At 44.4% G+C, this 240,904-nt stretch overlaps 2 protein-coding genes and 1 non-coding gene across 5 annotated transcripts; 2 read left to right on the plus strand and 1 right to left on the minus strand.

Annotated features, from left to right (window-relative positions):
* The first annotated feature begins 2,158 nt into the window (after nucleotides 1–2,158).
* On the plus strand, nucleotides 2,159–60,252 carry LAMC2 (laminin subunit gamma 2). 2 transcript variants are annotated; one of them, XM_040446548.1, is made up of 24 exons: nucleotides 2,159–2,430; nucleotides 2,554–2,807; nucleotides 23,586–23,774; nucleotides 31,805–31,940; nucleotides 34,906–35,004; nucleotides 37,142–37,278; nucleotides 38,013–38,135; nucleotides 39,555–39,744; nucleotides 40,729–40,841; nucleotides 41,899–42,117; nucleotides 42,747–42,929; nucleotides 43,653–43,898; nucleotides 45,800–45,945; nucleotides 46,876–47,032; nucleotides 47,294–47,499; nucleotides 48,443–48,522; nucleotides 49,873–50,022; nucleotides 50,502–50,646; nucleotides 51,290–51,439; nucleotides 51,946–52,060; nucleotides 53,608–53,807; nucleotides 55,751–55,909; nucleotides 56,003–56,102; nucleotides 58,504–60,252. In XM_040446548.1, the coding sequence occupies exons 2-24, from the start codon at nucleotides 2,729–2,731 to the stop codon at nucleotides 58,755–58,757; spliced, it is 3,576 nt and encodes a 1,191-aa protein (XP_040302482.1). In that variant the 5' UTR covers nucleotides 2,159–2,430; nucleotides 2,554–2,728; the 3' UTR covers nucleotides 58,758–60,252. The 2 variants fall into 2 exon arrangements, with proteins under 2 accessions (XP_040302482.1, XP_040302481.1); XM_040446547.1 differs by having other exon boundaries at nucleotides 2,593–2,807.
* Nucleotides 19,662–19,745, plus strand: TRNAQ-UUG (transfer RNA glutamine (anticodon UUG)). Its single transcript has one exon. It is a non-coding gene; the product is annotated as a tRNA-Gln (tRNA).
* Nucleotides 60,253–62,171: 1,919 nt separating the features above from the next.
* On the minus strand, nucleotides 62,172–211,486 carry NMNAT2 (nicotinamide nucleotide adenylyltransferase 2). 2 transcript variants are annotated; one of them, XM_040446549.1, is made up of 11 exons: nucleotides 211,263–211,486; nucleotides 98,006–98,094; nucleotides 97,125–97,192; nucleotides 94,992–95,070; nucleotides 91,823–91,949; nucleotides 90,097–90,177; nucleotides 88,867–88,911; nucleotides 84,636–84,712; nucleotides 69,702–69,803; nucleotides 69,497–69,564; nucleotides 62,172–67,557 (listed from the first exon to the last, which is right to left on the minus strand). In XM_040446549.1, the coding sequence occupies exons 1-11, from the start codon at nucleotides 211,345–211,347 to the stop codon at nucleotides 67,455–67,457; spliced, it is 924 nt and encodes a 307-aa protein (XP_040302483.1). In that variant the 5' UTR covers nucleotides 211,348–211,486; the 3' UTR covers nucleotides 62,172–67,454. The 2 variants fall into 2 exon arrangements, with proteins under 2 accessions (XP_040302483.1, XP_040302484.1); XM_040446550.1 differs by lacking the exon at nucleotides 211,263–211,486 and adding an exon at nucleotides 211,130–211,172.
* Nucleotides 211,487–240,904: the final 29,418 nt, after the last annotated feature.

The following is a 240,904-nucleotide window of genomic DNA, read 5'->3' on the forward strand; positions in this document are numbered from 1 at the left end:
CATTGTGCATATATGTCTGATACTTCTCTAAGCACTAGATAGGGATACTGGGAAAATTAAATGGCCTATCAGGTAACAGTTCTATTATTATCCCCATTTTACAGATGAGGAGACTGAAGCTTAGAGAAAACTAAATAAACTACCTTGATGGGACATGAAGCCAGGATTTGGCTCTGGGGATCTGCTGCAGAACCTCAACTTTTGACTAGTAGAGCACTACAGAAAAATCCTCAAATTGGCAAAGAGCAGTTGATATGGTCTCCGAGCATGGGAGGAGATTCGGCCAGAACAGAGGTCCCAAGCTTGAGCCAGGCAGGTTGTCGAGATGTGTGAAAAGATCCAGAATAAGGCAATGAAAAGAGGGTAGGAATGGAGAAACACCAAAGTGTACCGTTCACATAAAAGAGGCTGCTGTTTGGCCTGGTGCCCAGGGTTCTGCTGCCCGTTTTCTATTCCAGGTTCAGGTGGCCTCTGGGGGTCCTTTCAGAGCTAACACGTTAGGCAAAATCAGAAATACTTGTTCAGAGTCATTGGGACTTGATTATCGATGTGGGCCAATCTGGTTGGTTTGTAATGGATGTTGACGAATAACCATTGGCTGCATTTTTAATTCATACAGTATTGTGAATTTGTCTTTTTTATGGGGCTCTTTAATCTGACCCCTAAACTCTGGAACCAGTGTGACTTTGAGCATGCTACCTGACCTTTCTATGCCTGTTTTCCCATTTGTCAAATGGGAAGTCAATAGTACACCTGTCCCATGGCATTGTTTCCAAGATTAAAGTGTTGTTCTGCATAAAAGATTCACATCAGCAATTACAAATGGTAGGTACTGTATAGATGTTAGCTATTATTTCTATCACTATCCAGAAGTGATAGATGAAAATATCTGTTCCAACTTTTGAGACAGAATAAACTCTAATAATCTGTACTAAAATGAAATTTACCTTTAAGCCTTTATTTTGCAGGGCTCTGTTCCTGTTCTTGCAGGATTGTGGATTGCACAACACTGATGGGTAGAAGTGCATGGATCAGGGACTTGGGGGCATGATTTCAGCCTCTACAACATACTAGTTACTAGACAGGAAAAACTAGACAGTTACTGGTCTCCAGGGCCTGAAACTAGCAGTAACTGGAGACTGTGAACTTTGAGAGAGAAGAATCTTTATGCTATTTGCATGAATCCCGAACAGAGTGGAAGAGGAGAGTCGAAGCTTGGGATGAGAAAATTGGAGATTCCTTTCTATTCTTTTTGTTGTTGTCGTTGCTGGAGATTTTAGAATAGATGGTAGCCAGTGTTCCGTGAATGGTCTCCCTCTGTGGTTCTTTGGTGCTGTATTCAGATCCTGATTATTTCCCAACACCTACCTAGTTCATGGTTCAGGTTTTGTGCATAATCCTCCCAAGCTCTCCCAGCCCAACTGGTCTCACTTACATGCATAAACTGAAATTCTTACACCTTTTGACACACAGTAACCATGTTGTATTGTTTGTTGCCTTATGTTATCTATAGAACTATCTAGAGAACATGCATTCCTTTAGCCAGTGAACAATATTCACCAGGGGCCTTTGTAGGCCTGGATCATGAAAAGTAGGGGTGACTGTTTGGGACAGATTGTGCGTATATACTGAGCACCTACAAACCTCTGGTAATTTTTAATTTTCTAATTTTCTAGTAGGAACCAAAGCTTTCTCTTTGACAAAAGTCTCTCTGAATTATTGCCACCAGCCTCCTTAGGGATAGGGGCGATGTAGGATACACCAGGATTTGCAGTTTCCTGGACATCAGTCCCCTCACCTAACACAAGAGACTTGGATGCCTCTCACCGTGAGTCTCCGCAAACATTTCCTGTGCGCCCACGGAGAACGGTATGAGAAAAATGCTCTAAGAGGTAAAAGGAATATGAACTCCGGGTTCTCCGTTTTCTTCAGTTCCGCAGAACATTTACCGAGCTGACAGTGCGCCAGCAAATGCGCGAGCTGTTAGGGATCTCGAGCGATACCCCGCCTTCATAGGGAGGCCCACCGGTCAGGTCAGCAGCTGACTTGACAGTCGCCAGCCCAGGTGATCAGGAAGTTAGGGGGCCCAGGAGAGGAGCCCGGTGATGGGGAGGGAAGGAAAGAAGTGCTAGCAGAGTGGGTGGGCTGGGGGAGGCCTGCCGTACTTCAGAGCGGTTGAGGGGAGGCCAGAGGGTGGAGAGCACCCCCTCGTGATGCCTGTTCTCCTTGACGTCTTTTAGACGGGAGCCGATCGGGGTTGCCGGCTGGGAGTCTGCGCCTTGGAGAGGGGGCAGGCTGCTCGCCGTCCACCTGTGCGACTTCTGCGGCGGACCACCCCGGGAGAGAAGCAGGGCTGCGGGGCAGCGGGCGCATTCCTCCAGCGGGATCCCTGGGCCGCAGCCTCGGCACCACGCCCTCGGCCCGGGCCAGGTGTGCACCCCTCTCGCGGCGAGGGCGGGGGGAGCCCGGCGGCGGGGGTGAGCGCTCTCGCGGCGCGGTGTGCGCGGTGTGTGTTTGTCTGGCGGCTGAGGGTTGGGTCCTCCTTATTCACAGGTGAGTCACACCCTGAAGCACAGGCTCTCTTCCTGTCAGGACTGAGTCAGGTAGAGGAGTCGATAAAACCACCTGATCAAGGAAAAGGAAGGCAGAGCGGAGCGCGGAGCGCAAACCAGCAGCCGTGAGGCGCGGGCGGCGACCCCTGTGCGGTGGACGGACGCGCGGCCCGGCCATGCGCGCGCTCTGGCTGTGCGGCTGCCTCTGCGTCGCGCTGCTCCTGCCCAACGCCCGGGCCACCTCCAGGAGGGAAGGTGAGTCGGCCTCCCGGAGGAAACGTCGCTGCCCTGGCCCTGCACACGGCGACGGCCGAGCGCACCTCCGACGATTCCCGCTGAGTCGAGAACTTCTGTAAAGCTCCCCCCTCCTCCCGCGGCTGGGGCTTCTCCAGAGACGCGGTGTAACCAAAGTCTAATGTTCTATACGGCTGTCTGGTGTTAAAATGGGAGCCAGTAGGTTGTGCCAAATCAAGATTTTCCTTACTTTAAAAATGTGCCGCCTTGGTTGCTTTTTGGATCAGTGGGGCCCTGTTTGATCAGGAATATGCCGGCGTACGAATTCTTTTCCCATCACGTGTTTTCGTTGATGGAATTGTGGTGGGAATGTTTTCTGTGAGTGTGAACACCATAAAGATTGAAAAGGAGCCTCTCTAATAATCCTTCTGGAATCCTCATTTCATCTTCGGGATGGAAACAGAGCCCTAGGAGTCTTAGCAGCACTTTATTTTCGCACAATGTTACTTCTAATAGTATTCTCACATTAATTCAACAGGCATTTACTGGGTGCCTATGTCATAGATTGTTTGATTTTTTAAACATATTTTTTAATGTTTATTTCAGAGAAAGAGAGGCAGAGAGTGACAGAGCATGAGCAGGGGAGGGGCTGAGAGAGAGAGGGAGGGAGGGAGACGCAGAATCCGAAGCAGGCTCCAGGCTCTGAGCTGTCAGCACAGAGCCCGATGCGGGGCTTGAACCCACGAACTGTGAGATCATGACCTGAAGTTGGATGCTCAACCACCTGAGCCACCCAGGCACCCCATAGATCATTTAATCTTATCTAGGGTGTCCAAGGGCTGTCATATTGTGAGAAGTTCAAGTCGCTCACATAAACAAAACTTGCTGAGAACCTAGCAACTGTTTGCTATAGGCACAGGTCAGTTATGACAACACATAACAGGTGTTTTCCCTGTCACTTGGTTTGACCGATGATATTCACTTGTTTAATTACCCTGAATTTTCATGTTTAGATTACTCCCTGTACCTGATGGCATTTCAGTAATTATTTCACTAGGTCCAAGAGTCATTTTCACATATGTGAACGTGAGACAATGTTCACGCACGCACTGCATTATCTTATGCTTTCCATATATAGCTGGCTTGAATTCTATTTGAATGGCACAGATATTTTGGCATGTGTTTGAATGAATTGATACAGTGTTTTTTTTTTCCTAAAATAATCTTGGAATTAACTTCCAACCCATCATCCCTGATTACCATTTTAAAAGCCAGTTATGAAAATAATGATGTAGGTTAGGTTCCCTTATGGTTAACTTAGTGAGAAACATCCTAAAAGTAAGGAGAGTCTCCAAATATTAGAATTCAAAGGGACTACTTATGGATCAAGTACTATAGCCCTTGGCTTAAAATACGAAAACATGGAACTGGATTTGCACAAAGCTATACACCAGCTGTTGGCAGGGACACATCTGGCACTCAATCCAGGAGTTCTTAGGCTGGAGCTTTTGGGACCACATTGTAAAGTAATAAGGGAGCAAGTACATATGTTTTATATAATGGGTAATTTTTGAAGCAATTTCCCCATTGGCCACATCTAATGTGTTAGCATTAGATAACAGAAATAAATATGTAGGATTTTATCAGTTGTTAAATAAAACCAGACTCAAGAGGACAGACTCAAGGATAGACAAACTGAGTATTCTATTTAGACCAGTAAGTCAGAAGCTATGTTCAGTTTCATTTCTAGACTCTCCCCTTCCTTGGAGATAGGTTGCTCAAGATATTAGACTCCCTCCTCAAAAAGGGCTTCATTTTGGGGTTGAATGAGAGTGTGAAAAGTTTGGCATTAGGGTAGAGCACCCATGCTTTTCTATTCACGGGCTGCTGGGATGTGGTGTAAGTTGGACTAAAATATGGGACTGGCCACTTGCCAAAGTGACCTGCATCTGTGCACCCTGTGGGCTGCACCTATGGGAGCCTAAAGCCATGGCATTGCTTCCCGGCTGTTCCCTTGAAGGTGAAATTATGTGTTAGATGTCATCAGTGAGACTTTCACGGTTGGTCTCAGCTAAAGCACAGGTTTTAGGGTCAGCCTGATCTGGCTTCAAATTTTGGCTACTATTTTCTTATTAGTAACGATTCAGGCTCCTCAACTTCTTGGAATCTTCTCCTTTACCTGTTAAATGGGAACAGCAGTACTCTGCAACCTTGCAGAGCTGTTGGAAGGATGACAAATTATTGTAAAGTGCTTTAAAATGCTTAGAACCATGTTTCTTTAAAAACTCTGAAGCCAACAGTCGAGATAAAAATAGTGAACTTGGATGCACAGAGATTGCTAAGCAAGATAAGGACTTCCCTTCAGGAGCTCATAGTTGGTGTGTGAGAGAATGTGGCATATAGCTCCATTGGTCTGGATCACAGTTCACACAGATCATGACTGGAGAAGGGGCAAGAAGTAGAGAAGAGTGAGACTAGAAATGTAGCCAAGAACCTGGATGTGAAGAGCCTTATGTACCAGGCTGCACAGCTAGGATAGTGCCTCATAGGTAAAGAAAAGTTGCAGATGGTTTATATAGAAGCAGGGGTGGGCATGGCCAGATTCATGTTTTAGCAAGGTCGCTCACTGAACGCCTTAGACGGAGTTGAGCTAGGAGAGGGCAATAAATGGCCATTGCAAGAATCCAAATGAGAGATGATGAAGGCTTTCATTGTGGTGGCAGAAATAGCAAAGTGGAAACAGATTACAGAAACATTTAGAAGGTAAAGTTGAAAGAATTTGGTGATCCAATGAGTGCGTGTCAGGGATAGAAGGGGACGTCATGAGAAATAAGCAAGAGTCCAGGATGGGTCTGAGGCTTCAGGTGAGTGTGACTGGTTAGATAGTGATGCCATTAAAGGAAATGAGAACTCAAGGATCCAAATTGGGAGCAAGGTTGGATAGTGGATGAAGAGGAAGGAATGAGTTCCTATAGGGATATGTTAAATCAGGGATGCCAGTGGAGATGGCCAACAGTCCTGGTGAATGGCTGGAACTGTGATCTTGAAGTTTAGAAGAACAGTTTGAAATATAAAATGGTGAGCCCAAAGGGAGAAAGCAAAGCCCTGACAATAGATATTACCTGGGACACAGAGGTAAGAGAAACCTCAACGCTTACCAAGGAGATAGAAGAACAATGGAGAATAAGGAGGAATGGGCCTTGAGAATAGAGAACATTATCAAAGAGGAATGTTGTGCTAGCCAAAGGAAGATCTACAACAATGTAGGTATAATAAATGGTATTCAGACATAAAACTATAAATATACAAAGAATGAGGATCAACATGATACTGTTGGATTCAGCCATCAGTTATGTTTTGAAGCAATTATTCTAGAATGATGAGCTCAACATCCAAGATGATTATAGAACACTAATCTGGTTTCTCTCATGGTCGGATACTGGAAGAGAGATGCTGTGGATCGTGGAAGAGAGCCCTGGAAAGGTTTATACTCTCTCCTGGATTCTGTTACTTAAACTGTGGAAATGGTACAGCATCATGCATACAGGTGCAGGCCTGGGTTCAAATGGTAGCTCCACTTCCTATTTGTGGGGTTTAGGCAAGCTACTTCCCCTGGTACTCAGTTTCCTGGTCTCTAAGATGAGGAAAATAAGTTGTTGCAATCATTACATACTAAAGCACTTTGCACAGTGCCTAGTAAGCACTATGTGTTCAATATTATTGTCATAGAACTCTCCTGCCAATGCTGAATGTCAACATACTGTCTTCTGAGTTTTAAGCGGTGAACTTTTTTCAAAGTTTTTTATTTTATTTTATTTTTTTTTATTTTTGGGACAGAGAGAGACAGAGCATGAACGGGGGAGGGGCAGAGAGAGAGGGAGACACAGAATCGGAAACAGGCTCCAGGCTCTGAGCCATCAGCCCAGAGCCCGACGCGGGGCTCAAACTCACGGACCGCGAGATCGTGACCTGGCTGAAGTCGGACGCTTAACCGACTGCGCCACCCAGGCGCCCCATAAGTGGTGAACTTTTTTAAGAGGTTCCTTTCATTAGCTCAAGAAAGGTGATGAGGAGTCCTTCTGCTCAGGCTGAAATGAACCCCAAGTTTTACCCAATGAAATAAATGGGAATTCCTGACAAGGGACTCAGAGCAGATGGAATTTCAAGATCAGATGTTGTATCATTTCTTATTCTTGCTTTTTGGCAAACACCAGATCTTATCACATACAGATTCAGCAGGTCTATTGCTCTCTAGAACATGCTCAAATATATGATGAGCACTCCATAAGCTGCTCTCTCACTTCTTAATTGGAGACTTTCCCCATCCCCCACCAAAAAAAGGGTTTGGCCAACTTGATTATGAAACCATTTAGCAGTGTAAATGCAGTGGTCACATGGCTTTTTGTGTGTAATGTAGCACATTAATTCACAAACCTAAAGTCACATAATTTATAAAATAACTTACAAGTATTAGTTTGTAAATTTATATTTTATGAAGTAATTACATTCAAACTCCACCTTTAGCAGCTAACAGAACTTTAATACAGTTTCTTCTTTGCTTCGGTTTAGGTGGCTTGAGATATAGCTCCATTTGTGTCTGCTTTTCACACCGTCATTGGAAAGTACACCATTTTCAAAACGTCTAAAAGATTTAAAGATTATCCTTCAATGCACATTGTAATCTTCACAGCATAATCATCTTGAAAGGTTTATGATTTTCGACACTCAAAATTGTGAGATAATGAACAATTATGAGGGTTGGTTCAATAGCCTAGGCTTTTTCTTACTGATAAGTATCCAATGCATTGACTGACATCATTTCAAATTGACAGGTCTTCCCCAAATAATATTTTAAAATTAAAAGTAATTGAAAAAGATTTTGAAAAGACTTAAATGTGACCTTCCCCCCCCCCCCCCCCGGAAAAATAAAACCTCCCACCTTATTATATTCAAGTGTGTGCAATAAATAGGAGTGTGGATTTGAATTGGGGGCATAAGCTGGAAACACCTATGAAGACTTAAATTCTGGGGTCCTGAATTGGGGACAGCCATCGGTTTAGCTCCACTGGTCAAGGAGCTGAGGAAGAATGTTGGTTTGTGATCAATGTTTATGGGAAAGTCAGGAGCATGAAATTAAGTTGTTGAGGCAATCTTGGGAATACTTTTCCCATTTAAGCTCTTAGTGGGCTCAAGTATATTGACTTTTTTTTTTTTTTTTTTTTTAACACCCTAGAGAAATTTCCAAGGACAAGACTTGGATCATTACAGACCAGTGTAGAAATAGGAGTGCCATAGATTCTGGAACTCTAATTTAGTCACAAATTAGGCCTAGCAGATTACTGAATCATTACTGGGCTGTGCTCTAATATAACCCCCAGGCACATGATGTAATATTTGAATTATATTCAAAGCCAAAAGCTAAGTCTTTTCTGTGTCTGTGGGTGACTGTATGTCTGTATAGGTGCCTGCCCAACAGTCATGTGCTTCCTTATGTCACGATTAGGAAAGAAAAGAATGGTTCTTCTTCCATCACTGGTCAATGTAAGGGCTCTAGCCTTTCCCTTCTGCTGTATCAGAGGAGAGGTGGAGATCAGTTGGGTAAAGGTCTATGTATCCTAGACTTCTTCAGGCTTGGCGACCATTTACGGAATGCCAGCTGTCTCTTTTCCAGATTTTATTTTTATTCATTCATTTATTCATTTATTCAGTCTAGAAAAAATTAAATCGCAGCCAAATCATTTCCCACACTGATTTAAACATTGGAAAAGTTATTCACATCTTTAGCTGCACTCATTTGGGGCATTTCTTATAAAAAGTTCTGCATGTTTCCATACTTTTTTCTATTACAGCATCATGGTATTTACTTAATTTTTATTTTTTTAATGTTTATTTTTTGTGAGAAAGAGAATGAGCGGGGGAGAAGCAGAGACAGGGAAACACAGAATCCAAAGCAGTCTCCAGGCTCTGAGCTGTCAGCACAGACCCCAGTGAGGGGCTCGAATTCAAGAACCACAAGATCACAAACTGAGCCACCCAGGCACCCCAGCGTCATGGTATTTAAATGAGAATGGTCCTTAGAGATTCTCTACAAAAGCTTCTCCTTTTGTAGGTGAGAAAAATGATACCCAGCCGGCAAAGGAACTGTGTGAATTCTCAGTTACATCAGAGCTGGGTTACCACATATGTAATCCTCCTTCATAGATAGGAAAATTGAGGCACAGAAAAGTTATTTCCTTGACCAGAGCCATGCACTTAGTAAAAGGACCAGATTTCAGTTGCTAGTTTAATATTTCTAATTCTTATTAAAAATTTTCATTTAAATTAATTTTCACACTTGGTGGAATCTTGATTATAAGAATATCCCTATGTCTCTAGTAGGGGCATCTGTGTCCTGTCTATTTTATTTGTATATGTGACTCCCTATGGTGGCCTTTCTTTTAAAAATGTCAGGGAACCACAGGTTAAGACCAAGCACAAACTCTAGTTGGTGGGACATTGACAAAAGAACAGATTTTAAATGACTAAGTTTTCTCTTTCTCTTTTATTCTTTTTTTGTTCAACTCTGTTGTCAGATTGTCATGCAGGTTGGAATTGACTAGGTGGCTCAGTTAAAAAAAAAATAGGACAGTTGAGGGGTAGGGATAAGCCTTTTTTTTTTTTTTTTTTTTACCGCTGTTCAATGACTGTTGACATTATGATTCTATACATGAATATTTATGTCCCGAGGTTATTTTTCTCCCCCTGTTGGAGTCCGTTGGTATAAGTTTTAGAGTCTTTCAGGATCAGGACAGTTTCATGGCCAGAACATTGTAAGCTTTGCACATACTATTTCAAATCATCACCCATTTTGCTTTTGGTAAAAGGGGATTCTAAATGTTGAAAGGTCATTTCTCATAGCAGATACTCCGGTCTACTTTGCAATAGCACCAGGTCCAACAGTAACCCAAAGCTTCTGCTCTTGCCTCGAGCGGCCAGGGGTGGGGGGCTGTTGTACACGGTGGGAGGGGACATTCACATGCTGAAGCCACAGCTGACCTGCCATGGGAAGTGACATTGCAGTAGCAGCACATTTGTTCAGCTGAGATACAAGACACATTGCACCTGCTCCCTGGTGGAGGCTTCATGGTCCAGTCTGTGATCTTCGTTAACTTTTGATGGAGGTATAAAAAGTGGTTGGTCCCTGAAGAGACGTTAACTTAATTCATTCTTCTGACGTTAAGCAGTACAGTTTTAATTTACTGTTTTCAGATGGATTTTTTCAGAAAAGAATCTCTAAGGAAGCTTCTATAAATGCACTTCATACATATTTTCCCAACACTGTAAATGCACATGAATTACCATTTTGTTCTTTTGTCCAAACTGAGAACTGCTGTGGTGCACAGTAAGCATATGCATACCTAACCGGGTTCAGCGTTGTGAAGGGATGTAGAGACAGCAGAAGAATCTATGGCTAATTTCCTTGTACAGAAGTATATTGTTCACGAAAGCAATGCAAGGTTTAAAAAGGAATTATTTGGTAACTTTTTAAAGGAGCCAACAAAACAAACTGAAATGATTGAAAAACCATTTTTAATATGTATACTCTGAAAAGCATTTTCAGTACAAATCAGAATTTCCTTTTTAGCTTTTCTTTACCCAGACTCCTTATACACGTTTTTTTTTTTTTTTTCTTTTGGTCCTCATTGCTTCAGGTGTCACCTCTAGCTGTCCTGAGCACTCTACTGTTGTTTATTTCAGTTGATTCTTTAAAAAAAATTTTTTTTCAACGTTTATTTATTTTTGGGACAGAGAGAGACAGAGCATGAACGGGGGAGGGGCAGAGAGAGGGAGACACAGAATCGGAAACAGGCTCCAGGCTCTGAGCCATCAGCCCAGAGCCTGACGCGGGGCTCGAACTCACGGACCGCGAGATCGTGACCCGGCTGAAGTCAGACGCTTAACCGGCTGCGCCACCCAGGCGCCCCATATTTCAGTTGATTCTTAAGAGGGCAGAGGATACCTTTTGTTGAGTCATGTGGAAATGCTCAATGAATACTGTACTCTGAAGTTAGTCAAATATGCTTTCCATATTGATGTTTTTCTTTATAGATGATTTCTTAGAAATACAGAAAATTGCTATATATGGGGGCAGAAGAGTGTGGGTTTACATAGCAGTATTGGATATTTGCATATGGAATCCTTACCACGCACACTCACTGAGCCTCCATACTGAGGCTGACACTTGTGGTCTCGGAGTAGAGCCCTTGTAGGTGCCAGGTGCAAGGAAAGGGGAGACTCCTCTGTATCTCATGTCCTAATCTCCTCTTCTCTTTCACCTTTGAACTCAGACTGAGCCTCCTCCTGTACCCTGAACTCCTTTGCTAGTTAGATGAAAATTGGTGTCCCCAACCTCCCTGTTGGCTGGGATGTTCTTTCCCTCTCCCTGCCTGTCTGCCTGGACCCTAGTGGGGGATTAGGGGAAGACATCTCCAGGTGTGGTCTCCTGGTGTATGCCTTACCAGGTGGAGTATCTGCGGTCCATGTGTGCCGTTTCCACATCTATGTTGTAATAGAATATGCTATGAACTCAGTGAAACTAGGTGACTCCTTTTAAGTCATAATCATTCCAAAGGAAAATGTGGTGACCTGAGTTTGACTCTTGATGACTTTGGACTATTAAGAGTTCAAAAGATTGGTCCATAATTCTAACATCCCAAATTGCCCATGTGATTAGAACACCTCAAGTGTTCCTCTCCTTAGGGCACTTCTTGGTGCAGACTTACTCACACCTGCTTGGGCATTTACATACCCTGAGAAGCAAACAGGCAGGATACACATCAGTGGTTCTGGCTCTGTTGGCTTAAAAGGCAGCTGTGAAAAATATGAGAGGAAAAAACTGAGTTCAATTAAAAGACTCTTCGTGGGGCGCCTGGGTGGCTCAGTCGGTTAAGTGTCCGACTTCAGCTCAGGTCACGATCTCACGGTCCGTGAGTTCGAGCCCCGCGTCGGGCTCTGGGCTGATGATGGCCCAGAGCCTGGAGCCTGCTTCCGATTCTGTGTCTCCCTCTCTCTCTGACCCTCCCCCGTTCATGCTCTGCCTCTGTCTCAAAAATAAATAAACGTTAAAAAAAAAAAAATTAAAAAAAAAAAAAAGACTCTTCATGAGGGAAGTGCCATTTTGGTTTTTTATTTTAATTAGAAAACATATTGTGACATGCCTTAAAAAGATAAAACTGGAAGCAGACATTCACACATTAATCCACAACATTTCAAGATTAAACGAAGAAATGTTCAGACTTTGTTTTAAAGTATTCACCCAACCTGAGAAACATATTAAATCTTGGAAAGAAAAATTTCATGTAGGAGGCTTTAAAACTAGAAAATACTTAAGAGCATTTTCATCATCACATGTAAGTACAATATGGTAAAAATACCGTGTCATGTTGAGCATTTCAGGTTTGGAGACTTTGAGTTTTGCAAATAGGATGATAGCTACCAGTGCCTTTGGTATCTACCTCACTGATGGATGTCAGATTGATCTTGCTTTGGACTTCATATGTTCAATTTGAATATGTGTAAAAATAACAAAGAATACATTAGAATAGATTGCTATTTAAAGGACACTTTCAAAGTGCCTGGATGGCTCAGTTGGTCAGGTGTCCAACTCTTGATTTTGGCTCAGGTCTTGATCTCAGGGTGGTGGGATTGAGCCCCACGTTGGGCTCAACGCTGAACACAGAGGCTGCTTGAGATTCTCTCTCTCTCTCTCTCTCTCTCTCTCCCCCCCACCCCCTCTGTCCCTCTCCTTTGCTCACATATTCTCAAATAATTAATAAAGGACACTTTCAATAATTGCTTTTGTTCTGAAGATAAGCATTTGCTGGGTTTTTTTTAATCTGAGTATACTATTCTCAAGATTCATTTTGTTCACTGTTTTCAGTCTAGCTCTTTACATTTGGATTTCCTATTAAAGAGCCTCATTACAAGTGACTTCTCGGAGGTGATGGCAGCTATCTTTGAGCATAAAAGTGTCAGTTTACAGGAGGCCAGTTTTTTGACTCGGAGGAAGGAAATAATATTCAATTGGACAATGGAGGCTTAATTTTTTGCGTAACTGCTTTGGACAAACAAGAGAGAACATGGTGGTTGCCAATGTTAGCCCCAACTCATCTCTCCCCACCATGATGCTTTTCCTTCACAAAAGAACTTTAAAAAGCTGAGGAAGCAAAGACAAAGTGAGGTATAAATGAAATGAATGGGAGAGAGGTGAAGATGTCCCAGTGAGGAGTGTTATATGAAATTAGGCTGGAAAAGTAGGTAGGGTTAGACCACGGAAGTATTTGTAGCAATGTCAAGGAATTCTGTCTTTATCCTAAAAGTCAAGGAGAATTATCAGAGTTGTAAGCAGAGAGGTATTGGTAGAATATATTTTGGTAAGGTTTTCCGACTGCTGGGTGGAGGCAAGAGAAGTTTCTGGGAATTCATTCAGTCAAGAAGTATTGTAGGCAAGAGGTGATAGGGGTTTGGTCTAGAAGGGCTATTGTGGACATTGACTTGGGTGAACGAGCTATTTAGTGGGTTATGTCAATAAAATTTGGTGTTGAATAGAATACGGGCAAGGAAGAATGACGGAGAACCTATAAGAATAGCTTCCAGCCTTCTGACTCGAAGGGATGACAACCAGGAATTTGGTTTTAAACACATTTTGTGTGAAAAGCTTGTGAGGCAGCCAGCTGGACATGTAAAGCGGATGGCTGGTCTAGAGTTGACAATGAAGTTTGGGCCGGGAAGTACCTTGGCATACCGGTCAACAGCTATCATGGTTACCTAAGCCCTTGGCTTGGATGGTCAAGTCCCAGAGGGAGGCCTCGTGGAGGCTCAGGGCTGAGCCTGGAATAACCCCAACATTTAGTGTAAGGAGAGGAGCCACAAAGGCTTGGGTAGGGGTGGGGGGACAAGGTCAGAAGCCAAGAGGAAATCTGACAGTATGGTCTTCTAGTGTCCAAGGGAAGACCGTTTCAAAAGGGAAGGAGAGAAAAAGTATCTTGGAAAAGATACTTGGTGTCTTGGAAAAGGAATGAGGGGCACAAAATGCTGGGGAGACAGGGCTAAATAAGGAAGAGTACGGGTGCCATCTCTGTATGGACTCATCCACAGATCACGGGTAACACTTTCCAAACCTACTGCCCTGTAACTGAGTCAGCATTAGCGCCCGGAGCCCCTGAAGTGGAAGTGAGGGCGGCAGAGCTGTGGGTGAGGGTGGCCAGCACACGCTGCCAGGTTCAAACATGACGCTCAGATTCCTAGCCCCTGAGATCTTCCCTTGCGCCCGCCAAGTGCACCCTGCCTGTCAAGGCTGCCCCACCACTGCAAACTGATCTCCTGGTCTCAGGCAGGCCGTACCTCAGGCCCCTCCGCCCACCTGGCTCTGGCCTTGCTGCCCTTGGAGAGGGCAGGCTGGGTGTCACTGCAGCCCGGGGGTCTGGGACCACCAGTGTGGAGGTGGCCTGGAGGCAGTAATAGTTCCTCTGGTGTGAGAGCAACCAGAAAGTCTCAGCCACTCCTTCTAAGTGAACGGATCACCTTTCCTTTCTTTCTGTTCCCATCTCACCCTGCATTTTTTTGATTGAAACATTAGCTTTTTATACTTACACTGAATGCCACATGTAGACAACGCAAATCTGGTGTGTTGAGAAAATTTCATATCGGGTCTCTGGACTCCTGGGAGATTTCTGTATGTTCGGGTTTGGTTTTGTTTTGTTTTGTTTTTTTGACTTTTCTTAGAGTCAGACTGCCTCCCTCCCATCCATCCATCCACCCACCCATCCCAGTCCTGCGCCCTGTGTTAGGTCCCATGTGGATACAAACGTAGAAAACGTTATGGAGGAAGTAAGTCATACACAAATAGTGAAGACAGGACAGAAGGTGAGAAGTACCAGGATGGAGGCAAGGATGAAGTCCCGTGGGCATTCAGAGGAGGGAGAAGCTGTAGAAGGGCCATCGGGGGCCCTGCACGATATCATTTATGCTCTTTAAAAGATCAGCCTGTGGCTGTGTGGATTTAGGGAGGTGGAGGCAGGTAGCGCTCCTGGCAAAGGAAGTGGCAAGCCTGGAGGCCTGAGGTGGGAAGGAGGTGGTACTTCCTAGAGTTCATACAAAGGTCTGTGTGTTGGAGCCCAGTGAACAAGAGAGAGAAAGAGGAATGCGGTAAAGTTGGAGACGTCGGCGGGGCCAAATCTTTAGGGTTTGGAAAGGAGCTTGGATTTTTTAGTTTGTTGTTACTTGTGAGAGCACTAAAAAGCACGATGATCCCATATGCTGTACAGAGGATGGAAATTAGATCACCTCGGTGAAAAGCTGAGCATGTTTTTCAGCTTTGAACAATAGAAAAGACCTGCTTATACACAAATGATCAGATTGGCGCCAAGTTGTTAAACTTTCTTGTAATTGCTCGAAGTGTGTCCTACGGGGAACTTAAAATGAGGTCTTGATGAACAGCAGCCGCTGATGCTGATTATTCCAAGGCTTTGCCACAGTGCAAACCTAGGAAGTACCTGTATTTTCAGTTTCCTTTCATTCTCCTAAGGATGCAGCTTGGAAAGAGCCTTTGCCCCGTGCTTCCTGTCCGGACCTGTCGGAACTGTGTGTTTGAGCGAGGGTGGGAGCCTTGTGAAGTGAGCCTGAGGGGCTCTGCACACTTGCTCCATTGTTTGCAGAGTCTGGGGGAGTGTGGGTGGCTGTGGGCAGATCAGCCTGTGTCTGGCAGCCTGGAGGGCTCCTCTAAGAAGCACCTTGAGGGTCAGCAACCGTATGCTATTATAGTGATTATTATAATAAATACCTAAGTGCCAAAGAAGCAGCAACAGAGAGGCAGACACAAAAACCACCCACACTTTACTAGACTGAAAGAAATATGTGAAAATCTGAGTAAAATGACTTGGTTTCACGTGTGTTTACACAGGGCTTGAGGTCAACTTGACGAATTTTATTGCTGTAGCTGTGGAGAGATGCCTGGCTGACAGAGACCAGGATTTCCGGGAGCTGGAGTACAGGACAGAGAGCGAAAAGGACAGAACCTTGCAGAGATGTCTCTAGCTTGGAAAGAGTATGGGACAAATGAGGAGTTAAATAAGAATAACAATGGAACCTGGCACCTAGGATAAGGAGTTCAGTGAAAAAGGGAGAAAAAAAACCTGCCTGTCTTGATTCCTAGACCCTGTAAGGCTTTGGGTCTGTTAGGGTCTGAGAGGAACTGGTTTCTTTTTTCTGCTGCAGTGAGAAATTAGCACCAGGTCCCAGACCCATGCCTGTCCATAGTGAAATGAGAAAAACATGGATAATGTGAGAAGTATTTGACAAAGCCCAATATATATATTAAATATCTACATATATCATATCTTATGTGACAATAAAACCTTGGCAGCTCCCTTTTTTGAAATCATGCTGGCTTATGATGTCCCAGGATGCAGACATCCAGTGTGGCCTGTCAGGAATGATTTTTATTCATTTTTTAAAATGTTAGTTTATTTTTGAGAGAGCGCATGTGTGTGCAAGCAGGGAAGGTGCAGAGAGGGGGGAGGGACAGAGGATCCGAAGCCAGCTCCATGATGACAGAGAGCCCAATGTGGGTCTTGAACTCACGAAACACGAGATCACAACTTGAGCCATCCAGGCGCCCCATGAAGTGATCTTTGTTCAAGTGAAATGGATGTACATCTCAGTGACTAAGGACAGAAGGAGGAGGGGGGAAAAGGAGTAAGAACCAGTAAGACAAAAATCTACCAATGAGATACTTGGAAAAGAAAGATTTATCAGGAGAGGAAGAGAAAATACATAACAAAATGAGAGGTGAATAATTTGATACATTTGGTGGGTAATTCATAATTGGTAAGAAAAACACCATGCCTGGTAGATAAGCCGACAAAGCTCATGAACAGACCAGCCTCAAAATAGAGAAGTAGACCAGGGGCACCTGGCTGGCTCAGTTGGTGGAGCGTGCGACTCAACCTCAAGGTTGTGGGTTCAAGCCCCACATTGGGTGTAGAGATTAAAAAAAAATCTTAAAAAAAGTCAGCTTGGGGCGCCTGGGTGGCGCAGTCGGTTAAGCGTCCGACTTCAGCCAAGTCACGATCTCGCGGTCCATGAGTTCGAGCCCCGCATCAGGCTCTGAGCTGATGGCTCAGAGCCTGGAGCCTGTTTCCGATTCTGTGTCTCCCTCTCTCTGTGCCCCTCCCCCGTTCAGGCTCTGTCTCTCTGTCCCCAAAAAAATAAACGTTGAAAAAAAATTTTTAAAAAGTCAGCTTATGTCACTTTCTCACCTCCCCCCTCCCACCCCACAACTTCCTGTTTCCTTTCACTGCTTTATGTATTTCTCCTTGACAAATATCACTATCCAAATATTCTCTGTATTACTTATTTTTCCCCCCTCCTCACATGAGAACTTCATGAGGGCTGGGACATCTATTGGTTTTGTTTACCACTGTATCCATACTAGATACTCCATATGTATTTGTTGAGTGAATGGACCCTTGATAAATGCTTCCCAGGCAACTTAGGAAATGTCCAAAACCCCCATCTTTATACTTTCATTGCTTGTTTTTTTAACGATTATAATTTTTTGAGAGAGCACACACACATGCAGCACGTGCATGAGCAGGGGAGGGGCAGAGAGAGAGGGGGAGACACAGAATCTGAAGCAAGCTCCAGGCTCTGGGCTGTCAGCACAGAACCTGACATGGGGCTCGAACTCACACACTGTGAGATCATGACCTGAGCCAAAGTCAGATGCTTAACCGGCTGAGCCCCCAGGCACCCTTCATCACTTGCTTTTCTGTCAAGATGCCCTGATGGACCAGACTTTAGCCTCTACTACAAAGCTGTAATCATCAAGACAGCATGGTATTGACACAAAAGCAGACACATAGACCAATGGAATAGAATAGGAACCCCGGAACTAGACCCACAAAAGTATGGCCAACTGGTATCTTTGACAAAGCAGGAAAGAATATCCAATGGGAAAAAGACAGTCTCTTTAATGGTGCTGGGAGAACTGGACAGCAACATGCAGAAGATTGAAACTAGATCACTTTCTTACACCATTCACAAAAATAAACCCAAAATGGATAAAGGACCTGAATGTGAGACAGGAAACCATCAAAACCCTAGAGGAGAAAGCAGGAAAAGACCTCTCTGACCTCAGCCATAGCAATTTCTTACTTGACACAACCCCAAAGGCAAGGGAATTAAAAGCAAAAATGAACTACTGGGACCTTATGAAGATAAAAAGCTTCTGCACAGCAAAGGAAACAACCAACAAAACTAAAAGGCAACCAATGGAATGGGAAAAGATATTTGCAAATGACATATCGGACAAAGGGCTAGTATCCAAAGTCTATAAAGAGCTCACCAAACTCCACACCCAAAAAACAAATAACCCAGTGAAGAAATGGGCAGAAAACATGAATAGACACTTCTCTAAAGAAGACATCCGAATGGCCAACAGGCACATGAAAAGATGCTCAACGTCGCTTCTCATCAGGGAAACACAAATCAAAACCACACTCAGATATCACCTCACACCAGAGTGGCCAAAATGAACAAATCAGGAGCCTACAGATGCTGGAGAGGATGTGGAGAAACGGGAACCCTCTTGCACTGTTGGTGGGAATGCAAACTGGTACAGCCACTCTGGAAAACAGTGTGGAGGTTCCTCAAAAAATTAAAAATAGACCTACCCTATGACCCAGCAATAGCACTGCTAGGAATTTATCCAAGGGATACAGGAGTACTGATGCATAGGGGCACTTGGACCCCAATATTTATAGCAGCACTCTCAACAATAGCCAAATTGTGGAAAGAGCCTAAATGTCCATCAACTGATGAATGGATAAAGAAATTGTGGTTTATATACACAATGGAGTACTACGTGGCAATGAGAAAGAATGAAATATGGCCCTTTGTAGCAACATGGATGAAACTGGAGAGTGTGATGCTAAGTGAAATAAGCCATACAGAGAAAGACAGATACCATATGGTTTCACTCTTATGTGGATCCTGAGAAACTTAACAGAAACCCATAGGGGAGGGGTAGAAAAAAAAAAAAAAAAGAGGTTAGAGTGGGAGAGAGCCAAAGCATAAGAGACTCTTAAAAACTGAGAACAAACTGAGGGTTGATGGGGGGTGGGAGGGAGGGTAGGGTAGGTGATGGGTATTGAAGAGGGCATCTTTTGGGATGAGCACTGGGTGTTGTATGGAAACCAATTTGACAATAAATTTCATATATTAAAAAAAAAGATGCCCTGAAACTAAATAAACCTTTTATGAAATTCAGAAGCATAGCAAAATTACAAAATAAAAAAGAAATAAGAGCTCTAGACAAACTTGAACAAGGCCAAATATAAAAGAAGTATAATAAATTTTTAGAGTTTGTTTTAAAATGTAGCCAAGGCTTATATTTGGGTCTGTTAACCTAAATAAGTAATTGCAGTAGAAGTTACCAAGGAAGGCTGTTTTCTGGACTGGTCTTCTGTAGAGAAAAGCATCCTTTCATGGAACAGGGAAGAGAGTGACTGCTAAATATTAGTATTTATATTTTTAAGGCATGTTAAGACACATGGGACACATGGAGTCCTTTCAATTGAGGAACCCCTGAGCTGTGTTTCTACAAGTTCAAGAGAATTTTCATTCATTTGTTCTTCAAACACACATCAAACACCCACTACGACCAGGCCACTGTGCCATATACTAGGGCTTCATTTCTCCTTTTTCTAAAGCAGGACATATGTTTTCTGCCTGTTAGAAGAGCAGAGATTTGCCCTTGGACATAGATTTATTTCAAACAGAAATATAAAAAAAAAATATTTTTTGGCCAACATTTAAAAATCAGATTTTAGTGGTGCCTGGGTGGCTCAGTCGGTTAAGCATCTGACTTTGGCTCAGGTCATGATCTCGTGGTCGTGGGTTCAAGCCCCACATCGGGCTCTGTGCCGACAGCTCAGAGCCTGGAGCCTGCTTCGGATTCTGTGTCTCCCCCTGCCCCTCCCCCTACTCATATGGTCTCTCTCCATCTCTCAAAAATGAATAAACGTTAAAAAATTTTTTAAATAAAAAAGATCAGATCTCCTACAGGGCCAGATTTCTGTTTTCTTTAGAAACCTGAGTGGAAATGCTGACCACAGTAGGCAGGATCCCCATGTGGCTACACTTGGCTGCTTTTCCTCTTAGCCCTGTTGGCAGAGTCCCCACTGCTCCCAGTCACCTCATTCCTAGCCGGGCAGTGCCCTTCAGCAACCAGCATGCCCATGGTAGTGGTTAGGCAGAAATCGGTCACAGAATAAAAAGGACAAGCCTCAGGGTACCTGGATGGTTCAGGCAGTTAAGCGTTTGAGACTCTTTTTGGCTTAGGTCGTGATCTTACCTGTTTGGTTTGTGAGATGAAGCCCCACAGCATGAAGCCTGCTTGGATTCTCTCTCTCCCTCCCCTCACTCTCTTTGTGCCCCTTCCCTTCCCCCACTTGCATTCATGCTCACACACACAGTCTCAAAAAAAAAAAAAAAAAAAAAAAAGGACCAGGCTCAAGCTGTATGAGACCTATTTTATTAAGCTAATTGCAAGAATATTCTGGAATTTCAAAACATTTCTTTCCCCCCAGTAGCGAGAATGAGTAATAGTTTTAGGGAGGTTGGTCTAAATTTGGGAGATGATTTGAGACCATGTTTCAAAAGCATCAGCGACAAAAGGGGTCATCTCATGCAAGAGGAGCAAAGTCTCTACCCTCCTTCACTGGGGGTGAAGGTTCAGAAGACTCAATATTAAGCTAAAGTGCAGTGCAGCTAAGGGTTGAGCTCAGTGCAGCTTGGAAACCTCAAAGTCCTGCAGGCAGGGCTGGGGAACATCTTCATGAGGTTCTCACACGATGCAGACATAGGAGGCCTATACACTCCCCGACACAAGGCCTACTTGGCCCTACCCAGTCAGCACAACCTTGGGCTTTCATGGAAAGCCCATCGAGAGAGGAGGGGGATTTGGCAGTGAGCAAGTTCCAGAGCAGAGTTGCTGGCTGAAGATCCCCCTTGCTCAAACTGTAATGTATCTCTGCAGAAGGCTGGGGGATTTAAAGGGAGAACACAGTTTTTTCAGAGTAGAGCCTGAGAGGAGAGAGGACAGAAGGGGAGGGAGGCATTAAACACCAGATTATAACAAGGGTGTCTATTTTTGAAATAGTGTTCTAAATATATCATGAGCCATCCTTATAAAGTTAACGATTACCAGCAGAAAGTTTGTTCTGGGTCAGAAAGGCACAGTGAAAATTTTGTAATTGTCTTGAGACTGCCCTCAAAAGGCACCCAGGACAGAAAGGGCATTGGCACACTGCGTGATCCAGGCGACTGACCTCACACAAGGGTCGTTGGCTGAATTTAGCGCTTATACACGCCTAAGGATGTTCTCAGCAATTTCACAGCACATGACAGCTGTGTGGCACATCTGTTCGGGATCCAAAACATCAGTTACACAAGCATTCACTGGGGAAGATTGGAGTTGGCACCCGTTCTGCAAAGAGCTGGGAGTCTGAATTGAGTGCAAGCTTAACACACTAAGTTTAACGAAATGCAAAACTGCGTCCATAGAATTCTAACACCCAGTTGTGTTGCATGCTGAGATAGTCAAACCACACTTGGAGGACTGTGATAAATTCAGGCCCTTTTAAGAAAGACATTGGGAAATCAGTATGTTCCTTGGAGGACAGTCAAGAAGAATCTAGAAATCATCCCATGGGAAACGGTTGAAAGACATGGAGGTGACAGGCCTCCAGTTTAACCAGGAGAGAAGGCTAGAGAGGGAGATAGGATAGCTGTCTTCAGACAAAGCCCCGGCTGTCACAGTGCTTGTAAAGCCATGTTTGAAACAAAGCGATAAGTAAATGAAGACCACAGTAGGTGTGCGTGTGTTTTCCAAGGAAGAGCAAGGACACGTAGTAAAAATTACAGGGAGGGAGGCAGAGTTAAAACTCCCGAAAAAGTAATCTGGAACAACCAGTGCGGTCTGTGGCGGGACAGGATTTATGTAGGGGCTGAATGAGCCTTTGTGAGGGATTTCTAGGAGGAATGGCTACCTGCAGTGGTAACCAGGTTCTCAAGAAGCGGGGGTGGGGGTGGGGGTGGGGGGTGAAGGCTTTGTGGTTGGACACACTTAGGAGCAAATTGTATGGTTGCCATTTAGCTGTGTGACCTTAAGCAAGATATCCAGCATTAGGTTCTTCATCCGGTCAATGGGGACAAGACCACTCGTGCTGATGTGTTCTTGTGAGAAGTAACTGAGCTGATATGTGTGAGGTGCTAGAGACGGCATGGGCTCTGGAGAGATGTATGTGGTAAGAAGTCGCTTCAGAAGCTCATCACGTTTACTTAGTCCCCTTTGTGCCTTCAGAGCCCTGACATGGCCTGCACAGGGCAGCTGTTCAGCATGTGCGTTGGCATTTTTTTTTTTTTTTTTTTAAATCAGTGCTCTGGGTAAGTCGTGGCCCTAGGCAGTTCTAGAAGTGGACTCTTATTGAGGCCACGTGGCTAACGGACAATGTGCCTGGTGGAAAGAAAATGAGGTCTGGCATCAGACACAGGTTCCAACCTTAGCTCTCCACTGGGTCAAATTACTTAACCTTTCTGAAATGCATTTTACTCCTCTGAGGCGATGCCTGTCTTGTGTGAGTGAATTAGCAGGTGTGAAGGGCTTGGTATTCTTTTCTCATTGGGATCCTCTCAACAGTCCAGGGAGGCAGGTAATGCCTTTTACATTTATAAGAAATAAGGTTCAGAGAGTTGAAGAGATTTGCCTCCAAAAATAGAACTAGTACTGATTTGGTCCAATTCTTTTAACCTCAAGGCTTATCATCTTTGTCTTCTCAGTTGTGACAAACGTTTTTTAGAGTCTGCTGTGTGCCAGGAATTATGTGGAGTATTTCCACGTTTCCTCATTGACTTTTAGGTCCCCCATGGAGAGGTCGCTCAATGGGGTAAACTTTCCTAGACATTTGGGAAAGTGGATTCTTCATGGGACTCTGGTTCCCATTGGCACCTGGCTCTGGGAGGGACACTCAAGGCACAGTGAAGGGCAGAGGGAGATTCCTGTCCAGTCACATTAGCTCCTCAGCCTTGACCATCACAGGAGGGACAGCTATCGTGGATCTTGAACAGAGGACGCCGTCAGCTGTTGGACAGCTGTGCCAGAGCGCACCCGCTGGCAGTCCTCAGGTTTTCTCTAGCCGGTAGACTTGTTCTATGGGGTTGCGCAGGGCTGTAAAAATGAATTCTTTGCAAATTTAAATCAGGAATTTGTACATAAAAATACATAACGAAGGGTGCCTGGGTGGCTCAGTTAAGTGTGCAACTTCGCCTTGGGTCATGAGCTCACGGTTCAAGGGTTCGAGCCTCACATTGGGCTCTGCACGGACAGCTCGGAGCCTGCTTCAGATTCTGTGTCTCCCTCCCTCTCTGCCCCTCCCCTGCTCACGCTCTGGGTCTCTCTCAAAAATAAACATTAAAAAAAAATACATAACGTAAGATTTTTGGGGTCTCTTGAGGAATGGGACAGTCGGGCAACCCTGAACTCACGTTCTCCCTGACAGCAACCCCCCTGCCCCAGCATGCTGCTGCTCCCTTTGGGTGGGGCAGAGACTCTCCCAACCTTCCTTCGGCCCATGTCATCCTTACTTTACTCCAAGTAGCTGGCGTGAATATTTAGTACCCTGCGTGTAGTTTACATGAATGATAACATTGTCTCTGAGCTTTTTACTAGCGAGGTCTTTTTTTTTCCCCCATCCCTAGTCTGTGACTGCAGTGGGAAGTCCAGCCAATGCGTCTTTGATCAAGAGCTTCACAGACAGACAGGCAACGGGTTCCGCTGCCTCAACTGCATTGACAACACCGATGGCGTTCACTGCGAGAGGTGCAAGGAGGGGTTCTACCGACAGAGAGAGAGGGATCGCTGCTTACCCTGCAACTGTAACCCCAGAGGTAACGTGCGACAGCGAGAACAGACCTGGAGGGTAGTATGCTGAGTGAGAGGAGTCAGACTGAGAAAGACAAACACCATACGATTCCACTCCTAAGCGGAATTAAAGAAAACCCACAAATGGGTGAACAAAAAAGCAGAATCAGGGGAGCCTGGCTGGCTCAGTCAGAAGAGTGGGCGACTCTTGATCTTGGGGTGGCGAGTTTGAGCCTCATGTTGGGTGTAGACATGAAATAAGTTTAAAAAAAGGGGGGGCAGAATCAGACCTATACAGAGAACCAACCAATGGTTGCCAGAAGGGAGGGGAGGTGGGGGGGGGGATGGGCAAAATAGGTGCAGGGGAGAGGAAATACAGTGATATTGTGATAGCGTCCTATGGTGACAGGTGGTAGCTACACTTGTGGGGAACACAGCATGACCTACAGAGATGTTGAATCACTGTGTCGTACACCTGAAACTAACGTAACCTTGTGTGTTGACTATGCTAAAAAAAAAAAAAAAAAGTAGTTGGGGGAAAGGCAAATAGAGAGAGAGGGGGAGGGGGAAGGAAGAGAGAAGCCAGGAAGGCAAGAGCGTGGTGTTCAACATCTAGAACAATTGGGAATCTACTAGACACTGGTGGTGTAGGGTCTTAGCATTTCTATCTGAAAGGCAACACATTTTTCGGTCTTAAGTCTGGGTTGTAGGAATCAGCTGGAGTCTTTAGGACACAGTTGGCTTGAATTCTAGTAGCAAGAGGCCCATGATTACTTTCCCTGGCAGATGACAGTTTGGCCCAGGGACAAAGGAAGCTTTGTAGGCTTCCAGTGCATCCATAGCAATGCCTTTGACCAACCTCTCGAAAAATAAACGGATAGGAAAATCTGTTTCTGGTGCTATGGTAGGTGCTAGCAATATAAAGTTGTATTAGTCCAAGAGACACCCTGATTAATAGGCAGATTAGAGGGGTGCCTGGGTGGCTCAGTTGGTTAAGCATCCTCCTCTCGATTTCTGCTCAGGTCAGGATCTCAGGGTCATGACCTCAGGGTTGTGAGATCCCGCTGAGCACGGAGTCTGCTTAAGAGTCTCCCTCTCTGCCCCTCCCCCACTCTCTCTCTCTCTCTCTCTCTCTCTCTCTCAAAAAAAAAAGGCAGATTAGAGTCTTTGACGGGTTTGTTCACAAAAGAAAATACAATCAATAAATAGGAAATACCTACAAGATGGCTGGTTCATAGCAGGAATCCTTTGTTTTTTAAAACATGTCGCCCAGTGCTGTATTCGCACAGCTGTGGGTAGTTCTTGCCTACACAGACGTAGGTGTTGTGCTGTATTCATCATGGACAGTAAAGACAAGTTAGTACATAGAGAAGGAGAGACCAGTAGTTCTGTTAAAGAAGTTGAGGTTTTTTAGAATACCTGGTCTATTATCTTTTTTGGAAATATCGGTTTCTCCTCTTTGTTAGAAAGTGTTTAACAACATAATAGGGTAAGTGTTAGTGTGCTTAATGGGTATAAACAGCTTAATGAACGTAAAAATGGGCAGGTTTTGGTCTAGCCAGGAGATGCCGGTAGAGTGTGTTGGAGAGAATTACAGAACACTGGGGATGACCCCAGGCTGATGCAGACCCAAATTCCAGCAAACACTTCCCAGTTCACCAAACTTGCGGTTACGGTGTGTTTGAGTCCAATTTGCTCAGCTTTGTGGCATAGGGTCAGCATCCAGAATCTTTTGGATTTAGCAATTCTTGTGAATTAATTTTTTTTTATGAAGTTCTTTAAAAGTTATTCCATGTTAGTGGGCATTCAACCCTTCTGAAAAGCCCAGAACCCTTTAGGATATGCAGCTTCATTGTGAGTCACTGGAGTTGTGTCATCCCAGCAAGACGATCAGCGAGAATGTAATTAGAAACTTAATTAACTTAGCTGGAGAGCCTGGCCTGAAGTCAAGGTTATTAGTCCGTACAGTAGACAAGGAGGCTGCCGCGTGGCTGAGAGATGGTAATGAAGGATTTGCCGCACCATCTCTTTTTCACTCGAGTCCATTGCTCGCCCAGCATCCATGAGCCTGGCTTTTTCTTTGCTTTTGGGGAGTATACATCCCAGGCTCAGTGTGAACATCTTGGTAGACAGAGGAGGAGCCCAACAATGAGTTATAGCTTATATGATCGCTAACATGCATTACCCACTTTCTCTGTGCCAGGCACTTTGCTAGATGCTTTCATCCAGCAATTAATTTAATCTTCACAAATAACCATATGAAGAGGGTGCTATTATTATGTCCATTTTACGGATGAGGTGGCAGGGCCTTAGAGAGGGGGGTGAAGAAATTTGTTGAAGGTTGTGTAGCTAGGTGGCCAGCCCCAGGTGCACTGACATCAAAGATGGTAATGTAAAGACTAGTGGTGGGTTTTGGAGCCAGAGAGCCTGGGTTCAAATCTTGGTACTTCCGCTTCTGCTGTGTCATTCCGGGCATGTCCCTTCACCACTTGCTGCCCCTGTGTCCCCATCTGTAGAAGGGGGACATCATGCTCTTCCCACCACAGGATTGTGTGAGAATTGTGTTAAGCACGTGGTAGACAACTCAGTAAATTGTAGTTGATTTTTCTTTTTTTTAATTAGGACAGATCAGTGTGGCAGTTTCCTGGGACACTGGCTTTTTTAAGTTACATTCTACTTTAGAAGGAATGCTGTCAAGGCCATATATTTGGTCTGAAACTATTAGCATTTTATTTTCTTATTAATATCCTGAAATTGGCAGTGAACTTTTCAAATGTCTTTTAAAGAGTGGGGAAAGGGAGGCCTAGAGGAGCTGATGGCCTCCAGTCCTCTAACAAGCAATTGCAAAAGCTAAAGTTATAATCCAGAGTTCTGATGGAGAACTATTCTCTTATTCCTTCCATATGAACAAATAAAGCATCAGAATGCTGTTCTTTTATCCCCAACATCAGACAATTAGATGTCCAGGAAAAGCTTCATGGATCTTATTTCCTAAGATCTGGGTAGTGCTTTATATTTTTCCAGAATATTTTTATATGCTATATCTTCTTCAGTGTTCATAACAACTTGACAACCTGCAGGTGTTAGCACGCTCCACCCACCCACTGTTATGGACACGAAGAAGGTGACGTTCTAGAGACTGACCTGCGAGCCTGAGTGGCATCTCAGTGACAGAGACGGTTCCCACCCTGTGCCATCTCCCACGACACTGTGGCTGCCCAGATTCCTAGCCCAGTGGCACAAATTTAATTCCCTGTGGGATTTCTCAGTCTCCCAATCAGCCAGAAGATATACATCACCTAAAAGGGAATTTATCATATATTCAATCTCAAAATGAAGAACACACCTTACCAAAAAATGCAATCATTCCGTGTATGGTGAATGAAGCCAACAGCATCAGTAATCCCCAAAGTGGTCACAGATTTTGGATGTCACATCAGTTTCTCATAAATATAGCAGCCAGGCTTATTTTTAGGTGATGACTTTGTGGGTTCAGCAACAGGGCTGAGTTCTCCTCAACTCTTATAACCACGTGTGTAAAAGCCCTGAAAACCTTTTGCAAATATTTTGAAATTCACTGTACATACATGTGGTTTTTTCTTTCCATGACACCTAAGTTCTTGAGACCTGTATGGACATCAAGGATACTGGCCTTGTTCTCTTAATTATTATTTACATATTTATGATCCTGACAATGGATTACTCATAATACAACATTTTGGTTATTATTGAAAACATGCCTTAACTTTTCTTAATGTTTTATTTTTGAGAGAGAGAGAGAGAGAGAGGCAGGCAGACGCAGAATCCGAAGTGGGACTTGAACTCATGAACTGTGAGATCATGACCTAAGCCAAAGTCGGACGCTTAACTGAGCCACCCAGGTGTCCCAAAACAGGTCTTAACTTATAATTCTTAAATTCTTGTTACTTTAAAATACAAGTATGTGTGTGTGTGTGTGTATAAAGGGTTCTCAAACGGACATACCCTCTTGTTTACTATTTATCAAAAAAATTTAACATTTTTGAGACAAACAGCACAAGCAGGGGAGGGGCAGAGAGAGAGAGAGAGAGACAGACAGACAGACAGACACACAGAATCCAAAGCAGGCTCCAGGCTCCAAACTGTCAGCACAGAGCCTGATGCAGGGCTCAAACCCATGAACAGTGAGATCATGACCTGAGCTGAAGTCGAACGCTCAACTGACTGAGCCACCCAGGTGCCCCTTAATTTGCTATTTTTTAAGTAGTAATCATTTTAGAATAACTTCTTGAACCCTCAGATGCACAGAAACTATAGAAGCCCTAAAAGAGCTTATTGGGACACAAAACAGGAAGCTATTTTGTTCTTTCAACCCAGTTATTCACAATCCCTAAAAGCAACTCACAATGTAGGAATTGGGACAAGGGTTTTTATTTTAATGAGAAACTTTGAAAACCCAGTGCTATTACTTTGGCAGTTTTAGAATGTGAAATAAAGTAGTCACTTTCACAGTAAGGACCCGTGCACATGTCTGTGTCAAGGTTTGCGGGAGGCCTTGAGATAGCAGTGTAAACTACATTCTTCCAGGGCCCATTACGTGCGAGACACTAAATTAGGCCTTTATATATTTTAGTTCAAAGTCTTGTAACAGCTCCATGAGGCATAGGCTGTTACCCTCACTTAAAATAAGCGATGAGTAAGCAGTTTACCCAAGGACACAGAGCTAAGTGGCAGAGCTGGTTTTGAAGGGAGAGTTGTTGGATTTCAAAGTCTGGGCACTTTGACCCCCAGTTTCTAGAGCAGAATTCTCTAGATAATGTCCTGTAGAGCACAGTGTTCAAGATAATAGACGTGGCCTGTAAGAATGTCAAATAATGGTTGGAAACACTGGCCTTAAGAGTTAAACAAGCGTCATGCCTACTGAATGAAGTTATAAGTCTCTGAAAGGCCTAGAGTGTACCATTTCCCGAACTCTTTTGAACATATAATGCCTATTTTCATGACAGCATTAATTTCCCTCAGAACAGTGTTTTGTAGAATAACCATTTTGGTCTATGTAGGCCAGAGTCCAAAGCAAAGTACAGTCTTTTCCATTTTCTAAGAATAACTCATTTCTGAAAAATTACTGCAGGGAGAATTTAAAAAAATTTTTTCACATTTATTTTTGAGACACAAAGACAGCACAAGGCGGGGAGGGGCAGAGAGACACTGAGACACAGAACCTGAAGCAGGCTCCATGCTATGAGCGGTCAGCACAGAGCCTGACCCGGGGCTCGAACCCACAAACTGCGAGATCATGACCTGAGCCGAAATGGACGCCCAACCGATGGAGCCACCCAGGCACCCCTGCAGGGAGAATGGTCTTAAGTCAAAAGCGTGATTTCCATAAATTGGAATGGAGAAAAAAAAAATGTGTTTCTGAACCCATCAACACCCATTTGTGTTAAACAAAGAAAACAACTAATTGTATTAAAGAGATGTCTTGGGGCTCCTGAGTGGCTCAGGACTTCGGCTCAGGTCATGATCTCACCATTTGTGGGTTTGAGCCCTGCGTCAGGCTCTGTCCTGACAGTTTGGAGCCTGGAGCCTGCAGCCTGCTTTGGATTCCCTCTCTCCCTTTCTCTCCCTCTGCCCCTCCCCTTGCTCGCATTCTGTCTCTCAAAAATAAACATTTAGTGTTTTTTTTAAATAAAGAGGGATGTCTCCTGTTGAATGTTACTTATCAGAGCATAATTCAAAAAGCAGCTTTCCTTCTTAGCTGTGTTGGCTGACAGCTTGTAGAGTAGAAGGGCCCCTTCAAGCTTTACAGAGTTGACATGGGGTCTTCCACCAGCTCTGAGTGTGACTGATGTTGTTCATGTTCCACAGATGGCATGAAAACCTTTATGTAGGTGCAGAGCCAATACCTTTATCGATCTGAATCGTATCTACCAGTGAATTAAAAATTCAAATAACCGATTAGAAAGAAAGGAGCAACTGGTTAGTGTCCTGTCGGCTTGGTACCAGCTACTACGGTCCGCTGAGACAGGCGGATTATTTGATCATTCTGCCAGCACAGGGAAATCGTCAAGTAGAGGAGGTACACTTCTCACCACCTTCCTGCTCAGCTTTTGCTACCCTTGACCCTCTCCCAACAGCCCCGACCTCTTTCATGGCGTACATGGTTTCATCCGACAGATTTCTGGGCATCTCCTCTACGTCAGGCTCTGTCCTGGGCACTGGGGACAGCAGGGAACACAGACTGAGGGAATCCTGAGGAAGCAGGACTATGGTAGTGGTGGGATGGAGATTTTAGATTTGGGGATCCAAGAAGATTTCACTAGAGAAGTAGTAGTAACTCAGGACCGGAGAGCCAAGGATGGGCCAATCAGGGGACGCTCTGGGGAAGGAGGGTTCCAGGCCAGGGGAGCAGCAAGTGCAGGTGCCTGAGGAGAGAAGCAGTCTGGCACGTTCTACCAGCAAGGCTGGGGGGCTGGGAGTCAAGGGAAGGAAGGAGAGGTTGAGTCTTGTGGGCCATGATATAGTTTGCATTTTATGCTGCTTACAGTGGGGAGCCACCAGAGGACTAAACAGATGAGTAATGTGATCGGAATTCAATTTTTAAATGTTTAATGTTTATTTTGAGAGAGGAAGAACACGCAAGTAGAAGGGAAGGGCAGGGGATGAGGGGGATGACAGAATCCCAAGCAGGCTGTGTGCAGTCAGCCCAGAGCCGGACATGGGGCTCAAACCCATGAACTGTGAGATCATGACCTGAGCCAAAAATCAAGAGTTGGACACTTAACCAACTGAACCACCCATTTAAAAATAAATTCCATTTTTTTAAATGTTTTATTTTTGAGAGACAGAGCATGAGCCGGGGTGGGGGCATGTGCAGAGACAGAGGGAGAGACAGAATCCGAAGCAGGCTCCAGGCTCCGAGCTGTCAGCACAGAGCTTGATGCAAGGCTCGAGCCCATGGAACTGTGAGATCATGACCTGAGCCAAAGTTGGATGCTTAACTGACTGAGCCACCCAGGCACCCCAAGATGAATTCCATTTTTTTTTTAATTTTTTTTTCAACGTTTATTTATTTTTGCCACAGAGAGAGACAGAGCATGAACAGGGGAGGGGCAGAGAGACAGGGAGACACAGAATCGGAAACAGGCTCCAGGCTCCGAGCCATCAGCCCAGAGCCTGACGCGAGGCTCGAACTCACGGACCTCGAGATCGTGACCTGGCTGAAGTCGGACGCTTAACCGACTGCGCCACCCAGGCGCCCCGATGAATTCCATTTTTAAAGGAGGATGAGAGGAGAGAAAGGAGACAAGGATGGAGGCCGGGAAGAGAGAGTGGGAGGCCGGGTCCTGGGAGAAAAGACAGAGGCTCGAACTGTGGCGGGGGAAGGGAAGGCAGTGAGAATGGAGAAGAGTCCGGCTTCCATAGTGGCACAGTTGCTGTCCTCAGCACCGTTCTCTCAGCAACGCTCAGTCAGAGGGCCCGCTGACCAGTACGAGCACGTCTGTACAAAACTGATCACAGGGCAAATGCCGTATGTACTAAGCAGGTACGATGCACGGGGAAGGGGAGATAGCACCAAGGACGAGAATGTCTTCCGCTCTGGGTAGGTACAGATTTTAGATTAGGAAGCCTCTTCACACTCAAGAATCACACTGTTCAAGCATGGACACTTAAAATACAGCTTTTGCCTGCCAGGAATAAGGGAAGACGTTGCTCACTTTCTCCTACCGACTCTCTTTGAGGAGGCTGATGTGCTCAAATTTTTCCTCTTCTTGAGATCTCCAGGATTCAACTTACAAGGCAGTGGCCTACACACTAATGTTCAAATCAGAACAGATACTAAGTAAAAATGCCTGCCTTCAAGAGTAATTTCCGCTTCTTCGCCTGAAGAAGCCATCCTTGGCCGTGAAACCTTGCCCCGGTGGGTGGACATGTACTCAGACAACGTGGAATTATTAGCGGCAACAGGTGGTGGATATTCCTTGTGCTCCCACGGGGCCACACAGTTGTTTCCTAATGCCAAATAGATTATTTCCTTTTCTTCTTCCCTTTCCCCCCCGACCCCATCGGGTTACAGGTGCTCTCAGCGCTCGATGTGACAACTCTGGACGGTGCAGCTGTAAACCAGGTGTGACAGGAGACAGGTGTGACCGGTGTCTGCCAGGCTTCCACACACTCACCGATGCTGGGTGTACCCAGGACCAGAGGCCACTGTAAGCACCTGCACCCACTACTGCAGCTTCTGCCATGAGTGATGACAATGACCGTAACATCAGTGGCCACTTTACTGAGTACTAACTGTGTGCCAAACGCTGCTTGAGGACTTCATGTGGGTTATGGCACGTGATCCTCACAATAACCCTTGGAGGCTGGGATTAGCTCATGTTAAAGACAGAAATTTGCCCCCCAGGAGGTTAAGTTTGCCCAATATTACTGGTGAGGGTGGACTAATATTTAGGCCCAGAGTTTTGGCTCTGGCACCCACGTTCTCCACCCTGAGGATTGCCCACAGTTTAGATGAACCAGGATGGAGGTAAAGAGTCCTTCAGATTCTTACCTGGGACCCATTTCGACCCAACATGAACTGGGCTAGAGAAATTTTTCTGCACTATTTTATTCCTATAGTTTGAAGAGGGACGGAGGACGCTTCAGAGGCTTTTCTGGAAGAGGAGGGAGCACACATTATCAGTCACCTAAGCAGTCCACAGAGCTGCAGAGCCAGCAGACAGACACTAGGGGAAGGGGAGCTTGGCAGGGAAGCCATTAGCTAGGGGGTGCCCACAGAGGATCATTTCCCGTTTGCCCCCTTTTCCAGCACCTTGCCCGTGGGAGAACACCCTCCAGCCATGCTTGTACCGGCCTGGTGACCACTGTCCCAAGTCCTCTCACCCGTTGGGCCTCCACACAGACTGTTCTCTTCCGGCCTTCCCTGCCCCTTTTACATGGTCTTCAGAGACCCTTCCCTCAGTCCAGTGTCCCTTTGGAAATGCTTTATGAAATATGAAGTCGATCATATCATTTTGCTTGCAACCCTCCAGTAGCTCCCTTTCCCACTCCGAAGGAGACGAACTTCTTATGCAGGCCCAGCAGGGCCCTACAACATCCTCTGCCCTCTGTGCCGTCAGCAGTGAGCTCTCCCTGGCTTTCTCACCCCTCTCCCCCGGCCCCCTGCACTCCAGCCCTACCAGCCTGCCTTCCCTTCTTCAGAGGAGCTAAGCCAAGCGATCTTGGACCTGGCCTAGAGCACTCCCGCTTCCTGCAGGGCCACAGGGAGTTTCACAGGCTCCGTCCTCACCTCATCCACTCTCCACAGAAGCCTTTCCACCTTCTGTGTTCTGACTATTGTCACTTCACATCCCTCATTTTCTTTACGTATTTGTCTCTCCCACTAGACTGGAAGCTCCATGTCGGCTTTGTCTTGTTCACTACTGCGTTCCCAGTGCCCAGAGCGGGGGGGGGAGGCACACAGGCTGTGCTCCTGCTTGGCTCCAGCTGGCCTTATGCTCCACTGCCATCGTTGTTCAAGCTCTGCCCTGCCTTGAGACTCCTAGAGACCAGGACCCCATTTCTTAGTGTCTCTGGTGCTTAGCAACCACTAGATGTTGTATGTTTGTCAGAGGGTCCAGTTAGTCATGTGGTGGGGCTAAGGACAGGAGGGGACCCTTGCAAGTGAAAGATCCACTTTCCCACACTGGGGAAGGGACCTTCAGGGAGCCTGACAGGACCTGGAATCTGATTGGATGAGAAATGTGAGGGGGTGAGGGGAGTCCAATCCAGGCTTGGGTAGGATTTGGATGGGATCAAAGGGAAGTCAGAAGAGGAACAGAACAGTAGGGAAAAGGCAGCATATTTGGCTTTAGACCCACAATATAGGCACATATGACTACGTGCCCATCTGAGTGACACTAGTTACTAGCCAAAGCACTGGTCTGCACGAGACAGATTGCATCAAAATTAAATGGAAACATTGACTCCACTGAGAATGTCTTGCAAAAAAGGAAAAAAACCACCACCAAACTCGGCAATTCCACTCCTAGAAATACACTCAAGAAATATGAAAACATCCATCTCTGCATAGAAACTTGTACACAAATGTTTGTAGCATTATTCATGATAGCTAAACCCAAATGTCCATCACCTGTTGAATGGATGAACAAAATGTCTATCCATATGACAGAACTGTATTCAGCCATAAAAAATTGATACCTGGATGAACCTTGAAAACATACTAAGTGAAAGAAGCCAAACACAAAAAGGCCGAAGATTGTAGGATTCCATTTACAGATAATGTTTAGAGCAGGCAGATCTATAGAGACAGCAGGTGGATTTGTGGTTGCCTGGGCTGGGGGGGAAGGAAGTGGAGGGTGATTGCTAAGGGCACAGGTTTTTTTGTTTGGTTTTTTTTTTTTTTTTTTGGAGTGATGGGAATGTTCTAAAATGGAGATGGTTGTATAATTCTGAGAACCTACTAAAAGCCATTGAATTGTACATTAAAATTTTTTTAATGTTTTTGAGAGAGAGAGCACAAGGAAGGGGCAGAGAGAGAGAGAGAGACAGACAGAATCTAAAAGCAGGCTCCAGGCTCTGAGCGGTTAGCACAGAGCCCGGAGCGGGGCTCGAACCCACTAGCTGTGAGATCATGATCTGAGCCAAAGTTAGATGCTCAACCGACTGAGCTGCCCAGGCGCCCCTTCAGTTGTACATTTTAAATTGCATGGAATGAGAATTGTGTCTTGATAGGAGTATTAGCAAGAGAAAGAGCTATTAAATACAATACCAAGCAGATGGGATCAGTCCTGATGAAAGCAGTCATCACTGAATCAAGCAATAGAGAAGCAAAGGACGAGAAAGCGACTGAACCAGTCAACCAAACCAAGCCAAACTACCCAGCTTAGTGAGGAATTTGGTTCACATTCTGGCGCAATCCCCTTCTCTCCTTAGGGCTGGGTAGCAGACAGTTCACGGACTGGCTGTCGCCATCAGAGGAGCAGGAACACAGACAAATGAGCCCTTACGGGGTCTGCGAGAGATTAGCACCCATAAAGATGGCTGAGGGAGGCATCAGGGAAGATGAAAAACTTACGTTGCTGACATTTGCTTGTGAGCCCCTGATCTTTAGGTGTGTGGTTGAGAAGCCCTTGGAAACACACCCCTCATTTTCTTTTTCTTCTTTCCCAGAGACTCCAAGTGTGACTGCGAGCCAGCTGGCATCTCGGGGCCCTGTGACGAAGGCCGCTGCGTCTGCAAGCCAGCTGTCACCGGAGAGCGCTGTGATAGGTGTGTGTAGCCGTGGCCCTTCAGACACAGCAGGGAGGGAGAGTCTCCCGGCAACTAGCATGAGGCTTTATCCTCCGAGTGTGGTTGTGGAAAAGGGACACTTAAATGCTGAGGACCTCGGTCCTGCCCTCTGTCCTCAAAAACTTGCCTTTTAAAAAAATACCACGGAGCCCCCGAGTCTCACTGGACTCTATGCTCTTGCCATGGGCCCCTTCTGTTTACAAGGGCCGCAGAGGCACAGGGCCCCAGTGAGTCCCCTTGCCAGCTGACTCCGAATCCTAGGTGCTCCCATATAAGGTGGTATGCAGTGAGGTCACATGACTCAGCTGGGTCCCAGAAAAGACCTGGCCTAATCAAGCACGTTGGGAAAATGCTTGTAAGAGGAAAGATCTCCGTGTATGGCCATATAGAACCATCGTGTGCAGAAAAGGAGCCGCCCAGGGGCAGAACAGTGGTTACATGCACACACATGAGCCGGGAGACGTACGAGCCCGTTGGGCCCCAAGCCATGTTGGGGCAGGTGGCACAGTAAACAGTGATCCACCCTCAGTTGCTGCTTGCAAGATATTCCTTAAGGACAGACTGCCCAGACTTCTAAAACTCTTCTCTCCTTTAAGATTGTTGTGAGCTGAGTGCTGTGAGGCTGGCCCAAGAGGTAAAGGCGGTAAAGGCTTTCTTCTCATTTCCTTAAAGTAAAGAAAGCAGTTCTTTGCCATTCTGACAATCACTTATACCTGGGCAGAGAAAATTCCAGATACATTCCCAGCTTGTGTTTTCAGGGAGTTCCTTGGGGCTGAGGTGGGGGTATGGAAAAGAGGAGTCACTTGTTGAAAGGTTTTTAAGTTCGAAGTGTAGGACAGAAATAGAAAAGCACATACCATTCACCAATTGATTCTAAGAAACAGACCTTCACTAAAAATTTGCCATCTCAACTGACGACACCCTCCCTTTCTAGAAGTGACCACTATTCCGACCTGTGTAATTGCTTCCTTCCTCTTCTTCATAAGTTATTACCCAAGTACGTCCCTAAACACTGTTTAGTTTTGCCTGATTTCCCTCAGTTCCTTCCCCTCACTTTCTGTGCCCCTCCCTTCCTTCCAATCCCTTTTAACCTACAGGTTTCGTCCACAGAAACCATATTTTTTTTTAAGCCTTTGCTCTCTAGAGAAAAAAGAATGCTTATTTACAGCTATTCTCTGAAGCATTTACTGTTCACAGCCAACCTGCTCTTCTGTGATTTTGCACAACGAACAGACTCCCAACACAGGGTCCCATGGATTAGACCACATGACTTAGAGGCAGATGTACCTGGTTTGAATCTTGCCTCAGTCACCTACCAGCTGTAGGACCTCGAACAAGTTTCTTAACCTCCCTGACCTGGGTGTCTTCATCGAAGAACATTGGAAATAAGTGCTAAATAAATGATAGTTGAAACTATTATTTCATGTAGAAGGATGTAACTAACTCAAATGGAGAAACAAGTCCTCCCCAGTTTTTCCTTCTTCTCTGTGACCCCAACATCTGCAACTTGCCTGGTAGCTGTGGTCCTCAGAGAAGCTACTGGCAGGTGGGATGCCAGCCTACATCTTGCTTTTGTGGAGAGCCATCCTTCTTTGTCATACCTTCACCTGCCCCTTCCCCTGTGGGCCAGAGCCCAGGTTAAGGGGCAGGGATGGTGGGCAGCACCTGGTATTTCATGCGGGTCAGTACAGCTGAGGGGGTGCTGGGACCCGGGTGTTTGCCTTTCCTTGCCTGGCCTCCAACCTCCCACTCTTTTGCCTCCAAACACTTTCTCTAAGACAGGGCCAGCTCTATACTCTTGCCCTGACTCTTTTTGTCCCGCTCATGTGGCCTCCACTCAATTCCTCAGCACGAATGGAAAAATCACGAAGTTCCCAGACCACCAAGTCAAATGTGATTCTGCTCTACCAGAGGGAAAGTGAATGTTCATGCTGTCTCAGTGGGCGGCTGTGATTGTCCATCAGGTTTGGGAGTGAGGGTGGTACGTGTAACTTAGGATTTCCTAGCTCTGGGAATTAACAGGGCCAGGTGGGAGAGAAAGATCAGTCGTCATGTTCTCTATATGAACTAAGAAGTAACCCATAACATTGTCCCGATTTCTAAAATGCTGCTACAGGTGTCGACCAGGTTACTATCACCTGGATGGGGGAAACCCCGAGGGCTGCACCCAGTGTTTTTGCTATGGGCATTCAGCCAACTGCCACAGCTCTGGAGACTACAGTGTCCATAAAATCATCTCTACTTTCTATCAAGGTAAAGTGTCCTGTTTCTAGAATTCTGTTTTTAATATTGTATAGGGCTTTGTGTTTATACAGACAACCTCCCTCCTCATCATAGCACGGGACTCTTGACTGATCTTTAGCATTTCTTTTCTAGCTTTTAACATACATTATTTGGTCAGGGCAATAAGACAGATCCTAAGGACTTGAAAAAGTCCTACCTGAACAGTTTCCTTATATTAGCACATGAAAAATGTAAAATAACTAAAGAGACCAAATTTTCAGGTCCCTGGCATTTCCCATCTCCATGTATTTTAAAACCACAAAAGAGTCTTTCATTTGGATGGGGGCAGCGGCGGGGGGGGGGGGGCTATGTGATAACTAATACTAATAACACTAACACTGCTTTCACATACATTACATGCAATATATGTGAAATTAGTTACCAAGCTACAAGACACCATAAAAACATAGGGGATGGATAGGATTTCAGCTTAGTTAAGAGGGTCTAATATGTTCAAAGAGAAACTAAGGCCAGAACTTATGTAAATAAAAGTATGAATTACAAGAATCAAACTCAAGTCAAATCAGCTGCGGGGTGGGAGGTGAAGTTGAAGCCCAAGTAGAGAAGGGCACAGGGAAGTGTGGAACTATTAAGAAAACCCCACTAGTTATTCACCTCTAGGACTTTTTGGCAATCAAGTCTTGTCTTGTTCAACTCAATAGATGAAGAGGTTTGTCTGAATGCAGAGTGATTTTGTGTTTTAGATGTTGACGGCTGGAAGGCTGTCCAAAGATATGGGGCTCCTGCAAAGCTGCAGTGGTCACAACGCCATCGAGATGTGTTTAGCTCTGCACGACGATCAGACCCGGTCTACTTTGTAGCTCCTGGTACGTATGGTATTTTTCTTGTAGAATCCAACTTTTAAGACTCGAAGTCATGATAGAAAAATGGAGGTAGAGAATGTGAAAACCGGGTCACTCATTGCTGTTTTGAACACTGTCTCCAGACAATGGTTGGAGCTTCAGCCCTATTGACAAAGTCATGGCACAACAGAACAGGACTGTGTGGGAATGCAAACTAGTACAGCCACTCTGGAAAACAGTATGGGGGGGTTCCTCAAAAAGTTAAAAATAGAACTACCCTATGACCCGGCAATTGCACTAGGTATTCATCCAGCAGATACAGAAGTGATGTTTCAAAGGGGCACATGCACCCCAGTGTTTATAGCAGCACTATAATTATAGCCAATAGCACGACCAATAAGAGCCAAGATGTCCATTGACCAATGCATGAAGATGTGATATATATATTCAATGGAATATTAGTGATAAAAAATGAAATCTTGCCATTTGCAACAACATGGATGGAACTAGAATGTATTATGCTAAAGTCAGGAAGAAGTCAAGGGCAGTCACATGATTTCACTCATGTGAAACTTAAGATACAAAACAGGTGAACATAAGGGAAGGGAAGTAAAAATAATATAAAAACAGAGGGAGACAAACCATAAGGGACTCCTAAATACAGAAAAACTGAGGATTGCTGGTGGCGTGTTGGGTGGTGGGGGGGAAGGGCCAAAGTGGCGAGGGGAATTAAGGAGGACACTGGTTGGGATGAACACTGGCTGTTATACATAAGTGATGAATCACTAAATTCTATTCCTGAAAAAATGTATATGTTTTGATTAAAAAAAAACAGGACTGTATCAGGCAGCCAGAGTCTGGCTGCAGTTCCTACTTTAATCAAGTGGGAAGTTTCTAGGCTTCCCACCAAGACAAAACAGTGGTCAAATCTGTGGACCTACTGAGAAGCAGGTGGAAAAGTGAAAATAAGGCATTGCTCAAAGTTTTAACCCTTTATAAATTAAAATCGTTAACTCACATCAGTTAATATGCAGTATCTAGGCAAGTTGTCCTCTTAACGTTTCTAAATTTCAACTCTCTCAGCTGTCAAATGGGAATAATACCTCCAAGAATTAACACCAAATGTAACGATGTCTGAACTATGAAGTGTATGTAACAGAGGGTACTATTGCCAACATACCTCGGATCTTCATACATCATCTAATAAGTGGAATGGTCTTATAACGAGGCCCTTTTAGCATTTTAGTAACGAACCCTCCTTTGTAACCAATAGCAGTACAGCCATGTCTGTGAGCTGGCTCTTCTGGAAGGGTGGTCTGGGGCAGGGCGATACACTGGCAAACACAGGACTCCCACAGAAATCAACATTCATGCCAAACTTGCTTGCTCGTTTGCTTCTCCAGCTTCACACTGATCTCAATCTTTTCAAATTCTGTTTCATAGCCAAATTTCTTGGGAATCAACAGGTGAGCTATGGGCAAACCCTGTCCTTTGACTACCGTGTGGACAGGGGAGGCAGACACCCATCTGCTCACGATGTGATCCTGGAAGGTGCTGGTCTGCGGGTCACAGCTCCCTTGATGCCACGTGGCAAGACACTGCCATGTGGGATCACCAAGACTTACATGTTCAGGTAAGAGTGACTACACACAGGTCAAACACCAAAACTGATTGAAGTCCAGTTCCTTTGTTCATTTAACAAGCTTTTCTGAGCACCTTTCACGTACCAGACATGGTATTATATACAGAAACAGGATGTGCTTCCTGCCCTGAAGCCCCTGACAAGCTAACGGGAGAAAAAACAAACAGTATTACAGTGTGGCTTGAAAGTGACCAGATGGACAAGGTGGGCACAGATATTTTGAACAGAGGAGACACATATAACCCACACTGGAGTGGTCACGGACAGCTTCCCAAGAACATGACACATGAACAGTTTTCTAAGGAAAGAAGGAGGGGTTGGGGGAAGGTTAGCCAGGCAGAGGCAGTTAAGTCATGCTCGAGGAGGTTTTGTGCAGTAGGAAATTCTAAGCAGTGATGCATGAGTGAAGTGTGGAGTTGGGGACAGGAATACGGTGAGAAGTGAGGTCAGGGAATGAAACAGAAGGGGTAGGGTTGTTTCTGGAACACAAACCAAAATCTGAAAGATGAGCGCAGGGGCTGGTGATCTGATGCAGCCAGATACTGTAATGATCAATCAAGACGTGGGCAGTGGAGAACGTGAAAGCGGACTCTTGGAGAGAGTAAGTGAAATGTGCTAAGTCATTTAAAACCAAAAGCTAATGGCAGCTCCCTTGAGGGTCAGGGCTTCTTGAACTCGGAGATGTTCCTGATACTAAGTTTTGTGTGGCCAAGAATAGGAAGTGGGCTCTGAAGACTTGGACCCTCACCGGATGCCATGAGCCCTGGAGCTGGGCTTCCAACACTGAGGTGCCCTCCATCACTGCCTCCCCCCGCGGAGGGAGGAAACTCCCAAGTTCATGCCTATAAAGATGCAGCTACCCATCCTTCGTCCCCCTGGTTAGGCAGGACTGTGAAGGGGCTTAGCTGTTCCCACATTCTTGGGTGTATTTTGATAAGAGTTGGATTCTTAAGCTTTTGGCTTTAAATCCTGCAGGTTAAATGAACGCCCAAGCAGTAACTGGAGCCCCCAGCTGAGTTACTTTGAGTATCGGAGGTTACTGCGTAACCTCACGGCCCTGCGGATCCGAGCTACCTATGGAGAATACAGTAAGCGATGAAGGGAAATGAATTCTTTAGGTTTTGTTTCAGGATGGTTTATGATCAAGTCTCTGGGTCTAAATTTTCACATTCTAGAAGTTACAAGTAATGTTTGTCTAAAAGAAGGTTAACACTAATGAAGAATGAAATGATGCTACTACTTTGCTTAAAAGAGCCTCCAGATTTAGGTGAAAGCGGACTTGAAGAGGATCTGCAACAATTGGGCATGTTCCCTTAGGCTAGACAATGGCGTCCACAACGAGCCCTCTATTCCTGGAATTCCTTTGGGATTATACTCAGGGCTACCATGTTCAGACATCACGTTTATTCTGTTACTTTTATATTTAAGTTTGTTAATTTTTATTCTTGAGAGAGACAGCACTAGCAGAAGAGGGGCAGAGAGAGAGGGAGAGACAGAACCCGAGGCAGGCTCCGGGCTTTGAGCTGTCGGCACAGAGCCCGGCACGGGGCTCAAACCCAGGAAACGTGAAGTCATGACCTGAGCAGAAGTCGGATACCCAACCGACTGAGCCACCCAGGCACCCCTGTTAACTCCGTTTATTGACCTTCACATGTGGGGTATTCCTCATCCCAATTGGATTTATATGGGAGTTTGAGCTGTTTCCACACTTAAACAGGAAGCATAGCTGGCATGCATAATTTCTAGATCATCCCTGCTTTATTTGCATTAAGAGGAAACAGCGTTTATTAACAGTTTATTGAATCTTTACCTCGAACCAAGCACGTAACATATGCAGTTGTCCCATTTAATGTCACAACCAACATGGGAGGCAGAGACCATTCTTACTTCTACAGTTGAGGAAACAGTTGTAAAGTTATGCGACTTGCCCACCCACTTCACACAGTTGGTGAGGGTGGAACCAGAATTTAAACCCTGGCTTTTCTGATGTGCGTCAGTCATGACGGACTGCTGTACCTGTGGCATAGTGAGTGAACGCCACTCATCTTTGTTAGGGTGTTAAGTCTAAAATCTAGAGAGAGGCCGGACTTTAGATCTTCAGACCTCACCACCTGCTGGCTTCTAAACCTGTTCTCCGTATTGCAGGTACTGGGTACCTTGACAACGTGACCCTGATTTCAGCTCGCCCCGTCTCCGGAGCCCCGGCACCCTGGGTTGAACAGTGCGTATGTCCCGTTGGGTACAAAGGGCAGTTCTGTCAGGATTGTGCTTCTGGCTACAAAAGAGATTCTGCCAGACTGGGACCTTTTGGCACCTGTATTCCATGTAACTGCCAAGGGGGAGGAGCCTGCGATCCAGACACAGGTGAGTGAAAAGACACCTGTTCCAGGTGGCTGGGGTACTGCTAGGGGGCTGGGGACTCCTGAGGAAGAAACGGAGCTATGTGAGAAAGACCCTGCCTCAACTCATTTTGGAGATGGGAAAGGGTTAGGAAGGTAGGGGCTGGAGTCTGACAGGATGGACATGGAGCTTTATTACACTCAATCCTTTTCATTATGGAAATGCCACAAGGTTGTGGGAAAGGTACCAGGTTACAGGAAATGGCTGTCAGGGTTCAGTGGGGGGAGAGGGGGTTGGTGTAGTTGGTGTTGAGTTTCGAGAATTGTACGGAGACATCAAAGGCAAGGTCAGGGTCTGAATGAATGTGTGGACAAATGGCCTCAGGCTGTGGGGACTGGGGGAGCAGCACTGAGGTATGGATGGTAAAGGAAGCTAGGTCTCAGTGTAGGAGAGCCAAGGTGAGATTCAGGGTCGTGGCCAGGTCTGGAGTTGGTACTAAGGCAAAGGTGAATGCCAGTGCTCACTTTGGAGAAAGCTTCAAAAAGGAAGGTTTTGGTCACTCCGCTCTGCCTCCCACGCCTCCTCCATATTAAAGGAAGTGTATTGTTTTACCCTGCTCATTTCTCTGCCCCTCTTTTCTTGCTCCCTCCCAGGAGATTGTTATTCAGGGGATGAAAATCTTGACATCGAATGTGCCGACTGCCCTATTGGTTTCTACAACGATCCACACGACCCCCGCAGCTGCAAGCCGTGCCCCTGCCGCAACGGGTTCAGCTGCTCCGTGATGCCCGAGACAGAGGAGGTGGTGTGCAATAACTGCCCCCACGGGGTCACCGGTAAGGCCCATGGCCTGCTTCCCTGTCCTGATGCCACAAATCCACATCAACAGCTGCTCTTCCAAAAAAATTCTGGGGAATTATAATTCCTTAGCGTTCACGTAAACGGGCTCATTCTAAAGAGAAGAATATGCCCGAGAGGTGAGGAAGGGCAGCGCATGGTCTTGTATGGTATGTATGTGTGGCCAATGCTGTTTTAGGAGGTTTGTAATTAGGAGGCGAAGGCTGCAGAGGAAATATGTGGCTTCAGTTTTACAAGATGAACTGCAGTACAGAAGGGAAACTTAGTGGCATTTTAAATGCCACCTCTCTTGGGGCACCTGGCTGGCTCCGTCAGTAGAGCATGCAACTCTTGATCTTGGAGTTGTCGGTTTGAGCCCCATGTTGCGTGTAGAAGTTACTTTAAAAAAAAATGTCACATTTGTCTGCTGGGCAGTCTGAAAGTTCATTCTTCAGCAACAGCCTCAGTGATGGTACTATAAATCTGACTTCCTCAACCATCTAGTTAATCGGCAGGAAGCCTCCTAGTAGGGCTGCTGTGTTCTAACATCTGGGACCACCATTAATGGAAGAGCTGACCTCCTGCCCTGGGCACCTGCTCCTGCTATTGTTCTGGGGTCCAGGGTGGGAGACTCTTCCAGAGGGTGACTGGGACCCAGGCCCCTGTGCCTGTTCTTGCCATCGACAGATGACCACTCAGGCTCAGGCATTTGTTTCTTCCAGGTGCCCGCTGTGAGCTCTGTGCTGATGGCTACTTTGGGGACCCATTTGGGGAACATGGCCCAGTGAGGCCTTGTCAGCCCTGTCAGTGCAACAACAACGTGGATCCCAGTGCTTCCGGGAACTGCGACCGCCTGACAGGCAGGTGTCTGAAGTGCATCCACAACACAGCTGGTGTCCACTGTGACCGGTGCAAAGCAGGCTACTTTGGGGACCCTTTGGCTACCAACCCAGTGGACAAGTGTCGAGGTAAGACGGCATCCCTTGACAGATGGCGTGTGCATGTGCACACATGTAAGAACATACAAATCAGCTGGGCCAGCAGCAGGTAATAGGATGCTACTGTGGTTTCTCTGACCGACTGGCCCACGAACAGTTTGGACTTTTCACCGGTCAAAGGCCTTAAGACCCCTCAGCAGGGTTCTGGAAGACAGAGCTGGAGGGTGTCGAGTGGGTTAAAGCTGGGTGGGAGAAGTAGAGAAGGCCGGGCTTACATTCCTGAGTGGAAGAGGAGGTGCGAAGCAGCCAGGTTGTATGCCTGGTTCCAAGGCTGGCAGAGGAAGTGTTGGCAAAAGCCTCTCACAGGACAGCAAGAAAGGACCTGAGACTAAGCCTGAACACACGGAGGTGGCAAGGGGGGTGCTGTGAAGCAGTTTAAGAGACCCTCTCAGGAAGTCTGGGTAATTGATGTAGACAAAGGTAACAGTTTCAAGTTCTACTAAGGAGACCTGGCTTCAAAGCAGCAGCTATCTGGGAGCACTCCTTAGGGCTGCTTCAGATCAAAGCGCCAATGTGCACATGGGTCCTCTCGCTCGGCCCTTCTTTCCAGCCTCTGCACATGTCATATATTCAAGAAGTTCAGTTCTCGGGAGCTGGCCTGCCCCCACAGACCTACACTCAGTTGCAAAGGTCCCAGACCAGCCCTGATGCCCAGAATGCAGGGGCTTGTTTATCATAACAGAGCCACGAGGGCCTCTGGGGACCCAGATTGGAGGACTCCCAGTTCCTTGTAAGGTCTGCAGGGAGCCCAGCCCACAGAACCTCCACCCCTGAAAATGCCCAAGGATCTCTGTGCAACCTGAGGCTTCCACACAGGGGCAGAGATCCCACCTGCCCTAACCCCAACCCTGTGGGTTAGGAAGTACCCCATGATAGGAAGAGCCCACATGCCATTTTTGCAGTACTGAGTTCAAGTCTAGTTTTTTACCTATTGTATTACACTGGTTATGGCAGTTAATCTGAGCCTCAGCTTCTTCATATGGATGAATATTTAGCTCAAAGTGGTTGTAAATAGAAGAGCATATGAGAAAGTACACTGTAAACAGAGTAACTCTAGCGATAAGGAGTTAAGAGACTTTACTGGCTTTAAACTATACATTTCTTCACTCAACTATCTTTTGTCAAATCCCTGCCAAGTATCCATATATGGAACTAGATGCTAGGGCATAGCAATGAATAGGTCAGTTCCAGCCCGCGAAGAGATCATATGCTAATAAGACAAAAATATGGAAGTAACAAGACACTTACATAGGTGATATTATGTGCCAAGTATTTCACGAGCGTCATAGAGCAACCAAGAGAATCACTTTAACTCCCTTAGTGCACTAACTCACCCACTGTTCTATCCTCTGCTCCTAGAACAGTGTGGCACATAGGTGCTCAATCAGTATGAATGAATATACTTTTTTTTTTAACTGCATTTCCTACATCAAAGGCAGCAGAGCAAAAGGAAAAGAGCATTGCCTCTTTTCCAAGTTCTCATTCTGGCTTGCCATTTACTTGCCGTGTGACCTACAGATGACTCAACCTCTGAGCTCCTATTCTTCATCTATAAAATAAAGTGAGCTAGAGCACCTGCAGAATATCCAACAGCTTTACAACTTAACGGGAGGAAAAAAGCACCACCAGAAAGGATGCACTGTTGTAGTCCCTCTTTATCCACACGTTCACCAAACTTACTAGATGATTCCCAAGCTCTATCTATATTGGAAATGCAGTTGGAGTCCCAGGCAAGAGAGGAATCTAGCACAGTGTGAACTGACAAGGGCAAAGAAGGATTCTTTGCCATTGGTGACTTGATCCTTTTACCTTTGCTATAACTCCAGTTTCTAGAATTAGCTTGATATGAATGCTTTGTCTTTTCTCTCTAGCTTGCAACTGCAACCCAATGGGCTCAGAGCCTGGGGAGTGCCGAAGTGATGGCAGCTGTGTTTGCAAGCCAGGGTATGGTGGCCTCACCTGTGAGCATGCAGCATTAACCAGCTGCCCAGCTTGCTATAATCAAGTGAAGATTCAGGTGTGCATGTTACCCAACTCTCACCCCCATAAGGACAGTCTAAGTGTCTACTGGGTGGGTCTGTCACAAATCTAGGACCCTCCTAGCCTCCTGGGGATGAGGGTGGGGATTACTATTTGTTGCTTTAAGAATTGCTATGTTAAAATGTAGTAATAGGTTTCAGATGCTCTTAAATAGACTTTTCAAAAGTACCCTTTTGCAGATACTGTCTCATTTGGTACACTTGATAACTTTGTGAATTTGCAAGAGAACGTATTCTGACATCCGTTTTCACTGAGCAAGTCTCAGGACATCTGCGACTTTTCAGTCACATGGCCAAGTGGAGCCAAGAATCCCACCCTGAATTCCCTGTGAATTCAGTACTCTTTCCACTTATACCACTTTCTAGTTGGATTTGTAAGAGAGGTCCTTTGCAAAACAAAAATATATAGAAGATCCATGGAGTCTAGAAGGTGTCAAGACTGTTCAAAGAATGGCCTCCAGAAATTTCTTTCACATTCCAGAGAAGGACATGGATGTTAATTATTAGTTACTATTTCCTAGGGTGAAGGGCGGAGGCAGAGAAGGCCCAAACCCTGAAGATTAGAACAAATTCAACTTTTTTTTTAATTTATCAGTTTTACCTGCCCTCTATAGCACTTTTTTGTTCCAGACACTGTTCTAAGCCCTATACAGGTACTAACTTAGCCCAAATAACTAGGAGATATTTTATTATCCTCATTTAATGGATAAAAGTGACTTGCCTGAGGTCACATTCACAGCTAATAAATAGGGGGGCCAGGATTCAAACTTAGAGTCTAGGCTCTAGTCTAACTACTACCATGACCTGCCAAGCATTTCTGGGCTTTTAACTATTATCCCCCCCGAGTACCTGGTATTGGACTGTGATCTCCACCTTCTGTTCTGATCTTCTTTCCTATGTGGTTTCAGATGGACCAGTTTAGGCAGCAGCTCCAGAGCCTGGAGGCCCTGGTTTCAAGGGCTCAGAGTGGTGGTGGAGCAGTGCCCAGCACGGAGCTGGAAGGCAGGATGCGGCAAGCTGAGCAGACCCTTCAGGACATTCTGAGAGAAGCCCAGATTTCAGAAGGTGATGAAGGCCGATTTCCATAATCTCCTGTGGGTATCAGTTGAGCAGGTGTCTCTGCCCAGCACTTGCAGAGAGGAGGACTATCCTGGACTCTCCCGAGACCTGAATGATGGCAATGAAAGCAGTTCCGTGCATTCATTCATTTACTGGGTTTTTACCATTTTGCCCTAAGCTAGTCAAAGTAACTTTTTCAACCCTCCACGTTGGATTACCCTGTGCTGATTGTGAAAGTTCTCATCCTTCTTTTCCTTACTGTACCAGGTGCTATTAGATCTCTCAATCTCCAGCTGGCCAAGGCAAGGAGTGAAGAGAAAAGCTACCTGAGCCGCCTGGATGACCTCAAGAGGGCCGTGGAAAGAATTCGGGCCCTGGGCAGTCAGTATCAGAACCGAGTTCAAGATACTCACAGGCTGGTCACGCAGACGCGCCTGAGCCTGGAGGAAAGCGAGGCCTCCCTGAGAAACACTGTAGGTGTTGCTGGGATAGGGTACTGAAGATCCCCACTCTATCGGGAGACCCCCCTGCAGACTTTCCGTCTCTCCCATTTTTAGGTCCGCCTGGCAGGTAGCTGGACTTTTTCTGGAAACAGGCACAACTATTCGTGTTGTTTGGCTTCTTGGAATTCCCAGTTTTACTGCATTTGTGTTCTTCCTAGCTCGTTTCTCACTAACCGTACCCCTCTTGTTGGCTCTCTTCTCCCTTCTCACTGCACACCTAAGCTGCCAGCGGGCAGGATTTAGTTTTGTTCATATTTGCATTACCAGCCCACAGCATAGTGTGTGGCTGTGATAAATGTTTGCTGCATGAATGAATAAAGAGGAAAGGTGGGAAGGAAGGAAGGAATCTCTGAAGACAGGATTCTGAAAAGGGGGGGTGGGGGCGAGTGTTGCCAGTATGATTTTCTTAATGCTGTAGTTTTTAGGGTGGTAGGAGGGAGAGATTTGAATGAGCCCTCTCCTCTCCATGCAGAAGACAATGGTGACAATAAGTGGGTGAAAGATGAATAAAGGAGATTGCAAGACCATCATATGCTGAGGAAAGGATTTAGAAAATCCATATTGATTTTTTTCATTACAAAAATATTTTGTAGAAAATAGAAAATAATCCTCTGATGCCATTAATAACCACCACTGAAACTTGGTATATAGTCTATTGACCTTAAATACATATGAAAATACATATTAACATGAATATATTTTTACATGCATCAGTATCTGTATACAGGGTTTTTTGGTCTTGGATTTCTACTTTATTCTTATTTTTAGTGTAATAATTATGGTGACTAGGGACTCCTGACATCAGGGTGTAGAATGTTGTGTGGCTAATAACAAGTTCTAACAGGACAGATGCATAAACCCGCTTAGGTTTCAGGGCCGAGTGCAAAGTCTTAACCAAGTCTCCTTTTTTCAGAACATTCCTCCCTCAGAGCACTACGTGGGGCCAAATGGTTTTCAAAGCCTGGCTCAGGAGGCCACAAGATTGGCAGACAGGTGAGCAGACCCCCTGCTTCAGGCTGCCTCTGCAAGGCCAGACTCGAGCAAGACTGTAGAATCCTCAGGGGGCACCTGGTGGCTCAGTCGGTTAAGCATCTTCCACTCGGGTCACGATCTTGTGGTTTGGGAGTTTGAGCCCGTGTCGGGCTCTGTGCTGATTGCTCAAAGCCTAGACCCTGCTTTGGATTCTGTCTCCTCTCTCTGCTCCTCTATCACTCTCTCTCAAAAACAAACATTAATAAAAAGCCTTATAAAGACTGTAGAATCCTCAGGACCTAAGCGACATATTCGATGCCTCCAGCCTCCTGTGCAGCCATTTCCTTGCCTTGGGGCCATTTTTTTTTTAAACCTCTTGGCTTTTAGTGTATGTAGGTGGCCACTGGGCCACGGTCGTTTGGCAAGTGTTGCGGGTGGAGGTGTTTTTTACCACAGATTTTTCTGACTCACAGTATGGCTTTGGTGTGTGTGTCAGAGGGGATTTTTTTTTTGGTCCGTGAAATGAAATCAGCCTTTGGAAGAGAACGCTCTGCAGCTTTGAGGGACTCCCAGGCTCCCACCTCGAGCCTGGGAACAAGTAGCAACGAGTTGTTCACTAGCCTGTGGGGGCCAGGGCTGTAGACGGGGAGCCTCCTCCCAAAAACCGGCTCTGCAGGGCCCCAGTGGTACCGGGCGGCTCCCTAGTCCTAGCCCGACTAAATCCTACCACCCTGGTGAAGTGGTTTGCTCTTAGCAAGAGTGCTCAGCAGGGTGGCAAGGCTCAGTCAATCCAGATGGAATTTAGCCAGTGAAGGGGGCCGATTTGTGTTTCTGTAGCATGAGCTGCCTCGAGTTTGTTTCTCCTCTTTTAAAACCACTTTCTAAGCCTGTGGGGGACTTTTACGGACAGGCTCTGCCCCCTTCTGGAGGAGGGTCCAATGTCGAGTGGCAGCAAGAGTACGGGGGTGTGGGTTCTGGATGAAATCAGACCTAGGCGTTTCTTGCGGCACAGAACAGCTTATAAACGCAGGGTTTTATCCGCCCGTCCGGGCGCGCCCCCGTCTAACCCCGGGGTTTTTTTTACCCCCCCCCCCCCCCCCCCCCCCCCCGCCCCGGACTGCTCGCACCCGTCTCCACGCCCCGCTCCCCCTGGTTCCACCATGAACGGAAAAGATCAGCAGCCACGGTCTAAGATGTGGGCTCCATCTCCAGAACACCTTCAGATCCCCTCATTCCGACTAACCTGGATCGATGACGTCTGGCGTTTCTAGCCAAACTAGCTCCTTTACTCCTCTCCCTTCATTCAAGTAGAACACCTGAAGGAGGCCCTGTGCTATGAAAACTCAGATTCTTTGTTTTCAATCCTTTCAGCCATGCTGCGTCAGCCGGTAACATGGAGCGGCTGGTGAGGGAAACCGAGGACTACTCCAAACAAGCGCTGTCGCTGGCACGCAAGGCTCAGCGGGAAGGAGGTGGAAGGGGCAGCCTGGAGGGCTCTGCGGTGCAAGGCCTTATGGGAAAGTAGGTTTCAACGGGTCCTCACACGGGTCAAGATAATCTGCATCCTTCTGTGGTGTGGTGCAAACCACGTGTGAGGGGCACATCATGTTTCGTTAGCAAACAATGCTAAAGGACAAGGGGAGTGTGTTGATTTGGGGGAAAGGACATGCCTTTACGGCTGGAAGAAAAGGGTGATTAAGTAAAATTTGTGTTTTGAGAGACTGCAGTACTTGCGGGAAGTTGTGGTTGAAGGATGTGAGTAAACCCATCTGGTGGCATGGAATGTAGAAATGTTATCAACGAGTGGGAAACTCGGGTGAATTCTGATTTAATCTGTATAAACTTCAAGGTTTATGTTTAGATCATGGAGAGGGACACATCTGGCACATAACCTCATTTGGTTCTTCCGGTAACTCCAACGTCCATACTTTTTTACACGACAGGATGAATGTTTGCTTTTAATAAGGGATTCCTCAAAGTCCTTTCTCCCCACCCTGCAGGTTGGAGAAAACCAAGTCCCTGGCCCAGCAGCTGTCCGGGGAGGCCACTCAAGCTGACATTGAGGCAGACAGGTCTTATCAGCATAGCCTTCGCCTTCTCAATTCCGTGTCTCAGCTTCAGGGAGTCAGTGATCAGTCATTTCAGGTGAGGGCATGTACTGATGTGCTTGGTGGACAAGAGGGCCATAGTGCTTGCTTCTTTTGGGGTTCCATAATCTCAAATCATTCAGCTTTCCCTCCATATGGACCTTTCTTGCATTGTATTAGGGAGTGTATTTATTTTCTTAACTATTTCCTTGTTCTTAAACCCTAGTCTGCCTCTGAAAAAGCCTTAGCCCACATCCTGAAGCTGCTGGCTGATAAGAATTTTAGGTCTCTTCCTTTGTTTTGGGGACTACTGAAACCTGTGGGAAGTTACCATGGATAAAGCTTGGTCTTTACATTTGGGTCCAAACCATAGTACATCTCTATGTACTGCCATTCAGAAGCCTTTTGTTCTTCTCAGAAGTTTTACGTTGTTTCTGTCATCAATTCCTTTAACTGTCACATAAAGATTCAGCTTTCTACCTATGCAAAAAGCACTCACCATGATTCCTACAACATTTTCATGCATATGTAAACATGTAAATTTTAAGAGACAAAACTTGTCTGATGCTGCTATCATTAGATATATTGCTTCGTTTCTGTTAGATTTTGCAGTTATTCTCAAACAATGATGCCAGCTCCTAAGAAGGCTGGTGTGGTGACTGATAGGCCGAAAGTCAGACTCCATTTCTTTGGGCTTATAGGTAGAAGCAAAAAGGATCAGACAAAAAGCAGATTCTCTCTCAGGCCTGGTGACTAGACGTATGGAGGAGTTCAAGCACATGCAAAGCAATCTGGGAAACTGGGAAGAAGAAACCCAGCAGCTCTTACAGAACGGAAAGAATGGGAGACAGGTATCCTTTTAATTCATTCAACAACCAGGTAATGGATGCCTACTAAGAGAATAAGTATGGCAAGAGGAACCACAGAAAACTCTGAAGGTCATGGTATCTTATAGATGGAGTAACAGACAACTTGATAGAATTCATTTCCACCCACTGGATCAGCCCTCAAACCTAGGAATTGGACTCAGGCCGGAGTTCAATTTTGGTCCAGCTTGTTCTACTAGCTTGGCTTTAGGAAGTATCCAGAGTATAAGATTATGACTTGCAAAACTGTACTTGTCCTTGATGGTAGACTAGAGTTTGTGACTGTTCTCTATATGGGATCTGTCGTTAGGTTATAAAGCTCGCTCTGTCCCAGATTGTGGAGGGCTTTGCAACAACACCCCTAAGACTTCCTGGTGAATCGCAGCACTCTGTCGTCATGAAGTGTACCCGGGTGATTCTGCTGTTCTGCCAGGAATACTCTTCCTCAGTGTAGGTTATGTTTACTGTAATCTTATTCTGCCTCTTTACAGAAATCAGATCAGCTGCTTTCCCGTGCCAACCTCGCTAAAAGCAGAGCCCAAGAAGCACTAAGTATGGGCAATTCCACTTTTTATGAAGTTGAGAACATCTTGAAGAATCTCAGAGGTAAGTATCTCATGGGTCAGGTCACTTGACTAGATTAAAGGTAGAACCATGACTTTATCTTGAATCCATATGTGGCTCTCTAAATGATAGATACATTGAGATATTAACACATTTAATAAACATCTTTCTTAGAAAGTATTAATATTGGATGTAGCAGAAAGAATTTAGCTTGATGTCCGAAGGCTTGAGTTCTGAATTTTGCTGGGCTGACTGCTCGGTGCTGACTGTAGGCAAAGTCACAGCCTTTGCAGACCCTAAGGTCTTCTCTTTTAAAGATAAAAGGTTGAATTAAGTGATCTCTAAGGTCCTTTCACAGATCCAGCATCCTACTACCACAGAGATTTTTCCTTTTCTTTCGTAGCCTGGCTGGTTCCAATGTAGTATTAACGGCACCTGGATGGCTCAGCATTAGGGGCACCTGGGTGGCTTAAGGGTCCGACTTCAGCTAGGATCATGATCTCACTGTGGGTTTGAGACCCGCCTTGGGCTTTTGGTGACAGCTCAGAGCCTGGAGCCTGCTTTGGATTCTGTCTTCCTCCCACTCTGCCCCTCCCTAGCTGGTGCTTTCTCAAAAATAAACATTAAAGGTTTTTTTTTTTTTAAGTGTAGAATCAACGTGGTTGTTTTGTGGTGATAGAGCAAGCTTTGTCACAACATCTAGATCCCAGGAAATTTGTGTTTGTGCCTTGTAGAGGTTTTAGGATTTCAGGTTTCTTTACTAACTTACAAAAAGAGAAAACATTCCTAGAGTCTTGGGATTTTCCTCACAGAAAGAGCCTCTACTCCCTCTATCCAGCCTCCAACTATCCTCATTGGTAGCTTAGGTTTAAGGCTCTGGCTTGAAACTTTGGGCTTCAAAGATTCCACCTGCTTTCTAGGTGCCTGCATGGCTCAAACATCTGACTTGAGCCCAGGTCATGATCTCAGTTTGTGGGTTCGAGCCCCACGTCAGGCTCTCTGCTTGAGCTCAGAGCCCTCTTTGGATCCTTGTCTCCCTTTCTGCCCCTCCTCCACTCATGCTTGAGTGCTCGCTCTCAAAAATAAGTGTTAAAGATTCTGTTTTTTACCTACTTTAGGGTCTTAATACTCTTGCAGTGGTGGGGACCAAGTACAGGCTGATTGTCAGCTTTTCTAAGAACTTGATTATGGCTCTTTCAGTGGGTCCTTTAAGATACTTTCTGCTGGATAAGGAGCCACAACTTCCCCTGCTTTTGCCCCCAGGCAGTAATAACACTCTTCCTAGAATTTTTCATGAAAACTTTAGCCCCATTCACCTTCATTTGTAAGCTTTATGAGCCATTAAAAGCACTTTTTGAGGTTTTGAGTTCTTAGAGTGCAAGCAGGGGAGGGATAGAGAGAGAGGTAGACACAGAATCCGAAGCGGGCTCCAGGCTCTGAGCTGTCAGCCCAGAGCCTGCCTCGGGGCTAAAACTCACGAACTGTGAGACCATGACCTGAGCCGAGGTCGGACACTCAACCCACTGAGCCACCCAGGTGCCCCTAGAAGTCACTTTTTATCTTCACGGCAATATTTTCTTGCCTTTCAGAGTTTGACTTGCAGGTTGAAGACAGAAAAGCAGAAGCCGAAGAGGCCATGAAGAGACTCTCGTATATCAGCCAGAAGGTTGCAAGCGCTAGTGACAAGACTAAACAGGCAGAAGCAGCCCTGGGCGGTGCTGCTGCCGATGCCCAGAGGGCAAAGACCGCAGCCAGGGAGGCCCTGGAGATCACGGACAAGATAGAACAGGTAAACTGAAGTCGAAGCGTAGGCTGGCATTAGAAGTCCCAAACGCAAGAGCGGCGTAGGAAGCCAGAGAGATAGAGCGAGAGCGAGAGCGCGCAGCAGGCTCACTTTTGATCCCTACAACTTAAAGTCCCATTGGGGCCTATAGCAGCCCCAGATCCACACAGGTACCTATCACAGACTAAGAATCTGGAGTGCTCCCTAGCTGCAAGAGAACAAAGGCAGAATTGGACATGAGAGAAACTAACGCCTGGGAGGAGGCAAGAGACCCGCACAGGGCTTCTGTCTCCATATTTATGGAGCTCCCGAGATACTACCCACGTGGTGAACGTGAAGAAAACAACACCTGACACGTGTGAATGAGGAAAAACAATCAAACAGTAATCATTAACTTGTGGGTGTAGGAAGCAAAGGGTCGGCCGGGGGTGGGGGGGTAAGTGGTGTTTGTGATCGAGATACATCAGTATATTGGCATCAGTTGGAAGGTAATTTCCTGCAGGTGATATAACAAGTTACTTGTGATCCCATTACAATACCTCGCTGGCTAACCTCGGGCATTTTCGCCACGTGGCAGTGGCTTTCCGCCCTAAGCTTTCTTCTAACCCGTTTATGTAAGTAGAACCTGTCTCCCCACAGGTGCCCCTTTTTGTTGATTGATTCACAAGGCTGTCTCTGAAAGCTGCAGGCTTCATTTGCAGCTCCCATTTTGGAGAATACCATGAGCAGAGCCATCCAAGATATATGTATATATACTTTTATCAACTATTGTATTAGCTTCCTAGAGCTGCTATATGAAGTACCACAGACTAGGTGGCTTAAAATAACTGAAATTTATTCTCTCACCATTCTGGAGGCTAGAAGTCAGAAATCAATCTTAAGTCATTGAATCTGCAACAACCCTATTTCCAAATCAGGTCACATTCTGAGATACTGGGGGTCAGGACACCAACATATCTTTTTGGAGGACACAGTTCAACCCCACTGGATGACAGTTCAACAACTATCATCGATGTTTGATTCAAGATTATGAAATTCTGGAGTTCTGCATCCCTTATCTCTATTTTCTGTGTCTAAGCACCACATATCCTTTTTTTCCCCCCTCCCACAATGTACCAGCACTGTGCTTGGTGCTGGGGATATGGAGATGAGAAAGAGCCAGTCCTTCTCTTCAAGGAGCACTTGGTGCAATGGGGAGAGACAGACTAGTTACACCACAACCCACATGTTAAATGCTATCGTAGGAGCTTTGCTTTCTCGGCTGGAAGAGAGCTTCTTATGTCTCATTTAAGCATGACTTCTAAAAAGCTTCTGCAGCTCTAGAAAGCCCAAAGGGAACTTTTAGTATCTGGACTATTTGACCACTTGGTAATTTGCAAGAATAATTTCTAATTATAAGTCCCTTGAGGGGAGAGACCAGTTTCATGTGCCTCTCTTTATATAGCTTCTAGCACACAGATAACTGCAATTTGATGCTTAACAGCTTATTGATAAAGGTACTGATGAACTTTGTTCTAATAGAAACAAAAGCACAGCTGTAGCCCATTCATTCTCTGCACCTCAAACTCAACTGTCTCAGGGATCCTGGTAAAATCACTCAAAAGTCTGTGGCAGCAAAGAACTATGACAGGAAATGATGTGAATTTCTCACCCTCTGAGTTTTCCCAAATAGTTTTTTATTGCGTTCACTTTTTGGTGAACATTGACTTGACAGGGAACCAGTGTTTCACTTCTGACCCTCCTAGGACCTACAGCCAGACCCTCAAAGTAACTTGTTTCAAGCAGAGCTTGGGAAAGGGTGTGTCTGCAAGTCTGACTGTCCCCTTGTTCATCCAACTCACTCCATCAGGGCCTGGCTGCAGCTGTGTTTTTTCCGTATTTGTTTCTGGGATGTTTTTGTGCCTCACCCCTATATCTCCTCCCGTCCCTGGCTCCCTTTCTTCTCCCAGGAGATAGGGAGTCTGAACTTGGAAGCCAACGTGACAGCAGATGGAGCCTTGGCCATGGAGAAGGGACTAGCCATTCTGAAGAGCGAGATGAGGGAAGTGGAAGGAGAGCTGGCAAGGAAGGAGCAAGAATTTGACCTGGATATGGACACAGTACAGATGGTCAGTTTCCATCGTTTTCCATGGGAGATCCCTTTAAACTTGCTAATGTGAGAGACACCCTTTCAATACTGGTTTGTATTTCTTTTTCTCCAGGTAATTACAGAAGCCCAAAGAGTTGATAACAGAGCCAAGAATGCTGGAGCTACGATCCAAGACACCCTCAACACGTTGGACAGCATCTTAGATCTAATGGGTATGTGGAGTATCCACAATCTTCCAGTCCCATGCTTCAGGGCTTTGCCCAGAAAATTAGCTAGACCTAGCCCTGATGAATGGAAGTCTGATACCCTTAAAGGGTATTTGCTTTGTTTCCACACCCAGAGACTTTGGGCTTTACATGACTTTACATCTTCTGGACTCTATTTTAACGTCTATAAGATGGGTCATTGAGTACCTATTGCCCTTGGAGGTGAAAGTCTGTAGGTCAAAGATCTGGGTGTCTTTAGAGAAGGTGTATTGAGGCTCAGAGAGGTTAATCATGTCCCTCAGATCACATAGTAAATTGTGGAGGCAGTATATTCAACCTTCACAGCTAAAGAGAAGACTGGACAGTTTGACAGTCCTGCTAAGGGTTCTGGCCTTCATCCTGAGCAGCTAGTGGACACTTTAAAGCAGAGTAATAACATCATCACTGTATATTTCAGAAAGATCACTAAGTGGAGTGCAGGAGTGAGTGGAGGAGAGCTTGGAGGTGGGTTAGACAAAAGGCAGAGTGAGACCATTTTGGAAATGGTGGAAGGAGTTGAGGAGGGAGGTGGCCAAGCCTGAACTCTGATACAATAGTGGTAGTAGTAGTGAGTGGGGGAGATTCTCCCAGACTGTGAAGTCAAGAGTCACTTGCTGATTCTACTGTTTGTCCCTCCCAACCCACAGTTATACCTTGATATAAGCGGGAACTTGACCTGCCTGATTGATAGCCCGGAAGAAATGTAAAGATAGTAGGGACAAGAGATACTGCAAAATTTTCGGATAAAATAGATTTAATGGCACAGTTTGGCAACAATTCAGATTTGCCCACAGTATCCCTCCCCCTGATATCGAACCCTCATTTGGCCTGATTTGTCAGGGGCTGCAGCAGATAGGGGACGAGGGATTTGATCATGGATTCCAGCCACATTCAGGGAAAGGTTTGGTTTTACCTTTTCAATTCGGTAGGACAACTCTAAAATCTGATTTTTCTGTGGAGTACCATCCTCACCCTGGCAGATCAATGTTGCCTGTGTTGTTATACTAATGAGTCTGCTTTGTAGTCCCATTAGCTCCAAAGAGTAAATACCCTCTGAGGGTGAAAAAAACACAAAACCCAGTTCCCCAGTGGAGATACAAGCAGCTTTGTTTAGTGTCCTGAAAAAGGTAATGCAACAAACAGGGCCCTTCAAGAGAAAATGAGAGCGTTTTACCAGGTGCCAGGCACCATGCCAGGTGTTCTCTGGTCATTTAAGCCTTTTTGAGGTCCTGTGAGGCAGGTTTTATTATTTTTATTATTTTATTTCACAGAGGAATAAACTGAGGCTCAGAGAGGTTGATAAGTCTCACAGATCACATAGTAAACTGTGGAGGTGGGATCTGAACTGAGGACTCTTTGATTCCAAGGCTCCTGCCCTTTTTGAGCAGATCATCCTGCCTCTCCAAGGACATGGTTATTTTGTTCCCAAGCTTATTTAACTTTCCCAGCATGTCATAGAACCCAGAATTCTGGAATTCTCCCCTGCTCTGAGTTGAAGGTCTGATCTACCAGATATACATTTTTGTTAGGGTATTGTTTCTCCTGTTTACTCTCTGGAGTCCGGGAACAGTAACAGCTTAATCTCTAGGTGTAATAAACTCAGGCAGTCAAATGCTCACACCACGGCTCAGATATGTGAGGCAACCTGACCTTGAGTTTGAATTGACCAAAGGCCACTCAAACCCTTTCCACATTAAATAGGTTTGGCCAGGTGCCCTTCCTGCTGACATTAGTTTTAGATTATTTATGGGTGAAACATACCTCAACAAATATGACTACATTTAATATTGGAAATAAACGAATAACTAGCCAGATTCCCACTGTTTCAGGCTAGAATGATAGCTTACATCACCTCCTAACAGCTGGAATCTATCCCCGAAATGTCAAAGCATACCTTGGCCTCTTTAAACCCCAAACCCAGCCAGTTTCTAAAGGTCTTCTAATGGAAAACAGCAAGATATTTCCCAAGGATAGTTCAGTAAACATAATTTGGAGTTGATTCTGATCCTAGGGTGAGCCGTGTTGGGCAGACACCTTGGACAGTACTCAGTCTCCTATGGCCTTCAGCCTTCGTCTTTTCAGAGCGTGAACTTGGCCCTAAAGTGAAAGAAATCCAAGCTTCATATTGCTTAACTATAGAGTTCAGAGGCTTGAACTGGGCTGTTCATAACTAGTAACTAGGCTAGAGCTCTCAGAATATTTTCTATATTATTCCCAATGTGAAATAAGCCTTTTAAAGGCATGGCATACCATTTTCTCTGGGCAGGTGGAAACAGGTTTTAGTTAAGGGTGTAGAAGGCCCTTGTGTGTTCAAGGAGATCTAATCACAGCTCTTCTATATTAACTCCTTTCTCATTCCCTGAAATAGACCAGCCTGGCAGTGTGGATGAAGAGGGACTGATCTTACTGGAGCAGAAACTCTTCCGAGCCAAGACTCAGATCAACAGCCAGCTGCGGCCCTTGGTGTCAGAGCTGGAAGATCGAGCACGTCGGCAGCAGCGCCATCTTCGTTTGCTAGAGACGAGCATCGACGGGATTCTGGCTGATGTGAAGAACCTGGAGAACATCAGGGACAACCTGCCGCCAGGCTGCTATAATACACAGGCTCTTGAGCAACAGTGAATCTGCCATAGAGATTTCTCAGCTGAGGTTCTTGGGATACAGACCTCAGGAGCCATCTCGTGTGGTTGGGGTGGGATGGAGACACTTGAGCATGTTGAATGGGCATGCTCAGGTCAACTGAACCTGATCCCATCCCTGAGACCTTGGCCAGATAAATGTCTTATCGCACCAGTGTGACACTACTTGCTTCCTGATGCTGGGCAGTGAGGCAAATAGCACTGGGTGTGAGACTGGTCAAGGGCCTGGACCCCAAAGGGTAGACTGGATGGAAGGGCAAGCTGCATGGGCAGGTGTTTGCCTTGGGATAGTCACACACTGAGTCCTGGAGTATGGACAGTGTATGGAGTATGGAGTATGCTGCTGGGCTATAGTCAGCTTATTCTTTGAATAATATGACCAAAGGAGAAATATTTTTACTTTGCCCACCCATACAGTTCTTCCTAATGTCTGAACAGAGAGTGAAGTCCAGTCACACTGTGGCCAGTGAAATACTATTACCTTGTAGTGTCCAACTACAAGCTTCTCATTGACCAGAGTTCCTCCCACTTACCACCCAGTTTGTCAACGTGTCGTCCACTTTCAAGCTGGAAGAAATGAGCAGTGGTGGAGTGAGAGGCTGTAAGGCTGGTCCATTTGGAGCAATGGTGCCTGTTTGGGTCCTGCCACCTTCAGTTTCTTCTGGGGCCTAGAAGTGCCATCCTTTCTCCAGTGACGCCATGGCAACTTAGAGACTACTTTTTTATTAAAGCACTTCTGACCAGCAAAGCAAACACTGGGAAAGTATTTACTTTTGGGTTTCAAAGTGATAGAAAAATGTAGCTTGAGCATTGAAAGAACTACAATTATCTAGAAGATTTGTTAGTCCTAATTCAATCCCACTTTTCAAACACTAAAAATTATGTGTGTCTACGTGTTTTATTTTCTCATTCCCTCTCCCTGTAGCAGAGAATGTTTCTACTCACACTTGAGCTGGGTAGGCTCCATCCTTCATCCTTCCATCCATCCATCCCTCCATCCATCCATCCTTACAACATATATTTATTGAGTACCTACTGTGTGTCAGGGGCTGGGGTACAGTGGTGACGTAGTCTCTGCCCTCACAGAGTTGATTGTCTAGTAAGGAAGACAAACATTAAAAAAAATATATTTAAAATTACAACTCTTGTTCATCACAAGTAGTTTTTATTGCAATAACCCCTTGGTTGGCAACCTCCTTTCTCAACAGAACATGTTGCAAGACACTCCCATGGGGGCACTTGGGTTTGGCAAAGCTGGGATGGGTCTGGGTTGTGCACACTGCTTTGCATTCCAGCCATCACTCCTCCCCTTTCCACATCTGATTGCAACAGACTGTTGAGTCATTATGACACCCCTGGGAATTGCTGGACAATCCAGAGACACTTCCACCTCGGCTTGGAAGACATTGGTGCAGTCTTGCCTCTATAGCTCCTTGGCTTTTCATGGATGTGTTTTTAAATAAAGAACAATTCTTAGATGCCTGTAGTCAGTTTCTAATTTGTCAAACTCTAAGCCTAAGATGGAGGAACCAAAACAATAGAAACCAAAATGTCACAGAGCAGTGGGTCCTAGAGTTTGTATTTTTCTGAACATCTTGTTTTGCCATTTCCACCCATGAGAGCACTTTATGAGAGTTAATTGGTGCTGTCTCCTAAGCATAAAGAAGGACTTATTTCTGGAACAACCTGAGCAGAGTGGGGTTATAATTAATATTTTTGCCTTTCTTCCTTTGGCTATGAAATTAAGGTAAAATCAATAGTTTGTGGTATATTGTCATGCTTTTTAATAAATTAAAATCTAATAAATTAAGATCCTGAATTGGTCATCTACCCAAATGGCCAAGGAAAAAGATTCTGCTCCAGTCCACATTAATCCCTCAAATTCTGACAGGTCTAATCACTTAGCTTTACCTTCTATAGAAGTGAATTTATTATACTGTCTTGGCATAGTCAATCACATGTCTTATAAATCTCTCACTGTAACTAACAACTAGTACCCAGGAAATGTATATGTATTACTTAGATTAACTACTATATCACATCGACCTAAAAATGTATGTGGCTCAAACACAATAGACTTTTTTTCTTGCTCTAATAACGGATAGGGAGCAAGTGGGCAGGGTGACCCTCTACATAGTCATTCCAGGGACCCTGCCATTTGTAACATGTGACTTGCAAGGTCTCCTTGGGACTCATTTCCATTCCAGTGAGTAGAAAAGGAAAAAGACATGGAAGTGGGAGACACCTGAAATGTTTCTGTGTGTCAGGCCTGGAGGGGATGCAAGTCACTTTCTCTCACATTCCATGGTCCAGAACCCAGTTTTAGAACCATATCTGACTTGCAAGGGGTCTGAGAAATAGAGTCCCTTGGTAGGAGGCCATGTCTCAGTGACAATCCTACACTATGAGAGGGAAGAATGCTTTGCTAAGTGATTGGCATCTGTCTCTGCCAAGTATGAGATTTGGCAGTACATGTTCCAGGGAACTTGCTGCGGGATTCCATTAGTTAATACATGCAATTATAGGGGCACCGGGGTGGCTCAGTCAGTTAAGTGTCTGACTTCAGCTCAGGTCACGATCTCACGGTTTGTGGGTTTGAGCCCCACATCCGGCTTTTGTGCTGAGAGCTCAGAGCCTGGAGCCTGCTTCAGATTCTGTGTCTCCCCCCCCCCAACCTGCTCCCACTGTCTCTCTCTCTCAAGAATAAATAAACATCAAGAAAAATACACACAATTATAAAACTATTCCTCAATGGGATGAATCATTAAGAAGGTCATAGAATGGGAGAGGATTCCTGAGTAGAGATGGGAAGTGGAAAAGTGACTCATATGACTCCCTTGATGTAGACATGATCCCATCATTTCTGTGGACCTGACAAACTGTTTATAAGAAGAGAGAAGGGGTGTGTGGCTGAGAGATAGCCTACTCAGGACTTAGCCTCTGTTATGAGTCTTGTCCTGACTCTGCCAGATTAAGGGAGCTGTGATTCCTGGTTCTGATCAGTATTTCTAATTGGTACTGAAAACTCTCTTGTACTTCTCTCCTGAGAGTCTTCTGATTAACTGCGCTGCTGGTAGACTATTACACACATCATCATCTACTTTGACTCACAGGGATTTCTGTTTGGAGATGTGGGTAGGAATGGAGCTGCCCATAGACTATAGCTTCTTAGCAGATGTATTTCTGATCTTATCCCAGGATGTGGTTTCTTGTCAGTACTCTTGGGAGGCCAGAAAAAAGGGGTAAGAAGATACTCAGTAATGTCCATTGTTTGGAGTGAGGCTCAAGGACCAGGAATATGTTTATTAGGTCTTCTTTTAATGTTTTTACATGGTCATGGAAATGTTGTGGATTCTCACTATGGTCCAATTTTCCCACCTGGAAAGTAGACATTAAATTTTTTTTTTTTTTTGCTTGGACTACACTATGGACTACATGGAACTTCCTAAGAAATTCTAAGCTCTGAAGCTTACTTATGGGTCATAAGAGAAGAAATGTGTAGGTACATGTATGTTAGTTCATAGTGAGTGCATATTTTTTTTATAAGTTCATGTAAGTTAGCAAATTAAACCAATGTTTATGCCCAATTTTAAACCAAGCTTTCAACATTACATACTCTCAGGACACAGAAAAAAATGGTTTCGGTTTGTGGCCAAAATAACAAATGTAAACACAAGTAATCAATTTACAAGGCATATCAAGCATCATTATGATGTGCCACCAAACCCAGATGGATACACACAAAAGCTAACTATTCCCAATCGTAAACAGTAACAACAAAACACATAGTAAAAACCAAAATGATTTTTTAAAAAAATCACAACTAATCTGACAAACAAGTGGCTAAGCCCTAAATGAGGGTCCTAAAGGGGAATTGCTATCTTACCTTCTGAATCACGACTGATACTAGCTAATGACAATCACCATTTAGATCTATATCAACACACAATATGTGTTACAACTACACATGAAATAAGGACTAATAGAGCAGAACTGAACAATTAACAAATTATTCATTTTTTTGCTTATTTACATTGCCCAAATTGAGAGTTTAATGATTTGTCTTAAGATCTCTTATACCAAAAGTGAGTTATTTGAGCTGAGTTTTTACAAATACATTTTTGTTTTATAAAGAGCTAATTTCATTCGGGAGCCAAAGCTAACCAAGATGAGACAATGCAGATTAGGTAGGTTCTAAGATCTGATTTTTTTTTTTTAATTGAAAACTGTTAGGCATAATTCACAACTTTGCTAATTATCCTTCCCTGCTTATGACCCTTGGGTATGGCTGTATATTCTTTCATATTACACATGTGACATCAGCTAAACCGGGCAGAAAATCTCTGCTCTAAGAACATTTTTGCAACTGTTGGCTCCTGTCAAGTAAGACTATGACAAAAAAGTGATTAATTCTGCAGCTTACAGAGAAGATTCTGGACAAAGACACAATACGAATATCGTTGTCTTATTTATTAACGTAATTGAAACATTTCGCTGATAAAACTTTTGTCCGTGACTATTCTAGCAACAAAATTTTACTCAAAATATTTCACTGTGAAATGGTGTCGCAACTTTAATGTAGTTTTTATTAATGAATTGATTTTCATAAAGCAAATCTTACTCTCAAAACGGCAGACTCAGTGACCAAAAGTGATTCAGAAAAAAAGCTTCCCCCTCCCCGCGCCAATCCTTGAGACCGTTTGGATCAAACTGAGTTCTGGCCCTGGGCTAGACTGAAGGGAAAGAGTGTAACTCATTCCTAAGTAACTGGAACAAGCTAATAGGACACCCCAAACTTACACAACAAAGAAACCACGTGAAGAATTCAGTTCACTGGGCAGCTATAGGAAGGTGCAGACTGGATGAATCGGACCACAGTGCTATTCCTCGGGTATCCTAATTGGAAGAGCTACAAAATCAGTCCCTGTTTCCATCCTCCCCATCTCACCTGTCAGCCTTCCTGCAGTAGCCTTGGGAGAGATCCTGAGCTTTTCATAGTCTATGGATTTATTTTTGCATTACTCTTTTGATGAATGGAATATAATAACATGCTTCTCTCTCTTAGTCCCCTAAAGTGTGTGTTTCTATCAGTTGGGGAGAGTAGATTTGGGCTGTTAAAATACAAGTCATGTCTCCTCGTAATCCTCTGCCTTTTGCTGCAGTTTGATTATTGAGTCTCACTTTCTACTTAATTAGAACAGCAAGTTCTTCTTTCTGAGAAGCTGAAGCATGAGACCAGAGAACGCTGGGGAAAGTTGGCCAAGTGGAGGTGGAAGAATAGATAGCGTCTCTAGAAGCTCTAGCTCTGGGTTTCAGGCACTTCAGTAAGAGACTTTCCTCCCCTGTTCTTATGTACATTCAAGGAAAATGAAAGCAAGAAGGCCCCAGAGACTGCCTGGGGTTGGGGGTGGCGAATGAGGTACCAGGTAGCAGCACAGAACCCCCCAGAGGGCCACTCCTTGAGGTGAGAGTCACTGGCACAAAGGGTTTCCCTCCTGCCTGTTCAGCCACTTTCAGAAGAGCAAGAGGGATGTTTTTCATCGAGAGGCAGGAAATGAGGCTCCTGACCTCTCTGTTAACATGATCATTGTGCCCCACGTGTTTCTCAAAATCTCTGAGCCATGCCAGCCTTGAGTTGGCCTTTGTAGGAAGAAGTGGGACCCCAGAGGGGGAAGTCAGGGCCTAGAGGTCATCCTTGTGGCACCCGGGGCACTACTTCAAACTCTGAGTCATTCTAGTGCCAGCCTTTGCAGCATCACAGGCACAATGTCCTGCCCTGGACTGAGATAGGGGCCCTGACCTCCCCCTAGCAAATGAAGAATGGGGCAGGTTGGAGAATGGACAATTCTACCCAAAAGGAAATTCACATTTCCTTATATTAAAGAAAAGCTATTTTAATATAATCCCTGTGATCCACCAAGATAAGATCTGCCCCATTTCATTCCAGACATCTTTATTGCCCCTGTTGTTTCCCTGCCTATCCCCACACAGAGTATACACAGCCAGCCCAGTTCCCTATCATGGGCTGCGGGCCAAATGGGACTTGATCACAGAGCCCAGCAGAGTAACAGGGTGCACCAAAGAGACAAATGACGTCTGGGTTTTCTCAGATGTGCTTATGTAGATCCTCATAATAAACTCTAACCATAGAGAAACTCCACATCCTTAAAAATGCCATGTTGCCCTAGGGAATTCAGTTCCCTGTTTTCTTTTCCTGGATTAGGACCGTTTTGCCCAGAAAAAGCCTCTTCTGTGTCTCTCTGTCTGGTGTCATCTTGAACATTCCAGGTCTTTCTTAGCCTTCCATAAAGCAATCCTTTCTTGGATTCAGTGGGTCACTTTTTGGGATTTCCTCTAAGTTGTTGAGATCTCTTGATTTCTAAGGGAAACCTAGCTATGGCCTTCCTCCCTTCCCTCAGGACTGCCATATACAATGCCCTATATAGGAGCACCTGGGTGAGACATAATTTAAAAGAAAGATGCCAGACAAAGGCTGAAAAGTGTAGAAACCACATGCTACCTGGTCAATATCATGGGGGAACTAGAGGGACAGAGAGAACGGGGTGGGATGACCTAAGGGTCAGGGAAACAACATCCTTTTGCCAGGCTCTACACTTGCTGTGTAACCTTGGGCCAGCCATTTAATCCAGTGGATCTCTGCTCCCTCATCTTTTAAAGGAGAATGTTGAATTAACTAATCTCTGAAGTTGTGGGTTTTTTTTTTTCCATTTATGATTTCATGAGCCTTAACCAAACACCGAAACCCAGGATTAGAATCTTCATTCCCTCCTCTGGAGATTATTTTCATAATCCAAGAGGAATAACACCCTCCTAGATGATGCTGTAACATGCTCTTCTGTTGAATCCTGTTCCTTTTCCTGGAGGCCATTGAAGAATGTCACAGATGTGAAATGTGTGCTGAAGAATGGTGTCCCTGATGTCAGATCTCACCCCACCCCTCCCGGACCATAACTGTCACTAGATTTTGATAAAATTATCCAGCTCCTTGGAGACCCATTCCATGAAGACAACCAGAAACCCCAGAGCCAGAGACTAGATGAGAGACACAGAGCATAAGAGAATAATTTTCTTTTGGCTCTCGAAACAGGGCCTGAATGAGACCTGAACAACTAGAACAGTCTGTCAGAACCGTTTCCAGGAGCAGCAGACAAGGTAAGAAGTTAGAAAAAGAATGAAACAATTTAGTGGCTCTTGATGCCCTCCCCGCCATGACCTCTGTTCTGTGAACCCATTCCCCTGCCAGACACGTTTCCTCAGGCGATGAGTGTGGTTTCTGGGCTCTGCAGGAGATATGAGTAGCTCAAGAAACAAGGCCGAAGTAGTGTGTCTCCAGAAGAAACTGACCTCAGGCACCAGCTATGTCAGCACAGCGAGAGTAGGTGAGAGCCATCAATTCCATCAGGGCAACAAGTTGCTCTCTCCTTGGCCATCCTGGACTTCTAGCACGACAAAAACATCTCCCAGCCAAACAGGCAAAAAATAATTCCAATTAGCAAAGATCTCTAGGGTTGAGTGAATTCCTAGCATGTTTTATTTCAGAAATGACTGCATTGGTAGGATTTGGCTTTGAATATGTGATTCTTTTTGGAGGCAGGGATGTAGCTAGCTATGACCTCCAAGGGCTTAGGTGGTGACCTGAAGCTTCCTTGGAAATGCTGGGCTGGCAGGGAACCCACTGTGCCATCAGTCACAGTCCAAAGGAGAAACTGTACAAATGCCACCAGGATATGACGATAGACTGGCTCCGTGTGATCACAGGCCCAGAGCATCAGGAAAATGATCTTCTAAAACAAAGGAAACAGATTCAAACTCTTCTGAGAAACCCTACTATTCCCAGATATGCCTCCCAGGTTTCAGAACCTGGAAGCCTCAGTCCTGACCCTAGACTGTTGCTGTGTGTGGGTGTATGGGTGTGGAGGGTGTGAGTGGGTGAGTGGGGGAGGGAGTGTTGGGAAAGTGGAGGCAGCCTGACCTTCTTTACCGGGTGTGGCCCTCACCCACATACTGAGCGCTGAGGCTGGTTACAGTGTCCGATCAAAAGGGAGGTTAACCCCACAGGAATGCATTGAGACTACAAACATAAAGAACCACGCAAACGGATTTCATCCAAATTCTATGAGGAGTGAACAACAAAACAAAACCAAAAAAAACCCCCAAAAACCAAAAACCAAACCAAAACAAACAAACAAACAAACAAACAAACAAAAAACCACACCAAAAAACAAGAGCAGAAAGAAAAAAAGAAAAGAAAGAAAAATAGCCCTTCATGGTAAAGGGCATGCTGGGAAGGCGAGAGCCAGAGCCGCCTCCCCAGAGCATGCTGGGAGGACGGGCCCCGGAGCCGCTCTCTAGAGCATGCTGGGAGACAGATACCAGCACATCTCTAAGGACTGCACTCCCCCCAACTCCCACCCTATTCCCTCACCCACCCCCGACCCGGAGACTAGAGGAAAGTCTGTCCAAAGATGACTGCTGAATAGGGTGTGCCGTGGTTCTCTGCAGGCCCCCACACCGTGGAGGGTTGAGTCAGCAAGTGGGGAGAACAGTCAGGATGAGGAGACGGAGCAACAGAGAGGAAAATGAGGGGCTGACAGAGACTGGAGGGGCCAGTGTGTTGGTGGAGGACGAGGGGAGAGTGGAGCCCAGCGCCGTGTGGCTGCTAGCCCGAGGCATTGATGTACAGCTGGCTCTTGAGAATGTAGTCGATGACCGGCTGGGACAGGTAATCCACGACATGGCCGTCCCCGTGCTGCAGGGCCAGCCTGGATGAGAAGAGACGGTCGTCAGAGGACACCCTCCCTGCAAGGCAGGAGGACTGGCCTGCCCCTTCTCCATCAGAGGAAGGGTTTACCCCACATCCCGGTGTCTGCCTCTGCTGGGCTCCATAAATGGCTTCCCTATGGGGGGGAGAGCTTGCTTGTCCCAGGATCCCTCCCACACCCCGGTGACTCCATTTCACCCTGGCTCTGCCATTTCCTAACTGAGGGGCCTGAAGCAAGTTAATTAAGCCTGTCCTTCAGTTTTCTCCCCTGTAAAATGAGGGTAATGTTTGGGCCTATCTCCTTCAGTTATCAAAAGGTTTTGAAAAAAATAAAAGGATTGAATGCATCGTTATGCAAAGCCAAACACACAGTAGGTATTTCAGTGTGTTAGCTATTCTTATTTCACTCCTTTGTGTTTCTCTGCATTCATGAAAATGAATCTCCTGATTGACCACGCCTTTCCTTCCTACTGGAGCCCTGACAGAGAAGAAGAAGATGACCTCTTCTGAGCCCCTTCTCACAAGCCCTGGAGGCTGTGGAGGAAGGCAGTACCAGGTACGAAAGCGTTCTGGTGATACACTTTGGTTTCTTCACAGCTGTGCTCCAGACTTGGTCTGGCTGCTTCCATTCTCTACTCATATGATGGTCTTGGGAATGTCAGGCCCCAAGGAGCTATTTGTAAAAAATGCACATACTCCTCCAGATATTGAGATTCTAAAAGGCATCTGAGCCCTGCCCTGTGAGACCTCTTCAGAGGCTGGCTCGTTGCCTTTTCAATGCATATACTGTCCTGATCTTGCAAGCAAGCTAGGTCCCTAAGTGGCTCCCTGAACAGTTCACAGGGAACTTCTTGAAAAAGTGGTCTGTATCTGTGGTTTCCAAATGTTAACCCCAACTTGATCAGAATCACCCAGGAAGCAAATTCCTAGGCCCATCCACCACAAATTGCGATTCAGTGGGATTGAATGGGACACAGGAATTTGTGTGCTTGTGTAAGTGTGAGGGGTGATTTTATTGTGCAGCCATGTTTGGAGCCAAATCCTTCTCCTCTCCCCTCATTGGCCATTGCCATTGGGTTTCAGCTCTCACCTCTCAATTTGATGCTACTCTTTAACTATTTACACATGAGCACATACTGTCTCTTTCCCTGGTTCCCTTGAAGGGAGGAATAGCCGTGTGACTGAGGCTGAGCCAGTGGGATGCAGGGGAAAGTGATCTGCACAACTCTGAGTCACCTTTTTAAAGACCAAGTTCCTGCTCTTTCCAGCAGTCATGGCAGCAGCTGTGGACCCACAGATAGGGGCTTCACATCGAAGAGGTCAGAGGTCAGTTTCTTTTGACTTCAGTAAGAGGGAAATAGACATTTTCTTAAACTGTGACTATTTTGGCTCTTTTTGTTATAGCAGCTTAGCCTATACTCTTATTAATACAGTACTTCATAACTACCTCACACTAAAGAGTCTCAAATTAAAAACATCCCCTTCCCCCCACAAACCAGCTAAAACTAGTCAAGGACCTGCTCCCCTTTAAAAGTAAATGACTGGAGGGAGGGGCACCTGGGTGGCTCGGTCCGTTAAGCATCCGACTTCAGCTCAGGTCATGATCTCAAGGTTCATGAGTTTGAGCCCCGGTTCCCTCTCTTTGCTGACAGCTCAGAGCCTGGAGCCTGCTTCGGATTTTGTGTCTCCCTCTCTCTCTCTCTCTCTCTCTGTCTCTCTTGCACTCTGTCTCTCTCTCTGTGCCTCTCAAAAACGAATAAATGTTAAAAAAAATTTTTTTAAGTAAATGACTGGGGACAAATACATGAAGTCCCCAAAGAAGGCTGAATACCAGGCAGCAGGGTGTCAGCAAATGTAAGGGTCAGCTTGAACTGAGGAAAGTTGTATAAAACTTGTGAGCCCATTTGACCAAGTTCCCTCTGGCTGTTTGCCAAGCGTACCTGCTCTTGGTTGAGCTGACAACAGACATAGGATGGTTGATGTCATCCTTCACCACCATGATGTTGTTCTGGGGATAGAGCAGAGAAAGCGGGTTGCCAGTCCCTCACACTACACTCCGTGGGTGCCCTCATTCCTCCAGCCCCCAGGCCTCTCAGAGAAGGAACACGCCACAGAGCTATAGCAGCCAGGAGATGAAGGACTCACTTTGTATTTGCGGAGTATTGAGGAGTGATTCATGATCCGGTCTGTGTCAGCTGCGTCCCGGGGCACCACCACGATCCCAAAGTCCCCCACAATCACCTCCATCTGAAAAAACAGAGAAAGCATCCTTTGATGAGACCATGACTCCAGCGCCTACTAAGGAACTCCTTAGCAGGTGGAATGATCTTCCATGTGGAACCGCAAGCTTTAGTCTTCAGCTTGCCTTCTCAACTCTACGAGTCAGCTGCTTCAAGTAACAACCTGTAACAGTGTTCGTGGGACGAGTGGGAACTTCACCTGGCACACAGAAGATGCTAAATAAATACCTCCAGACTGAAAGAATAAATGCATTCCTGCATGTCTGGGCAAGACCTCTCCAATTCCTGAGGCTCCTGCTGAGTTCATTATACTGAAGAGTAATAGGAAGGACACATAGTCCGTACGTGGTAGACACCCTCACAGGCCACAGGTCCCGCTGCCCAGCAAGTGCACCCCAGCTCCCAGCCAGACTACTCAGAAGGATGGAATGCTCCCTCGCTCACCCATGTCAAAGCTGCTGGGGGCTTAAGGGTGGTGAAGAGCACAGAAGGGCTTGGAATGCCTGTGTGCCCACAGGCAGTGATAGGAAGATGATTATGGGGTCACTTCTGAGATCAGCCTCTGATAAATGCTTGCTGCCATAATGAGAAATGAAACCTTTTCATTAAAAAAAATGTTTTTTTCTGGTTACAGACACAGTATAAGCTTGGGAAATTCAGGGGGTAAAAATCAGCCACAATCACACAATCCGGATAACTACTCTTAACATAGTGTATTTCTGTCCAGTGTTTCCTTCTTTACAAAGAAGTGTATATATCTACAACTGGATTAAATTGAAAAAACTAATCATTTTCCTATACTTTTCATTTAGCATTATATTGTGAGCATTTTTCACATTGTTAAAAATTATTTGAAAACATTAAGTTTTAACAGTCTGTATACTTCATTATCTGTACTATGCTATACATGACATTAAACCAATCTGGTATTATAAAATGTGTACAGTTACTTCTGATTTTTTATAAGTATACATAACACTTTGTTGAAGATCTTTATATATAAATCTTTCTCCCCTTCTTAATTGTCTTAGGATAAGAAGTGAAATAATTAGATTAAAGCATAAAAACTGACATATATGAACATATTTATGATGCATGATATAGATGAACATATCTCACAAACATATTTCAAGCTCCTGAGACATATTACCAAGTTGCTATCTGGAAACTCATGCAAATTTTTTTTTTTTTATTTATATATGAAATTTATTGTCAAATTGGTTTCCATGCAAATTTTTATTTTCAAAAAGCCTGAAAGTTACGGCATTTAATAGACTTGGGTCTAGCCCAGGCATATTACTGTTTAGACCTTGCCAGCTAAGGATCCCAGACGGGGAAAGAAGGGAGGGGGAGACAGGTTGCTTTTAAGCAGTGCAGCTCATTGAGTAAGACCTGCTCTGGTGGCAAGGGACCCGGGACTTCCTCCTAATAAGTGCCACAAAAACAGACATAATGGAGCACTGTGGCCACTTCTCTATCAGACAATTTCTGTATAAGCAGAATTCCACTTCTAAGTCTAATTTATCGATTATGGTTGAGTATGCACGTGCACGCCCGTGCATGTGCACACGTGTCCTTGGGTATTTCCATCCACCTTTACCCTACTTCTCCATTGCTTACACCTGGAGCTATAGTCGCGGCTAGAACTCTGATGTTGCTGAGACAAAAAGCTGGTGGAAGGTACCCTGGGAGGGAGACTGTGGAGAGAACTTGGAAGCTACGTATACAGCATCAGAGCCCCCATTGGGTCGGGCCATTTGGAAGATAACACAGCCTTACACAGCATGCTGCATCTCCCGGTAGTGTTCAGATTGGGCAAACTGGCACCACACGTTTGTCCTATAAACCAGAATGTTAGGGAGAGGCCTGGCAAGGAGTTGGAGGTAGACCCAACTACTTGGTAGGTAACCCAAGGCACTGGCTCTCAAATGTGGCTGCAAATTTGAATCACCTGAAGAGCTTTTAACATTGTTGAAGCCCAGCTCACACCCAAGATCAGTTAAGTCAGGATCTCTGGGAATGGGACCCAGGCATCAACAGGTTTTTTTTTAACTTCTCAGGTGATTCCAATACGCAACCAGCTTGAGGACTGGTGGTCTAAGTTTTGCTTAAAACTCCAGGGAGGGGTGCCTGGGTGGCTCAGTCGGTTAAGCGTCCGACTTCGGCTCAGGTCACGATCTCTCGGTCCGTGGGTTCGAGCCCCGCATCGGGCTCTGGGCTGATGGCTCAGAACCTGGAGCCTGTTTCAGATTCTGTGTCTCCCTCTCTCTCTGCCCCTCCCCCGTTCATGCTCTGTCTCTCTCTGTCTCAAAAATAAATAAACGTTAAACAAAAAAAACAAAAAACTCCGGGGAAGTGGTAGTGTAGAGACAGAGAAGGGAGAAGAGGAGAGGGCAGGCAGGGAAAGAGAGAGGGGAAGGGAGGTGGGGGAGGGGAAGAGGGGAATCCATCCAAGTTGGTGTACATGGACCTTCCTCAACTGCCTGGCTATGTAGTTGCTTCAAGATACCTGGTGTACATGGTGTAATACCTTCAATTTGATTCTGAGAACCTGGTAGTGTTCCATATATGATGCATGAAATAATGGGGCTGTTTGAAGTGAGCATTCTCATTGGAAGCATGAAAACTTTCGTTCGGAGTGGTTCAGAGTGGAGTCGGGCCTCACGGGGGATCACCCTATGGGTGACATTAGTGCAGCTGCTGCTTCCCACTCAGGAACTAATGATCTGAGCACTCAATCAGTAACAGTGCCAGGTGGCTCAGTGGGTGGCAAGCAGATGGAGACCTTGCTGCTTGAGATATATTCTTTTTCCAGAAACAGGTGGCAGGCCTGCCCCCTGGGGATCCCAGACAGGGCAAGGGAGACAGGGTCTACAGGACAAGACACAGCTTAACCACATCCAAGCCTCATATCTGCAGAGGTTTGGGTCCGAGACTGCAGAGCTTTTCTGCAACTTTGGCCAGACCCTAGGGCACTGGGTCTAGAGAGTGTTTGTGTGGGTGTGCATTTGGGGGTGGGAGAGGTGTCACACACTAGAGTTGGTGAAGTGTACCCTCAGTCCCATAGGTATCCATCTTGTGCAGGGACTTGGCTGTCCTTCCCATGCCACTCCCAATCCCTGCCTCCTGTCTTCACCTGGCTTCTCTCTCCAGGAGACCAGGAGACAAGGAGACCACCCTCTGCCAGTTGCCTCCTACCTCAGCAGCTGCAATTTTGGGTCTCCCTGTGCTGGTTCTTTCTCATATCACGTACCTTGACCCATTGGAGTCCTTGGACCTTTCTCTCTCTCTTTTTTTCCTATCTATACTTACACTCTTAATGATTTCACTCAGTTTCACAGCTTTAAAGACTGAAGGCTCCCATATTAATACCTCCAGCACAGACTTCTCTCCTGACCTTCAAACTCATATATCCAGCAGCTCTTTCTTTTTTTTTTTTTTTAATTTTTTTTTCAACGTTCATTTATTTTTGGGACAGAGAGAGACAGAGCATGAACGGGGGAGGGGCAGAGAGAGAGGGAGACACAGAATCGGAAACAGGCTCCAGGCTCTGAGCCATCAGCCCAGAGCCTGACGCAGGGCTCGAACTCACGGACCCCGAGATCATGACCTGGCTGAAGTCGGACGCTTAACCGGCTGCGTCACCCAGGTGCCCCTCCAGCAGCTCTTTCAATATGGCTATTTAGATGGGGGCATCTCAAATCTAAAATGTCCACAGGCCCCTGAACCCTCTGACATCAATCAGTCAATCAATCTTCATACCCCCCAAAATGCATTTCCTATATTTTTTTCATTTCAGGAAATAGAAACTCTCTTCTCACAACTGCTCAAGCCAAAGCCTTGGCATTTTCCTTGATGGCTGTCTTTCTCTCACATCCCACATTCCATCTAAAAGGTAATAAAATCAGGGGCACCTGGGTGGCTCAGTCAGTTGAGCTTCCAACATTGGCTCAGGTCATGATCTCATGGTCCATGAGTTCAAGCCCTGCATCGGGCTCTGTGCTGACAGCTCAGAGCCTGGAGCCTCCTATTCTGTGTCTCCCTTTCTCTCTGCCCCCTCCTTGCTCATGCTCTGTCTCTCTCTGTCTCTCAAAAATAAATAAATGTTTAAAAACCTTTTTTTTTTTAAAGGTAACCAAATCAATTCCATCTTCAAAACAAATCCAAGAATCTGCTTATTTTTCACCATTTCCATCAAGTATATCCTGGTCCAAGCCTCCTTTGGTAGGTTAAATAATGGCCCCCAAAGATAACCAGGTCCTAATCTCTGGAAGCTGTGAATTTTATCTTATAAAGCAACATATATGCAAATGTGATTAAGCTAAGGATCTTGAAATTATCGTACATAACCTAGGTGAGCTGTCTAATGGCAATAACAAGTGTCCTTACAAGAGGGAGGCAGAGGGAAATTTAACACAGAAGAGAGATGATGCAAAGAGAGAGCAGAAGATTTGAAGATTTTCCACTGTTGGTCTTGAGGATGGAAAGAAGGGGTCATGAGCCAAGGAAGACAACCAATGCAGCTCAAGAAGCCGGAGAAGGCAAGGACAGATTCTCACCTGGAGCTTCTGGAGGGAATGTGACCTTACCAACAACTTGGGTTTGGCTCAGTGAAACCTCTTCGAACCTCTGGCTTCCAGAAGGGTAAGAACATCAACGTGTGTGGTTTTAAGCCACCAACTTGCAGCAACAGAAGACTAATTCATCCCTATAGCCTCTCACCTGGATTGCTCAGGTCTCCTTGTTTTTCTCTTGCCTTTTTCAGTCTATTCCCAACAGCCAGACTAAAAGTATTAAAATAGATCATGCTGCTCCTTTACTCAAAACTCTTCACTTAAATATCACCTTCTCAATGAGACCACACCATTTCAAGACCATGCTATGTACACAGACCCACATGCAACCCACACCTTCACAGTCCCTACACCTTCCTAGGTTTCACACCCCTCCTTAGCCTTTGTGTCCATCTAACATCACACACACACACACACACACACACACACACACAGTTGTTGTTGTTTAACCTTATTTTTGTCCCTTTCTCTCCTATAAAGGTAGCCTCCATGAGGGCAGGGAATCTTGTGTGTTTTAGTCATCACTGTCCCAAGGGAAAAGAACCTGGCACCTCAAACATGCTTAATAAATGCTGTTGAATAAGTAGATTCCTACAGAGTCTTGTCTGGCAGCCATCTCTGAGGCATTAACTGATAAGGTCTCCCTGTCTCGGGATCCGGCAAGGAGCCCATGCTACTTAATGGGAGTTCTGGAGCCCCAAAGAAGTTATGTGAAAGATAGACTCTCACATCCTATGATAAGTAAGGGTGAGCTTACTTTTGCAGACTCCTAGACTTGATCTGATTGGTCAGTAGAATCACCTGGGGGAGCTTTAAAACTCACAACAAAAGCAGATGCCCCAGCTCTTACCCCAGGGATTTTGATATAACATGTCTAGGATGGGCTGTAGCCCCTCTCTTCACAAAGCTCCCTAATCCTTCTGATGTGCACCAACCTTTGGGAAATTGTTGCTGTAAATCACATGAGCAGTTGCCTAAACTGCTAGTTCTCTGGCCTGGTTTGGGAGGAGGCCAAAATGAGATATTCGTGAGACAAGCACCTCTGAGGATTCCAGCAAAAATGAGGAGGTCACCCTGTGCCCTAGGGAGTGGGGGTGGTTGGGGCTGACATCTGACCCCAGGAAAGAGAAGTTTGCTCAGGTTCTCCCTGCCCAAGAAGCCTGCAGGAGTGTGCTCAGGCCCCTGGAATGGAGCTGTTATTCCAGAAGGATGTGGCCAATGTCTCCTGTATGTTCATGAAGAATTCTCTGCAGGTCTTGCCTTGGGGGTGGGGATGTGGGTGAGTAGCCAGGGTAGCAGAGCTGTCTTGGTTGGCAAGTCCCTTTCCCGATGGTAACCAATGTGATCCCATACTGCCACAGCACAGTTAGCAGGATCAGGGTACAATCTCCCCCTACCCCCGGCATAGAGTGGCCCTCTCAGTGTAGCTCTGGTCTGTCATGTCTGAGGTGGGGGTCTGTGACATTTATCCTGTTTCAACTTCCTGCTCTTGGGCACAGCTTTTTGATTATATCTTTTCATCCTCTGGTCAAAGGTTCCCCAGGAGAAGCAGGGGTGGGGATGGAGAGAGGAAGTGGGAGGAGGCAGACTCTGCTTCCCCAAATGTGGGGAATCTGAAGGAAGGATATGAGACATGTTGAGGCAGGAAGCAACTTGGCCTTGGGAAAGAGAACACTCATGAGGACCCAGGCGGCAGATCTCCTAGAAGGGATGTGAACTTCTCCAGGAGACTGAATTTCACAATCTGCATTGTTGAATTTGGGGAATGCTTCGAGTTGGGGGTGCCCTGTGTTCTTAGCCAAGTACTTTCCTGGGCACCAAGGACAGAATGTTGAATAAGACAGATATGGCTTCATCTCCTGGATCAATCACTATCTAGCAGGAGGCATTAAGCAAAGGATTAATTATTTCAACTGTATCCCTTGCTATGAAGGACAAGGGCAGGTTACTATTGAGTGGCTAATATCTTCTAGTGGTTAATGTCTAATGGGTAACTGGTAAAAGTTTGGGCCATATCTCATTGTGAACTTAACTATCTTATGGGCTAACCTCTTCCAATCAACCCGTACTCATGTGCCCTTTCATTCTTTCATTCAACAAAGTGTGTATATGGTGAACGGGGCACTATCCTGGTGTTGCCAAATAAGACAGGCACGTATAGTGTACTCACACACCTTACCTTCCAGTAGAGAGAGACCATAAACAAAAATGTAAATAAAAAAACATGAGGTGGAATTAAGTACAATATTGAATGTAAAACAAAAATGATCTTCAAGCTGAAACCAAAATGACAAGAATGGGCCAGACTTAGAGATACCTGGGGCAGGAGCACTCCCAGTTAGCACACAGCCTGCAGCCCTGAGCTGGGAAAAACTATTCAAAAATAAAACAAACAGGTACGACTGAGGCACAGAGAAGTAGGAAAAGCAGACAAGGACCAGAGATCAAAGATGGGATTTCATTCCAATTGCAAACAGAAGCCATTGGAGTGTTTTAAACAGAAGGTTTAACTTCCATTGACAATAGGATCCAATGTACATTGATTTACCCAGGCAAGCCTACCTGGTTAGATCCTCTATAGTATCATTCTGAAATCAGGGTTCAGAATCCTGACCATCTCCCCCAAACAGTGCTCTCTTCTGTAGGTACAGCACATAGGTGACTTGGGCCCACTTGTGTTTCTTCTTCAGATGAGGATGTTCAGGGATGAACATGGGACACTCATGGATTTGAACCCACTCTGGTCTGCTTTAAAGGCTCTTTCTGCCACATTAAACCTCTTCTAGATCCATTTTCTAAGACTTGCATTTTAGCAACTTGAAACTTTTTTGGTTTGAAAATATATTCTCTTATTTTTCCTCCAAGTTTATCATGGGCCATTCTCAATTCATTACTCTACAATGCCCTCTGGAGTATAGAATTTTGTATACTTCCAACTGGGTTGCAAAAGATGCAAGGAAAGATGTCCAGCAGAAGCCACATGGTGGGTTAGGAGCTTCTGAAATATGCCCCACCCATTTCAGTAAAGAATCCTCCACCCTTTGGGAATGCAAGCTGGTGCAGCCACTCTGGAAAACAGTATGGAGGTTCCTCAAAAATCTAAAAATAGAACTATCCTACAATCCAGCAATTGCACTACTAGGCATTTATCCAAGGAATACAGGTGTGCTGTTTCGAAAGGACACATGCACCCCCATGTTTATAGCAGCACTATCAACAATAGCCAAAGTATGGAAAGAGCCCAAATGTCCACTGATGGATGAATGGATAAAGAAGATGTGGTATATATATACAATGGAGTATTACTCGGGAATCAAAAAGAATGAAATCTTGCCATTTGAAACTACGTGGATGGAACTGGAAGGTATTACGCTAAGTGAAATTAGTCAGAGAAAGACAAAAATCATATGACTTCACTCAGATGAGGACTTTAAGAGACAAAACAGATGGACATAAGAGAAGAGAAACAAAAATAATATAAAAACAAGGAGAGGGACAAAACAGAAGAGACTCATAAATATGGAGAACAAACTGAGGGTTACTGGAGGGGTGGTGGGAGGGGCGATGGGCTAAATGGGTAAGGGACAGTAAGGAATCTACTCCTGAAATCATTGTTGCACTATATGCTAACTAATTTGTATGTAAATTAAAATAAATTAATTAATTAATTAATTAATTAATTAAACAAAAAAGAATCCTCCACCCTTGTTCTGGCCTCTCTTCCTCTCTGGAGGGAAATCAGGGCAGAGGTTAGTATGATCTGAGTTGAGAAAGTGGGAAGGCATTTCCACAATGGTTCTCTTAAGGGCAAATGAATGATCCTTCAGAGGGGTTTCCCAGAGGAAATTATCCCCATCCCCATTTCCAATTTGACTGGGGGTGTGGGAAGGCAAGAGATTCCAGACTCAAGTCAAAAGCTTGAACTCCAAACCAACATTATCTTTCACATGAGAACCAGAATCTCCCATGGTAGGAGCTAAGCCTCCTACCCCGAGCCTGTAAATTCGGCATTGGTTTTTATCAGTGTGGGGGCCTAATTCCCCGGGGTGGAAGTGTCCATCGGGCTTCCTGGCTGGAGCTGGACTGTCTGATAAAAACCATCTGAGCCTGAAAGACCAAATGTTTGTCTTTGCTCTATTAGTCCTGGAGCCCTGGGATTTCTTCTGGAGTGGCTAGTGCCCCAGGCTCTTCCTCTGTTTATTTTCCTTGGTTGTTTTCCCATAGCTGGTGGATGTAGGAAGCAGTTGGCCCATGACTCGTTGGCTGGAAAAATGTAGGGTATAGCCAATCAGAGGCTAGAATGCTGGGTTTCAAGAAGTACAAAAAGAAAGAAAAAGAAAAAACAATTTCCTCATCAACCTACTTCTGGTGCCTACTGTTCCACCTTTAGATTTTCATTCCTTCGGGTCAATTAGTAACCATTGCTCATTAAAAAAAATTTTTTTTAATGTTTTTATTTATTTTTGAGACAGAGAAAGAGCATGAGCAGGGGAGGGGCAGAGAGAGAGGGAGACACAGAATCTGAAGCAGGCACCAGGCTCTGAGCTGTCAGCACAGAGCCCGACACGGGGCTTGAACCACAAACTGTGAGATCATGACCTGAGCCGAAGTCGGACGCTTAACCGACTGAGCCACCCAGGCGCCCCAAATGTTGCTCATTTAAAATGCAAATAACATTCAAAAGCAGCTAATACATTTAGCCATTGAACTTAATGATTTTGTCTATTTGCTGAAAAGTCAAAAAGCTTTCTCAAATAAAGACCAAGATAAACCTTCTATTTCAACCAGCCAGAACCATCTCCCCAGAAGCTCTTGTTCCCACCATTAGATCTTTTACAGCCTACTCTCAAACCGAAAAGCCCTTTCTCTTTCCACCCACTTAACACAATCCTGCCCCTCATTCAAAGCCCAGCCCAGGTGCTCCCCTCTTACAGCCTGCCACGAATTATACACACACACACACACACACACACACACACACACACACACACATATGTATGTATATGTATATACACACACACACACACACACATATATATATATATATATATATATATATATAAAATTCTTCTCATTGTCTGTCTTTTATGGATTAGGGATCTGATGACTTGTGTGAAGTTGGGCTCTGCTGTTTAACAGCTATGTGGTCTTCGACAAGTCACAATCCATGTGAGCCCTGGCATTCACACCTGTACATGTGAATAGAGATTCCCCTTCACAGGAGTGTGTTAGGGGTTGATTGCACTAATCCATGAAAAACAGTCGAAGTGTTTATGTGTAGCTCCCTCACTAGAAAGTAAAGTGCACACAGTGGGGAACTTTGTCTATTTTGTTTTCTCTGCTCATTCGGCCCTAGAACAATGTCTGGCACTTGGTAGGTACCCAATGAATATTTTAAAATCAATAGATGAATAACAACCAACATTTATTGAGTGCTTACGAGGTTCAGGAACTCTTCTAAACTTTTTACAATTTTATTTTATGTAATACAAAAAACTGATATAATGAAAAAGATATTTTTAGACTGCAAGTGCCTTAAGGACAAATAGCATACTTATATTAGTACTGGGCACTCAGTAAGTATTCACTGCAAGATTGATTGAAGGAAAGAATGCTTAAATTGGAATTAATTTGCCAGACTGCCTTCCATCATAATATGATGGACAAAGAAGCTGACAGCATAAGAGCCCTAGACAATGGGTTTTATTTGGGGGAAGGGAGTGAGTATAATTTCCTGGTCACAAATTTCCTGGTCACCGTCTATCCTTTGGCCTTGACTTCCCACAGATCCTGGTCCATGCTTGGATACCTGCTTTGGTGCTGGTGCCTGGGTGTGGCACAGCAAAGATCAGGTCCCCTAAGGGTAGCCGAGCTCTGTAATAAAAACTCAGGGATGGGATGGGCTCAGGGGCTATGGGGCTATGGGGCTATGGAACATGAGTGCTGATCCCCAAGGCTGGCCCAGGAGCCTGGATCTTGAATTCTCTCAGGAACCAAGAATGAAAAAGCCAACTGCCAGGCTGCACAAGCAGTTCTTTCGTATTCCATGGAGAGAAACTTGATGAATATGTATGGAATCTTCTCCCCTGGAATGTAAGGGGAAGGGTGTGTCATTGGTCAGAGGTCAGAATTCACTGTGGGCTAATGGATCTTTGTGCCTAATAGGAAATGCCCAAGGGATGTGTTAGGAGGTGGGGTAGTTCCTTTAGCTGTGTGATTAGATTTCTGGGTGGAGAGCCCTGGTTCCGGAATCCCGATTGAAAGAACTAGATGGATTCAGCGGAGAAGAGAATAGAAATTGTGACCCGGCTGGAGGACACCTTGGTAGTCCTGCTGCAGGACAGATCAAATGAGCCTCTTCCCAGCCTGGATGGGGCAAAGCTGCTCCACAGACCCCTTTGAGCTTTGTTTACAGCAGGGTGGAGAGTCTCCTTTCTCCCCAGACCTGTCTGAACTAGTGGCTTCTCTCCTGCCTTCAGAATCCTGAGGCGTCTGAAGGATAGGGGAGGCTTGGGTGTGGAGCCAGGGCCTATAACCTTCCCAAGGAGCTTGGCTCTCCTCCCCACCTCCTGTTCCCAGTCACGGGCAGATTCAGGGGTTTGGGCTCATGATCACTAAACGGAGGTCTGTGGTCAACAAATATCACTTGGGATACCAGGCAATGAAGAACAATGTGTTCTGATAAGGCTTGAATGAATGAAGGAATGAATGAAGGAATGAAATCTGGGATAGAAGCAGGTCTCACAAACCTCATACCTGGTATTCTCATGGTTAGGAACTGAAAACCCTAAAATAGAGTCCTTCCAGGCAAACTCCAGATGACAGAACTTTCTAGTAGAGTAAGCGGGACTCACCCTGTACCCTGTCTTGAAAGTAAGACCTTCCTTTTCTAGACCCTGAGATCCAACCATCCTCAAACAAGGCCAGTGGAGTAATCCACTGAGCTATTAACTAGTTTTGTCCTCCCTACATCCCCCTCTGCCCAACCCAACCCCACTTCTAGCAGAGGACCAGACCCTTTACTGGACCTGGTTCTCTAATTTGCAGAGCAGAAAACAACGTTTTGCAGTCAGTGGCTTTAAACTCACTGAAGAGATTTTGCCAGGTATCCCGAGGAAGAGAGAAAATAGGAAAGATACCTGTAGAATAGAAAGAAGAGGTTCTGCTATTCCCTGCCCACCGTACCCCCCACTTCTAGAAAGAAGCTAGAGGTCTGTGGGAGCTACTCCCTCCTCCCTGCTCCCTCCTAGGAGCAAAACTTCAGAAGAAAATGGGGCCTGGTTATCATTGGCAGGTGAGCCCCAGCGCTGGACTTCCAGACTCAGCCATGAGCCCTGCAGAACGTTACCACCTTCAAGTGACCACAAAGGTCCAGACAGGGACGATGTCTGCGGGGAACCTGATGAACTAATGTTCATGTTCAGGGTCCACCAAAGCCTTTCAGGTTCTACTAATCATTAACATAATAACTGAGACTAACTTCCCATCAACGCTGTGGGATAGATTTGGACTTGAATTTTAATTTGATTTAAATAAATCAAAGGTGATATTTCTAGCACACCTCTTTTGTGGGTTGAGATTCACACTCGTTATGTAAGAAAACAGCTCCTTGAGGTTTTTGTTTTTTTGTTTTTTTTTTGTTTTTTTTTTTTGGCCTCTACCTCAGGTGCCATAATTCTAAGGACCCCACAGATTGGCTGTGGATTAAATTAGGGGACAGAGGACTTGGCTGAGTGGGGATGGGGAGGTAGAGCCCTAGGTTCGAGAAAGCCTTCTGGAGTGAGCTTTGAGCACCCAAACCCCTGCTTTCTGTGCTGTGGACTGGAATTCTTACCACCCGGCCAGTATAGATATGGGCTCCTGCTGGGCCCCTTGTTGTGCCCTCTGGGAGTAGCCAGGCTGGGGGCTCTGGGTCTTCAGAGTAACCAACCAAGGGGGAGCACAGCTGAATAATGAGGGTCTTGCTCCACCTTCCCTGTCACATTCCCAGTAAATCAACAACTGTTGGTTCCTCCAATTTTTTGTCTTAACCACCATGTCATTTCAGCACCAGGGCCCAGTGGGAAGAGGAGAGACCTGGGGCTCCTTCTCTCGGTCTTCAAACGTCGGATCTGACAACCGCAAGAGCAGCCATTTTGGAGAGAAGTCAGAGGACCAGAAATCAGCAATCTAACTGGGAGGAGCAGAGAGGGACCGGCTGTGCCTCCAGGGTCCCAAATGCTGTAAGTTTCAGGCTCCACAAAGCCTGGGTCTGCCCCTGAGAGGGGGCCCTAGAGATTCTCCGCTCATGTAAGCGGCCCTGCAGGCTGCCCCCAGTTACCGAGTGCACCCTCCAGGACTGCCCAGGCCTCCCCAAAGGATGCACTCCCCTGCAGCTGTCCGGATGTGCCTAGATTCTTCAAAGAGCTCTGCTGAGATCTTGTTCATAACTTGGGCCACATGACTGTCTACTTTCACAGCACCTTGTGAAGTAGAGAGGAAAGTAAAAGTTCATTAAGCCACTTAATCCAGAACTGAATGAAGGTTTAGAATTTCACCTCCGAGAAATGGTCCAGGGATGGAGATGAAAGGCCCACACAGTGTAATTCACCTCCGGGAAACTCTCCCTGCCCTCCCGTTCCTCCCACAGCACTTCACCTGGAATACCTATGTGTATGTCTATGAGGCTATTTAGGTGAATTCACTTATGAATGTTCGTTGCATGTAGCTGTGTTTCAGGCACTAGGCTAGGCACTTGAGGTACACACTGTCATTTAATTTTCCCTAAATCCTATGAGGTAGGCACTATTTATTTATTTATTTATTTATTTTATTTTTTTTTCAACGTTTTTTATTTATTTTTGGGACAGAGAGAGACAGAGCATGAACGGGGGAGGGGCAGAGAGAGAGGGAGACACAGAATCGGAAACAGGCTCCAGGCTCCGAGCCATCAGCCCAGAGCCTGACGCGGGGCTTGAACTCACGGACCGCGAGATCGTGACCTGGCTGAAGTCGGACGCTTAACCGACTGCGCCACCCAGGCGCCCCGAGGTAGGCACTATTATTACACCATTTTAGAGATGGGAAAAACTGGGGCTCAAAATGGATTTTGTCATGAGCTGTGTTGGAATAGAACTGGAATCTTGAGTCTGGTCTTGAATGTTCCCTCTCTCTTTCTCCAGAGATATATATATCTGTATATATATCCTGAAAAAAAAATTTCATAGGTATATGTCTTGCCACCTGACACTTGTGGGTAGGGACTGTACTGCATATTTTTTGAAATGTTAGAATGTGATAGATAGCATTCTATAGATTTACAGATTTAAAAAACACAACCGAGTTGTAACTAAACTTGCTGTGATAATATTTTGCAATATACACATATCTCAAATCATTGCATTGTACGTCTTCAACTAATACCATGTTACATATCAATTCTATCTCAATAAAACTGGAAAACACTGATGCCCAGAGAGTTGAGTGCTTGGCATGGGGTCATGCAACAAGTTAATAAAGAAAGCACTGGGTCTGGAATTACTGCCTTGAGAATCCAGCTTGCACAGGGCTCTGGAATTGAGAGGTAGCAATAGATCAGGTTATCCGATGAATGAATTAATGGAAGAGCAAGAATGAATGTATGTATGAAGGGTGAGTAACTTATGAATTAGCTGGTTTATGGCCATCACCATCAGATCTGGCAACAAAAGATGCTGATTCAGCTTTTAAGTGGTACAAATTTAACTTCCTGTTTCCCTCTACCCCCGGTCAATTTCCAGGAGGATCCTACTGACCTTTTGCCATTCACGCCTCCCCTTCTGCCCCCTTTTTTCTTGTTGAGGGAATGCTAGCGTGGTATTTACTACCCCTTCAAAAGGAATCAAAGGAAAACAAAACAGACGATAACCTCAAAGGGGTAAAGGCTTTTTTTAATCCCTTCCTCCCCTCCTCCACCTACCGCCTCTGCCACACACCTACGCTGCAAGTACTACTTGGAGAAGGTATTTGAAGATTGCTTTCTTCCCAGGGGCTTTACAGGAGCAAGCACCGGGAAGAGTGACTGTAAAAATACAGTCAGAGATAAAGCTTGGGGTAGGTGAGAATTTTCTCCCATAGTGATGTGAATGGATGGTCCTGCTGGGAGCTCAGAGGAGATAGGAGAGTCAGGTTTGGGGGTGGGGGAGAAGCGGTAGGGAGGAGGGGAGACCGGAGGCTGAAACCCAGTGCACCCTCCCCACCTTTCCCATGGCAGCTGTGTGTGGTGCTGCCGTAGCATTGCTACTCACATCTGCCTCATTCCAGAGCCCCGGGATGCAGAAGGACTCCAGCAGGTCACTGCCACACAGCAACAAGATCCTCAGCTCTGAGGAGGGGGAACAAAGTTTGCAAAGGGTAAGTGGAGACTCTCAGCCTTTCCCCTGAGAAATACAGAAGCCACCAATTCCTGGGGTTCCAACACCTGGCTCTTCCAGGCTCCCTGGTGCCATGGTGTGTGCAGTGCAGAAACCTTGGCCTGCCACTCCCCCGGGGCTCATTTACAGACCACTCTTGTCCCCTGTGGGAGGAACTACCCATTCAAGGAGGGTCTTGGTTTGCCTGGTACTGAAGGGTTTCTGGAGACACGGGTCTTTCTGTGCTAAACCAGGACGACTGGTCATCCTAACAGAGACAGAACCAGGTATGTGCCTTATCTAAGGTCGAAGGGCCCTTTGGACTCCATATCGAACTCAAGTGTCAACATTGAGTTTGGCTTCTCTGCTGCTGTGCATTATGCAGGGTTTGTCTTTCATCACAAATGCCGACATGATGGGGGGTCTGAGGGAACACTGAGTGTACCCATGCAGTGGCTGAATTACAGATGTCCTCTCTTTACAGGGCCACTGTCCTCAGCAAAGGGCTTGAGTGCCCTGCCCTGCCCTGGCCCAGGTGCACTTCCTGCTTCTCTGTTGTTCGCCTCCCCTCCTAAAGCCCACTCTGAATTATCCCAGCAAGGCTCATCCACACAGGCAGCAAACTGACTGACTTACTGACACTGAGCAATGGGGAGCAAAGAATCCTGAGATTCTCAGAACCACTGAGGGAGGGAGAGACCTCTGCCAGGGAGTGCCTCGGTGTGGAGTGTTTAGTTCCTAGGCATCCTGGGCCCTCCAACAAGAGGCCACGGCTGTGGGCACCTTGTCCGAAACAGTGAGACAGCCCTGCTCAGAGCCTTCCACAGACCACTGCCTCCCTGGACCTTGACGCTGAGAGATGGCTGGTAGGTCTGCCTGCCTTAGACCCCCCCCAGTCTGCTCGGGGACCTGACAAGGACTTTCAGAAGGTGAACTTTTCCCTACTGCAGGAGTCTCCAGATGGTACAAAAAAGGAAGGCTGCTGAGCTGATGACAGTGCCTGTATCTCATTGACCCACCATGCAGCTCGTCCTCAGGAAGCCCCTGGGAGCACTGGGGTCTTAACTCCTAAATATTCCTGCAGCCTCTCCTCTTCTCTTCTCCAAGTCAACCTGTAGCCCAATCATCTGCTTATGTGCAGGGACCTTAATTTATCTTATGTCCCCAGGGCCTGCCAGAATGACTTGCACACGATAGGTGCTCAGGATGTACCGAGTAAGTGAACAATAGACAGGCTGACCACAGAGGCCAAGCAGGCAAGCTGCTAAGAGCCTCTGGGCAGACTGATGGCTGTGCTGACAATTATGGCCTTTGTTTTGCAGCATGGGGGTCCTAGGCAAAGTGTTGTCCCAGCCGCCGGTGTCTCCTTCCTTCCATGTTATGCCATGGGATTTCTGACCCAACTCCCTATCTGTGGAGATGAACCAGCCTTCGTATGGCTGAGAGGAGCAAGACCGGGCTCATTCCTGGGATCCTATTGTTCCCCATCTCCCACCTGGAACCACCAAGTTCCAGGTCAGTCCTTTGTTGGAAGAGAAAGAAGCTGAGACTCTATAACTCTGATTGCCTAAAATTTCAGTTAGGTGGCATTATCTAGAGGAAGTGCTGGCCCTTGCCTTTCTTCATGTCTGTGGTTCTCAGTGGGGGGGCAGTTTTGTCTCCTGAACTTGGCAACACCTGGAGACATTTTTGGATGTCAAGACCGGGGAGAGGGGTGTGCTACTGGGATCTGGTGCTCAGAGGGCAGGAATGCCGTCAAACACCTACAATGCACATGGCAGCCCCCACCACACAGAATTGTTTGTTTCCAAATGTCAATGGTCCTCAGTTGAGAAGGCCTGCTCTACAGCCACGAAAATGAATCTCTTTTCTATTCCCAAGCCAGGAACTCACTTTTCCACTGGAGTATAATGTTTTTTTTTTTTTTTTTTTTTTTTTTAAGCCAATGTGCAGACAGTTAGAAAGTGGGGCCTCCACCTGTTCTCGCAGGGCCGGAACAGACGCATTTGTCACAGACCAGAGGCCTTAGCAGAGCTTGGGATCCCACGTATGGCCGCTGGGGGGCAGCAGCGATTTCTCCTGGTTTATTGCGTGAGATGAATGTAAGCGTTTCCAGCCCACAAAGCCTTTGGTCTGGGGCACCCCCAGGAGCAGGACATGGAAATGTAGCCCTACATGCTACCTGAGCTAAGAGAAAGTGGCTTTTTGTTTCTTGTGAGGTGCAAGGGGATTTCAAAAGGGGACTCGTGAGCCACAGGGCCTCCCGGTACAGCAGTCTGGAGGTAAGGCAGCCTCCTTCCCCTTCCACCTCCTCTCCTCTCCACCTTCCTTCCGCCCCCCAGCTCATCCTCATCCAGGGATCCAGAGCCAGGAGGCAGAATCAGCACTGTCCTGCCACCCTCCCTTCCCAGGAATCCTGGCTATGTGAAGCCCAGGCCCTGGGGCCCTTTCCAGCTCCCTGCAGGCTGAGGCAATGGCCGCCTGTATCACACCAGGCCGTGAATCTATCCTGACAGCTGTGGCCACCCAGCTTTTCTTTCTTGGAAAGAAGAGTAAGACGGGGTGAGGCTAGCCCTGCCCCCGACAAGGCTACAGTGAGGTAAGGAACTTGAGGGTGCTGGCCACACCAACACACTGTGCAAACACCCATCAGCATGGCCTCTGCCGCAGGGGGAGCTCCCAAGAGGTGTGGCCTAACACACTGGCCCTGGGTGCTGGGAAAGTGAACAAGGTCACGGCTGAAGCTTGCCACCATCAGTTCTTTCTGGAACAAGGAACTAGAGAAACATACATTGAACACAGTTGAAAGTCTAAAGACTGCTCTGAGCTTGGCCGCTCAGGAAGACTTCCCCGGGAAGGTAGTTCCCTGCCAGGTGTGGAAATGCAGGAAGTCGGAGTGCAAGACTTTGCTCTCATCCTTGCCGTCAGGGGTGTTTGGGATTTGTGTGACCTTAAGACAGTGAAGTGCCAGTAAATAAAGGACATTAAAATGCAGAAAATAATTCAGAAGTGAGGAGATTTGAGTAGCCACTATCTTTGTTGTTAATACAGTTTATTTAATCATTACCTAATATAATCTTTAGTATTGGCTGCATTTAACAACGAGTTGGCCAAAGTCCTGAAACTCTTAGAAATGGTTCTAACAAAACAGTAGGAGTTAACTCAGGTATGCCACTGCTCTGCAGATCAGAGGACGTGACCCCGAGGAGCCCCTGGAAATGATGTCACATCTGCTGGGCCTCCGCGAAGAGAACCTGATGCTCTAGGCACAGTCTTAGGCTCCCGGAGCCATGGCAGGAACACCTGACCTCCAGCCCTAGACACAGGAATACCAGGAAGGGATGGCCTGGAGTATCTTGGCAGCTGGAGTTTAAGATCGAGTGTGTCTGCTGGACACCAGGCTGCCCATCATGCTAGAGCCCCAAGCATTCCAGTTGTCACTGGCCCCTCCCTGTCACCTGGTACTGTGACAAAACCAGCTCCATCCTGGCATCTGTCTGTTCTTTCCTCAGCTTCACACACTTGGGTCTCTCACCCACTCTGGAACCTTGGAAAGAATTCAGTTTTCTGGTTCGCTCCCCAGGGTTACACAGGACTCGGCTCATTCCCACCGATGGGTCAGCTCCTTCCCATCCGACAGCTCAGTGGAGCCACCGTCCACCTGCTCTGGCCTTGGGCCCACACACGCCCTCACACAGACAGTGGGTGCCTTAGTGTCCACCCAAGACTGGGGGGAGGTTGTGGAGGTGGCTCTCCGCTCCTTCTCCTCCTTGTCCTCCAAGCTCACAAAATAAGGAAGAAGATAAGGAAGGGCAGGGGGGCTCTTCTGTCTCATGCAATGTCGTGGGCAAAAGAATGATCTCTTTGGCTGGCACTGAAGAGTAAGGTCTACATGTTTTGGATGAGGGAGAAGAGGCTCTGAAGGGAAAATTACCAGCCATTCAGTCCTCCCTCCTGGGAGCTGGCCAGATAGATAACGAAGAGAATGATCAAGCTTGGAACAATCATTCGGAGAGTAGACCCTATTGCAAACAGAACCCCAGGGATTCAAGCCTCTCTCCTCCCCACTCTGCCCCTAATTGAGGCAGGAAGCTCCAAGTGTTTCCGCTTTTCCAGCCACACTTACCAATCTCCTCGTACCTCATCACCGTGCCCAGATTGGCATTCTCGTCTAGGGAGGAAAGAGGGAACAGAGAAGCATTAGGGAACTGACTTAATGCTACCCAACACATGGTCCGCCCGGGGGCCTACTCAGGAGTATGTGGGATGGGATGGAGTAGGTGGGAGTAGGGGGTCATCGCCTCCCTGCATGGGGGTGGCAGGGGAGGGGGCATCTGTGAGTGGAGAGATGTCCAGCCTAATATGGAGAGGGAGCATCTCCTCACGGTCCAGGGTAGGAGTTCACGTCTCTGGGACTTTAAGAATTAGACAGCTTCTCTGGGAAGCCAATGACGAACACACACACACTCATGCTGAGAGCCTTCTGTTTCTTTCTGTATTTTAGGGAGGTAGTCCACAAAAGCAATGTCCTCTAAGCCTAGGGAGACCGCTTTTAGACTCACAAGGAGGTGACCCTCTCTCCTTGGTGGTTACCTGGTTCAAAGAACAAGCAAAACTGAGTATGTTGAGATTTGTCACGTGACAGATACAGCAAACACCCATGGAAGACGAGAAAGACAGAGACTTTGACCTGTGCTCTTAAGTGTGCAATGCCTGCATGGGGGTTCACTGGGTGTGCACTGAACAACAGAGGTGCCACCTTGGTCCCCTGTCTCCTTTCCTCCTCTTCCATCTCTCTTAGTTCCTTTTCAAGATGCCAGAAAATGGACATCTCAGAAATGGCAGAAATCAGCCCCAAAGAGTCAAAGGAATGAGGTCTGGACCTTCAGCTCTCTGCAGAGTTGAACTGGGGGACCCTGAAAGAGCCCCACAGACTTCAGATATTCTCATCCCTGCTGAGCCCTTGAGGGAACAGCCAGAAGCAGAAAATTAAGGAAAGAGCGTGTGTGTTCGTAGCCTATCAGCAGGAACACAGACACTGCCAGAGCTGGGAGGACCTGAGGGAGGACTCTGGGCCCCTGAAAACTCTTCGGCATGTGGCCTCATTCTGTGTGGGAGATGGGAAATGAACACATCACCGCTGAGGTCTCCCGGCAGCCCGAGGGCAGGTGGGTCACGCCCTTGGGGTTCCCCTAACTGCTTGGCACTGCAGGCCTGGGGACATTCCTGTTTACCACTGTTTTCTCTCCATCACTGCTTTATAAATGGTCACCCCAAGGCAGGGCGATGTTTGCTGAATGCATGAAGGGAGGGGACCAAGAAGAGACGGGACCGGGAAAGGTCTTTGCTCCCTTACCCACAAAGGTGAAGCGCTCCACTGGTGGGCGGACACAGCAGATCCGGCTTAGACTTTCTCCCACCTTCCCCAAGATCTTGGCTATAGGAGAGAGCAAGACAGACAGGGACAGAGGGAGAGAACCACTCACAACTTATGCCCAGCATTTGGGCCACTTAAACACCGGGGTTGCACTGGAGGGGGCAGGGGTTGAGCGGTGGGAGGCAGGAGGGTAGAGACAAAGAACAGAAATATGACAGCAAACATTCCTTCTCATTTGCAGTCCAAGGCACAGGCATTTTGAACCACAGACTGGAATCTCTTTTCTGCTCATGTTTATTATTTCATGTTGAAAGTTGGAAAATATAGAAGAGGAAAACATAAGAAGAGGAAGATAAAAAAAACCCATAACCCCACCCCTGGAAATAACACCACTGACATGTTGGTATAGTATTTCCTTTCCTCCATTAAAAATATTTATATATATATTCTGCAGCTATGTTTGCATAAACTGGATCGTAGTCTGCATTTAAAAGGCATAGAGGCTATTGGCTTTTTTCATTTTTTAATATGAGCCTTGGCCTTCATGCCTTCCCATGAAGATAGACTTTGTAATAATCAGACATCCCGCTTTGGCTGAGGGGGATCTGGCTTTGGATGATCTCTCTGGGCTGTAATCCAAAAAATTTTTCTGAGCCCCCACATGAGAGCTAAGTAATTCTGGCTCTTTGTGGACTACCCTGTTTATAACAGACTAATAACATAACAGCTTATGGCCTCTAGGCTTGAAAAGTAATACCAGGATCTGTCTCTTACAATTGGTCTGGTAAAATATATATATATTTGTGTATATTAGAAAAAACAGGGACCGGGGCGCCTGGGTGGCTCAGTCGGTTAAGCAACTGACTTCAGCTCAGGTCATGATCTCACAGTTCGTGAGTTCGAGCTCCGCGTCGGGCTCTGTGCTGACAGCTCAGAGCCTGGAGCCTGCTTCGGGTTCTGTGTCTCCCTCTCTCTCTCCTGCTCATGCTCTGTCTCTCTCTGTCTCAGAAATAAATAAAGACATGAAAAAGAAAAAACAGGGACCTTGGAATCAGATAGTCCTGAATATGAATTCTGGCTCTTTTACTTTTTGAGCTGTGTGATCTTCAGCGAACTCCTTACCCTCTCTGAATCTCAGTTTTCTCTTGATAAATGGGAACATAATATCTATATCGCAGAATTACTGCACTAAATGAGAATCTGTGGAAAGTACTGAACATCGTACAGGCCTACAGTAACAGGTGTTGAGTAAATGTTGAAGCCCTTTCTGTCACTGAAAAGGTGGCTAAGAGTGGGAGATGCTGAATGCAGATGCCTGGGTTTGACTCCTAGTCCCACCACCTCCTCACTGTGTGACCTTGGGCAAGATCCTCAACCCCCTTGGAAGAGGCAGAGAAAAATGCTGCCTTATTGTATCTTTAATTCCCAGTTAAAGGAATTCTATTTATATTTAAATGCAGGGGAAAAAATGCACACCACCAACCCTGTCTCTCTCAGTCTCTCTCTCATTGTGACTATTTCTCTCTGATGCTCTATTTTAAGGACCAGGGCATCCGTATCACCTTGTTAAAAATGCAGATTATCGTCTCCCTCCCAGACCTCCTAAATCAAATTCTGGGGAAGGGCCTAGCAACCTGGACTTCAACAAGCCCTCCAGGTGATTCTGAAGTTTGAGAACCATGGCCCCACATCCATGTTGCCCTACCTGCAGTGGGCTTGGTGGACACATTGCTGTTCTGGTAAATGGGCTGAGGGGTCTCATTCTGGGGCTGTCCGATCACAGGCGTCATGGAGGGTGTGTTGACATTGGAGAGGATGCAGCCAGTCACCCGCTGGGGAAAGGGAGAGGTGCAAGGTCAGTGTCATTAGCCAAGTTACTTATGAGAAGCATTTCCCAGTTATCTCCCAATGCTCATCTGCTCATCTATCATGGGGAGGCCACTCGGAGCTGAGGGAGAGCGCAGTGGTGGCAAGAGCGGGTTCTAGACACGGCCCCACTGCGTGGTTGCACTAGGCTGGCAGGAGGCCGGACAGTTCAGTGCTGCAAAAGCATGCGATGTACTGTTGCACGGACACTGGTTCAGGTTGGGCTCCCTCTGTCACTACGTGACCTTGGATAGTTAACTTCTCTTGAACCTCAGCTCAGGCGTTGAACATGGACAGGCCACATAGCTGCCTTTCTGGGTTGTGGGAGGATTAACACGTGAGCATTTGCAAAGCATTTGCCCGTAGAGGTAGAGTATTTGCCACATGACGGCCGATGTTGTAACCTTCTGTGTAACGTGCATACCTGCCCTCCCTGCCTGCTTCACGGGGCTCAAATGAGGTCATGTCTGCGAAAGGGCTGTGTGAGCTTGGGAAAGGTCATACAAACACCAGGCACTATCACCACCTGCCGCTTCTCCAGGCCAGAGATGCCAATGACGGGCAGAGCCAGAGAGTGGTGCCAGGCCGAGCAGGATGTGTTTGTGTTGCAGGAAGAGGGGGTGGGGTTCTGGGCACTCTCGCGCTTGCCTGCCAGTGTGAATACACATTCCAGAGCCAAACGGAAATTCTATGTGTATTATCCATTGTCCTGTGTTATCTGGCCCGCTGCTTCCCTCTGGTGCCGCAGAAAGCAGAGAGCTGATAAGGCAGCATTTTTCACAGCTGACCCAGAAGCAACCCCCCCTCCCCACGGTGGGTGGGAGGCCTGCCACTGGACAACTGAGAAACAAAGGATGGATTTTCAATCCGTTTAGCTTCACAAGGGCCATTGCTGATTCAAGGTCCCTTCCCTGAAAGCCAGCATCCCACCCCGCGGCCCATGATTCGTTCTGGATTATGGAGTCCTGAGGCCAGAGAGCCCCAAGCCCCAGCGTTGTGGCAACCCTCGGAAGGGACCCCTTCCACACAAGCAGGGCAGCACGGCATCCTTCCAAGCCCCAGAAGGGCTGACATTTGTTTTGAGGGGTGACCTGTCACTTCTGTCGTGTTTCGGACAGGAGGAGGTCACAGCAGCATCCAGTCACATCTGGGAGCCAGCTGAGGCCGGGACCGCACGGTCTTCTCAGCCTGTTTTGTGGGATTCTCTGCCCAGTGGTGGTTGCTGGAGTGGAAGGGGCAGCCTGCTTCCTTTTTAGTATTATTTCAGCTCCAGAAAAGAAAAGGCCACATTCTCATTTAATAACAGGTCTGGTAGCTGAAGAATTTCTTCCTCCCGCTGCACTGCACCATTAATCCCAATGGACTTGTTCTGGGTAGAGAAGAAAAGGACTAGCCACATGCCCTGTGCTGCCTTCATTGGCCCTCCGTGGGCTCTCAGATCCTCAGGGGCCTTTCCAAGCACGGCCTTGAGTCACCTGTGAGGTGTGCCCTGTGGTAGTCTCTCCAACAGGAGCATGGCCTGACGCCAGAACTGAAGAGACGGGGAGCTATCAGCTCCTGCTCCAAGACAGGGACTTACATTCTCTGCCAGCCTGTGCCCGTCCCTGCAACAGCTGGGACTCCTGGCTGAGCTCCTCTGGCCCAGACTCCTGCCTCTGGGCATGAGTAACAAAGGGAGGCTTTGGGAGGCCCAGGCATTTAGATAGCAAAATAGCAGCCAGGCTTCATGGCTGGTAGAGCCAGGTCTCAGACATGTCTGCAGGGTCCCTGATTCCTCCTTTCCATCATGGAGCCTGAGGCTCCTATGTGACTAGAAGGAGCCCAGGCCCCCAGCTGTCGCCCTCCCCCACTGCCATGTAGTGTGAGAAATAAACGTATGTGAAGTTGCTAAGTGTTTAAGAATGTTTGTTACTACAGCATATCTTAGCTGTATCCTGACTGATACACCCTTATGTAGTAAGACAGGATGTCTTTTCTTTCTGCCGTTGTTGAGACCAGCACAGAGGGTCAGGTCAGGGCCACCCTGTCTCAGAATCCTTTCAAGGGGACTGGAAAAGACTCAGGATGTGTGTGAAGGGTTCTGAAAACAGAAGGAAGGGAAAATGGGTTTTCTTCAATTCCAAGAGGGACAAACCTAATAGATGAAGCAACAGTCAGCTGGGCCCTTTCCCTCCTCCTCTTACTCCTGACTCCCTGGCTTGTTGGGAGCCCTAAACTCCAGCACTATTAACATGAAGCACAGCTGCATGGTTGGTGGAGTGTGAGGAGATGGGGGCTTGCTGATGGCTCCCCAAGGAGAAGGTTCTGGCCCCAATGACAGAAAACACAGGTGGGTAGAGGTGCTCCCTGAGTCAGAACAATGCTATCTGGACTGCCATTTCGGGCTGGGGAAGGCATGGTGGCCATGCCAGTGGAGGTGAGTAGGGTCCACTGCATCTTGTCTCGGTCGGTCGGGCCTCCTCCTATGGATGGCACAGCTCTACATCCGTTACTGTGGAAGTCAATGGGCTGGTATTGATCTGGGAAGGGTGCTTTCTACATATTCTGGCCAGTGCTGCTGACTGGTGTGGGACTCGTTCTAACCTGGCAAGCAGCTCTTCAGTCACTACAACCTGGGCACAAGCCACTGAGCAGTGGCTGTGTGTCCTCAGACAGGTTGGCTCACCTCTCTGTGCTTCCTTTTTTATCCACTAATATAACACGCATCAGGACATTGTCTGCCTTGAAATCCTCCCACGGGGGTCTCCTTAATCCCACCTTGGATTTGCTGTTGGAAGGTGAACATCGCCCCGAGTCATACTGAGCAGAGGAAGCAAGACAGGGGAACAGGCTCTGGAGCTGCTTGGGTTCGAGTTCACTGCCCTCCTTCCTGCTGCCCGGGGCTTGGTTTCCCACACAGCTGTCTGGGAAGCAGGAAACTGAACCAGGTCAGTAGGCCAGCAGCAGCACCCTTACCGGCCCGCCCGGCTTCTGGGGGCCACCCGCCCCTCAGCCGCAGCCCAGCTCACCTTCATGAGGTCCCGATGATGTTCCAGCACACTGCAGGTTGTCTGCCAGGTGTCCTGATAGCACTCCCACGGGTCCACCCTGACATGACCAGAAACAGGTTTCCCTGGGTTTCCATTCTCAACACTTTTTCTTTAGTAGTTCCTTCCAGAGACTGTATAGCTCAGGGCACTTAGCAAACCTGCTCACACCGTGTACTTAGATCCCAAATCAGAACAAACGTGGGCTTGAAATACCTTTCTACCCCCCAGCTTCCCCCTCTATAAAACCAGAGGAGTATGGGGCTTTGGGAAACTTACGTTGTCTTTGGGTTCTCACTTTCCCCACCTGTAAAATAACTACGGTAACTCTCTTGTGGGGTTATTGGAAGGGCCCAATGAGTTTCATATATAGAGTCTCTTGTGCTTGCCCACGAGATGGAAATTCTCCTCTGGGCCTTCTAGGATTGTGATCAGGATTAAAAGCCAGGCCCTTGTTGAGTGGTGGCTGCAGATATCTGACTTGGGGAATCGGCCCCTGTCTGCCTCCCTGTGCAGGTGGGGGGCCTTGTGGGCATGGGGGGGGGGCGGTATATCAGTCAGACTGAGAGGTGCAGACCCGCGTGCTGGTCCACCCCTCCTGTACACGCAGATGTGAAATGAGCAGGGATCCAGCCCCAGACTGATGCAGCACTCGGGCTTAATTGCCAACTTAATGAACTGGTAAATTGGGATATTTCTCAAACATTTCCTAAGCAGTTGAGCATTCCCTGCCCACCTCCCACCATGCACACGCACCTAAGCTTCCCAGGGGTAAGATCTCCCTAACCAAAAACCCCTGAGAGTCAGCCTGTGTGTCAGGCTCCCCATACCCCTAACCACCGCCTCCCCTGAGACAGGCAGACACCATACTGGCCAAGTCCTGGGGCTCAGCCCTTATCTCTAGAGCTACCTGAGCCTTGCTAGTGATCTCAGTTCTTAGAATTCTGCCTTCTCTCAATTGCCTAGAGCAGTGCAGGTGGGAAGTGCTGGGTGAACATTCGATGAATGAATGAAGCAATTATTTCAGGATCTTCTAATCACATCCAATCAGGATAGACCTCCTGCCCAGTATTTCCCCCCTGGACCCCGCTTTCCCCAGAAGATCGGGAGCCAGAATGTGTAAAGGCCTCGCTTCTATCCCTAACTTGACCACAGATGTGTTGTACATGCTCAAACCCCTCGACTTCTCCGGGCATGTCTCTCATCAGAGAGAAGGCAGCTGTCTCTCGACCCAACCTACATCTTCAGGGGATGAGATAGTCTGTAAAGGGCGAGGGTTTCTTACACAAATCACTGCACACAAATGGTGAGGATCACTATTTAATTTTCACTTCACTGCTCTCCTTCCCGCCCAGCCCGTCTCTTCCGTCTCATTCTGAGGTCAGCTTTTCTTCGTTTCCCTCCTTTCACGGAAACCTCTAGGTGCTGCTTATTTTTTTCCAGGGGGAGATATTACGGTACAAATGGTGCGCCATTATTTTTTTTAAACGCCATTTTCTCATGCAAATGATAACCGTAGGAACTTTGGGGAGCGTAATTAGCATAACTAGTGGAGGAGCCTCGCTTTAATTACAAGGCAAGCCGTGCAGATAATGGTGTCTGCCATCTCAGTGAGGACTGTGCCCAGAGTATGAGGGAAAGGCCTTGAGTGCTCGCTTGCAGTGCCTCTGTGCCACGGTCAGCCTGGAGCCCTAGGGAGCCAGAGTCCCGGAAGGGGAAATAGCCAGGGCCAGGGAATGTTCCCTTAAAAGGTAGAGTTCGCAGGAAGCAACTGGGGAAGAAAGTGGAGAGGCCTTTCGGATTTCCTGGCCAGGCCTCACCCTAAATCCAATGATGCTTCAGGAATACTGGATCCAAAAGTCCCGGGGCAGAATCAACACTGAAGCTTCCCTCTTCAGTTTGGTGGGCGTTATGGCTTGGTTAAAAGATAGAGCTCTCAGTTGGGCCACCTCTGAAGGTCAGTATAATTATTCCCTCCACAGTGGCTAACGTCTGGGCTGGCCTCCCCACACCTGTGGGATCCAAATGGCTGAGAGGACGCCTCCTCCTCCTGCACTCACCCCCAGTGAGGCCCAGGGCCACCCACCTGATCCACACACACCAGGCCAGCCCTACCTGATCCAGTCGGAATTCTGGACGGCCAGCTGACACATGATGAGACGGTGTCGGCTTGACACAAGGCCCTGGGGAGCAACAGAGCAATCACCAGGAGGCTGGCTCCACTCCCCACAGCCGCCCTTGAGACGCCATCCCTAGCCGCCCGGTTATTCAAGGGCAGCCATTTGTCAGTGGTGACAGGGAAGGAGGGTGTGGCCGCCCTGCAAGTCCATCTGCCACAGAGACACACAGGGAGGGGCGGAGGGAAAAGAAAAGGAATGGAGGGCGTGGGAGTACATCACTCCTGACAGGGTCAGTAGGTGGACCTCTCCGATGAAGTGGCCAACTTGTGTCCGGCACAGGGACGAGACTTAACCAGGCAAACGTTGCCTTGTCTCTGGGCTCAAGCTGGCTGGTTGGATGACCTCCCCAGAGGTGTGAGGTGTATCTGGGGAAGGAGGGGGATGGAAATGCCGGGAGGACCCCTAGATTTTCCCAGACATGAGGCAAGGAGGGAGCGACAAGGAAAGGAATTTTAAACCAGAGCGTAAGAGGCAGAGATAGGTCTTTTCCTCCTAAAATCTGGGAAAGACTTGCCCAGCCCATCACCAGCTGCCAGGGTGGCTTCCATGCCAAGTCACTCTTGGCCCCCAGCGGGTGTGCCCGCTCTGCTGCTAATGAGTGCCGATGGGGCCTGGAGCTGCGCGCAGCCGCGGTCACGGGCAGCTGTTCCTGCCAGCTGCCGCCCGGCCCCCACCCGCCCAGGTCTGACTGTGGTTCAGAGATGGGAGCAGGACGCCAGCTCTTGGGCATCTTGTGTTTCCAGGGAGTGAAGTGGAGATGGCAGCAGGGGCAGCCAGAGGAGCCATCAGGTTAGAGAGGGTGAAGGAGGAACCCACCTGTTTTCCATAGGAGTCGTGGACAGGAGAGACGATCCCACCAATCACAATAAACCTTCCAGTTTTGTGCAGATAATCCCTGGCTCTTTCTAATTAAGAGAAGAAAACCACACGTTATAAAGAGGAAAGGTGTGGATTAAAGGTGATCATTGAAATCAATACATTCCCTCTCTGTAGGGTTTATGTCCTGACAAGCTTTCTTGCCATTTAAATGGAAAGTGACAATTTTTGAAGTTATGTTGGTGATTCAAAAAGGTTATGGAGCGAGACTCTGGCCCCCAAAGCAAAAGGCTTTACAATAGGGGATTCGTCCAATTGTAAAGGTCCTCTGCTTGACGAGTGGGTAGCTTAGAGGGATTTAGAACAATCACCTCACTGAGAGCCACTCCAGGGACAAATGGGAATTTACACCTGTGATCACTCACAGAAATTCTAAAATGGACGAGTGGCTTAAAAGGAGGAAGGGGAAGCAGTAACTGCCACCACCTTCTTATAATATGAAAGGTGGGCTGATGGCCTTCTCTCAGAAGAGAAAAACCGCCAAAACAAACTTAAAAGGCCTCCTACATAATTAGGGAGAATTAACAGGAAAGCCATCATTATAGTTGATTGAGAAAACTTCGGACACAGAAAAGCTTTTTTTCCTTTGCAAGGAGTTCGTGATGCTGCTTTTTCAAATTTACCAGACAAGCCCAATCTCATTTCCATGAGAAAATCTAGAAGACGAGGAAGGGCATGAAAATTTTGGTTCTGACTTCCAAAGGGGTTCAGCGTGCAAACCCAACAGGGCCCGAGCTTATACTGCTGAGGAAATGTGGCCTGGACTTATTTGACAGGCGAGGGATTAAGGGGGTCTTGAGTGGCGAGGCTGGCTGTGTAGTTCACAAGCAAGTTTCCAGGATTTCCTTGTTGGCTCTCTTACAACTCAAAAATAATTCTCATCACATTTGCCTTTTTTTTCTTTCAATGTGAAATCTCTTAGTTTCGTAAAAAAAAAAATTAATGGACTTTATTCTTTAGCAAAGCTTTGAATTTAAAGAATAATTGAGCAGATAGTATGCAGAGTTCTATATACTCAGCCCGCACCTTCTTTCTTATCTTGCCCCGACACGGTTTTCCCCTATTATTAATATCTTGCATGAGTGTGGTACATTTGTTACTCTTGATGAGTCCATACTGATGCATTATGATTAATTAACTATAGGCCATAGTTCCCACGAAGAGACACTCTGTGTTGTAGAGTCTTTGGGTTTTGACAAATGCATAATGACATGTATTCACCATTGCAGTTGCATAAAGAATAGCTTCCCTACGCTCAAAGTCCACAGTGCTCCACACCTATTCATACCTCTCCCCCCCGCCCCCCCACAGCCACTGGTAACCACTGATCTTTTTATCACTTCTCTAGTTCTGCCTTTTCCAAAACACCAAGCAGATCATACAGAAGGTGGCCTCTTCAGACTGGTTTCTTTCACTTGACAGTATGCTTTTAAGTTTCCTCCATGTAGTTTTGTGGCTTGATATCTCATTTTTTCTTCATTGCTGAATGATATTCCATTGTCTGGATGTATTACAATTTGTTTATCCATTTGTACCATGTGTCGATCCATTCACCAAGTGAAGGACATCTTGGTTGTTTCCAGTTTTCACTGATTATGAAAAAAACAGATGTAACATTGATGTGCACGTTTTTGCATGGACATGGTTTTCAATTCGATTGGGTAAGTATCTAGGAGTGCAATGGCTGGATCTTATGGTAAGAGTATTTATTATTCTCCAAAGGTTCACAATAATGGAGAAACAGAAGGCTGTCCTGATGGATCCAATGAGAGGCAAAGTGGGTGAGTTCTGTAGCTATGGCTTTCAATGTTATTGCTGTAGTACTCCCACAGTAAGAAATACATTTCATATCCTGACATAGTACATACCCATGTATATGTATAATTAACTGAAACAAATATATTACAATACCCTTAACTACAGCAATGCACACTGACATTTTCCATGTATTCTATTCCAGAATAAGGGACAGGAGAGATTAAGTTTGCCTTTCCAAAGCACTCTAGCCAAATGGTTCAGTCTTACCCATTATTTTGGTCTATAGGAGGCCTGGTAGGGGTAAGGGTGAGGGTGAGGGAGGAGTACTATTGACCAAGCAAGTTGGAATCAAACTTCAGGGGGCCCCGAAAGCCAGGCCAAGTACTACAACTTTTATGCCAGTGATTGCTATCTGGTCAACAATATTCCTTGGACCACTTACACGGGAATCATTAGGAGGAGGTTATTAAAATATAGACTCCTGGGTCTTAGTCCAGAGTTACTGAATCAAAATCTCTGGGGTTAGGACTTAAGAGTCTACATTTTCCATTAGTGTCCCTGGGTGATTCTTCTGTTCTCTGAAATTTGAGAACCATAGGCATACATAGACAACAACCATAAAGTTGAGAAGTACAGACAACAGAGAATCGAGGAAGGCTATTAAACAAGGAAGTGACATGCTCTGAGTTGGAAGAAAATTCACTCGCAGAAGGGAGTGTGAAGGTGGTGAAAAATCCTATCTTAAACAAGATAGTCATTCCTAGTGGGAAATATGGGGTCAGGTCTTGAGGGATGGAGGAGGGAGATGACCCATCGAAACTTCCCAGGGAATGTCCAGGGACTGCGAAAGTAGGATTTCCTTCTCTCTTCAGACATTTTTGTTTGCTTTGCTTCTGAGACTTTGCAGAGGGATGTGTCAATGTATGTGTCATCAATCTCGTAGCCTGCACCTTTATGATTGTGCTAATAGTACTAGGTTTTATACCCAGCAATTCATTAGTTGCCTGATTATCCCCTAACTTGAATGTAATGTCAAGCAAGAAAGAGCTGGCACCCAGCTAAACACAAGTGGCCAGGAACAGATATGATTATTCTCTTTCCTTGTTTCTCAAAAAGATTCCAAATGCCTGAAGAGTCTGCCTAGTGACATCTAACTCAGGAAGTGTGGTTTTGTGGAAACAATACTGAACTTGGAATCAGAAGATGTCTAGATCTTGGGTAAGCCACTTCATTTCTCCGAGCCTTAAGCTTCCATATCTGTAAAATGCCTTTGCAAGGTTGCTACGAAAATCAAATCAAATTCTCAATATAAAGGTGCACAACCCCCACATAGTTTCACTGGAGAATTCTATTAAACATTTAAAGAAGAGTTTAAAACAAAGCTACAGATGGATCTAATATAAAACATGCTAACTGTAGTTGAAAACTAAAATGGTTTTAACTCCCAATTTTAACGTGTATGTGTTTGTGTGTTAGCCACACCACGAAGCAATTCTCAGACACTAGCAGGTATCCTACAGTCCAACTCAATTCTGACACTATCTACTTAGAGATAGTATCTGTCCCCATAGGTTAAGGGTTCAGCCCTACAAGACTGACTGCCTCCTCCCCTTCAGATACCAAATTGCAAGGCCAGATTGTCACCTATACTTCTGACCACCTGGCTATAAATCAGGGGTTCCCACCGTCACCACCTTGGGTTTGATTAATTTGCTACAGCAGCTCACAGAACTCAGGAAGCTCATTTACTCACTCAATTTATTACAAAGGATATTAAAGAATACAAATCAACAGCCAGATGAAGAGATACACCGGGCAGGGTCCCAAACAAAGGAGCCTCTGCCTTTGTGGAATTTGGGGTCTCATGGTGTTTAGGATCCAGCATAAAGGTAAATGGAAGCATTCTGGTTCCCCAAACTAGAAGTTCTCCTAATGCCCTCCTTTTGGGGATTTTATGGAGGCTTCATCATATGGGCATAATTGATTAACTCAGTAGCCATTGATGATTGAGTCAGCCTCAAGCCAAGTCACCTCCCCAGAAATCAGGGGGTGAGACTGAAAGTCCCAACCCTCTATTTATAGCTCATTTCCCTGGCCAGGAGCCTCCATCCTTAGGTGTTTCCAAAAGTCGCTTCATTAACATAAACCTAGTTGTGGCGGAGAGGGGTTTCCTATGAATAACAAGACACCCATTTCGCGTTTATGGTTCTGAAGCATTTTCAGGAACTGAGAAAAAAAGACCAAATATTATAACAAAATATGCTCTTCTTGCTCTCATTTCAAAGGCTTTGAGAGCTGTGGGCCAGGAACTGTGGATGACAACCAGATAGGTGCTTTTTATAATTCACAACACCACAATGACATTGTATTGTATAATTGAAATTTGCTAAGAGAGTAGAACCAAAATGTTCTCACACACAAAAAAAGTATGTGAAGTGATGGGTGTGTTAATAAACTAGATGTGTAGAGTCCTTTCACAATGTCTGTGTCTATCAAATCACCACAATGTATGCTTTAAGTATCTTAAATTTTATATGCCAATTATACCTCAGTAAAGCTGAAATTTTAAAAACGAAACAAGTCTAGAGTCCCTTGCAGAAAATAGACAAAAGAAGAACACTTTCCAATTTATTTCATGAAGCCAGGATTACCCTGATACCAATGCCAGGCAAAGAGAGTACAAAATATGCAAAAATCATTAGCAAAATATTAGCAAATAGAATCCAGCTATACATAGAATAATACACGATAGCCAATTGGCATGTATTTCAGGCATGATGTTTCAATATCTGAAAAATCATTTAATGTGATTCCCCAAATTAACAATATAAAGAAGAAAATTCACATGATTGTATCAATTGATGCAGAAAAAACAGCTGACAAAATTCAAAATTCATTCATGATAAAAACTCAGAATATGAGGAATAGAAAGGAACTTCCTCAACATAAGAAACATCCTTAAAAAACTACAGCAAATGTCATACTTAAAGGCAAAAGATAGAATGCTTTCTCCCTAAAATCAGGAACAAGGCAGGGATATCTGCTGTCACCACTGCTGTTCAATATAGTACTTGAAGGCAAGAAAAAGAAAAGTCATCAAGATCAAAAAGAAAAAAAAAAACACAACTATCTCTATTCACATATGGCATAAAAGTCTACTTAGAAATCCCAAGAAATCTACAAGGGAATTCTTAGAGTTAATAAATGAGTTCAGAAAGATCATAAGACACAAGATCAACAAAAGAAAGTTAATTGTATTTTTGTATGCTAGCAACAAACATGTGGAAACTGAAATTAAGAACACAAGACCACTTATAAAAGACCACAAAATAGACCACTAAAAAAAAAAAGAAATACTTAAATATAAATATAATAAAGCATATACAGAACTTACATGCTAAAAACTACAACCTGCTGATTAAAAAAAATCAAGGAAGATCTAAATAAATGTAGAAACACACCATGTTTATGGATTAGAAGACATAACATAGCAAGATATTAATTATCTCCAAACCAATATGTAAATGAAATGCACTTCCTATCAACATTCCAGCAAAATTCTTTTGTGTAAATACAGGCAAAATAATTCTAAAATGTACATGGAAAGGGAAAGGAACTAGAATAGTTAAAACTTAAAAAAAAAAATGAGAAAGTAGGGAAATCAATCTATCCAAATTTTAAGTCTTTTTTTATAGCTATAGTAATCAAGACTGTGAGGTATTGGCAGAGAGGCTGACACATAAATCAATGAAACAGAATACAGTCTAGAAATAGCTCCACATACGTATGGCCAACTGCATTTTGACGAAGGTGTAAAAATAATTCAATAAAGGAAGGATAGTCTTTTCAATAAATGATGCAGAAACAACTGGACAGCCAAAGACAAAAATAAACAAGAACAACAACAAAAAAACCCCTAAGTCAACCTAAATCTCTTACCCTATAGAAAAATTAACTCAAAATGGATCATAGATTTAAATTACATACAATAGAAACTTAAATGAAAACGTGGGAGAAAAATCTTTGGGCATGGGGCTTGGTGAAGACAGACATGATGCTGAAAACACGACGCATAAAAGAAATAACCTAATAAATTGGACTTTCACAAAATTAAAAACTTTTGCTCTGTCAAAGACCCTGTTAAGAGAAGGAAAACCAAGTTACAGACTGGGAGGATCCACATATTTGAGGATTCATGTCTAGGATATAAAAAGGACTCTTAGGGGCGCCTGGGTGGCGCAGTCGGTTAAGCGTCCGACTTCAGCCAGGTCACGATCTCGCGGTCTGTGAGTTCGAGCCCCGCGTCGGGCTCTGGGCTGATGGCTCAGAGCCTGGAGCCTGTTTCCGATTTTGTGTCTCCCTCTCTCTCTCTGCCCCTCCCCCGTTCATGCTCTGTCTCTCTCTGTCCCAAAAATAAATAAACGTTGAAAAAAAAATAAAAAAAAAAAAAGGACTCTTAGAGCGCAATAGTTAAAAAACAAAAAAAACAAACAATCCAACTAGAAAATGGGCAAAAATGTGAAGAGACATTTCACCAAATCAGACATGTGGATGAGAAATAAGTCTATGAAATGATGTTAAATAGCACTAAGCATCAGAGAAATGTAAATTAAGACCACAAGGAGATATTGCCAATTCACCAGTCAGAATGGCTAAAAGAGAAAATAATGACAATACCAACTGCTGACAAGGGCATGGAGAAACTGGATTTCTCCTACATTGCAGTGGAAATGGAAAATGGCAAAAAGCTACTCTGACAAACAGTTTGGCAATTTCTTAAAAAAAAAAAACAAAAAACAACTAAATATGCTCAATCATATAACCCAGGAATTATACTCTTGGATGTTTTTCCAAGAGAAATAAAAACATGTCTATGTAAAAACCTGCACATGGTTATTCATACTGGCCTTACCTATAATAACCAAATACAGTAAATAAATAAAATGTCCTGCAATGGGTAAATTGTTAGACAAACAGTGGTATATGCATAGCGTGGAATATTACTTGGCAATAAAAAGGAAAAAAACTAGCAACAATTAGGATGGATCTCTAGGTCATCGTGCTGTGTGGGGAAAAAAGCCAATCGCAAAAGGTTGAATACTGTATGATTCCATTTACATAACCGTCTCAGAAATTATACAGATTAGTGATGGCCAAGTGTTAGGGACAGGGGTGGGGGCAGAGAATGGAGGTGGTGTGACTAGAAAGCTGTAGCTCCAGGGAGATCTTCGTGGTAAGGGACTAGTTCTATATCTTAATTGTGTTGGTTACATGAATGTACATGTGTGATAAGATGACATGTAACTATAGATACACTTTATACCAATGTCAATTTCCTCACCTCCATATTGTACTATAGATACATAAAATGTAACCAATAGAGGTCGAGAGCATGGGGGAACTCTCTGTACTATCTTTGCAACTTCCTATGAAACTGTATTTCAAAATAAAATTTTTTTGTTAAGTTTACAGTAAACTATGGAACATGGCACAATTGTAAGGTGGTAGTGTGCAAATCTAGGCAAATGAACAAGCAAACTCGTGGGGCTGGGTGCTTCTAAAACTTTTCTCTCTTCAGCCTTTTCCATTTTTGTTGCTGTCTGGACTCCAAGATTTGGGGTTGTTATGGCTTCGGAGGTATTGTCCAAAACAGTGTTTCTCAAACTTTGATGTGCATGTGAATCCTCTTGAGGGATCTTGTTAGAATGTCGATTCTGATTCCAATGGTCTGGGTGGGGCCTGAGATCAGGACCAGGATTAGGGTGAGGGGGAAAGGGCAGGATCATTCAAGTGCAGGGTCAGATCCTGTCTTCATTTAAAATTGCTTTATTTTGTTCACCATAGATATTTTGCAATAATTTTGATTTTTTTAAATGTTATTTATCTCCATTACTGAGTTTTTGAATTCCCCCCTTAATTTTTGCACTGGAGGGAGCTCTCCCCTTTGGCCTCACACTACTCCCAGCCCTGCCCCAGAGTCAGCATTTCCAGCAAACTCCTGAAGGGACCACTGCTGCTGGCCTGTAGACTATATTTTGCATAGAGAGGGACTACAGACAGGTGCGGCAGCCCCTGCAACATTAGGGTCCCCGCAAAAGAAGTTCTCCTCCCGCCCCAACTCCACCACCACCTCCACTTTGCGTGATAAGGGCATTTCTGGACATTGGCAGGTAGTTTCCTGGCAAAGCTGTAGCTAGGGCCTGGAATTTAATTTCATGCCAAGCTTCCCGAGATGTGGTCTATTTTTGTCCCTCAGCTCTGCCCCAGAGGCAGAGCCAAATCCCTCTAACATTTTACACTCAGGTCCAACCCATCCTCCATTTGGCCTACCCTCCTTTCTCCTGTATTCACAGAGGAGGCGCCCATGCCATGGGGTGGCCTTGTTTTTTCCTGCCCTCAGCACCAAGAGGATCCACTATTGTCTCACAACTCATTCCAGGCCACTTTAAACCAGGTAAATCTCCCCTCCTGACAGCCTGTGCTGTACCTACCAGCCACGGACAGACACAACACAGATGATTTGTCCATTAATAATAATTCATGAGACAGACATGTCTCGTCTGCCTCCTGGCTACACAGTGAAACCAGCTGATGGGTGTAATCTATTCTCCTCTTCCAGAGAGTTAGTGGAGGAAACACTGTGGTCAGGGCATCGATACTAACTCCATTTTTCCTTTTCAGCTGCAATTAGAAATGACCCTTTCTGAGTTGTATTCACAGCTGGAACTGCCTGAATTTTTCTTATTTGTGAGTTTCACAATCATGATCTGGATTTGTACACATTCTAAAATTTAGAGTTGTTTTTTTTTAATTTAAATATTAGAATGTTTATTGGATCATAAGGGAAGAAACAAAGTAGGGTTCTTCCTGCTCAGGGGTTAGAAATTGTTTTTCTTTTAAAGGAACCATCCCTGTGGCCTAGCAAACTGAACTTTGGACATTCCTTAACAAAAATTTAGTGAGCATTTCTCATGTTCAAGGCTCTGTGCCAGGTGGTGCTGTGGGAGACATAGAGAAGTAAAAGACATAGTCCCTACTTCCAAGGATCTTTGGTTTTTGATGCAGGGACACAATATGCTCTGCTTAGATAATGGATATAAACCTGAACAACGGCAACATCAAAATGCTATAGGATTTCATGGGAGAAAGTGATCCCAATGGGATCAGGTGGCCTGGGAAACTTTCCTGGAACAGATGAGACTTGGGCTGGGTCCTGACAGTAGAGAAGAGGAAGGCGTACTAACGGTGTCTTTTTATTTTTCTGTTTTCTGATGCTTGGACACCTGGAGCCTTGCTGGCCCTCAAGGGGACACCACTCCCAGGGTTAGCTAAATCCTAAAGACAGTAAACAACGCACCCGAGAGCACACCTTTCAAATGCAAACTAACCAATTCAGAGCCCATACCCACAAACACACCCTCTGTGTGGCTCTCTTGCGGGCCACCCCTCCCCCGCCCCATCCACCTGCCCTAATCACCCCAGGACCAGGTACCAAACCAATAGAGACAGCTTCTACATCACAGAACCACTGGAAGTATTCATACTAGCTAACTGTAAACTTCATTCCCCTTCCTCCCCACTTCCTTCCTGCGGAAACCACAATAAAGGCTCTGGCCTGTGTTTCCCTGGCTCCCTCAATCTCCTGACTGGTGCCTCCCCTGTGTGGCCTTCTGCAGCAAGACGTGCCCTCTACTCTCGGGATCTGTGAGTGTCACTATCTTTTCAGTGGCGATGGTCCCCTGATCTGTTGGCTTCGCCACACCCAAACAACAGTAAAACCTAGATTTTTAAAGCAGAACAAAGAAACTCATTCCAGGGGGAAAAGGTGGCATGAGCAAATGGACTGAATCAGGAATGGAGTCTCCAGGTCCTACAGAAGGCTCTAGAGCTTGGCTTTCTTTGCCTGAAAAGCAATGATACTGTTTTTATGCCTCATCACTAAGGGGGTCTTGCCCTCCCCAACGTGACCTGGAGCACCCTCCTGGATCTCCTTCTACTCCCAGCCCCTCCAGTCCCAATGTGTTTGGGAAGCAGAGAGCTGGGTGATCAACGTTCCCCTGGGTGGGCGAACCGATGGATCATACCAGGTCCTATCTCTCTGAGATGTCTAACCTAAGCCGTAAGACAGTATTCAAGTGAGCGAACCACTTGAATCTGAAAGAAGTACGAAAGGGAGCATTGTGTCTGACATTGACCCATGAGTGGGACCATGGAAGCCCACCGGGCCATTCCTTGGTCACTGCTAGCTGAGTGGGCTGCAGGCCCCCTGTAATAAGTGCAGGCTAGTTATGGACCCAGTCTCCATGGGGAGCAATTGGCTTAGCTCTTCCAGGAGCTGGCCAGCCCTGCTCCCCAGCCAGCCATGTACCAACGCTCCCATCACATCTCAGTGGAACTGGCGGAGAAGATGTACATTCACCAGAACAATGGTCCCTCCTCTCCTCACCGGGTACTCTTAACTGTAAGAGAAGCAGTGAAATAGAAAGTCTCTTGAGGTTATGAGAGCACAGTTTTTTCTTCACCTGCTTACTCCTATCTCTCTGACTCAGGAAGGCTACATTTCCCAAGGCGATGATGACGGGGTCCCCAGGATGCCTGTGGGGGTCCATCTGAGGCCCTTGAACGGACATATGTTCAGGGCAGCCCTGCACCCCCTGACCAGCGACCCTGGACACAGAATCCAGTTCTCTTAACCGTCTGTCTGCTCCCACCATCTGCCCCCATCCCCAGTGCATGCACCTCAGGCTGCCTTAATTGACCAGGGAGGGTAATGCTTCCCGGAACTCCTTGCACACCTGGATTTCCTCTGGTGCCTGGATTTTCATCCACGTGTCTGGCTTTTGCAGCCCCTTCTATGTGCAAGGATGAACCAGCTGTCGGGGAGTAGCACAGAGCGGCATGGTTCCCTTCTCATGACTGCTCATCTTACTTGCTCCACTACCTCTGGCTTGGGAGAATTCATGTCCCTTCATCTTCACAGCTAGGAAATGATTTATGGCCCTCACTTCCACGACTGCCACTTCTGACCCACCAAGCCAGGGTGAACCTCTCATGTGTCCCCGCTGCTAGGTGCCCACCCCGAAGTCTGGCCTCTCCATTTGAATCCTGTCCACTGGAAAAGCTCCCCAGATCCCTGCCTCCACTCTTTCCAAACCACACTTCTTGGAATTCGCCCATTATTGGGAATGATTTTTTTTTCTATTTATTTCTTCAGAAATAGAAAGCTAAATATATATGCAAAAATATGGCGTGAACTGGTTTTCCCTTCAGTGAGACTCATAAACACATGGAGAATTATTTTAAAAACCCACAGACTGTAATACTAAATATAACTGGGTGGGTGGCTGGGTGGGGGTGGGGGAGAGAGGGGAAAGGCGGGGGAAGGAATAAAGACAGAAGAGCACACATGATGTGAAAATCCCACTGTAGTTTTTTGACAGGTTTCTGTCATTTGCATGGAATCAGGCTCTATTTTTAACTACACGTCTGTTATTTCACACTTTATTAACCATTAATCTTTTTGAACACAAGTTCACCACACAGGCTTCTTATTTAGGGATAATTCAGGCTCTGAAGTAGAGTTTATCGAGGGAATAGCTTTGCTTTTACCAAGTAAAACAAGTAGAGCGCATCAGGCAGAGAAGGGTCCCTTTTGTAGAGATGTGGTCCTGCTGAGGCTCTAGGGCCGGGCCACACGGCACGGGCCTGCTTAAAAGTTAAAGGTTACTTTCCCCCTCAGAATGTTACTGGAAAAACACTGTGTCTCGTACAGCTTTCTTACTTGTGTTCATCTTCCCTCTCTATTTTCCCATGAATCAGTAAAAATATCTTCCTGAATCCAGGGCCCCCCCAGCTATGGGCAACTAACTTTCCAGGCTTGCCTGGAACTTTCCTACTTTCAACACTGAAGTTTCCATGACCTGGAAGGGCTCGCAGTCCCCAGCAAAGTGAGATGGTTGGTGTGGTGTGCTGAATGACAGCCAGGCCTCCAAAGAAGTCTGCGTCCTAATCCCCAGAACCTGTAAATAGGTCACCTGAACATGGCCAGAGGGACTTTGCAGTTGTGACATAAATGAAGGACCTTGCCATGGGGTGAGATGGGGAGGTGATCCTGGATTCTCCAGGTGGGGCCAATGTACTCACTGAGAGAATGCCGGAGGGCCAGATTCAGGGATGATGTGACAATGGAAGCAGAGGGCAGTGAGAGGTTTGAAAATGCAGGAAGGGACTGTGAGACAAGAAGGTACCGGTTTTCTGGAAGCTGGAAGGGGGAAGGAAGGAGATCTCCCCCAGAGCTTCCAGGAAGAACTATAAAACAATAGTTTTAGGACTTTCCGAACTATAAGACAATAACTTTGCATTGTTTTGAACTGATAAGTTTGTGGTAATTGATTGCAGCAGCAATAAGAAGCTGATACAATTGGTCACCCTTCCTGTTCCTTGAATCAGCGTGCCCAGTGAACCAATGAACCACTCCGTCTTGTTCTACATGAATGGAACCAAGGGACAAGTATCAACTCCTGCAGAAGTGGAGAAAGGAAATTGGCTCACAGAAATGTACCATGTGTTGGACTCTTTCAGGGTCGCAGAAAGGACACGGTTTTGAAACAATTTCATTGATATTGTAGAGTTTTCTCTTTGAAGGAAACTATAGGTAAAGAAATGTATAATAACCTATGAACAACCAAAATTAAGCCTTTGGAATTCCTTAAATTAAGACATGGAGCTTGCCTAAGAGGCAATAGAGCATAAGTTTATAGACTCTAGGTTCAAATCCTGTCCCCAGCATTACTAGTTGGGTGACTTTGGGTTGGTTACTCAACTGCTCTGGCCACCGACACATCTCTAAACTGGAGATAATATTATTCAGCTCACAGGGTTGTCAGATAATAGATGTAAAATAACACTAGAACCCAGGAAACATTGGCCATAGTTTTCTTTCTTGGGGAAGTCTAACAATTCCTTTGGGGAGGAAAGTTATGAGATAATAGAAAAAAAAAAAAATATATATATATATATATGTGCACACATATTGGTCTCTGACCCTGGTTCCTGGCACAGAATTCCTAAAACCCTTGTAAATTCCTAAGTGACAAGAGCACTGGGAACATCTATTGTTCTGATATTTGGTTTATGACCCTGATTCCTGACACACAGTTCCCACATCCTTTGGAATCTCCTGGGTGATAGCAGTGTCTTTTGCTGTAAATGAGATGACTCTTGGTGCTCCTGGATGGGAACTGGTCAGCAGAGATCAAGCCATGATTAGAAGCTTGGAATTTTCAGTCCCTACCTACTCCCACTCTCAATCCTCTAGAGAGAGAAGAGGGAGCTGGAAAAGGAGTTAATATTTGGTCTGCCTATGTGAAGAAGCCATCATAATATTCCAGTAGTAGGGGGTTCAGAGAGGTTCCAGGGTGCTGAATACAACATGGGGAAGGTGACACATGTGAACTCCGTGGGGACAGAAGCTCCTAAGCTTGGGACCCTCTCAGACCTCACCCTATGTATCTCTTCATCTGGCTGTTCCTCTATATCCTTTACCATATCCTTTAATAAGCTAGTAAATGGGGGCGCCTGGGTGACTCAGTCAGTTAAGCCCCAGACTTTGGCTCAGGTCATTCCCAATCTCGCAGTTCATGAATTCAAGCCCCACATCGGGCTCTCTGCTGTCAGCGTGGAGCCCGCTTCAGACCTGCTTTCTCTCTCTGTCTCTGCATACCCCCTCTCTCTCAAAAATAAAATAAACATTAAAAAAAAAAAAGTAAGCTGGTAAATACAGGTAAGTGTAAATATAGGTATTTCCCTGAGTTCTGTGAGCCACTCTAGCACATTAATCAAACCCAAGGAAGGGTCTTTAGAACCTCCGATCTACAGCCGGTGGTTGGGCAAAAGCACAGGTGACAAACCTGGGCTTGTTACTGGCTCCTGAGATGTGTGTGAGTAGGGGGAGGGGGCCATGCTGGCGGGACTGAGACCTTACCTGTGGGATCTGGTACTATCTCCAGGTAGGTAGTGGCAGAATTGAGTTAAGTTGTAGGACATCCAGCTAGTGTCACAGAGAAGGGCTTGTCTTGGGGAAAAACCTCCATGCAACTGGTGACCAGAAATGTCAGAAGCTTGAGCAATAAAGGAGACATCCAGGGAAGAGAGTCCTAGTATGGAAGAACTGAGTTTTTCCCTACATAGAAGGTGGAAAACTGAGTTTTTTCCTTATTACAAAAGTGAAGGTGGGACAAGGAAAAATCAAAAACTCTTAAAAAAAAATATGCAGCTTGTCATTGTAAGGCTATTAAGTGTAAATCTTACTTTCGTCCTAACGCTCTTGGTGCCCCTGCAATGAGAGATTTTTCTTGGTGCTTGCTGTAGCTGTCCTACCCTCGATTAGAGAGAGCAGATGTGCCTCTCTGGGCTTGAGAAGCCATTTCTGGAGAACGAGTGTCTGACTATCCCCAGCCCCTGAACTCCCCTCGTCCTTAAGTGCAACCCAACAGAAGTTTCTGAGTAATGCCAGACAAGCCAAGACTGGGTGTGGGGGCTTGCTGTGCTTGGGCAGATTTCAACTGTCTTCAGTGTAAGCTGAGTGGCCGGGATGTGTTTGGATGATGGATGGAGGAGAATGGCACATGCAGGAAATGTCAGGCTGGCCCACTGCTCTTGAGGTTATTGATCGCACTCTGCTGGTGGCTGGACAGAGGGGCTTTCTGCTGCAATGGATGAGACTGCTTTCAAAGGTTTCATTTGTCTTCGGCAACTCTCAGAGCTCACAGAGGGTTTTGCTGCCTCTCCCCAAGCTGACCTGGAGGCATGACTCCAAGGGACATCAGCAGGAAATGATCCTACAATGGCCTTCAGGATCGTAATGTGAAATCAGATACTTTTGTTGTATATTCCTTAAGGCAACATTTTTTTTTTTTTTTTATAAATGATCCAATTAGTGTCAGTGAGAATGAGGGGAAGTGTGCACTCTAACACACAGTCGGTGGGAGTACAAATTGATTGCCTTTTAGGAAAGCAATATGGCAGTCAGCATTTATCAAAATGACAAATGGGCATAACCTCTGACCTGGCAATTTCACTTCCAGGAATCATTACTACAGAAAAAACCTGCACATGCGCACAGACGTGTGTTCAAAAGGATGTTTCACTTCAGCATTATTTGTAATAATAAAAAATCAGAAATAAACGTGGAAACTATCAGACAAATTACAACACATACAGCCAAAGGAATATTATGTAGCCATTAAAAAGAATGGGGTAGACCTATTCAGTCTGACAAGGGAAGGGCTCTGAGACAAGACACATTGTTAAAAATAAATTCAACAATGAATTTTGAAAAAAAATCAAGTCACAGAACAATACCTATAGTATGGTGGCGTTTGAATAAAACTATATGCATGTAAAATAATTTCAGGCAGTGATTATGAGAGCAATGAAGAAAATAAAATGGGGAGGGGAGGTGGAGATTGGGTGTTGTGAGTGGACTTCTCTGCAGAAGTGACAAGGAGGCAGAGAATCGAATGACAGGGCACCAGCCACACGAAGACCAGGAGGGAAAGTGTGGAAGATCATGGGGTACAATGGGTACAAAGTCCAGGCTGGTGCTGATGTCAGGGAGGTTGGAGGGAGACCAACCGGGAAGGGCCTTGGGAACAGGGAAGAAGTTTAGGATTTTATTTTAAGCGCTTGGATGGTTGTAAGCAGGAGAATGATATTTTTTGAAATTTTAAAATTTGAAATGTTGACAATTTTGCAATTTTCAAAAACCTGAAAGCTCATCTGGCTATTGGGTAGAAAAATTGTGGGGGGAGCAAGGGTGGAGGTAGTGAGACCGATTAGGTGACGATTACGAGTCCAGGAGAGAAATGACAGGCATGAAACTGCAAATGGCCAGGCCTCCCATCTGAAGGAGCCACGGTAAATGGCATCTTATAAGGTGGTTGATAACTAAAACATTATTTTACAAAGTATAAAGGCCTGCATGAAGTAGAGAGTAATATTACAGTGGGATTAAATTTTGCAATAGCTGATTAATTATGAAGGTTATTTTGTCAGGACCATATTTGATCTGGTCAGATCCTTTCTTTAGAACATGGCTTTTTATTCAACAATCTGATATTATATTGTTAGTTTATGAAATGGGTAGCAGTATGGCTCCCCCAAACCCAAGAGTTGAAAGCAGACCCCAAGAACTATGAAAACCTGTGCAAAATTCCTAAGTAAGCAGTAAATCCCATATTCTCATGCTCTTAAGTATATTATGCATGTGCTTAAGCATACTTCTCTCTCTGGGTTTTGTTCCTTTTTTTAGCTGAAGTTACAGTGCCCCCTAGAAGACCAGACTTGATATTCTCATCCTAATTTTAGGCACAACAAGTATTTTCTCTTGGATGAACCCTCTGAGCAGTTTCCTGAAAAATTAGGGTGGACACCTGAAGACTCATGGAAATTCACCCTGGGCGGTCCACAGCTCGGCTCTTTGGAATGTACAAGATGAGCTTTGTGACCTTCTGCAGGGAGGGCAGTTCTAATTACAGAGCAAAGAGAAAGACTGCCAGGATCAGGTAAATGTGCAGCCAGTCTGGGCGGGGCCCAGACGGACGCTCCCAAACATTCTTAAGATGCCGTGTTTCTAATTATTGAAAGACTTTGGAGAGGAAATCTGGATCTTACTACCTCTAGGTCAGCTTCCCATACTGCCCTGATCCTGAGATGGCTCTCAGAAACTCCTGTGTGAACAGCCAGCACAGAACATGACAGAGTCCTAAGACTTTCGATCTAGCACCCAGGGTAATACCGCAAGCCCTGTCTTCCAGAACGCCTCACACGTCAAATCACAACTATTTCTCTTTGCTCCATCAGCCCAAGCTGAATCAAATGCCTTTAACCTGTTCTGATCCCTCTCCTGTCCCCAGTGGTTTCTCAAGAAGACCAGGAAGACCACTATTCCTAAGGCAGTGCTAGATCAGTTTGCAACCAGGTTGATTTTGCTCTCCAGGGGACATTTGGCAATGTCTGGAGAGGATTTTGGTTGTTGCAGTTGGAAGGGGGGTACGACTAGCTTTTAGCTGGTAAAGGCCAGGATACTGCTAAACATCCTGCAGTGCTCAGCACAGCTTCCACAACAGAGAATTACCTGGTCCACTATGTCAACAGTACCAAGATTGAGAGACCATGTTCCAGATACATAACACAAGGCCTCTGTCTGAAAGGTAAAGTGGGAACTAATGATGCTAACACAGGTGGAAGAATTATAGCCCCAAGAGAAGAAGAACAAGGGTATTGAGATTTCAGTGTCCACCTTTCCACCCCTTCTAGCTCAAGGGGCTGTTACTGGGAAAAGTGACCAAGTCAAATATCATTAGGACAAAATGCCCTGTGTGACAAAAGGATTTCCAAGTGATCCAGGAGGGTTGTAAGAGATTAGTCCGGAGGTTCGGGTCACCCTAAGAGGCTGAATATCCAGACTCGCCTCTGAATGAAGGATGGTGCTTCTGTTCAGCTGCCTTCTCCCCCTCTAGCTGCTCCCATCCCTTCGCTTTTACAAACGGAACCTCAGCTTAGGGAGTCATGCATCTAAGCTCCAGAAATCCCCCTGAGCTGACAGAACGAATGGTTTCTGTGCACAGTACTTAAAAAGCACAGGAGTTTGGACCAAGCAGACTGAGTGATTTAGGGAATCCTTGGCTAGAGATCAAGGGAGACCCTTTCTCCTTGCAGGCCCTAATTAATTCGTGGTTCCTTATGAAAAACCGTGAGGGGAATAATTCAGACAAGCAACAGCAAAAGGATTTTCAGCCATCTATTTTCTAGGCTCAAAGTAGTATTATATAATAATCAGGTAAAACAAATTGCACTGTTTTCTTGGCACTCTGCTGCTAAAGATTTCTTTTTTCTTTCTGGAAGTTCAAATGGCAGGGACCTGTTTGCACTGTCTTGGCAGGCAGTGGACAGAGAGGCTTTCTCTAGCCAAGCTCCCTTGGAAGGACCTGCCTCCCGCTTCTCAGGTCAGGGGACAGGAGGGTCTGCTTTGTAGCCTGATGAGTAAGAGCCACAAAATGCAGTTACTACTTTTCTCATTCAGAACCTGAGAAGTGGGCAAGATAGTTGTGCAATACGCTCACACTCCTGGCCCCCTACACACACACGTGCACGCGCACACACACGCACACACATCTCTCCTGGTGTTCTACCCAATTTAACCAAACAGATTTAGAAATTTGGGAGCATACTATGAAATAGGGAAAGACGGAGAATCACTTTTTCTAAGCACATTGTCACAGGTTTGTGTTGTCTTTTAAAATATTTTTATTTTTATTTTATTTTTAATTTTTTTAACATTTATTTATTATTGAGAGAGACAGAGCGTGAGCATGGGAGGGGCAGAGAGAGGAAGAGACACAGAATCCGAAGCAGGTTCCAGGCTCTGAGCTGTCAGCACAGAGCCCGACGCGGGGCCCGAACGCACAAGCCACGAGGTTATGACCTGACCTGAAATTGGATGCCCAACTGACTGAGCCACCCAGGTGCCCCAAAATATTTTTATTTTTAAATAATTTCAGACTTAAAGACAAGTTGCAGAACTCCCATACACCATACCATTCACTCAGATTCCCCACTTGTTAATATCTTACCCTTGCTTTATCATTTTTGCTTTGTGCATACTCGATTATTATTACTTTTTAAACTATTTGGTAGTAAGCTGCCTCTTTGCTCCTAAATACTCCCGTGTGTATGTCCTAACAAGAAGGGCATATTAGTGACAGTTTATTAAGCTCGTCCTTTTCCAACTGAAGGACAGCTGAACAACTGGCAAATGGCTTAAAAGTCTGGCAAGCAGAATAGGATTTTCCAAGGATCTCCTGTTACATCTGGGTTCAAATCCTGGCCTCACTGCTTTCCGGCAGTGTGACTTTGGATACTTACTTAGTATCGCTTCTCGGCCTTTTGGCTAAGATCAAGTGTGGATACCTACTTAGGTTTCTTCATCTGTACAATGGGGAAAATGCTGGTATCTCTTTCATAGGTCGCTGGGAGGACCAAATGAACTAAGTCACCAAGTAAGACTACACACAGACAGGCTTAACGTGTGAAACAATACACAATAACAATAGTCTTTATGGTAGCTACTGTCTCCTTTTCTTTCCACTTCTTACTTCCCTGTAATTATTTAGGATTATGATTCTCCAGTATTTCTGTAGCCAGTACCCTTTGCTGTGAAGTCTAGTCCCCCTGTTTTCATTGGCGGAGCTGACATCAAACATGTAATCTCCCTAATTTCTTTCTCTCCCTGATAGTTCCCCTCCCCACACACCCACATCAGTCTTCTGTTCAATTTAACCATGACACATTTAGAAATTTATAAGCATACTACAGAACAGAATAGGACAAAACTTCATTTCTTGTAAGGTTATTAAAATACCTGTGCTTTAAAGTAGGACAACCACTTATATATATATACAATGGAATATTATGATCAAAAAGAATGAAATCTTGCCATTTGCAACTATGTGGATGGAACTAGAGGGTATTATGCTAAGCAAAATTAGTCAGAGAAAGACAAATATGATTTCACTCATATGAGGAATTTAAGATACAAAACAGATGAGGATAAGGGAAGGGAAGCAAAGATAATATAAAAACAAGGAGGGGGACAAAACATAAGAGACTCTTAAATAGAGAACAAACTGAGGGTTGCTGGAGGGGCTGTGGGTGGGGGGATGGGCTAAATGGGCAAGGGGCATTAAGGAGGGCACTTGTTGGGATGAGCACTGGGTGTTATGCATAGGGGATGAATCACTGGAATCTATTCCTGACATCATCATCGCACTATATACTAACTAACTTTGAATGTAAATTAAAAAATTGAAAAGTAAAAAAAATTAAGAAATGTAGGACAACCACAAAGAACCTAGTGTGCATGAGATCATATCTCTTCACAAGCAATGGGGTGGTGGTGATTTGAGCTATTTACCCCTGAACACAGGGAGACCCCTGGCTTCGGGGTATTTGGGTCAACCAGTTGTACTTTCCTTCCCTAGACATGGATAATTGGGTATTTGGTTAGGAAGGAAAAAAAAAAAAAAGAAAACTAATATTTAAAGTACGCTTACTATGTCCCCGGCCCTTTCACAAGATGTTTAGATATTTCTACTTCCAAGCATTTGTTTTTGGGACACAGACTTTAAAAATCCAGTGACAACAGGTCAGATCAATTAATCACTAGCTACTATCAATGGGCAGCTCCAAAGGCAAAGGCTGGAAGAAATGCCTTGAAGCAGAAAGCTGTGGTTTGAGTTTTCTCTCCAGGGACCTGCCAGGTGTGTGGCTACTGGGAACAGGGTGGCTTTGGCTGAGGCACAGCCTGGGGCCTCATGTTTATGAGGATGCCTCTGCCAACAGTGGTTGCAGCTGAAAGTCGAGCAGCCTTCAATGTGCCCCACATGGAACCTTCTGCTTGTCTCCAGAGGCACCCAAGCACCCTCTTACACGCCTGCAAGCCTTGCACAGCTCCTTGAGGATAAGGCCCAAACTCCCAAGCAGACCCCTTTAAATCTGAACCTTAAGGCTCTCTCCTGCACCTCTGCTCCTGCTTCAAGCATGCCCTTTTCCCCCAGCAACAGGGATTCGTGAACACGCCCCACTGGTGCCTTCACCCTTGGGTTCTTTCCACCTCAAATGCCCTTCCCCAGCTCGGTAACCCCTGCCAAAGGATTGTGGTTGACCCTTCTTTGGCATCTCCAGGACCCGGCCCCTCCTGATCACTTAGACATCAGGCAATACTCAACCAGCGCTCGAGATGTATACAGCGTTGCACTGAATTACAGCGCACGTAGGTGCAAAAGTGCAGCCACCTTGAGAGCTAGAGTTGCCAGTCTGAAGGTGAATTTTTCGCATGCAAATATAGTAACTTGTTAGAAAAAAAAACAAACCTTTGTGAATTCAAATTCCTAACATTACCTCATAGAGATTTCAAGAGATAAAATAATAATTAGGCCCAAAACAATTTTAAATTAACACTTTATGTACATATTCCAACCAATTATTTTTTCTCTTGTTATCTAGAACATTGGTTTACCACAACACAAAGACAGGGATGATTATAAAAATTAAAAAATGGAGTCTATTCAATGGACTATCCATCCTACTGTGACAGCTCTCTGTAGTTGACTCTGAGATCATGTGAGGCAGACACACAGATAGAAATAAAATACTTCTATTTATGTATTTATTTATTTTTGAGAGAGAGAGAGACAGTGCGAGAGGGGCACAGTGACAGAGAGAGAGTCCTGAGGAGGCTCCTCACTATCAGTGCAGATCCCAATGCAGGACTTGAACTCAAGAACCATGAAATCATGACCTGAGCCAAAGTCAGACGCTTAACCAACTGAGCCACCCAGGAGCCCCAGAGGTAAAGTACTTCTCTACTTGCCTTTAAAAGAATTCATTTAGGGGCGCCTGGGTGGCTCAGTTGGTTAAGTGTCTGACTTCGGCTCAGGTCATGATCTTACCATTCGTGAGTTCGAGCCCCACGTTGGGCTCTGTGTGGACAGCTCAGCACCTGGAGTCTGCTTCAGATTCTGGGTCTTCCCCTCTTGCACTCTGTGTGTGTCTCTCTTTCAAAAAATAAAAACACTAAAAAAAAACCAAAAGGGTTCATTTATATCTCCACTGTTTTAACAAAATAAAGAATAAGTACCAAGTTTCCCAATGGCACAGCATTTTCACCTTGGTGAACACACACATCATGCATATTTGGTGACATTTGTAGTAACTAGTCCAGCATTCCTTTCGTCGGCACAGTCTACACAGGATGTGTGCTGTATGTGTGTAGGTATATGTTTAATTCAACCCAAATTAAAGACATCATGTTCAAACTGCTTTTGAAATAGAAGAGTACCCCAGGGACTGAGCAAACCACCAAATTCAGAGTAACCAGTCTTTCATTTCTGGTTTGTAGATGTCTTTTTCTCCTTAGTGACTATCAAAATAAGCCACCATTCTGTGGGAGCGGTCAGCCTGTATTGTTCTCCTTGGGCTCACTCTGTGCCAGTCCGGACAGCATCTACAGACTGGGGTGCTTGAGGTGGTGAGGCAGCTTTCTTTAGAAAAGCTTTAGGGACATCATGGGGTCCTCCCCACCCCACCCCACCCCATGTGCTTGCTTTCCCAGGGACCTTCTCTCCTAGGATCTGGAATTTACTTTGACATAGGTCAGAGAGCCAATGAGGAGGGAGCAGGTGGCAGGGCCCAGGGTCTGTGCCACCTGGAGGAGGGGGGGCGTGTCTATCTCCCTGACTCCTCCGTGCCACCAAGGGCCACTCTGTGGGATGGGAAGTGAGGGGGGAGGGGCCCATTCCTTTCTCCCCTGTAGGCTCTCTAGCTTGAAAAGGGAGAGGATTCATTCTTTCTGACCTTTTCTCTTTGTGTCTGAGAAGATCCTGTGCCGAGCCAAACAGCGATCCCAGATTTTCCCCTAGGCCACAGGAGTGCCAAGGCCCACCAGCCCACGGGGCTCCCCAGACTCCAAGCTGGCAGGGCATGTGTTCCTGGTGGACTATCCAGGCACGTGGACACTTGGTGTTCTGGAGGGCAGGACTGTATCTCATGCGGCTTGCTGCCTTACCCGCCCCACCCCCAGCCCTTGGCAGAGCATCTTAAGTACTGCTGATACTCCATGAACATTGAGTGAGCGAGTGAATAAAAGCAGACCAATATTCATAGGAATATTGCATAGTAGGCAACATACGTTGGGAACAGCCCCTTCTGATTCCCCGTCTCCCCACTAGTGGAAACCTAGGGCTTTGCTAGCAGCGTTGAGGCCTCCTGCCAGGCCCCAGCTCTGCATTTTGGAACTCTCATTCAGCATCCCACGTTCCAGACCTCAGTGCCTCCCTCCTGCCCTGAGCCAGATGTTACTTAGCGCCCCGACCTGACTAAGCACTAGACGAGTGTGTATTTTCTAAATGTTACCTGATCTGACTCTAACACATACATTTGAACAAGAGCCCTCAGCCTGCCTCCCCAAAGGAGCAACTCTAAAGTGATCATCTTAGCAGTCCGTGTCGAGTTGGGGGAGGTGCCTCTAGGTCGGAGCCCTTGGGTCATATCTCAAAAGTGGCAGCCACGGGGCAATGTGACCAGACCAGTCCGCCCTTCTATCACAGAGGGGAGGCCCAGCATTACCCTGCCGGATCTCAGCCCCACACCCCAGCCCCACCCTGGGCCTGAGCTCTGGTCCCCTCTGCATTCTCTGATCCCCACGCCTCCCCACCTGCACTCTAGTCACCTCTCCAGTCTCTGCAAACAGAAAAGCCCTTTAGAGTTGATTCAGCTTCCCCCTCACTTTATTAACAGACAGGTAAAGGCCCAGAGAGTGCAGAAGCTAACCTCTAGAGCTAGAAAAGGATTCTTGAACCCCCACCCGAAGGCTGTTAACTCCAGGGCTTTCAACACTGGTCGAGAGACAGGCACCTACCTATGATAATGACAGGAGCTATTCAAAAAGTTTTGCCTACGGTCCAAAGTAAAAAAATAAATAAATATATATATATATATATAATATAAATATATATATATATATATATATATATATTTTGTTAGCATCAGCTGTGAACTGGATATTGTACTAAGCACTAGATACAGATAACTCCCCCAGTGTGAGGCAGAGACACATAAATAGACAAATACAATAGCATTCGGAGTTGTAATAATAGTCAAATCTTCTGAGTGTTTTTTATGTGCTGGACACTGTGTACAGGCTTTACAGTTCCTAATTATTTTAATGACAGAGGGAAGCTCGCCATGCTATGGAGGCTCTGAGCTCCACTGATGGAGGTGGGAAAGTGCACTTCTGACCCTGGTCCAGCTGCTCGATGCCTGCCTCCCCAGCAGGCCTGGGGCCCCAGCAGCAGACCCTGAGCCCCTAGCTCCTCTCAGTTTGGCTTTCCCGGGCCTCCACCCTGAAGCTCTCCCACCTGTTTGCAGACCCTGGCCTAGCCTGTCTGAGAAAAGCCCAGGCTAGATGAAGAAACGGGGCCTGCCTTTGGAGGTGGCTCCTGACGTGAGAGGAGGAGGGCGATACAGAGGCGATGCCCACAGGAAAGGAGGAAGTGAGCCGAGTTCTGGGTTTGGAAGCTAGGTCAGCTCTAGAAGATTTATTCCTGTTCAGTTCTGGAATTCCGAAACCAGAGCGAAGTCATCTTGTCCTCCCTGAGAAAGGAAATCTCCCACAGAGAGGGTGGCAGGGGAGGAACTTCTGGGGCTGGCAGGTCCAGAACGGGGTGGGGAGGGGTCAGGAGGAGAGGGCAGCAGAATCTTGCACAGCCCTGGGAAAGCCCTAAGTCCTTCCTGCCTGGGTGAGCCAGAGGCCCTGGGCTCCATCTGCTGAGGTCTGTGAACACACACCACCACCAAGCTGCTGATCTCTGCCTCCACCTTGCTAGACTTCCACAATCAGCCGCAGGAGCAGAGGACATTCGTGTCCCAGACATAGAGCTGTGTGGTCTGGGGTCTGGGTGCCTGAGGAAAGAGGGAAGGGCTAAGGAGTGCAAATCCACTAAGGATTTCTTAAATTGCCTTTTGGTTGTTACTATTTATTTAATCACTACACCAGCCTCTATTAGGGGTGGTATCTTTTTTTTTTTAAGTTTTTATTTGTTTGTTTTTGAAAGAGAGAGAAAGAGAGACAGAGCAGGGGAGGGGCAGAGAGAGACTTCCCAGCAGGCTCCGCACTGTCAGCGCAGAGCCCGATGCTGGACTTGAACTCATGAACCGTGAGATCATAACCTGAGCAGAAACCAAGAGCCAGAGGCTTAACTGACTGAGTCACCCAGGCAGCCCGGGAAGGGGAGGGGAGTGGTATCTTTAAGCACAGTCTACAGATGAGAAATGAAGGATTTGCTTAAAAAATGGCAGAGTCAGGATCCCATCAGGTCTGGACTCAGAAGCGCATGCCCTGGGGACACACGTGTGTGTATACTCCCGAGTAATACCCCCCAGGACTCCCACAATGGAAACTTCACTGAAGTAGAAGTCAAGATTGAATTGCTCCGGTCTTGACTCCACTGGAAACCAGTTGGTGGCTTTGGGCTTTAGTGGACTCTCCTGAAAACAAAATCTGCCCTGCAGCCTTCCGTTCTACCAATACTGAGTATCTCCTATGTGCCAATGACTGTGCTGAGTGGCAGGAAATACAAGGATTTATAAAATCACGGTCCTGCCCTTGAGTAGTTGGTATACTAGTGGAGGGAGAAAGACTTTTAAACAGATGATTTCAGTGCAATGCCTACGTGCCCAAGTGGTTGTAGAGTTTCATGAGATGGCATGTGCAGATGCTGAGTGAATCCAAGGATCGCCCTGATTTTCCTGAGATTGAGCCAGCTGCCTTAGAAGCCAAAGGAGAACCAAGAGCAGGATGGGAAACTCTTCCAGAGCAGCTCAGGGCAATCCCTCCGCTCTCATCAGTGCCTCTCCACACAGCAGGCCAGGGGGTGCCTCTTCCTTCCACCTGGTCCAGTGACAGTGCCATTCTTCCTTTCCTTTCCTTCTTTCCTACCCTTTCCCTCCCCACCCGCCTTCCCTCTCTGGCTCTGTCTGCCACTGTTCTATGAGTGTCCCAAGGGAGTCCTCAACAGGGCGACCACCAGCATACTCCTTCGGATCATACTGGAGTTAGCAGTCAGGGCATCATCCCAGCTGTGGGGTTGAGGGTGGGGCACAACCTAAGAAGACCTTGGGGGGCAGTTTTCCAGGACTTGTCCTGCACCTGTGTTGTGGAGAATCCCTATCCCCTCATTCCTGTTTTCCGGGACCCATCCCAAGATGCAGAAAACTGATTTATACATCTTTATATCAGCCTCTTCCTTACTCTGCCTGTGGAGGGGAGCTCTGGAGTAGCACGGTCTTCTGTGCCGAATTGGGGTAAAGAGGGACCACACTGGGTGGACTGATTTCCTCTGGAAAGTAACTCTGGGTCGTTGGTGGAAGAGAAATAAATAGATCCTCAGTGAGATGAGAAGGATCTGAACCTTCTGGGCTTGGGGACAGTTTTGGGGAGTGTGGAGGGAGGTGACAATACTTGAGAGGTAGCTGTATTCAAAATGTACATGGTGAGAGAGATTTTTTTTTTTTTTTTAAGTGTTGCTCTATTTTGAGCAGAACACCCTTTTGGTGTTCTTTGAGCAGTTTTAGCAGAGGCTTGAATTTCTTCGTGAATGACTTTTTGGCTATCTAAAGATTGTTTCTCTGAGTATATCACCATCTCGGGACTGGATCACCAGGCAGCTATGCTTTGGGTGGGTTACACCAACACTCACAGAACTTCATCCAAAGTCACCTGTTCTAACCTCTTCATTTTGTTACAGAAAAAGAAACAGACTGGAGCCAGACAGGCCCCAGGTCCTTGTTTCTCACCTAATTTCTTGACCAAGGAGCAGAATTGCCGCATCCTTGCAGCTGAAAGGGAGTGAGGGGAGATTGGTGAGCTGTCAGCACAGAGCCCAAAGCAGGGCTCAAACCCATGAACCGAACCGTGAGATCATGACCTGAACCGAGGTCAGACGTTCAACCTCAACCGACTGAGCCACCCAGGCGCCCCTCTCTCCCTGTCTTTTTAAAGCGACATGGGCTTTGAGCAAGTTACCTCATATCTGAGCCTCGGTTTCCTCCTCTATAGAGTCAGATTAATAACAACTACCCTGCAAGGTTGTTGAGAAGTTGGAAGGAGGGCATGGAAGTGTCAGTCAACCTGTAAGTGTGCAATGACACAAAAAGGTCCATTCCTCCTCCCCACTAGAGAGAGTTATTCCAATCTACTTCCCTAAGCCTCCTTCCCCACTTTCAAAAAGGATGCATGCTTTCCTCCTAAGAGAAAGGCCAGACACATACATAATAAAGGGCTTAGTGCAAGAGCAGGCCAGGGAGGGAGGCATCCTGAGAGGCTGGCGTAGGAGAGGGTTTATTTATGGGGGAGGGAGGGACAGGATTGAGAGTGGCCGGCCGGAGCAGCTGTGGTGTGTAAATTATATGAATAGAACAAAAAATAGGATTTTAATTAACATTACCAGGACTACACATTTGAGTGCCTTTAACATCCTTGACAGTAAAGATGGAATAACTTTTAAATTACCAGTGAGTGTTAAATGGCCGTTCCTGAATATGACACCCCCTGAGACTGTACTATATGGCTTATGGGTTAAGAAGGGGGACAAATATGAGGGATTGTGGTGTCATCTGACTGTGGGACCCTTGAGGGAGAGAACATGTTCAGGCGTCTGGCGCCAGGCTCTCCTTGGGCCCCGAATTCTCCACTAACCGGTGCTGCACCTGCAGACTTGATGCTCAAGGAATAATTACAACCACTTAGGGCGAGATAGCTCCTTCTCGCCTAGAAATATCGTGCTCCACCCACTCCATCCAGATGGCCAGACCCCTCCCTCCTCCTACCTTGACTCCTCCCAAGCAGGGCCTGTCCCAGTCACCGTCCCCAGCTGGGACCTCCTACATATCACCAGACTAACAGTCTGCAGAGTGAGTAGCAGCCTCAGCAGCTGTCAGGGGACCACTGATCCACCACCTGGGTCCCCAGGGCCCATGGAACAGCCATCTGGAGCCTAAGCTCTTCTCAGCCAAACCACAAGGTGAAACTTTCAGGACTACACAGCGAAGCCTAAGCACCCCCTGAACACTTGAGACTGTTTAAGGTCCATTCCCCTGATTTTCAATGCCATCTGTCTGCAGGGAAGCCTGGGTGGCTCAGACAATTGAGCATCCGACTTCAGCTCAGGTTGTGCTCTCACCGTTCATGGGTTCAAGCCCCATGTCAGGCTCTGTGCTGACAGCTCAGAGCCTAGAGCTCACTTTGGATTGTCTCCCTTCTCTCTCTGCCCCTCCCCTGCTGGTGCTCTGTCTCTCAAAAATAAATAAATAAACGCTTAAAAAATTTTTTTTTAAATACCATCTGTCTGCTGACAACTCCAAAATATCGACACCTTGCAGACCTCTCCCTGAGTTTTAATCTCAGAAATCAAATTATCTGCCTGACGTCTCTCGCTCGGATGTCTCTCACAAATATCTCAAACCTGATACATACAAAACTAGACTCTTGATATCCATCCCCAAATCTGTACCACCACTCACCATCTGCTCCCTCCCTGCAACAATGACACCTCTGGGGAGGGATCCTTGGTTTCTCCCTCTCCCATAACCCCTACCCCCAGCCCCATCTGACCAATCAATTGCCTCTAAACCCCACTGGCTCCTTTCCATCCTCACCACCACCACCACCATACTCCAAGTGACACTCATCTCTGTCTGGATGACTAGGGGGGTGGAGATGAGAGGAGCCGGGGATTGGAAAGGCAGCACGTTTAAACCCCGAGGCTGGAAGCCGGCTCACTGCTGCCCCCACCCCTCATTACTATGGCGTGGAGTTAAAATCGGCAAAGTTTGAGAAGCTGAGATGGAAAAACTTGACCCCACTGCCCTCTGCAAACCTGGAAAAAACATTTCAGTGCCATCAAGGAATGCACTGTTACTGTAAATGAGCAGATTTAGGCAGAAAAAGGGACTGGGATACTATCTTCCCTGCCATCTTCCCCCTGCTCTGCCCCATTATCTTTGCTTCGTATAAAATGGGGAGATCTGACCAATGCCTATGTGCCAAAATGGGACAAAGGTTAGCTTGGGGGCCCGATGGAGGGGTCTTCATAAAATGTGCAAAGGGACCCCAAATCAGAAGCTTCAGGGTAGATGACCTAACTGGGGACGTGAGAGGGGGCACAGCGGTAAGAGCAGAACTCGGAAGGGGTGACCCCTCAGCTCCCCTAGAGAAATGACTTCATGCTGTCCAGGGCAAGAGAACAAAAGCCAAGCTACATTAAAACAGCAGATGCCAGCAGAGAACAAGCAGGGGTCAGGTGCCCTTCTTTCAGCATCAGAAAGATACACATGCCCCTTGGAATTTTGAGCAAATCCAGGGAGAAAGAGAGAAGGAAAAGGAAAGGAGGAATTCTGGAATTGCTCACAGGGTATTAAAAGAGAGCGCCAGAACTTTCTATGTCATCTGCACTGATGAGAGGAAATGGACTCTCATTAGCTAAGTTTCGTCATAGGGAAATAAACAAAGTTAAGTGTCTGCACACTGTACTGTTCAAAGTGGATAATCTCACACTGGTGACAAGTCAACCCAATTATTTCCCTTACTTAAAATCCAAACCCAAATCCCTCACTTTGACTCCCAAGCCCCTCCATAGTCTGGCTTCTATCTTCTTCACCATCCTCATTTCAAACCTCTCTTCCTGGACCACACTGAATGCCAGATTCTCTGGCCTACCTTGGATTCCTTCAATACTCTAAGCCTTTTTCTGCCTTGGAATGTGCCCTCCCTTCCTCCTTTTTGATCCTTCAGGTGGATGCCACCTTCTCTGGAAAGTCTTCTCGGACCCCTTTCTAAGTAGGCTCTTGTGACTCTGCCCCTCATTTCCATCTTCTCAACACTTAACGTTGTGCTTTTTTTCTTTCTCTTTGGCTTGCTACCTATCTCCCCCAGATTTAAATTCCCTGAAGGCAGGAACATAGACTTTTCATCCATCACCATTATGTACCTAGTTCCTGTTACTATGAGTAGGTTGTTGATAAATATTTGTTGAGTGAATGAATCATTGGATCCCCAGAACCCACCCAGTAGTGTCTACCACAGAGTAAATGTGGGTTCAATGACTGTGGTCCAAACAAGAAATCCTCAGGGTTACCCAGGAACCAGCAGTCACACCAAATTCTCTTTCTGGGTATAGAGTATATCATTAGGGGCCACTGGCTCAGGGTATCCCATTTCACCATGGTCCTTCCTGATCTCTTGCCCCCAGCAGATCAGGACACCTAACTAAGTCCAGCCCCTTGACTCTCCAAGTGAGAAACCCCAGGCCCCATGAGATGATCTGACTTGCCCGTTACTTCCCGCTAGGACTGACCCCCACATCTGAGCATCCCAACCCCTAGCCAGGGCTCTTTCCCTACCTCAGGAAGTTCCATTCTATATTCTATTTCTTCCTCGGTGTAGGTAAAAGGATTTTATTCCCTTTCTTTCAACTGAATGCAAACACAGCCACCTTATAAAAGGATTAAAATCCATAAATACTCTGGAGAGATACATACATTTATCTGCATGAAACAAAAAATGGAAAAATGAAAAGTGTCATGTTCTTTAAGGGACTCAGGGCAATATTTATTGTTTTCTTTAAGCTAATTTAATGCTTGATGGTTTGGGGAAAGTGCAGCAGAAACCTCTGAAGAATATGTCTAAAGAGACCCAAAGTATTACACCTCGACCTTGTATTATTTCCCCAATGGAGCAAGCCTGATCAGTCTATTGTTATTATTTTGTTTTCTTTTTAATGCAATTTCAGTGTGGTTTGGATATTAAAAGAGGCATCACCTTTTCCCCTCACAATCAAATAGTAGTTAAATTATATGTTATGATCATTAGCCCTATGTGGGCAGTCTGTTTTACTTCCTCACTCTTTGCCCATCACATAATACAATTCTTCACACATTATAGGTGCTCAGGAAAGAAGTATATAAATATTTATTGAGCACCTGCTATATCCTGGGTACCCTGCCTGAGTGCTAATGGTCAGAGGTGGGCCAAAGGAACATGTCCCTGCCCTCGTGGAGCTTATAACTTGGAGCAGGGAGACAGAGAAGACCAGTATTTATTTTGAAGCGTATACATAAACACCCACATAAATTCAAATTGAGAAACATGAACAGGATGCAATAATCAGGTAATGGGCAGAATGAGGCAATTAGGAATACATGCAACAGGGGAAGGGAACTACCTAGATATGGTTGTCAGGGAAGCTAGGTTGGAAACAATACTTTTCATTTGAAGTATGGAGGAGGTGGAGGATCCAGGGACAGAGATTTAGAGGCCCAGCATTCCAAGTGGACACAACAGAAGGAGCAAAGAGTCGAAGACAGGAGAAAGTTCAGCGTGCTCTGGAACATGGAAAGTCTAGCATCACTGAGTGGTTCTGCAGGCAACAGACCATGTTGGACGTTTCCTCTAAGGGAAAGGTGATGTCATTGAGGGGATTTAAGAAAGTGACATGGTTGCACTTGCATTTTAGGAAAGTACTCTGGGCTGTGAAGAGAATGGATTGAGAAGCTAGAGGAGGGATATTGCCATGGACGAGGTAAGAGTTGGCGGGTCGATGGGAAGAGGAGGACGGACTCAAGATACACACTGGAGGAAGAATTATGAGGTTACCTGGGGATCTGGCTCTGGGGAGTAGGGAAGGGCTTGGATAACTAGGTGGATGGAAAGAGACTGGGGAAGAACCAAGGTAAGGAGATGAGTGGAATCAGTCTCCAGTCACACCACACAGGAGTAAAAGGGTCCTGGATGGCTTGCTGCCATTGCCACTTTCCAGCAGTGCTCATGTTCTTTTTTTTCTTTCTTTAATAGGAAAATAGAAACAGAAATTGGTGAGATATGTGATCTCCATCCACACAGCAAATTATGGACATGTGTTGGCCTAAGAATCAATAATCCAGCAAGCCAAATAGACTATATTTGCATGCAACCCCCCTTGTCACCTGACAGTTCACATGTACCATTGCCTCTTACTGTCTCTGTTCCTCTAACAACCTTACCGGTTCAGAAATCTGCACGCTGCACAGAGACTAGAGTTTCCTAGAATGGTTTACCATGGAATGGGTGGTAGGGCTGAGTGACTGAAGAAGAGAAGGGATATTTATTTGGCAGCACAGAGCTCTCTGTGCCCACATACCAAGTGATTTCTCTGTGCACAAGGACATTCGTGAGTCATTAGGGCAGCTCTCTTGGGATTGGTGCCTGGAGAATTGGAAATGAAAATAGTCCTTTTGGCTGCTGGTTTTCTTCTTTTGCCCTGGGAGGCTATTGCTTTTCCTCCCAGCTCCTCCCTGCCCCTGTCTGCTCCCTGGCTCCCCTGGGTTTCAGAGGAGCTAGCACCAAACACTACCTTTTCTCACTTAACATCCTCTCCAAATTAGCAAATCCGCTCTCTTGCCAAATCTCTAGGTCGGTGGCTCATCAATGTCAGCTGCCCACATAGCTTCCATGACAGGGAGGTTGCTGCAGCCAGAATTCAGGGCCAGAGAGGAGAGAGGAAGGTGTCATGTGAGGGATTTATCACTTGGTCCTGGAACTGAAGACCGCACAGCACTGCAGCTGGACCCCAGCCACTCAAGCACGCTGAATTGGCAGGTCCTTGAAAAAGGTGAGGGGCCAGACACCACCGGCCAGGACCCTGGCTTCCTCTCCACCCCTCTTACCTACAAAGACTGTGAAGGGGCTAAGCTTTCTTTGGATATAGTCTGAGACTGAGATCAGCAAATCTGGACCCTCAGGGAGCATTTTGGAAAGTGCCTTTGTGGTACTAACACGACAACAAGCCTTTCTAGAAGAGTCCCCTTCTGTGATTCACCATCTCTGCCTCCCTGCCATTCCCCAGATGTTCTTGTGCAATGGTCCCTCTGTCTTCTAGTCCTTCCTGCTGGAGGTGGAGATCTATACTAAGCCCCAGGCAGCCCCGAATGAGCCAGTACTGCCATTGCTGACCTGCCTACCAGGTTTGCCATCAGAGCCTGAAGTCATCCTGCTCTAGTCTGAGGGAGTTGTCTCCTGGTGTCCTGCCTACAGTTCTTCCCAGCTCCAACACATAGTGCCACTGGAATGCTGCTCCCCAGTAGTAAACTTCTGCCTCCTGTGGGGAGATCTTAAGGAATGTTTGCCCGATTTACAATGTCTCCCTATACTGACCTGAGAACTCACAGAGACAAGAAGCTGGCAGCCATCTTAAAAAATGTGCCCTTGTTCTCCACTCCATTCACAGTTGATTGGACTAGAAAAATGGAGAGGAATTTCCCCCTTGATATTAGGACTGGAGGAGAGAGAGAGACAGACAGACAGGAAAACATGGAGACAGAAAGATTTGGCCCTTCTGTGAGGCCATGGTTGGCCACCTTACACTGTGAATCTTGAGATTTAGAGGTCACAAGTCAGCAGAATGAGTGAAGGATGAATCAGGTACACAGAAGAGGCAATGATGAGAGATGAATATACTTCAAGGAATCCCCACAGCATTCCAAATTTGAGTTTCTAGCCTCTTTGAAGCCCATCCTTGCCCACAGGGGTCATGATTATTATAAAAAGTCCCTCTTCTTGCTGAAGTGATTTCTGTCCCTACCACCAACATAGATGAAAGCAACAATAACCCTATTATATTTCTTTAATTTTAACATGCACCATGAGCATTCAATAATTTGTGTGTGTGTGTGTATATGTGTGTATGTGTTGGGGGAGAAACACTACATTAAAAATAAGTTTGTATGACTTGTTCCAATTTTAGAAATGTTAAACATGATGGGGTGCCTGGGTGGCTCAGTCGGTTAAGCATCTGACTTCGGCTGAGGTCATGATCTCACCATTCATGGGTTCGAGCCCCATGTTGGGTTCTGTGCTGACAGCTCAGAGCCTGGAGCCTGCTTCAGATTCTGTGTCTCCCTCCCTCTCTGCCCCTCCTCTGCTCGCACTCTGTCTCTGTCTCTCTCAAAAATGAATAAACATTAAAAAAATTTTTTCGTAAAGAAATGTTAAACATGAAAAGCATGTGTCTTAGCATTGAGGAAATAGGACACTTCAAATTTTTTTTTTTTTTTTTTTTTTTTTTTTTTTTTTAGGACACTTCAATTTTTAACTCTTTGATCCTGACTCTTAATTTGGTAAAATGGTTCATTTAAATGCAATTAAAGTGTATATGTCTCCGAGTCATTAAGGAGTAGGCGAAATCTATCTATCACTACCTGTGTGAGAGATCTACTTGCATTAGCCTTTGATTATTCCTACTAATCCTGCCACGAGGACCATAACCACAACTACCACCATGGGGATCATAATCATAACAGGCTCTCTCTGTTAAGATTGTTGTCCAAACCCATACTGTCCCCCTCATGCAGGACAAAGCCTCGTTAAGCTGTCCATCTTTCCAAATGAGGCTGCCCACCCATTGCCTTTCTGCCAAGTGTGTTCATTTCCCTCCCTCCCTCCTCTTCCTCTAGGGATCCCCCAAGGTGAGGTCCAGGCAGCTGCAGGGATGGCTCGGCCCAAGGAGAGACGAGTGTTCTATGGAGGGCTTGCAAGCATTCAGTGTTAGAGTGGTATAGAAGCCATTGAGCTAAAGATGTAGAACTGGGACACAGAGAGCTCAAATGAGGTGCACAGGGACACCTGGGCAGATACTAGAGCCAGGTTTATCCACCTCCGGGCTGGGCTCTACTTGCTCTCCAAGACACCTCTTACCACCCAAAGTAGGGAGACAGGGAAACCAGCAGGGAGACAAAGGGAGCCAGCATGGCACCAGCATAATGGGTGATAAAGAGAGTGGATCCGCTTCCAGGGTGCCCAGGTTCAAATCCCACATCCACCACTCCCCAGCGGCATTGGGTCTGGCCAGCGATGTAACAACTTTGTGCCTCAGCTGTCTTATCTGTAAAATGGGAGATGAAAAGAGTATTGCAGAGGGTTGTTACAGCATTATAATTAATGTGAGTAAAGCCTGTTGAACAGTGCTTGGCACATACAGCGCTCTCTCTCTGTTTGTTAAGTAAAATCAAGCAGCCTCTGGAGATCCAAGATCTCATGAGGAGTCTGGGGGCAGAGCCATCCTGGGGCATCAGGTGGACAGTCTCTCAACATCAGGGCTGTGTTGTAAAAGCAGCCAGGCGGAGACCCACAGAAAGGGGGGTAGGAACGATGCCGGCTTGCAGCTTGTGCTACATCAACATGTAGCCCATCACCTTGCCCACCACCAGCCCTCCTCAGGAAAGCTCCATATTCTAAGTGTGCATTCGTTAGCGGTGCCCTCGAGAACCTTGTGGGTGGCAGTGGGGCCACATGCTGACTGGCCAGTTCCGCCCACGCTCAACAAGCAGGGCCTGGTGGGAGGAGAGGGCTTCAGAGGCTCCTGCTGGAGGAGGTGTGAGTGCTTCCTGAAGTCTGGGTGGGCCTGGAAGGGGAGCGCTGGGTCACAAAAGGAACTCCTAAGCCAAGGAGGCATTTCTTACTAACCCCAAAGCATCTGAGGTTTGGGCGTTGTTTTTTGTTGTTGTTTTCCAACCTGCATCTTTACGGATTAATTCAAACAGGGACAGTGAGCTGAAATCAGTTCCAACTGGCAGTTCCCCTCCCTTTAATGTCCTCTCAGGGGTCTAGAGTAAAATATGCGGAAAAAGGTTTTCACCCCTTCAGGGCTCAGAGCTCCTAGTCTCCATCTAATGATCCCAACATCTCACTCAGATCTTAATTCAGCCTCTCAGAAATATGGAAAGAACATCCTCTGTTTCCTTCCTTTGCTAGGACGCTCCCCGCTTCTCTTCCCCCCCCCCCCCCCCCCCCCATTTCCCTAGGTTTGTTCAAGGTCCGTGCTGGATTTTCAGGCAAAGAGACTGAGCTGGGGTCCCCTCCCACCTGAACCCCTCAGGGCGATTCCACTGAAAGAACTGAGGTGTGGTGGGGGGCAGTGGTGCACTGAGCACTCGCGCTGGAAAGAGGCAGATGTCCGTCACAGCTGCTGTCATAAAACATGCACAGCAACCAGGGAGAGGGCCTGGTGGAGGGTTGCCAGGGCCTGTTTGCAGCTCTCAGCTGGGGATGAGGAGAGGATGGGAAGGAGGAGGGTGACAGGGAAGCCAGAAGGCGTAGGGAAGGGAGCTGGAGGGCGAGTTGCTGGCAGGGGACCCTGCTGCATAGACAAGATGAAAGGAAAGCAGATACCGTCCCTTGAGAGGCAGAGGGAAGCGGAGGCAGGTTTGGTGCAGGGGCGGGCCCAGGGAATCAGGGAGCTTGGAATCTATACATCTTTCCTCATAATGAGAAGCCACCAAGCTTCCTTTTTGACCCCCCCCCCCTTTCTTTCTGGGGCGGTCCCTGCTCACTCTGTTGGGTTCTCACGCAGCAGCCTTTTCAGATGGCCAGACACAATGCTGACAAATCCCAGAGGAGCAGTCTGTCCCCCACTCACCCAGGCAACCGTCTTGCCAGCAACATGCCCCATCTTGCACCCCTTTGCAACTCTCTAGGTTGAACCTGTGTCCCCTGATAAGAGCTCTGCCAAAACATCGCAGGTGCCTCGCAGCCAGCAGTTTGGCTCTCTGCTAGAGAACTTTATGTTACTGCAAACAAAGGGCCAGTGGGCCTGTTCTAGAATTCAAATGCAGGGCCCAGATTCACAAAGTTAAGCCCAAAGAGAATACTTTCTGTATTATCTGATCTCACCAACATGGAATTTTTTTTCCAAGACAACTTTATCGTATCTGTCTTTTGGGGATGCCATTAACCCAGGAGGTGTGACAGAGTTAAATGATAAGAGGCAGGATATGATATTAATCACTGAGAATACTCAGTGTAAAAGGCACCGAGTGCTGAATAAATTAAGGTTCTAGTCATGTAGACTGGAACCAAAGGGAGGGGAAACTGAGGGCAGCTACAATGGAGAAGAGACTTAAAATGAGCTTTGGGAGCTGCGGGAGCACGTGGGATGGAAGTGAAATGCAATCAGCTACTGTCATCAGCCAGCCCTGCACCAAACGGGGAAAGAAATTCAAAAAAATCAAAAAGACACTTGCCTGCCTTTGAGTCTGTCTGAATGACAGCATGCTATCTAAGCCCAGGAGGGCCACCCCAGAGTGACTTTTAAGCTATGCTGGACCAGAAGGAAATTCCATGACTTCCTTGAATGTGACTATTTCTCTGGGGATCCAAACTCACCATGGAATTTTCCCAGCCTGACACAGGTCCGGGCACCCTGCCCTTCCCCCCTTCCTGCTGGCTTCGGGGCCTTTGAAACCTCTGCACATTTGCCCTCATTTTGTTTGCAACAGCAACAGCCGTCGGCCTATCAGGAACCACAGGGTAATAGAAAATGAGATAATAATGGAGGGAGGTTGCCCTCGGTCTTATGGCTGGGCAAGGCTGTGATGTCCATGTCACCGGGTGATGCTGGCACAGAGCTGAGATGCATCCAGCCCCCACTAAAAACCCCACGGAAAAGGACTCTACCCAGTTACACAAAATTCTTTCAGGGAAAAGAACAAAACTCAAGAGGAGGCTATTGCCCAGAGAACCCTCCAGAGAATGCTTGGAGCTGGTTAAGTGAATCCTGGATATCCCAGCACTCAGAGGTGTTACTGAACATCTTCAGATAGATCCAAAGATAGACTCTTGCGTCATAAGAAAGTTCAAATTGGGGGTGTGTTGAGAAGGTCATCTCTACCATGGTAGGCAGAATAATGTCCCCCTAAAGATGTCTACATCCTAATTTCTGGAACATGTAAATATGTCACCTTGCATGGCCAAAAGGACGTTTCAGATGTCATTAAGTTAAGGATCTTGAGATGGAGAGGTTATTCTGGATTATTTGGGTAGACCTAAGGTAACATAAGCACCCTTATAAGAGGGAGGCAAGAAGGTTAGAGTCTGGAGGCCATAAGCCAAGGGATGTGGAAGTTTCTAGAAGATGAAATGGGCAAGGAAACAGATTCTCCCCTAGAGCCTCCAGAAGGGAAAGCAGCCTGCCTGACAGATTTTAGATTTCTGAACTCCAGAAATGTAAGGAAATACATGTATGTTGTTTAAAGCCATCAACATGTGGCAATTTATTACAGCAGTAATAGAAAACAAATACACTGACTAAGGTATTTGACTTCCCCATGACGCAAACCATTTCTGGGTAAGCCTGAAACATGGCGCACCTCTTAGCTTTCTTCACAGAGAATCTACGGCTTGTGCTTCCCTCTCCTGCCTAATTAATAATGCTGTCATTAATTCTGTCATTTCTGGCTGTGAATTCGTTCTCTCCAGCTATCTCAGGGATCCACCAGTGCAGTCTAACTGTTCCCAGAGGTATGAACGCTGGAAGGAGGAAATGATAAATACGAGTCCAGAGGCTTTGAGAAATGTGCATGATGGCTCCTCCTCACTGAATGAAGAGGACACTGGAAAGGATCCCCTCCAGCAGATGAGCTTCTCAAAGCTTCCTTCCCACCACACTCGGAGCACCATATTACGTGACCATGCCACACACACTGTGGTTTGCCTTCACACAGTACTGTCCTGGAGCCCAGGGCCCAGGGTGTGTTGGAAGGACAAGCAGGTCATGAGTCTGGGCCTACTCCATCCCTCATGGTCACCTAGGCAGTCTGGTTAAGAAATGTTAATGGAGACCTTCTGTGGCCTTCTGCACTGCCTCCTCAAGGGGAAGGTGTTTGTCCCTATTCCCCACTGCACAGACACAAGCCCGTATTGAGATTCACTGAGCCCCAGTTGGAATAAGCACTCTCTTCTGTTCCAACTTTGCCACCAAAGGCAGCAGCTCCCAGGCCTTAATGCCCCATGATAGAGATGCTTCCTGTTGCATTTCAACACAGTCTGTGCTTTCCATGAAAGCTGACTGAGGCTGAAAGCCATATTTACTAAATTCATACAAATACATCAAAGTCTACCTTTGCCTGCTCTTGCCATAGGCCCTGGGGTGGGCAACTGAGGTGAGTACAAGAACCCTAGCACCTTGGGTTCCAATTCAAACACCTATGTAAGGCGGAGCATGGGTGTTGGGAGGCTCCAGTGAGGAGACTCTGGGCCCACTTCCTGTTTTCTCTGGTCAGTGGGTCAGGAAGAGGTCACATGATATTGTCCTCAGTGAAGAGAATTAAGGAACTGGAGCACAGTGTGGGATTAGGTTGTCACAAAAGTGTGATTCAGCCGTGTCTCCCACCTCCTTATCATGCTGATTAATAATAATTATCAAATATAACCTGCCAACCACTTTACAGATGCTCCCTCATTTAATTCACTCTACTATCCCATTATTCTCATTTTACTGGGCTTCTGTGAAAGGTCACCAAACCACAGCCAAAATTACAACTCCCAACAGAACAGGTTCCCTCCTCCTTATTAGATCCCATTTCTATTAACAGCAGTACCATCCACTCAGATGTCCAAATAGAAATGTCTGATAGAAGTCACATGGCCTTGTCCTACTCTACATCTCTCCACTTAATTCACCCTTATGTCCTGGAAAATCTACATCTCTGGCTACAGATGCAGGTGGGAAGGAGACAGTCCTTCACTCATTAATGTAAAATATGAATGAACCACCACTGTGGTCATCACCTCCATGTCCCCTTCTGTGTTGCGGTGGTTCAGGGTCAAAGGGCTCTTGTTCTGATCCAAAGGTGCTTTTGCTTGAAAATGTTTCTGATCAGGTCACCTTCAGTTACAGCATAGCTATGTCTCCTTGGGATGGACATTTCTCCCATCTGTATAACGCTTTCCTGAAGCTTGGGGAAAAAAGTATAACTTCCCAGAAGGGATCACACATAACATTCCTCTGGAATCCTCCCCTTGTATTCCAGGATGAACTTGACCATACCTTTCTCTGTGCCTCCACACTACGTCAAGCATACCTCTTTTTGTAGTTACCCCTAAGTAAGGTTATTTATTCCATTTTATTATTTTTATGTTTTTACAACTATATTGTATGATCTCAGAAGTTAGGACAAGGTTTAGCTTATTTTTTAATCCCCAGCCTAGCCAGTGCCTGGCATATTATAGATACTTATTAATGCCTGCTGGATAAATAATCTGTGAATATGAGAAGCTGGCCTGTCCTCTGTGCATAGGACGTTCTTAAGAGATGAAGAGGTTTATAGGGACGTAGGACCCAGAGCCTTCCACAGCAAAGCACCTGAACTCTATGAAACTTGCTTCTGGGAAGAACTAAAGCCTAGTCAGAATTCAGAATTACTCCCTGAATTTATGTGATTTCCTCTAATACCAACTTTGTTCCCTGGCAACAGACTTTAAAGCCTCCCTAAATCAGGACAGTGAACTTCTCTTTGTTGGTTTTTAAGCAGTATGAGCACTGTGGTGTTACTAGAGCAGTACCACGATCAAATCTAAACCTACCGGACTCAATTCAGAATCAAGCTGGGGGACTTGAATGAACATGGTAACAATTAACGCTATGAGTCACTCACTGTCCCCTTCACTTTTCATTTACTCCTTATAGCAGGTTTCTGTTACACATGGCAGACTGAATATGTACATTTATTTCCACTCTCTTAAAACCCCACTAAAATGAAAGCAAAGGAATAAAAAAGTAAAAATGTTAAGGACAAAAAAAGCGGGGGGGTGGGTAACACCAGACAAAAGATACCCACAAGTTTTTGGAAGGTGAAAAATAGAAGCGTGAGTGGTAATTGACATAGCAGAGTGGAGAAAGTCAAACTTAAGGGCCTAAAGCTCATTCACATGATTGAATCTAAGAGTCAGGGTTTGAAGCACCATTACCTTAGAAAGCATGGAGCTGAACACAGAATAGGGAAAAATTGGTATTCTGAACACAGAATAGGCAAAAAGGGTGATTAGACCCCCACACTCCCTGACGTCCTCCATGTAGTGTGTTTATTGCCTCTCTCTGATCCATGAAGGAAACTGGAATATCTGCCTCTGGAGCAAATAACCCTAAGAGGTTCTAGACTTTGAGAAACAAGCCAAAGTGAAGGGCAGAGGGGAAGTGCTTTCTGGAATACAAGGGGATTAAAGGAAAGTTTCCATGGTAAATAGTGAAGGTTTCCATGCTAAACAGCTTCCTTTCTCATGAGGTTCCCAAAACACTGGCAGACTGGTTTATGTTCTTCAAGCAGAAGACTGAGGACTCCTCTCTGGGGAAACTGAGTGGCTCAAGAAGAAAACATGGATGGGTGTTGGTGGAGCCACCCTTATGTGTCCATAAAACCCACTAGTCTGAATCAATGAGGCCCAGCTTATGAATGAACAGTCAAGGATCACAGTTAACATAAAGGAGGAAAATCAAAATAAACAATGGAGTCGGGGAGGAAACTCAGAGAAACAGAAGAAAAGCAGAGAATAGAAAAAAATGTCAAAGGTAGTATAATATCAGAGAGAGAAAAGATTTTGCATCCATGAAGATGGAAACACTATAACAAAGGAACAAGTATTTATTAGTTCATTCGGTAGATTTTTACTGGGCCTATTTGTGCACAGCGTTATCCCAGGTGCTGAAAGCAGCAATAGCCTTAGTATAGAACACATTTAACAACCCTGCCCTCACAGAGCTTTCATTTCCATGGAGAGAGATAGATAACAAACACAGAAATAAGTAATATATAGTATGCCAGCTGCTGGCAAATGCTATGGAGAGAAAAAAATAGGGAAGGGAGTTAGGCAGATCTAGTAAGGAAGGATTATATAAACTTAAACATAGAGTCAATCTCACTGAGAATGTAACATTTGAACATAGAAACGAGGGAGGTTAGATAGCAAACATGGGAACACGAAAAGACTCTTGCCAATTAAAAATATCACGGCCAAAAATTAAAATTCTAAGAAAAGTGGGAAGACCAGGTTGAAGAAATCACATAAACCATGAAGACAAAGAACAATAGAAGAGAAAAAGAAGGTAGAAGATGAATTCAGAAGATCCAATCTGACTAAAAGGTTTTCCAGAGACCCACATACCCATGGTCAATTGATTTGCAACAAAAGCAGATCAATGGGGAAAGAAAAGTCTTGTCGATAATCTGCGCTAACACTAGATACATATATGGGAAAAAACCCCAGAACTTCCACTCCTATCCACAACATTCACAAACATTACTATGAGATGGAGCACAGCACATTTATCTAAATATAAAAGCTAAAACCGTAAAGCTTCTATGAGAAATACAAATAAATGTGTGACCTTGGAATAGGCAAAGCTTTCCTAGGACAGAAAAAGTATTAACTATAAAAGACAAAGTGATAAATTAAACTTCCAACAGAATTTAAAAGTTGTGCTTATCAAATGATACTTTAAAGAAAATGAATAGGTGAACTATAAACTATAGAAAATATTTGCGACATATGTAACTGACGACTTCTATTTAGGATATATAAACAACTATCGCTCAATAATAAGAAGAGAAACAGCCAAATTAAAGGAAAATGCATGAGAACTTGAATGCACATTTCACAAAAGAAGATAGATGAGCTACCGAGAGCCACATGAAGAAGTATTTGACATCATTAGGAATCAGAGAAAAGCAAAATAAAAGTACAGTGAGATACCACTGCACACCTGTTCTTTTGAAAAAACAACGTACTCTTAAACCTTTTTTATTTTAAAAGTAATTATAGATTTACAGGAAGTTGCAAAGTACAAAGGGGTCCCATGTACTCTTTCACCCAGTTTCTCCCACTGGTTACATTTTACCTCGCTTTATACCAGTTTGAAGACCTACAGTTAAATAGACTGACAAAGCCAAAAGTTGGTGGTGATGTGGAAGAATTGGTCCTGGTACAGTTGTAAAATGGCAGCCATTTTGAAAAACGATTGGGTAGTTCTTTACAAAGTTAAACAGTTCCCATATGACTCAGCAATTCTATTTCTAAATACTTACCAAGGAGAAATGCCAACATATGTCCACAAAAATACTTCTACAAGAATGGTTATAGCAGCTGTGTTCATAATAGCCCCAAACCAGAGACAGCCCAAACGTTCATCAACAGATTGGATAAACAAATTGTGGAAGACTCATATAATGGAAGACTACTCAGCAGTTTAGAAAGGATAAACTCTGCTACTCTTTAGAGCACAAATAGATCTCAGTAGTATTGTGTTGAGCAGAGAAAGCCAAATGCAAAATAATATATAAGGTGTAATTCCATTTATGTGAAGTTCAAGCATGCAGAACTAATCTACAATGACAAAAATCAGAAAAATAGCTTCCTGTAAGGGATAAGGGCTGTATGGATGCAGGCATGAGGACACTTTCTGGGGTGGTGGACATGGTCTATATCTTGGCCAAGGAGTTGGTTACATGGGTGTATTTATTTATCAAAATTCGCTGAACTGTACATTTAAGATCTGAGCTTGTCACTCTGTATAGATTTTACCTCAGTTTTCAAGAATGAAAAGAATGGGGGGTGGGGAAGCATTTCTACAATGAGAGAGAATGAGATAATGGAGGGAAGGAAAAAAGGAAAAAAGATACAAATTATATTTTTACTTTAAAATCATCACATCACTATTTGATATATTATTTATGTTATTATCATAACAAAGATTTTATAAATAAAACCTGGAGACATAAAGAAGTTAAGTAATTTATTGAAAAGTAAGGCCCTGAATTTAGGTTTCCTTACTACCATTAAACTTAACCCCCTCCTCTCTGCAGCAAAAAATGCCATATGTTTGAGAAGCCTCTATAATGGAGAATCACTATCAGTTTGTGGGCTATTATAATTATTCCTACAAGAGTAATGGACCAAGGATTCAGAAGAAGCTTCTCTCTGTTGGCAACAATCATTTCCTGCTCCATTTTTAAATTCTTAATCACTTAAATACCTTGAGCCATCAATACTCTCGATCCACTTGCACTATTACTGCCATCTTCCAAAGGTCTAAATGCCTCGTAGATGATGCTAGAAGATGTTGCAAACCAGGCTTCTTTAGGGAGGTTGAGCTGCACTCAGAGGTTTAATGCCTGAGTAAGGAACTGCTTAAATGTACACACCCTTGTAGAATACTTTATTTGCTAGTGCAATCTAAGGAATAACCTGGTAATTTCTCTTATTATTGGCATCAAATAGGTCCCGTCCCCAAAGAAAGTATATTGCATGCGCTATAAGAATGGCAATGTTACAGGATACAGCTAGAAGAGTGCACATAAGTCTGAAAAATCATAACCCTGATAAAGGTATCATAAACTCGGAGTTCTTCAGTTGAATAGGGGTGCATCAGAAACCTGAAAGACACTCCATTCTATTTGAGCTAGAAGGGGCCTCAGAGCTCATTCATTGCAAACTTTCACTTCACACATGAAAACCTGAGGTTCATTGTGTGTTTGTATGGGGTCAGGGGAGAAGGGAGAGAAATGACATTGCAGAAATGCTACTAGGATCTCGGGTTCGTGTCCTGGTTTTCACGTATTAGAGGTACAGTCTCCATCAGGCTCTTAACCGCTCCTCGGATTCTCTTCTGTAAAACGGGAATAAAAGAATCTTTCCTGACCACCCACATGGTCTTAGAATTAAATGAAACAGGGCTTAAAAGGCTGTTTTGTCAATGCTGTATTAGTGTTTGCAATTACTATTGTACAAGTTGGAAAATGGAAAAGCTAAATCTAGAAGTCAGATTTCCGGAGTGCACTCCATCAGTCTGAAAAATGGCCTCTAGACCACTTATTCATTAGTAACTCAGGAAGTAGCACCTGGCTTCAGGTGGCTGTGGAAGAGGAGGGCAGCTGCCCACGATAGTGCTATGGACAATGCGGCCTTGGGTTAGGGCAAGAAGCAACTAGAAACACCCCCACATTGGGGAATTTGGCCAGGCAGCCTTTTTTTGGATGCTTCCTTGCCAGTCTCAGGCTAACAATGGCAGTGGGGGGCGGCGGAGAGGGCAGGGCTTGGAAGAGAGATGGAAATGTCTCAGGGCATCAGAACCAAGTGCCTCTATTTCACTGCTGGCTGAGCGCACAGTGTCCTGCCAGTGGCCCCTCTTTCCCCAGTCCCTCCACAAGGGCTCCTCTGGGGACAGGCATCCCATTATGACAGGTACAGCAGCTCCTGTTCCTGAGATCACAGTTCTAAGTTCTCGGGGATTGATGCCCAGAGTAAGTGCTTGGACACTGCTTTGGGTGCAAGTGCAGCTCTGAGGAATCCTGAGTTCAAGTCCCAAGGCCATCATTCACAAGCTGAAGCTTCCTGGGAAAAGATCCATTTTCTCCGAGCTCCAATTTCTTCCTACTTAATTTTCAGATAATAACAATACTTCTTCATAACGTATTGTAAGAAAGGTAATAATGCTGATTAATATTAATTAAACACTGTGCTGGGCACTGTTCTAAGCACTTGATGTGGATTATCTCAGTTGTCACACAGTGCAATTTTGATAACTGCTCTGGTAATTATCATGGTAACTGAGAGGTACCATGTGCACCAGTAAAGTGACATTGCCTATGAAAGAGCACCTTTATCTCTGCCTTCTGGATGGTCCAGTGGGTCTCTGACGAGAACATGTCTGCTGGGAGTAGGAGGAGGAGAGGAGGGTTGGAAGCGTTCATGTCTGGGACACACAGGTGGAGCCATTACTACTGTTAAGAATCAGCATCCTGGAAACCCAAACATGTGAAAGAGGGGTGACCCCTTTGACCATCAAAAGAGCCAGTGGGCTGATTAGAATGATTACAATCTGCAGAGATCCTGGTCCCATCGCCTTCCTTAAGGTCCACTTCTAACCAGCCTTGCAAGGGGCCTCAGGCCAGAGAATCAAACTGCCTGGCTTCTCCCTTCCTGGGAGCTGCCTCCCTGCAGGGGACCAAAGTGCTAAAGGGCAAACAACTGTGCTAGCAAACCGAGCCTCTCACCCTGCTTCCACAGAAGGCACATCCTCAAATACAGCTAGCTGGATTGTACCCGGGAGGTGAAGTGGCTGGTACTAATGGCCATTTGGATCCTACCACTGTTTCTTCTGTTTAGCTCCTTCTTGTGGACAGCAGGACTGGGAAATTTTTCCAAATACCTCCTTGACTTAGGCGTGAAGACATCTGCCCTGATGCTAGGAGATATTTGTCCTTCCAGGCCTGCCACGCTGGACTGAGGAAGCATAACCCAAAGATGATCTGCCATGTTGCTGGTTTAATTACAGCATCCAGCAAGTGCTGTGCTGGCAGGGCAGCAAAATGATTGTGACCCAGAAGCCCCACCTAACAACCTGGATTTTTGCTGAAGGCAGGTAGTGATTATTAGAATAATATCTTTTACCTGGGGTAGGCTGTAGTTCACAAAGGTTCCATATGTACTGTTTCATTAGATGCTGATGACAAGCTGTGAGCTAAGGCAAGACTTGTCCTCCTTTTACTGGTGAGGAAACTGAGGTTCTGTCAGGCTAAGTGATTTCTCCGAGGTTGTGCATTCAATGGACAACTGAGCTAGAACTTGATCCCAACTCTGTTAACTCTGTGTCCTTGGCCCTTTCCTCTATGGCACACTGGACTGCTCAAGTTGGTAGGACTGAATGCTGTGAGTCAGAAGAAGGCATTTCACTGTGGTTCACTTCGAGATTCCAGGAATTCAGGACCTCTATTATGTACCTACCAGTCAGTTGTCCTGCTTCTGAAATGGCAACCATAATATTTTCAAATAGGATAAGTGAAGTGCTTTGGGACAAATGGCCATACATAGTAGGCACCCAATAAATGTTAATTGTTGTCAGATATGATAAACTGTTTCCTTTGATTAAGGTTACCTCCCAGACTCATGTATTTAAGATTGATTTCCATCAAGAGCACTCAGAGGAAAGCATCTCAGAAGCCCACTGGAAAATATATCAATATACTTATATTCCCTTGATTTTGTTAAAGTGTTTTTTGTCTGGACACACAATTATCAAATTAATTGATGGAAACCAAGCTCCATTCCTTTTGGATGGCTTGCCCCAAAGACATTTACATGGGGGTAGAATCCCATCTCTGAATTTGGTTGGGGGGGAGGTGGTCCTTACAGACCACTCTCCTCTCTGCTGCCCCTTCTGTCATCTAGGGCCCCTGCCTGCTGCCCCATCTGTGACCCAAACCTGCAAAGCAGTGTCTCTGATTGAGAAACCTCCCACACTGCCAGAAAAATCTCACTAGGAGTGGCCCCACCCTTCTTAGGCTTGTACTTCTAGCCCTTGAAGAGAGCTTCATAAAGTCCTTTTTGGAACAGGCTGGAGGAACGTTGAAACCACCATGACACATAATGCACACTGTTATTTGTTAACTGTCTGAGGTGCAGATCTTTACGATATTTCTAAGAAGGAGCTAGATGCCCCTCTTCTTGTCTGTCAGGTTTTTCAGGGTTTGGTCCTCCACCCAGTACTTTATACACTCTTGTTTTTTGGACCATGATTTCAACAGCCACCCGTACGTTGGTAATCCAAATCCACAACCCCAGATAATTCTCTCTTGGTATTCAGGCCTATAATTCAAATGGTCCCTTGACTTAATCCTTTGACTATTCTAAAGTCATCTCAAGTTCATTTTAACCACAGTGTAACTCAGGATCTGTTATCTTCATATCCACTCTTCATTCTCATTCCTATATCAGTGGATATCACCATTGGGCCATTGAGGCCATCGTTGAGGCTAGCCATCCTGGACTCCTTCCTCTCTTAATCCCCACATCCAAGCCCCGACGTGGGGCTTGAACTCATGAACCTTGAGATCATGACCTGCACCAAAGTTGAACGCTTAACTGACTGAGCCACGCAGGTGCCCCAATTCTTCTTTCTAAATCTCTCTGATTGATGTTCCCTCTTCTTTTTCCCCACTGCTAGTACTCATGTTTATATGCTCATTCATTTGTTCTTTCATTTGGTCATTCATTCATTCGACACATATCTACTGAACAACCACAATGTTTTCATCTGCTGGTCTTAGTTTGGCTGTCATCTGCTCAGAGTGACGTTTCTTGGCCATCCTGTCTAAAGTTGCTTCTCTAAGTCAGTCTTTTCATCATACTGCCTAATTTAATTTTTACACAACATTTAACTTCTTCATTTTTTCATTTATTCTATGTTTATTTCACTAGAAGTCAATCTCTATGATATCAGAGATTTTATCTTTTTTATCATGGTATTCCAATCACCAAGAACATGGTAAATGCTCAGTAAAAATTACTTGAGTGAATGGAGACTATGCTTAGAGATAAGGCATTAGCTCCTATTCTGAGAGGTCTGAGAAAACTGAAACTTAAAAGCTTAAGTTACGGGAAACTGAAACCTAACCAAGCCTAACCAGCTTGTTCCGCTTCTGTACAATTGCTTGGCGCGCCCGTGTATTCCTGATCAATCATTGTTGCTTGGCATGCCCGTGTATTCCTGATCAATCATTGAGATACCCGTACCCCCGGTTGTGGTCTGACCTAAAGGCAGGAACCAATCGAATACTGCTAAGTGTCCAACTTTAAACATCAACCAATCGCAGCTCTGTAACTGTGGAAAATCCCTGATTTCCCCATGACTTGTTTGTACCTGTCTATAAAAGGGGTGTAAAAACCTCTCTCGGGGCCTCTTAGCGTCACCGGCAACGAGTGCGCAGAGGTCCAGGTTCGAACCTGCAATAAATGACCCTTGCTGCTTAGCTTTGACTCTGGACTCTGGTGGTTCGTTCTTGGGGTCTCTTAGACTCTGGGCGTTTCAATTCTAGCTCCTCCTGAATTTTTGCAAAAGTCTCCTTATATTTCTACTGGTTCCCTCCAATCTCCCCTACAGACTTCAGAAAGAATGATTTATTTTTCCCAACTCCTAAGCCTGATCTCATCACTCTCCCATTTTAAATATTCCAGTGGTTCCTCACCATTTATTGTGCAAAATCTGAGCTCTTTGGCATTAAATAAAAGATGGGGCCTCACCTACCTCTCCAGCCTCTTCTCCTGCTAGCCCCTAACCTCAGCCGGGACTGAGTAGAAATACCCCTACTTTCTGTAAACGTTAGCAGTACTGATCTATTGGCCTTCAAACAAGTCTTGATTAACCTCTCTTGGAGTCTTTGCCCATGATGTCCTCTGTGTCTAAAATGCCTCTTGTTGCTTACCTAGAAAACTTCTACTCATCCTTCAAGCCTCAGATTAAGTGCTACTCTGTGAAGCTTTCCCAAATCTTTAGGCCGGTAAACGTCATCATCATCATCATCATCATCATCATCATCACCAGCAACAGCAACGTCTTCATCATTATCATTAGTTACCATTTATTGACCAATTATTATATACTGGCACTGTGCTAAATTCATTTAATCCTCACACAGCACAATAAGGTCAGCATAATTATCTGTATTATAGGTGAGGAAATTGAGGTTCATTGGGGTGCAGTAACTTGCCCAGGTAAGGATTAGAAGTAGGACTCAAATCCAAGGCTGACCAACTCCAAAGAGATTGATTCTCAACCACCATACTGGGTTCTTTTCCATTGTTCCCACTGGTCTTTGCATATACCCCCATGATAACACACATCCTATTTCCATATCATTGAGCATGTCTGTCTCCTCATAATACTGTCAGCAATTTGAGAACACAAATTTGACTTTCATCTTTATATCCTCAACACTGTGCTGAGAGCTGGCATTTAGTAGGTGCTTTATGAATAATAAGTAAGTGCATTAATGTAAGCTTTCTCAGCCTCAGCATTGTTAATACTTTGGACTAGATAATTCTTCATTGTGGGGACTGTCCTGTGAGTTGTAAGATATGTTAAAAAGAAACAACAGGCTCAAAATGGAGTATTTTGCTAAACCTCAGTAAGACTTAATCCCTAACTCCAGTGCACTTCCAGCCTCTCCCAGGAGTGGAATTTTAAACCAATCAGTCTAGAATTTCCTGATCAGCACTAGTGAGGCCATCTGCATGATAAGACCCCTGCTCCTCGCCTTGACCTTGCTTATAATCCTTTCTTTTCTTTGGCTAATAACCTCCACGTCCTGCCTTATTTCTGCCTTGTTCTGTCCTTCCATTTTGTACAACTCCTCGGAGCTTCCTTCTGTCCATTAAATGGGATGCTGCCCAATTCACGGATTGTTAAATAAAGCCAATTGGAGCTTTATAATTAGTCAGTTGAATTTTGGTTTTTAACAGATGTTTGGTAACATCCCTGGCCTCTCCTCACTAGATGTCAGTAGAGCCCTCCTACCCCAGGTGTGACAACCAAAAAAGGCTAGTGTCTCCTGGGAGAACAAATTGCCCCAAACTAAGGACCACTGTATTAGGGTAGAGAGTAAATGAACGTCAGCTGAGAACCTAATCCTCATTATCTCACTTGCCTCTGCAGCCCAAATTGAGCAACTCATGGTCTCGTGAGGGCCAACTTCTAATTATGATCCTGACATCAAAATAGATCTCAAGAGTTAAGAAGTAGTTCTCTCCTGACCTCTGTACCAATCCTAATAGAAATGAAATAGATCTAATTTTCCATTCAATTTGATCACTACCTACCATTAATAAAACTAAACCACACTTTGGTCTGGCCCTCCTATCACTGAAGAACTCCAGCACAGCTAAAGATGGAATTCCTTTAGTCCGCTCAGAGGCTAGCTCCTCCATGAAGCCCTCCTTGATCTTCCTGGTTGGAACTGACTGACCTTTCCTTCTTACAAACTACCTTAGCATATCCTTTGTAGTTTCTTCTCTGGCATTTTATCACTTTCTCCTGTGAGTGTTCTCGTTCACTCCTCCTTGCTGTAGTGCACAAATTCCTGGTTCATAACTTATAAGATGGGAATAACACCTCTCTCATGGGGCTGTGGAGAGGATTAAATTAAATACGTTATTATATGGGAAATTTCCTAATACATAGTAAGCATCCCAAAAATGTTGCTATTAATTATAGCTTTGTTCTTTGAAGCACTTAGCACTATGCTATGGATGTAGGAATTTTCAAAAATATTTTTGAACAAATGCATGAATGCAACAGCATGGTTCTTTGAAGATCATTGTAACTGCAGCATATAGGAGGGGTTCCTATTCCATTGCAGACCTTTGAATGGGAACTATTTGTTCTCCAATGCCACCACGCTCCACCTGTTAGGTAGGCCCCAAACCATCCTGTTCTTTCACATCAGTTGACCTCAACCTTTTTATTTTTATGGCAATACTCTGTGAGCTGGTACACACTCTCAGAAATGTGGCTACATTCAGCAATAACTCAGGGTAGGAGGAGTGAATGAGAACATTGAAAATCATTCCCAAGAGAATTCCTGCTCCACCTCCTTTCACCCCCCACACCCCATATTGAAAAATGTGCCCTCAGGGCACCTGGGTGGCTCAGTCATTTGAGTGTCTGACTTCAGCTCAGGTCATGATCTCGTGGTTCATGAGTTCAAACCCCGCATCAGGCTCGCTGCTGTCAGCCTGTCAGCCTATCAGCACAGAGCCCACTTAGGATCCTCTGTCTCCCTCTCTCTGTCCCTCCCCCACTTGTGCTCTCCCCAAAATAAATAAATATTACCAAAAAAAAAAAAAGAAAAAGAAAAAAAGAAAAGAAAAGATAAATGTGTCCTCGCCCGCCTCTCTTGAAAAGACAGGAGCTGTATATAAAATGCCCTGCTCCTTTATTTTCCCAACATGGGTGATACATTCTCTCCTTTGCAATCCAGCCTGAGGTTTAGTTAAAACAATGGCAACCCAGCAAAGACATCTTTTAGAGGTTTTTTAGTCCCTTGAAATAATAAGCAACATGATTTGTTTGGTCCTAATCTGTGTGTGTGTGTGTGTGTGTGTGCGCGCGCGCGCGCATGCGCACAAGTGCATGCATGCATGAGTGTGTAAGTGCATGCATAGGCAGCAGGGGGAATGGAAGCAATTTATTCTGGCAACACTGAGTGCTGTTAGATCACTTCTGTCCCCCTCACCATAAATGTCCATCCAGGGTGCTTCCCTGTGAACGAGGAGTAGAACCAAATGCAAAAAATGTTAGTTACAAAGATATTTGTGTTCTTTGCTGCTAAGACCTGTGTACTGATAGGAATGTACGGGACACAACATAAAAGAGGGAAATGGAGGGAGAATGATAGAGAAAATGTACATGTTTTGCCTAATGCGCCAGACCATCCTTGCAGCCCACATGGTGTTTGGAAATCTACTGGAACAAAGGGTCTTTCCCAGTACCTGCATGATCAGTAACATCTCAGCAGGGTCTTTTTCTTTCACAAAATGAACGCCCAAACTGTTCTCCTTCATTTGTTCCTGCCACACATTCCAGATTCAGGAAAGATAATACACCCTCTGAGGCCTTGGGTTTTGGTGAGATCTTGATGCCCAACCTATTGAATTCACTATTTGAGTCCTGATCCCTTCATCAGCCAAGGAGCATAACTTTTCCTCGAAAAGACAGCCTCTGCAGAAGACGAGGGCGTGAATCCTTGGACGTCGTTGTAGACTCTCCTCGTGTCTACTTAGGAGAACTGATGACACAGGTTAGGTCCTTGCCAGGAGAAAGGGACGCCAGTGTGAACACAGGGTGGACCCATGCTGCCCCAGGGAGGTCTGTTGCAAAGACCAAGGCAAGCAGTGAGAGCATCACCCATGAAACTCCTGCCAGATGGATCCTGACCCATGGGCCCCAGCTCACCTGCTTCCTGATCTACACTGTTCTGCACACTGGTTCCTGGTATCCAGAAATAGCTCAAGTGAAACCTGTCATGTGGATTACACTTCCCCCAAAGGACAGAGCTCTGCTGGGTTGCAGTCCTGAATCATCAGCTTACACCGCCATTCTGCACGGCAGAATTGAAAGCGGGTTTGGAAATGTTTGCTGCCAAGTGTAGGTGCCTCTGCTCCTTCAGGCAGCATGGGAGGAGCCTGGGAGCAGCTGTCCACATGCAGCGCCAGCAGCTCAGACTCTCTGCCCGCTCACAAAAGGACCAGTCATCCTTATATGGTCATACAGATGGAGAAGGGGCAGAACAGCTCTCAGGCAGCTCGGATGAGAAGGCAAGGAAAGAGAAAGAAATGAAAAGACTTTAAAAGCATTCTCTTTCCAGCCCCCGCTGAGAATTTTAAATGCCTTCTCCTCTGACATTTTTGAAGTCTGCATTTTATTATCTGCTTAACTTACCCAGCCAGCCTCTGGGGCAGGCGAGAGCTGTGTCATTGCATGTTTGTGTCTAGTACTGAGTGTGCTGCTCTCAGGGAAGAAAATAATATGCCTAGAATCCCCCGCACCAGCGGGTGGCCTGGGCCCAGAATGTAAAAGCCGAGGGAGAAATCTCCTCTCTGGGTGGTGTGAAGAGGACATGAGATTCCCAAAGTTGCAAACGTAAAGGCTGGGGAAGGAAGGGAACATCAAATACTGATTTCCCGCTGGAAATGTATCTTGACCTCGCAGACTGGGAGCCTGGGGGTGTGGGGGTGGGGAGAACTGAGAGATTTACCCTTCCCGGGTGGAAAGCACAGAAACCATCCCAACATGGCCCTTGCTAGAAGATGCGTGTCTCAGGGATTGGCAGAGTGTAGTCTGGGGCTCCTAAGCTCAGCAATTTTCCAGACTTGCCTGTGGCCCTGCCCTCCCAGGCTACAATCACACACATCCATGCATTCATTCACTCTATATTTATTGAATCCCTGCTCTGCAACAGGCATTGTGTAAACCCTGAGCGCATAAAAGTATATGAGATACACACAGTCCTGTGTGGAGTTCCGGTTCCAACGGACAGAGCTGTAGAGGATGGTAAGTGCTATGAATACATAAATTGAATAACATGATAGTCACGGTCCTACTTCTTTCCCCCTCCTTTACACGCCAAGCAAAAGCCATGACCTAGAGTGTCCTGGAGGACCAGGGAGTCCCCTTTTCTGCTCACCACTGAGATCACGGAAGTGTCCCAGTAAGCCTTGGTCAGTTGGGAGCGAAAACTAAGATAAATCCGTTCAAAGATATCCTGCAGTTTGAAGGTCTAGATGATAAAGGAAACAGGCATAAAGGGGAAAGGAGCACCAAAGGAAAGAACGGGACCCTCCTTTTATTACCACGATTCCATAGCTCAGAGTCTGGAAGTTATCTTTAGTAAGGCATATACATGTCTGACTTTCAGAGGCCAATGCTAATTTGTCACAACTCACTTTTGTTATTAGGCTTGATTGCAATTCAACTCCTGGAGTGAATGATTGTACATCTGGGTGAGACTATTGGAAATAGAGTAGAAGGAATTCTTTATGGACACACTAAAGAAAGCTGCTATAAGAAATAAGAGGAGAAATGATTATTTCCATTTACTGCATGTCTACCGCATGCCACACATCACATGTAATTTCATTTACTCTTCACAAGCAGTCCTTCTGGGTAGGTACGATTTCTTCTTTTTTATAGCTGAGTGAACTAAGGCTCAGAGAAATTAAGTACCATACATGAGATCACAAAGCTATTAGGTGGTACAGCTGGGATTTGAACAATAAGCTAGTTTACTGAGTTCAAGATAAATTTGGAGGAAAAATTCCCCAGTTCCAGAATTGGGTCAGCAAAAATAGCAATGAAATCTCACCATGGAATCTTGTTTTTGAGGGTTGGGGTGGGGATGGGGGTCCTTGGGAGCCATGTCCCATCGCTGTTAGCAGCCAAACAATTATCCTTCAAAAACTCCATTTTCCTCTTTTAGAAGAGGGCCCCATCCTCCAAATCAGTGCTCCAGCACCTGGGTCCCCTTCTTGGGAGGTCTTGTTCATTGCTCAGCCACTTATGTTGTCATCTGTTACTAATTTCATGTAAAATGATTTGCATTATAAAAGGAACCGTCAGGAGACAGTGCTATAAACTAAACGAGGGTCTGAAACCATGGAGGGATTTTCAGACACTCTGGTAAGCCTCAGGGGGACCTAGTAGCAGGATATTCCCCTTCAGGAGCTCCAGGATTCAGCTTTTTCCATCCAAATAGCAGACTCCTAGAGCCCTGGATAGACAGCAGTTGTTCTAAGTGATTGAACCAGCACCAGGGATGTGGAGGACACAAACTGCCGAGTCTTTGAAGGTCTGGACCCTCCTTCTCTGTGGAAATTATGCAACAGGCCAGCTACCCATTCCTGATGTCATTTACTCTTCTCTGGTGGCACCTCAAGAAAAAACCTCATCCACAAGGCAGGTGCTAGACACGCAAGGGCATTGACAATATTATCTCATTGGCTCATCCTTTACAGCCTAGGGTCTTTGCTGAAAAAAACGAAGCCCCAGAGGGTGGAGAGCTCCGCACTGTTGGCAGTATTCAAGTAAAGGTGGGCTGGGATATGGCATTGGGAATTTTTTTTTAAACTTGTTTAAAAAGCTAATTTATTGATTTTGAGAGGGGGGAGAGGCAGAAAACATGGGAGGGGCAGAGAGAGGGGGAAAGAGAGAGAATCCCAAGCAGGCCCCACACTGTCTGCACAGAGCTCGAACTCACAAACTGTGAGATCATGACCTGAGCCGAAACCTAGAGTGGGATACTTAACTGATTGAGCCCGCCCCCCCCCCCCCCCCCCCCGCCGGTGCCCTAGGAATTTGTGTTTAAAGTGTTAGATTGGGAGAACTATTGGTCCTTCTACAGTCCTGGAGGAGGATCTAGTGGGCTCCTTGTAAAAACATACAAATTGGGTACCCTCGGAAAGGGACACTATTGACAGTCAACCTATACTAAGAGAACATCAATAAATCAGGAGACAGGGTGACCAGGATGTGATTTGAGTGGACATGATTGCAAGTGATTTTCGCATTGAGACCGTTGAAATCCAATGAAATGTAATATGTTACTGACAGGGATGTGGTCTGAGTGGCTCCACATAAGCTGAAAGGAACAGAATGTATCAGTATTTACTTTCCCAAGACTGTCTTAGGAAGGGAACAGCTAGCTTAGGGGCATGTGAACATTCTGCTGTAACCCAAAAATGTGTGTTGCTGGGCAGGTATACTTCAGCAGGAGTTTCTGTCACAGATAAAAGATCATTCAAGGTCGTCTACTTCCCTTTGCTCTAAAGCTTTAATCATTAAGTAAGCTCCTGGTTATCAATTCTATCTTTCAAATACTCTGACACTGGATAAGAGACCTGAGAAATCCTGCCTCTGAAATGGAATCTCTCCCATTATAAAATGCAAATGAAGACATTTGAGTTTATATGCCATTTTATTGCAAACCTGGCTATTATGTCAGTCTACGAAGCCTAGACTTATTAAACAAATGGCTGGCTGCAGGAGGAACACAGTGACCACACCAAGGTCCTACATTATGAGAAACCTCACCTGAATGAGGTCTGAAACTCTAAGGTAGTTCCATGCTCACCCCTTTCTGACTGAAGCCCTTTCCAGCTCTGATATTCTGTGATTCAAGAGTTCTCTGACTCATCCTGAGATAGAGCCTAAGGGTATCCGCATGGCCTTGGCATGCGATCTGACCAGATGAGTAAGGCAGCATGAAGAGGGTACTTGGAGAGGAGCCCTGGCCATCTTTGCTGAAGCCAACCTCCTAAAGAGACAGAGGAGCCAGAGCAAGGGTTCTCAGAGATCTTTTAGAAACAGAAGGATCTTTTCCATTCATCCTTTCTGTCTTGATATTTCTCAGAATCAGAAAAGTTGGAAATTGTTGTAATGCCCTGAGAAAGACTTTTAAGCTAGTAAAAAATCTCACACCATTGGGGCCCTAAAGTCTATCATTCCCAGGGGATGGTTCAGTGGACAAGGGGAAAGACACAGAACGAAATGGTGCTTCTAGGCTTCTATCCTAAGACTACATCACCATGTGGAAAACCATCTGAAATGCTATCAAATCCCTGCAAACCAAGCCATCACAGATATTCCCAATCTGAGATATGATTGTGGAGAAATACAACAGGTTTTCAAAGCAGCAGTTGACTCACCCCCATATTGTTAGGTTGCTGGTCTCAAAAAAGAGATGGCATTACCGTTGCCATGGGAACCTCCACTTTGACTCACTGGTATTCACACCTCCAGCTGGAAACATCCTGTCCCTGTCCCTAATTGCAGCTCATGACCTACTTCTACTTACTTGAGCAAGAGGCCTTGGTGAGATACCTGGGAGCCAGGAAGCCCCACACCCGTACTCTGGAATTGGCTTCATTCCCTCTCTGGCAGGGAATACGGCATTTTGCTCCATGGTTCAGTGTTGCCCCAGTGAAATAAGGATGACAATATTAAGATTAATTGATGTTTTAGGGAGCCTGGGTGGCTCAGTCGGTTAAGCAGCCGACTTCAGCTCAGGTCACGATCTCGCGGTCCGTGGGTTCGAGCCCCGCGTCGGGCTCTGGGCTGATGGCTCAGAGCTTGGAGCCTGCTTCTGATTCTGTGTCTCCCTATCTCTCTGCCCCCTCCCCCATTCATGCTGTGTCTCTCTCTGTCTCAAAAATAAATAAAAAACGTTAAAAAAAAAGATTTATTGATGTTTTAAGAGTTTAATAGAGCTTGAAAGGGATACAACATTTGTAGATATGGACAATCCTTTCTCCCCACTATGTTTGTCAGATTGGGAACCAATGCCCACAGGTTTTGGTCAAACTTACCAGAGCCTTGCCCTCATTTTCAGATAGCCTACTGCCACAGCAAATAGCTTAACTAGCCCAGAGAAATGGCAGATGGATACAGATTGGCTTGATGACAAAGAGATGAGAGGGGAAAGGGAAAAGAAGGACGAAAGGTAAGGTCAAATGAAGACTGCCAGTGGATGTGGACACAAAATTTCCATCACTTTCTCAGGAAGGTCATCAGGCATGTCCCACGGCTATAATTTCATCCTACTTACCTGTAACCATCCTTAACTGTTTTCTTTTCCTCTCTTCCACATCCAACCCATTACCAAATTTTAGCCGTATTACATCCAAACAATATCCAAGATTTACCTACTTCCCTCATTCCTACTACAGGCACCATCGATATCCAAGCCACCATTTTGGGGTGGGGGAGCTGGACTTCTATAATAGCTTCCTAACCATTCTCCCACTACCATTTTTTGCTTTTATCTACTCCATCTTTCATATAGTGGCAATCAGTTAAATTTTAAAACTATAAAGCATGTCACTTTTTGCTCAACAATGGCTTCCCACTGTGCTTAGCACATAAACCTTCTGCCCATCCACAAGGTCCTGATTCTTGCCCCTTTGACTTTGTCTGAATGGCTCTCCCCCCACCCACCATGGGCCCACCACACCGGCCTCTTTCTCCAACTCACCATACTCCCTTCCTCCTCACAGCGCCCATGCTCTTTCCCCCACTCTTTCCCACCTGTTCAGATCTCAGTTTAAATGCCATTTCTTCAGAAAGGAGTTCTAAGACTCTTCTGATCTGAGTTATGACCCTCTGATACACTCTACCAGAACCCTGTCTATTTTTCACCCCAGAGAGCCTATCTCAGTTCCTTATTATATGTTAGTGGTTCTCCAGCTATGGTTCCTAGACCAGCATCACCTGGAAACTCATTAAGAAGGCAAATGTTGGGCTCCATCTGAGACCTCTTGAATCAGAAACGAAGTGTTTTAACAAATCTTTCGGGAGATTCTGATGCACACTAAGGTTTGAGAACTAGTACTATATTGTTATTCCTGTGGCAAATTGATTGACACCTGTCTCCCCAATTTGAATGAAAACTCCATGAGGTCAGTGGTTGGCAGAGAGCAGGCACTTAATAAGATTTTGTTGAGTGAACGAATTAATAAATGTGCTTACAAGGGTTTACTGGGAAAGATAGATACTATTGTGGCCAAGATCAGAAATGTAGTCCCAGTGTAGGCTCCTGAAGCTTGCTCTGTTCCACAGACTTTAACAGCTAACCTGTAGCCAGGTCCCATCCAGCTCAGACTCTGTTCACAGCATGTTTCTAGGCCATATGTGTTATGCTATTGTTCTAACCCATGGAGCCCCTGATGTAGAGACAGCAGATCTGCTGCCCTTCTTCCAGTCCTACACACTTGAGGAAAGGTTTTTGACAACTAGAGTCGTACCATTATTTTCTCTACCCTTTAAATCCTTCTTCTGGAAATCTCAGAGCTACACTGAGGGTAGCGTGGGTTCAACTTAGTCTTTTGAGAGCAGCACTTGCTGCTTAAAAGCCAGAATTAATGAAGAACTGATTCCAGAGAGGACTAAGCACATGAGAGTAGTCAACTCACAATAGCTGGCAGGTACTGAGCATTGACTATGTATCTGACACCACAGAGAAATGTGCAATTCCACATCATCCTCAGAACAATGTCATGAAGTGGGCTCTTACTCCACTTCACATATATTTTTTAAATAAGCCTTAAAGAGATTAAGTATGTTGTCTTACATCACTCCTTTAGTAGCGGTGGAACCAGGACTTAATCTAGTTTTGTCCAAACACTTCTTGTTCTTAAGCATTATACTATGCTATTCCCCGTTAGAGAGAGCCACAGACTCTTAGAACCACTTCCGGGGCAAACAGCCAGCCTATTGGGTGCATCTGAGCAGCTTGTTGGCACCAAAGGCTTTCCACTCAGCAATGCCAGGAAGTGCCCTAGGGTGCTAGGACACCACCAGCCAAGTGTGTGGTTTAGCACGTACCTGCTAAATTACAGAGTGCAAAAATGCAGCATCATTACCATGTGCATTTATCCTGGATCTCAAAACTTTTGTTCAAACTTGTGCTCTGACCTGACTCCCATTAGATTGTGGACCCCACTAACACCAGGCCAGAGACAAGACCAACTGGAGAAACTGTGGGCTTGAGTCCAGTGGTTGTGACTCTCTGTGTTCACAGTATACAAACAAGCAGAGTTAACTAGCAAGAAAGTGAGAAATGTTCACCTTTGAAAGGTGCTAAAATTCCTTTGGGCTGCCAGGAGATGGTTTTCTTCTAGATTAAACTGTATTTGTCAGAAAATGAGCCTCTAAAACCCAAACAACTTTTTACTAACAGAATCAGGTCTACTGTTACAATTCATAGCCAATATTCTGTTCAATTTCAGTACCCACAGTGGTCTGGGGCTGTGCCATGTGCTATAGATAATATAAAAATCAACAAGACACATTTGTTCTCAAAAAGCTTATAATTGATTACATGGCATGTTTGGGCGGGGTGGGGGGGTGGCGCTGCATGCAGAGTGTGGAGGATGTTGGTGAGAAGCAGAAGAAGTGCAGTAAAATAATCTACGGCAGAACCTAGGTGCCACAGCCAAGGGTTTGGGTGGCTCAGGGAAAAGAGACATCAAATTCAGTAGAGTATTTCAGGGCTGCCCTCATAAAGAACATGATGTTCTGAGTTGGGCCATAAAGGTGGGGAGGATAGAGGGAGAGCTCAAGCAAAGGTGCAAAAGTGAAAACATTGCAAACACATTTGCAACGTCTTGAGCTGAGTGACCAGACTAAGACCAGAGACCTGGAACGAAGGCAGAGCAAAAGGGGGAGTGGAGCTACCAGGACTGTGAGGTATACCTGCCTCATCACTTTTTCTCCCTTATTCCTTGGCCTGACAATTTCAGTTTCCTAAACATGCTGAGTCTAAAAGATTTCTATAATCTTCCAGCATGCCAAAAGTGTGCAGCTGGACTCTTTCTGCCCTCTCACATTCTGCTCTTCTTTTCTGGATGGCAGCACATTGAAAGGTCTGGGGCACACACTAAAGCTGGTACATGCCCCCTGTCAAGGCTCTCTTAATCCCTTCAGGCTACACTGCATGAATGATCCAAAAGTAGAAACATCCTGATGATGTAAGGAAAGGGGATTCAAGATATGTGGCCTCTGGTGTCTCTGACACTTGCTCTGTGGAACCTTGGGCAAATGTCTTAACCTGTTGGTTCCCAATTCCCTCAATTATAAAACAAGGGGATTCGATAAAGAAGTCTCAGAAGACTTTCTGTTATAAAATTTTCTGGCTCCTTCCATTTTATCATTTGACTTCTCTTTTAAAGGGACCAATCCCTTCTTTCTGAAAGGAAGCATCACATAATCAAAACAAGATTTAATGGGATAGCATAAACAAAATGCTTAAGGATTGGGAATAGAGGGGAAGAGCTTGAATTACTTGAATATAATAGTAGCAAGTCAGTCCCTGACTGAAGGGGAACAGGAATGTGTGTGCCTCACAATACAGAACCATGCAGGCATTCATGAGAACAAAGCTTGTGCAAGCAGGCTGGCAGCAAACAGCTGTGCAGAGATGGTACAATTAAAGTGTCATTATTTGTTGAGTTGTTTAAATATACTTATAAAATGTCCTATCTTGATTTTTCTTTTTAAAAGGTGTGACTTTTAATACCAATTATAGAACACATAAAACTTATTTCATCATATAGTTCCTTTTATTATTTTAATTTTGATATAATTCTATTACATTTCCAAAAATGTCCTTTCCTTTTGGAAGTGGGGTATAGGGCATCTCCCGGTCCCTTCAGTCCTCCTTAATGCCATGCTACCGAAAGTTTATGTTGGTTAATAAGAACTTTTTATTTAAAAAAATTTTTAATATTTAAAAAAATTTTTTTTACTGTTTTTATTTATTTTTGAGGCAAAGAGAGACAGAGCATGAGCGGGGGAGGGGCAGAGACAGAGGGAGACACAGAATCTGAAACAGGCTCCAGGCTCTGAGCTGTCAGCACAGAGCCCGACGCGGGGCTCGAACCCACAGACCACGAGATCATGATGGGAGCTGAAGTCGGACGCTCAACTGACTGAACCACCCAGGCACCCCAATGTTTGTTTATTTTTGAGAGAGAGAGAGAGAGAGAGAGAGAGAGAGAGAGAGAGAATGTGCATGAATGGGGGAGGGGCAGAGAGAAAGGAGACACAGAGTCTGAAGTAGGTTCCAGGCTCTGAGCTGTCAGCACAGAGCCCGAGGCAGGGCTTAAACTCACGAACTGTAAGATCATGAATCTGAGCTGAGCTGAAAGTTGGATGCTTAACCAACTGAGCTACCCAGGTGCCCCAAGAACTTCTTTATAACACACATATAGTGCTGCCATTAGGAACCTTCTCATAAGGAGACAAAGGAGTCTCTGGAAATGGAAATCCCCTCATTTTCCCATTTCCAACCCAATAGATAGGCTAGAGAAGAAAACATAGCGGGCTGTGAACCACCAGATTTGTTTGTCAGCTGGAATGACAACTCATCCCATCTTATACTGTCTGGTCGCTCTGGGATGAGAACAGAAGAACAGCCCTGGAAAGCAGATGCCAGTTGTCTTTGTTTCTTAATTTCCTGGATCACTTTATATTTTGAGCTATGTGAGCTCTGAACTCTGTCCTTCCTCTGGGTGAGGCTGTACTGGTCCTGGGTATATCTTTTTCCAAGTATGGGAGAATGGGATAGAGGGCATCTGAGTCATTTGTAAGGGATGGAGATGGAGTCAGTTCAAGGCTGGTGGGAACATGTCCCTTGGGGCTGTCTCCTTCCTGCCCCCTTGCCAAGATCTGGCTCAGCAGTGGGAGAGGGACAAATAAGAAATGTGTGAGACAGAATCCAATAGAGGTAGGATACAAGTGTGGTTTAAAGGCAGGAAGCACTGGAAGGCATTTGTTCTGGGAACTTTAGCCTGGATCTAAAATTTTTCTAGTTATTCTTCCTACAGAGAGACCTGCAAGATAATGACAGCATTTTTGCTTCCAACATTCTAGCAGCTTTCTTCCTGTGTCCTTATTGTCTGTCCCAAGCATACCCTTCCTTATATAAAGTTAAGTGTAAAACACTAGAGTTTTGCTGGTTTAAGGCTCTTTTCTGGTGGGCTGTTTAAATCCTCTAGTTATTCTTCCTGTCGAGAGACAAACCAGTGATGAGTCACTCCACTCTCTCCTGTCCATATTTCTGTATCATTTCTGCTTTGCTTCCAGAAGCCTATAGGATACATTTCAGGCCAAAGCTAACTTGATTTCCTAAAACCCTTGGAAAAAAGGAAATATGAAGCCCATTTCATAAATGAGAAAGCTGCATCTCAACCAAGGAAGAACAGCCTGGTAGGGTCGACCTGGAAAATTTGAGGCTGGGTAAGATGAGAGATGTAGGGCCAACCTTTGCTCCCTAGGGTGAGATGATGGACATAGCTTGTCTTTTCACATCTGGGAGGATGTGACTGCCTGCCTCTTCCTCTTCCTCCTTCTCCCGAGCCCCAGATCCCACCCATGACTGACATTCTCAGGCTCCACCTCCACAAACAAGTCTCCCTGTCACCTTCCAATCTCCTGGAGGAAGGTCCTGCTGGTAGACTCCTGTAAATATCACCCATCCAGGGAGTACCTGGCAGGGAGGAATCTGAGAAGTGTCCCCTGCAGAGCTGAGGCCTAGAAATGCCTGCCAGGTCATCTATCAAGATCAAATTACAGCAAATTTGCCCATAATGGAAAAGAGGCTGAGAGAGCAAGGTAATGAATGTGCAAAATTGGCACTATGCCCCTCACTGCAAAGACTCTGGTCTGTGGGTTGCATATAGAAGGCTGAATTTCTGGGTTTCCCAGGAATTAAAATAAATACAGATATCCCCAGGTTTGTTTTGTTTTTTTTCCCCAAGTACAAATGTTCTTTTATTGGAGAAAGAATTATCAGCTGTGTTTTATTTTAAAAAGTAATGCATGATTGTAAAAAGTTCAAATATAAAAATAAGGGAGGGTGAGAATATCCTTCCTCTTTCTGTTTTTTAAATGTTTATTTTTTTATTTATTTTTGAGAGAGAGAGAGAGAGAAGGGGAGAAGCAGACAAGGAGAGAGAGAGAATCCCAAGCAGGCTCCATGCTGTCAGCATAGAGCCTGATGTGGGGCTTGACTGAAGTCAGGAACTGTGAAATCATGACCTGAGCTGAAATCAAGAGTTGGATGCTTAACCGACTGAGCCACCCAGGTGCCCCCACTTCCTCTTTCTTTACACTCCCCCTCTCCTAACCCTACTCTGCAGAAATAACCATTGTTTTGACTGTAAATCTGTGAGAGGCTTTTCTACCCTTTTAGCAACAGTCCCTAACCTCAGAGCCATGACCATGCATGTGTGCAGATGAAATAATAATAATAATAATAATAATAATAATAATAATAATAATTGCTCTGCACATTGAATGTTCGCTACACGCCAAACACTGCTGTAAGCACTTTTACATTCATAACTTACTACATCTGCACACCATCCCCATGAGATGGCAGAGGCAAGATTCAAACCTAAGCATTTGGGTCCAGGGTCTGGGCCAGACATAACTCCCTCTACCAGCGTGCTTATCCTTCCCATCCTGATGTTGTCCACACATGGCCAGCCACTGCTTGTTCTCTACTCCCCAATCCAATCTGCTGGCCCTTTGCTTTGGAGTCAGACAAATCTTGGCACAAATTCTGTTCCTACTACTCACTAACTATGTAACTTTGTGCAGGGTTCTAAACCTTGCGGAGCCTCAGTTTCCTCATATGTAAAATGGGAGACTAATACTTTATGAGGTGTTTGTGAAGAATAGACCTGATAAATTCTAACACAAATGGCAAAGTACCTGCTACATTCTAGATGCTGGATAAGTATTTTTTAACAAATGAACAAATGGAAGTAGTAATAGTGGTCCCAGCACTGTGCTTGCCTTTATTTTACTATTGGATTATAAAAGATGGTTTATGTCTCCTATCGACCATATACTCCCAGCACCTTAATCTCTGTGAGATAGATTAATATTATTTGTAATGAGTGATGTGTCTCACACCACAACCAAAACGGACATTCTTTCACCTTTTTGGCTGGTTATCAAGAACTTCATTTTCAAGCCTATCATATACAGACACTCCCTGCAAGCATTCTATTGGTCATTTTATTGTTAAATCCTGTATCTTGGTAGCATGTGCCCAATGAGTTAGGGTGGGGTTTTTTTTTCAAGTTTATTTATTTATTTTGAGAGAGAGAGAGAGAGAGAGAGAGAGAGAGAGAGAGAGAGAACAGGGGAAGGGGAGAGAGAGAGGGGTAGAGAGAGAACCCCAAGCAGGTTCAGCAATGCCAGCACAGACCCAGAGGTGGAGCTCGAAGCCACAAACCTTGAGATCGTGACCTGAGCTGAAACCAAGAGTCGCTTAACCGACTGAGCCACTCACATACCCCTTACCCGACATTAGCTTAAACCAACTCTCTAGCCTCAGATATATATTTTGTAATGGCTTTATTGAGATTTAATATACTTATGATAAGTTACCATTATTTTTAAAGTGAATAATGAAGCGCTTTTTGGTATATTCACAGAGTGGTGCCCTCATCATCACGGTCTAATTCCAGAACACTTTTATCACCTGGTAAAGAAATCCCACACTTCTTAGCAGTCACTTGCCAATCCCCCCTCCCCACCAGCCCCTGGCAACCACTACTTCCAATCTTTGTGGATTTGCCTGTTCTGGACTGTTTGTCTGAATGGAATCCTGCAGTGGGTGGCCTTTTGTGACTGGCTTCTTTCACTCTAATAATGTTTTCAAGGTTGATTCATAGTATAGCATGTATTAGTACTTCATTTCTTTTGTGACTGAATAATATTCCATTATGTAGATATACCACGATTTATTTATGTATTTATCATTTGATGGACATTTGGGGTCATTCCCACCTTTTGTCTGTTGTAAATAATGCTGCTATAAATATGCATGTTCAAGTTGTGGTGAGGACTTGGGTTTTCAATTCTCTAGGTATATACCTAGGAGTGGTATTGTTGGTATCATATGGTAACTCTGTGTTTAACTTTTGGAAGAACTGACAGACTGTTTTCCAAAGTGGTGGTACCATTTTACTGTCCCGCCGGCAATGTACAAGAGTTTCAATTTCTCCATATCTTCACCAGTACTTGTTATGATTGGTCTTTTTTATGATAGCTATTCTAGTGAGTGTGAAATGGTATTTTATTGTGCTTCTGATTTCCATTTCCCTGATGACTAATAATGTTGAGCTGCTTTTCTGTGCTTATTGGACATTTGTGTATCTTCTTTGGAGAAATATCTCTTCAAACGCTTTGCCCATTTTTAAAATTGGGTGATTTGTTGGCCTTAGATGTTTTTATAACAGCTGTTGAATGAACAGCATGTTGGAAGGATCACAGGTTTGCCTGTATTTGACCTGTATTTGATTCTAGCTACACCACTAGGCTATGTGACCTCAAGCAAGACTATTTTATTTCTCTGAACCTTAGCTTTATTATCCATAAAAAAGAGGTCAAACCTCTCTCCCAGGGCTATTATTAAGAACAAATGAGATGTAAAAGCATCAAGCATAGATTGGGGTGCCCAAAAGACACTCAAAAATGTATTAGACTCCCTCATCACCCCACCCTCACTGTAGACATGCTTTCCCTTAGGAAGATGTATTTGACCCAGGTGGACCAATTTCAACGTGGCAAGTGGAATGGATTGAAGTCCAAAAGGCAAGGCCTCCAATGTGAAGAGGCCAGTGAGTTTATTATGAGGTCCCCTCCACACACATACAACAATGCCTCCCCTTTTGGGTGATGGGTGACATGGCCCTGCTGATCTCTGCATGAGATCATCTGAGCAAATATAAACCATCTCAGTGGCCTTAAAAAAAAAAGGAGGGCAGAGACAGTTATAAAAGAGGGATTGTAACCCCTTATCCTAGCACCAGTACTCTATACAATCTTCACAATTTTGAATAGCAAGACTTTAAGAATGGGTAGCTTGAGAGCTGGGTAACATGACATTCAGAGTCTGGCTTTCCATAAAAGCAAGTCTGGTTCTTGCTTATTAACAGTCTGGTAATGCACAAGGCCTGTCATTTGTTCTTCCTCTAATGAATGGATAGGCTGTTTAATTTCCTGATGGACAACCTAGTAATTTTAGTCTCCTGTTCCAAGCCTTTGCCTGGCTGTTCCACGTGCACAAAAACAGCCTTCTTCCTCCTGTTATCATGTGCTGTCTTTGCATTAAAGCTCAGCTTGAGGGTCATTTCCTCTAAGTAATATTCTCTATTAAGGGAGTATAAGTCCTGAATGAGTGGCCAGACTGATAACTGCATTCAGCCATAATCCTGCAATCATTTACTGAGCATGTACTATGTGCAAGACATCGTGCAATATAGTGGGAACACAAAAAGGACTACGACATAGTTTTGCACCTTCAAAGAGCTCATCATGTGTTGGGTAAATTGGGTATATAAACAGATGTTTACCAATAACATTGTATTTCAATGATTGCTCTAAAGTGATTTTCATCATGAGAGTACACAGGATTGGACTTGCAAAAATAGCAGACACTGAGGTATCCCCTTTCCTCGGGTATCTTATGGCAATTCCTCCATTTGCATACAACCACTAGAAGGGAAGAGAGAAAAACCTACACATGCTTTCATTTTTTTTTTTTTTTTTTTGTCAAGGCATACTCTGGAGAAGAGAACCAGCAGAGAAGAAATGAAATATTAAGTTTATTTATGTATTTTGAGAGAGAGAGAGAGAGAGAGAACAGGGGAAGGGGAGAGAGAGAGGGGTAGAGAGAGAATCCCAAGAAGGCTCCGCACTGATAGTGCACAGTCAGCGTGGAGCCTGGAGCTGGGGCTTGACCTCACAAACTGTGAGATCATGACCTGAGCCGAAATCAAGAGTCGGACGCTTAACCAACTGAGCCACCTAGACATCCTGAAATATGATAAGTATTTAAAGTCATTTCTCTGAATAGAAATAAAAGGAGAAATCACAGGAAAGTATTAGAATCAATTTACAGTATAGTCGTGTCCCATAAGTCGAAGCTGGAGGGAGGAATTTAGGCAAGGAGAGAATGCTTTCTATCCTTCATGTTCCCCAAAAAGGGTTTTCGTCTAAATCGTGCCCCATGACAGGATCCTCAACCTTCTCTAGATTTGTTTGCTCATATTTAAAATGAAGAGGTTGAACCAGCAAGTCTTGAAGATTTCTTATAGTTCCGACTGGCTGTCAGAGTGGGCAGTTTATTCGAGTGTTTATTTTTAGCTGAGAGAAAGGAAGAAAACAGGAATAGCAGGAAAAAAATGGAGGTGTCTTGATGTTTATTTGGTTGTAGAGGACAGTGAAAGAGGGAGGAGGACCCTGTCCATTGTTTTTCTTTCTCAGTGGTTCGGGCAGAACCACAGACATACAGCATGGAGCCCTATGGAAACAGAAAGGAAGCTCAGGGAGGGTTAAGAATTGGGGAAGATGGCAAACAGGCCCAGGCAGCACGATTTTTCTAGATTATGAAATGTTCAGTTAATAGTTTGTGGTAACCAGGCTTTAGTGTGATAGAGGAGTTGTGTGTATCAGGAATGGGTTTTTTAAATAAACGACAACGACAGGTGGCCAGCAGCCCCAGTAGATGCCCAGGACGTTGTGCTATATAAATCCCAGGTATACGGCTCCCTGGGGGATGCTGGTCACGATGTTTGTGTAGCAAGGGATGGATGAGGCAGGATGCCAATATCACTCTGCAGGCACAGACTGCAGATAAACCACCCCCGACTCACATCTCCAGCTAAAATCATACCTTGGACCAGCCAATTTCCTTTCCCTCTCCATCAAGAATGTTTCATCCCCTTATTTATCTTGATCACGTATATAAAACTCTTATTTTCTCTGATGCACTACTAGGCCCCGGGTCAAAATACAACCGCCAAAACAAACATTTAGCACCTCCTTAGAAAGAAACCCAAGGAATGGCTTCCAATCTACTAACTATACACATGACACAGACTGTCATTATGCAGCTCAGCCCCTCTTTCTGGCCTCCTACATTGGTTCTCCCATTCGTGTTCTCACTCATTCATTCAACATTGAGCCTCTATAAGCTGTGGAACCTGGGCAAGTCGCTTAACCTCTCTGTGCCTCGGTTTTTCATCTGTAAAAAGAACAATAGAATGACAGAAAAAGAACAATCTACGTCTTAGGATAATTGTCAGAATGAATGAATTACTACATGTGAAGTGCTTAGAACAGTGCCTGGCACATATTAAGCACCATATTAGAATTAGATATCTTCATTATCATCACTTGTTAATCTTAGTCCTATGCAGCAGGCTCAGTACTCTGCTGGCTTGGAGGTGCCTAGATTGATAGCAGCACACAGCGGTCGAAAATAGTAGCCATATAAAAAGTATTATCATCATTAATATTGATGCATGTGAGACATGGGAAGGGGGTAGAATTGAACAGATATTAACAAAAGAGATGCCGGAAGTGAGAGAGAGGAAGCGTGTAATGAGAGTACAGGGATAGAGGCTGATGTCATTGATACGCTGAGTGTGAGCTGACAGGGGGACATTTAAAAGACAGATGAGGGGTGCCTGGGTGGCTCAGTTGGTTGAGTGTCTGACTCTTGATTTTGGCTCAGGTCATGATCCCAGGGTCGTGGGATCCAGCCCCGCATTGGGCTCTGCACTGGCAGCATGGAGCCTGCCTGGGATTCTCTCTCTGCCCCTCCCCTGCTCGTGTGCATGCTCTATCTCCTCTCAAAAATAAAAAGTAATAAATAAATAACAGATGAATATCCAGGGCTTATGCTAAGATGGGAGATGTGGAAAAGAGACAAGAGACAGTAACTCTTAGAGCCCTGAGCTGGAAGGGCATTGGAGAGCTGTCTGGGCAGGTGGCAGAGTCCTCTGGGTTCAGAATTGGGTGAGTATCATGGCTGAAGTGAACAAGGAAGGGTCCTCGGGGGCTCAAACAAGAACACAAGGCCAGGGGAGTCTTTTCTCCTGACTGCCCCCTCCCTGCCCCGGTCCAGGTTGTCTTCAATTCACCGAGCTGTGTATACCAGACAATAAATGTTACTGCTTTGGACTGAGTTGGAGTGTCTGGGGAGAATTGCACGCAGGAAGTGTGAAGGAGCTCCCACCCCCAGATCCAGCACAATACAGGGACATTCTACTGTGCGTGTCTGCTTTCCCTCCTGGGTTCCCTGACACCTGGCTAGCTGTTTCCTGGTCTGAAGTCTAAGCGCTTTGCCTTCCTCCCTCCCCTGCTGACACTCCATAAATATTTGTGGGCAAGGCCAGTGAAAACACTGAAACACCATTCTCTTCTCAGACATACTGTGTTGATGCCATTTAATTGGATGTTGTCCTCAGTGGGTTCATAATTCTTTTGTTCTAGCTTAACCACCAAATTCAGCCTCACGTCAGAGCCCGGCAACTCATGGAGTGAGTCTGTGCAAAATGGGGTAATTTAAGCAAGCAGTGTTCCATTTATAACCTTGCTGCTTGACATGGGCAGTGAAAGCTCTTCCATTAAAATGCACAGTCACCAGCCCATCCTGACAGCTGCCGGATCACGCACAGGGAACCGCTCCAGACGCTGGCTGTGACACCGCCTTCTCATGCAGCCCTGAGCCAAAAGACAGGTGTGTGCCACAAAGCTCTGCCCCTGGCTTCGAGGATCTCCCTGGAAAAGGCGAGCCTGGAGCACAAATGTGCTCTCCTTTCTACAGTATTTGTTACGCTCTCTGTTCTAAGAGTTTAATGTGCATTATCTCATTCAAGCTTCCCTCAAATCCTTTGCAGAAAATACTTTTTCTTTTTTTTCTTTTTTACATTTTTTAAATGTTTTATTTTTTTAATGTAAGCTCTGTGGCCAACATGGGGCTTGAACCCGTGACCGTGAGATCAAGAGTTGCATGCTCTACCAACTGAGCCAGCCAGGCACCTCCTCTTTTTTTTTTTTTTTTTTTAATTAAAAAAACTTACCGTTGTAACCATTTTTAAGTGTATAGTCTGCAGGACACTCACATTGTTGTGCACCTATCACCACCATCCACTTTCGAACTTTCTCACCTTCCCAAATGGAAAGTCTGTACCCATTGAACACTAACTCCCTATTCCATCCTTCCCCACCCCACACCACCCCCAGGCAACCACCATCCTACTTTCTGTCTCTGAATTTGACTAGAAATGAGCATGGTATTATTATTATTACCTTCTTTTCCGAAAAGGAAACTGAAACACGGAGAGTTTAAGTACTTTGCCCAAGATAACACAGCTAGCAAACAGAAGAGCTGGGATTAGAAGGTGGCCCTAGAGCCCACTAAACCGTGGGAAAGAGAATAGGAGTCCTTCTGGGGAAACAACCAGAGACCTGTGTCCTTAATGCCCCATCTGTCCAAGACACACGGCTGCACCCCGAGCAAAAGCAAAAGAGTGGCAAACCTCTTCAGGTCCAGGACTCAAGGTGGGAGCAAAAGAAACTGGGGTGATTCATACAGCTCACTTTATCCTCTCCTAGCACCGCCCACCACCTGCGCGCATGCGCACCCGCACGCAGGCTGTAGTGGCAAGATTCTGACTTTGGGATTCAGACAGACCTGGGTTCCCCGTGCAGTAAATCATCAGGCAGGCATAGTTCCTGACCCGGAGCAGAAGCAGAGCTCCCGTTCCTTCCTTTTCCCCTTCACCTTCTGCAGAGAGAAAACTGAAAACCCTCCATGAACACGCTGGAGCCCAGCCAGCCCGGCTGCTCAGGGGAGAGAAGAATGAGGAAGGGGAGGAGGTAGGGTTGAGGAGGAGTGGTTAAGACTTGTTAATACTGGGGGAATGAAATCACATCCCCAGAAAAATATGTGCCGCTTCCTGCCCCTCAAGAATTGGCAGGAAAAGTAGGATGATGGGGTGCCCCCGGGGGGCTCACAGTAATACTGAGGCCATGAATGGCCCAGTCCCTGCCTGAACTTCCATCCGTTGGCCAGCAGGCAGGCTGGACAGCTCCTGCAGAGCACGGCGCAGCTCTCCATTGACCCAGAGCCTCATGGGGTGTAGCACGCAAGGGGTGCTTGGTAAATATCCCCTGGATCAGCCGGTGAGCAAGTGCGTGGCAATTGACTGCAGTGCCTAGCATGTGTTTTTACTTAGGAAGAGCAAACTGCCTGGAAAAATATTATAGGATGGATTCCCCCCCCCCCCCCGGCGCCCCCGCCCCCGCGGGGGCGGGGGGGGGGGCCAGAGAGAAAGATTTTGACTGATGCTTTTAGCCACCTGGAGCATGAGGCAAACTTCCTGAGACTGTAAATCCAAAGAGCTGAAAAGACCTGAAACTCTGGGATGTCCTGAGCTCTACTGAGTCCGTTGGTGGCTGGAGAGGAAGGAAAGGGGGAGGTGGGCTTCCCTAATTTCTTTTCTCTTTTGCAAGGAACTTCAAGATTAGAGAAACAAAAGGTGAGCTATGAATGCTCTGCCTGCTTCTCCTGAGAAATCAGGGGCAGTTCCAAAGGACATTTGGAACAGGTAACCGAGGCATGCTTCTCAGGGAAACGGGCTGCTGGGCGTTGGTTGGTGAAAAAAATTAAAATTAAGAGAGAAATGCTTAGCAGGCCAGAAAGACAGAGATGAGGCAGAAGCAGAAACAGTGATGGTTGAGAAATAAACTCCACATTACAGAAAGCCAGGGAAGAAAGTCAAGGAAAGAAGGGAACAGCAAGGCCAGGGGGTAGACATTGATTGACGGACTGAAAAGCCAGGGTTCAAAACGAAGCTGGAAGGTGAGGCAGAGAACCAGCCTCTGCCTTCAGATACAGAAAATGAAATATCATCTGTGTGGGCCCACCTGTGCAGAACAGCAGGTAGAATGCCAGATCCTTCCTGTTCCTCAAAATAAAACAGACTTTTTTGTGATACTAAAGTTCAGAACCTACTGCAAAATTGCTTGGGTCCTTGTCCTTTCCTTGGAATACTTGGACTCTGCAAACACAACCACAAACATGCCCCCTCCCTTTCATTTAATGGCCCAGATTATTTCCAAGGAGATGTTGGAAATCAAAATTCAAAAGTGTGATTCTGGGAAATGACCAAGCTGAACAGCTGGGTCTAAAGGGATGTTGTTATAGGGATAACATACTCTGGGGATCAGGAAGGAATCCAGCCCTGCTGCTGTCTGAACAGCTCAGCCTGGGAGTTGGGGCAGAAACAAGGATTGAAGGTCAATTCCCCAGTGTAGTCCCAGGTGGAGAGACCCTCCATGGATTCTTCCTGCAAACCAGAGGGCACAAATGTCTTTCATCTTCTGGGATGTATATGGAAGGAACATCTCCTCTGCGGAGACCACAGAGTCCAGGTCCAGGTGTCGCATCCCTGGAAGTGACAGATTCTAAGCAGAGCCCCCTGGGCACCACCCCCCACCCCCAGCACCTGGGACGGTTGTTGAGGCACCTGACCCTGGGTTGGATGAGAAGGGTCTGGGCTATTCCCTCCAGCTCAGAATAGCTTCTCTGCTCACGCCACTGCACACTTCAAATGATCACTTCCTGGTAATCGTCGGCAGGAAAAGCTCAGACAGCATTGCCCAATAAAGTACCTGGCTCTCTGTTTTCAAAAAGCCAGTACTCTCTATGTGAGGCAGACACCCGGAGCCCTGTGTGTGGGGTCTGACTGCAAAGGGACACTCTACACGGGCTTAATGCACCACCGGCTTCTTCTCCCCTCTGCTCCCTCCAGGGACCTAATGGAGAGCCTAATGGAGATGTAACAGGTTCTCACTGTCTCAGGACAGTCCCATAGCTGACCAGCCCCCATTGGTCTCTTCTGCAATAACTACTGGGCAAAATGCTTCAGAATAGCCGTGAAACTTCAGAATCACCAGGGAAAGCACAAATGTCCAGAATAAGTATCCATGATTATTCTAAGACTTCTGCCTTCTCCTTTAAGATACTTGAACTTTACTCTTTATTAATAAGGAGGAAGAACTGCCCTTTGTTAAGAGCTCACCATGTGCCACTTTGCTAAGTACATTTCATATATAATTTCGTATAACCCCATACAGTCCTCCAAGTGCTGGGTCCCCAAATTAGAGGGATGGACACTGCAGTTCAGAGAATTTAACCCTTCCCAAGGTCACACATCTAGGGATGGGTGCTATGCTATAGTACCACTGAAAATGTTTAATGAGAAGCATTAACAAAATTTAAAAAGCACAAGCGATGGGTTCATCAAAAAGAAAACTACACTCTCCGTGTGTCTGTTTTCACTCCCATGGCTTCAGACAACCTCACCTGGGCAATTTGGCCTCACCTGCCAGTTTGCCTGCACGAGGCCAAGGCCTGAGCCCCTCCTACCCTATGGAGAAGGGTCTCTTTCCCCACACTTATGGGGATCATCTGTTTGAATTAGGCTAGAGTCATAATCATTCATTCCAGAAGGGGCTGTGATTCACATCTGAGCTTTGGAAAATAGTGTTAGTTTAATTGAAAGGGGAGAAGAAAGCACAATAAATGCTCAGATGCTGATGGATTTCTCCAGACCTTAATTTGCATTAGTTTTGCTTTCATCAGAGCATTTGAATTTTTTTTTTATTTTCAAACTGTGTTGTACCACATGCAAGGAAAATAGATTTACTGAATCTGAATCCTGTCATTTCATCGTTTATTGGTGTCAATACCAAGTAGATGAGGAGCGTTAAGAAAGGAAGATCAGATGGCTTTCCATCTTCCCTCTAGGAGACAGGAACGAGAGTCATCAAGCCTAGGACATTTAGAGGCTTGTGCAATCTTCAGAGCTGACTGACAGTCAAGCCACATGTCACCTCCCAGATCATCGCCTGGGAGCCAGGCAAACCCTAACACATATGCAACCAGGAGATTCTTAGTGCCCTCCCTGGGAATAGGATGTGTGTCGATGTTCCCAGTGTATGTTTAAGCACACCCTGCATTTAACTTGAGCCCTAGGTTCATTGACCCATAAATGTTTCAAAAGAGGGAAGTATTCCAATTCTGGCTTTTCACAGAGGCAGAGAAGCAGGCCTTCCAGGACTGGGGGCAGGGAGGCCATTTAGGACAATCGCCACAGTTTCCTCATTCGGGTCCCGCCCATGGCTGGCCTTGTCTCTCATGTTTCCTCCACAGAGCTGCCATTGTAATGTGATCATACCACTTCCCTATTTAAAAGTCTTCACCCTTAGCTACTGCGATAAATAAGCAAACAAAATAACAACAACCCGTGTCTGATGCTGTCATTCTCTCATCCAATCATTTGACAAGTATACATTAAGCACCTGCTCTGTGCCAGCCACACTTGGATTCTGGCCAGTCTCTCCAGTCATATCTTGTAGTCCCCACTCCCTCTGCTCCATACACCTTGCTCTCTACATTATGACTTTATATTTCCTGATTCTGACTTGTCCTCCCCTGTGATTCTGCTCAGGCTGTTCTTGTGTAACCAACTCCCCTCCTCCGTATCCAGACATCCAAGTTCTGTCCAGGCTCAAGGACACACTTTCATTATGAAACCTTTCCAGATTTCCCCAAGTCAGCATTAATCACTTGTCTGACTGACCACCTGCCATTCCCCCATCCCCAGAAGGGAGTGGCTGTCCCCTCTCTGAGCTCCTTTCCATATGCTCTTTCCACATCTGTTATTTCTTTACCCCTTGGTAGTAGTATTTCTTTGCAATCATCCATCAAAGCAAAACCCATGCTTATTCTCCTCCCGCCACCTTAAGTCCAAAACAAAGCAGCCACTCAGGGTATTTATGAGAACATGGGCACATGAACATTTTCTCTGTTCCCATGTCACTCTGTACCCTTAATTAGGTCATTGATCACACTCTGCTTAGTATTATAAATACCTGTGTACATAATAATTATAAACCACTTAAGGACAAAACTCTTGTCTTATTCATCCTTTTATCCCCTCAAGCATCTTAAAAAAAAAAAAAAAAAAACAAACCTCCTTGGGGCGCCTGAGTGGCTCAGTCAGTCGAGCATCCAACTCTTGGTTTCAGCTCAGGTCATGATCCGATCCCCACACGATCAGCTTGCTTGAGATTCTGTCTCTCCTCTCTCCCTGCCTCTCTCTCTCTCTCAAAATAAATAAATAAACTTAATAAAAAACCCTCCTTGCTCAAAGTGGGCACTCACTAAATGCCATTAAGATGAAAAGAAATAAGGGGCGCCTGGGTGGCGCAGTCGGTTAAGCGTCCGACTTCAGCCAGGTCACGATCTCGCGCTCCGTGAGTTCCAGCCCCGCCTCGGGCTCTGGGCTGATGGCTCAGAGCCTGGAGCCTGTTTCCGATTCTGTGTCTCCCTCTCTCTCTGCCCCTCCCCCATTCATGCTCTGTCTCTCTCTGTCCCAAAAATAAATAAACGTTGAAAAAAAAAAAAAGATGAAAAGAAATAAAAGTAAATGTTGCATCCTTCCAGGGAGGTTTAGGGAGGCACTGGGAGAGAATCTAAGGAGTGCTGGAGAGATTGTGACAGGATGTCAATTCAGCTCGGCTAATGTTTATTATACATTATTATACATATGCATATGTATACACACACACACATACAGCACCATATATGTATATATACATATATTATGTTATTAGTAATTGCTATTAATCATCTTTAGCTGAATACCTGTTAAGTAGGCTACATTTGAGGGCCAAGTTAGAAAAACAAGGGTGATTGTGACAAGATCCTGCTTTCCAGAAGGTCACGACAAAAATACAAAAAAACAGAACTACATGAAAAGATAGCCAAACTCTGCAGCAAACCCATGAGCACCAGGCTAAGGGCCTGTACTGATCCATAACTAAGCACCCATTGATCTGTGATGCTAAAGGTGAAAACTGAAGTTGACCATATTGAGTTTTTCAAAGGGCTATATCCATTCCAAGTAAAGGATTGGTCACTATTCCAAGACTACATTGTTTGTAGTTTGTGGGGGTGGGGTGGGGGGGATCTTAAATGTCCTTTAATACTGAAATGGTGTGATGGCAGAATGAGTGCTTTTTGGTCTGAAAAATGAAAAGCTGAGAACCTGATGTTGATTTTCCTGATGTTGATTTCCTGATGATTTGTTATTTCAATTTTACTGTCCCATGAAATCCTTTATAACCTTGAAGATGCATTTGACTGTATGGTGGGTAGTGCCATGGGTAGAGTGAAGATAAGTCTTGGAAGGTTTTGTCCAATAAATACCATGGCCCTGTCTACACGAACCCGAGCAGCCCCTTCCATGTTAAGGTAGAGTGGCAGTCTCTTTGGGCTTAAGAACTGTTTGGGATTTTTTTTTTTAATGTTTATTTTTGAGAGAGAGAGAGACAGATAGTGAGCGGGTGAGGGGCAGAGAGAGAGGGAGACACAGAATCCAAAGCAGGCTCCAGGCTCCGAGCTGTCAGCACAGAGCCCGGTGCGGGGCTCGAAATCATGAAGCATGAGATTGTGACCTGAACCGAAGTCAAACACTTAACCGACTAAGCCACCCAGGTGCCCCAGAACTGTTTGGGATCTTTAACTTTCATAAAGAGGAGTCCAATTCTGTTCAGTTGATTGCCAAAAATTAAGGCTTCCCTTATAAATTATTTTCTCCAGGAATCCCAGCAAAGTCTTCCAAGGAAGGTTAGGGAGAAAGCTCCTCTCGTGGTACTGGCTGACAGGGAACAACAACCATTGCTGAAATTCTACCTCCCTTGTCTTTTCTAGGAAGAAAATATTGAGCAGGAAGGGCAGCAAAACAGTAGTCTCAGGGCATTGGTGGAAACTCACTTAAGTTGGAGTAAGGGAATAGGAAAGAAAGGGAAAACTCTGCCTGTGGTAGGGGAACGAAAATGCATGCTGGCTGCAGCATTACATCTGGAAGAGCAAGAACACTTGGGAAAGCTACTGCCTTGAGTTCCAGATGGATAGTGGCTGCCTACAGCTGAGGCTTAATCAGAACATCAGAGAACAGCCCTTCCACATACCCATCTTCTCTGCACTAATAAGCATCAGGTAAAAATAACACTGGAATATAGCTGGGAGAGTTACAAAAGGCAGATTCTCACTGGGTAGCAGTGCAGTGCAAAAAGAGAAATTCAAACACAAAGATTAAAAGTCAAGCTGAGAATAGACATTGACAAAAAAACTCTTGTAAATTAGTCCATACCATAAACAGAAGTTATCATTAGAGGAATTTGAAGGCTTTGGTGCACTAAGTGTAACTCCAGCAACAACAAACCCAGCCTAACTTCTGACTAGCTTAACATAAACTCCCTACACTAAAGGTCTACCAAAAGGAAAGGTATGTTCATCTTCAAGCATAAAAAAATATGAACTCACCTCATTAGCTACTGTATTATACAATATATTTGACTTTCCACAAAAAATTACAAAGCATACAAAAAGGAAGAAAAAAAAAAAAGCCTGAAGAGGAAAAGCAATCACTAGAACCAGATTCATAAATAATACAGATGTTGGAGCTATTAAATTAGGAATTTAAAATAACTAACTGTGATTCATGTGTTAAAGGCTCTCATGGAAAAAGCAAGCAACATCAAAAATCAGATAACTTCATTAGAGGTGAAAACTCTAAGAAAGAATCCAATGAAAATACTAGAAATAAAAAACACAGGAACAGAGATAAAGAATGTTATCAGTTGGCTCATCAGTGGATTTGACATGGCTGACGGGAGAATCAGTAAATTACTGAACCTGAAAATAGGTCAACAGAAATTACCAAAACTGAAAGAAAAAGAGGAAGAACACACACATACACACACACACACACACACACACACACACACACAAAACAGACTAGAGAATCTGGGAGATGTGAGACAATATTAAATACGGTGTTAAATACATATATATTTGAAATCCAAAAAAGAGAAAAAGAGAGAGAGTGGACAAAAGACATATTTGAAGAAATAATGGCCAAGAATTTTCCAAAATTAGTGAGACACACCAAATCATAACAGATCCAAAAGCTCAAAGAGAAAATTTTGAAGGCAACCAGAGGAAAAGGCACTTTATCTCATTAGCTACGTAGCAACAATGCTAAGAGTTACAGCACACTTACTGTCAAACCATTTAAGCAAGAAGACAATGGAGTACTATTTTGAAAAGCAAAACAACAAAACAAAATAAAACAAAACAAAACACCAAAAACCAACTCTTCGTTCTATACCCAGCAGAAATAGCTCTCAAAAGTAAGGGAGAGGGGTGCCTGGGTGGCTCAGCTGGTTGAGCGTCCAACTCTTGACTTCATCTCAGGTCATGATCCCAGGGTTGTAGGATCAAGCCCCATGTCAGGGTCCATGCTAAGCATGAAGACTGCTTGGGATTCTTTATCTTCCTCTGCCCCTCTTCCCTGCTCACATACACTCTCTTTCTCTAAAAAAAAGGAGTGGGGGAGAAATAAAGACTTCCTCAGACAAATAAAAACTTTGGGAATTCACTCCTAGCAGGCCTACTCTACAAGAAGTGTTAGGGGCACCTGGGTGGCTCAGTCAGTTAAGGGTCAGTAAGGGTCAGCTCGGGTCATGATCTCATGGTTCATGGATTTGAGCCCTGCATTGGGCTCTGTGCTGACAGCTCAGAGCCTGGAGCCTGCTTTAGATTCTGTGTCTCCCTCTCTCTCTGCCCCTCCCCTGCTCACACTCTGTCTTTCTCTGTCTCTCAAAAGTGAATAAACATTACAAAAAATAAAAAAATAAAAGTAAAAGGCAAAGAAAGACTTCAAACACTAACTAAAAGAAAGCTAGGTAGCCATATCAATTTCACACAAAGTAGACTTCAGACCGAGGAATGTTATCAGAGATAAAGAGAGACATGACGTAATGATAGAAGGGTGAATTCAACAAAAAGGCATAACAATCATAAATGTGTATTCAGCTAACAACAGTTTCAAAACAAAGGTCTGTCCTTGACTGATAACAGAAGCCACCTGTATTCTAGGATCTGGCCACAGACTCTGTAGTTTTAAACTCTCTCAAATATTAACAAAAGATATATTCATGATGGATTCATATTAATTTAAAGGATTTCTTTCTTTTTAAAATTTTTCTTAATGTTTATTTTTGAGAGAGAGAAAGAGAGGGAGAGAGGGAGGTTCAGAGAGAGGGAGACACAGAATCTGAAGCAGGCTTCAGGCTCTGATCTGTCAGCACAGGGCCCAATGTGGGACTTGAACTCACGGACCAGGAGATCATGACCTTAGCTGAAGCAGACACTTAACTGAGTCACCCAGGCACTCCTAATTTAAAGGATTTCTTGAAGGATAAATAATCCATCCATTTATACAGTTATTTTAAGTTTTATTTCCTAATCTAGCCAAAAGCTGAAAGCCATGCACTTGAATTGCACTAGTTTAGTCCCTTATGGGGCTGTTTTCTTAATTGCACTTTGATGTTCTTCCAGCAACATAAACTAAGAGATATTATAAGAAATAGTCCTATATAACTCCTTATTAGGTTTAACATAGGGTTATTATTGAGAAAGCTGTCCTTTAGATCACACGGTGTTCTCTTCATAAGACACCATGACAGGGACGCCTGGGTGGCCTAGTTGGTTAAGTGTCCAACTTCGGCTCAGGTCACGATCTTGCAGTTCATGGGTTTGACCCCTGCATGGAACTCTGCACTGACAGCATAGAACCTGCTTGGGATTCTCTCTCTCTCTCTCTCTCTCTCTCTCTCTCTCTCTGCCACTGTCCTGCTCTCTCTCTCTCAAAATAAATAAACATAAAACAAAAGAAAAAAAGAAAGAAAGAAAGAAAGAAAGAAAGAAAGAAAGAAAGAAAGAAAGCCAAGCAAGCCATAAGAAAATTTTGCTCAAGTTTCAGAACTAGGAAAATCTCTATTTCTCTGGTTGTAATTCCCTATTTCCTTTGGATGCTGGGAAATTTAATCAGAGGCAAATTTTTAGCTCATGGAAATTTATGGTATGCATGTTTATACTAATTTTACCCCTAAATCTATTTTATTTTTCCATCTTTATTTTCCCTTCATCCTAATTTTCCCATTTGTTTATTTTTATTCAGTTTTGCTTTTACTGTATTTTTCTTTTAAAATCATTTTTTTGAGGTATAATTTGCATGCAATAAAATAAACCCATCTTAAGTGTACTAGTCAATGAATTTTGACAAATATTACCATGCTGTTTTGTTAGCCATCTGAAAACAGTTTTGAAATAATTAAAGTTAAAAATAAGTGTCACAAGGCAGTCTGTGCTAAGCATTATCATAGAGATATACACAAATTACTATGGTAGTATGAGAAAGGCTAAAATATTCTGACTGGAGGGTGCCTGGGTGGCTCAGTTGGTTAAGAGTCTGACTTCAGCTCAGGTCATGATCTCACAGTTTGTGAGTTTGAGCCCTGCTTCAAACTCTGTCTCTCTTTGCCCCTTACTCACTTGGGCCCTCTCTCTCTCTCTCTCTCTCTCTCTCTCTCAATCAAAAAAAAAAAAAATTCTGATTGAAGGGGTAATGGGTTGGGGGATGGTAAATCTTGGGGGAAAAGTCTCATTTTAAAAACTAATATCTCGGGGCGCCGGGCTGGCTCAGTCGGTTAAGTGTCCGACTTTGGCTCAGGTCATGGTCTCATGATCCGTGAGTTCGAGCCCCGCGTCGGGCTCTGTGCTGACAGCTCAGAGCCTGGAGCCCGTTTCAGATTCTGTGTCTCCCTCTCTCTCTGCCCATCCCCTGTTCATGCTCTGTCTCTCTCTGTCTCAAAAATAAATAAACGTTAAATAAATAAATAAATAAATAAATAAATAAATAAATAAATAAATAAAAACTAATATCTCAAGGGTGCCTGGATGTCTCGGTTGGTTAAGCATCAGACTTCAGCTCAGGTCATGATCTCACAGTTTGTGAGTTTGAGCCCTGTGTTAGGCTCTGTGCTGACTGCTTGGAGCCTGGAGCCTGGAGCCTGCTTTGGATTCTGTGTCTCCCTTTCTCTCTGCCCCTCCCCAGCTCATGCTCTGTTTCTCTCTCTCTCTCACTCTCTCAAAACTAAATAAACATTAAAAATTTTTTAAAAATTAAAAAATAAAAATTAATATCTCACCTTAGATTTTAAAGATGAAAATTCAACAGATAGAAGTAGCAGGAAAGGTAATTTGGGAAAGGAAATATCTTGAGTAAAAGAAGGAAGCAGAAATACAAGTACTGGCTCTGTCTGGCTGGAATAGTAGGTGAGCAGGAAGAGTATGGGGAAGTAAGCTTCTAACCATGTTGCAGGAGGTTCTGAAAGCCAAATGGTGTCTTCTTACATCATTGTGCAGGTAATAGGGAGCCATTGAAGGCTTTCAGCAGAGAAGAAACATAATGAGATTTGTTTTAGAAAGACCACTGTGGAAACTGTGAGGACTGGATGGGGATATTAGGATAAGAGGTAGAGAAGACTGTGGGGAAGCTTCTTTAATGGTCCAGGAGAGAGATAAGGAGAACCTGGGCCAGCCATTAGGAGATGAGAGGGAGATTAAATGGGATGCCCAGTGTAAGGAAATCTCTTGGATGGATAAAAGGATTAGTTGTAAAGGTAACTGAGAAAGAAATTGACTATATAAATGACCAGAAGGACAGGCATTCACATGATTCCTGTTCTGGATGGAAAAGTGGCAGGTCTCCCAACCTCTGCAAGCAGAGCAAGTCCAAGAGTCCTACCAAAAACTAAGCTCTACTTTGCAGGGGAGGGAGCTGGGAGAGGATAGCCCAATTTAGGCTAGTTGTGGAAGTCATTTCCTTTTCAGTTGACCAGAGCCAGTATCATATATAATAATAACAGCTACTATTTTACCTCCATAAAAAATGATAATAAGTCACACTTAAAACTAACAGTTATTCTGTATGAGGTATTGTTTTAAGCCCATCACATATTTTTAGCTAATTACTGCTCCCAGAGCAGGAGTAGGAACTATTATATACCCAGTCAACAGATGAGAGGATTGAGGCACAGAGAGAATAACTCTTGCTCCATATCACATAGCTGGTCAACAGCAGGATCAACATTCAAACGAGGCATCTGATTCCAGAATCCCATCATGTCCTAATGTTGATGCTCTGGGCCCTGTAATAATTTCCCAAATCATACCCTCACACAGAGAGTGAGTGCCTGTCACTGCCTTGAGGCAGAAAGTGCTGATATTCCCGACTGAGAGAATCACAGAAATGTCAAGAAAGGCATTGAAGATGAAAGGCTATGGGATATTTTTGGTACCCTGTCAGTCATAAGGTATGACAGAGTGGAGTTCTGTGGCAAGACATTGTATAAAAACTGTGATCAAGACCACAGCAACGTGAAATAGGTGCAAGAAAAATATTGTGAAAATCCCAATCTCTGGGTGGGTACGTGCCTACGTGTGCTTGTCTATGTGGAAACTATGAGCAATGGATGGTGGAGGATGGCTGAAGCAATGGCCTACCACCCACAGATGGCAGAAATTCCTGGAAAACCATCCACTAACTATCTAACCATCTAAAAATACACCTATGAAAGGCAACTTTGGAAGGAGGCAGGAGAAGTTCTAGTTGAGATAAAACAAACTCAAAGCAGATTACTGGTTTATAGACCTGCTGAACTTGCACATATTCTGTGAAGACAGAGTCCAAAGTCATGCAATGGAAACAAACAGGCTGAGCCTGGCTTTTTTTTTTTTTTTTTTTTTTTTTTCCAGAGAAGCCTTTATATTTAAGTTCCAGGCACTGCCTGTCCTCCATTCATCACCTCATGTATGAGATTTGGCCACCCATACATTTAGACGACAGATGGAAACTGTCTTAAAGTGTGTACATAGTTGGAATCAACAAACATGAAAGTCTGCATATGGCATCATTTGAAATTTGAACCAGCTCTCTAAGATATTGGAATGGTCCTTTATCACAGGAGAATGTGTGACACTTATTTGTTCATTTATTCATTCAGGCATTGTGCCAGGGACCATGAACAAGACACAGTCTCTGCCCTCAAGACACCTGGTGTCTAGTTAGAGACCCAGACAAGTAAATGGATGCAAATGAAGCCAGTTGATGGGAGCCCGAGGAGATAAGTCCCCGGTGCCTAGGTTACAGAAGGAGGACACCAAGTCATTATGTCAGGGAAGCAAAGGGAAAGAAGACACATACCTAATGCCCATTGTGAGGACTGTACTAGGTAATTGAAAAACAACCACAGGGGCACCTGGGTGGCGCAGTCGGTTAAGCGTCCGACTTCAGCCAGGTCACGATCTCGCGGTCCGTGAGTTCGAGCCCCGCGTCGGGCTCTGGGCTGATGGCTCAGAGCCTGGAGCATGTTTCCGATTCTGTGTCTCTCTCTCTCTCTGCCCCTCCCCCATTCATGCTCTGTCTCTCTCTGTCCCAAAAATAAATAAATGTTGAAAAAAAAATTAAAAAAAAAAAAAGAAAAACAACCACAGTCTATGCTAAGTTTTGGTGCTTATAGAAAACAGCTGATGAAATTAGTAAAAAGCAAGGCAAAGAAACTCAACACACATTTAATAATTAGTCCTGGGATATAACTTTATGATAACCGGGATTGGATGTTATATGTAACCTTTTTAAAAATTACCTTTTAAAAGAAATATAATTGTTTTGGATATTTTTTCATAGCTAAGGTCATATAATATTTATATAATTATGTAACCTGCCTTTTTCATTTGACCTTGTGTCAAAATTTTTGCACAAAATTAAAAATCCTTCACTAATTAAAAAAAGCAACATAGTATTAGTTATTTTGTGGAAATTACGAATAGCTAGCTATAGGAAAAATGAAAAATCAAAACCACCCTTATGTTCTGCAAATACGTGTAGCCTAGGATAAAATTTTATTATACACAGATGCAAAAAGGGCTTTATATCAAACCACTTAGACAAATGTGAAGGTATTGTGTCCTGGAAAACTAGTAGACAATTCTAAAATTCACTTAGCAGTGACAAAGACAGGGATGCTGAAAATGCCTATGATGAGTTTGAATAAAGCTGATAAAATATGCATGAAGAAAGGCAATATTTATAAATGAATATACTATTTCTTATGGTATGTAATGTTAAATATGCAAGAGTAAATAGGTACATGAATTAAATGTTATTTTATTTTATTTTTTAAATGTTTATTTTTGAGAGAGAGAGAAAGCACAAGCAGGGGAAGGGCAGAGAGAGAGGGAGACAGAAGATTGGAAGCGGGCTCTGTGCAGACAGCGAGATCACAACCTGAGCCAAAGTCAGATGCTTAACTGACTGAGCCACCCAGGAGCCCCTTAAATGTTATCTTAAATGTCATCTGAAGCCCTAAAAGTTTGTGTATCTATGATGGAAAACCCCTATCTATTTTTTACATCTTCTTGCTGAGAAAATATGGAATATTCTTGATTTGGAATATACACTGTAGATAATGAATTCATTTAGGTTTTCTTGACCAATCCCTGGGGAGCATCTAATAGCTAGAAAAAACTAGTGGGGAAAAAATGAATACCTCAAATTATTACAATTGCTTTGGGTATTTAATGTTGGGGTAAACACACCTACATTATAGCTGAGAATAAATCCAGCTTCCTAAAAATCCACAATAGTTCCCCGTTTGCCTGTAGGGTAAAGTCTACCACCAATAATCTTAACAGTCATATGCCTCCACAATTTGTCAGCTAATGTCTCCACGCTTACCTTTTGGCCTTGACCTCATGCATTCAGTCTTCAGGCAAATCACATCGCCCCATGCATCGGTGCCATCCCAAATGCCAGGCCTCTGTTTTGCTTATGGAACTCTCGCTGACTAGAATGGCATCCCTTCCCCTTATCTGCCATTCCCAAATATCTCCAAGGTCCATCTCCAAGGTCCATCTCAAATACCACTGCACTGGTGCTTCATATGCCTCAAGTAAAAGTACACCTCTTTTTGGAGTGCCTGGGTGGCTCGGGCAGTTAAGTGTCCAACTTTAGCTCAGGTCATGATCTCATGGTTTGTGGGTTCAAGCCCCATATTGGGCTCTGCTGTCAGTGCAAAGCCTGCTTTGGATCCTCTGTTTCCTTCTCTCTCTGCCTCTCTCTCTCTCTCTCTCTCTCTCTCTCTCAAAATAAATAAATAAACATTAAAAAGGAAACAAAAAGTAGACCTCTTTTCTGAAACTCCGAAGTGCCAAGTGCTTAGCACTGGTGGCCTCTCTGCTTGGGAGGTGCAGGGTGGTCTTGAGGGTGAGTGAGGTCAGTTGAAATACCAATAATGGGCACTGAGACAACACCAGAATAATAATAATAGCTAACTCTAACTCAAAATCTGCTATGTGCCAGGCACTCCTCTAATTACTATACATAAATAAATTAACTTGAGGGGCGCCTGGGTGGCTCAGTCAGTTAAGCGTCCGACTTCGGCTCAGGTCATGATCTCACGGTCGGTGAGTTCAAGCCCCGTGTCGGGCTCTGTGCTGACTGCTCACAGCCTGGAGCCCGTTTCAGATTCTGTGTCTCCCTCTCTCTTTGCCCCTCCCCCGTTCATGTTCTGTCTCTCTCTGTCTCAAAAATAAATAAACGTTAAAAAAAAATTAAAAAAAAATTAATTAACTTGATCTTCCTGAGAACTCCATGAAGCAGATACAATATTATCCACAGTTTACAGATAAGGAGATGACAGCCTGGTTTCAGGTGGCTCGGCTATAAGTGACAGAGCTAAGAAACCATGTACTCGATCATTATGCTTTTCTACCCCAGTTAGGAGTACCAGAAAATGGAGACCAGCCATGGGCAGGAAGACAGGCTGGTAAACTGGGCGACGCGGAGGCACACGTGTTTATTTGAGTGAAGCAAAGGTCAAACATTAAGAAAGCAGGGATATAACAAAGTGAGGGCACAGAGTGGAGTGTCTATGAGGCTTCCTCCCACTCTAGACCAATTTCAGGATCCTAAAGAAATGCACTCCTGGGGTGCCTGGATGGCTCAGTCAGTTAAGCGTCTGACTTCCACTCAGGTCATGATCTCATGGTTCATGAGTTCTCTGCTGTCGGTGTGGAACCCGCTTCGGATCTTCTGTTCCCCTCTATCTCTGCCCCTCCCCCCTCAAAAATAAATATATATTTTTTAAATGCACTCTTACCAGCTGCATTGGAAAGTTTGTAGCAGCTTATTCATCACTAACAAACCCAGCACATCTCTGCTATTAACCAGATGCTCCTTGAAGATCCATGTACAACTCACTACAGAATCTAGAATTGGACGCTGCACATGGTAATGAATCAATAAAACTTTGTTAAACAAATGTCATAAGCCATTAGTTCTCAATTCTCAGCTCTGTCTTAAGAAAGCAGTCACGTGTTAAAAATATTTCAGGAATATTTCTATTTGACCCTTTAAAAAGAATTCTCTGTTGTGTCTTTTTCCTGACAGGTTTCCTTGTTCGTTTTTCATTGTTGGTCTCCCCCAACTAGTATACAAGCTACATAAGGGCAAAGACTTCCTTCTTGTTTATCATTGTGTTATTGGCACCCTAAAACAAAGCCTGGCACAGAGAAAGAACTCAGTAAATATTCATGAAGCGAATATTTGAAAAAGAATAGACTTTGAAAATGCTCGCTAGACCCTTGTGGGCGGCCTTTGTTGGTGCCGGCCAGCCCTGAGTTAGTGCTTCAATGCTATTCCCTTACCCTCAAAGCAAACACAGGACATGAAGCACAAGGGAAAGAAAGGGTTTTGCCGGAGGCGGGTTGGGAGATGGAGGAGGGAAGGACCTCGCATAGAGCACAGCATTTCTGTTTCTTCCCCAATTTCCACTGGGCATCTCTGTGCTCAGCAAGCTCCTGGCCTGCCAGCTGGCCATCCCTCTACCGTTCCACGTGCCCTCCCCCCCAGCACTGTAGGTCTCCAGCTGTCCTTCCTCCCGGATCTCCGTGCTCCCCTTGGGCCTGAGCAATGTTGGGTCTCCTGTGTACCTCCTCACGTGCACCTCCTCACATCTGTGGTCCCTAGGTAGAAAGACATGCCCCTTGGAATCCATGCTCCTTAGATGGAAATATGGAAATTATAAATCATTTTTCTTTTTCACAGATATCTTTATTTTTTTTCTGTCACACACAAAGACCTGAACTGGAATCCAAGGTTTTTGATTTTATAGCTGCATGGCCTCGGTCAGATCACATAACCTCTTCACCATCTTGGTCACCACATCTTGTAAACATGGGGATAAGACTGACTCTACAGGGGCTATTGTAAGAATTAAATGGGAGAAAATAGGCAAAAGCACCTGATGCAGAGTTAGGTATTAAAGAAAAATGTTACTCCTCTTTTTGTCCTTGAAGTAAATTCTCAACTATCCAAAAGGACTCATGAACCAAGGAGAGCTGAGGTTTTACAGAATCATGCATAGAAACTCATCACTGTGGGGTGCCTGGGTGGCTCAGTCATTTAAGTGTCCGACTTCAGCTCAGGTCATGATCTCCTGGTTTGTGAGTTTGAACCCTGCATCGGGCTCTGTGGAGTCAGTGCAAAGCCTACTTCAGATCCTCTGAATCCCTCTGTCTCTGCCTTTCCTCCACTCATGCATGTTCTCAATCTCTCTCACACACACGTGCAAAAATAAATAAGCATCATAAAAAATTTAAAAAAATGAAGCTCATCACTATTTAGAACATTGCTTCCATTGTTCCAGGGACAGAGGGCATCTAATAACACAGGGCAGTTCCTGTGGGCAGCAGTGGTGAGAGAAGGCAGTGGAACATCACTGCTTTCTCTGTGTGTGCTGCTTCTAAACCAGAGGTGACTGAATAGGGGGAGCATGTACATCATTATGAAAACAGCTACTCAAACACGCCCCTGATACTAGCCAGCCCTGAAAGGGAGACATGCAGATCTTAAAGACCACAATGAACATGCTTTAGGGTTTATGGTGAGGAAATGTCACATGCCAAGGTCATCTTCCCACCCTGATTCTGTGAGCACTCCCTCGGCCCTCAGGTTCCTTATTATGAGGCGGCTGAGCCAAAGAAGACGCCCCATCCTGCCTTCGCCGCCGCGTTGTTAACGCCAAGTATGGAAGAGCTTTCACTGCACATTATGATTTCCTGGCTGGCCCATCCTAATTGCCTTACAAATACTTGTTAGATGCTTGATTCTAATGGTAGTTAGACAAATTATACTTAAAACCAAAATTGAAGACTCTTGGTTGTCTAAAAGCTAGTGTGATTCAAGGGAGCATTTGGAATTTTTAAAAAGATAAAATAAGTCAGGCTAGGAATGTCTGGCCAGATAAACCAAAGTCACTTTGGCAGGGAGAAACGTAAAGGTTAGCACATTTATCTGAAACAACAGAAATAAAAAATTCCTCTCCCAGGCCTGGATTGACTCCCTAACTAATGATGTGAGGAAGAAGGTAAGCCATGAACACTGCATAAATTTGGCACATTTTGAAGGTCAGCTTAGGTCAGAGCATAGCATTCCCCGCCCTTTTTTTTTTTTTTATGAAGTCAATTTTTGTAAAGACCATGACAGTTCTGAAAGTCCCCACAACCTAGAATCATTTGAGTGATGCACAAGTGAGGTGTTTTGTTTTGTTTTTTAAAAATATTTACTCATTTGGCGGGGGTTGGGGAATGGGGGGTTGGGGGGGTAAGGGGTAAAGAGAGAGAGAGAATCCCAAGCAGACTCTGTGCTGCCAGATGTGGGGCTCATACCGACAAACCGTGAGATCATGACCTGAGCTGAAACCAAGAGTCAGACGCTTAATCGACTGAGCCACCCAAGGGTCCCCACAAGTGAGTTCTAATTTCAAAAGTTATGCTTAAAAATTAATAAAAACCTGACCAAGAAATCTTAGAGGAGGGATGGGGACGACTAGTATTCTGTGGCACAGCAGCACTGAGGCTCTCTCACATGAGTGCAGCACCAAAGCCCTTAAAGAAACACCTGCACCACGTCAGTGATGCTCTGTCCCTGCTCCTATTGCATTCTTTCTTCTCTTCAAACCCCAGTACCTACCCCCTCATTCTCACTCTCACCTGATGACCTTTCCCCCTATTTCACCGAGAAAGGAGGAACTCACGGAAGAGAACCTCCACACACTTCCACCACCATATCTATCCTCCTTTCCGCGTGTGACTCCATATTCTCTGATTTCTCTTCTCCTATGAGTGAACTACCAGTGCCACCAGGCAATTTTGCCTTGACCCAGCCCTCTTACTTAATCAAGAAACTTCTTCCAAGATCTCTCTCCTCTCTTCCCATGTTATCCATTTTTCCACATCCGTTGGATGACTCACATCAGCATACAGATATGATGTTATTTCTCCCATCTCAAAAAACAATAATACGAAAATAATACAAAATCCTCTTGATGCATGGCTGCCTCCAGCCATTGGCTCTTTCTCTGCTTCCTTTTAGAGTGACACTCCTCAAAAGAGCATCTAAATCTGCTCTCTCCAATTACTCTCCTCTTTCTTATGTTCACTCCATCCAGCTTCTGCCCCTACCACTCCAGCAAATCTGCTCTTGTCAAAGCCTTTGATGGCCTCTGCTTTGAGACACCAGCAGTCAGTTCCTAGAGCTCATCTTAGTTGACCTCTCAACAATGTTCAGTGTGGTTGATCTTGCCCCCACCTTGAAGCACCAGCTTCACTTGGCTTCCAGGACCTCACAGTGTCCTGATTTCCCTATGCCTCTGTAGAGAGCAAGATGGAGTCCCTCGTGTCAAGCAGTTATGTAAGCAGCCAAGGGCATAGTAGCTAAGACCAGAGATCACTGAGACCAGCACAGGCCGATGGCACCCAGGACTGATAACCAGCAGAAACAAAGGAAGCCTACAGAAGCCCACAGCTGATTAAACTCCTTTAAAAAGGAGGACTTTTGCAGCAAATGGTAGACTCTCCAGACGCTGACCCTTTCATGTCTGATTGCATCAAAAAAGGCAACTGCCAATGAAGGCTCTGCCTGATTGATCTCTGAACATAACAAGGGATTCTCCACTGCTTGAACAAAATAAGCTGTACATGTCAAGAGCTGACCTGGACCAAGGCCTCATCTCAGCTGTGCACTCATGGACTGACCTCACATTTGGTTCGTTAACTTCCTGCCCCTTGTTGTATCTTGTTGGTTGTGTGACTTTGTATTGTGCTTTGCTTTGTGTGACTTGAATGAAGCAAAGTTAAATACGTAGAAATGTCATTGAGTTTGGAATTCTGAACCTGCTTTAATCTTGCTTTATGATCGAATAAAGCTGACATTGTGGAAAGACACAACTCGTGTGTGTGCCTTCATAGCATGCTCGAGACAGCGTCATTGGCTGTCTTTCAAAGTCAATGTCGCTCCCTTCCCTCTACCCCTCCCACCCCCCCCCTAGTCCCTAAACACTGCAGTGCCACAACACTTGGTCCTTGACCTCTGCCTTGCGGACACTCACTCCCTCAGTATTCTCAGCCAGTCTAGTGGCTTCAAATATAAGCTATGTGCTGATGACTTTTGAGTTATTTGTTTATTTGTATTTTGGGTTCCTGCTGGTATATGCTTACTCAACATCTTCATTTGAATATCTAATCATCTTCTCAGAAGTAACGTATCCAAGGTTGAGCCCCCGATATTCCCTCCCAAGCCTGCTCTTCCCACAGTCACCCCGCATCAAAAAATGGTGATTCCATTCTTCCAGTGGCTCATGCCAAATACCTCTGCTCATCCTTGATTCCTTTTTTTTCTCACCAAAACAGAGCTAATAGTAAATCCTATTGGAGCTTCCTACAAATTACATCTCAAATCCTATCTCTTCTTCCCACCTATACCTCCCTGATCCAAACTACCATCATTTCTTTTCTAGATTACATGTAGTAGCTATATCACTGGTTTTCCTGTTTCTATTCTCATCCCTGATGGTTTATTCTTATCATTGCAGTCAGAGTAAGTCAATGGAAGTCAGATGATATAACATCATCAAGACCTTCAAATGGCTACCCTTCTCCTTTGAAGTAAAATCCAAAGTTCTGACAAAGTCCTTCATGGCCCTACATAATCAGGCCATCCAATATCTCTCTAGCCTCATCCACCACTCTTTCTCCCCACTCCAGGCACATTGGTTTCCTTATTTTTCTCTTGGGCATTTGAGAGCAGCACTCACATTAGGGCTTTTTCACTTGCTGTTCCCTCTGCCTGGAATGCTCTCACCCCAATACCCATATGGCTGAATCCCTCACCTCCTTCAAGTCTGACCACCCTCTAAAATTGCAACCCCCATGGGGCACCTGGATGGCTCAGTTAGTTAAGTGTCCAACTTTGGCTCAGGTAATGATCTCATAGTTTGTGACTTTGAGCCCTAAATCGGGCTCTGTGCTGACAGCTCCGAGCCTAGAGCCTGTTGCGGTTTCTGTGTCTCCTGTGTCTCTCTCTGCCCCTCCCCTGCTCATGCTCTGTGTGTCTCTCTCTTTCTCAAAAATGAATAAACATTTTAAAAAATTCTTAATAATAAATAAAAATAAAATAAAATTGCAACCCCCATCCCAGGTCCTCCTTATTTCTCTATCATGCTCTTTTTTTCCTCCGTTGCACTCTGCGGCGCTTAGAAACCTAACACACTACATAATTATTTATTTTGTTTATTGTCTTTCTGCCTCTTCTAGACTGCAAATGCCATTAAAACTGGGATTTGTATCTGTTCTGTTCTCTGATATATCTCCAGCAATTGGACAAGTGCTTACACATACTGAGCACTTAAATAAGTATTGGTCATGAGGATGTTGCTAAAAATCATAAAGAGCAATCTCTGGAAATTGTATGATCCTTCACTGCTCCAGAAATTAATTCAACTCAAGACGGAGATAAGTTCATTCTCGAACTAAATATACTTTTGCTATATCAAGATTACACATCTTTAATCATAATATCATAAAAGTAATAACTCCTATTTATATAGTGCTTTCCAGTTTACAGAATTCTTGGCCCCATATAATTTTATTTCATCCTCAGGACAACTCTGAAATTGAACAAGGCAGAGAGTGTCAATCCCACTTTACACATGAGAAGGATAAGCCCCAGAGCAGTTAAATATCAGCTTCAGGGTCACCCAGCCAATGAGTGCAAAACTGGGATGAACCCAAGTCCCCTGAGTCCAGGATTAGGGCTCTTGCCACTACCAGTCAGTCTTTAAAGAAACAAGTTGGGGGCGCCTGGGTGGCTCAGTCAGTTAAGCAGCCAACTCTTGATTTTGACTCAGGTCATGATCTCACAGGTTGTGAGTTTGAGCCCCAATCAGGCTCTTGCGCTGACAGCACAGAGCCTGCCTGGGAGTCTCTCTTTCTCGCTCTCTCTCTGTCCCTTTCTGCTTCTCTCGCTCTCTCAAAATAAATAATTAAGCTTAAAAAAAAAATAAAGAAACAACCTGTCCTATACAATCAGGCCATCCATTATCTCTCTAGCCTCATCTACCACTCTGTCTCTCCCCACTCCAGGCACATTGGTTTCCTTATTTTTCTCTTGGGCATTTGAGAGAAGCACTCACATTAGGGCTTTTTCACTTGCTGTTCTCTCCGCCTGGAATGCTCAAATGAGTACTGACAGGATCTGGGACTTTCATTTTCCTAATCTACTCTTGATTTTATTCCACAAATATTGTGTTCTTCCTCTGTTCCAGCACTGTTCTAAACACTGGGCATATGGTACAGGCTAAGTACAGACCAGGAGAAGTTATGTTCTCATGGGGTGTCTACTGCTAGAGAAGAGATGTCAATAAACAAGTAAACAATTAAAGACCCCTAAAATACGTCAGGGGTGATAGCTCTATGAAGGGAAAGGGATAAAGGTCAATGCAGAGTAGAGCAGATGAGCTAACGTTAGGGATGTCCAGCAATAACTCATTAACATGTTACCCACAAATCCTTCCTCTGGCAGCAGGGTGGACAGTGCTTCAAACTGTTGAATGGAGACCCTGTAAAATCATACATTTGAATAACAAAGATGTGCAAGAGTCCCACTCTAGATGCTAGGTAATTGGGGTGGTCTTAAAGCTAAACAGAACCTGGGTGACAGTTTCAGAGGACAACACTAGGACAAACAGCCCCAAGTTATAAGAACCCAGATTTTGCTCATGACAGAAGAGCTTTCTAATAAATAAAGCTGCCAGCAATGAAACAGACTGGAAATGAGCTGTCATGAAAAGTATCCAATAAGCGACTGCATGACCTCTGAAGTCTCTTCCAACTACAAATCTGATTATGGTCCATTCTATGGAGACTCTGTCTACCTTAAGTCATCATTAGTTCCTGTGGATGATGGGGTGAGGACAGGTGCAAAAATCTGGACCTAGATCCTGGTTCTCTTGCCAGCCCTCACAGAGGATGAGCAGTCACTTGACTGTTGGCCCTAGATCTTTCCAGCAGCAGCAAAAGCAGACTGTTTTGCAGGGAGACAAGGGGCACAGATCCTTACCCTGCAGGATCTACCAAGGGCTCTCATCTAAACGAGGCGCTCGGCCCAGCAGGAACAGGCAGGATGCCTTCGGCACTCACTCTATTCTCGCTGACAGGTAAGCCACCAGTGATTACAAACAGGAGAAGAGCAAATTGTGCTGGACAGGAGGCTGCCTCCCCAGTGACTTCTGGATGTTCACCGGCAATGCCCACACTTCTGCAGGCCTCTCTTGAGGTCTCAGCCCGCTCACAGCATCCACTGACGTCAATCACCCACACTCTGCCTTTCTGTCATTTCCCAAATCCCCCACTATACTGGCAGGCAGACCTCCGGGGTGGCCGTATGCTGGCCCAGGCAAGATGTCAGGGGACAGACACTGAAACGATTGCAAGTATTCCCCACATTCGTCCATCACTTACTGTGGGCCGGACCCTTTGCTAAAAACTCTGTATGTGACGGGATGGGCTATAGTCTTTGCATACGGGGCTGGGGCATGCTTGGAGAACTACAGCTGGGCAGAGTCTGTCTAGGGGCTGTTGCTTACTAAGTGGGGTAGGCAGGCTGGCAGAGGGGTTGAGAGAGGTGGGGAGCGTGACAGAGAGGGAGCTGAGCCAGGAAAGCTAAGCGTGGGGTTAAGGTGAGGGGGAAAGGATGGCATTTTGTGGGAAGGACTTGGGCTGGTGGGGGGCAGCTGCTTGAGGAAGAGAGGCAGATCTGCTGTCACAGGGGAAGAACCCAACTTTCTGTAGATGTGAGTGCGACATTTTAGAAACTGGTGATTTACACTGTAACCCCTTCTATCTCTTTGTAAAATATTGAGTCAAGTCTCCATCACTCAGTCCTTAGGGACCAGATCTGTGATTTTGCAAGGGGTGAAACAATGCACTGGGGCCCACGGTGAAAGCCAGGCAGTCACACAAGACAATATATCCACTTTTATTTTATTTAATGCCCACAATAGCCCAGTAGGTTAGGGACTATTATACACTCATTTTACTGTGTCGGGGGAGGGAGGTTACTGAATAATTTGTTGTAGACACCCTTGCCAGCTACAATGTGAAAGGAGAGAATATTATAGTTCCATCTGTCCACTCTGACCCTGTGCCTTAAAGTTAGCAGAAAGGGGGTGGGGTGGGGGGGCTCCTGGGGGGGCTCAGTCACTTAAGCATCCGACTCTTGGTTTTGGCTCAGGTCATGATCTCATGGTTCATGGGTTTGAGCACCAAGTTGGGCTCTGCACTGACAGCGTGGAGCCTGCTTCAGATCCTTTGTCTCCCTCTCTCTGCCCATCCTCTGCTCACTCCGTCTCTCTCAAAAATAAATAAACATTTTAAAAAAGGTTAGCAGAAAGGTGACTATGGCTATTTCACTCCGTGTACGGTTGTCACCCAGGGCCCTTCTTGATTTGCTCCCGATCTTCCCCTGCTTCTGGGCTGAGCCCTTCTTGTAGCTCTCTTCTCTGTCCCTCTGGACTTGTCCACAGGTCTCCTTGGAGCTCCACAGAGTCCTCTGGCCCTTGCACACTTGGCTGCTTTGGGCAGGATCCCTAGCAGTGGCCCACTTGGTAGATACAAGTGTCAGAGGAGGCCCAGCCTGTTTCTGCATTGTCACAGCCCTGAATCCAGTGCTCAGCATCCCTTCTCACTCAGCAAATGATCAAGGCAGCATTTTGCAGGAGCTAAAATAGTAACCAGAATCACAGCATCTGGGTCTACATTTCTGCCCTCTACACATTTGCTGTGTGACTTGACACAAGTTACCTAACACAAGTTAGCTAGATCACTAGCTAAATGGGAATGCTAATAGGATTGTTAATAAGGACTAAATGAAGTAAGACCAGAAGAGCATGAAAACAGTTCCTGGGGCATGGGAGCCTGGGTGGGCCAGTCGCTTAAACGTCCAACTTGGACTCAGGTCATGATCTCACAGTTAGTGGGTTCGAGCCCCACGTGGGGCTTTTCACTGACAGTGAAGGGCCTGCCTCAGATTGTCTCCCTCTCTCTCTGTCCCTCCTCTGCTTGCATTCTCTCTCTCAAAAATAAACATTAAAAAAAGAGGAAGAAACATTCACAAACCTTTAAAAAAAAAAGGGCTTGGCACAAAGTAAGTACTCAATAAACATTAGCTTATGTTCATTTATGGTGATTATTTATTGGAGAGTGTTAAGATGTCCTTGGGACCACAGTAGAGGGGACGGCCATCTTGCCAGCGCAACCCAACTTAAAGCCCCTAGTAGCTGCCAGAACAAATTGGAGGTCAACCAATCACCGAGCGACAGCACCACCTGACGCGAAAGGACCTAAACCCGGAACCGCTGCAGCTTAAAAACCCCACCCCACCACACCTGGGCGCGACTTCCCTGACTTCTCTCTCTCTCTCTCTCTCTCTCTCTCTCTCCCCCTGAGTCACGGAACCTCGCCCGAGACCTTAGCTCCCAAATAAAGCCTTTGACTGCTAAAATTTTTTAGCCTCTGACTCCTGTCTTTGCCCTGCCTTACGCCTGACCCTAACAGAGAGGATGAGCAGGGTTGGTCACCACATAGGCCAGAAAAATTCCATGGTATTAAGGAGGTCAGGCTACAGTCGTTCCCTGCTTCCTGGGGGCAGGAAGAATAGCTGTGGTTCCATTTCCCACAAAGGCCTTTGGGCATGAACCCTCTGGGTATGTTTCAAGCCTAAGGAGAAGGGAGGGGAAAGGAGGCTGAGATCACCTAATTGACAAGTTGGGTTTTCTTTCCTCCTCTTCATCCTTTTAATTTCCAAAGCTCGGACTTTACCCCAAAGCCATTGTCAGATGATAAAACAATTTCTCTAAGCCATTCATTTCTTACTCCTTTTCACCTTCCCAGCCTTTTCAAACACAAAGTGTTTCTACACTTCTTTAAACAAACAAACCAAAAAATTTTTTTGATCACAATAGACTGAAATAAACCAATTTGCATCTAAAAGAAACGCAAGTGTGTAAATGGCTGTGGGTTGCTTGCAGTGGGGGATGGGAGCACATGCAGGCAGGCAAAGCCAGAAAAACATCGTTAAAGTACCCAACTGGCCACGGTGATGACAGCGCCCACTCCAGAAAACGTCCTTACCAGCTTCCCTGTCCGTGGCCAGAGCTCCAAGACCATGCATGAAACCATGAAGAACCAATCTTAACAAAACCAGAGCGGCCCGCAATGGAGAAGTCTTTCAAACCTCTTTTATGAATATTTACAGCTGCTAGATTTACCGGGCAAACTGGGATGTTGGGCTACAACATTCCCCAAAGGATTCTGCAGGGAGTTCTTTATTCACTACATTTAAATGCAAATAGTGACAAAACTGCATGACAATACACTTTGAAAAGTTGAATTAAAACAGCACAAGGGAAGGATTAAGGCACCAATAAGAAGGATTTTATTTTAATTTCCTACAAGGGGTAAAAGTTAGGCCAAACGGAAGCTCAGAATTCAAATGTTATCCCAGGAGCAAAACTGTCACCAAACAGAATTTACTTGTTTTCCTCCTCCTCTGAAGAAATGGAAGAAAAAAATTCCCACTGTTTTTTGGTTGTTGTTCACCAATGACATCTATAACCACTAAGCAGGACTCCTGATCAGCATGAGTTTACCTCACCAAACTGATAACAATGCAAGTAAAAGCCCAGAAACTTGATGCTTAGCCTGTGCCATATATATATATTATATATATATACATATATATGTACATGTATATATAAAATATATATATATTAGAGTGATAGAGAGTGCAAGCCAGGGAGAAGGGCAGAGGGGGGAGTGGGAGAGAGAGAGAGAGAGAGAGAGAGAAAGAGAGAGAGAGAATAATAAGCAGGCTCCAAGCTCAGTGCAGAATGTGACACAGGGATCAATCCCGTGATCCTGGGATCAAGAACTGAGCCAAAATAAAGAGTCAGGCGCTCAACTGACTGAGCCCTCCAGATGCCCCTACCCTGTGCCATATGGAGGGTGAATGTATACACTTTCTGGAAACAGTTCCTTGACCCCTCTTCTGATTTATGAGAAGCTCTGGTTTTCAGAGTCCCAGTTTGGGGCTCGCTGATGTAGAACATCTTCTAACACAGATATTCATGGCTTTGAATGACAAGGGATAAGGAGATGAATGTTGTAGGTCAAGGAAGAATGGCCCATTGTGTCCAGTGGGAGTTCAACTCTGGAGGGGAGCCTTCCAGGCCCCACATGAGAAAGATTGCTGTGAAGGCAATTCCAATGATAAAGTGTCACTTACTGTCGATTGGGGTGAAGGCATTATTATGTCTGCTCAAAGATGGAAATTAGACATTGTCCCCCCACTTTCCCAACTGCAACTCGAGCTGTCAAGCAAACAAACATGAAGCAAGGAGGAGAAAGATCCAGTCTGTTAACGGAGGTCTCACATAGACAGAGAAGCAATTATGTACTAGGTGAAAGGCTCTCACCTTGAAACAATAGGATGTCCGGGATTTACTTCAAAAAATATAGGGCAAACGTGGGGAATTGTGTCTGAGTATCAATGACTCTAGATGGGCAAAGAATTGATCATCATTCAAGTTGGGTGACAGGTACTTTGGGGTTCCGCGTATCATTGTTTCATTGTTTACTTTTGCATGTTTGGAAATTTCCATAAGAAAAATGACTTTTTTTTGTTATTTGTTTTTAAATTCCACCTGCCCAATTTATTTAAAAAAAAATTTTTTTTTAACGTTTATTTATTTTTTAAGACAGAGAGAGACAGAGCATGAACAGGGGAGGGTCAGAGAGAGGGAGACACAGAATCTGAAACAGGCTCCAGGCTCTGAGCTGTCAGCACAGAGCCCGACGCGGGGCTCGAACTCAAGGAATGTGAGATCATGACCTGAGCCGAAGTCGGCCGCTTAACCAACTGGGCTACCCAGGCGCCTCACCACCTGCCCAATTTAAATGTGATACTGCCCACCTCTATTGGGACAAAGTCACCATTGCTGGGAACAAGAGCATTTCTGCCACTCTTATGGGAACCTTGGGAATAGGGTAGTGCCAATAGCATAACCATGACAGGAAGAGTTAGACAAGATAGGAAGAAAGTTCTGAGTTCAGTCCCCAAAGTAAGACTTAACACGGATGAGAGCTTATTTGGAGCTCTCAACAGAACCCATTAAAAAAATAATATACCCTGCAATGAAATATCAAGAGACTTGATAATTCAAGAATTCAGAGACTTCTAGTCTCGTCCCTGTCTGGAAACCTGCAAAGTTTCTTTTTTTTTTTAAACGATTGTTTATTTATTTTGAGAGAGAGACAGAGAGCTTGAGTGGAGGAGGGACAGAGAGAGAGAGAGAGAGAGAGATGCAGAATCCAAAGTAGGCTCCAGGCTCTGAGCTCCCAGTACAGAGCCCACTTCAGGGTTTGAACCCACCAACTGTGAGATCCTGACCTGAGCTGAAGTCGTATGCTTAACCGACTGAGCCACCCAGGCGCCCCTAAAGTTTCTTATTCTAAAGGCAGCATGTCATTCCCAGTGTATGGCTGACATCTCACATAGCTAGGCATGTGCGCAGACCTGCAAGGTTCCAGAGGATACCACATCTTGACAATATACCAGTCAGGTTTTTTGTTGTTTTAACCAGCTAGATCTTTAAATAAATTGGACTGGGCGCCTGGGTGGCGCAGTCGGTTAAGCGTCCGACTTCAGCCAGGTCATGATCTCGCGGTCCGTGAGTTCGAGCCCCGCGTCGGGCTCTGGGCTGATGGCTCAGAGCCTGGAGCTTGTTTCCAATTCTGTGTCTCCCTCTCTCTCTGCCCCTCCCCTGTTCATGCTCTGTCTCTCTCTGTCCCAAAAATAAATAAACGTTGAAAAAAATAAATAAATAAAATAAATAAATAAAATAAATAAATAAATAAATTGGACTAGTTCAACAGCTTAGTCCACCAAATTGATTGATCACTCAGAATATCAGGACATTATAGCATGCGGGTAGCAATAGCTTGTCTTACCTGATTTAATTAGAAAGAGATCCACAGAACCCCATAAATAAAGGGAACATCCAGTAAGTTAAGTCCAATAATAGATAAGACATCACACACACACCAGGCCACATTAGAATGCAGCATCATGAGGGGTGCCTGGGTGGCTCAGTCGGTTAAGCGTCCGACTTCAGCTCAGGTCATGATCTCACGGTCCGTGAGTTCAAGCCCCGCGTTGGGCTCTGTGCTGACAGCTCAGAGCCTGGAGCCTGCTTTAGATTCTGTGTCTCCCCCCTCTCTGCCCCTTCCCTGCTCATGCTCTGTCTCTCTCTATCTCAAAAATAAATAAAAACATTAAAAAAAAAAAAAAGAATGCAGCATCATGAACAGAACATAACATTTAACGAGGAATATAGACAACGAAGATATGTTCAAAGAAGATGAGCCAGAGTGTTATAAAGACTAGAAACAGTAATGGATGCCTTGCTGAAAGAATTTGAGTGTTTTTTAGGCCTAAAGAGAGGCCTGGGGAGGAGAGTAGCTGTCTTCAGCCATTCCAATGTCTCACAAGTAGAAGAAGACAGATTAAACCTCTTCTGTGGATCTCAAGGGAAAAAAACGAGGAAAAGAACTTCCAAAACAGGAAAGTCTCAGGAAGGCCAATGTCAGCCTAATAGAAGGAGCAATCTTGAAAGAAAGTAAGACTGTGCCAAGTGCCGTTTGACTGCTTTGGACAACACTGCCTTCTCTGGCCAGGAAGATCTGACACAGAGTTTGGACAGACACTGGCAGAAATGTTTTAAAGGGGATTTCAGTACAGAATATCTTGCATGATTTTGAAATCTCCTTCAAGTGGGGATTCTGCAATTTCCGAAGATGGAGACTTGCAATCAACAAACCAGGTTTTCTGTTCCTTTTGCCTATTGGAAGTAAACAATGTACAGAGTTTCCTTTGCCAGGTGACTTGTGCATAAAACCTTTTTCAAACTGTCAATAAACAAAAATAAAACTTAACTCCTCAGCCATCCTCCAACCTGCTCCACCTCCCTGAGAAGCCATCCCTAGATGTACCAGGCATCTAACTGAAGCAATCCAGGGGACAGTGGTAGGATTCACCTTCATCCTTGACCCCACGTTTTCACTCCTGCTAAGTTATTTACTTAATAGCTCCCCAAAATGACTTGTAGGTTCCCTCTGTGGATATCTGGAAAGGCTATACTCTGGGATAGGATTCCACTCTGGGACACATGAGACTTCTCATCTTGGGACAGCAGTCATCTCAATTTTGAAGTCCCTGAAGAGTGTTCTGTGATTTGTCCTATTGCCTGACTCTGTCATACTTGATTTCTGTTTCCCTGTATTTCCCGATTCCCCAATTCTTGTCTGATTTCTGATCACCTAGTTTACCTTTGAGAATTCTAAATATTCCTAACAGTTTAGGATTCTAAATACTCCTAAAAGTTCAATCATTCAATTATTTGGTAAATATTTACAGAAACTTCCATGTGCCCAGAGCACTGTGCTAGGCACCTCAGGAGATACAGAACGCCATATGACCCTGGCAAGGGCCTAAATCAGATAGAGAACATGTAACATGGACAGAAATAGCTACACCCCACAACACAAGGTGCTAAGTGCTATAAGAGAGGTACAAACCAAGTGCTATCAGAGTTCACAGAGAGGTGAGATGCTGCAGAAAAACGAGATGTAACTCCAAGAGCAGGCTGCAAAAGCCTGATGCAACTGTTGTGCTAATCTTTTAAAATCCTCAAATACAAAGTATGTAAGATATTAGATTTAAAGAAGGAGGTAGCTGTGAATCAAGCAAAGGATGTTCTGGGAAAATACATCTAATGTTCAATGGCAGATAAATGCCCAACAGCAGCCAGAGGGGCTAATCAATGTCCAATGTAAACCGAAAACCAGAAAATCATCCCCATTGTGAACACGATCATTTACTCAGTCAGCTGGAAAAATTACAATTATGAAATTGAAACTGCATTTACTGCTTAAACAGGTCTTTTTGGTGATTTAGTTTAGACTGAAAATTGTTCATTAAAGAGTTCCTCTGGGTAATGGACTTCAACACACTTTATATTTTTGGAAACCTTTAGATTCACTCCCCATTCCATCCCCCAGAGGTAGGTTATATCAGGGATAGGCAAATGTCTGTAAATGGCCAGATAGTAAACAGGTTAGGCTTTATAATTCATAAGGTTTCTACCACAACTGCTCACATCTGCTGCTGAGTATGGCTGTATGCCAATAACATTTTATTTATAACTACTAAAATTTATATTTCATAAAATTCTCACGTGTCACAAAATATTCTCCTTTTCCTTTTTTTTCCCCAACCAGTTAAAAATATAAAAACCATTCTTGGCTTGGAAGCCACATTTGGCCAGCAAGCTATAGTTTGCTGACCCTGGGTTATATCAATCACTCTATTTACACATGAGAAAACAAAGGCTAAAGGAGACTAAGTATATTCCCTAATCAATACCAATTCAGTTTATTAATATCCATATATAGAGAAATAATGAAGCAATAGGAAAAACTAAGACATTTATCCCTTCTTTATCAACACTATTCACAGCATGGAAAAATCACATATTATCTATAAACTTTGATTCCCAGGGCATCACAAGTAAATTTAAACTGTGCTTAGCCAGATTGGTTCCTGGTAAGTGAAGCAATTATGGCTTAAATTTATATGTATAATATTTTGTTGTCTTCCTTAATTTATAATGGGTAGCAGTCTCTAACTTAACAACAACAAAAAACATTTGCCTACAGATCTCGTAGTTCATGTGACAAACCACACACTGCTAAATATTTATCAGCACATAAATATTTCAAAAGAAATATGAATAGTTATTGATGTATTTTAATCTCACTGCTGCATGGAATGAGTATTCTGCCTCTCTGTGGGTACCAAGATGAAGGGTTGGGAAACGTTGAAGAATAAAGCATTTCGAGCCCAGCCCCCCACTGGAATGTCACTTACTTGAGGATTTAAAATGATAGAACACTAAATTTCAAAGTCATGGAAACTCATAGTTTTATAGCAAGAGCATAAATATACTTCTTCAAGACCTCCTAAAAGGATGAGAGCTAAAAACAAGCATCAGAGAAAAGGATCTCTATGGTCTTTACTCTCCTGACAATTAAGCCTATGGAAAAGAGAGAAAACACGTGATCTAAAATGCTACCAAATTATGGACAATCAAACTAGGGTGAATCAAGTTCACCAAATCTGAGAGTATTTGAACAATGAGGGGCCATCCTATTGATGTACAGAAGGCATACGTTTAGAACATAGGTGAGGACAACTTCCAATCAGGGAAGAGGTTGGTTGTTTGGGTGGGCTGTACCGTAGCATTATTTTTCACTTAATGTATTTTTTTAGTAGATATGGCTTGTGTGATAGACAATGGTTCCATTTAGGAAAATAATAAACAAATAAATTTTTTTTTAAAGGAAAAGCCTTACTTCCTTCTTTCAAAGAGTAATACAGAAATAACTTAAAGATATTTAGATAAAATCACAGTGACAGGGACACTGACATTTGGGATGCAAGGCCTCACATCTGAAATGTATGCCCTTGCCCATCAACCTTCAGGGGCTCACTGACAGTGGTGGGTAAAGCCTGAATTCTTTGAAACTGCCCCCTCCCCTCTTCACTCAACCCTGTTTTCTGGCTATCTCATCTCCTGCCCTTCCTTGTCTCCACCCACACCCGGTTATCTAGCAAGCTCCTTGGAGATCCCTCAATGTGTCACACTGTTACAGGCCTTTTACACATACCCCGATCTCAGCCCAGAATACCATCCTACATTCTGTCCGCTGGGCAGCAACTACTTTCAAGTTCACTCTCACTAATACCTGCTCTGATGGCCTTCACACCATGTCTTCTCCCTCTATGTTCCCACTCTACCTCTTTTATGGCACTTATGACTTGAAGTGCTATGTTTAGCTTGTCTCCTCCCAGGGGCATGGGGAAGAGTGCCTTTAACTGTCACGTCCTTGAGGCCTAGCATGGTGCCTGAGGCACCTTCATAACTCAATAAACCTTTGTTGAATCAACTGCCACTGACTCCTCTCAAGGCTCTTTGCCCTTTCTGCCACAAAAAGAATACAGGCTTGAGGTGAGGGTGGTAAGTGATTATAACACTTCATTCATTCACTCCTTTTTTTTTTTTTTTTAATTTTTTTTTCAATGTTTATTTATTTTTGGGACAGAGAGAGACAGAGCATGAACGGGCGAGGGGCAGAGAGAGAGGGAGACACAGAATCGGAAACAGGCTCCAGGCTCCGAGCCATCAGCCCAGAGCCCGACGCGGGGCTCGAACTCACGGAGCGCGAGATTGTGACCTGGCTGAAGTCGGACGCTTAACCGACTGCGCCACCCAGGCGCCCCATTCATTCACTCCTTTGACAGACTTTTATTGAGCATCTACAATGTGTCAGGGACTCTTCTAGGAGCCTGAGACACATTAGTAAGCAGAGTAAACCAAGATCCCTGCCCAAGAAAAGCTCACATTCTAGCTGGGGACATTAAATAATAAATGTGACAAGAAAGGAAATAACATGATTTATTAAATGGTGATAAGAGGTAAGGGGAAAAGAGAGAATAAGGGGGACTGGGAGTGTGTGAGCTGCAATTATTTTAAATTATAATTTAAATTTTTATAATTTAAATGTAAATATTATTAAACTTGTTATTTAAATTTTTATAATTCATAATTGTTATAATTTTAAATATAATTTTAAATTATATGATCAGAGGAATAGGATCTGCCAAGTAGACAATGAGAAAGTTACATTTGAGCAAAAACTTTGAGGGGCACCTGGGTGGCTCAGTTGGTTGAGCGCCTGACTTCGGCTCAGGTCATGATCTCGCAGCTCTTGGGTTTGAGCCCCACATCGGGCTCTGTGCTGACGGCTCAGAGCCTGGAGCCTGCTTCGGAATCTGTGTCTCCCTCTCTCTCTGCCCCTAACCGACTTGCATTCTGTCTCTATCTCTCTCAAAAATAAATAAACATTAAAAAAATAATAAAAAATAAAAAACTTTGAGAAGGAGAGTGAATTAGACATAGGGATATGTGGGAGGAGCATATTACAGGCAGAGAGTACATTCAGTACAAAGACTGTAAGGTCGAAGCAAGGAGGTCATTATGGTTGGATAAGAACTAGATGGAAAGAGCTGTGTTATGGCGGGGGGGGGGGGGGCGCGGTGAGGAGAAAGGTGGCAAATTGTGGAGACCTTGTAGGTCATTTTAATGACAGTGACCTTGAATGAGAAAGAGAGCCATGGGAGAATTTTGAGCAAAGGAGCAACATGATCTGACTTAGATCTGGTTTACATTTTGAAAGGATTGCTTTGGCTATTTTTGTTGAGGATTGAGTATTGGGGCCAAGGGTGAAAGCAGGGAGATCAGTTAAAAAGCTATTGAAATAATGTAGGTGAAGGAGACCAATGGCTTCTACCAGGGTTGTAGATGTGGAAAAGTGGTTGGCCCTACTTGTATTTTGAAGACAGAGAGATCCAAAATCATTTGCAGACATGGATGTTGTGTGCAGAGAGATAGGTCAAGAAAGTCCAAGGTTTTTGACCTAAGCAACTGGAACAAGAGCAAAACCATATGCATTTAGTCTTATCTGGGGGTTATGCTTCACTCACCCTCCTACTGTTTGGTAAATATGAAATGAGGTCAACATGTAGCAGCATGGCTACTGCTGTGGAGGTAACCTGATGCAGAAGAAAGTAGAAAAAAAGAGTGCTATTTAAGCTGCCACCACTTCCATGGGTTAGCCTCTTTGTCTTGCTCTTTTCTACTTCTTCCTCTTACCCCTTTATCTCCAGAATTATAAGAATGTTCATGAATGTCTCATTTGTTCTGAACTAAAGAGAATTGTGTGATAACTTTAATGGAAAACAGTTTAATGGTGGTAGAATTTAAAGAAGCTCAAAGAAGGTAGTTCCATTATTAAAATGATAATGTGGAAGATGATGATGCTAGTAGTGGTTAAAACACTTGACTTTGTTGCAAAGTTCATAGTCATATATTGTACAGTACAAGAGATGGAAAGAGGATGCCAATGTTAGGAGGATGGCCTTGGTCATACCATATAACATCTTTTTGGGCTAAGATAATTCTGAGGCTATCTGCCAAACTGTATCCAAAAAAAGTATATTTGTTTCATGCAATTGAATGCTTATGATTTGAAAACCTCTGGCAATGGAAAACTTTCTTCCTTGTAAACTAATGCTGCATTTATATGGAACATATTCATAAATAAAGTTATGTAATTCTCTATAAAATAAATTCCTATATCCCAATTCTTAGGCTATTATATCAAGTTGTTAGGATTATTTTAAATGCCTTGCTTAACCAAAATTTTGTGAGTTGAATATTGTTTTAAAAAGGTGGTGTTGAAAAACTATTTAATGTATTCCTTTGGGTCCTTAGGATCTTTTTTTTTTTTAATGTTTATTTATTTTTGAGAGAGAGACAGAGACAGAGTATGAGCTGGGGACGGGCAGAGAGAGAGAGGGAGACACAAAATCTGAAGCAGGCTCTAGTCTCCAAGCTATCAGCAACACGGGGCTCGAACTTAAGAAATGTGAGATCATGACCTGAGCTGAAGTGAGCCACCCAGGCACCCCTTCCTTAGGATCTTTTTGAGCAATTCAAGATGATTTGAAAACTTGTAGAAAATGAACAAGAACTCTACCAGAAAGTGTATATTTTATAGTATCATTAAATATTGATTAAACAATCACTGTATTCAGAACACTGTATCTGTGGCTGAAAGGACAATGATATTATAAAATTTGCACTTGAACCATTTTTAAAGAAACTGTTTTTAAAAAGTTTTTTTTTTTAATTTTTAATGTTTATTTATTCTTGAGAGATAGAGACAGAGCACGAGCAGGGGAGGGGCAGAGAGAGAGGAAGACACAGAATCTGAAGCAGGCTCTAGGCTCTGAGCTGTCAGCACAGAACCCTATGCGGGGCTCAAACCCACAGACTGTGAGATCATGACCTGAGCTGAAGTAGGACACTTAACAGACTGATTTTATTTTTGAGTAATCTCTACACCCAATGTGGAGCTCAAATTTACAACCCTGAGATCAAGATCTGCATGCTCCACTGATTGAGTCAGCCAGGTACTCCTTAAGGAAACACTTTTAAAACTGGGTTTTCATTCTCTTTCCCAGTCATCCATATACTACTCTCACATCTATTGCCTATCAGTAGAAAAATAACAGAAATGCAGATATCCCATCTAGTTTTGCATTTTCCTCTCATGTCTGAGGATATCTCTGAAACCGAGGAGTCCAAACTTGAAGCTTAGCAGGTATGTTTCTTAGTTTGCCTCCACATTTCTAGGTTGTTCATTTGGCTTGGTCTAACATTAGAAATGTGTACAGAAATGTTTCTCTTGACATTCGTAACATTTTAAAGGATGTTTGTATCAAGTAATAATTTGTACTTTTTCCTAAAAGGCATAGAACCTCCAATTCTCATAGTTCTAAGCATATCTTAGAATAAAAGGCTTAGACATATAGAATAAAATTAAGTAAAACAAAAAGGGAAGAAAAGCTGAAAATGAATATTACTTCATTTCAAAATTGATAGAACATCAACCATCTTGGTTTTATCTTATTCCTTGGTTTGGGGTGAATTCTAGATGGGATATTTGCCTTTCATAGTTAGCTTGTGTCCACATGAGGCTCAGTTAATGAATTCAGCTGGATAAAGTAAATCAAACCACCTCTTCTTGTGAACAAAAATGTCTAAATTTTCTTTTTCAGTCCTTATTCTCATGTCATGAACAGACACAGCTCCTGCCAGTGAAACAACCATGATTGATCCATGAGTTTCCATTGTGGACTTTTATCTCATCAGTGAGTTAGAATGCCCAAATCTACTTGAATATACTATCACAGCCTTCATCACAGTGGTGGGCAAGTTCTAGAATGGTCTTTTGAACTGCATTGACTATTCCCAATTTTACAACCTCAAAATTAAAAAAGAATCAACCTTAGGACCTTGATTTTCTCCAATTTCATACTTTTTAAAAAGTCAACACACCCTTTTTTATCTTTTTATTTCCATATGTTAACGAATTTCAATATCTTTCTCACATGAGGAACTTTGAATAACCCAACTAGAACCCACTGGGAGTTTTTATTTGAAGACTCAGATGTCCCAGCTAAAAGACATTTTGAATTTCAGTATTTCCTTCTTTTGCATCAGTGCTGGATTAGAATGCACATTTCCAAAATTTTAGAGTCAGTATGAATCTTCGCTTTCCCCATAAACCCTAAATGAACTCCTCTTCCAGTGTTCTTTATTCATGTACTTTGGACAGAAACCTGAGAGTTACCCTGGTCTACTTTGCCACCACCACCCATCAAGTCACCAAATAAGTATCCCTTTACCCATCAAATGTTTTCAAATACACTTACTTTCCATCCCAGGTACCACTAACCAGAGTGAGGTGACCGTCTCTTACTTGAACTCTGTATTGTTGAAATAGGTGCCTAGCTGGTCACTACATTTCCATTCTTACCCTTACACTAATCTATTCAAAATTCAATTAAATCATAACCTCAAAGATACAATTATGACGTTCCTTTACTTTAAAAACCATGTGATATTCTTTCATTCCCTGGGATAAAATCGTAATTCCTTAACATGACTTAATAAGCTTTCATAATCGATTAGACTTCCACCTGTCTTTCCAGTATTACCTCTTAAACTCCCCTTCTCCTTGAGCCATCCTAAACTTTCCTTTGTTCTAATACGTCATGGCTTTCTGTCTTACCACCCCAGCCTTTGTGCATGGTTGATTCCTCTATCTGAACAAGATTTTATACACTCATTTATTTTGTATTTACTCAACAACTATGATGGAGCAAAGACTTGCTATTTGTAACTTTTATTAATTATACTATTATGGAGAGCCTACTCCATGCTAGGCACAAGGAAATCAATCCATAATGAAACCATGCATGGTTTGTGTTCTAATATTGCTTAAGGTCTCACATGGAAAGTAGTCATTAAACATAATGAGATGAAAGTTATGTCATGGAAAGTATAAAGTGATGTGGGATCAAATGTCAGGGTAACCATACTTAATTTAGAAGTCAGTGGAGGTTCCCCGAGGAGGTACCACTGAAGGTAAACTCTGAAGAATAAGTAGGTGTTAGTTGTGGTAACAGGAGAGTGGGGAGGAAGGAGGAGGTAAGAGAGTGGTGGAAAAAATGTTCCAGTGATAGAGTTACATGGAAAATACAGGGTACTAAGAAAAGAAACAGCCTTTCCTTGTTATAGTATAAGATATTGGGAACAGATACCTTTGTTGAATATATTCTGTTGGCTGCCTGTACTACCAAGGAAAATATTCACAAAGTTCCCATAACCCTTTGTTAATAACTAAATTTAGGTGACTTTCTTTTCATAGGTGCTGTTGCAACTGAAGGAATAAAGAGGCATCTTGAAGGAGAAAGAGAATCTAGATATCAGAAAACTAGTTTTATCTTGACTTTTGCTTATAACCTCGACCAAATGACTTACACCTGTACCTCTGCTTTTTCATTTGTAAAAGGGAGATGATAATATTATCCAGTTTAACTTGCAGAGTAGAATCAAATAAGATAATGGTGCCAAAAGTAAAAAGCACCACTTTGTGCTTAATGGTCTTTTTTTTTATAGCCATTTTGAGCATATTAAACAGTTTCTTGATTTCTGACAGTTATCTATATCAGTAGCAACTCAAATTCATTTTTCTTATGATTTCTAGTTATAGCAATAGGGGCTGCTTTTCCAATTCTACAATAATTAAAAAGCCCTCTTCACTACCCTTGAAGAGGAACAGAATTGGATCATGTCTCTTTTCAAAAGACCCACTTGTTCAAAGTAAAAATATTACTATTTTCTATTCCAGTAGAAAAACTGGAAAATCTAGTTATTTTTCAATCATCAAAAACCAGAATTCACTTCTGCTCTAATTGTTTCAGTTCCTTTATTTTTTATGGCAAAACTTTTCTGATCAATCCTTTCTTATTTTTCTACTTAAACTTATTATCTGATTTCCCAGGCATGAATATATCGACAAACACAGCAATATAAATGCAAAAAAATTATACTGAAATATAATCACTACATAATTAATAATTAAGATCTTAGGTGTTTAAAAAAAAACACCTTCTAGGGGTTCCACGTTGAGTGTCTGACTTGATTTCAGCTCAGGTCATGATCTCATGCTTTGTGAGATCAAGCCCCACATTAGGCTCTGCACTGAGAGCATGGAGCCTGCTTGGGATTCTCTCTCTCCACTTCTGTTTCTCTGTCCCTCCCCTGTTTGAGCTCCCTCTCTCTCAAAATAAATAAATCGACATTAAAAAAAAAAAAAAGTTAAGAGGCACCTGGGTGGCTCAGTCGGTTAAGCATCTGACTCTTGATTTTTGGCTCAGGTCATGATCTCATGATTCCTGAGTTCAAACCACACATCAGGCTCTGTGCTTGACAGCATGGATCCTAATTGGGATTCTCTCTCTCCCTCTCTCTCTTGGCCATTCCCTGTCTCATGCTCTCTCTCTCTCTCTCATTCTCTCTCTCAAAATAAATAAATAAACATTTTTTAAAAGTTAAAAAACACAAAAAAACCTTCCAGTGTCATGTTAGTTTCTTATGTAATAAGGCAGACTCATGAAGTAAAACATTGTTAGTTTATGAATTGATTTTTCCAAAAATTTACTTATCCCTGAAAACATTTTACTTATAATTAAGTATATAGGTGTCAACTATTTCTCTCACAAATATTAAATTTTTCTATATGTTTCTGTAGCCACAATTAGGAATACAACTTCCCATTCATCAAAATAAAAGGAAAAGCTCATTCTAAAATATTTTACAAATATTGAGAACTGTAAAAGTACTACTTTACAGAGATTAAGAGTGAGCTTTCAATTCTGAACATCACATCCCTTTTTGTTTAAAATCTTTCTCTTTTTTCTTTGGTAAACAATTAGATTTCAAAACATGGGAGCTCTAATAAAGATGTCTAATTTTAAAGTCCTGTTCAAATCTTAAAAAAAAATTCTATTACAGATTTCAGACACCTTAAAGAAAGTTTGACAATTTTATTGCATTAATTATTTCTGTAATGTGTGGAGAAGATTTTAAAAGCTATTTGAAAGAAGAAAATAGTTCATGGATAACTGGTTTCTTTAGAGATGGTGGGAAGCTCTCAAAATGCATATTTAGGAATCCCATTTAGTTGATGTCCAACTTAATTCTAATCTCTGTTAGTATATGTTTGAAGGAAATAGACTTCATGGAATTATGCAGTCAGATCAGTGAGCACTTGTTCCTGCATTTGGTACGGTGCAAAGGTCTCTGCAAGAGGAATTAAGAATGTGGGGTTCAAGTCTCAACTCTGCCACCTGCTCTCCATATCACTTAAGCCACTTAAGAAAGTCACTTCCCCTCTGAACATCAGTTTCTTATTCATAAAATGAAGATAATTATGCCTTTCTGGTAACTTTGTTATTAGGAATAAGTGATATCACATATATACAGAAAGAAATCACAAAATTTTTCATGAGCTCAAAGATTCCCATGAGAGAGTCCACAAAGAATAGTTTAATATGTATTTTGTGTTCTTGTTCTTGTTTCCTTTCATATGTATATGTGCTAAATCCTCCATTAGGTTATAAGCTCCTTATAGCCACAGTGAGCATACCATATCCTCTTTCCATGTTGCTCTTCAGATTATGCATAACTAATGGACACTCATAAGGCTTTGTTGACAGATATTCTCTCTCTTATCCCTCAGTTCCAATATCAAGCAAATAGTTACCCCTGTGAGAAAGTCTCCTTTCACCTATTCTATGTCTAAACCTCTTTGCTGTAATCCATGCCTATTTCCACATATTCTATCCTCTAAACTCATGGAGAATTGATAGGTCAGCATGGACTTAACAAAAGCCTTTATCACTGTTACCAAACTCTTTTCAGCTGCAAGACGGAATACTAGGTTCTCAAGTTAAATCGACTCATCCTAAAACCCAAAACAAGTGGAATTAACTACTTTAACCCCAGGAAAAAAGGCAGAGTACTGGCTGGCTCACTAAAGATTTCTAGAGCCAAGGAATTCTATAGGAAAGCACAACGAAGCCCGCCTGGGCAACTGAGAGGAACAAAGTACAGTGGCATAAAATGGCTAGAGGAAATATGGACAGAGAAGAAAGGCAGGACAGGGATAAAAGCACCAGCGAACTTACAGTGTTCCCAGGGCACCGATATTCCCTTAGAAGAATGAGGAGATGCTCTGGTCTATTCTGATGCTTAAACAAAAGTCTTTACTTAACAAGTAAGTTAGCATTAGCTCCTAATAAAACACTTTTAAAAGCTGAAGGGATGGTGAGGAAGGGATGGCTATCTCCCAGTCTCCCTCCTTGGATCCTATTAATGTGCATACCTGGTCTCCCCTCAGCTCATAGTCTTTCTATATTCTTTTCATGAGGTTTTAAATAATTGGGCCCAGTTCAACGCACCTTTTAGGTTTAAGAGCAGAGTATTTTTAACCAAAGCCACCTCGCCCATTCTTTACCAATATGATGTGACTTTCATTAAACAGCCCGACGAGGGCTCGCACAATCCTCCGACTCGCGTAAACACGTGTGCCCGAAGCCAGCTCCCGCTCGCCCTGCGCTTCAGCACTGCCGCCTCTGGATAGCGCCTTGCCGGCAGGCTGGCTCGGGCCTCCCACCCGTCTCTCATCCATCTCCAGCCCACTCTCTCTCCTCTTCTCGTTTACTTCAGTGCCAGAGAAAAAGCACCTCCAACTTCTAACCTCTACTCTATGCCTGGTTTTAAAGTGACCTCCGCGTCCCTCCCTCAGGGTCTAAATGCGCACGTCCCCGCGCCGTTGGGTCCTACCGGAGCAGCAGCGAAGCCGCGTCCACCAGTGGCCCGAGATCTCCAACAGGCACTGACCACATTTCCCTTGCCCCTGCTGAATCCCAAAGCAGCAGCCAGGAGCCCCTGCTCGCTCCCTTTCTCTCCACGCCCCAAAACCTCCAAGAAACAAACGCGCAACGATGCGCGCTCCCCCCGCCCCAACTCGCGCGCGCACACACACTCACACTCATACAGACACTCGCACGCCGCAAGCCTTCCGGGTGCCATCGCCGCCCTGGGCAGAGCCTCAGCCAACTTGGGCCCGGATCCATCAACACCCGCTGCCTCGAAAAGGGCTGCCCGCAGCGGCCGCCCCGCCCCCTCCCCTTCCTAGGCAGTGGGTCCCGGCAGCCAAGCCCTGGCTGGCGAGCCCCCACCCCTTTCACTCAGCCATCCACCTCGCGCGGGCAATATACGGTCCACAACCCTCACACATTCGCCCCTGGGCCGCCCTGAACCATTAGCCAAACCCTAAATTAATCTCCCTGGAGCCCCAGCCCTGCTAATGGTGTGTTGTGTGTCAGTGTGTTTGTGTCTCCAAGACATGTACAGCATTTAACTCCTGCGAGCTTTCCATCCATCCTAAACAAACAGCACGTTATCTCCAACCCCCTCCTTCCTTCTCCGCGTCCCAATCTCTGCCCCCACCCCGATCCTCACCCGCCAAGTGACCAAACTACCACACCACCGCACCCCAGTTCTGGAACCTCGATCTCCCACCGGGTCTAAACCCAGTCACCTCCGGCCCCTCCCCTCCCCCACCCCTTTGGCCCCCAGCGTGCCGGGTCTGGCCCGAGCAAGTGACGCCTGGGAAGCGCAGTCTACGTCCCTTCCAGGAGCCCGAAATAGAGGGGCTGACCTCCCACCAGAGGGATCAGCCGGCGCATCCCGCCGAGGGGCACACGCCTTACTGTTGGGTCGCCCTGGAAAATACAGGTGCCGGGGAAGGAGAGAGGCGGAAGCAGCCTCCGGGGGTGGGCGGGAGGACTCACCGAACATCTGAATGTGCCCTTTGGTGATGGGATTGAAGCTGCCGCAGGCAAGCAAGATAACGTGGGTCTTGGTGGTCTCCGTCATCTTGCGGGTGGGTCCCTCGCGCTGGTCCAGGGGTCGCCTCTTTTTTTGTGTCTCGATATGTCTGCAGAGGGAGAAAGGAAGGCGAGGCTCCGGCGGTGGATGCTGTGGACTCCAAGGAGCCGCTCCAGACGCAAACCGCGTCACTCCCCGCCTCCCCTTAACGCTTGCAGCTCCGGCCAGATCCGAAGCTGCTTTTGTATTGCTCTGCTCCGTCCTTCTCTTTTCTTTTTGTGTTGTCCTTTTCCAGGTCTCTGGTCCTGGTCTCCCGCCCCTCCCTTTCCTCGCCCCCACCCACCTCACTCCATCACGCTCTTCCCTAGTGTTTCTGCAGGTAAGACGTGGTACCCACGCCCAGAACCATGAATACTCACAGCATGGTGAGTATTCTTTCTCTTACCTCCTTCTGACTTTTCCTCCCACACGCTAACATTTTTCTGTCCACATCTACTTTCTCTAACATTTCCAACTCCAAAAGTGTTTGATCTTAAGAATTGGGATTTTTTTCTTCCTCGATTTTTTAAGTGAGAAATGACAATTGTTCATGTCAGGAATACTGATTTCTGTCTTTCTTTTTCCCCTTATCTGATGATTTTGAACTGTTGAACTGAATCTGAAATCCTGAATCCTTCCCCTAGAATGATGGACTTTGGGGGGGGGGGGTTGAAGCAATGCTGAAAACATGGATGGGGCAGAGTGACTAAAGTTGTATTAGAAAACTACTGTGATCTTACATAAGTCACCAAAGTTGAGACAAAGATTTACCCATCCAACAAGTGTTTCTTGAGTGCTATGTTTGGGGCACTGTTATAAACCCTACTGGAGGGAGATAGACAATACACAGAAGAGGAAAATTTTTTTTCATGTTTATTTGTTTTTGAGAGACAGACAGCATGAGTGGGGGAGGGGCAGAGAGAGAGAGAGAGAGAGAGAGAGAGAGAGAGAGAGAGAGAGAAAGAGGGAATCTGAAACAGGCTCTGGGTTCTGAGCTGTCAGCACAGAGCCTGACACAGGGCTCGAACTCTGAACAACAACATCATGACCTGAACCGAAGTCGTGTGCTTAACTGCCTGAGCCACCCAGGCACCCCAGGAGGAAAATATTAAATGCCAATTGTGCAATGCACAATAAGTGAATGCCATTCACTCTGACAAAACAAAAGGTGAATGGAAGAGTGGGGACCACTTCAAATCCAGGAGTCAGGAAAGGCCTCCCTGGGCAGGTGAAATTTAAACTGCAGCCTAAAGGACAAGTACCTGTTAGTACATATATTTTGGGACAAAGAAAGGTCTTTTTGTGCTCATAGATGTGAAAGAAGGCCAGTGTGACTAGAGTTCATGAATAAGGGGAAAATGCTAGGAGACAAGATTGGACTGTTGATCAGGACAGAATCGAATGGGACTTCAGGGCTAGGATAGGGTTGGGATGCTTTTCTAAGTGGAATTAACTTAGGAATGAGAAAAGGAAACCACTGAAACTTCAAGCAGAGGAGTGATGAGTAATTTACATTTTTATAAGATCACTCTGGCTGGCAGTTGAAAAGTAGGAGGGCAAGGCCAGCATTTAGGAAATTCTGCTGGTGGCCTCGGCTAAGTAGAGTTGTCCTTGGACTAGGATTTATAAAGGTGAAGTTGGTGAGAAGCAGATGGTCTCACAACAACAAGTTTTGTTGATAGTTTATGGTCTTTGCATATGGATTGGATGTGTGGGATGAGGAAAAGAGAAATCTAAGAAAATGTCTAGAAATTTGGGGTAAGCAAAGGAGTGGGCTGAGATTGAGAAAGTGGGGAAAGAAACTTTGGGGGATAACTAAGTGTTCCATTGTGATACAATAGATAGACCTAATAATTCTTATTTTTTAATGGCCTTTTAAAAAGTTGAGGTATAATTGACATACTACATTGTATTAATTTTAGATGTCCATAATAATTCTGAATTTAGAGTTCCACAAGTACAAATATTTACCTTTCCTAGGCTTCTAGATTTCTTGAATAAATTGCTACCCTATATTACTGGTTGATCGTTGTTTCTTATCCAAGATCACATAAATATTTGTGCAGTAAATATTTGCTAAATTATGCTGAATTGCAAATCAACCCTAATGTGCACAAAATTTCTAGTTCAGATACAAAAGTCCTACAAGTTGATGTACATTTATAATGGGGTTAGTATCTTTCCTGGCATGGGATGCAGATTAGTGGAGTAAAAAGAACAAGAGATATTGAAGGGAAGCTGACTTGGGTATGAAACTCTGACACTAGCTGGGCAATTAGCATAATTATAGTTAAGCTATAAATATTTATGGAGTGTCTGCCCTGTGCCAGGCACTTGTTTTAGGGACTGTGAACAAAACAAAGTCCCTACTTTAATAGAGCTCACATTATAGAGGGGAAAACACACCATAAAAAAAAAAAAAGAATAAATATAATGGCAATAGATACAATGAAGAATAAAGCAGGGTAAGAAGAAAAGGAAAGGAAAATCCTCCTTTCTATGAGGCGGTCAGGGACGGCATCTCTGTTAAGATGGTATTTGAGCAGGGATGTGAAGCAAGTGAAGGAATATGTCATTTGGAGAAGAATATACCCGGCAGAATAGCAAATACAAAGACCCTGAAGCAGCAGGAATGGTTGGGATTGTTCAGCAAGCATGCCTGTATTGCTTAAGAAAAGAAAGAAAGTGAAAAGTGGTAGGAGACACATCAGAAAAATAGAACAGACATATAGATAGGGCCTCATAGCTATGGTTAGGGCTTTGATTTTTTCAGAGATAGGAAGTCACTGGAGGGTTTTGAGTGGGGAAGTGACACGAGCTAACTTACACTGGAAAAGTATCAGCTTGGCAGGAGATACAAATTCTGGAGTCATCGGTATAGCTTAATATTTAAAACCATAGGATTAAATGAGGTCATCTAGGGAGTAACAGATATCTAAATGAGAAAAGAGTCCATCAGCTTCAGCCCTGGGGCACACCAAATTAATAGTAGCTAACATCCCTTGAGTATCACTAAGAAGCCCAGGCACCATAAGCTGGTTACAGATGTTAATTCATTTGACACTCAAAGTAACTCTGATTGTGAGTTCATATAAGTCTAATAAGTTCATGTAATTTACCCCATTTTAAAGATGAGCATAAGGGAGAACAGAGAAATGAAACAACTCTTCCGAGTTCAGACAACGAGTATGTATGCAGCCAGATTCCAACTCTAGTAGTTTTTGATTGAAGGCCCTGCTCTTGATCCAATGCTACTATCTCATCGTGTTTCACTGCTACCCTATACTAACCACATTCCTAAAAATGAGAATAACGATACCAAGCCACCGAGATTTGAGGATTCCTGGTAATGGATGTAGACTATGTAGCATATAGTAGATGATCAATAAGTGATACCTATTTAATAAATGAGAGAGTGGGACTTCTTAGCAGAGATTTGAAGAACAGATTGAGAAGTGCTCTACCACGTCTTTAGGTTTTCCCTTCTTTATCCAGGAGAAATGAAAAAGTAGACAACAAAATTCTGTGTTAGCCTGCTGGAATAACTAGACACTCAATGCTACAAGTTGATTTTATTAATTTTATTTTTTTAATTTCATGCTTTTTTTTTTAAAGTTCATTTATTTATTTTTGGAAGAGAGAGAGAGCATGAGCAGGGGAGGGGCACAGAGAGAGGGAGAGAGAATCCCAGGCAGGCTCTGCAGTGTCAGCATGGAGCCCAATGTGGGCCTTGAATTCATGAACTGTAAAATCATAACCTGAACCCAAACCAAGAGTCAGATGCTTAATCAACCGAGCCACCCAGGTGCCCCTACAGGTTAATTTTAGTAAAAAGAAAGAAAACATATCCAACTCAGAATCTCCACACATAATAGTGGTCAGTAAATAGTTACTGATGAATTAAGATAAAAAAATCTTTTCACCAGCCCAGTGCCCAGAGAGTAACAATGAAACAGGAGTGTGTCAATACAATGCAATAAATGTTTTCAATTTTGTAGGTTATGTCTTAATAGTTTAAATGCTATAGATTAGTTTAAATGCTATCGATTAGATTAATTGGTTATGATTTTTTTTAACATTTATTATTGAGAGAGAGACACAGAGCATGAGCAGGGGAGGGGTACAGAGAGGGGGAGACACAGAATCTGAAGTAGGCTCCAGGCTCTGAGCTGTCAGCACAGAGCCCGATGCTAGGCTTAAACTCACAAACTGCGAGATCATGACCTGAGCTGAAGTTGGTCGCTTAACCAACTGAGCCACCCAGGCGCTCCTAATTGGTTGTGATTCTAATTGTCTCTTGTCATTTTCCTTATGCTTATATCTAACTTCTGCATCCCCAAAGAAGGCTCTGGAATTGGAATACAAAAACATGGATAGGGGTACCTGGGTGGCTCCATCAGTACAGCATGAGACCCTTGATCTCAGGGTAGTGAGTTTGAGCCCCAGGTTGGGCATGGAGTCTACTTAAAAATAAATAAATAAGTAAAAATTTAAAAATAAAAAAAATAAATTAAAACATGGAGAGCAAATCCTGGTTCTGCCATTTGTTAATTGTTTGGCTTTGGGCGAGTCATTTATTGCTGACTTTATTTTGTCAACTGGAAATACTATAAAACATGCCATGTGTACTTTACAGGGGTGCAATATGGATCAAATAACACCATGTGTGACTTACTGACTTTTTAAAAAGCATACTGTCATCTTTAGGTCATACTCTATAGTTGTTCCATACAAAACACCTATTGTTTTTTCAGTGTTTAGTTGTTTCTATGGGTGGCTTTGTCAAGGAGGTTTCTGAAAGTTCTGATCACAGAGGGTAATAGCTTTGGAAATGTGCCAATAGTGTATATATTAACCAATAAAAACAAATAGCCAAAAACATACTAACAATGAATTTATTTTCAGGGAAGATTCCAAGGCTGGTTTATAAGATATAGAAATGGGAATGTCAACTCTTGCATAATACATGTACCTTAATATATGTAGTGATCTATTCTCAGGAGTGCTTATTTTAACTTAGGTAATATAATTTGGTCCAATATTTCAACTTTCCAACAGCTGGGTAATTGTTTTAGGCTGAAAAGGAACCAGAGTCATTCTCCTACAACCTAAATCTTGCAATCTGCTATAGCCAGTTCAGTTTCCAAATAGGTCAAGATAGACATTCCAATACAGAACTCTCCTTGCTGAAAATATCTGTTCTGATGGGTAGGCATAAGTGTGTATTGGGTCTGATTTGAAATGTACACATGTAAAGTTTAGCAAAGTGGCTATGCATGCTCCCTTCTCTCCCTATTCACCTAGTCCAGGCTAATCATCCATTTACATCACATTCCATGTTTATGAATGGTTCCAAGGTAGTATTAGGGGTCATCCTTTATAGGAAGAGCAAAAAGGCACACACATAGATGTGACTTCTGCTTTTTTTTTTTTTTAAGTTTTTAATTTATTATTTACTTTTGAGAAAGAGAGAGTGTGAGCAAGGGAAGGTCAGGGAGAGAGGGAGAATCCCAAGCAGGCTCCGTGCTGCCAGCATAAAGCCCGACGTGGGGCTTGAACCCATGAAACTGTGAGATCATGACCTGAGCCAAAATCAAGAGTCAGATGCTCAACCTACTGAGCCACCCAGGCACTCCTAGATGTGAATTCTTTAGTTCTTGACATAAAGTCAGAGAGTGAATATCTTATATTTTCCCTGTAAAAGTATTGTTCTGAGAGAACCGTGACTCTTTGGGATGCTCTACATTCCTCTGCGTTTGTATAATTCTCTCTCCTTTGTTTTCTCCACTTTTCTTCAAGATAAATGTCTTCAGGGATACAGCTAAAATGGCTGTCATTACCCTCCCCATCTTCTCCGCAAGCATTTTTACATCTGTGAGGTGAAAAATGCCCCTAGATCAAAATTCTCCTTCCTCTAGCTCTAAATCCCCAAAACCTCACTCAGACTTATAATTTCTCTAATCATTCAAATGATATTTCACAAATGAAAAATGTTTCCAAAATTAAAAAAAAATTTTTTAACGTTTATTCATTTTTGAGAGAGAGACAGAGACAGAGTGCAAACAGGGGAGGGGCAGAGAGAGGAGACACAGAATCTGAAGCAGGTTCCAGGCTCCAAGCTATCAGTACAGAGCCTGATGTGGGGCTCGAGCTCACGGAGCGCGAGATCAGAGCCGAAGTCGGATGCTTAACCTACTGAGCCACCCAGGTGCCCCAAATTTTCCCAAATTTAAAGCCTGGTTGTCAATTACAAACATGGCCATTCTGCTGGTGCCACAGGCAAAAGGGAAAAAGTACACAGGTTTTTATAACCAATAAGCATTGTATATCATTAAAGATAAATTTCCTCAGCTAGCTCAGATATTTGCTAATTTATTCACCATGGCTTCTTTCAGATGGCGGGGAGAGGAGAGTATAAATCACTATTTTCATCCTGAGACTTAGAATCTCACAACTTTTAAAGTTTTCCCAAGAGCAGAAGTGGGAGATAGAAAAAATCAGTTGTAGCAGACTTAGAAGTATAATTACAAAGTCTAGTATTCCCTGAAATGACATCTGAGAATATCTCTGCCTCTCCTTTATGCCGCCCAAATGGAAAACATTTGGCTCAAGGGAGTGCTAAATAAAAGATAGGCAACTTAAACTACAAAATATGCTTTCCCATGATGTCACTACCTCAAAATTTGGTTAAGTCAGATCTAACCTAGAATTTCAATCCCATGATCCCCCAAACCTATGAGATCTAGAAAACAACAGTGGCACAGCTGAGCTATTCTCACAACTTGCCAGCACTAATTAAACTGATTTCAGAAGAATAGAGACATAAGAAAAATTTGTACCACTTGGACCTGTTAGTTTGAATCTTCACCACCTGTATTCCTTTTGTTGGTGAAGTTGAGGAGGCTCAAGGTTGGTCTGGTACATTTTTAGATTTTATAAATTGCTTGCTTTTCTCAGGACTATTTCAGAAATCCATAACAGAAACCCTATTTAAACTAGCTTAAGACAAAGAGATTTTATTGATCTATGTGAGTAGGAAATTACTTTACAGTTGTTTATGAGATGGTCAGCCAAGTAGGGTATTAGAGGAGACACAGGGGCTGCCTGGGTGGCTTAGTCTGTTGAGCATCCGACTTTGACTCAGGTCATGATCTTGTGGTCCGCAAGTTCGAGCCCTGCATCGGGGTCTGTGCTGACAGGTCAGAGCCTGGAGCCTGCTTCAGATTATGTGTCTCCCTCTCTCTCTGCCCCTTTCCCTGCTTGCACTCTGTCTCTGTCTCTCTCTCAAAAATAAACAAATGTTAAAAAAAAAAGTGTTAATAAATAAATAAGAGGAGACACAGGAGAGGCCCAGGAAAACAAAGTTTAATATTCTCACAGGTTCTAGAGACGAGACAGAGACTTGTCATGCAAGGGCCACAGGGAAAAACACTAGGATAGTCAGGAGGTGGAAGAGAGGAATGAGGTGAAAGCTTAGGCCATGGACCTTTACTTCCATAGAAAAGGCAAAGCAGAGCAGAGTAAGCAGTTCAGGATAGGCTAATTTGAATAATTTGGGAGGGCTTTGGGCTGCAGGGGTGGTACCTAGTTGCCTGGTGCCTGGCCCTAGGATGATAAAGACAGAGAATCTTGCCTCCTGGAGTTCATGAGCCTGGTAGAGAAGGTCTGGCTCTGGAGTAGTTTGCATATCAAAGTTTGCAAAGTCGTTTGCATATACTCTTTGTTGGGCCCTTTCCTATCTCTAAGAATTGACTACCTCTGGGACAGACAGCCTCTCCCCAGAAAGAGAAGAGTTGTTGTTGTTTTTGTTGTTGTTTAAAGATACCAAAACATCACAATATATCATAGATATAACAAAAACCTAAAGGGTAGATCTAGCTTTAGGCAAAGCTGTATTCAGTAGTTCAAATAATATCATTAAGACCCCATTTCTTTTTTTTAAAAAAAATTTTTTTTTCAACGTTTATTTATTTTTGGGACAGAGAGAGACAGAGCATGAACGGGCGAGGGGCAGAGAGAGAGGGAGACACAGAATCGGAAACAGGCTCCAGGCTCTGAGCCATCAGCCCAGAGCCCGACGCGGGGCTCGAACTCACGGACCACGAGATCGTGACCTGGCTGAAGTCGGACGCTTAACCGACTGTGTCACCCAGGCGCCCCTAAGACCCCATTTCTGTCTCTTACCATCTCTCAATCTACTTTCCTTTGTGATTGCTTTATTTTCAGATGGGTGCTCTCCCCATCAAAGCAAGGTAGCTGCTGGCAGCCTCAAATTACATTGTGGTTTTTTTTAAGTTTATTTAATTATGTTTAGAAAGACAGAGACAGACTGAGTGAGGGGTAGAGAGTGCGGGAGAGAGAGAATTTGTGGGGCTCAAACTCTTGAAACTGTGAGATCATGACCTGAGCCCAAACCAAGAGTTGGACATTTAACCAATTGAGCCACCCAGGCACCCCATCAAGACATTGTCTTACAGATCATAATCACCTTGAAAGAGGGCACATCCTTCCCAGGAATGCCAGTAAACTCTTAAGGAAGACTCTCATTATCCTGCATTCATCTTGTGCCCATCCCTGATCAATTACTGTGATTAAAAAGAGAAGTATTCTAATTGGCCAAACATGGGTCATTTACCCATACTGGGCTTGGAAAGGGAAGGAAAACAGGAAGGAGGCCAACTCTATCCACACTACTTGGCTGGGCAGGATTGTAATAGAGCACAGTAGACAAACTTGGCAAAATTATGCCCCCAACATTGCTATAAGAAGAAAATATATATTATAGATATCAAGTTCAACAATCTGATTGAAGCCAGGAACGTCTTGTTAATATTTAGAACTCCAATTTCTTGTAGAGGGTAGGCTGAGATTTTTTTATTCCTATTCTGAGTTACATGTTTTTAAGAAATAGACTGGCCCAAATAAATCCCAACAGGTGATGGTAATGCCTGCAACTACACGATCTGTGCACTTTTGCTTTCCCTCTTTCCACAGGCTCTCTTTTAGGTCATCACAGTGTTGTGTACTCCATAAAGCGTAAAGTCACTCCTTCGAGATTATCTTCAGATGGAAGTAGGCATCCATGCTCAAAGCCCTGTATGTACACTCCTGAACTTTTTGGCCCTAGAAAGTCAGAAATGACATTTCTCAGTCTCCTTTGCAACTAGATTTCTGGATACTAATTAAATCTACCAGGGCAATGCCCTTGTCTGAGGTTTGGAGGGCAGAAGTGAGGCTGAGGCCATCTTGCTACTGCTCTTGCTGCTAAGCAACACTGTTGACATCCAAAGCCGGAACCCGTATTCCAGTAGTCCCCAGATCTTAGTCACTGAAGTCGTGGGCGTGGAGAGGTGGTTTGGCAGCTGATCTCTGGACTACAGCTGTTGTGATGTGCCCTTACAATCTAGACCCCAGTGGGGGCCCCTAACTTCCTCTTGTTTAGCTCTTCCAGTGAATTTCATAAGCCCTTAATTCCTTGTTTTTAATCCCTTTCTGCTTAAAATACCTACAATTGTTTCTGTTTCCTGAGTTGAAATCTGACACACCCCCTTAAATGCTGTATCTAGCTGTACCCTCTTTTTGTGCGGGCAAGAGAAAATTATATGTAAATGCAGTTATTTGGGAAATGTAAATACGCAATGAAAAAGAAACTGATTGACAGGAGTTAGAATAATGGGTGAAAGAATTATAGGTTTTGTGCATGCGTGTTTCATGAGCAGGGGAAGGGAGAATGTGGGAAGGATGAATCAAGCAGAATGATGGGTAATGACTGGGAAAAGAGAAAGATGCACAGGGGACCCCAGGGTTCTACAAGGGAATGAGCACAGTTGTGATTAATACATTTTTTATTATTAAGAACTTGACCCAAAAATTACTTACATGTGTGGAACCATTTAGCATACACAGTGATTTCACATATGTTATTCTATTGGATCCTTACAAGGAATGATTCTGTGAGCTAAGCATTTGCAGGCCCTTTTCTGAATTTTTGATATGAGGAAAGAAAACAAGGTTCAGGAAGTTTAAGTGCCTTCCTTAAGGTTGTAACCAGTAAGTGTCCAGATCAGAACCTCCAGGCTGCTGGCTACAGAAATTAGTTTAGCTTAAGAATGAGGGAGATTTGGGGCACCTGGGTGGCTCAGCTGGTTAAACATCTGACTTGGGCTCAGGTCATGATCTCATGGTTTATGGGTTTAAGCCCTGTGTCAGGCTCTATGCAAACAACACAGAGCCTACTTGGAATTCTCTTGCTCTCTCTCTCTCTTTCTCTCTCTCTCTGACTCTCCCCAACTCACTCACACACTCTCTCTCTCTCAAAATAAATAAACTTAGGGGGCGCCTGGTGGCTCAGTCAGTTGGGTGTCTGACTTCAGCTCAGGTCATGACCTCACAGTCTGAGAGTTTGAGCCCCGCATCGAGCTCCATGCTGACAGCTCAGAGCCCAGAGTCTGCTCCCTCTCCCTCTACCCCTCCCCCACTCACACTCTGTCTCTCTCCCTCTCAAAAATAAATAAACATTAAAAAAATTGTTTTAATTAAAAAAACTTTAAAAAAAGAATGAGGGGGATTTGAGGATTTCAGGCCATCGAGAAGAATAGACAACGCTATTTTTAAATCTGAACACAAAGGCTATAGAGCCTAGTCATAAAAATTCTTGCCTTTCTCGAGATCAGAGGGTGCCTCTTTCTTGTTTCTCAGCTACAGTCTTCTGAGCAGTGGAGTGTGTGCAGCCTGGCAGTGGGACTGAGGAACAGAGTGGATTCAGTCTCTATACTGGGTAAATCTGGCATTCTGTGGATAGTCTTGGCTTGATGCTCCCATATTGTAGTAAAGTTATTCTTGCACTTAAAAGTCTGGCTGAGTTATGACTCATCATGGAAAAAGGCACTGGGGTGAAGTGAGAGACTAAGTTTTGGTTCTAAAGGTAACATTTAAGACAGAACACCCTTTGAGCGCTCCTGTCGTGACTTATGGTGACTGGGACACAGAGGGCCCCTGATGTTTGTGTCCACCTCTGCTGTAACACTTACTATCACATGGGTCAATCCTACTTTAAGGTGCAGATAAGCAAGGGGTCTTGCTTGGGAGAGAGAGAGAGCTATCTCCACCAGGGCAGTGTGATTCTCAAACAGCTGTTCAGAAATGGCAGGGGAGAGGGAAGGATGAATAAGCTGTCATCCAGAGGAACCAAAAGGAGCTGGCTCCATGATTTATTTCTTCTGCCTGGAGGACACTTTATTATCTGGTGAAAGGAAGATAGTTCTCTGTCCCTGGGATGACTGGCACCAGATAAACATGGATGTGTCTGGCCCTGACTTTGGAATTGTGGGGGAGAGGAAACACTGTCTTAGGGGGACTATAGAGCTTCCCCCACTTTGGCCAGGTCTAGTGGCATTTGCCCTAGACTAGCCCCTGTCTCAGTAAATGCAAACAATAGTCTCTTTAGGGTTAGCAGGGCCCCCAGCTGCCCTGGGAAAAGAGAAAATGAAAGAAAGGGAGGATCTCACCTCACTTGCAATTGTCTGTCAGAGAGGAGGATCTAAAGGGGACTCAAAGAGGGGTACCTAGGTGGCTCAGTCTGTCAAGCATCTGACTCTTGATCTCAGCCCAGGTCATGATCTCACTGTTCGTGGGATGGAGCCCTGTGTCGGGCTTTGGTCTGATAGTGCAGCGCCTGCTGGGGATTCTCTCCCTCTCTCTCTGCCCCTCTTCCTCCTCCACGCAGTCTTTCTCTTTCTCAAAAATAAATATACATTGAAAAATAAAGGGGACTCAGGGAAGGAGAGGAGAGTATGGGAAGTGAGAGCTACTCTACACGGATATGTGTGTGTGGAAATTTCTTAAATTTCAGTAGATGTACTCTAGAGAAAAGCACAGAGGACACTATAGAATATTGCAAGTCTGGGGACACCTGGGTGGCTCAGTCGGTTGGACGACTGACTTCGGCTCAGGTCATGATCTCACAGTCTGTGAGTTCAAGCCCCGCATCGGGCTCTTGCTGACAGCTCAGAGCCTGGAGCCAGCTTCAGATTCTGTCTCCCTCTCTTTCTGCCCCTCCCCCACTCTGTCTCTCTCTCTCAAAAATAAAAACATTAAAAAAAAAGAACATTGGAAGTCCATAAAAAATACACTCTGTCTCCCCCCTCAGCTTTATTGAGATATAATTAACAAATAAAACTGTATATTTAAGGTGTACAGCATGATTTCATATTTGTATACATTGTAAAATGATTGCCACAACCAAGTTAATGAACACATCCAACTCACCCTCAGTTTTTTTTTTTTTTTTTTAATTTGCATCCAAATTAGTTAGCATATAGTGCAACAATGATTTCAGGAATAGATTCCTTAATGCCCTTTACCCATTTAGCCCATCCCCCCTCCCACAACCCCTCCAGTAACTCTGTTTCTTTTTGATATTTAAGAGTCTCTTTTGTTTTGTCCTCTCCCTGTTTTTATACTATTTTTGCTTCCCTTCCCTTACATTCATTTGTTCTGTGTCTTAAAGTCCTCATGAGTAAAGTCATATGATATTTGTCTTTTTCTGACTAATTTTGCTTAGCATAATACCCTCTAGTTTCATCCACGTAGTTGCAAATGCCAAGATTTCATTCTTTTTGATTGCCAAGTAATACTCTATTGTGTATGTATATATATATATATATATATATATATATATATATATATATATATACACACACACACCACATCTTCTTTATCCATTCATCCATCGATGGACATTTGGGCTCTTCCCATACTTTGGCTATTGTGGATAGTGCTGCTATAAACATTGGAGTGCATGTGTCCCTTCAAAACAGCACACCTGTATCCCTTGGATAAATACCTAGTAGTGTAATTGCTGGGTCGTAGGATAGTTCTATTTTTAATTTTTTGAGGAACCTCCATACTGTTTTCCAGAGTGGTCGGACCATTTTGCATTCCCACCAGCAGTGCAAAAGAGATCCTCTTTCTCCACATCCTGGCCAACATCTGTCATTGCCTGAGTTGTTCATGATAGCCTTCTGACAGGTGTGAGGTGGTATCTCATTGTGGTTTTGGTTTGTATTTCCCTGATGAAGAGTGATGTTGAACATTTTGTCATGTGTCAATTGGCCATCTGGATGTCTTCTTTGGAGAAGTGTCTATTCATGGCTTTTGCCCATTTCTTCACTGGATTGTTTGTGTTTTGGGTGTTGAGTTTAATAAGTTCTTTATAGATTTTGGATACCAACCCTTTATCTGACATGTATTTGCAAATATCTTCTCCCATTCCATCGGTTGCCTTTTAGTTTGGCTCATTGTTTCCTTTGCTGTGCAGAAGATGTTATTTTGATGAGGTCCCAATAGTTCATTTGTGCTTTTGTTTCCCTTGCCTCTGGAGACGGGTTGAATAAGAAGCTGCTGTGGCCAAGATCAAAGAGGTTTTTGCCTGCTTTCTCCTTGAGGATTTTTAGGTTGTGCATCTGAGATCTTTCTTCCTTCTTTAGGAAGGCCTGAATTGCTATATCTTTCCTCTTATGACCACCTTTCCTGCATCCCAGAGGTTATCTTTCCTCTTATGACCACCTTTCCTGCATCCCAGAGGTTTTGGGTTGTGGTGTTATCATTTTCATTGGCTTCCATGAACTTTTTAATTTCCTCTTTAACTTCTTGGTTAGCCCGTTCATTCTTTTTTTTTTTTTTTCTTTGCCCATTCATTCTTAAGTAGGATGTTCTTAGTCTCCAAGTATTTGTTACCTTTCCACATTTTTTCTTGTGGTTGATTTCGAGTTTCATAGCATTGTGGTCTGAAAATATGCACGGTATGATCTCAATCTTTTCGTACTTGTGGAGGGCTGATTTGTGTCCCAGTATGTGGTCTATTCTGGAGAGCATTTCATGTGCACTGGAGAAGAATGTGTATTAGGATGAAATGTTCTGAATATACCTGTTAAGTCCATCTGGTCCAGTGTGTCATTCAAAGCCATTGTTTCCTTGTGGATTTTTTGATTAGATGATCTGTCCATTGAAGTTCCCTACTATTATGGTATTACTATCAAGGAGTTTCTTTATGTTTGTGACTAATTGATTTATATATTTGGGTGCCTTCACATTTGGCTCATAAATGTTTACAATTGTTAGGTCTTCTTGGTGGATAGACCCCTTGATTATGATATAATGCCCTTCTTCATCTCTTGATACAGTCTTTATTTAAAGTCTAGATTGTCTTATATAAGTCTGGCTACTCTGGCTTTCTTTTGTTGACCATTAAGATCATAGATGGTTCTCCATCCCCTTATTTTCAATCTGAAGGTGTCTTTAGGTCTAAAGTGGGTCTCTTGTAAACAGCATATAGATGGGATCTTGTCTTCTTATCCATTCTGTTACCCTATGTCTTTTGATTGGAGCAGTTAGTCCATTGACGTTTAGAGTACTGAAAGATATGAATTTATTGCCATTATGTTGCTTGTAGAGTTGGGGTTTCTGGTGGTGTTCTCTGGTCCTTTCTCGTCTTTGTTGCTTTTGGTCTTTATTTGTTTTTTTCTTTTCTCCCCTCAGAGAGCCCCCTTAAAATTTCTTACAGGGCTGCTTAAGCGTCCAACTTTGGCTCAGGTCATGATCTCGCGGTTTGTGAGTTCGAGCCCCACGTCTGGCTCTGTGCTGACAGCTCGGAGCCTGGAACCTGCTTTGGATTCTGTGTCTCCCTCTCTCTCTGCCCCTCCCCTGCTCATGCTCTCTCTCTGTCTCTCAATAATAAATAAACATTAAAAAAAACTTTTTTTTTTTTTTAATTTCTTGCAGGGCTGGTTTAGTGGTCACAAACTCCTTTAATTTTTGTTTGTCTGGGAAACTTTTTAATCTCTCCTTTTATCTTGAATGACAGCCTGGCTGGATAAAGAATTCTTGGCTGCATATTTTTCTGATTCAGCACATTGAACATATCCTGCCACTCCTTTCTGGCCTGCCAAGTTTCTGTAGATAGGTCTGCTGCAAACATGATCTGTCTTCCCTTGTAGGTTAAGGACTTTTTTTCCCTTGCTGCTTTTATGATTCTCTCCTTGCCTGAGTATTTTGTGAATTTGAGTATGATATGCCTTGTTGATGGTCAATTTTTGTTGAATCTAATGGGAGTCCTCTGTGTTTCCTGAATTTTGATGTCTGTGTCTTTCCCCAGGTTAGGAAAGTTTTCTGCTATGATTTGCTCAAATAACCCTTCTACCTCTATTTCTCTCCCTTCCTCATCTGGGACCCCTATGATTCTGATGTTGTTCCTTTTTAATAAGTCACTGATTTCTGTAATTCTTAAGTTGTGTTCTTTTGCCTTAATTTCCTTTTTTTCTGTTTCATTACTGTCCAGAAGTTTGTCATCTGTATCACTGATTCTCTGTTCTGCATCATCCATCCATGCCACCGTAGCCAGCCTCCATTCAAGATTGCAGCTCAGTTATAGCAATTTTTATTTCATATTGACTAGCTTTTACTTCTTTTATCTTCGCAGAAAGGGATTCTAATCTATTTTCGACTCCAGCTAGTATTCTTATTATCATGATTCTAAATTCTGGTTCAGACATCTTGCTTGTATCTGTGTTGGTTAAGTCCCTGGCTGTCGGTTCTTCCTGCTCTTTCTTTTGGGGTGAATTCCTTTGTTTTGTCATTTTGAAGGCAGAAACGGAGTTAATGAGGTAAAAAAATTTTTGAAAAAAAAACACACACACACAAAATTGAATAAATGATGCTAGATCCTAGGTGTGTTTTGGTCTGGGTGTTGAAAGGGGCTTGATAGATTAGAGAGAAAAGGAGAAAGAAAAAAAAAGGAAATCGTTTGAAAATTTGAAAAAATGAATACACTGAAGTAGACTAAAATGAAATGATGGAAGTAAAATAGAATTTGAAAAAATTTACACAAAAGTAAAAAATATAGTAGAAAAACTAAAAATATTTTCAATAAAAATGGAAAATAAAAATGAATTTTTCTTTCTGTATTCAAGAAAAGGAAACAAAAAAGAGAAAAAAAGAAAGAAAATTGAATAGGTGGACCATTGAACAGACTGAAATACGATTGAAATTACTTCATTTTCCCCTATAAGTCAAACTATGAAGAGCTTTACAGCCCATAAACTAAGCAGGTGGTGAGACTTGTGTTCTTGATGAGTAAGGTTGGCCCAGTTGGGTGGGGCTTAGTGTAATGACTCCGTTCTCCACTAGATGGCGCTTATAGGTGCGTATCCGCATGCGCAGTAGTGATGAAAATGGCGTCGCCCTGCTAGCCAGTCTCTAGTATGAGAATTCTGTTCTCCCTGAGCAGCACTCACCTGTCCTTTGTCTTCGGCTTCCATCCACCCCCAGCTCCTACACAGTCCGTGATTCAAGTGCCAGGAAGCACCACCCTCCCCAGTCTTGTCTCAGATGCGGCTGTTTTTCCCGTCCCCTTACTTCTGAGGGACTGCAGCTCTGACCTGTTCTGCCCTTCCGCAGGAGGTTCCCACCAAGAAATGGCTGGGTGCCAGCCGCACCCAGGAATGTTTGTGGGACCATGATGCTGTCAATGGCCAGAGACTGTGACCGGGTGCCAGCCCGCCCCAGAAAAAGCTTGTGAGATAGCATAGCAGCAGCGTTTCAGGGATTATGGCAAATCACAACACACATCTGGCACCAGGCTTCACCCTTAATGATGTTGTTCCAGCACCAGCGAATGTGGTTGTTCTCCCAGGTCCACTGGGGCTTTGCCTTTGGGGGACCCACACAGCCAGGTGTCCTGCCAGCAGGGGAACCGCCTCTCCCCTTGTGGCCGGAAGAACCCCGGACTCCACTCTGCGGCTGAGGATTCGTTCTTCTCACCAGAGCACCGCCAGGTATGGAGCTGCGGAGTTTCAGACTCTGCGCTCCCCCTGTTTACTGTCTTAATGGAATGTAAACCCTCTCCTTTCTCTTTTCTCCCTTTTTAGTTCACTCCCTGCGGCTGTTTCTACTTTGCCACTTTCTCTCCAGCTGCTTTTGGCGGGGGTGCTGTTCCCGTATTCCCCGCCCCCGCCCGTCTCCGTCCTCTCCACACACAAAAGCGGCTCCCTGCCCTCCGCGGCTTTTCCCTCCCCCAGTTCACTGCTCTGCGCCGCGTACCTGCTGAATTCTGTGGTTCAGGTTGTGCAGATTGTTGTGTTAATCCTCAGTTTTCTAGGTGTGCAGGATGGTTTAGTGTTGGTCTGGCTGTATTTCATGGACCCGAGGCACACAAAAGGCGTCCATGCTGTTCCGCCATCTTGGCTCCTCCCCTCCAATTCACTCTCAGTTTTAATGCTGACAGATGGCCATGTAGATATTTGAAGTGAAGCTGGAAAGATGCACTGAGAGGTCCCAAGCTCTGGAAGGGCTGAGATTTCATTTTGTAAAGGTGGGGTGGGGCGCCTGGGTGGCGCAGTGGGTTGAGCGTCCGACTTCAGCCAGGTCACGATCTCGCGGTCCGTGAGTTCGAGCCCCGCGTCAGGCTCTGGGCTGATGGCTCAGAGCCTGGAGCCTGTTTCCGATTCTGTGTCTCCCTCTCTCTCTGCCCCTCCCCCGTTCATGCTCTGTCTCTCTCTGTCCCAAAAATAAATAAACGTTGAAAAAAAAATGAAGTATGCTACTGAAAAGGAGTAGCTTTCACAAATCACTGGATAAGAAACTGCCTTGGTGGCCGATTGTGACATGTTCTCCCTTCTGTCGCCATCGTGATCTTCAGCAAATCCAGGACACCGAAAGAAAGGAAAGTACTTTTCACATAAGAATGACCTGGTTCAGGGGCGCCTGGGTGGCGCAGTCGGTTAAGCGTCCGACTTCAGCCAGGTCACGATCTCGCGGTCCGTGAGTTCGAGCCCCGCGTCGGGCTCTGGGCTGATGGCTCAGAGCCTGGAGCCTGTTTCCCATTCTGTGTCTTCCTCTCTCTCTGCCCCTCCCCCGTTCATGCTCTGTCTCTCTCTATCCCAAAAATAAATAAACGTTGAAAAAAAAATTAAAAAAAAAAAAAAGAATGACCTGGTTCAGCTTTAATTTATCAACCTTGGGAATGGAATTCAGAGAGGGAAGAATGAATCCTGCTCACACCTTTCCCTAAAAGCTCTGCTAAGAAAAAAAAAAAAAGGCAAGTTTGGATAAAACATAAAGTGAGGTTTGGTATATTCGTTTGAGGTGTGTGGGGGGTGGGGAGAGGGAAGTGTCTTGTTCAGGGAGCATAAAAACAAGAGTTTACCTGGAAATTTTTGTTATGAGAGATGTGAATACTTTTAAAAATAATACAACTAAGGGGAACCAAGGCCGAAAAGTATGCGATGTATTAGCCAAACTTCAGATATGTAAATCCATATTTACACAAGAGATAATTAGGGAGTAGTTATTTGATTATTGATGTGTTCTTGTTTTAGGGAAAGAGTAACAAATAGGATTTCCCTAAATACCAAGATTCCTGATAATTGAATTGTTAGGAAACCAAACTGAAAACTAAACTAAAACTAAACTAATTTGAGAAGCTGGTATCATGTTAATTTACTTAAGTTTCCTTTAGTTGCTCTCCTGTTTTAAATGTTTATTTTTGAGAGAGAGAGAGAGAGAGAGAGAGAGAGAGAGAGAGAGTGTGTGTGTGTGTGTGTGTGTGTGTGTGTGTGTGTGTGAGCAAGCAGGGAAGGGGCAGAGTGAGAGGGAGACAGAACCTGAAGCAGGTTCTGAGCTGCCAGGGAAGCCCAGGGCAGAGCTCCAGCGCACTTGCCACTGGAAGATCACGACCTGAGCCAAAGTCTGACACTTAACCCACTGAGCCACTCAGGTGCCCCTGGTTGCTCCCTTAATTAACCACTCCTCCACCCTGCATACAAAAAAATACACACGCCAAACGGTGTTGCAAGGGGAATGCAGAAAAAAACATGTTTAAGAAGCTTGGTCCGAGGGGCGCCTGGGTGGCGCAGTCAGTTAAGCGTCCGACTTCAGCCAGGTCACGATCTCGCAGTCTGTGAGTTCGAGCCCCGCGTCGGGCTCTGGGCTGATGGCTCAGAGCCTGGAGCCTGTTTCCGATTCTGTGTCTCCCTCTCTCTCTGCCCCTCGCCCGTTCATGCTCTGTCTCTCTCTGTCCCAAAAAAATAAATAAACGTTGAAAAAAAAAAAAAAAGAAGCTTGGTCCGTTTGCGTACAAAGAACATATTTATCCCGGGTGATGCGTGTTCATTCCGTAAAGCTTCTTCCGAAGGATTTGTCCTTGGATTTCTCTGGCTAGCCCAGTTTTTACTGATAATGTGCAGTTTAAAGTGATAGACATACAAGTTCCTAAGATTGTTCTATTATTTTTTTCATTTCAAACTAACTCAGATTTATCTTCTTTCCAATTAGTCTGAATGAATGAATGAATGAATGAATGAATGTGATCATATAAACATTACAAAGTGATTCAAGAAAAATTCCAGAGTCCAAGAAAAGGGTGGTGGAGATGCTTTTTGCTCCCTAGGTTTGGAGGTTGCCTTTGAAACAAAGTAAAAAAAGAGCCTTTTCTTTTATGGGTGTGGTAGACACTGTTGGTTGCCAATTTTCTTCCTTTTTAGGCAGTCATTCCCACCTCTCTTTGAAGCCAGTGTAGCTACGTGACCCAGTTCTGGCCAATGATACATGAGGGGAAGTTGGCTGGGGTGGAAGGATGGATTTATTTCTGTGAATCATTTTTTTAAAAATTTCTTTTCTTTTTAAACAATTTTTTAAATGTTTATTTATTTTTATTTTTGAGAGAGACAGAAACAGAGACAGACAAGGAGTGGGGGAGGGGCAGAGAGAGCGGGAGACACAGAATCCGAAGCAGGCTCCAGGCTCTGAGCTGTCAGCACAGAGCCCAACGCGGGGCTCAAACTCATGAACCGTGAGATCGTGACCTGAGCTGAAGTCAGACGCTCAACCAACTGAGCCACCCAGGAGCCCCACTTCTGCAAGTAATTTTTATTTCTGATGAAAACAGAGATGGGGGCCCAGTACATGGGCTCAAACTCATGAACCGTGAGATTGTGACCTGAGCTGAAGTCAGATGCTCAACCAACTGAGCCACCCAGGAGCCCCACTTCTGCAAGTAATTTTTATTTCTGATGAAAACAGAGATGGGGGTCCAGTACTATTCCATGAAGATGTGATCTTGGAGCTGTAGCAGCAATTCTGTTACCAGGAGATGACTATGCAAGGATCAACCTTCAGCACTCAAGAATGTCAGTGTGGAAAGATTAAAAAAAAGAAAAAAATCTTTAATGGCATCATCAAGCCACTTCCCAACCCTGGAACCATCTATCTCCAGATAAGTGTGTTCATTACTTGATGCAGTCTTTGTCACATGCTGTGTGACTTGCAGCTGTATGTATCCTGACTAATACAACCAACTTGGTAAAGGATTCTTCAACTAGGGCACCATTACCCCCATTTGACACCTTCTTGTAAGTTAGAAAAGTTGTTTCTTTCTCTAGATAGATGTCAGGTCCCGCTTCCTTTGCCACGTGCCCTGGTCCCATTGTTGATTACCAAGTCACCTCCTTATGAGATACATGGGAAGGCTGCCTCTCTTCAAAGGACTCAGGTTGAAGTTGCCAGGTCCAAATAAGTGGGAGAGGGCTTTCTGTCACTTGTGGACTTAATTTGATTTTTAACTGGCTAAAATTCGGGCTGTTGTTATTGTTATTGCTTTTCATTTTTATTTATTTTTGTTTATTTTAATCACATATATATTTTTAAAGTTTATTTATTTTGAGAGAGAGAGAGAATGCAAGTAGGGGAGGGGGAGAGAAAGAGAGAGAGAAAGAGAGAGAGAGAATCCTAAGCAGGCTCCACACCATGAGCACGGAGCCTGTCTTGGGGTCTCAAATTCACGAAACTGTGAGACCATGACCTGAGCCAGAATCAAGAGTCATAGGCTTAACTGACTGAGCCACCTAGATACCCTACTTTTCATTTTAAACAATGAATTTGTTTTTAACTCCAAATCCAATATTAAATTGTCCATGATTCAACAGTGTACCCCAAAATGTAATTCTGGGAAAAATACTAGTTAATACAAAATTCTTTTTTAAGTTTATACTACCAACAGTTATGCTAATACTCTGTTAAAACTGGGCTGACAGAGACAACACTGAAGCAATACATCCACTTGCAGTATGAAACTCTTATGGTGCAGATTATTTAATTCTACTCCTTTATTTAAACTACTAGAGACTTCTTTTGTGTGAAAAGAGAGCTAGCATGACATAATTTAGCTTTCACTTGATGCAAATAAGAAATTTACATACTAGCTCAGCCACTACTAATTAGCTGGCACTACATAATTTTCATCAGACAAAATTTCAAGTTATTAAATAACTTAAGCCAAAGCATTTTTCTATGAAAATATCTTTCCAATTATTATTATCAATGCAAAAGCTTAGTTTTGTCTACATAATAGGTAAACTTACCATGAGTACAACACTATATGCAGGAAAATTATTGTCATTTTGACTTTAAGACATGCGAATTAATAACAGTCTGACATGCTTTTCCACTAATTAAATACTATATGCTGTTACTTTAGATATTCATTGGTACAAACTCAGCTAGAAACAAACATGAGGACTAAGACTGTATGACAAGATCCAGAATAATCTCACATTAGATGATCATAAAATGTAGATGCAACATTTAAAAAATCCTCTTTGAAGTCATAGATGCATTTGAAAACTTTGAGATAACTCATTTAAAACATCTAAGCTGGCAGCATGAATAGACAAAGCAATCATCACAACTAAACTCAGGATATAGATGTTAGAGCTAGACCAGGGAATAATATACATGATACATAATATATAAAAATATATTTACTTATATATTTTATATATAAATATATATATTTATATTTCATATTTGCATGCTACATATAAATACACTTTACATATGAAGCAAATATAGTTTATATAATTATATATAAATATAAAAATAGATATATGTATGAATATATAAATATGTTTATATATAAATATATAGAGACACAGAGAGGAGAGTCATACAATGCAATTTTAAGATTTACTACAAAGCTATAGTATGGACAGTAGGAGAGACACATAGATCAATGAAGCAGAAAAACCCTGAAAAAGATTCACCAAAATATAGTCACCTGATTTTGACAAGGTGCAAAGTCAATTCAATGGAGAAAGTATAATCTTCCCAACAAATGGTGCTAAAACATTTCAATGTACATATGCAGAAAGGAAAAAAAATAACCTTAACACATATTTCACACCTTATCCAAATATCAACTCAAAGTGGATCATATTCCTGGATGTAAAATGCAGGAACTATCAAGCTTTTAGAAGAAAATATTGAAATTTGTATCATCTTGGGTTTGGTAACTAGTTTTTAGATATGACACCAAAAGCACAACCCATAAAAGGAAAACATTGATAAATTGGACTTACAGAAAGTAAAAACTTTGATTTTGAAAAAAAAAATGGTTAGAATGACAAACTAGAGTTGGAAAAAACATTTGTAAATCACATGTACAATACAGGACTTATAGCCAGAATATAAAGAATTGCTATATTTCTCAACAAGAACACAAATAACCCAATTAAAAAAAAAAGACAAAACATACTTTTCTAAGAAAATATACAAATGGAGAATAAGCATATAAAAATATGTTCTGTCATTAGTCATTAGGGAAATGTAATGAAAACCACAATAGATATCTCCATTACAATGGCAAAAAGAAAAGTACATTTTTTTTTTAAATTGATAACCCCCAGTGCTGGTCAAGATGTGGTACAACAACCACTCTGAGTCACTGGTTGTGGAAATGCAAAATGGTGCAGCTAGTTTGGCACTTCTCAACAAAGTTGAACATACATTTATCATATGGCCCAGCAATCTGAATCCTAGGTAATTACAAAAGCGAATCGAAAACTTGTATATACAGAAACCTGTAAATGACTATTTATAGAAGCTATATTAGTAATCACCCGAAAATGGAAGCAGCTGAGATGTCCTCAAGAGGTGAACAGATTAACAAACTGTAATACATCCATACAGTAAAATACTACTCAGCAATTAAAAAAAAATGCAAACTATGGATTCACACAACATAGATGTATCTTAAATGCATTTGGTTGGGGGAGCTGGGTGGCTCAGTCAGTTAAGCTTCCGACTCTTGATTTCCACTCAGGTCATGATCTCATGGTCATGAGATCAAGCCCTGAATCAGGCTCCTCACTGAGCATGGATCCTGCTTACGATTCTCTCTCTCCCTTTCTCTCTGCCCCTCCTCCCCCTCAAAAAAATTGTGTGTGTGTGTGTGTGTGTGTGTGTGTGTGTGCGTGTGTGTATGAGTTAGTAAACACACATATACACATCCTTGTCTATCTGCCCAAAGGGCTTAGAAGCAATGATAGCATATTAGCAATGATCCACAAACCTTGCTTTCTAAATATCATTCTCTTAAAAAGAAAAAAAAAAGGCTTCTTGAAGAAATGACTGCTTCTAGGACTAGGACAAGGAAAATACAAGTCTGGAGCTTCTTGTAGTGCTACAAAGTAAGGAAGTGCTGATAAATAAATAGAGAAAATGAGAGGGGGAGGGAGGAAGGGAGAGAGGGAGGGAGGAAGGAAGTAGGAAGGAAGGAGGGAAGGGGGATAGGACATGTTTAGAAGTATCCAAGACCACTCAACTGCAGTGCTCTGCTAGCAGGACTCACAGGATTCAGTTGCACTAATGGCTAAAATCCATTCCAATGACACAGTAAGCTTACACAGCAGATCATTAAGGGGGGAAAAATGCATTAAGCAGAATCTGGAGAAATCTATCCACAGGCTTCCCCCCCCCCCCAGTCCAGGAGGGGGCAAACTAGGTGTGCTCCCTTTTCTGGTAGTGAAAATGCAGTGGCATGTACTTAAATGTTTCTCCTAGGGAAGCCCATTGGAGAGTCAGAGTTGAGGGTTTTACTTGGGGGCTGGTAGTATTGGCATTCTCTGCCTGGCAACTATGACAACCCCAGTCTCTCAGAAGGAAGCAGGTATTCAGCGGCTTAAATGGGCAGAACAAGTTCAGCAGGGTATAGAGCTTTTCATACCAGTATGGGGAACTTTTTCACAAGCCAGGTTTCCAGATGCCAGCCAAGGACAACCTTGCAGGCAGTGAACATAGCAGCCTCTGACCTATGTTAGCTCTTTCCTGTATAAGGCATATCAAGAAGACAGGGCAGCCAACCCAAAACTGCCCCCAAAGCCAAAATTGGAACAATCCAAAAAACAACATAAAGAGTCACAGTTTTGGATTATAATTCAAAGAATAAAATAAGTATCCATGAGTCTATACTGATATAAATAAGAAAACAAATATATTAGTAGTGGCAGGGTGTGTGTGAGGGAAGCCAAATCTTTCTTACAGAAGGACTTCAAATAATACATGTAGTAGGAGTCAGGGATTAAAAAAAAACTTTTTTTTAAGTTTATTTATTTATTTTGAGAGAGACAGAGACAGCATGAGTGGAGGAAGGGCAGAGAAAGGGAGAGATAGAGAATCCCAAGCAGCTCCACACTGTCAGCACAGACCCTGATATGGGGCTCAAACTCATGAGACAGTGAGATCATGACCTGAGCTGAAACCAAGAGTCAGAGGCTTAACCAACTGAGCTACCCAGGCACCCTCAGGGACATTTAAAATAACCATTGACGTACCATGGTAATAATTGCTGCAGTCAAGATCCCCTAAAATTAGAAACAGAATATTTACATAGCCTCAAACTATTACACCAAAAATATTTATTAGTTATTGGGATGGATGAAATGTTTATATGACCACAAATTCTTTGATAATCACCTTTCTAGGAGGTAGAGCCTCCTTGCCTTCTTGAATGTGTATTGGACATATTGATTTGTTCTAACAGAGTATGGAAAGGGAAAAAAGTAATTTCTCTACTAGAAACCTGGCATACACCATGTTAACCAAATGACCAAAGTTAACATCATCAGTAATAAGTCATATTGATATCATGTACCCCTGACATGATGTGATGAAAAGGACACTTCTCTGTGATGTCATTTCCAAAAATCCATAAGCTCAGTCTAGTAATGAGAAAACATCAGGGAAACCTCAATTTGGGGAGGCTCTACAAAACGCCTGACCAATAATCTTCAACATTGTCAAGACCATGAAAAAAAGCCCAGGAAACTATCACAGATTGAAGGGGACTTAGATACGATGACTAAATGTTAACACGGACTGGATCTCAGAACCAAAAAAAGGTCATTAATGGAAAAACTGGTGAAACCGGAATGAAGTCTGTAGTTTAGTCAACAGTATTGTACCAACATTAACTTCACAGTGTCAATCTTGTACTGTGGTTACATAACATGTTAACATAGGGGAAGCTGGATGAAGGATACCCATGAGCTCTCTGTACTGTATTTGCAACTCTCCTGTGAATAAAATCTAAAGTTATTTAAACAAACAAAAAAATGTTTTTAAGCATTTAGGTTAGCACACACTAGTTGTTAGCTAATGTTAGCTTCTTTTAGTTAATTTACTTGATAATCATCCCCGGAGGATGATGATGCTGGGATTTCTCATTGCCTCTACTCCAAATAAAGTGTGTTTCTAAGGATGACTGATTTTAGTGGCATTTATAAGCTTGGGAAACTTCACTGCCCTTTAAATGAACAGTATCACGATGGAAAGTTGCTAGGCAGACAGTTCTAAACATCAGTGCTTTGGGTCAATTTTCGAGTTGCTGGCAATACCTTGGTTTTATTGCCCAATCTGTGGGACTGGTTTCCAGAGTGCCAGCTTGGCTGGACAAGAACTCAGTCTGGACTGCGACCACTCAGACAAGATGAGCTAGCTACCTCCACCCCCATGCCAGGCTGTAACCCTACTGCCCACCCCTACTGGCCCGTGTTCCTCAGGCTGTTTGGAAGCATGTGACCCAGGATGCAGGAATCAAACCTTAGAGTCAGAAATACCTAAAAATGGGACAGTGTGAAAGCGTGGCAAGTGCGGGCCTGATTGCTGGCCCTAAGGGCTCTAGATATTACTTCAATGGTGGTTAAGTGAGAGGCTGGTAAGGAGTGAAGGGGCAGCTGTGGAACATGGACTTATTGTAAGCTGTATTGTATTCCCCCCTGTGCTTCACCCTACAGTAAAATGCTTGTTTTTCTCTCATTGGAAAAGAGCTTTGTAGTTTTACCCTGGCTAAACTCCTTCCTCAGTGGCTTTTGTAAGGCTCCGATAAAGTAGTTTTTGCTTATTATTTATGTTCTTATCCACTTCCAGAAAGGATGTACGATGGCTTATTCACCAAACAATTTTGTTAACCCTAGGCCTCCATTCTTTTCCAGACCATCTGTTCCTCTTCACCATGAAGTCATAGTACTAAATTTGTGACAGTACAATAATTTCCATGGTAACAGGATGTGGTCTTCACCACTGAATCCTGATTTCACTCTGACCAACATCAAGCAGCAGGGAGACTGGGGAGTATACGCTGACATTTTCTATTCTTTTTCAAGTCTAGTTTCTCTGAAGTTCTTACTTCTGATTCTAAAACCTTAAATTCAGCCTGAATGTGTGTTTTTGCAGTTTATGTATGAAGCATTTGTCCAGTAAATGATTAGGCATGCAGGCCAAAAAATAATAAGTTGAGAAATATCAGACAAGCCTATACACCCAATGATGTATAAACTTGTCTGAAGGTGGGGTGCTTAGCAAAGTCCTGGTTTGTAGAGAAGAAACGAGAACAGGGAATCCATTTAAAAGACATGAAACTTCTAAGCTAAGAAATTTGTTTTGATGACTTGTGATAAGCAGTGGGAGGCAGCTGACCTAGTTCCTACTCAATGGTTTCCTTATCTCGCTTAGCACAAGTAGACATAAAAGGGTCTTCCCATGTGAGCTCAGACTGTCTGATCAGAGGGTGATAGATAGGCAGCTTTATTCATGCGAATGACCAGTACCTGGATATTTTGCCCATTTGTTTTCATCTCACACAGCCCAGTTATACAACCTCTGGAGAACTTAGAACACCATTGGCTATGTATAGAACTGACTAAAGGGTATGAACTTTTAAGAGAACTAGTTATTGGTGGGGGGGGTGGGTGCCTGGGTGGCTCAGTTGGTTAAACGTCCAACCTCAGCTCAGGTCATGATCTCATGCTTCATGAGTTTGAGCCCCATGTCGGGCTCTGTGCTGACAGCTTAGAGCCTGGAGCCTGCTTCAGATTCTGTGTCTCCCTCTCTCTCTGCCCCTCCCCTGCTCATGCTCTGTCTGTCTCTCTCTCTCTCAAAAATAAATAAACAAAAAAAAAAAAAGAGAGAGAACTAGTTAAACTAGTTATTGGATTTCAGAAACAAATACCTGATTGGCTCATTAATCTAGCAATTTTACTGGACAGACTAACAGGCAAGGATTGTTATATTGAAGATTTGCTGTACATATTACATAACATTATATACACGATATACACATATGTTACATATTACATATGTATAAAACAAAGGAAAAGTGTAACATATAACAACAGACTATATTTTCTCCATTTCTCTTCTCCCCAGCTTCCTTGTTGAGTTGATGAGGTAAGTTGGGGAAGGTAATGGAAAGAAAGGGTGATAAGAGATAGAACTGGAGAAGCTAAAGTGATTTACATTAATTTTTAAAAAGATAAGAGATTACCCACCGTGGAGAAGCTGTAAGTGGAAAGGGACAGAGAAAGTAGGGTAGTGAGGGATGAGGGAGTGACTGAAAAGCAAAGAAGGGGTATTTAGACAGCAGCTGCTCTGTGGTGTGGGGCTTTGGGGAAATAAATAAGGAGGATGTTAACTAAATTTTAGGTATATGGTGTGATTCACTGCTTTGCTACATCTTCAAGACTTCAGTGAAGATAAATTATCTTGCAAAGCTCTCTAAAGATGGGTTTGTGATTCTTTTGAAAGAGATGGAGTATTCAGATGGACATTAAGGCTGGAGTAAGCCCTAGTTCGGTTTTACTAATACATCTATATTTTACTAGACTCTCTTGAGGAACATAATCAGTGGTGCAACCATCTATGGCTATCTCCTGCCTTTGGAGAATACATTGGCCAGAGATGGGCGGCATTCTATGGCCTGGACTTTCTAACTCAAAGGAACTTAATTTTAGCTTTAAAGCATTTGGAATTTAGTTGTAAGGGTATAAAAGTCACTATTATTGCTTAAGGAGGGCTAAGGCCAAGCCCTAGACCCAGTTTTTGAGGCCTAAGAGAAGGCAAGACCAGATTACAGAGAGCATCATGACACCTGAAGGACAGGCCTCACTGACAAGGAGATACTACTTTCAGGTCTGCTCCTATCTGCCACTGATCTCTCTGAGTCTTGCTGCAGATTGTAGTTACTTCAGAAAATGCAGAGCCTCCTGCTGGTACTCATGCCTAGGCATATGGTAACAAGCGGTAAGGAAGACCTTGCATGAAGTTCATCATTACTTTTGATGTCATCAACATTTTCCAAGTATGAACATCATAATGAAGGATATGGAATGACTCAGGGGAGGGTAAGATAAGACAAAGGTGACCATCAGTAGAAATTTCTACTCAGGAGAAGAGTAGAAAGGATCAGTTATTCCCAAGTGTCCTATATAACATTAGTCCATAAGAAGCGCTATGATTTAAAAAAGGGTTCTGAGGGAAGATAATTTTGTGCACATTGCATTTTTATTTTTTGTTTGGGGAAATATACACTTGCATGTTATAAGCTCTAAGAAGTCTCGCCAAGAAAAAAAAAACCTTCTTAAACTACAGTTGCTCAAATGTATTTGATCATGAAATACATTATGTTAGCAATGTCTATTAACATCCAAAGAGGCTAGTATTATCCAGAACATACATTGATTAATATTAGGATAGATGATGTGTATGAAACTATTTTATAATAGGTTATATTACTCTTTTTTATTTATTTATTTTTTAATTAAGAATTTTTAAAAAAGTTTTATTTATTTTGAGAGAGGGAATGAGCAGGGGTGGGCAGAGAGAGAGAGGGAGAGAGAGAATCCCAAGCAGGCTCCATGCTGTCAGCACAGAGACTGAAACACGGCTCAAACCCACAAACTGTGAGATTGTGACCCGAGCAAAAACCAAGAGCCAGATGATCAACTGACTGAACCACCCAGGAGCCCCTATAACAGGTTATGTTACTCTAATGACTTAAAAAAAACTACTGAGGGACATAAATCTATTGTCAACCTATAGTCAATTATTGTGACTTTTGACTTTCCTGTTAATTTCAGTGTAGGGCTTCACTCTACTATACACTCAGACACTGCTTCATAAAAACTAGGTGAGGTTTGTAAGATGCATACTTCTCTCCATTTCTCCTAAATGCTCAGTAGCTTCATTATCCTCTTAACTATGCAGGAATTCTCATTTGGCAAATCTCGAGGGTGCAATCCTTTGCAGGGTTGCATGCATCAGAGGCTTTTAACTCCTTCCCACCAAAACCAACCTCATTTCTCAGTTAACTTTCTACTAGAGAGAACCTATGAATAACCCCATTTTGCTACCAGGTTAGCCAGGTTATGTATTTGCAGCATAATAGGGGCTTGCTGAAAAT

This window comes from Herpailurus yagouaroundi, unplaced genomic scaffold, assembly GCF_014898765.1.
Source record: "Herpailurus yagouaroundi ecotype Mexico unplaced genomic scaffold, PumYag 195, whole genome shotgun sequence".
Lineage (NCBI taxonomy): Eukaryota > Metazoa > Chordata > Mammalia > Carnivora > Felidae > Herpailurus > Herpailurus yagouaroundi.

Coding starts and splice junctions, on each gene's coding strand:
- NMNAT2 (XM_040446549.1), bottom strand. CDS start 211,347: ATGACGGAGACCACCAAGACCCACGTTATCTTGCTTGCCTGCGGCAGC. Junction 98,095..211,262: donor AGGGCACATTCAGATGTTCG/GTGAGTCCTCCC, acceptor TCTCTTAATTAG/AAAGAGCCAGGGATTATCTG. Junction 84,713..88,866: donor GATGAGGTACGAGGAGATTG/GTAAGTGTGGCT, acceptor CCCCCTCCTCAG/AGCTGAGGATCTTGTTGCTG.
- LAMC2 (XM_040446548.1), top strand. CDS start 2,729: ATGCGCGCGCTCTGGCTGTGCGGCTGCCTCTGCGTCGCGCTGCTCCTG. Junction 23,775..31,804: donor CTGCAACTGTAACCCCAGAG/GTAACGTGCGAC, acceptor ATCGGGTTACAG/GTGCTCTCAGCGCTCGATGT. Junction 42,118..42,746: donor AGCCTGCGATCCAGACACAG/GTGAGTGAAAAG, acceptor GCTCCCTCCCAG/GAGATTGTTATTCAGGGGAT.